We start from the raw sequence: 242698 nt of genomic DNA, 5'->3' as shown, positions 1-242698 counted from the left end.
CCTCAGGGGTAACACCAGAGGACTTAGAAATAATTTGGAGTATCTTGGGAAGGAGACTTTTGAGTTGTCCCAAAACTTGAGAAAAAGTTAGGAGGAGGTCATGATCACTAGAAATAGCATACGATGTAGGAAGGACTGCTCGAAAGATAGGTTTGAAGACTGAAAACTTTCCCCGGGCGTAGGAGAGGATGAAAAATGAGACTCAGAAGAACCAGACACAGGAGGTTTTGTCGGTGGTACTTGAAAAATAGCTGGAGATGATACAGAAGGAGCAAAACATTTTTCTTTAAATATCCCCGAAAATTCTTGCAGGTGTTGCCTCACAACCCGCAGAAATGTCTCATGAGCCTCCACTCGAGAAAGCAACTCGAGAACCACCGCCTTGTCCTCCAATCTGGCGGCTTGCATCTTCTGGGCCTGAGCAAACTGTCATGACCGGCTGTATGGAATCCCCTACTGTGGGGTGCAAGCTGAGGTTCAGGACTGAAGGGGAAATCTGAGACGTGGGGCCTGTACACAAGATCTCATCCACGAGTACCAGTTGGCGAGACCTGACCAAAGGTGCAGAGTCTAACCAGCCAGGAGGTGTTCACCAGTGACCCCTCCTAGCGGGATATGGGTTTAGCAGCACCCAGCTGGCAGCTCGCGGTCCTTTGGTCAGATAACTGGCACTCACGGGAATAGAGAATCTTGCTACCCTGGCGGATACTTCTCACAAGGATTAAGCTACACCCTAGTGTAGCTTCTAATATATACACTGGTGGACCTAGGAAGTAACAAGGCACTGAGGACTGGTGCGTGAGGTACAATGGCACTGAGGATTGAATTCTACAGAGACAGCGGTATTTAGACTGGATGCTGTAGTGACAGCGGTACAGACTGAACGTTGTAGTGACTGGTACTATATGGCTGGATGCACTTTAGCATCGGGGAATGGCAAATGCTCCAAGCACAGGACAGATTTTCTGAACACACTGGAGCACAATGATTAGGTAATTGCTGCAACACAGGAGAGATATTCTGAACACACTGTAGCACAATGATTAGGTAATTGCTGCAAGTACAGGAGAGATATTCTGAACACACTGGAGCACAATGATTAGGTAATTGCTGCAAGCACAGGAGAGATATTCTGAACACACTGTAGCACAATGATTAGGTAATTGCTGCAAGCACAGGAGAGATATTCTGAACACTGTAGCACAATGCTTGGTAATTGCTGCAAGCACAGGAGAGATATTCTGAACACACTGTAGCACAATGCTTGGTAATTGCTGCAAGCACAGGAGAGAGATTCTGAACACACTGGAGCACAATGATTAGGTAATTGCTGCAAGCACAGGAGAGAGATTCTGAACACACTGGAGCACAATGATTAGGTAATTGCTGCAAGCACAGGAGAGATATTCTGAACACACTGGAGCACAATGATTAGGTAATTGCTGCAACACAGAGAGATTCTGAACACACTGGAGCACAATGCTTGGGTATTTGCTGCAAGCACAGGAGAGATTCTGAACACACTGGAGGACAATGATTAGGTAATTGCTCCAAGTACAGGAGAGAGATTCTGAACACACTGGAGCACAGTGCTTGGGTATTTGCTGCAAGCACAGGAGAGATTCTGAACACACTGGAGCACAATGATTAGGTAATTACTCCAAGCACAGGAGAGAGATTCTGAACGCACTGGAGCACAATGATTAGGTAATTGCTGCAACACAGGAGAGAGATTCTGAACACACTGGAGCACAATGCTTGGCTATTTGCTGCAAGCACAGGAGAGATTCTGAACACACTGGAGCACAATGATTAGGTATTTGCTGCAAGCACAGGAGAGATTCTGAACACACTGTAACACAATGATTAGGTAATTGCTCCAAGCACAGGAGAGATATTCTGAACACACTGGAGCACAACGCTTGGTAATTGCTGCAAGCACAGGAGAGATATTCTGAACACACTGGTGCACAATGATTAGGTAATTGCTGCAAGCACAGGAGAGTTATTCTAAACACACTGGAGTACAATGCTTGGTAATTGCTGCAAGCACAGGAGAGATTCTGAACACACTGGAGCACAATGATTAGGTAATTGCTCCAAGCACAGGAGAGATTCTGAACACACTGGAGCACAATGATTAGGTAATTGCTGCAAGCACAGGAGAGATATTCTGAACACACTGTAGCACAATGATTAGGTAATTGCTGCAAGCACAGGAGAGATATTCTGAACACACTGGAGCACAATGATTAGGTAATTGCTCCAAGCACAGGAGAGATATTCTGAACACACTGGAGCACAATGCTTGGTAATTGCTGCAAGCACAGGAGAGAGATTGTGAACACACTAGAGCACAATGATTAGGTAATTGCTCCAAGCACAGGAGAGTTATTCTGAACACACTGTAGTACAATGCTTGGGAATTGCTGCAAGCACAGGAGAGATTCTGAACACACTGGAGCACAATGATTAGGTAATTGCTTCAAGCACAGGAGAAATATTCTGAACACACTGGAGCACAATGATTAGGTAATTGCTCCAAGCACAGGAGAGATTCTGAACACACTGTAGCACAATGATTAGGTAATTGCTGCAAGCACAGGAGAGATATTCTGAACACACTGGAGCACAATGATTAGGTAATTGCTGCAAGCACAGGAGAGATATTCTGAACACACTGGAGCACAATGATTAGGTAATTGCTCCAAGCACAGGAGAGATATTCTGAACACACTGGAGCACAATGCTAGGTAATTGCTGCAAGCACAGGAGAGAGATTGTGAACACACTAGAGCACAATGATTAGGTAATTGCTCCAAGCACAAGAGATATATTCTGAACACACTTAGGACCTCATTCAGAGCCGCTCGTAAGCGGCAGTACGCTCGTTCCAAGCGATGTTCGCCCATCTGCACATGCGTACGGTTTATAATACGCATGCGCGAACCAGTCAGTGCGGCCAAAAATCATTTGTTCGCTATATAGCGAATGCCTGCTATTTTGAGTGACAGGAGGAGGTGTATGTGGGTGGTAACAGGGGAAGGTGCTTGAAAACGAGAAGTGGAATTCTGAACGCAGGCGTGCTTAAAGGTCAAAACGGGCGTTTTAAGGGTGTGCATAATTAATACAGCAGCGTCATTGACCACGTCACTTGGTTGTTTTCTAGTCAGAACTGCTCGCAATATAGTGGTAGGAGAAACCAACCACAAGAATAGCGAGCAGTTCATACGCTGTTCGATGTACTCGATTAATCTAATAAATAGCGGACATGACGTATGATGCGAGCGGCCAGGGGGCGTATTTTTCAAATAAGCGTCCGCATGTTTTGTTCGCTCGTTCAGACATAGAGGCGTCAACAGACCGCAAAGAGCGAACGGTTCATTTGAATAGCCACCCCCTTTTTCTGAACGAGCGAGCGCTAATAGCGTCCGGCTCTGAATCAGGGCCCTAGCACAATAATTAGGTAATTGCTGCAAGCACAGGAGGGATATTCTGAACACACTGTAGCACAATGATTAGGTAATTGCTGCAAGCACAGGAGGGATATTCTGAACACACTGTAGCACAATGATTAGGTAATTGCTCCAAGCACAGGAGGGATATTCTGAACACACTGGAGCACAATGATTAGGTAATTGCTCTAAGCACAGGAGGGATATTCTGAGCACACTGGAGCACAATGATTAGGTAATTGCTGCAAGCACAGGAGTGATATTCTGAGCACACTGGAGCACAATGATTAGGTAATTGCTGCAAGCACAGGAGAGAGATTCTGAGCACACTGAGCACAATGATTAGGTAATTGCTCCAAGCACAGGAGAGAAATTCTGAACACACTGGAGCACAATGATTAGGTAATTGCTGCATTACAGGAGAGATAATCTGAACACACTGGAACACAAGAGTCGGCACTGGTAATCACAGAAGTAACACAAGGACAGACCTGGAATGAAGTAGCATCAGCAGACACTGGAAAATGACAACATTGTTCAGGCAACTTCCTGTTGTAGGATTCGGTCCTAAATATCCTCAGGCAGCTGCTCATTGGATCACAAGATCAGCTGGAAGACTAGCAAGGCTGTCATTGGAGGAAACTGGTCAGGTGAGATAAACCAACATGGCTGCGCCCATACCTGCAAACACAGGAGCCTAGACACATGCATGGAGGTCCTACCAGACCCGGGGAGAATCTTCAGCCATAACCCACCACTGCTACTGACGTCCGAATGCCTCAGAGCCTAAAGACATCAGTCCAGCAGTGAGTAAAGGCCGATCCCAGGCCGGATCCTGACAACTAGTTTCCTCAGTGTATCTCTAGTCCCCACAGTGTCCCTCCAGCCTTCAGTGTATCTCCAGTCCCCACAGTGTCCAGAATCCAGAAATAATTGTTCATACAAACTGAGAATCCTTCAGAATTAATGGAACTAGATGATTTACAGAACCTCCTACAACCTTTACTAAGAACAGCCACAATTGTCCCAGTTCCTTCAGGACAGAAGAACAAAGGCTTTTCCTAATAGGAGGACATCAGGATTCTTTTGCACCAACCTCAACGTGAGGAGGCTAAACAACTATGTCAGTGTCAGACCATTTTGCATGGGAAGAGTGAATTTGATCCTCTCCGCTATCGGCCAGGAGGATTTCCTCACACCCATAGACCTGCAGAACGCTTCCTCTTATGTTGTAATTTAGCACAGGAAGTGTCTCAGGTGCTGGATCAGAGACACCATTACCCGCTCATCAACCTTCCTTTTGTCCTGGCAACTTCTATATGGACCCTTACAGAAATGCTGCTGCAGAGATAAGAGATCTGGGGGCCTAGATGTGGCCACATCTATACATCATCCTGGTTGTAGGAGAATCAGAACATGTGACAGATGCCAAGAAAATACAGGTGATGACCTTATTGCAGAAACATGGCCGGGTTGTGGTCAGGACAGAAAGTCAGCTTGTTCCCTCACAGCAAATACAATGTCTAGGAGCACAAATACCATCCAGCACACAGTAACTCTGTCAGAGGAAAGGCGTCTCAGACAATAGTACTTAGCGTATGATGTACAGATTCATCACCGCTCACCAATGAGGAGAGCGCTGCAATTATTGGGAATGTTCTCAGCCATAGGAATAGTTCCTTGGGCAAGATGGCACTAACGAAACTGGATCAGAACCTTTATATATCCCTGTCTATACCTTCTAAAATCCTTCCTATAAACCTCTAAGAATAACGCTAATTTGCGTATGCAGTCTAACCGCAAATAAAGACAGGAGTGGAATCTGTGGTTCCAACGCACAAGTATTATTCAGGTAAAAGTACAGTCAGTTACACGCAATTGATACATACACAATTTAGGCGTAAAAGGAAATATTACAGACCCAAGTACAGTATACATACGCTGCGCCTCCGGACCCAGAGATAGACCTCAGACTAGAGACCCTCAGTTCATACAACCTTCAGCATGGACTAAAAAAAACAGTATTCGGGCACACATATTTATCCTCATCAGACTGAAGCAGGACAATGGGGAATTGCTGATGTCATTGGTTCCCAGAAGAGAAGCATATGTTACAGCACATTTAACAGGCTGTTTCAAATATACTCTCCCTGCCTCTAACAGCAGGGGAATCTTTCTAGTAACACCTTCTGTACATTCCAACAGTTTAAACATTTTGTTGCTTGTAGGTTCTGCGATCCATAACTTGAGTTTGCATGATGCGATCTCTCCACCGATAATACCGGAATGCTGTAAAAAGCATACGCATCAGAACAAGACCAAACACAACTTGCTTATCATGTATAATACCTTAGTTATCAAAAACCTTTATTTCTACTTCAGGGTCCATAGGGTATCCACAGGATACCTTGGGGGGGTATAGGTGATAACGTCAGGCATCGGGCACCATAGAGTTAAGTTTTCAGTCCTCCCAGGATGCACTAGGGTCCCCCTCCTATACCCCGCCCCCGAGCCAAGGCATCTCAGTTTAGTTTGGTGCCAGGCCGGAGTCGGGTGCACCTGTTGGAGTGGGGGATAAGAAGAGCCCCTGAAGTTTTCTTCAAGCAGCTGTGGCTGCACATCTGGAAGTACAGCATGGACACTCAGTCCTGACGTCCATGCTGTCTTCCCTACACCCCCGCCGGTACCAGAACGCCGGTACCGATCCGGGGATGCTGGTAAGCATCTGGGGTCACAGCTAGCGGTGACCCCATATGTTCAGGACCATGGCCGGAATCAAGGGGGACAGCAAGGTAAGCAGTGGGGTCCCGCGGTGGGTCCCCGCTGTTACATGGTCCAGAGTCCCCAGGCAGGGGGCTCCTTGGGGACTGGCTGCAGCGTGGAGCCAGGTATATAACCTGCGCTTCCACTACCCCCCTGGGACAGCGGACCGCAGCAGAGCGGTAGTGCTGCGGCGTCCCGGGGGTTAAATGCATGCCAGGGGAGCGCGCCTTCCCTGTCTCACAGCCGGCGCCTCCCCCGCTGCACACAGCCCTCTCTGCACACGCCGACTGGCCCTGTGGCAGCGCTCCTCCCCCAGGCCAGCCTCCTCTAAGCTCCTCGGCGGCCATCTTCACAACCGCATGGTGAACGCTGCTGGAAGCCTGGAATCAGAGGCATCGTGGTCTGGGTCCCCCCGCATACCTCTCCGATTTGGTACAGGTCTGTGTATGCAGCGCTGTGTCCTACCAGACTCTGTGTCTAGGTAGTTGAGAACAAGAGCTGATAGTGCAGGAATTGATTTTTCTTTGCATTGTATGTGACTGTGCTAGCGCTGCTGCCTGTACTTCTATTACTGTCAGCTTTATTACTGTCCCTGTCTTTCTGCTAAAGCCCTTGTTGTGCGGTGCTGCAGGGTGGTCTCTCACTATACGAACAGGTATTGTTGAGAGGGGTCACATATTTACCATTATGTCTGAGAGTGATTTCCCTGTACAGCTTCGGTGTGCTACGTGCAAGGCACCTATAGCGGAGGGGGAGGGTAGCGCGGAAGGGCTATGCCGTCCGTGTTATTTATTGGCGCAACCTATTACGGTCACAGCACTGGTATAGGAGCCGCCCTGGGCTTGTTTCGCCAAAGCGCTTACAATCCTCGTGGGCCAGTTAGCTCCGCAGCCTCCATTCACTCAGATGGGAGTGTCCCAGCAGTCAGTGGTGTCGTCACCCATGCAGGGTTTCCCGAGACAATTAATGGTATCCCACAGTCTCCCTATTTCCCCTCCTCAGGTCTCTCATGAGCCTGCGTGGGTTAATTCGTTAACAAGCTCTGTACAGCAGTTGTCAGACGTGTTGCAGGGGGAGTCTGTGATGCGGCCCCACAAGCGGCCGGTGGCATCTCAGTCCGCTCCTTATGAGGATGACGATAGGACATCCGATGATGGAGAGATTCTGGATCCTTCTGACCAGGAACCTCCCCGTCCTAAAGAGTCGGACGCTAAGTCTAAGGTGTATATACCTGGCCTTATTCGTGCAGTCCGGACTGCTTTAGTTATTGAGGATGAGGAACCTCCGGTATCTAAGTCCAAATACGCCTTTTTCAAAGAGGTTAAAGGAGATGCCACAGTGTTTCCTCTTTTGGGACAATTAGTTGACCACCTAGAGGAAGCGTGGAAACAGCCAGGCAAACGATATCAGCCTCAAAGGCGTTTAGCAGTGGCGTATCCATTTGCGGACAATTATTTTGCTAAGTGGCAATCACCTCCACAGGTGGATTCTCATGTGCCTTGTCCGTAGTGCCACGTTACCCATGCCATCCATGTCCTCCCTTAAGGATGCTACGGACCGCAAGGTAGAAATCTGCTTGAAGTCCGTCTATTCCCCTGCAGGGGGGGCAGCACAGCCAGCTATGGCCATTTGCTGGGTTGCCAGAGCTATGGAGCGCTGGGCTGATACGTTGGAGGCATCCTTCGATCCCGACTGTTCGGCTGAGCAGGCGGAGTTGATAGGCAATCTCCGAGATTCAGCCACTTATATCAACGAAGCGGCCTTAGATATTAGTACCCTGGCGTCTCGAATTTCTTCGGCAGCAGTGGCTGCTCGTCGCACTTTGTGGTTGCGACCCTGGAAGGCGGATGCTGATTCCAAAAAGGGTTTGGGGGCATTGCCTTTTAACGGAGAGGTTCTCTTCGGTCCGGACCTGTACAAGATTATAGCCACGCTGGCGGCAGCTAAATCAGCATGTCTCCCGTCGGCTGCTGTTCCTTCTGGTTCAGGTATATCGTCCTTTCGGGCTTACAGGGCCCAGGGTAGGCCTAAAGCACAGTCTTTTCCCCGTCAGGCTGGCCCCAAAAAATCGTCCAAGCCCCGGAAGCAGGCCTGGAGTACCAGATGTCCGGCCCCTAAGCCAGGTGACAAGCCTGCGGCCTGACGGTCCGGGCCTCCCTTTGGGGGTTCCCAAAGTGGGAGGCCGCCTGCTGCAGTTCGCCCGGTGTTGGTCGGTCACCACGACAGACACTTGGGTTCTCGAGGTGGTCTCACACGGGTATGCCCTCTCCTTCCGGCACAGACCCCCGGCTCGATTCTTCACCACGGGTCTACCATCAGACCGGAACAAAGCCACGGAGCTGCGGAAGGTTTTGCACGCTATGCTCCAGGATGGAGTTATAGTGCCTGTTCCATTATCCCAGAAGGGCCAGGGTTTCTATTCCAATCTCTTTTTGGTGCAGAAACCCAATGGGTCGTTTCGTCCGATTCTCAACCTCAAAGCTCTCAACAAATCTTTGCGGGTACCGAAGTTCCGGATGGAGACCCTATGGTCCATCATTCTGGCGCTGGAACCTGGGGACTACATGGTGTCATTGGATATACAGGACGCTTACCTGCATGTCCCTATTCTTTTGCGCCATCAGCAGTTCCTCAGGTTTGCAATCCGCAGCGACCACTTCCAGTTCCGGGCGTTATCTTTTGGCCTGGCGACAGCACCACGTGTTTTCACCAAGGTGATGGCGGTCATGGCGGCTTCCCTGCGGCTGCAGGGGGTCCGCATGTTGCCGTACTTGGACGACCTTCTCTTAGTGGCAGGACCTCCGGAGCTCCTTCTCCGACACTTGGACCTGACCATTGCGCTACTGCAACGGCACGGCTGGTTGATAAACTGGCAGAAGTCCACCCTGATCCCGTCTCAGCGGATTCTGCACCTCGGAGCCTTATTGGACTCGGGACAGCAAAGGATCTTTGTGACGGGGGAAAAGATCGCTGCCTTACAGTCGAGGGTATGCAGTTGTCTGCAGAGCCGCCGGGTGTCTCTGCACTCGGCGATGAGGTTACTGGGCTCCATGGTGTCGGTATTCGACATGGTGGAATATGCCCAGTTTCACTCGAGACCTCTGCAGCACCTGATCCTGTCCAAATGGAATGGACTGCCTCAGTCTCTGAAATTCCAGTCGATAGTGCTCACTCCGGAGGTTCGCCTGTCCCTTGCCTGGTGGTTGCAGACGACCCATCTCAACAGGGGTCGTCCATTCTGGGTGGCGAATTGGGTCCTATTGACAACGGGCGCCAATCTTTAGGGCTGGGGAGCAGTTTTGGGTCCACACTTGTTCCAGGGCAGGTGGACTCCGGCGTAAGCGGAGCTTCCAATAAACATCTTGGAACTCCGAGCGGTTTTCAATGCTCTCCAGCAGGCACATCGGGTTCTCCAGGGTCGCCCAGTGCAGGTCCAGTCGGACAACGCTACCACCGTGGCCTACATAAACCGGCAAGGAGGAACCCGAAGTCGGGCGGCTCTCGTAGAGGTGTCTCGGATCCTGGTATGGGCGGAGCGCAATCTTCCGGCCATATCAGCCCTCTTTATCCCGGGAGTGCTAAACTGGGAGGCCAACTTTCTCAGAACGTTCATCCGGGGGAGTGGTCCCTGCACCTGGACGTTTTTCAACTGCTGGTGGACAGGTGGGGTCTTCCAGAGATCGACCTCATGGCGTCCCGGCACAACAACAAGTTGCCGGTGTACGGGTCTCGCACAAGAGAGACGAAGAGGCGTCTCTGGTGGATACTCTGTCCGTCCGGTGGACGTTCCGGTTTGCTTATCTCTTTCCTCCGGTTTCCCTTCTTCCACGGGTAATCCGGAAATTCAAACAGGAAGGAGGGACGCTTCGGTTGATAGCTCCCGCATGACCCAGACGGCACTGGTTCTCAGATCTTCAGGGTCTGTCCGTGGACAGTCCTCTGCGGTTGCCGCTACGTCCGGACCTTCTGTCACAGGGTCCTAGTCGTCACCCGGACCTGACTCGGCTGTCTTTGACGGCGTGGCTGTTGAGATGGCCATGTTAAGGTCCAGGGGGTTTTCCAGCTCTGTAGTGCGGACCATGCTAAGAGCTCGGAAACCGTCTTCCGCGAGAATATACCATCGCGTGTGGCATACGTTCTTCCAGTGGTGTCGACCGAGAAGTTATGCACCGCGGGAGTTTCGTCTGCCTCGGGTAGTCGCCTTCCTACAGGCGGGACTGGACCATGGGCTTCGCCTTGCTTCTTTGAAGGTGCAGGTTTCTGCCCTGTCTGTCTGGTTTCACCGTAGGATTGCTACAATCCCAGATGTACGCACCTTTATGCAGGGCGTTCTGCGTATTCAGACGCCTTTTGTTCCACCTGTGGCGCCTTGGGACTTGATTGTGGTCCTGAGGGCTCTCCAAGGACCGCCGTTTGAACCACTGGGCTTAGTGGATCTTAAATGGCTAACAGCTAAGACTGTTTTCCTTCTGGCCATTGCTTCGACCAGACGTGTTTCTGATTTAGGGGCTCTCTGTTGTAGACCCCCTTTCTTGATTTTTCATGGGAACAGGGCAGTGCTGCGCAGTCGTCCTGAATTTCTTCCCAAAGTTGTTTCCCAGTTTCATGTTAACGAGGAAATAGTTGTTCCGGCCTTTAACTCACCTGGCCTTTCAGTGGGTGAGGCCACTTTGGATGTTGTGCGGGCCTTAAGGACTTATGTTGACCGCACTTCTTCGTTTAGGAAATCGGATGCCTTGTTTGTCCTCTATGGCTTCCGTAAAAAGGGTTGGCCTGCTTCAAAGCAAACTTTGGCAGCCTGGATCCATATGGCCATTTCTGAAGCTTATCTTCATGTAGGCCTGCCGGTTCCTCCATCTGTGAAGGCTCATTCCACTAGGTCTGTGGGTCCTTTGTGGGCAGCTCGACGTGGTGCCTCTGCAGTCCAGATCTGCAAGGCTGTAACGTGGTCCTCTGTCCATACCTTCGTGAGGTATTACAGGTTTGACACCTTTGCCTCTCAGGATGCTTCCTTCGGGCGGCAGATTCTCCTTTCAGCACGGGAGCGTCCCCACCCTTAAAGGATACTGCTTTGGGACATCCCCAAGGTATCCTGTGGATACCCTATGGACCCTGAAGTAGAAAATATGAGATATGGTAATAACTTACCCTTGTTATCTCTATTTCTACGAAGTCCATAGGGTTCCACAGGACTCCCACCCTGTCGCACCTGTGCTGCAGATGGGCTTTACTCTGGTCACCGGTTTTTCCGTCTCCCTCTGGTGAGAATGTGATTCTTGTGTGTGTCCAGATCTTTTTTCTCTCTCTTCCTTCTCCTCCTCCGGCCTATGGCTTGGTAACTAACTGAGATGCCTTGGCTCGGGGGTGGGGTATAGGAGGGGGACCCTAGTGCATCCTGGGAGGACTGAAAACTTAACTCTATGGTGCCCGATGCCTGACGTCATCACCTATACCCCCCAAGGTATCCTGTGGAACCCTATGGACTTCGTAGAAATAGAGATAACAAGGGTAAGTTCTTACCATATCTTATATTTTCTCAGCATTGAAACTAACTTAACCGACTTAGATCATACATTTTGATGCTTATGGAACCTTATGTGTGAATATGAAATGTGTGGGTATTCAGGGTTGGGTATAAAGACATATTAATATGTGTATGAAGAAGGGTGCAGTTAACTCTTACTGAGTGAACATTTTAACAGTGTGACATGCTGGGCTAGATAGTTCTACATGCCTTCTGTCAGCAGCCCCCACTTGTCCTGTGTTCAAAGGGAAAAACCTATTTTGTTCTCCTAGACTCTTGTGTGGAATGCAAATGTATTATCACCTCAAGCTGTGAAATTTGGGGCCGTCCTGTCTAGGATTCAGACAAATCCAATTGTGTATATCAATGCCTGGATTATATTACAATTGCCACAACTTTACTTTATCTGCATCCAGGGATTCCCAATTTGTATGTAAAACTACCCATTGTATATTTCTATTTACTTTTACTCAGAAAGCTTGTTTTTCCAGTTGCCCTTGGTAGATTAACATTGCCATCTGTTCTTAGCTCCTGAGTTGTAACTTGAAATGACGTTGGTCATAAAATGGCGTCTTGCAGATTCTTGTTTCTAAAATGGAGTCTAGCTGCCATTTGCAAGATGGCGTCGCGCACGCTTCAATTTTAAACTGATCTTGTCTCAGCTAATAATCCAGTTTTGACAGTCCACCCTTTGATAGCGAACAACATGCTATCACAATCTGCTATTTAAATTTAATTTATGCTTACATTTACATATTATTTAGTGTTATTATGGGATGGCACAAGATGGTTCTTAATCCATCAATAATGTGTCTCTGGGTGGGGACATAAAACTACTATTATACGCACACCGCGGATCTTGGAAGATCATGTGACAGGTGTGGGAATGCACTAGTCTTATAACAGCAGTCTTGAAGGGGAATTTGAGACGTTACATTGTCTGAGGTGTTCTATAAATAACATTTCAATAATATCTTCTATGCATGCCTAAATATTATACATTTAAATGATGGTACTTCCTAGCTCAGGGTTGTAATGCAGTTCTGTATCTACCTGGGTATAGATATTATCATTTCTGACCACCATCATAGTTCCATCCTTTCGTTTTACTCTGTTTTTACATTTTCCACACTTCAACACAATAGGAACACACCGGACGCATATGCCAATTACTATGATGACAATCAGTATAAGGATCAAGAATTTGCCTATGCTGGCGATCACTTCCTGGACCCATTCCCCTAGACCTGAGAACCATTTTACTGGGTTCAGCTATGACACCCATCCTTCTATCTTTTCCCCTGCTTCAGCCACTGATGCGTTATGGTTCTTTCGAAATTCCCACTTTAGCTGCAGAATCTCATCCATCTTCTGGTCTATCACCTCCTTAGGGTCGCTGGTATCATTGGTGACATAAGTGCAACATTTTACTCCAAATTGGGTGGCTAACATTACGCAATACCCTCCAGTAACAGTAGTTAAATAATTCAACACTAGCCTGTGTTGCACTAGTTCTTTCTTGTACGCTTGCAATTCTCTCCCTGTGTACCTGAATGTGTCATCGTACATCTATTATCTATTAATTTAGCAAGTTCCTGGATTTATCTAAAATTGAATGTACCCCTAGCAATCCTGGTGGGACCCAGGGCGACTAAAACTTGGAAGCCAGTTGTCTCACTGATTAATTGAGCGGCTTTATGCATATCACCAGGTATCATATTTCTCTTGCCTCTGTGTTCATATTGTGGTGAAGATATGGTGACGGTGTGTTTTTATGTATTCCCAGCATTTCAACATGTGTGAGGGTCATAACTTCTGGGACTAATCTTCCCAGATAACACAAACCTTCGGAACTCGGGGAGAGCCATTTATACGCTTTTCTTCCGCATATAAAATATACATTATCGGGGAGAACATAAGGAATGGCATGCATCATTATCATTAAACACATTTCCCTTGCAAACAATCCTATCTCAGGCTCTTCCATCTGGTATATGCAACTTTCTGGTTGTATTATTTTAGCACAATAACCATCTGGTACTTTACCAATAATTTCTTTGGTGGAACTCAATGTATACCTGTACCTAAAATGTTTCCCACTTGATTTAATTGAGCATAACAGATCATAGTTTATGGACTCATTATCAGCTCTTTGTGAGAAGGTCATCATCTGATTATTCCCCGTCACTTCCCAACCTCCGGGTTTATTGGGGTTGGTTATGTTTAAACACAAAAGTGATCTATCTACTTGGAATTGATAGAGTTTGAAATGAGGCGGTTTGGATGAGAGGAATTTTCCATCCAACGTTTTCCCTTTTTGTAATTCTAAAATTTCCGTGATATTCAGCGGAAATGGTACCAACCCTACATTAAGCTGTCCCTGTGGCACATGTGAACACACCCAGCAATCAGTTTGATTTAACACTTTGCCTACCATGCTATCATAATCCTCTAAAGGATCATAATCCTCCCCAGTACGGGTTATATTTAGGTTAGCACTGTTGGATACAGTTCTCATCAACTAGGGACCCACAAATACAGGAATCTTCAGACGATAAACCTCCACACCTTCCCCGAGTATCCGGAATGACAGCTCTCAACAATAACAGTACTAAGATTGGTCAGACACTCCCCTGATTGACATTGCACTCCTTCTTTCTCCACTCCATCAGCACTGCCATCAGCTCCCGTTTCCTCAATCGGTCCCCCATCACAGACACTGGATATTCCCGAACTGACCAGGATGGTGAACACTCTAAAAGAGAATATGAAAATGAACACAGCAGGCCCGTCCATTTTAACAACAAGTCCTGCAAAATTTCTCTCGGTTCAGGTATCTCACTACGACCTTTTCAATCCTCCCGGAACAAGCTCGCGAGCGACAGGTCCACACTATCAGCCTTGTCTCCGCCTTGTTTCTCCACCGGTTGATTGACCTTTTTGCAGTGAGTGGAATGGACCCAGGTATCTCTCTCGGCCACCTTCAAAGATGTAGTACTCGTCAGCAGCACCTGGTATGGACCTTCCCACCGATCAGTCAAACAACCTGAACGCAAGAAATTTGCTGCCAAGGAGGACTGAAGGCGAAACCAGTGATTTATGTACCTGATAATTCCTATTCCTCTCAGCACTCCATGGTGACCCAGTGTTCCCACCCATCTTGTTTCATATATATATTTCAGAGACAGCTGGGAAGTTTCTCAAAGACACAGTGTGTCACATGACCTATGTATAAACTTACCAAGTGAGGTTCAGGGGAGGATTCCAGTGGCAGGACCTGGTGCAGGTATGGCAGCGAGAAGCAAGTAACCCACAAGATGTTTTGGATGCAGTGAGTAAACGTAAAGATATGTGTAGCACTGTTCTGCAGGGTCTGCACAGTCTTGAGGTCTGCACACTAGCAGCCTTATATAAGAGCAGGAGAGACCTTAGGCAGCTATCTGGTGTAAGCTTTTCAGTTCATTGACCAGTGCACTAAATTATAGCCAAGAACAGAGCCAGGTTTGGAACAACATATCAGCAGAAGGATTAAAGGAGAGGTGAATAGTTGCACACAAGCCAGGATCAGACACTATATCAGTAGCAGGAAGATCAGAGAAGACGTGAGTAGCCACACACAAGCTAGGATCTATACACAGTATGAGCAGGAGGAGCAGAAGAATGCAATCAAACACAAGCAAGTAGTGGTATACTTTATCACCTAGCATTGTGTGCAGGAATAGCTTTGATAGCATTAGCAATCACCAAGCATCCCTACTTTACAGTGTCAGATGACGCAGACAACTTGCACATGCACAGAAGAATTTCCATAATGCTGGGGACTCGCACTACACCTGTCACATCTACTCAGCCAGGATACTTTCTTACCAGCTTCTAATACTACACAAAACCTATGTAACATGACATGAAATGAGGATCCACATTATGGGCCTAATTTAGTAGTACATGTTACTGCACAATGATAAGGAATCTGCCCAGGCACCAGACCCGTTCTGTGCATGTGCAAAACGGGTCTGAGAGCCCGCATGGAGACTGTCAGCAGACCGTCAGTGATTGACACTATGCCGCGGTTTGTGGGTGGGGAGAGGGCGACGACAGCCTCCGTTACCCAAAATGGAGGTGTGTCGCCACTGTTGGGGAGGAGGGAAGAGGCCAGGATCTCCGTCGGCTGATGGAGATTCCCTGGCCTCTTCCTCGCAGCTGCAATGGCCAGCTGCATGACCCTATTAGCCGACCGATGGTCTGCAGAGTATCTGATTCTGCATTGGACAACGCAGCTCGGATACGTAATGCAGCAGGAGCTGAATAAGGCCCTATATACCATCCTATTGCCTGTGTTTTTATAAAGCTGTCTCTAGCTAATTTAGATGGAACTTAACACACTGTAAGAGCTGCCATAAAGAACAACAATGAAAAGTACTTTTCAGGTACATCATTTGCTGTTTTCTCTAACATCTACTTGGAGGACACTGAATACTATGAGGCAGAGACACAAGCAGGAGTATGAGAGTTTTCACGTAATATAAAGTGACCATGCTCCTGTTTCCACACTCCGTACCTCATAGTATCCAGTGTCCCTCAGAGGACTGAGAGAAGGATTCATAATGCAAGTACAAAGATTCAATGTTTCATTATATGACCTGTGTGCATCTAATACACCAATATTCTTCTAGATAATCTCAGTCAATGGAACTGAAATGACTAAGTGTTATTTTATTATTTTGTGGATTATTTAGAGTGAAAATCTGACTAATATGAAGGCAAAAGATACAGAGGGAGAAGAAGAGACGTATGTGACTGATAATAAGGCAGAAGATATAGAGGGAGAAGAAGAGACGTATGTGACTGATAATAAGGCAGAAGATATAGAGGGAGAAGAAGAGACGTATGTGACTGATATAAAGGCAGAAGATATAGAAGGAGAAGAGACATATGTGACTGATATAAAGGCAGAAGATATAGAGGGAGAAGAGGAGAAATATGTGACTGATATGAAGGCAGAAGATATAGAGGGAGAAGAAGAGACGTATGTGACTGATATGAAGGCAGAAGATATAGAGGGAGAAGAAGAGACATATGTGATTGATATGAAGGCAGAAAATATAGAGGGAGAAGAAGAGACGTATGTGACTGATATGAAGGCAGAAGATACAGAGGGAGAAGAAGAGACGTATGTGACTGATATGAAGGCAGAAAATATAGAGGGAGAAGAAGAGACGTATGTGACTGATATGAAGGCAGAACATATAGAGGGAGAAGAAGAGACGAATGTGACTGATATGAAGGCAGAAGATATAGAGGGAGAAGAAGAGACGTATGTGAGGGGTGATCAGCAGTGTAAGGAGGAGGAAATCCCTACAGATTTCAGCACAGGTGAGTAATAAACACTAATTTACAAAAGAGCCTCAAATATTCTCTCCATACACCGTGATGATTGTGTTCAGCTTTATTTTAACCAGTGTCTTATATGTGGAATATTTGTATGTACTACCAATTTACGTGGCTTTGCTTCCCCAGTCCAAAATATCCTTCTCGGTTAATAATTCAGTCTGCACAATAATCTCTTTCTACACTCTCTTCTGCCCCTATTATACTCCTGCTCTCCCCCTCACATCATGTCACTGTGTGATACCAGCCCAGAGATCTGACCAGTCTCCTCCCCACACTCTCTGGTGTATCTCATACATCAGGAGCCATCAGTCCCTATTATACTCCTCCTCTCCCCCTCACATCATGTCACTGTGTGTTACCAGCCCAGAAATCTGACCAGTCTCCTCCCCACACTCTCTGGAGTATCTCATACATCAGGAGCCATCAGCCCTTATTATACTCCTGCTCTCCCCCTCACATCATCTCACTGTGTGTTACCAGCCCAGAGATCTGACCAGTCTCCTCCCCACGCTTTGTGTATATCATACATCAGTGCAGGGGACGTAGCTATAATGATTAAATCACTGATCAATGTGATGAAAACCCTTGTAACATTATCCATGATCCTAATTTGCTTCTGTTCCCTGCTCTGCACTTCTGCTTTTTTCCTCTTTCTGCTGTTGCCCGTCTATGTGCCCTGCGCCATTCCCCTACATTGCCTGCTGCATCTCCTGCTCTATGCCCTGCACCATTCCCCTATCCTGTCCTTCTGCCTCTCCAGCTCTGTGCCCTGCACCAATACTTTACCCTGTCCTGCTGCCTCTTCCGCTCTGTGCCCTGTGCCATTCCCCTACCCTGTCCTGCTGCCTCCCCTGCTCTGTGCCCTGCACCATTTTCTTACTCTGTTCTGCCTCCCCAGCTGTGTGCCCTGCACCATTCCCCTACCCTGTCCTGCCTCCCCTACTTTGTGCCCTGCACCATTCCCCTACCCTGTCCTGCTGCCTCCCCTGCTCTGTGCCCTGCACCATTCCCCTACCCAGTCCTGTTGCCTCCCCCACTCTGTGCCCTGCGCCATTCCCCTACCCTGGCCTGCTGCCTCCCCCAGTCTGTGCCCTGCACCATTCCCCTACCCTGTCCTGCTGCCTCCCCCACTCTGTGCTCTGCACCATTTCTTTACCTTGTTCTGCTGCCTTCCCCGCTCTGGGCCATGCACCATTCCCCTTCCCTGTTCTGCTGCCTCCCCCACTCTGTGCCCTGCACCATTCCCCTACCCTGTCCTGCTGCCTACCCCGCTCTGTGCCCTGTACCATTCCCCTACCCTGTCCTCCTGCCTCCCCTGCTCTGTGCCCTGTGCAATTCGCCTACCCTGTTCTGCTGCCTCCCCTGCTCTGTACCCTGCACCATTCTCCTACCCTGTCCTGCTGCCTCCCCTGCTCTGTGCCCTGCACCATTCCCCTGCCCTGTCCTGCTGCCTCCCCCGCTCTGTGCCATCATTCTGTGTTGCTCTTTCCTATTGCTCTCCTTCCCTCTCAGCGGTTATATACAGTGACTCATTACCCTAAGTTAGTAGCATGACTCTGGTGGGGCTACTCTCCCTGAGGATGACCATATAGAGGCTGCTTTTTCTACATATATATTCACCTGGAGAACTTTGTGTAGTGTGGACGCAGTTGTTGGTAATTCGCCCACAAGTTTCCCGTGTGTGTATGTGTGAGGGCGGTCTAGATGGGTATTATGGTTCACCAACGTCACTGGCTAATGAGGCTTCCTGCTGTGATGATGGCTAGGGAACGTTACCCAGCAAAGTCTGCATTTGGGGGTAGATATACATTGGATGTGCCATCTGCCTGTCCCTGGGGCTGGGTCTATGACATGTGCTGATAATGTGGGTGTGGAATGTTATCTGTTCAAAGAGTCTTATTTATTGTTGGTTGATTTGGAAATTAAATAATGTGGTCATAGCTCATACCTGTAAATTAAACAACCAAACCCCTTCATAATAGTAACACCATGGTGGTGTAATGGTTAGTATTGCTGCCTCACAGCACTGAGTTCATGAGTTCAATTCCCAGCCAAGGTGCTGTGTGGAGTTTGTATGTGTATCCCCCAAAAATCATGCTGGTAGGTTAATTGGCTTCTGACAGAATTTAACCATAATGTGAGTGCGTGTAGATATGGGAGGGAATATAGATTGTAGGGACTGATGTGATTGGCCAAATATTCTCTGTAAAGTGCTGTGTAATATGTGTGCGCTGTATAAAGAACTCTGGTGGAAATACAATAACTCTGTTATTATTTTTCAGATGGACGCACAAGCAGGAATGACTTGGAGGAAGATCTCATCTTGTCTACAGATATTAAAATAGAAGATAACATCACACAGGAATCTCCAGGAGATAATCATGTTATGCTAAATATACATCCAGTACCTCAGAGTGCAGATATATCATATAATGCTTATAATTATCAGGACTGGTCTCCTGATACCTCAGCTTTTGTTAGACACAGTGCAGCTTATGCACCTTATAAATTATTTCCGTGTTCTGTTTGTGGGAAATGTTTTAAACAGAAATCACGTTTAGTTATACATGAGAGAAGTCACACAGGTGAGAAGCCATTTCCATGCTCTGAGTGTGGGAAATGTTTTATACGGAAATCAGATCTCGTTATACATCAGAGAAGGCACACAGGTGAGAAACCATTTCCATGCTCTGAGTGTGGAAAATGTTTTACACGGAAATCGGATCTTGTTATACATCAGAGATGTCACATAGGGGAGAAACCATTTTCATGTTCTGAGTGTGGAAAATGTTTTACACAGAAACCAAATCTAATTACACATCAGAGATGTCACACAGGTGAGAAATCATTTCCATGCTCTGAGTGTAGGAAATGTTTCACACAGAAATCAAATCTAATTCTACATCAGAGAAATCACACAGGTGAGAAACCATTTCCATGCTCTGAGTGTGGGAGATGTTTTAGAGATCAATCAAATCTTGTTAAGCATCAGAGAAGTCACACAGGTGAGAAACTATTTCCATGTTCTGAGTGTGGAAAATGTTTTGCAGTTAAATCAAATCTTGTTACACATCAGAGAAGTCATACAGGTGAGAAACTATTTTCATGTTCTGAGTGTGGAAAATGGTTTACAGTTAAATCAGATTTTGTTGCACATCAGAGAAGTCATACAGGTGAGAGGCCATTTGAATGCTCTGTGTGTAGGAAAAGTTTTACACGGAAATCAGATTGTATTACACATCAGAGAATTCACACTGGTGAGAAACCATTTCCATGCTCTGAGTGTGGAAAATGTTTTACACGGAAATCGAATCTAATTCTACATCAGAGAAATCACACAGGTGAGAAACCATTTCCATGCTGTGAGTGTGGGAAATGTTTTGCAGTTAAATCAAATCTTGTTAAGCATCAGAGAAGTCACACAGGTGAGAAACCATTTCCATGTTCTCAGTGTGGAAAATGTTTTGCAGTTAAATCAAATCTTGTTACACATCAGAGATCACACAGGTGAGAAACCATTTCCATGCTCTGAGTGTGGGAAATGTTTTACACAGAAGTCACATCTTGGTAGACATGAGATCTCACACAAGAGAAAAGCATTTTTCTACATCAGGGTCCTTAGGTATCCACAGGGATACCTTGGGGGTATAAGTGAGTTGGTACAACCGGGCGCAACGCAGTAAAAAATTTCATCTTCCCGGGATGCACCAGGCTCTCCTCTTATACTCCGCCCCCAGGAGGTCCTATGGACGTCCACACCGCCGCTCTGTTACCCCGCTGGCGCCGAGACTCCAGTACTGATCTGGGGATCTCGGCAGGCTTCCGGGGTTCTTACTAGCAGGGATCCCTTACTGTGGCCGGACGCCCGGGGATTTGGTAAGTAGCGGGCACCCGTGGTGGACACGTGCCATCACAGTCATGCTTTTTTTCCCCAGGGCTGGTGGCTCCCTGGGGAAGTGCCCTCCTGGAGTCCTGCGCTGCCACTAGACCACCGGGGACAAGAGGACCGGCGCAGAGCGGAACGCTCCAGCGTCCCTGGGGTTAACTGCAGGCCAGGGGAGGATGCCTTCCCTGTTGAACAGCCGGCTCCTCACCCGCTGCATAGCGCACCATTCCACTGCACTCTGGCGCACTGGCTATACTCTCCCGGCATCTCCTTATTTCTGAGCTCTGGCGGCAATTTTCTACAGCCTGTCGCAGTCTCCAGCATTGCGGAGCTGGGTCCCCCTCTGCATACCCCTCCTCCACGTTAGCGAGGTCAGTGTATGTAGCACTTGGTCATTATAGCAGGCTATTCTGCATTGTATGTGACTTATGCTAGTGCTGTCTACCTGTATATTTATTTTCTCTGTCAGCCATTTTATCTGTCCCTTTTTCTCTTTACAACAGACCCCTACAGTACAGGTGCTGTTCAGGGGGGGTTCAATTGTATCACAGATATTTTTTTTTTTCTGTGTATAGTGTCACATACACTGTGTCTGCTGCCATGTTAGGTAGTGAGGAGTCTTTGCAGATCTCTGCTCCTGTCCTGTTTTCCTGTGTCAGATGTAAGACAGGAATTGGGGAAGAAAATAGGGATAGGGGAGACGTTTATCGGCTCTGCCCATGTATTGCCCCATGGAGTTCATGCAGCAGCCATTGTTCCCAGCTCCCTTGCAGGGGTACCCCGGGCAGATGATGGTGGCACAATGTCCCCCTCAGCATACACCTCAGGTATCTCCAGGAACCTATCTGGGTGAACTCTGTCTACCACGGTACAAAACCGAACAGATTTTGCAGGAATCACTGCTTCGGCCTGCTAAAAGGCTATTATTGTCATCCCAGTCTACACATTATGATGAGAATGACATGACGTCTGATGATGATGAAATTCTTGACTTATCTGATTCTGAACCCCCTCCGAAGGAGGTAGAGGCTAAGTCTAAGATATATTCCAGGCCTCATATGGGCGGTCCATATAGCCATGGTGATTGAGGACAAAGACCTACCTGTGGCTAAGCCTACATATGCTTACTTTAAGGATGTTAAAAGCACTGCTGCAGTGTTTCCCCTGTCTGGTTGGTTAGTGGATCATTTGGAGGCATGGAAGTCTCTTGGGAAGGGGTTTCAGCCTCATCAACATTTTGGCATATGCCTTCCCTTTTGCTGAGGATTATTTCACTAAATGGGAAACTCCCCCCTTAGGTGGATTCTCACGTAACGTGCTTGGTGAAGAGAGCGACCCTACCTATGCCTTCCATGCCTTCTCTGAAATATACTATGGACCGCAAGGTGGAGGTATGTCTGAAATCAATTTACTCCCTCGCTGTTGGGGCATGGCTGTCTGCTGGGTGGCCAGAGCCATGGAAAAAGGATGCCTTGGAAGTGTCATTGTCTTCAGGGGCTACCAGTCAGCAAATTGTGCTAGTAAGCGCATTAATGAGGCAGCTTTGGATGTTAGCCTGCTTCTAGGCAATATCAGCTTGCCGCTTCCTGTGGTTATGCTCTTGGTGAGCGGATGCAGTTTCCAAGAAGGGCTTGGAATGTTTACCATATAATGGTCAGGTCCTGTTCGGCCCTGACTTAGACAGATTTGTGGATATGCTGGCGGCAGCAAAATCTGCATGTCTACCTTCAGCTCCGACTCCATCAGGGTCCGTGACCTCGTCCTATCAGGCTCAAGGTAAGACTAAAGTGCAGTTCTTTTTGAGACCATCAGGTACCAAGAAGGCTGCCAAGCCCAGTAAACAAGCTTGGAGCACCAGATATCCGGCGGCTAAGCCCGACAACAAGCACTCAGCCTGACGGGAAGGGTCTCCTCTTGGGGGACTCCAAGGTGGGAGGCCGACTTCTTCAGCTCACCCAGTGCTGGTGCCAGACCACCACAGACACTTGGGTAAGGGAAGAGGTCTCACGGGTATGCCCTCTCCTTCTGCAGAAGGCCTCCCCATCAGTTCTTTACCACAGACCTTCATTCACACCAGGAGAAGGCTCTGGAAATCCACAAGGTAGTGCACTCTATGCTCCAGGCAGGGGTTGTAGTGCCGGTCCCTTTACCCCAAAGGGGGACGGGTTATTACTCCAACCTCTTTCTGGTACAAAAAAAACAGATCATACCATCCTATCCTCCGCCTGCTACCTTACTTGGATGACCTCCTACTGTTAGCCGGGTCTCCAGAGGTACTTCACTCAGCCATCACAACGTGCATCCAGAGGAATGGTCTCCACCAGGAAGTATTTCAGCTCCTAGTGGACAGGTATGGCCTTCCCGAAATAGACCTCATGGCCTTCCAGACACAACTGCAAGCTGCTGGTGTATGGGTCCCGAACAAGAGACGCAGAGGCTCTTCTGGTAGATGCTCTGTCGGTACAGTGGACCTTCCAGTTTGCGTACCTGTTTCCTCCGTTCTTCGAGTACTTCGAAAGTTCAAGCAAGAAGGAGGCACAATCCTGCTGGTAGCTCCAACATGGCTCAGACGTCACTGGTACTGAGATCTTTGGAGTCTCTCCATCGACACTCCATTGCTGTTGCAACGCCCGGACCTGTTGTCTCAGGGTCCTTGTCTTAACCCAGATCTGGGTCACCTGTCTTTGATGGCGTGGCTCTTGAGACATCCCTCCTAAGGTCGAAAGGTTTCTCCAGCTCCGTGGTGAACACCATGCTCAGGGCTAGAAAGCCTGCTTCAACCAGGATTTACCACAGGGTGTGGCATACCTATTTTGAATGGTGTCACCTTAAAGGGTACGATCCTCTGGTGTTTCAAGATGTCCAGAGTTCTAGCCTTCTTACAGGCAGGCTTGGATCAGGGTCTCCGCCTTGCCTCCTTAAGGGTGCAGGATTCTGCCCTGTCGGTGTGGTTTCAGCATAGGATTGCTCCTCTTCCTGATATCCGCACCTTTATGCAGGGGGTCCTTCGCATTCAGCCTCCCTTTGTCCCTCCAGTGGCTCCTTGGGATTTGCCTGTAGTCCTGAGGGCTCTACAAGGATCTCCATTTGATCGCCTGGGCTCAGTGGATTTCAAATGGCTTACAGCTATGGTTTCCACAAGAAGGGATGGCCGGCCAATAAGCAAACTTTGACCCAGTGGATTCGCATGGCGATATCTGAGGCTTATACTCATGATGGCATTCCAGCGCCGCCCTCTGTGACCGCTCATTCTACTCGGTCTGTGATTACCTCGTGGGCAGCTCAGCATGGCGCCTCGGCTGTTCAGCTGTGTAAGGCGGCCACGTGGTCTTCTGTCCAGATTTTTGTGAGATATGCTTTTGATACATTCGCCTCTCAGGATGCTTCCTTCGGGAGGTGGATTCTCCTTTCTGCACAGGAGCATCCCCACCCTTGACGGATACTGCTTTGGGACATCCCCAAGGTATCCCTGTGGATCCCTAAGGACCCTGATGTAGAAAATGAGATATGGTAAGAACTTACCTTTGTTATCTCTGTTTCTACAAAGTCCTTAGGGTCCACAGGGCGCCCACGTTGTCACCCTGTGCTCCAGTAGGGTGTTGCTCTGGTCACCAGTCTTCTGTCTCCTTTGTGTGAGAATGAGATTCTTGTGTGTGCCAGACTTTCTTCTCTCTTTTTCTCCTCCGGCCTATGGCTTAGTACGTAACTGAAGGTGCCTTGGCCTGGGGGCAGGGTATAGGAGGGGAGCCTTATGCATCCTGGGAGGATGACATTTTTAACTGCATGGTGCACGGTTGTCCCAACTCACCTGTACCCCCAAGGTATCCCTGTGGACCCTGAGCACTTCGTAGAAACAAGAGATATGGTAAGAACTTACCTTTGTTATCTCTGTTATATGAGCTGACATAAAACAGGGCTGTAGCAACACTCCAGTCACACAGTATTTCAACATTTTAAGTTATCCATCCACAGATAATTGGGATGTGTGCTATTAATATAAAAAGAGGAGGGATGTATAGCGCTAGGGAAACCTTAACAATAAATAATGAATATAGGGTTAGATAAAGATGCGATACAAATGTATAATATTTTAATATGAACCATCCCAGGGGCAGTGACAGGTATCACTGTCTATGCCGTCAGGAGGTGTTTTGGATGCTGCCACAAGCCGCCATCGCAGCTTGTTTCCTTCTCGCTCCCTTTCCGGGACGCATTGTTCTTCTGCCGCAGCTTCAGACAGCCTCCTCTGTTACCAGGCAACATAGATGCCGAACTGGGATGCCTGCTGGGAAGTCAGGATGCCGGGCAGCCACACATACTTCTGGGACCACTGGATGACAGGCACTGGCTCAGCTGTTGGTCATTAGCTAATCTCCAGCTTTGCTTGTTATTGATGCAATATCTTTTAAAAGTCTGCCGGTTTGGCACCATCTTGCTGGTTATAGCGTACCCTTAGCATGTGTATTCCGGTTCCTGTCAGTCGTATTCCCTGTCAGTATCCATTTTCATAGTGTGAGACTTCTGCATAGCTGTGACTCCATCGGAACATCTAATTATTCACTCGCTGCAGTTATCCAGAGCAGTGCCACCAGCATTCGGGAAGTTCACAGCAAGTGGTTTTCATCTCAAGCCTGACCTTTGCCTTTGGGCTTACTGCACCTGTGGCATACCCATCTAGCGGCCTCCATTTGTAGCCTGGTCCTCTCAGCCTTCAAGGCCGCATACCACCTTGGCCCTCAAGGCTGCACCTTGCCACTAAAGCTGCAACTCGGCCGTCAAGGCCTCATACCAATGACAAGGCCGCACCTCGGCCCTCAAGGCTGCATACCACCTACAAAGCTGCACATTTCCATCAATGTCACACCTTTGCCATTTTGGTGGCCTATCTGCATTCAGGTCACTCCTTTTGAAGTACAATAAAATACAATACTTTCTGTACGTTATTATAAATATTATTTTCATTATAATTGTAATTTTCTATTTTTTATTAAATTTGTATAGCTGTATATTGATGTTTAGTCTTATTTTAAATGGCATTTGATATGTAATTTATAGATAAATACTGCATCTCTGCTGTAAATATAAATGTAATATTATTGATGTCATTATTCTAAATCCCTTTATTTGCAGTTAAGCAATGTAATGTGCTGCCCCTGAAACTCAATATTTCCCCTCACCCATGATACTGTAAAACAAAGGAAATCCAGCATGGGATAGTGGGGGCCTTCAGGCTTTATGAAGATCCAGTCGCACACACAAAGGAGAAGGTCCTGACCTATCCAACGTTTTTGAATCAAGCAATTTTTATTGAAAAACAAGTTTACAAAATTTACAAAAATACAAACAAAATAAAGTCCTCAGTTACATATATGATAAATCATACATATGATACAAATAGACCAAAAAAATCTGTTCATCAGACAATATACAAAAATCAACAAAGTAGGTATAAAAAAAATCACCTCAATATACAGAACATACAATATCAGTGATTAAAGAACATAGATATGCTTATATCAAGGAAAGCACGATATATTTGGGTAAGTCGATTATCATTGCCCGAGGCCAGGCACACACATCCCACCCAAAATGGAAAAAGGGAAATTTAGACATAGTATTACGGGTTTTGAACATATGCTTTCCGTGACTAATCACATCACCCACCAAGATTCTCCAATTAAGCATATCAGGAGGGTCAAATGCAAACCACCTTCGGGCTACAATTACCTTGGCCAGTTTAGAAAGACACATAACATAACGGTATAATATCAGGGAATGTGTTTCCTCCAGGTCAAGTCTGAACAAGCAAATTCAGGGCTGAAGCTCGGTAGAGAGGGGTCCGTTACCAAGATGTCCCTCCAAACATGATCCCAAAATATATGAACTAGTGGACATTCCCATAGCAGGTGCCAGAAACCAGCATTCTCCTCCCTACATCTAGGACAGAATCATCCCTAAAACCAGCATGGTGCAAAAAAACAGGTGTACGAAATACTCAATGCAGGACATAAAAATTTACCTATTGATACCTAACACAGGGTGTAGTGTATTTAATTGAACTTAATATTTGAGACCAATGTTCATCAGAGAGTTGGCCCAAATCTGTTTCAAATTTTACCCTAAGGGGCATAAGCAATTCTGGAAATATTCTATCATTGAGAACTGCATAGATAGAAGACACCCTATACTATGGACTTAACAGGAGATGGGGAGAGTACAGGAGAAGCACAGGCAAATTGTGTATGTAAAGCATGTCGTAATTGCAAGTACCGAAAAAATGCTATATTAGGAATATTAAAGTCAATTTGTAGCTGCTGAAACGATTTGAAGTTTGCACCCTCATACACTTGACCTAGAGTCCTAACACACTTCAGGAGCCATATATTATCCGATGATAATTTAAGTAGTTCAGGATAAGACCTATTAAACCAGAGAGGGGAATCAGTATCCTTATCAGACCAGTCAAAAAGGGTATGAGCGTAACGACAAATTAACAGAGCCTGACAAAGTAAAGGGGGTAACCCAGAAGCAGACATACCAGAAAGTAAAAACAATAAAGGGGTAATGAAGATCCCACCCGTTCAGCCAGGAAGCCCAGTAACATTGTACCAGCGGAACCAGACACCCAATCAGATAAATGATCTAACTGAGCAGCTATGTGGTAGAACCGAAGATTAGGAAGAGCCAGCCCCCCAGAAGCCCTAGATCTATAAAGGGCTTTAATGGATATTCTAGCAGACCCATGACCCCGTATAAAAGAGGAGAGTATACTATCAATAGCAGAAAACACCCTCTTGGGAACATAAACTGGGGAATGTTGCAGGTTATATAGATACTTGGGTTGAATAGACATTTTAAACAGATTTATTGGTCCTAGAACCGACAAAGGCAATTTTTTCCAAACATGGACCTTCGCTTTAAAATGAGCTGTTATAGGATCAATATTTTGCGACATATAGTCCGAAGCCAGTGGCATAATCCACACACCCAGATATTTAAATCTTACGGTCCACTGCAAGGGGCAAGACAACTGCTCTCGTTCCGGGATACGGCCTGACATGGGGAATAAACTAGACTTATCCCAATTAATAAGTAGTCCTGAAAAAACACCCATCATGATAATAATACCCAACACCGACTCCAATGAAAATAAATTCCTATAACTATATCCAGCAGGAAACTCCCTCAAAAATAATTAGAACTGGTCCCCTGGTGGAACAATCATTTATAAATCTTACATCAAAAACAGAGGATGTAAACTGATTTAAGGTACTATACATTATATGCAATACAGTACTATATAGACCAACATACTATAGTGATCAAACACAAAATATACCCAATAAAATAGCAAATAGTAAAAACAAAAGAAATTGCAAAAATTGCTATAGAGACCTGTATCAGTGTAAAGGGCAAATGCCTAAATTGAAGGATTCAAATAATTTGAGGCAGAAAAATTTCAACTAGGAGCACGGGGCTGCCTTTCCAACCAAACCTCCGCATCATGGTAGTAGCAAAAAAATGCAATCTCGCAATCTTGCAGGATATAAAATGGAATACTGGATATTACTGTCCCGAAGTTTGCGTTTGACTTGCAAGAACTGCGATCGATTCTTCTGCACCTCCAATGCGAAATCAGGGAACATTGAAACAGAATGGTTCTCATACTGCAGCGGACCCTTGGCACGGGCCAAACGAAGAACAGTGCCCCGATCTTTAAAGTGTAACAGATGAGCAATGAAGGTTCTAGCAGGAGCTCCAGGTGGAGCAGGTCTAGAGGGGAGCCTATGGACATGCTCCACAGCAAATTGGGGACCAAAGACTTCCCAAGTAAATAGATGAATTAGCCAGTCCTCAAGAAATTTCTCAGGGGTAAAGCCTTCCAACTGCTCAGGAAGCCCAACAAGACAGATATTGTTGTGTCTAAGCTGACCCTCAACATCAGACAGTTTAGCTTGAGTGGACACCACCTGAGAAGACAAATCTTCAACCTTATGCTTTAAAGGAGAGGTGACATATTCCAAGTCCGAAATGCGGTGCTCTGCTTCACCCACTCTATCCCTTATTTTTAGGAAATCCTGGTGAAGCAAGGACACATCAACTTGAACTTGACCAATTTTATCAGTGACTCTTTGTTCAGAGGTGGAGATGGCCTGTAAAATTTGTTGTGTAGAATGAGATGCACCACTATGATCAGCATCACCCTCAAGAGGCGGAGGGGGGGGCAGCCGCAACTTGATTAGATGATAGAGGTACCTGAGATGTTCTTGCATACTTCTCCAGTCTGCCAGCAGCCCCAGTGGTATTGCCAGTTTTACCCATGTTGGTACAAATAATATGAGGACACTCCACACGTAATATAGTGCAATAGAAGCACTATGAGAACCAGCAATTTACAGATAAACACTTAGTGCCAACAGGCTGCAGCACAGCTAATAGGAATTCAATATGTCCCACTTTACAGGATCCAGCAGGTGAACCCAATCAGAGCAGTATTGTATAGGTCACCGACAATAAGGAGCACTGCAGGCAAGCAGCTTCATCCAGAGAGCAGTACAGGTTATGCAGATACACTCCTATAATGTAGGCAACAGGAGAAGTGTAATGGAGGAGCATAGCACGGGAGGCTCCAGGATCTAAGATGGCGGCTGCAAGGTGACTCACCACACCAGAGACCCAGCAGAGGAGCGTTAGTGGGGAACAGACACCCAGCGCCAATGATTGCAGAGTGGAGCGCCGCGGAAGGACCACAACAGCAGCAGAAGGAGGCAAAGTTCAGCCGCAAGGCAGCATCTCACAGTGGTCAGGAGCGCTCACTGACAGGAGAGCAGACACCGCTACAGTCTCAGGATGCTCCGTCGCAGATTCGCCCACTGCGAGGCACCGGAGACCCCCACACGACACACCAGAGACCTCAGGAGACATACCCGCACCAGCAGGTAAGATAGATCACCAGGGAAACAAGATAAAATCATGAGAAATCATGGGAGCCGCAGAAAAACGCTGTCACTGCATGCAAAACCAAGCCACGCCCTCTGTACCCAATGATGTTATTCCCTAAGGACTATTTGAATGTGAACCTATAAATTGTACTGCAGTGACCTTTGGAAGTCAGTGCATTGAGAACTGAAGGTTTGTGTTGGTGCCAGCCGCACATGCGCAGTGTAAGGGGCGGTACCCTATTTGTATTTCTTTGTGCAAATAAATCTTTTGGACTTTGAAACTCCAACTAAGCTGAGCGGCCTTCCCTTTATTAAAGTAAAATTATTGTGAACAATGGGGGCTGTTATTGATAGTAACAGATGTTCTAACTGAGGGCCTGATTCAGCAAGGAATGCTACAGAGAAATTGCACGCACCCAGCCACTGCGATAATATGCTAATGAACGCATCCCTGGGTGCAACTAGACCTCTGGCCGCATGGTCTTAATTATACATGCTCCCGTAATGGCGCTCAAATGCACAGACACCTTGCGTTTCTGACCACTGGCCAAATGGCACTTCCTGTCAGTCATGTTCAGGAGGGAATGCGTACACACTGCAAACTCACTTACTGGACCGCAGTGACTGGTTCGCACACGGGTAGTGCGATGCATGAGCAAAAATACAAATTCCTCAGTTGCATAGACTGCATGTGTGTATTTCATGAGCACACATTTCTGTGAATTAGCAGCTCCACCATTTTGTGAGTGACAGCAATCTCATTCTGTGAGTGCTGAATCTGCCATTAACCACAGGGTGTGATGGCATACCTAATCTGTATTGCACAAGGTTCACGTCCATTAAGGCGTCAGCCTTAATGATCGCAATTTCATTGCTTTTTGAAGTTTGAGTGGCAGAAAATCAATAGGTTTTGTGAATTTTCAGATCATGTCCAAGCAACCTTAATGGAACATATGAAACCATAAGGTTTTTTGTCTATGGAATATATATATATATATATATATATATACAGTATATATATATATACACACAGTATATATATATATATATATATATATATATAATTCAGGGAACTACCTCACCGCTTGACCCCTAACATACAGGCAGTTAGTCTGAAAATATAACAGCTTTGTTGAGTCCTCCCTGCCTCCTGTAGGTATGGACACTGGCCTCCAGGCACACTTAAGGTGCCTACACAATTGGCGATGTGCTCACGATCCGACATTGTGTATGATTTCCCATGAACTCTCCCCAGGAGCTCCCCGGCAGTCGTGGGCACGATTTGGTGTAAAAAGCCACCAATTGGATACACGATCGCGCATCATGTGCGATGTCCAAATCGTGAAATCGTACACGATAAATCATGAGCTTACCAAACAACACACGAGGATCCTCACGATTGGTTGAAAATTTTTAAAATGGGTGGGGCTAGCTAGGGGGTATAAAAAGCAGGCACCATTTTAACTCTGTGCACATTCTGCTCTGGTACTAGTGAGGCTAGGTGTATACCTGCTGAGCCCTGTACATTGCTACTGTGCTCTGCTCTGTATTTGGCTTACCTTTGCAAAGTGTGTTCTACCTGCAAGTGTGTGCTACCTGCATTCTATCCTGTTCCTGAATTTTGTGCTGATGGATCCCTATTGGTATAGAGTGTTGGTCGCCTATGCTGGGGTCAAGGTGATGAAGGAAAGGACCACTCAAAAAGGAGGAGAACATGCTGAACCAAGGAGTGGCTGCTGCAAAGGGATACTCGCTCTCACATGCCCCTGCTGATGGAGATCAAAGCGAACACGGACTACCGCATCTACCTGTGCATGGATGATGACACCTTCCAGGAGTTGCTGAGTATGGTGACCCCCCACATCGGAAGGCAGGACACAAGACTGCGGAGGACAATCCCTTCTGAAGAGAAACTGGTGGCTACCCTGAGGTACCTGGCTACAAGAAGGTCACTGGAAGACCTGAAGTTTGGGCCCCTCATCTCCCCTGAGTCCTTGGGCATCATCATCCCGGAGACCTGCAAGGCTATTATTAAAGTGCTGCTGTACCAGTATTGTAAGGTAAGAAAAAAAAAAAAGTACACATTTGTTTCTTATGATAGAACAAAAGAATCTTTTTTTTTTTTCACTCTTTAAATACCAATATTGTCAGCCAATAAGGCTGCACCAACAACACTGTACCAATAACACTGCGCCAACAACACTGTGCCAACAACACTGCACAGTAATACATAAGATTTTTGGGGGGTTTTATATATAAATTTTAAAGCATGCATATAAAATGCAGAAATCAGCATTATCACCAAATGTTATCAGTCCCAATAGCCAGGCTGCTGTATGGTATATGGTTGGTCAGATGCCAGATTGAACAGACCAATACACACATGGCACAAGTACAAATTGTGGCCACGGCTTCCAGCAATCTGTACTTGCTCCATGCGTGTAGTGACCTTGTCCAATCATGGTCATCACCACCGTAGAGCATACAGTAGCTATTGGGAGTGATAACATTTGGTGATAGTACAGGCAACAATAATACAAAAAATACATCTTCAAAAAATGGGGCAAATCATCTTCTGCCTCCAGCATAGCAGTGTAAATAGCCTGGCTTGTGGATGGGGTACTGGGTGGGAGAGTAACCTCCAACTGGGCTGGGGGGGCCCAGAGAGGTGGATTGGGCAGGTGAGCACATAAGAGGGTCTGCTATATATGTAGAAATATGCAGATTAGAAGTTAGAGGCCTAATCAGCAGCTCATAGACCAGCCGCTGGAACTCCCTTTGTCTTTGTCCTATCATTTGGCGCATTGCGCTATTTATATGTGACGTAAAGTCATCAATATGGTCTGGTTTTCTTTGGAGGATTCATTACGCCTGCTGCAGGAATATGTCCTCTGGCTCGGTGGGTTGCTGTTGCTGCTGCTTTTTCCCCTGCCATTTTTTTTTCTTTGGGGAGGTGCGGAAGATGTTGGGGGGGGGGTTCAATGGTCCGTGGGCATGGGGATGATGTATCCACCTTGCTGTCCCTGATCAGATTGATGTCAGGAGTTGTGGACAAATCAGGGTCTTGGGTGGGAGTCTGTATAGGAAAAAATTTAGAAAAAATATTATGGTTATGTTTTAACTCATTTTTTACTATTTTCCAAACACCATGTATAAGTCAAAGAGCATCGCTGAAGAGTTTCTCTATCACAGCTCTTACCTGTGCACTTATCAGACCACCCTCATTATACATCCCCTGACTTTCTGTCACCAGAAATCCTCAGGCAGTGACAGGAGGAAGCCGGCAGTGATCGGTCAGTGACTGACCTGTTACCAGGTTACTTCTTCTAGTCTGTAAGAGCTGCACAATGGTGAGAGCGGGGGATGGAGGAGCTTCTCTATCACAGCTCTTACCTGTACACTTATCACACCACCCTCATTATACATGCCCTGACTTTCTGTCACCAGAAGTCCTCAGGCAGTGACAGGAGGAAGCCGGCAGTGAGCAGTCAGTGACTGACCTGTTGCCAGGTTACTTCTTCTAGTCTGTAAGAGCTGCACAATGGTGAGAGCGGGGGATGGAGGAGCTTCTCTATCACAGCTCTTACCTGTGCACTTATCACACCACCCTCATTATACATGCCCTGACTTTCTGTCACCAGAAGTCCTCAGGCAGTGACAGGAGGAAGCCGGCAGTGAGCAGTCAGTGACTGACCTGTTACCAGGTTACTTCTTCTAGTCTGTAAGAGCTGCACAATGGTGAGAGCGGGGGATGGAGGAGCTTCTCTATCACAGCTCTTACCTGTGCACTTATCACACCACCCTCATTATACATGCCCTGACTTTCTGTCACCAGAAGTCCTCAGGCAGTGACAGGAGGAAGCCGGCAGTGAGTGGTCAGTGACTGACCTGTTACCAGGTTACTTCTTCTAGTCTGTAAGAGCTGCACAATGGTGAGAGCGGGGGATGGAGGACCTTCTCTATCACAGCTCTTACCTGTACACTAATAAGACATATGCTGAGAAATGGATGATGATAAAGTCACTCACTAACCAATAATCTCCTGTGTCTTCCTCTTAGTGTGTGAGAAGTAGAGCAGGTTGGCAGTTGCTTATCAAAGATATTTATATTTAATAAGGTACTTTACAATAGAATTACAATATCCTTTCAGTCAGATGCGATAGTAATATAACATTTATTATATAGAACAATGTATGCAGTGATGAAAGGTGTCAGTAGATTAGTTACACTGTATGCAGTGATGAAATGTGTCAGTAAGATTAGTTACAATGTATGCAGTGATGAAAGGTGTCAGTAAGATTAGTTACAATGTATGCAGTGATGAAAGGTGTCAGTAGATTAGTTACAATGTATGCAGTGATGAAAGGTGTCAGTAGATTAGTTACAATGTATGCAGTGATGAAAGGTGTCAGTAAGATTAGTTACAATGTATGCAGTGATGAAAGGTGTCAGTAGATTAGTTACAATGTATGCAGTGATGAAAGGTGTCAGTAAGATTAGTTACAATGTATGCAGTGATGAAAGGTGTCAGTAGATTAGTTACAATGTATGCAGTGATGAAAGGTGTCAGTAGATTAGTTACAATGTATGCAGTGATGAAAGGTGTCAGTAAGATTAGTTACAATGTATGCAGTGATGAAAGGTGTCAGTAAGATTAGTTACAATGTATGCAGTGATGAAAGGTGTCAGTAGATTAGTTACAATGTATGCAGTGATGAAAGGTGTCAGTAGATTAGTTACTATGTATGCAGTGATGAAAGGTGTCAGTAAGATTATTTACAATGTATGCAGTGATGAAAGGTGTCAGTAAGATTAGTTACAATGTATGCAGTAATGAGAGGTGTCAGTAAGATTAGTTACAATATATGCAGTGATGAAAGGTGTCAGTAAGATTAGTTACAATGTATGCAGTAATGAGAGGTGTCAGTAAGATTAGTTACAATGTATGCAGTGATGAAAGGTGTCAGTAAGATTAGTTACAATGTATGCAGTGATGAAAGGTGTCAGTAAGATTAGTTACAATGTATGCAGTGATGAAAGGTGTCAGTAAGATTAGTTACAATGTATGCAGTGATGAAAGGTGTCAGTAAGGTTAGTTACAATGTATGCAGTGATGAAAGGTGTCAGTAAGGTTAGTTACAATGTATGCAGTAATGAGAGGTGTCAGTAAGATTAGTTACAATGTATGCAGTGATGAGAGGTGTCAGTAAGATTAGTTACAATGTATGCAGTGATGAAAGGTGTCAGTAAGATTAGTTACAATGTATGCAGTGATGAAAGGTGTCAGTAAGATTAGTTACAATGTATGCAGTAATGAGAGGTGTCAGTAAGATTAGTTACAATGTATGCAGTGATGAAAGGTGTCAGTAAGATTAGTTACAATGTATGCAGTGATGAAAGGTGTCAGTAAGGTTAGTTACAATGTATGCAGTAATGAGAGGTGTCAGTAAGGTTAGTTACAATGTATGCAGTGATGAGAGGTGTCAGTAAGGTTAGTTACAATGTATGCAGTGATGAAATGTGTCAGTAAGGTTAGTTACAATGCATGCAGTGATGAAAGGTGTCAGTAAGGTTAATTACAATGTATGCAGTGATAAAAGGTGTCAGTAAGATTAGTTACAATGTATGCAGTGATAAAAGGTGTCAGTAAGATTAGTTACAATGTATGCAGTGATGAAAGGTGTCAGTAAGATTAGTTACAATGTATGCAGTGATGAAAGGTGTCAGTAAGATTAGTTACAATGTATGCAGTGATGAAAAGTGTCAGTAAGATTAGTTACAATGTATGCAGTAATGAGAGGTGTCAGTAAGATTAGTTACAATGTATGCAGTGATGAAAGGTGTCAGTAAGATTAGTTACAATGTATGCAGTGATGAAAGGGGTCAGTAAGATTAGTTACAATGTATGCAGTGATGAGAGGTGTCAGTAAGGTTAGTTACAATGTATGCAGTGATGAAATGTGTCAGTAAGATTAGTTACAATGTATGCAGTGATTAAAGGTGTCAGTAAGGTTAGTTACAATGCATGCAGTGATGAAAGGTGTCAGTAAGGTTAGTTACAATGTATGCAGTGATAAAATGTGTCAGTAAGATTAGTTACAATGTATGCAGTGATGAAAGGTGTCAGTAAGATTAGTTACAATGTATGCAGTGATGAAAGGTGTCAGTAAGGTTAGTTACAATGCATGCAGTGATGAAAGGTGTCAGTAAGATTAGTTACAATGTATGCAGTGATGAAAGGTGTCAGTAAGATTAGTTACAATGTATGCAGTAATGAGAGGTGTCAGTAAGGTTAGTTACAATGTATGCAGTGATGAAAGGTGTCAGTAAGGTTAGTTACAATGTATGCAGTGATGAAAGGTGTCAGTAAGATTAGTTACAATGTATGCAGTAATGAAAGGTGTCAGTAAGATTAGTTACAATGTATGCAGTGATGAAAGGTGGCAGTAGATTAGTTACAATGCATGCAGTGATGAAAGGTGTCAGTAGATTAGTTACAATGTATGCAGTGATGAAAGGTGTCAGTAAGATTAGTTACAATGTATGCAGTAATGAAAGGTGTCAGTAAGATTAGTTACAATGTATGCAGTGATGAAAGGTGGCAGTAGATTAGTTACAATGCATGCAGTGATGAAAGGTGTCAGTAGATTAGTTACAATGTATGCAGTGATGAAAGGTGTCAGTAAGATTAGTTACAATGTATGCAGTAATGAAAGGTGTCAGTAAGATTAGTTACAATGTATGCAGTGATGAAAGGTGGCAGTAGATTAGTTACAATGCATGCAGTGATGAAAGGTGTCAGTAGATTAGTTACAATGCATGCATGGTACATTGCCAGCCAAAATCATTCTAAGGACAATTTGATATTATCCAGTCTTTCTGATATCTCTATATGAGACTAATATAAACTGTCTTCTCATTGGTTTGGCCTGATAATTGTGGCACCTATTAGGCATCTAATGACATAGTACACACTGCGCTAAGTCTAGAAATATAGCAAGAAGTGGCTAGTAACTTACCATGTATAATATAGTGTCTGATGAGGGCCGTGGCCTAGCTAGCAATGGATGCAGTCGGTTGTCCCCTGAGCTCCTGCCTAGCCTGACGATAACAAGCTTTCTCTGCAGCTACTCGGGGATATCAGCACCCCCCAGATACTTACACCCTACACCTTACACTGGCATTCACGGTTGCGGAGCCAGGGAGTACTCTAGGCATTCCTGCAGGTTGCAGTCTGCTGCCCCCTCCTGATCCAGGGACCAGATTTGTGCAGGCAGCCACAGCAGACCTCCAGGGGCACATGATCGGGGCCACCTGAACTGCAGCAGCTCGATGGAGCCCTCATTGTAGATCCCCCAGGTGGCATCCTGACTGTGGGACCCTGCTGGCTATACAGCCCCCACTACCTCGCCAGAGCCTGTGTTCATTACCCCAGGGCCTGAAGAGATGCTGTCCGACTAGATCTTCCACCTTGCGGTGGCCATCTTAACCCTCCCTCCTACCGTTTTCTGCAGCCATCTACTGCAAAGCCAGGTGGTCACCAGCGGCACCTTGGCTACTGGCTGGACCATGGGTGGCGCCCCCACCTGTGTGACAGCTTGGAGTGCCTGGTGGTGGAACCGGAGGGTGGTGAGTCCCTGCGGGTAGACTCCATTTTATCTCCCCATATACTTTCATCTCCATCTGCTGCATTACTCTCCCATACCTTCCATTGTTTTGGTTGTGGGATTGGTAGGATTAAGTTCTGTTGAGCCCCTCTACCACTATTTTTGTGGGTGACCTGCATATTTATTAGTATATATCTTAATCCACATATTTAATAATTCATGCCTGATATTTTTACAATCGCTCTGCAAACTATGTACTATATCTGATACTTTGGCACCCCCTTGTGGTTATTGATGATAGCTTCACCATGATTAGCTTAATTTTCATATATATCTGGTCCTGATTTGTGCGTGTTACTGTGAGGCTATAGCAGTAGACTGTTTCCTTCCAACTGGCTCTTACCTTCTGCCACAGTTCTCACCTGATCTCTGCCAGAACTACAGTTGTGAAGATTTATTTCCTTTTTTTTATATTTAACACTGTTTGCAGGTTTTTTTATAAGTGATCTTGCATCTGTTATTTGATATCTCCTGGCCTCTGATAATCCTTTTATGGTGCTCGAGGCTCTGTGTGTTGAGCTGAGGACGCACAACTAATAACGCCATTCAACCTGCCTGGATCACTATTGTAGAACCCTGTCTTTTCCTTGATATCTGTGTCTATTGTTTTCTCTATACCTACTATCTCACCATGTCATGGAATAAATATCCTCCACCAGCTTCTGCGAATTTCAGACCTAAATTCAAGAGCTCACAGAATCAAGCATTGCACCCAAAATCCCCCTCCTCCTCATGCTCGTCAGATATGGGCATTGACCCCCAAAGTGATGACGAGTTTGCTGGAAGTTTTTCAATCTTCTTTACAGAAAAAATTATCTACAACTGTAACGGATTTTAAATCGGAACTAACATCCTTTGGCAATAGAACGGATGCCTTGGAATCCAAGTCAGATAATTTATGTCGCTCCCAACAACGCCTTGATAAAGAACTTTCTGGACTTCATGATGAAGTTGAAGCTCTCAAGGAAAGACGGGAGGGCCAAGAGAATCTGCCTTGTTGTATCAATTACGCATTCGTAATATAGCAGAGCCGGTCCTTGGCTCCTCCCTATCATCGTTTCTGAAGGCCTTCTTGCGACATATAGTGCCAGATCTCATGGATGAGGATTGTTTATGTGATAGAGCCCACAGTTTGCTCCAATCAAAATCTTCTCCATCTCAGCCACCTAGGGATGTCATAGTCCGTCTGCACTATTTTCGGGCAAAGGAATGGATCCTGTTATCCATTCATGACTCTGCAGTGATTCCTTTCCAAGATATGCAGTTACAAGTTTTTCAGGGCTTGGCCCCCTCCACTATTCAAAAACAATTGGACCTCTAGCCGGTCACTAAGATTCTGTGACAGCATCAAATCTGGTATAGATGGGGATTCCCCTTTATGCTTTAGGTTTCAGCGAACAACTCTGTCCATAATGTCAAAACCCTCATCCAAGGTCAAGAACTACTGGCCACGCTGTGCCTACTTCCAATGCTGACCTTCACTCCGGTGACTGCCATACTACCTCCCAAGTCATAGCGCTCTATGCTCCCTTCACCAAAGTGGACCAAGATATCTCGTCATCATTCCGAGGACTGTGACCCCACTTGAATTACCTGCATTATTGTTCTTTACATGCTTCTTCTATATAGGGGTTTAATGTTGTTGTTTGATGGGAAACATAACAACTCCCCCATCTTGATCCTTTATAACCTTTGACATTATTTTGTTCATATGCTGTAAGGTTTTGATATTGTGTTTTCTTCTAACCAATGGTTATGTTTTGATATGTTATGTTTTTTCTCTTTTTACCTCCATGGTTTTCCCTAGGTTTCCTTTTCTCCTACTACCTTTTCCCCTCCATACCCTTCTCCTTTCCTTCCTCCCTGTTTTTCCCTTAGTCTCCCCTCTTCTACATCCCTTTCCCACCCTATCCTTCTCCTTACCCTCCGCCCTGTTTTTCCCTTAGTCTCCCTGTCTCCTACCTCCCTTCCTATCCCTACCCTTCTCCTTTCCCTCCTCCCTGTTTTTCCCTTAGTCTTCCCTCTCCTACCTCCCTTCCCTTCTCCTTTCCCTCCTCCCTGTTTTTCCCTTAGTCTCTCCTCTCTCCCTTCCCCTCCTTACTCTTCTGTTTTTCCCTTAGTCTCCCTTCTCCTACCTCCCTTCCCCTCCTCCCTGTTCTTCCCTTAGTCTCCCCTCTCCTACCTCCCTTCCCCTCCCTACCCTTCTCCTTTCCCTCCTCCCTGTTTTTCCCTTAGTCTCCCCTCTCCTACTTCCCTTCCCTTTTCCATTCCTTTACCCCCTTTTTTTTTCATTATGACCCAGGTATATTATTCCTGTATTTCAGGGATTGTTTGTATGTTTCAGTTATTACCAATTCTGCATGAGGGTTCAGGCAGATTCGGCCATGTTAGACAGTCCTGCCACTGCCCCAATGCTCCCTTCAATATTTGTATTCATTATTATGTGGATTATTTCTGTTGGGGTCTTGATTTGGGACCCATTTATTCAGGGTACTTACCCATATGAGTTCTATGATTTTTTATATTTTCTTTTCCACTTTTTTTGTGGCATTTCTATGTTTTCCCCTTGTATTTTTTTCTTTTTTTTTTTGTGGTTCTCTATAGACCCACTATGTGATTTCTCATATTTATTTGTGTTATGTGTGCTGCATATTCTCACATTTTTTCTCTTTCACTTAAATTGCTATCTATTAATGTGAATGGACTGAATTCTCCAAAGAAACGTACATATTGCCTTCCTGCAAGAGATGCACCTTACAGGTATGCATTCCCAGCCCCGATGTAGGTGGTTTTCTCTGACCTTCTTTGCTCTAGCAACTTGTAAAAAAACAAGGGATTGCCATTTTAATCTATCGTAAGCTTCCATTAGTTCACACCAAAACTGTAATAGACCCAGAGGGACATTTCCTCGTGGTGATTGGCACCCTTCACGCTGAGACCCTCACCTTAGTTTCAGTTTATGCTCCCAACCAAGATCATCCCCAATTTGTTTATTCTTTATTTTGGCATATTGGTAGAGAGGCGCAGGGACGCATAATTATGGGTGGGGATTTGAATGCTATTATTGACCCTTTGTAGATAAAACTAATCCCCCTGCCCGCACTTCGGGAACATCACTCCCCAGGGCATTCCGTACTCTCATTTCTTCCCTTAAACATTATGGTCTCTGCTACTCCTGGCATTTTAAATATCTTCAGTCTAATGATTATACCCATTTCTCGGCTCCACATCAGCATTACTCAAGATTTGATATGATCCATGTCTCCTCCTCTATTACTCGCTTGGTTTTAGATGCAGGCATTACCCCACTCTCCTGGACAGACCATGCAGCTGTTTGTATTCTTTTAGATATATATTGTTCTGCTCTTAGATAATGCAATTGGTGCTTAGATTATTCCCTTCTACAGCACCCCTCTGCTTTACAAGAAATTAAGTTAGCAACAGTCCATTATTTCAAGAATTCCTCTCCTGGCATTTCCTCCAGGATCCTCTGGGAAGCCCATAAGGCTACTATACGAGGTCTTCTCATTGCTAAAACCTCAGCTGTTAGGAAAGCAGCAACACAGATGATTCAACTCCTGGAGTCACAAATATCCACATTACTGGCTCAACACAAACTATCCCCTAGCACCTCAGTACATTCCCAAAAAGAGAATCTGAGGTCAACTAAATACCCTCTTGTCTCACCGCTCCGCACTTACTTTACAGAAGCTTCGTCAGTGCTTTTTTACGATAAGGTTGATGAAACAGATTCTTTATTAGCGAATAAGGTACTCATAGGCAAGCGTTAGGTGCGATAGTCAAATTGTATTCACTTGGTTCTTTCACCTATGACCCTGAAATAATGGCTGAGGAATTTCAGACCTTTTATAGTTCTCTTTATAATTTTACGGATTCTTCCCTTTCCTCCTCCTGTTGGGACTGAGGAAGTCACTCATATCTTTCATCCACCTCTCTACCTAGCCTATCGGACTCTCAGCTGATTATACTCAATGAGCGTATTTCACATAAAGAGACAATAGTTGCTATAAAATCAATGCGAATCTTTGTCACCCCAGGTCCTGACGGGTAATTATTTGCAAAAGAACTTGCTCCACACCTTACTTACACCTTATTTAATGACATCATGTAGTGCGCCTCCTCTGCTCTTAAAACAACCTGGGCCAGTATTGTGATCCCAAAGCCTGATAAAGATCCGAAACAATGTATTAACTATAGGCCAATTTCGTTATTGAATGTTGACCTGAAAATGTATGCTAAAATCTTAGCCAATCGCTTGGCCCCTTTATTTTCATACCTGCTATATCCTGATCAGGTCGGGTTTATACCAGGGTACCAGGCATTGAACAACACTAGAAGGACTATTGACTTGATTCACTCTATTCATAAACAGAAACGTCCCTCTTATTTTAGTGCTTGGTGTGGAGAAGGCCTTCAGTCGCATTTCCTGACCCTTTGTTTATGCAGTTCTTGATAAAATGGGCTTCTCTGGTAAATTCTTGGACGGCGTCCTGGTGCTTTATCGCTCACCATCGTCGCGGGTCTCAGTTAATAACGCTCCTCTAACTTTAGGATTGCTAATGGTACCAGGCAGGGTTGTCCTCTCTCACTTGCGATGGAACCTCTGGCGGCAAGGATCTGATGTAATAAGACTATCGTGGTATAAGTACAGGCCCTTCAGAACATAAAATGGCGTTATATGCTGATGATGTTTTCATTTCCCTCACTGAACCAGCCCAATCTCTTAAATCACTCCTTTCTGAAATACAGCAGTACTCTCAGCACATACTTTAGAAACCCTGCTGCCATGCACCTGGCATAACAAGAAAATCAAATATCTAAGTGTTTTTCTAACTCACCATCATCACCAGCTATACCAGGCTAATTTTCCTCGCCTTTAGACAGTATCAAATCTGATCTCCATGAGTGGTCCAGCTACTTCATCTCATGGATAGGCAGAATACAGTCAGGTAAGATGAGCGTTCTTTCTCGGCTCCTGTATCTTTTCCAGACTCTTCTGATATATATTCCTCTGTATGTTTTTACATTTCTTCAACATCAAACTTTTCACTTATATGGAACCATGAATGCCCACGGATTAGACTTAAATTACTTCAGCTTCCTTCTAGGGATTGAGGTTTGGGTATACTTGACCAGGAAATATTACTATGCAGCTCTCTCATTGTGTGCAGTGGTGTAATACTGATGCGAGGAAGGTCTGGGTGGACATTGAGGCTGAGGAGCTGGCACTGGCCACTGAATCTTCCCTGCTGTGGCTTCGCAGGATTCGACGCCCATGGACAGTAATCTCCCTTCCTGTAGTTTCCTGTTTGGTTAGCTGTTTGGGATTTAGACCCTCATTCAGAGCCACTCGCTAGCGGCAGTACGCTCGTTCCGAGCGATGTTCGCACATCTGCCCATGCGTACGGATCGTTATACGCATGCGCGAACCAGTCAGTGCGGACGAAATTCATGTGCTCGCAATATAGCGAATGCCTGCTATTTTGTGTGACAGAATGAGGCGTATGTGGGTGGTAACAGGGGAAGGTGCTTGAAAATGGGGAGTGGAGATCCGAACGCAGGCGTGCTTAAAGGTCAAAACGGGCGTTTTATGGGTGTGCATAATTAATACAGCAGCATCATTGACCACGTCACTGGGTTATTTTATAGCCAGAACTGCTCGCAAGATTGTGGTAGCAAAAACCAACCACAAGAATAGCGAGCAGTTCATACGCTGGTCGATGTACTCGATTAATCTAATAAATAGCGGACATGACGTATGGTGCGAGCGGCCAGGGGGCGTTTCGAACAAATAAACGAGCGTATGTTTTGCTCGCTCGTTCAGACTTAGAGGTGTGAACAGACTGCAATTTGCGAACGGATCATTTGAATAGCCACCCCTTGTTTTTGAACGAACGACCGCAAATAGCGAACGGCTCTGAATCAGGCCCTTAGTCAATAAATGCTTTCAACTAGACCCAAGTCCGTCTCATTTGATACCTTTATTTCATAATCCTGCATTCCCCCCTGGTTTGTGTAAATCCTCCTTTACCACCTGGCTATCAGGAAATATTTGTTATTTAAATTATATTACCACGGATGCTAATTTTCCAAAATTTTCTGTACTTCAAAAAAAAGCGGCGATTCCCTCCAAATATTTCTTATGCTTTCTGCAAATTAGGCACTTTCATTCTAAAATGAGTCCTACTCTGACGATCAGTCCTATTTTGAGTCTATTTGTTGGAAACACTCCTCTACCAGAGGTCTAATCTCCAATATTTATGCTTTATTAGATGAAGAAGGCCCTAACCGGGACTCTCATGAATTAGCACAAGACTTAGACCTTGGACATACTATGGATAGTGGAGACTGGACGAAAATCTGGGACTATGCCGCATCTAGTTCTATCTGTGTCAAGATTAAGGAAAATATTTATAAATTACTATATCGGTGGTATATATACCATCTCTGTTAAAAACTTTGTTTCCTGAAGGTGCTGGAGGGGTTGACAGAGCAAGGGCACCTTTTTGCATATTTGGTGGCCCTGTCCAAAACTGGCTGGTATATTGCAAGAGGTTATCAATCTCCTCTCTAACCTATATGACAGGCCTGGCCAACCTGTGGCTCTCCAGCTGTTGTGAAACTACAAGTCCTAGCATGCTTTTCCAGCTGTTCGGTGGGATGGTATGCTGGGACTTGTAGTTTCACAACAGCTGGAGAGCCACAGGTTGGCCAGGCCTGTATATGAGATTACGATTCCTCCTGACCCTAAATACTTCCTCCTACCCTTAAATCTCCCTAAACTCTCCCGATATCTAAATAAACTGCTCCGGCACATTGTCTCTGCTGTGACCTGTCAAATAGCAGAATCTCCTATGCAGGCAATCTTAACACGTGTTTGGTATGTTTATAAAGTGGAATATATGAATGCTATAATAAGTCACTCCTCAAAATCCTTTAACAAAATATGGTCCCCCTGGCTGACTTCCCAAAATGCTTCTTCTCCATTCAGTACAATATTTATTTATTTTTTTGCTATTATTTTGTTTTTGGGTTTTCTGAAGAGTGACCACCCCCTCCCCCTCTGTCTACTTTTTTTTTCTCTCTCCTTTTGTCCTTTTTTCATTTTCCTTTCTCTCCCCTTCTTCTCTAGTTTCTTTAACTACTTCCTTTTTCGGACATCTTGCCACACCGTTGGTTTGAGATTGTTGTTTTGCTTTTATATGTTTCTTAAAAATGGATCACTATATTGTGGTTTGATTTATTTTCGACGTGGTTTTATATGTGTATTAAGTATTTTTGAGTTATGTTTGTTCTATATAACTTTGATTCGCTCAATAAAAAGTGCTTAAATAAATATAGTGTCTAATGGTTTTTTACAAAAATGAGACTAAATAATATTTATACTGATCTTTTTTAACCTAAACAGCATTTTATTAACATTTCAGAAAAAGATGAGCACAAGGCTGGTCACAGGTCAAAGTATCTCATCACCTAACATTTCCAATATAACACAATATAATTCACATTTACAGCCAGATGCCATAACATGCAGAGCAATATAACACAATATAAGTCACATTACAGCCGGATGCCATAACATGCAGCGCAATATAACACAATGGGCGGAATTCAATTGTATTCGCGGCCCGCATCTCCCGTCTAAAGTGACAGGAGATCGCGGGCCGCTATACAATTGTCCAAGATGTTCGCGCTGTTCGCGCCCATAGAGGTCAGGTTTAGCCGCGTAAAGCAGCTAAACCCGACCAAAGTGCTGGGCGCGATCGCGAAAAGTGATGTTTGGGCGCCCAAACATGTCACTTTTCGCACATTTCAGCTCTCATCCCCCAGGGGGTGCGAGCTGAAATGTAGCGCTGGCAGCTGATCGCGCCCGACAGTAGCAAGAATAGAATAGCTCCGTCGGGCGCGATAGGGGATTAAAACAATTGAATTCCGCCCAATATGTCACATTACAGTCAGATGCCATAACATGCAGCGCAATATAACACAATATAAGTCACATTACAGCCAGATGCCATAACATGCAGAGCAATATAACACAATATGTCACATTACAGTCAGATGCCATAACATGCAGAGCAATATAACACAATATGTCACATTACAGTCAGATGCCATAACATGCAGAGCAATATAACACAATATAAGTCACATTACAGCCAGATGCCATAAGATGCAGAGCAATATAACACAATATGTCACATTACAGTCAGATGCCATAACATGCAGCACAATATAACACAATATAAGTCACATTACAGCCAGATGCCATAACATGCAGAGCAATATAACACAATATAAGTCACATTACAGCCAGATGCCATAACACGCACAGTGATATAACACAATATGTCACATTACAGCCGGATGCCATAAGATGCAGTGCAATATAACACAATATAAGTCACATTACAGTCGGATGCCATAACATAACAATAGAACAAAAGTGGATTCCACCTAAATAGGTAGATGATTAAATATCTGTAGCAACTAAGTATTATTAGCGTGACCTTTTGTCACTCCTGGTGGTGGCATCAGCCATGGTTTGTGGGGTTTGTACATCACTCAGTTTGCCTAAAGTTATACTATGTGTCTGTCAATTGCATTGTGACTGGTTCCAGGGTCAAATTATGTACATGAGGAAGAAGCTCTGGCCTGAATAATCTGGGGTTCAGGCTTTACAGTCACTTTCCTCCACCCTAATAAAGCTGGATACACACTGGGTGATATATCGGCCGTTCAAATGAGCATCCGATATGTTGCGACATTGTTCACAGATATATCGCATTGGCTGTGCAGCAGTGCAGATGGGAGATATATAAGCAGATATATCGGTGCATCTCTCTGTACGGGTGGACCACTGACCACTCATACACCTGCTGTAGGGACTGACATCGCAGCTGGGTAGGAAAATTCAAATGCCCTCCCATCTGGGGCATCAGGACGATATGTCTAGTGGCTGATCAGTAAGTGTGTATAGTTTATCTGATCGGCAGCTGTGTTGGCAGATCCGTTGGCACAATGTGTACCCAATTTGATGACTAAACTGGGAGGATGTGTACACATTACACAGACTGTACACACAATGTATTACATGGATTGTGCCAAACACAGAGCATTGTATGTGATACACACAGGTGTATCCCTCTGTAGGAGCAATAAGGAACCTCAGTGGTGCTGGTGTCTGATCTCCATTGTTTCCTCTTGGCACCAGCCATGCCTGTTATTACATCACACCCCCACCAGTAATGTCACACACATCCCCTTACTAGCGCCATCATAGACACTATATACATATAACAAGACTATAGCACACATCTATCCCTGAGTGATGACAGCCCATTAATGTAACAAACATAAAATATAAAGTGATACAAAAGGAAGAAGAATAACACTACAAGATATTACACTGCATTTATTACACTATCAGTACATATCATAGCGTCATCCTCTGTGCTCAGGAAAGGGAGCACGGTCTTCCTATAGACACACAAATATACACAGAGACTACACCCAGAGCGCCAGGGACACCCACATATAGGACAGTCCTTATTCCTCACACTTATGGTGTCGTGGTGATGGTGCCACTAACCGAAGAACAATTTGTGTTTGTCAGTCTCTTCATTTTTGGAAAACAAACCTATGACATCACACTGATCATTTATGACCTCACGTTGCTCTGGGCACCTGGCATCCTAGTTGTGTATCACAGGCTATTATTGCTGGCGCAGAGGAGGCTTATGGCAGGAACTTGTTTAACAGGTATATAGACCAAATGTCCCATTACAAGTCACTATGAATTTACCCCAAGTCCCTTAAGCACGGTCCATGTTCTTCTGCATTCTTTTATGTTGTTTTGGGGAATACAATTCCAAAGTGACTATACACACTAACGTGACATTGAGTGGATATTACCTTGTGAGATGGAAAGTAACAGGACCTAGACAATACAAAGTGATCAGTAGCACAAACCATGCCAGCTCAGCCCTTTATATAACAAAAATAAATGTGAGAAGAGGAGATTGAAGAACCCATCTTTGGAAAAAAATATTATGCACGAGATTCGCTCTTTAGATAAAATATTTCCCTCTCAAAGTTTCCCAATTAAATGTGTGTGAATATTATCCCACAAGATCTGACTTATGTAATTTCTCTCAATCAGAGCATGAAAATGGTTTCTCACCTCTATGAGTTTTCTGATGTGTAACAAGAGATGATTTCTGTGTAAAACATTTCCCACACTCAGAGCATGGAAATGGCTTCTCACCTGTGTGACTTCTCTGATGTGTAACAAGATGTGATTTCTCTGTGAAACATCTCCCACACTCAGGACATAGAAATGGTTTCTCACCGGTATGAATTCTATGATGTTTAACAAGATCTGATTTTAGTGTAAAACATCTCCCACACTCAGAGCATGGAAATGGTTTCTCACCTGTGTGACTTCGCTGATGTGTAACAAGATATGATTTCTGTGTAAAACATTTCTCACACTCAGAACATGAAAATGGCCTCTCACCTGTGTGAGTTCTCTCGTGTACATGAAGAGCCGATTTGTTTCTAAAACATTTGTCACACTCACAGCATGGAAATGGCTTCTCACCTGTGTGAGTTCTCTCATGTATAACAAGATGTGATTTCTGTGTAAAACATTTTCCACACTCAGGACATGAAAATGGCCTCTTACCTGTGTGAGTTCTCTCGTGTACATGAAGAGCCGATTTGTTTCTAAAACATTTGTCACACTCAGAACATGGAAATGGCTTCTCACCTGTGTGAGTTCTCTCATGTATAACAAGATGGGATTTGTTTCTAAAACCTTTCCCACACTCAGGACATGAAAATGGCTTCAAATGTATATTAGCTGGCTGATGGGCAATAAGCTTTGTTCTCTTTGTAGAACATGTGGCATCTATATTATTAGGAAATATATTATCTGCTCTAAGAGCTGTAATAGATGTACTGATATCTGAGTTATCAGGAGAACATGACACATCAGAAGGGTGAGATGATATATCTGTACTGTGGAGAACTTGAGAATCTCGTCTGATGTGATCTTTTATTGCAGAATCTGGAGATATAATTAGATGGTCCTGTGATATATTCCATCTGTTGCATCCATCTGTTGGGAATATAATAAATGTACAGTAATATGAATGTGTTAACAAAATAAGATAGAAAAATATTTTAAAACGTTCAAAGGTACAATTTGAAACTGACATTTTAAACTGTGCGATATAAATACATATACACACACCATATATATATATATATATATATATATATATATATATTGTAAGGTACATATTTGTTTAAAAATATAAAGTGCATGTGCCGGAGGTGAATAAAATACTTCTGCCTCCAGATGTGCACTGTCCATGAGATGTAATGAAAGAGAAGCTGTAACTGTTAATGTTTACCACACTTGTGTAATAGTCACATTACCACGCCTGTCTAATAGTCACATTACCACACTTGTGTAATAGTCAAATTACCACGCCTGTGTAATAGTCACATTACCACACTTGTGTAATAGTCAAATTACCACGCCTGAGTAATAGTCACATTACCACGCCTGTGTAATAGTCACATTACCACGCCTGTGTAATAGTCACATTAAGGTTCTGCATTTTCTCTGCACATTTATAGAATTAGTTTTCTTTCTGGGTCTGCATGAGACTCACAGTATTGAAGAACTGGGCCCTGGATTTATTAGTGTTGTAGTAACAGTACTTAAGTGATTGCTAAATTGGGAAAATTGTATTGATAATATGTTGATTTTAATGTTGCATTATAGTGTGCTATTGTAGGTTAAGGCTTCATATCCTCTAAACAAATGCACTAATAAACTTAGTACATATAATATCTTGTGCTAATGAAAGTCCCTTTATGTTAGGACACACCCAGGTATCTACATAAACTCCTAGAGTCTAGCTAGAGAGGTCATCCCTTATAGCAACCACATTTCCCGTCAGTGATCGTGGTGAGCAAAAAAAATTAGTGGGTCCTTGGGACCCCTCTCTCTTTAAAAAATTGGGGTCCTATTCCCCTTTTTCTGGGTTCCATCCCATATTATGGTACAATGCTGGGAGAAGATAGCAGTTGGGGTAGAGGGGGTTAAGGGTAAGCAGTAGTTGGGGTAGAGCTGGAGATAGAGGCAAAGAGAAGTGGGGGGTAAGGGCAGGCAGTGCTGGGGACAGGGAGGAGGTAAGTGCAGACAGCAGTTGGGAAAGTGCTGGGGGCAAGGATGGAGCTAGGGGCAAACAGTGCTAGGGGTAGGGAGGTAAGGGTAGAAATCAGCTGGTGCAGCATTGGAGCAAGGAGGTGGTTAGGGGCAGACAGTACTGGAGACAGTGCTGTGTGGGTAGGGAGGAGGTAGATAGCAGCTAGGGCAGTACTGGGATGCAAGGATTACATTAGGGACAGGCAATAATGGGGGTACGGAGGGGCATGGGTGGATAGCAGCAGGGCAGGACTGGGGGGCAAGGATGAGGTTAGGAGTAGGGAAGGGGTAAGGGTAGATAGCTGGGGCAGTACTGGGGGGAGGGCGTATGGATAGATAGTAGCTGGGGCAAGAAGGTTCTTAGGGACAGGCAGTACTAGGGGTATGCTCTAAGGCACTGCAGGCACAGGGGACACACATCTACACATTCCTACCATACAGGATCACAGCCATAAGCCTAACCGTCTTTCCGGGCACAGATGCAAGGCAGGGGAGTGTAATCAGGCATGAGGTGTCACGGTGGTTCGCTGCCCATACACAAAGCCCACATCATTGAGCAGTGACAGAGAGCAGCGCTTACCTTTGCTGCGGAGGAGGGTGGCTGCACAGCACTGGGTGAGTCAGGTCAGTCACTGCAGCATAGGTACATGCTGCTGGCGCTGGCTACCGGGGTCAGCGGTCCCTGTAGAGGATGCAGCAGTACCACTGGATACTGACCTGAGCTGAAGGAAAGAGACCAGCAGATCGATGCGCTGCTCTGGTGGGCTCAGAGAAGGGGAGGAAGACACTGCAGGCTGCGATTGGCTGAAGAGACAAAGCCAGTGATTGGCTGGGGAAACAGGTAACGAGTGATTGGCTAGAGGTGCTGCTGCTTCTTCCTGGGAGTGGGCGGAGCCTGGCAGCCCTGGTGTCTGGCTGGTCGGAGCTGCCTGGAGATTGGGTGAGGGGCGGGGACTAGATGAGGAAACTCCGCCGGCGGCTATTGGTTGTGAAGATGCCGCCGGCGACAATTAGCTGCACACAGCGCGTCCTAGGGGACCCACTTAGTTTTAAAAGTTGGGTCCCCAACAGCCTGTAGCACGTAAAACTTTTATATAGCGCGTATTTTGCGATCCCTGTCCGTAGAGATTTATATTCTCACGGGTACTTGGATGTCCCCGGGTCTTACACTCAAGATAGTAAGAGTTAATGTTGGAAACCAGGTGGCAGCAGAGAGTAAGCTGAAGCGGGAAACAGGGTGCAATGAAACCGGAGCCAGGTGACTAGTACTGAAAACCAGGAAGCAGTAACTGAGACCAGGGTCAGCAAACATACAGAGAATGAACCAGGTACTAAGTTGGAAGGTCAGAAAATCAGGTCAGGAGGCAGGTCAGGAGCTAGGGACAGGGTGCAGGAATGTCTGGATGTTTAGGAACAAGCAGGAGGCACACAAAGGCAGGAACAGGTGCAGGAGAGTCAGGATTCCAGTAACAGGCAGGAGGTTTCAGGGAGCAGGTCAGCATCAATGGCATACAGGACACTATAACCGTCAGTGAGGTTATGTCCTCACTGCCTCTCACCTAAGCAGACACCGAATCAGCATGTCCGCTGGGACAAGCCCCATAATATGTGTAAACGCACTACAGCTGCCGGTCAGTAAAGAGAAACAGTAAGGCAACAGCCGGGACCAGAAGGCAGTGTAGCTGACGTGATGACATCATGGAGCGTCCCGGTAGCAACGACAGGAACAAGGCAGGGCTGTGTGATATACAGTACTGTGCAAAAGTTTTAAGCAGGTGTGGAAAAAAACCTGGAAAGTAAGAATGCTTTCAAAAATAGAAGTGTTAATAGTTTCTTATTTTTATCAGTCATCAAAATGCAAAGTGAATGAACAGAAAAGAAATCGAAATCAAATCGATATTTAGTGTGACCACCCTTTGCCTTCAAAACAGCATCAGTTCTTCTAGGTACACTTGCACAAAGTCAGGGATTATGTAGGATTATAGTCAGGTGAATGATTAACCAATCATACCAACAGGTGATAATGATCATCATTTTCATATGTAGGTTGAAACACAGTCATTAACTGAAAAAGAAACAGCTGTGTAGGAGGCTTAAAAGTGGGTGAGGAACAGCTTAACTCTGCTACCAAGGTGAAGTTGTGGAAGACAGTTTCATGTCACAGGTCATACATCATGGCAAGACTGAGCACAGCAACAAGACACTAGCATAAGCAAGGTCTCTTTCAGGCGAAGCAGGGGTACAATAGGGGATGATGACACCTGACGTATGAGATACACTAGAGAGTGTGAGGAGGAGACTGGTCAGATCTCTGGGCTGGTAACACACAGTGACATGATGTGAGGGGGAGAGCAGGAGTATAATAGGGGCTGATGGCTTCTGTTGTATGAGACACACCAGAGAGTGTGGGGAGGAGACTGGTCAGATCTCTGGGTTGGTAACACACAGTGACATGATGTGAGGGGGAGAGCAGGAGTATAATAGGGGCTGATGGCTCCTGATGTATGAGATACACCAGAGAGTGTGGGGAGGAGACTGGTCAGATATCTGGGCTGGTAACACACAGTGACATGACGTGAGGGGGAGAGCAGGAGTATAATAGGGGCTGATGGCTCCTGATGTATGAGACACACCAGAGAGTGTGGGGAGGAGACTGGTCAGATCTCTGGGCTGGTAATACACAGTGACATGACGTGAGGGGGAGAGCAGGAGTATAATAGGGGCGGATGGCTCCTGATGTATGAGATACACCAGAGAGTGTAGGGAGGAGACTGGTCAGATCTCTGGGCTGGTAACACACAGTGACATGATGTGAGGGGGAGAGCAGGAGTATAATAGGGGGTGATGGCTCCTCACTCCCCAACATGGCAGATAAATTTCTCTCATTAGTTTGTACTGTCAGAGGAGTGTGTAGGATAAGAGATTGTTGTTGTTACTGGACAAGGAGAATATGTGACTTTATTACTCACCTGTGCTGATATCTATAGGGATTTCCTTCTCCTTACACTGCTCATCACCTCTCACATACGTCTCTTCTCCCTCTGTATCTTCTGCCTTATTATCAGTCACATACGTCTCTTCTTCTCCCTCTATATCTTCTGCCATTATATCAGTCACATACGTCTCTTCTTCTCCCTCTATATCTTCTGCCATTATATCAGTCACATACGTCTCTTCTTCTCCCTCTGTATCTTCTGCCTTACTATCAGTCACATACGTCTCTTCTTCTCCCTCTACATCTTCTGCCATTATATCAGTCACATACGTCTCTTCTTCTCCCTCTATATCTTCTGCCATTATATCAGTCACATACGTCTCTTCTTCTCCCTCTGTATCTTCTGCCTTACTATCAGTCACATACGTCTCTTCTTCTCCCTCTATATCTACTGCCATTATATCAGTCACATACGTCTCTTTTTCTCCATCTGTATCTTCTCCCAGATCTTCAATCTAAATGACACATAAAATAATAACACCTGATTCCATGGAGAGTAAACATCACAAAATTAGTATATTAGACACACACAGATTGGGGATACCATAAATCCCAACTACCTGATGCTCCTGTGGGATTCTTCGATTCTCTTCTGTACAATCCTGTAAATAAAGAGGATGGGGACATCTCTCTGGGGTATTTCTGTTACTGGGTCCATCTGTAGGAGACACACAGTGACTGAGTAAATTGTATATGTGTGATTATCAGGTGATGTGTGTATATAGGGGGCCCCCATACCTGCCCTCCCCTATACAGTAAATAGTTTCCTCTCAGGGCCGTAACTAGAGTAGTGCGACCTGTGCCATGGCACAGGGCACCGCAGGGCAAGGGGCACTGTTTTGACCTGTCCATTTTCTGTTTATTATCATTCTCACTTGTAGCTTCCTCTTCTTTTATCCCCAGCAGCTCCTGGCCTCCCCTATCTCTTCCCTGGCCCTTACCCATGAGGCCATGGCCCTTTTTTGGGTGCATTTCTTATATCCCTATTTGAAAAATAATAGGGGGGGGGGGCGCCAAAGCTCTTTCTGGCACAGGGCACTAAAAAGTCTGGTTACGTCCTCTTACCCAGTGATGTGAGGGGCCGGTGATTCTCCATCATCACATCCTTGTACAGACCCCTGTGTTCCTCTATATACTCTCCCTCCTGCGTGGAGACATAGACAGTGACATCCTGACACCTTATAGGAACCTGACACACACAATAATACAGTCATCACCCAGACACATCCCCTGGTGTTACTGTATAATGTTCCATTCCCAGCAGTCACCTCTCCAGTCATCACCCAGACACATCCCCTGGTGTTAATGTCCCATTCCCAGCAGTCACCTCTCCAGTCATCACCCAGACACATCCCCTGGTGTTATTGTATAATATCCTATTCCCAGCAGTCACCTCTCCAGTCAACGCCCAAACACGTCCCCTGGTGTTACTGTATAATGTCCAATTCCCAGTAGTCACCTCTCCAGTCATCACCCAGACACATCCCCTGGTGTTACTGTATAATACCCAATTCCCAGCAGTCACCTCTCCAGTCATCACCCAGACACATCCCCTGGTGTAACTGTATAATGTCCCATTCCCAGCAGTCACCTCTCCAGTCATCACCCAGACACATCCCCTGGTGTTACTGTATAATGTCCCATTCCCAGCAGTCACCTCACCAGTCATCACCCAGACACATCCCCTGGTATTACTGTATAATGTCTCATTCCCAGCAGTCACCTCTCCAGTCTGCAGCTGAATGATCTTGTTGTCGAGTTCCAGGATCTTCTGATCATTGTGTCTCTCATGTATCAGTGAGTGAGGTGGAGGCACCGTAATTTGGCTCTGGGCCGTGCTGAGTGCTCCTGACCCATGGCTGCTTGGTTTCTCATGCTCACCAGATATCTTCTTCACTACTGTGTAGTCCTGTGTATTGGGGGAGAGGAAGCACCAAGGTGCTCATTACCTAATCGCTGGAGGAGCAAACTTGGACACTGATCGCTAATTGCTCGCCATATTCTATTTCAAGGGAGTCCAGTTCCAAAGCAGTGATAAGTAATCTAACTGTGCCACTCCCATGTCATGTCCCTGTATTACTACTATAGATATGTGATATCACTGTGAGACTGCCAGATCCCCTCACCTCCCCAGTCATGCCCCTGTATTATTACTATAGATATAAGTGATGTCAGTGTGACATTCCCAGATTCCCTCTCACCTCCCCAGTCATGTCCCTGTATTAATACTATATAAATAAGTGATGTCACTGTGACACTCCTAGATCCCCTCACCAGCCAAAAGTCATGTCCTTATATTACTATACATATATATATATATATAATTTATGTCACTGTTACAGTCACAGGCCCCCTCACCTCCCCAGTCATGTCATTTTATTATTACTATATATATAAGTGATGTTAATGTGACCCTCCCAGATCCCCTCCTCAGTCATGTTCCTGAACTATTACTGTAGATACAGTGACACTCCCAGATCCCCTCACATCCTCAGTCATATCCCTGTATTAATACTATATATATAAGTGATGTCACTGTGACCCTCCCAGATCCCCTCCTCAGTCATGTCCCTGAATTATTACTGTAGATAGTGACACTCCCAGATTCCCCTACCTTCCTCAGTCATATCCCTGTATTATTACTATATATATGTGATGTCACTGTGACCCTCCCAGATCCCCTCCTCAGTCATGTCCATGAATTATTACTGTAGATACAGTGACACTCCCAGATTCCCCTACCTTCCTCAGTCATATCCCTGTATTATTACTATAGATATAAGTGATGTCACTGTGACCCTCCCTGATCCCCTCCCCAGTCATGTCCCTGAATTATTACTGTAGATACAGTGACACTCCCAGATTCCCCTACCTTCCTCAGTCATATCCCTGTATTAATACTATCGATAGAATGAATGTCACTGGGACACTCCCAGACCCTCTCACCTCCCCAGTCAGCAGGTAGATGATCTCCAGGGTGAGATTTAGTATCCTCTCAGTCATGTAACTCCTGTCCGTGTCCATCCTCAATGATCAGTGACTCATACAGGACACGTCTCTCAATTGACTTCTAATTGAAGAGTCTCTGGTTTTTTAGGAGTCTATAAATAAAATAATTATAATAAATATTACAGAGTACATGTAACATATTCAATCAAGAAACACTGAGTAACCAATTAGCCCTCCTCTCTTTCCTGAGACATATCACACATCTGATAGGGATCATTAACAGGGCATGTTTTCCATATATCCTTGCTGGAGCACAGGTGCCCTTTTTCCCGATTGACATTCTAAACCGTCCACAGGTGGTGCTAATTATCTTACTGGTGATTCTGTGAGGATACCTGGAAAACATGCACTGTTATGGTTCTCTGAGGACTGGTGCTGGGAAACGTTAGTCCCGTACACACATAGTAGTGTGTACGGAGCGCAGAGGGAACTCCAAACAGGTTGGCGATAATTATCTCACTGGTGATTTTGTGAGGAGACATGGAAAACATGCACTGTCATGGATCCCTGAGGACAATGACGGCACTGGGAAACGCTGGTCCCCTACACACAGGATAAAAGTGCGTGGAGCAGAGTGAGCTCCAAACAGGTTGGTGATAATTATCTCACTGGTGATTCCGTGAGACCTGGAAAACATGCACTGTTATGTTTCCCTGAAGACTGGTGCTGGGAAACGCTGGTCCCTACACACAGGGCAGTAAGAGAGAAAGGGAGCTCCAAACAGGTTGGTGATAATTAGAGAAATGAAAAGATAAGAAAGCCTCAAACAGGTGAGGAGTCAGCAGGGCCTATTACAGAGGACGTCTGTGCATCTTATACATCACCCGGAGTACACTATGGTGACTCTCTGTTTATTCTGTCACTTCCACACTAATAACCACCTACTGAGGGTACTGACCGCCAGCTACAGCTGATACGTTCTGCGTGGGGGGGTCTGAGTGCTCCGGACACCTCCCTTTTTCTGTAGTCTGTTACCCACCGAGCAGTGTCTGCTCCACCTGTATTATATTTAACACTGATATCTGATCCACCTGTATTATATGTAACACTAATAACCACCTACTGAGAGTACTGACCACCAGCTACAGCTGCTACATTCTGTAAAGGGGGTCTGAGTGCACTGGACACCTCCCTTTCTCTATAGTTTGTTACCCACCGAGCAGTGTCTGCTCCACCTGTATTATATGTAACCCTAATGTCTGCTTCCCCTGTATTATATGTAACACTAATACCCACCTACTGAGGGTACTGACCGCCAGCTACAGCTGATACGTTCTGTATGGGGGAGTCTGAGTGCGCCGGACACCTCCCTTTGTCTAGTGTTACCCACCAAGCAGCGACTGCTCCAGCTATATTATATGTAACACCAGGGTCTGCTCCACCTGTATTATATGTAACACTAATAACCACCTACTGAGGGTACTGACCGCCAGCTCCAGCTGATACGTTCTATATGGGGGGTCTGAGTGCAGCAGGCACATCCCTTTATGGTCTGTTACCCACCAAGCAGCGACTGCTCCAGCTGTATTATAGTAACACCAGGGTCTGCTCCACCTCTATTATACAAACACTGGTGTCTGCTCCATCTGTATTATATCTAAAAATTGTATCTGATTAACCTGTATGATAATACAGCACCAGATTGCTCCATCTGTATTATATGTAACACTAGGGTCTGATCCACCTGTATTATATGTAACACAGGGTCTGATCCACCTGAACTTTATGTAACACTGATATCTGATCTACCTGTATTATGTAAAAAAAGGAAAGAAAAAGCACTGTCTCTTTGTTGGCGCACAAGGAGAAAAGTAGATTAAAATATAACTTAATTTTAAATATCTAAAATAATCTAGCCTTACTAGTGAAATATTCCGTAGAAATAAAAATCATGAAACCAACACATAAATGTATATAATTCTGATATTTATTGGTCAATATTAAACAATAACGTAATAAGTAATGTGTTTGTCTCTATGTCCTTGTTCTATTATTAATTGAATTATAGGAATTTCTTTTATTGATAATTCATTCTCAAATGGATTGTGCCTATTGCAAACCCACAGTTGTGGATAAGTGGTAATGTTGTCGGATATCTCAAATTAACGATGCCTTCATGTGACTTATATGTTTGGCCAGTCTCGTACTACCATTGGTTATGTAAAATAGGTGATTGAGACTGTCAACCAACAACTATTACCACTGTAGTAATAATAGCGCCCTCTATGGGGAAAAGTACTTCTTCAGTTTGGGATTATGCCACATGGGAACATGTATCCATATCTTATTTCAAAGTTTAGACTTTCCCTCTTTATAAGGCTACATATTGTTACTCAATCATATAAATGACTACCAGGCAATTCAACGTTACCCCTTAGTAATCGGTATTATTCATACCATGTACACGTATGATTCATTCATCACATTGCATAAAAACCTTAGTAATTCAGTACTGATGTTGTAGCTCCCCCTGTAGGGTTATGGAGTTTTCACATATGCAAACGATTATGCATTTGCTTATAGCTACATCATCATGTGCATATATAATATATTGATTACAGTGCCCTCTATGGGAGAGCGGAAAAATTATATTAATTCAGTATTGATGACATAGCTCCCCCTATAGGGTTATAAGGTTTTCCACATATGTGAGATGCAAGCAAGTATTACTTATGTTTATAGTGCGAATCACACAATACTCAAGTATGGGGAGTTTTATTGCCTCATGCCTTTATCTCCACATCATGTAGGTTTGTCAATCTCTCAATATATTGGTTGAGGATACAAAAAAATCTCCCTATTAATTTTATCACGGCATAGACATGACACGCGGCAACAGCCGCAAGCGCCAAAGATCCGTATTTGTTCAATATAATATAATTTCCCCTATGGGGTTGTGGGATTTACATATATGTAGTAGACTGTGCATTTACTCATAGCTGCATTATCTTGTGCATATGTAATTTATTAATCACAGCGCCGTCCATGGGAAAGCAAAAAAACTTTATCGATTCAGTACTAACTGTTATAGCGCTCCCTATAGGGTTATAGGATTTTTCACATATGTAAAATGCAATCAGATATTCCTTATATTCACAGTGTAAATCACACAGTGCACAAACTGTGGGGAGTTTTATTGCCCTATACCATTATTTCCACATCATGTGAGTTTGCCATTCTCTCAGCACAATAGTTAAAAATACAAATCAAAAAAAGAAAAATCCTATGTGGAAAACCTTATAACCCTATAGGGGGAGCTATGTCATCAATACTGAATTAATATAATTTTTCCGCTCTCCCATAGAGGGCACTGTAATCAATAAATTATATATGCACATGATGATGTAGCTATAAGCAAATGCATAATCGTTTGCATATGTGAAAACTCCATAACCCTACAGGGGGAGCTACAACATCAGTACTGAATTACTAAGGTTTTTATGCAATGTGATGAATGAATCATACGTGTACATGGTATGAATAATACCGATTACTAAGGGGTAACGTTGAATTGCCTGGTAGTAATTTATATGATTGAGTAACAATATGTAGCCTTATAAAGAGGGAAAGTCTAAACTTTGAAATAAGATATGGATACATGTTCCCATGTGGCATAATCCCAAACTGAAGAAGTACTTTTCCCCATAGAGGGCGCTATTATTACTACAGTGGTAATAGTTGTTGGTTGACAGTCTCAATCACCTATTTTACATAACCAATGGTAGTACGAGATTGGCCAAACATATAAGTCACATGAAGGCATCGTTAATTTGAGATATCCGACAACATTACCACTTATCCACAACTGTGGGTTTGCAATAGGCACAATCCATTTGAGAATGAATTATCAATAAAAGAAATTCCTATAATTCAATTAATAATAGAACAAGGACATAGAGACAAACACATTACTTATTACGTTATTGTTTAATATTGACCAATAAATATCAGAATTATATACATTTATGTGTTGGTTTCATGATTTTTATTTCTACGGAATATTTCACTAGTAAGGCTAGATTATTTTAGATATTTAAAATTAAGTTATATTTTAATCTACTTTTCTCCTTGTGCGCCAACAAAGAGACAGTGCTTTTTCTTTCCTTTTTTTGTGTATTGCTTATTACTGTCTGTGGCAGCACCCCCATGGGATAATCATACATTAGTGAGTTATCAACAAGTTGGGGCTTTCATATTTATAATTATTTTCAAATTAAACCTTGTGCAGAGGTACTTTCCAAGTTCCCTATTCCTAATTTATAACTACCTGTATTATGTGTAACACCATGGTTTGCTTCACCTCTATTACATGTAACACCAAGGTCTGCTCCACCTGTATTACATGAAACACAAGGGTCTTCTGCAGCTGTATGATATGTAACACCAGGGTATACTCCAGCTGCATTATATTTAACACCAGGGTCTGCGCCACCAGTATTCCATGTAGACACCAATCGTGCTGAGTGTGGTGTGATGCAAAGGGTTCGTTACCGGTCTGGTTTATCCCTTAGTTCTTGTCAGTACTCAGGCGTTACTTATTAGAGGCAACAAAAGTGTTTTACCAAGGAAATATATATACACAATGCAGGAGTTATTGGCAGTAGATAACAATATGAGTAGTATCCAGTTAACAACAATGGATGTAATTCGGCAATTAAAGATGCAATTGATTACACACACACTTTAAGCAGTAACTTTACAACGGGATCCGTAATTTTTATTAAAACGGGAACGCTGGAACCTTGGATCGGGTTTTACCCTTCATCAGGCTGTTGATAAAATGGTTAATACATATATGCTAACTACAATGCTACATTAGCAATAAAAGAGAAAACAATCACTCCTCGTTTGTTTGTGCACAATATAATAGTAAATGGTTACCACTGCATGCAAGGGTTGATCTACAGTTTATCCAATGTTTGTAATACTGTTTGCAAACGTTACCCGGGTTTAATGTTGAATTGGCTGTTGAAAAGTTTCTAGCACTACTTCAATCTGAACTGACACTTGTGAGGACCAAGTGACAAAGTTAAGGTCTCCTGTCTTTTACCTGTCCTTAAGAAACTTCCTGGCAGACGCTGTTGAAATTAGCGGCTGTAAACTCCTAAAGCAGAGGCGTCTTTAGAGAGGAGGCCCGTGTGCATCCCCAGACACGGGCCTCCTTCTCTCACTCCGGTGGCCGGGAGCCGACTGACGAGCCTGGCCGGCCACCGCAGAATCAATAGACTCTGGGCACTAGAGTATGCCCAGGGTCTATTGGGCATGCGCAGATCGCTGGGGAAATGGCACGGCTGCCATTTTCCTGACGATCTCCTCACAGCACATGCACAAAATGCCGGAGAAATGGCCGCAACGGCCATTTTCCGGCGTTTGAACTGCGGTGGGAAACCCAACGCGGGACTTCAGAGAAGTAATACAAAGTATGGGTCCAGGGTGTGCGGTGCGGACCCCCCCTGGACCTGGGGGCCCGTGTGCACCACATACCCTGCACCCATTATAGATACGCCCCTGTCCTAAAGCGATATCACATTCTCCTCTAAGGTCACTGCAACAAGATTTATTCCTGACTCCCTATGTGTCCGGGCTAATTTGAGTAGTTACAGCTTTCACGGGCTAACAGTACTTTTACTGCTTTCTATCCCTACAGCTGCATTAGGGGGATGTGCAGCTGATTCGGAACATGTAAGGACTTATGAGGGTCTGTGTTTGACAACTATACTGCTTTGTAACCCGTCAGAGATTAGTCACTCACTAAAACTGTCGGCTGAAGTGTAGGGCGGATGTGCAGCTCTGTGATAGTAACTTTATTACAGACCTGATGCTTGCTCCGGTTCTCCTGAATCAGGTATCTGGCTCTGAAGTAGTCACTGCTCTGCTTACCGTCATTCACTTTCCTCAGTGATCTTGTATGGAAGGACATCGGAAGCCCACCATCAGGGCTGGGTCTAGGGGTGTTCCGCCCGTGGGCCGAAGTTGCCCGCGGGTGGTCAAATCAGGAGGTTGGGGACCCCCACCGCCGTAGCTGTGCGGCGGTGCCGGACCCCGGAGTCTGAATGGATGCTGCGTGCGGCATCCATTCAGTGACGGGAGAGGGCTGGGGGAAGCCCAGCTAGTGATGCTCTCCCCAGCCTGATGTTATTTGGAAGCATGCCTTGCGGGCACGTCTCCAAATAACGTCACTTAGGGGCATGGCCTATGGTAATGAGGCCACGCCCCCAATTTCAGTCACGCGCAGCCTGCCAGCCTGGCACAGGGTGCTCAGACCCCTGGAGCCGGCCCTGCCCACCATCGTATGATGGCAGTACTTCCACCATTGAATATTTTGATGCATCAAAAGAATTCAATGGTAAAAACAATTCATATGAATAGTAAAGGGGCGGAGTTTGGGGAGGGGCTAGGACACAAAGCAACAAAAAAAAAAAAACCAGCTGAGCCAGGCAGGCAGAGCTGACTGAGGGCCTGATTCAGACCCGGTCGCAAGCGCAGTGCGCTCGCAACCGGGTTGATGGTGGGCCAGTGCGCATGCACGAGACCCGTATAGCGACAGGCAATCCGTCGCTCCGGGTCTCGCAACAAAGGGGGCGAGCTGTCAATGGTGGGTGACAGCTCGCCCCCTTTGGTGGGCGGGCCGGGGGAGTGGCTGCCCAAACTGAGGCGTTCCCATGTGAACGCCTCCGTTTGGGGGCGGCCCCACTGACATCACTCGTGATGTCAGTGGGAGAGATTTTGGCTCTGTTAGAGCCGAAATCTCTCTGGGGCTTGCGGCAATGAGACCCTACCACAAGGGTCTCGTCGCAAGCCTGATGGTCAAGACCATCGCATCCATCTTCCTGGCCGCTCGCTATAGCTGTGGGTGGTCACCCACAGCTATGCGAGCGGCCAGGAGGCCGTTCTAAAATAAAAATAGCCTGGCCCTGATTCAGAGCGAGCGCTCTGTCAGAGCGTCCGGCTCTGAATCAGGGCCTGAGTACGAGGAGAATGAGAAACCCTATCACTGCCACGCTGCTGTGGGCACTTAGTCTAAAAACATGTATTAAATATACTTAAAACACAAAGAAAAGGAACCTTACAGCACCAGCAGAGAAATCACTCTCCATCTCTACAGGTGTTAAGGGGCCTATCCATTAGCAGATAAAAGGAACGATAGATCGATGCGCACTCCTGCGGCCGATGAATCGCATCTATTATCTCTCCAACATGTTGGTCAATTATCGCATATGGCTGTACGATATTTATTAGCAATATCGTGCAATTTATTTGCAGTAAACAACGAAAAATATTAGCAGCAGCTACAGAGCGCTGCAGAGAAAAAAAACGCTCCCTGAATTATGTCATGCGATATCGTTCGTTTGCCAAAATCTGTCATGTACATGACAGATATCGTTCAGTGCAGCCACCGGAGTTTTCAAGGGATATCTTGTCTTTCATCGCTCAGAAATATCTGCTAATGGATAGGCCCCTTAAACGTTGTTATCTGTCACTGTGTGTCTGTGACTGCTGCTGCAGGGCTGCACACTGATTGGCTCTCTGAGACAGTGAGAGCCAATCAGAGCTAGTAGAGAGGGGGAGGGACAGAGGGCCAGGTCTGAGGCAGCGAGAGCCTACAACGCTCCCAGCAGCATGAACCAGGAAGATTACCAGAGGCAGAGACACAGCAGCCAGGGGAGGAAGAGCTTTTAGGAATTAAAGAAAAGAAGCCACCGTCGAATGTAAACATCGGAATGCTGCCATTGAATGGTAAAAACACAAACATCGGAAGAAAAACATCGACCATCGATGTCCTTTCCTCAGCAGCTCAGCTTGCCTCTTCTTCTCCCGCCCACTGGGGGAAGGTTCGTGCCTCAGGCTGCCGCCCAAGAAGAGGAGGAGGGACTGTGCTCGGTCACACTCAGCTCCCAGCTCTGTGTTCCTACTACAGCCGGACCTCTGAGTCACAGCTGCCGCTCCCCGGTCACCTCAGCAGCGCATTATGTAACCAGCCCGCTCACCTGCTCCGTCTCCTCATACAGCGCGCCAACCGCTGGGGGGAGGGGCTATTTATCTCCTCTGCCTCCTCCCTGCGCGCGCCAGCTCCTTTTCCCGCCGGCCCCACGCGCTGCAGCCTGACTGGCTGGAAGGTTCTAGTCACCGCCCGCCCCTCAGTGCTCTGATTCCCCCTTAGGCAGCCCTGGAGTGGGGCTATGGGGTGAGGGTCCTGTCCTCACTAGAAAAGTCATTGGAGGCATAGGCACACTATTGCCCCTGCCCTGGGGTATAACACATTCATTGTGCATCACCAGAAACAAACACTTGTTTATATACATAAGTATAAGGGTACTCCTAGGCTGTGGAGTACCACATCTGCTCCACCTTTATTATATGTGACACTGGTGTCTGCTCCACCTGTATGTATATGTAACACTGGAATCTAACCTACCTGTATGATGTTAATGAGGTACCATAGCTTGCTCTACCGGTATAATAATAGTTAATACCATTACCTGCTGCCAGACACAACAATGGCCGCTATATGCCTCTTCCTACTCTACTCTTCCCTAGTGGGACTGTCCCCCGGACGTTGCTCCTCTGATATATTTCTAGCTATGGCAACTAACTGCCCCGCCCTCCGCTCAATCCCCTCAGTGCGGTGATTGGCAGAAGCAAGTAGCCAATCAGGCGGCACACAGTAGGAAGAACGTCCTGTAACTAAGAAGCCACCTGCACCTGCCGCTCACAGCTTCATCACTAGAGTAACAAAAGTATAGTGTAATGATGTCCTCATGTACGGTGACCGGCGGCCATATTCTTATAGTCTACTAGTCACAGAGCAGAGGGGGCGGGGCCACAGGGGATCTAGCTGCCATTTTGTCATAGACATTCCTGACAACCGGAGCCAGGTAACGTGTCCTGTATATATTATATTATTATTATATAGGGGAGAGGGGACTGTACAGTGATATATGAGGGGGAATAACACAGCTCCCAGCACACACTGATATGTGGTATTATTATTATATAGGGGAGAGGGGACCGTACAGTGATATATGAGGGGGAATAACACAGCTCCCAGCACACACTGATATGTGGTATTATTATTATATAGGGGGAGAGGGGACTGTACAGTGATATATGAGGGGGAATAACACAGCTCCCAGCACACACTGATATGTGGTATTATTATTATATAGGGGGAGAGGGGACTGTACAGTGATATATGAGGGGGGATAACACAGCTCCCAGCACACACTGATATGTGATATTATTATTATATAGGGGAGAGGGGACTGTACAGTGATATATGAGGGGGAATAACACAGCTCCCAGCACACACTGATATGTGGTATTATTATTATATAGGGGAGAGGGGACCGTACAGTGATATATGAGGGGGAATAACACAGCTCCCAGCACACACTGATATGTGGTATTATTATTATATAGGGGGAGAGGGGACTGTACAGTGATATATGAGGGGGGATAACACAGCTCCCAGCACACACTGATATGTGATATTATTATTATATAGGGGAGAGGGGACTGTACAGTGATATATGAGGGGGAATAACAGAGCTCCCAGCACACACTGATATGTGGTGTTATTATTATATAGGGGGAGAGGACTGTACAGTGATATATGAGGGGGAATAACACAGCTCCCAGCACACACTGATATGTGATATTATTATTATATAGGGGAGAGGGGACTGTACAGTGATATATGAGGGGGAATAACAGAGCTCCCAGCACACACTGATATGTGGTGTTATTATTATATAGGGGGAGAGGACTGTACATTGATATATGAGGGGGGATAACACAGCTCCCAGCACACACTGGTATGTGGTATTATTAAATACGGGGAAAGGGGACTGTACAGTGATATATGAGGGGGGATAACACAGCTCCCAGCACACACTGATATGTGGTATTATTATTATATAGGGGAGAGGGGACTGTACAGTGATATATGAGGGGGAATAACAGAGCTCCCAGCACACACTGATATGTGGTGTTATTATTATATAGGGGGAGAGGACTGTACAGTGATATATGAGGGGGAATGACACAGCTCCCAGCACACACTGGTATGGGTATTATTCTATAGGGGAGAAGGGACTGTACAGTACACATCAATTATGCCATTTTCCTCCACTTTGCAATTTATCACTCCAAAAATAACATGTCATTATTGGGCAAGTTACACTATTTAAAAAATTCATATTGCCAAATAAGTCCTTAAGGAGGGTGTTCCATTGTTTCTTAACTAAGTCCTGACATTTTTACCTTTATATAGGTATTTTCCACAACTTTTTAACTGCTTAGGAGGTGATAGCTAATTCGCAAAAAATGTTATGTAGAATTCGCACCTGTGAAAAGCGCATTTAATAGGATTGCGCAAAAAGTATTTGTTAGCACCATAAGCCATTTTTCATGAAAAAGAAGCATATCGGGTCTAATTGAATTCTCCTCTTAATGTGATTGTGGACATGAAAATCTAAAATTTTCTGGAATGATATAACAAAAGGCAATAATAATAATTCTCTTTAATTCATCCCTTTGTAACAAAATGAAAGTTGAGCAATTTGAATAAAAGAGGTGTCTGGGAGGAACAAGGCGCCTGGGGCCTTGCCGTTTTATATTTCTGGATCTGAAATGCAGAGAATTGTTAGCTGGCTAATTCTAGCCCCCAGCCGCCATTTGTGGTGGTTTGTTCTTCAGCAACAAAGGATTGTGTGACTGCGTCTGAGGTACCTTATGTAGCTGGATCTGAGAAACACTGACCAGATCTCCATAGCTCGGGGAGGAGGGCTTACTGGTGACATGGTGTTTCCTACCTGAGTATGTGACTTGTACTCTGATATTTATTGTATATAATATTGATATTCCTATATAATTCAGCTGTAAGGAACCAGAGAGTCCATACTAAACTTCCCGTGAGAGTCCTGTATAAATCATTGAGGATGGACAAGGACAAGAGTCACATGACTGAGAGAATAATAGATCTCACACTGGAGATCATCTACCTGCTGACTGGGGAGGTGAGGTGGTCTAGGAATGTCACAGTGACCTCACTTATATCTATAGTAATAATACAGGGACATGACTGGGGAGGTGAGGGGATCTGGGAGTGCCACAGTGACATCACTTATATCTATAGTAATAATACAGGGACATGACTGGGGAGGTGAGGGGATCTGGGTGTGTCACAGTGACATCACTTATATCTATAGTAATAATACAGGGACATGACTGGGGATGTGAGAGGATCTGGGGGTGTCACAGTGACATCACTTATATCTATAGTAATAATACAGGGACATGACTGGGGAGGAAAGAGGACCTGGGAGTGTCACAGTGACATCACTTTTACCTATATTAATAATACAGGGACATGACTGGGGAGGTAAGGGGATCTGGGGGTGTTACAGTGACATCACTTTTACCTATATTAATACTACAGGGACATGACTGGGGAGGTGAGGGGATCTGGGAGTGTCAGTGACATCACATATCTATATTAATAATACAGGGACATGACTTGAGAGTTGAGGGGATCTGTGAGTGTCACAGTGACATCACTTATATCAATAGTAATAATACAGGGACATGACTGGGGAGATGGGATCTGGGAGTGTCAGTGACATCACTTATATCTATAGTAATAATACAGGTACATGACTGGGGAGGTGAGTGAGTCTGGGAGTGTCACAGTGACATCACTTATATCTATAGTAATAATACAGGGACATGACTGGGGAGGTGAGGGGATCTGGGAGTGTCACAGTGACATCACTTATATCTATAGTAATAATACAGGGACATGACTGGGGAGGTGAGAGAGTCTGGGATTGTCACAGTGACATCACTTATATCTATAGTAATAATACAGGGACATGACTGGGGAGGTGAGGGGATGTGGGAGTGTCACAGTGACATCACTTATATCTATAGTAATAATACAGGGACATGACTGGGGAGGTGAGGGGATCTGGGAGTGTCACAGTGACATCACTTATATCTATAGTAATAATACAGGGACATGACTGGGGAGGTGAGAGAGTCTGGGAGTGTCACAGTGACATCGCTTATATCTATAGTAATAATACAGGGACATGACTGGGGAGGTGAGAGAGTCTGGGAGTGTCACTGTGACATCATTTATATCTATAGTTGTAAGACAGGGACATGACTGCGGAGTTGAAGGGATCTTGGAGTGTCACAGTGATGTCACATCCATTGTCACAGTGATGTCACATCTATAGTAATAATACAGAGAGATATAGTATCAGTGCCTCAGTACTCACAGGAGCTGGGATATATCACATTGCTCACGGCATCTTGTTTTGTTTCTTTTCTATCACTGAAATCAAGATGGCAGGAGATGTGCTATATTCTGTCCACTTTCCTATATATAGTATACAGTTACAGAATAAAAGGAGTATTCAATATGAAACGTTAACTTCACTGTCGAAGTTAACGTTTCATATCGGAGTTTTTCCCTGCATTAAAGTATCAGGCGCGCTCCCGCCTATCCCCGTATTCAATATAAAATTAACGAAAGCGGGAGCCTCCGAAGTTGGATTTGCGTAAAGTTAAGAATTTTTCCTTAAAATAATTGTAAGATCCCCCTAAAGTTGTAAAAACATGGGGGATCACTATGGGTACCCCCGTTTTAGCCTTTAAATGAAAGTCGGGGATTTAAATAGCCGCAGCAGGTTTTTTTTTCCCGGCATTGAAGAAGTGATGCAGAAGAGCACTTAGGTTATTTTTTTTCGTTTTTTTAAGTGGTCCCATCAAATTTGGGGTACATGAAAATGGGTACTAGCATATTTTGATGTCCCTAAAGTTAGTTTTTAAAAATTCTGCAATTGTGCACCTGCCACTAATAATCTATTCTAGAATACACGTGCCACTAATAGCCTATTCTAGAAAACACCTGCCACTAATAGCCTATTCTAGAAAACACCTGCCGCTAATAATCTATTCTAGAAAACATCTGCCGCTAATAATCTATTCTAGAATACACCTGCCGCTAATAATCTATTCTAGAATACACCTGCCGCTAATAATCTATTCTAGAAAACACCTGCCGCTAATAATCTATTCTAGAAAACACCTGCCGCTAATAATCTATTCTAGAATACACCTGCCGCTAATAATCTATTCTAGAATACACCTGCCGCTAATAATCTATTCTAGAAAACATCTGCCGCTAATAATCTATTCTAGAATACACCTGCCGCATACTTACAGAATAGCCCTGAACCTATTTCCCTATTGTTAAACAATTTTTTCCCATTTTTTTTTTTTCACCCCAATTTTTAAACTCATTTTTTGGGGTGTCCCTATTTTTATTTTAAACTTTTTTTGACACAGTTCTTTTTTAAATGTCATTCCCAGGGGTGCAGGCTATTTTTTTTAAGCCTGCACCCCTAAACCCCAATTCTGCACTTTTTTCGACACCTATTCAATGGTGAAAAGTTATCGCCGTTTTTTATCAAAGACTTTTAAAAACTGCGATAAGTCTTTGAAATTGAATACGGTGTAAAAGTAAAACCTGCGATAATGACATCATACCTCCGATATTAACGCAAAAACGATGTTTTCGCTCCCATATTGAATACCCCTGTAAATGTTTTATTTGTAAGACTGACCTTTCTTGCATATTGTGCACTGATGACAATAAACTGCTACATGAGTATAATTTTACCCTTTTATTGATATCTCTCCCAATACACAGGATTACACAGTAGTGAAGAAGACATCCGGTGAGTGTGAGACTCCCAGCAGCCGTCCCCATATGTCAGGAGGACTGAGCAGGACCCAGAGCCACATCACGGTGCCTCCACCTCACTCACTGATACATGAGAGACACAATGACCAGAAGATCCTGGAACTCACCAACAAGATCATTCAGCTGCTGACTGGAGAGGTGACTGCTGGGAATGGGACACTATACAGTAACACCAGGGGATGTGTCTGGGTGATGACTGGAGAGGTGACTGCTGGGAATGGGACATTATACAGTAACACCAGGGAATGTGTCTGGGTGATGACTGGGGAGGTGACTGCTGGGAATGGGACATTATACAGTAACACCAGGGGATGTGTCTGGGTGATGACTGGAGAGGTGACTGCTGGGAATGGGACATTATACAGTAACACCAGGGGATGTGTCTGGGTGATGACTGGAGAGGTGACTGCTGGGAATACGGTGACTGCTGGGAATACGGTAACACCAGGGGATGTGTCTGGGTGATGACTGTACCATTGTGTGTGTCAGGTTCCTATAAGTTGTCAGGATGTCACTGTCTATGTCTCCGTGCAGGAGGGGGAGCATATAGAGGAACACAGGGGTCTGTACAAGGATGTAATGATGGAGAATCACCGGCCTCTCGCATCACTGGGTAAGAGGAGACCGTCATTTATTTTCTACTTCAGGGTCCATAGGGTATCCAAAGGATACCTTGGGGTATAGGTGATGACGTCAGGCATCCGGCACCATAGAGTTAAGTTTTCAGTCCTCCCAGGATGCACTAGGGTCCCCCTCCTATACCCCGCCCAAGAGCCAAGGCATCTCAGTTTAGTTTGGTGCCCGGCCGGAGTCGGGTGCACCTGTTGGAGTGGGGGCTAAGAAGAGTCCCTGAAGTTTTCTTCAAGCAGCTGTGGCTGCACATCTGGAAGTACAGCATGGACAGTCAGTCCTGACGTCCATGCTGTCTTCCCTACACCCCCGCCGGTACCAGAACGCCGATACCGATCCGGGGATGCTGGTAAGCATCTGGGGTCACAGCTAGCGGTGACCCCAGATGTTCAGCACCATGGCCGGAATCAAGGGGGACCCCAAGGTAAGCAGCGGGGTCCCGCGGTGGCTCCCTGGGGACTGGCTGCAGCGTGGAGCCAGGTATATAACCTGCGCTTCCACTACCCCCTGGGACAGCAGACCGCAGCAGAGCGGTAGCGCTGCGGCGTCCCGGGGGTTAAATGCATGCCAGGGGAGCGCGCCTTCCCTGTCTCACAGCCGGCGCCTCCTCCGCTGCACACAGCCCTCTCTGCACACGCCGACTGGCCCTGTGGCAGCGCTCCTCCCCCAGGCCAGCCTCCTCTAAGCTCCTCGGCGGCCATCTTCACAACCGCATGGTGAACGCTGCTGGAAGCCTGGAATCAGAGGCATCGTGGTCTGGGTCCCCCCGCATACCTCTCCTCCGATTTGGTACAGGTCTGTGTATGCAGCGCTATTGTCCTACCAGACTCTGTGTCTAGGTAGTTGAGAATAAGAGCTGATAGTGCAGGAATTGATTTTTCTTTGCATTGTATGTGACTGTGCTAGCGCTGCTGCCTGTACTTTTCTTCTATTACTGTCAGCCTTATTACTGTCCCTGTCTTTCTGCTAAAGCCCTTGTGGTGCGGTGCTGCAGGGTGGTCTCTCACTATACGAACAGGTATTGTTGAGAGGGGTCACATATTTACCATTATGTCTGAGAGTGATTTCCCTGTACAGCTTCGGTGTGCTACGTGCAAGGCACCTATAGCGGAGGGGGAGGGTAGCGCGGAAGGTCTATGCCGTCCGTGTTATTTATTGGCGCGACCTATTACGGTCACAGCACCGGTACAGGAGCCGCCCTGGGCTTGTTTCGCCAAGGCGCTTACAACCCTCGTGGGCCAGTTAGCTCCGCAGCCTCCATTCACTCAGATGGGATTGTCCCAGCAGTCAGTGGTGTCGTCACCCATGCAGGGTTTCCCGAGACAATTAATGGTACCCCACGGTCTCCTTATTTCCCCTCCTCAGGTCTCTCATGAGCCTGCGTGGGTTAATTCGTTAACAAGCTCTGTACAGCAGTTGTCAGACGTGTTGCAGGGGGAGTCTGTGATGCGGCCCCATAAGCGGCCGGTGGCGTCTCAGTCCGCTCCTTATGAGGATGACGATGGGACGTCCGATGATGGGGAGATTCTGGATCTTTCTGACCAGGAACCTCCCCGTCCTAAAGAGTCGGACGCTAAGTCTAAGGTGTATATACCTGGCCTTATTCGTGCAGTCCGGACTGCTTTAGTTATTGAGGATGAGGAACCTCCGGTATCTAAGTCCAAATACGCCTTTTTCAAGGAGGTTAAAGGAGATGCCACAGTGTTTCCTCTTTCGGGACAATTAGTTGACCACCTAGAGGAAGCGTGGAAACAGCCAGGCAAACGATATCAGCCTCAAATGCGTTTAGCAGTGGCATATCCGTTTGCGGACAATTATTTTGCTAAGTGGGAATCACCTCCACAGGTGGATTCTCATGTGACACGCCTTGTCCGTAGTGCCATGTTACCCATGCCATCCATGTCCTCCCTTAAGGATGCTACGGACCGCAAGGTAGAGATCTGCCTGAAGTCCGTCTATTCCCTTGCAGGGGGGGCAGCACGGCCAGCTATGGCCATTTGCTGGGTCGCCAGAGCTATGGAGCGCTGGGCTGATAAGTTGGAGGCGTCCTTCGATCCCGACTGTTCGGCTGAGCAGGCAGAGTTGATAGGCAATCTCCGGGATTCGGCCACTTATATCAACGAAGCGGTCTTAGATATTAGTACCCTGGCGTCTCGAATTTCTTCGGCAGCGGTGGCTGCTCGTCGCACTTTGTGGTTGCGATCCTGGAAGGCGGATGCTGATTCCAAAAAGGGTTTGGAGGCATTGCCTTTTAACGGAGAGGTTCTCTTTGGTCCGGACCTGGACAAGATTATAGCCACGCTGGCGGCAGCTAAATCAGCATGTCTCCAGTCGGCTGCTGTTCCTTCTGGTTCAGGTACATCGTCCTTTCGGCCTTACAGGGCCCAGGGTAGGCCCTATAAGGCCAGTCTTTTCCCCGTCAGGCTGGCCCCAAAAAATCGTCCAAGCCCCGGAAGCAGGCCTGGAGTACCAGACGTCCGGCCCCTAAGCCAGATGACAAGCCTGCGGCCTGACGGTCCGGGCCTCCCTTTGGGGGATCCCAAAGTGGGAGGCCGTCTGCTGCAGTTCGCCCTGTGTTGGTCGGTCACCACGACAGACACTTGGGTTCTCGAGGTGGTCTCACACGGGTATGCCCTCTCCTTCCGGCACAGACCCCCTGCTCGATTCTTCACCACAGGTCTACCATCAGACCGGAACAAAGCCACGGAGCTGCGGAAGGTTTTGCACGCTATGCTCCAGGCTGGAGTTATAGTGCCTATTATCCCAGAGGGGCCAGGGTTTCTATTCCAATCTCTTTTTGGTGCAGAAACCCAATGGGTCATTTTGTCCGATTCTCAACCCCAAAGCTCTCAACAAATCTTTGCGGGTACCGAAGTTTCGGATGGAGACCCTACGGTCCATCATTCTGGCGCTGGAACCTGGGGACTACATGGTGTCATTGGACATACAGGACGCTTACCTGCATGTCCCTATTCTTTTGCGCCATCAGCAGTTCCTCAGGTTTGCAATCCGCAGCGACCACTTCCAGTTCCGGGCGTTATCTTTTGGCCTGGCGACAGCACCACGTGTTTTCACCAAGGTGATGGCGGTCATGGCAGCTTCCCTGCGGCTGCAGGGGGTCCGCATGTTGCCGTACTTGGACGACCTTCTCTTAGTGGCAGGATCTCCGGAGCTCCTTCTCCGACACTTGGACCTGACCATTACACTACTGCAACGACACGGCTGGTTGATAAACTGGCAGAAGTCCACCCTGATCCCGTCTCAGCGGATTCTGCACCTTGGAGCCTTATTGGACTCGGGACAGCAAAGGATCTTTGTGACGGGGGAAAAGATCGCTGCCTTACAGTCGAGGGTACGCATTTGTCTGCAGAGCCGCCGGGTGTCTCTGCACTCGGCGATGAGGTTACTGGGCTCCATGGTGTTGGTATTCGACATGGTGGAATATGCCCAGTTTCACTCAAGACCTCTGCAGCACCTGATCCTGTCCAAATGGAATGGACTGCCTCAGTCTCTGAAATTCCAGTCGATAGTGCTCACTCCGGAGGTTCGCCTGTCCCTTGCCTGGTGGTTGCAGACGACCCATCTCAACAGGGGTCGTCCGTTCTGGGTGGCGAATTGGGTCCTATTGACAACGGACGCCAGTCTTCGGGGCTGGGGAGCAGTTTCGGGTCCACAGTTGTTCCAGGGCAGGTGGACTCCGGCGGAAGCGGATCTTCCAATAACCATCTTGGAACTCCGAGCGGTTTTCAATGCTCTCCAGCAGGCACATCGGGTTCTCCAGGGTCGCCCAGTGCTGGTCCAGTCGGACAACGCTACCACCGTGGCCTACATAAACCGGCAAGGAGGAACCCGAAGTCGGGCGGCTCTCGTAGAGGTGTCTATCCTGGTATGGGGGGAGCGCAATCTTCCGGCCATATCAGCGGTCTTCATCCCGGGAGTGCTAAACTGGGAGGCCGACTTTCTCAGTCGCCAGGACGTTCATCCGGGGGAGTGGTCCCTGCACCCGGACGTTTTTCAACTGCTGGTGGACAGGTGGGGTCTTCCGGAGATCGACCTCATGGCGTCCCGGCACAACAACAAGTTGCCGGTGTACGGGTCTCGCACAAGAGACGAAGGGGCGTCTCTGGTGGATGCTCTGTCCGTCCGGTGGACGTTCCGGTTTGCTTATCTCTTTCCTCCGGTTTCCCTTCTTCCACGGGTAATCCGGAAATTCAAACAGGAAGGAGGGACGCTTCTGTTGATAGCTCCCGCATGGCCCAGACGGCACTGGTTCTCAGATCTTCAGGGTCTGTCCGTGGACAGTCCTCTGCGGTTGCTGCTACGTCCGGACCTTCTGTCACAGGGTCCTTGTCGTCACCCGGACCTGACTCTGCTGTCTTTGACGGCGTGGCTGTTGAGACGGCCATGTTTAGGTCCAGGGGGTTTTCCAGCTCTGTAGTGCGGACCATGCTAAGAGCTCGGAAACCGTCTTCCGCGAGAATATACCATCGCGTGTGGCATACGTTCTTCCAGTGGTGTCGACCGAGAGGTTATGCACAACGGGAGTTTCGTCTGTCTCGGGTACTCGCTTTCCTACAGGCGGGACTGGACCATGGGCTTCGCCTTGCTTCTTTGAAGGTGCAGGTTTCTGCCCTGTCTGTCTGGTTTCACCGTAGGATTGCTGCAATCCCAGATGTACGCACCTTTATGCAGGGCGTTCTGCGTATTCAGCCGCCTTTTGTTCCACCTGTGGCGCCTTGGGACTTGATTGTGGTCCTGAGGGCTCTCCAAGGACCGCCGTTTGAACCACTGGGCTCAGTGGATCTTAAATGGCTAACAGCTAAGACTGTTTTCCTTCTGGCCATAGCTTCGGCCAGACGTGTTTCTGATTTAGGGGCTCTCTCTTGTAGACCCCCTTTCTTGATTTTTCATGGGAACAGGGCAGTGCTGCGCAATCGTCCTGAATTTCTTCCCAAAGTTGTTTCCCAGTTTCATATTAACGAGGAAATAGTTGTTCCGGCCTTTAACTCACCTGGCCTTTCAGTGGGTGAGGCCACTTTGGATGTTGTGCGGGCCTTAAGGACTTATGTTGACCGCACTTCTTCGTTTAGGAAGTCGGACGACTTGTTTGTCCTCTATGGCTTCCGTAAAAAGGGTTGGCCTGCTTCAAAGCAAACTTTGGCAGCCTGGAGCCGTATGGCTATTTCTGAAGCTTATCTTCATGTAGGCCTGCCGGTTCCTCCTTCTGTGAAGGCTCATTCCACTAGGTCTGTGGGTCCTTCGTGGGCAGCTCGACGTGGTGCCTCTGCAGTCCAGATCTGCAAGGCTGCTACGTGGTCCTCTGTCCATACCTTCGTGAGGTATTACAGGTTTGACACCTTCGCCTCTCAGGATGCTTCCTTCGGGCGGCGGATTCTCCTTTCAGCACAGGAGCGTCCCCACCCTTAAAGGATACTGCTTTGGGACATCCCCAAGGTATCCTGTGGATACCCTATGGACTCTGAAGTAGAAAATATGAGATATGGTAAGAACTTACCCTTGTTATCTCTATTTCTACGAAGTCCATAGGGTTCCACAGGACTCCCGCCCTGTCGCACCTGTGCTGCAGATGGGCTTTGCTCTGATCACCGGTTTTTCCGTCTCCCTTTAGTGAGAATGTGATTCTTGTGTGTATCCAGATCTTTGTTCTCTCTCTTCCTTCTCCTCCGGCCTATGGCTTGGTAACTAACTGAGATGCCTTGGCTCGGGGGTGGGGTATAGGAGGGGGACCCTAGTGCATCCTGGGAGGACTGAAAACTTAACTCTATGGTGCCCGATGCCTGACGTCATCACCTATACCCCAAGGTATCCTGTGGAACCCTATGGACTTCGTAGAAATAGAGATAACAAGGGTAAGTTCTTACCATATCTCATATTATACAGGGGAGAGCAGGTATGGGGGCCCCCTATATATACACATCACCTGATAATCACATATATACAATGTACTCAGTCACTGTGTGTCTCCTACAGATGGATCCAGTAACAGAAATACCCCAGAGAGATGTCCCCGTCCTCTTTATTCACAGGAGTGTACAGATCAGAATCACAGGACCCCACAGGGGCATCAGGTAGGTGGGATTTAGGGTCTTCTCGCCAATATACCAAAGTGACTGTCACTATATGGTCTGTATAGAAACTGTGTGTATTATTAACTAGAATTCTTTTACTTAATGTGAATTAATTAAATCTGACATTTTTTAACTGTTTTCTTGTTTTGTGGGTAACAGGGTGAAAGTCTGGCTAATATAAAGGTAGAAGATATAGAGGGAGAAGAAGAGACATCTGTGACTGATATAAAGGCAGAAGATATAGAGGGAGAAGAAGAGACGTATGTGACTGATATGAAGGCAGAAGATATAGAGGGAGTAGAAGAGACGTATGTGACTGATATAAAGGCAGAAAATATAGAGGGAGAAGAAGAGACATATGTGACTGATTTAAAGGCAGAAGATACAGAGGGAGGAGAAGAGAAGTATGTGACTGATATGAAGGCAGAATATATAGAGGGAGAAGAAGAGACGTTTATATGGGGTGATCAGCAGTGTAAGGATGAGGAAATCCCTACAGATAATAGCACAGGTGAGGAAAAACACTTATTACAAGGTGAGGAAAAACACTTATTACAGAAAACTGTCACATATTTTCCTTGCTCAATCACTACAACAATTTCTTATCCTACACCCTCCTCTGTCAGTACAAACTATTAAGGAATATGTATCTGCCCAGTTGCGGAGTCAAAAGCAATCAGCCCCTTTTATGCTCCTGCTCTCCCCCCTCACATCATGTCACTGTGTGTTACCAGCCCAGAGATCTGACCAGTCTCCTCCCCACACTCTCTGGTGTATCTTATATATCAGGAACCATCAGCCCCTATTATACTCCTGCTCTCCTCCACACATCATGTCACTGTTACCAGCCCAGAGATATGACCAGTCTCCTCCCCACACTATCTTGTGTATCTCATACATCAGGAGCCATCAGCCCCTATTATACTCCTGCTCTCCTCCTCACATCATGTCACTGTGTGTTACCAGCCCAGAGATCTGACCAGTCTCCTCCCCACACTCTCTGGTGTATCTCATACATCAGGAGCCATCAGCCCCTATTATATTCCTGCTCTCCCCCTCACATCATGTCACTGTGTGTTACCAGCCCAGAGATCTGACCAGTCTCCTCCCCACACTCTCTGGTGTATCTCATACATCAGGAGCCATCAGCCCCTATTATACTCCTGCTCTCCCCCTCACATCATGTCACTGTGTGTTACCAGCCCAGAGATCTGACCAGTCTCCTCCCCACACTCTCTGGTGTATCTCATACATCAGGAGCCATCAGCCCCTATATACTCCTGTTATCTATCATTTACACATTTTAGAAGTCAACACTTTATTGTGTGTTATGGTAGTAATACAATACAGTACATCCCACTAAGTGGTACCTAAAGCAGTCGCCATGTTGATCACCAGTCCCTTTGATCAGATGTTACCCACACAGTGTACCTTGGACAGGGCAGCAGCCCACACCTCAAGTGCTGACGGATATCAGTCACTGCAATCACCTCCTGTATGTCCATCCAGTGAAACAGCTATCAGGTGCAATGTTCTGCAGAATTATGAGGGGATCCCTAGTCCAGCAGCCTAAAACCGCCAAGGCCGGGACTTCTTCCCACTGTACCATCCTGTAATACTGTCCTGCTGGAATGAGACAAAGCTCCGCTCTCCAATATCTCCTTGTAGGAGCCTAAACTCCGCACCCCAGAGGACGGTACACAGTACTGAGCCCCAACCCCCTCCTGTCCTTTCCTTGTAATACAGCTCAGGGCCCACAATGTAGGGGTACACCCCTGTGCAGGTAACTCATTAGTGTGTGTCCTGGTATTGGGTATCCCTGCAGGGGGGCTTGGTGTGATGTACACTCCCCCTGATTACTAGTTACCCCCTGTGGTGTGAGTGCCTTAGTCTCTGAGAGTTACTAGGATAGAACAATGGGACTCAGATACCTTTCATATGTCACCTGATAATGATAATGTAACATATACACAACATGACAGCCTAATTGTACACATTACTACTCTACACCCCCTTATGTGCTGTCTATACCCCTCACCCACAGTATATGCTGCACATTACTACTATACACCCCATTATGTGCTGTCTATACCCCTCACCCACAGTATAAGCTGCACATTACTACTATACACCCCTTATGTGCTGTCTATACCTTTCACCCACAGTATATGCTGTACATTACTACTATACACCCCCTTATGTGCTGTCTATACCCCTCACCCACAGTGTATGCTGAACAGTACTACTATACACCCCCTTATGTGCTGCCTATACCCCTCACCCACAGTATATGCTGCACATTACTGCTATGCACCCCCTTATGTGCTGTCTATACCCCTCACCCACTGTATATGCTGCACATTACTACCATACGCCCCTTATGTGCTGTCTATACCCCTCACCCACAGTGTATGCTGCACATTACTACTATACACCCCTTATGTGCTGTCTATACCCCTCACCCACTGTATATGCTGCACATTACTACTATACACCCTGTATGTGCTGTCTATACCCCTCACCCACAGTATATGCTGCACATTACTACTATACACCCCCTTATGTGCTGTCTATACCCCTCACCCACAGTATATGCTGCACATTACTACTATACACCCCTTATGTGCTGTCTATACCTTTCACCCACATTATTTGCTGGACAGTACTACCATACACCCCCTTACGTGCTGCTTATACCCCTTACCTACAATATATGCTGCACATTACTACTATACACCCCCTTATGTGCTGCCTATACCCCTCACCAACAGTATATGCTGCACAGTACTACTATACATCCCATTATGTGCTGTCTATACCCCTCACCTACAGTATATGCTGCATATTACTACTATACACCCCCTTATGTGCTGTATATACCCCTCACCAACAGTATATGCTGCACAGTACTACTATACACCCCCTTATGTGCTGTCTATATCCCTCACCCACAGTATATGCTGGACAGTACTACCATACACCCCCTTACGTGCTGCTTATACCCCTTACCTACAATATATGCTGCACATTACTACTATACACCCACTTATGTGCTGTCTATACCCCTCACCTACAGTATATGCTGCATATTACTACTATACACCCCCTTATGTGCTGTATATACCCCTCACCAACAGTATATGCTGCACAGTACTACTATACACCCCCTTATGTGCTGTCTATACCCCTCACCCAAAGTATATGCTGCTCATTACTACTATACACCCCTTATGTGCTGTCTATACCCCTCACCCACAGTATATGCTGCACATTACTACTATACACCCCCTTATGTGCTGTCTATACCCCTCACCCACAGTATATGCTGCACATTACTACTATACACCCCTTATGTGCTGTCTATATCCCTCACCCACAGTATATGCTGCACATTACTACTATACACCCCCTTATGTGCTGTATATACCCCTCACCAACAGTATATGCTGCACATTACTACTATACACCCCCTTATGTGCTGTCTATACCCCTCACCCACAGTATATGCTGCACATTACTACTATACACCCCCTTATGTGCTGTCTATATCCCTCACCCACAGTATATGCTGCACATTACTACTATACACCCCTTATGTGCTGTCTATATCCCTCACCCACAGTATATGCTGCACATTACTACTATACACCCCTTATGTGCTGTCTATACCCCTCACCTACAGTATATGCAGCACATTACTACTATACACCCCCTTATGTGCTGTCTATACCCCTCACCCACAGTGTATGCTGCACAGTACTACTATACACCCCCTTATGTGCTGTCTATACCCCTCACCCACAGTATATGCTGCACATTACTACTATACACCCCCTTATGTGCTGTCTATACCCCTCACCCACAGTGTATGCTGCACAGTACTACTATACACCCCTTATGTGCTGTCTATACCCCTCACCCACAGTATATGCTGCACATTACTACTATACTCCCCCTTATGTGCTGTCTATACCCCTCACCCACAGTATATGCTGCACATTACTACTATACACCCCCTTATGTGCTGTCTATACCCCTCCCCACAGTATATGCTGCACAGTACTACTATACACCCCCTTATGTGCTGTCTATACCCCTCACCCACAGTATATGCTGCACATTACTACTATACACCCCCTTATGTGCTGTCTATACCCCTCCCCACAGTATATGCTGCACATTACTACTATACATCCCCTTATGTGCTGTCTATACCCCCCACCCACAGTGTATGCTGCACAAACGTACAGTCCATGAAATACCCAATGCCAACTGACGAGGGCTATCACAGCTGTGGTTATCTTCATATTTTAAGACAAAAGTAATTTTTTGTAAATGTATCATAATTACTTGTACTCTGGATAAAGAAACAAAACCACTAAACATTGAGAACTTAAATAATAGGAAGATTTGTTCCTAGTTAAAATAAACTGGAAATAACTCTATTTCTATGCCATTTATGTTATTTCCAACAGATGGACGCACAATCAAGAATACCTCAGAGGGAGATCTTAATTCGTGTCCACATTTTAAAACAGAAGATAATGTCACACAGGGTTCTACAGGAGACATCCCCATTACTCTAAATTTGCATCCAGTACCTCACAGTGCAGATATATCATCTGGTCCCTGTAATCATAAGGAATGTTCCCCTGATACCTCTAATATTGCTACACACAGTACAGCTCACAAAGGTGATAAAAAGTGTCTCTGTTCTGATTGTGGGAAGTGTTTCACAAGGAAATCACATCTTGTTATACATCAGAGAAGTCACACAGGTGAGAACCCATTTTCATGCTCTGAGTGTGGGAAATGTTTTACACAGAAATCACTTCTTGTTACACATCAGAGAATTCACACAGGTGAGAGGCCATTTCCATGTTCTGAGTGTGAGAAATGTTTTGCACGAAAAGCACATCTTGTTATACATCAGATATGTCACACAGGTGAGAAACCATTTTCATGCTCTGAGTGCGGGAAATGTTTTACAACAAAATCAAGGCTTATTAAGCATCATAGAACTCACACAGGAGAGAAACCAATATCATGCTCTGAGTGTGAGAAATGTTTTACAGACAAATCAAATCTTATTATACATCAAAGATGTCACACAGGTGAGAAACCATTTACATGCTCTGAGTGTGGGAAATGTTTTACTGCAAAATCATGTCTTATTACACATAAGAGAACTCATACAGGAGAGAAACCAATTTCTTGCTCTGAGTGTGAGAAATGTTTTACAGCTAAATCAGATCTTGTTAAACATCAAAGATGTCACACTGGTGTTAAGCCATTTCCATGCTCTGAGTGTGGGAAATTGTTTACACAGAAATCACATCTTGTTAAACATCAGAGAAGTCACACAGGTGAGAAGCCATTTCCATGTTCTGAGTGTGAGAAATGGTTTGCACGGAAATCACATCTTGTTAAACATCAGAGAAGTCACACAGGTGAGAAGCCTTTTCCATGTTCTGAGTGTTTGAAATGTCTTAAAACAAAATCAAGTCTTATTAGACATCATAGAACTCACACAGGGGAGAAATCATTTCCATGTTCTGAGTGTGAGAAATGTTTTACAGAAAAATCAGATCTTGTTAGACATCAAAGATATCACACAGGGGAGAAACCTTTCCCATGCTCTGAGTGTAAGAAATGTTTTACAGAGAAATCACATCTTATTAGACATCAGACAACTCACACAGGGAAGAAACAATTTACATGCTCTCAGTGTGGGAAATGTTTTACACGAAAATCAAATCTTGTTACACATCAGAGAAGTCACACAGGTGATAAACCATTTCTATGTCCTGAGTGTGGGAAATGTTTTACACACAAATCAGATCTTGTTAGACATCAGAAAAGTCACAAAGGTGAGATACCAATTTCATGCTCTGAGTATGGGAAATGTTTTACAGAGAAATCAGATCTGGTTACACATCAAATAATACATAAAAACTTGAGCTGATAGACATGATACACAATACTTATACTCAATAATCCAAATGCTTCAAATCTTTAGGCTAATCTTTTGTGTTTTTTAGTACCAGCGATAGCAGAATGGACAATACACAGCACCATCAGTAGACAAAACATTGGTACATTTTCCACACAACTATATATATATATATATATAGTGCATCCGGAAAGTATTCACAACGCTTCACTTTTTCCACATTTTGTTATGTTACAGCCTTATTCCAAAATGCAATAAATTCATTTTTGTCCTCAAAATTCTACACACAATACCCCATAAAGACAACGTGTAAAAAGTTTTTTTGAGATTTTTGCAAATGTAATAAAAAAAAACACTAAGAAATCACATGTACATAAGTATTCACGGCCATGAAGCTCAAAATTGAGCTCAGGTGCATCCTGTTTCCATTGATCATCCTTGAGATGTTCCTACAGCTTAATTGGAATCCACTTGTGGTAAATTCAGTTGATTGGACATGGTTTTGAAAGGCATACACCTGTCTATTTAAGTTTCCACACTTGACAGTGCATGTCAGAGCGCAAACCAAACATGAAGTCTAAGGAATTGTCTGTAGACCTCCGAGACAGGATTGTCTTGAGGCACAAATCTGGGGAAGGGTACAGAAAAATATCTGCTGATTTTGAAGGTCCCAATGAGCACAGTGGCCTCCATCATCCGTAAATGGAAGAAGTTCGGAACCTAGAGTTGGCTGGCCGCTAAACTGAGCAATTGGGGAAGAGGGTCCCTAGTCAGGGAGATGACCAAGAACCCGATGCTCACTCTGTCAGAGCTAGAGCATTCCTCTGTGGAGAGAGGAGAACCTTCCAGAAGGACAACCATCTCTGCAGCAATCCACCAATCAGGTCTGTATATTAGAGTGGCTAGATGGAAGCCACTCCTTAGTTAAAGCACATGGCAGCCAACCTGGAGCTTGCCAAAATGCACCTGAAGGATTCTCAGGTCTCATGAGACAAGATTGAACTCTTTGGTGTGAATGCCAGGCATTATGTTTGGAGCAAACCAGGCACCGCTCATCACCAGGCCAATACCATCCCTACAGTGAAGCATGGTGGTGGCAGCATCATGCTGTGGGGATGTTTTTCAGTGGCAGGAACTGGGAAACTAGTCAGGATAAAGGAAAAGATGAATGCAGCAATGTACAGAGACATCCTGGATGAAAACCTGCTCCAGAGCACTTGACCTCAGACTGGGGCAACGGTTCATCTTTCAGCAGGACAACGGCCCTAAGCACACAGCCAAGATATCAAAGGAGTGGCTTCAGGACAACTCTGAGAATGTCCTTGAGTGGCCCAGCCAGAGCCCAGACTTGAATCCGATTGAACATTTCTGGAGATATCTGAAAATGGCTGTGCACCGATGCTTCCCATTCAACCTCATGAAGCTTGAAAGGTGCTGCAAAAAGGAATGGGCGAAACTGCCCAAAGATAGGCGTGCCAAGCTTGTGGCATCATAGTCAAAAAGACTTGAGGCTGTAGTTGCTGCCAAAGGTGCATCAACAAAGTATTGAGCAAAGGTTGTGAATACTTTTGTATGTGTGATTTCTTAGTTGTTGTTTTTTAAAATTTGCAATACTTTTTACACGTCATTATGGGGTATTGTGTGTAGAATTTTGAGGACAAAAATGAATTTATTCCATTTTGTATTGAGGCTGTAACATAACAAAATGTGGAAAAAGTGAACACTTTCCGGATGCACTATATATTACACAGTCATGGACAACAGATGGGAACAGACAAAGGAAAGAACAAGGAGGGAAAGATGTATTTTGTGTTGCAAACCAAAAGCAAGTAGTCCTCAGTCACCTTGAACTCTAGCCAATAGAGCCATGTGAAGACAAATTCCGAATGTCAGTCTATCCTGGAGAACATCACATCTTCCATCTGGATGTTGTGGCCATGTCACTGTGCTGGAGCCTGGAACCTACTTACTAGGTAGGGCGGTGCTGGTCCCCCAGGGCTGTGATGATCCCATCGTGGGCTGGTGCCAGCCAGCACCTGCTGCAAGTTCCTTTCGCTACCAGTGGTCCCTCTTTGCTGCTGTGGGTATCAGCAGTATCACCTTTTCTCCCTGGCTGCTGCTGTGGCCGGCTCTGTCCTTCACCTTGGCTTCGGGCGGCTCTTGCTCCTGTAGGGATAACATCCATAGGATAATCAGAGGGCCGTGACCTGCAGATCGTGTCTTGCGAAGCTCAAACCCCCTTGTGGAGGTCCCTGGTAAAGGCCACTGATACATTAGCCTCTACGCCAATCCCAATTGTACGGTCCACATCCATACCATCCCAACAAGAGTTGTGACAGGACAATTCTGTGATATCATGCCTGAATCGGGGAAGAACTAAGATTTTGCTTTCATGGATATATTAAGGTGGTTTACTTGCGAATAGACATCTCAGTGTAGTTTAAAAGAATCCCCCCCAAAAAAAGATGTTATCTCTGGACCTGATATCTTCTTGGAGATCTCAGTTACCGTTCGCTAAGACAACAGTAATCCTGGGACCTGCCAAATATGGGAGGCTGTTCCTGGATGAGAACCACATCTAAAACATTGACCAGGGAACATTTTCTGTAAAACAATTGGGCTCCTATACCAGAAAGACAGTAATTTGTACTGAGTTTCACTCACTGGCCTAAAGGCTTTGGAAACTTATGTGGGTAAAATTAAAAATATTCCATTATTTATCACCGATATGAAGGTTGCATTCTCGTTGCCTTTGGAGAATAAAATTCAGAAGGCTACTGAACTGGTATTCCCCCAATAGTGTGTAAATTAAAGACATGCAATGCCTAAGAAGAACCCTAGAGGAACACCAGGACTCTTGAGAACTTTCCTCAGCCCATTGTCTCTAATTAGGGAAAGAAATTGATGATTTATCTGACACTAGATCCATGAATCCTGCTCTGGAAGCCTCAATCGGTCCTGTAACTCAATATATAGACAACACAGGTGTCAGAGTAGGGGAAAGTCTGGGAGCCATTGGAATGCCGACTGAGACCCATTCTATCGTGGTCCATTATTTGAGCTCAGCTGGGCAAGACCACGTCAGCAACCTATGTAAGTGCATTGTGAGATGATTAGTTTTAATTTCAGATTTTGGGAAGTTGGTTCATTGTATTTGAATTAAATCCATATGAGGCCTTATAACCTGCAGAGCCTACATTAAAATGTAACTGAGGGGCCTGAGCTGTGATAATCAATCATAGGAAATTCCTGGATGACAACTGAATAGGGATTGAATAAAGTTTCTAGTAATAGGGATTGAATAAAGTTTGTAGTAAAAGATTCTAGATGTGTGAGGCATCATGTGGTATTGTGCTGTGAAGTGACTGGCTACACATGGCTGCACCACTGTGGCTATAACATGCAACTGAGAGCGTTATTGTCAGTCACATGACAGATCTAAGCTTATCTGATTGTTACTCTGTACACATTAAAAATCACGTCTTCTAGACTTGCAGTTTGAATTGCATCATTTCTGACACAACTGCATGATCATAATTGAGGAAGTCAGGGAGTTGGAGACCACCTTGATGTTTCCGCGTGCACAGAATGGAATCGCTATGCCTTGGTGTCCGACCGCCCCAGACAAAGTCACTGATGATACCAAGAAGTTCCTTTTAACAAATCCCAGGGGAACCTAAATTGGTGATTCTTGCAAACAGAGAACTTTAGGAAGAGCATCATGTTGAGGACACCGACTCTACCAAGCCAGGAAACTGTAAGGCCATGCCAGCTCTTACCCAATGGCCTAATTTTCTGAAGGGCTGGTCTGTAATTAGCTTTGATGTGATCAGAGGCCTGTCCAGTGACCATAATACCCAGACACCTTAGCTAGGAGGGGAAGCCACATATTCAGGGCTCAGTAGGTTCAGTAGTTTTACTCATAGCCACTAATTGGGAGTCGTTTTTTTTTATATTTGGATAACAGCCTAAATTTCTGCAATTCCTTGGGGTTGTGCTTCTGTTTGTTAACAGTTTTACATTACATTGACCATAAATAATTTGATTTGGTGCTGGACAACCAACCTGAGGCACCCCTGCAAGTGTCCCAAGGCACCCCAGGGTTCCACGGCATACAGTTCAGGAACCACTGATCTAGAGGCATAGTTAAGGGTTTTTATAAGAGATGTTGCCCATAGCATCCAATCAGATTCTAGCTACTATCTTTTCGTAGGTGCTAGATAAGTAGAACCTGATTGGTTGCTATGGGCAACATCTCCACTTCTAAAGACCCGTACTTTAGTAAATATACCCCCTAGTATTAATCCCCAAATGGTGAGTGCTGTGTATTTACTTTATTTGTATTTATTGGGGAATTTGATGACCCTTATACTCCAGCTGATCCCACACCCGGTTATCTCGGTTTAGGCGCATCCACTACCCTCTGTGAGAGAGATTGTGAACCTGCCATTAGTAAGTCAGTACATTATTGTGCACATTGCAACATGCTGGAGGTGCAGTGACCAGGTGGCTCCTATCTCCTGCAGGGTGAGTGTGTTAGTCTTTGCCTGGCCAGGTGTGGGTGCTGTATCCCCAGCATTTTGGAGGGAGGGAGGTGATGCTATGTGGCCGGTTTTGGCTTTGGTGTGAGCAGATGTGTCTGCAGGGTACACAGTGTTTAGCACAGCCAGATACATGAGGTGCTGAGGAGGAGCCTCTATGCCACCCAGTCTGGTTTAGCGAGTACTATAGGCCTCCCTCGCCCCCTGCAGAGGACTGGGATTGTACACATGCTTAGAGGGGTGGAGGTCAGGTTTATAGATGGCAATGCAGAGGACTGGGATTGTACACATGCTTGGGGTGGAGGTCAGGTTTATAGATGGCAATGCAGAGGACTGGGATTGTACACATGCTTAGAGGAGGTGGAGGTCAGGCTTATAGATGGCAATGCAGAGGACTGGGATTGTACACATGCTTAGAGGGGGTGGAGGTCAGTCTTATAGATGGCAATGCAGAGGACTGGGATTGCACACATGCTTAGAGGGGTGGAGGTCAGGTTTATAGATGGCAATGCAGAGGGCTGGGATTGTACACATGCTTAGAGGGGGTGGAGGTCAGGCTTATAGATGACAATGCAGAGGACTGGGCTAATACACATGCTTAGAGGGGGTGGAGGTCAGGTTTATAGATGACAATGCAGAGGACTGGGATTGTACACATGCTTAGAGGGGGTGGAGGTCAGGCTTATAGATGGCAATGCAGAGGATTGGGATTGTACACATGCTTAGAGGGGGCGGAGGTCAGGCTTATAGATGGCAATGCAGAGGACTGGGATTGTACACATGCTTAGAGGAGGTGGAGGTCAGGTTTATAGATGGCAATGCAGAGGACTGGGATTGTACACATGCTTAGAGGGGTGGAGGTCAGGCTTATAGATGGCAATGCAGAGGACTGGGATTGTACAGATGCTTAGAGGAGGTGGAGGTCAGGCTTATAGATGACAATGCAGAGGACTGGGATAGTACACATGCTTAGAGGTGGTGGAGGTTAGGCTTTAGCCTGTCTTATAGATGTCAATATTACACACACAATTGACTGTTTTGATATATCTTGAAAAATCCCCATAAAAGCAGCATATTCACAAATTATAACTTACTTAGAATGCATTATATTCTATTCACTATATTTTAGATTGTACAGTATGTATTTTGTATGTAAATTGAAAAGCACTTTTACAGTAACATGAATCCACATGACATTTTAGTCAAATTATAGGTGAGGCTCTCACAGCTTCCACAGACCATGGTTCACCTCCTGGGGAGTGCTCGGCCCAAACACATGCCCCCTCCCCACCAAGCTACCATGCGCATAATCTGCAGACAATGACAGAATACGATTGCATATAAACACAACTACATAAAATAGTGGCAATCGCAAACAGCAGATATATGGCAAGATGGTATAGCAGTAATGCCAAACATGCAATAAACTCAGATACACATGCAGTTGGCAGTATGGAATTGCAGCACAACACACCTCCGGAGGAAATCTCACTCTCTAGCGGACTTCCTTCACTTCATGTTTGTTCTCTCTTCCTACAGCTCGGCCCTCTCCAAGCAATCCTTCCAGTCGCTCATCGCCTCTCAGTCCTCCAATCCCCACTGCCTCTTTGGTACTTTCAACACTCCTTTGTCCTCCCATCCTCCCTAACTGCATTTGACTTTGCTCCCTCTTTTCCAATATTGAGGCAAACCTATCCTCCAATCTCCCTGCTGCAACCCCACCTCCCCCACCATCTGCACCTCCTAGCCACGCCCTCATCTTGTCATTTACCCTCTCCACCTGCCCCCTTGACCCTCTCCCTTCTCGCCCTCTATGCTCCCTCTCCACCAATGCCTGCTCCCACCTTTCTCACCTTTTCAACTTACCTCTTCCCATTGGCATCTTTCCCTCACCATTCAAACATGCTCTTGTCACACCTATTTTTAAGAAAACAACCTTCACCTGTCAACTACCGCCCCATTTCTCTTCCTTTCACCTCCAAACTACTTGAGCGGCTTGTCTACAGCTGCCTCAACAGGTATCTCTGACAACTCCATCCTTGATCCTCTCCAATCTGGCTTCCACTCCACTCCACTGAAACTGCCCTGCAAAAGTCACCAATGACCTGCTTGCAGCCAAATCCAGGGACCATTTCTCTCTGCTCATCCTCCTGGACCTCTCTGCAGCATACTGTGGATCATCCTCTCCTACTCCGCAACCTTCAGACCTTTGGCCTCACACTGTCCATGCCTGGTTCCCCTCTTACCTCACCAACTGCTCCTTTTCTGTATCTGCCTCTTGCTCCACCTCCACCCCTTCCATCCTTCCCATTGGTGTCCCGCAGGGTTCTGTCCTGGGCCGTCTTCTCCCTGTACACCTCTACACTAGGAGAACATATCAGTTCCTTTAGCCTCCAATACCACCTCTATGCCAATGACATGCAACTATACCTCTCCTGACCTCTCTCATTCTGTCCTCTCAGGTATCCAGCTGCCTCTCTGGATGTCTGAGCGCTCTCTGAAGCCTAACACGGACATAACCTAACTCATCATCTTCACACCTAACAGAGGCCCTGTTTCAGAGCTGGACGCTCTGAAAGAGCGCTCGGTCTGAATCAGGGCGTTTTTTTTTTTTTTTGAGCGGCCAGGATGGTGGTCACGATGGTCAAGACCATCGTGACCATCGGGCTTGCGACGAGACTCTTGTGGTAGGGTCTCGTGGCCGCAAGCCCCAGGTACTGCTTTGCCTGCCTGGTTCAGACTCATTCCTATCGACTATGTTCCAGTTCACCTCATAGGGACCAGTCTCTATCTTCAAACCCACCAGCCAGTACATAGGATAATCAGAGGGCCGTGACCTGCATATCACGTGCTGCGAAGCTCAAACCCCCTTGTGGAGGTCCCTGGTAAAGGCCACTGATACATTAGCCTCTACGCCAATCCCAATTGTACGGTCCACATCCATACCATCCCAACAAGAGTTGTGACAGGACAATTCTGTGAAATCATGCCTGAATCGGGGAAGAACTAAGATTTTGCTTTCTTGGATATATTAAGGTGGTTAACTTGCGAATAGACATCTCAGTGTAGTTTAAAAGAATCCCCCCCCCAAAAAAAGATGTATCTCTGGACCTGATATCTTCTTGGAGATCTCAGTTACCGTTCGCTAAGACAACAGTAATCCTGGGACCTACCAAATGAGAACCACATCTAAAACATTGACCAGGGAACATTTTCTGTAAAACAATTGGGCTCCTATACCAGAAAGACAGTAATTTGTATTGAGTTTCACTCACTGGCCTAAAGGCTTTGGAAACTTATGTGGGTAAAATTTTAAATATTATTCCATTATTTGTCACCGATATGAAGCTTGCATTCTCCTTGCCTTTGGAGAATAAAATTCAGAAGGCTACTGAACTGGTGTTCCACCAATAGTGTGTAAATTAAAGACATGAAATGCCTAAGAAGAACCCTAGAGGAACCCCAGGACTCATGAGAACTTTCCTCAGCCCATTGTCTCTAATTAGGGAAAGAAATTGATGATTTATCTGACAGTAGATCCATGAATCCTGCTCTGGAAGCCTAAATCGGTCCTGTAACTCAATATATAGACAACACAGGTGTCAGAGTAGGGGAAAGTCTGGGAGCCATCGGAATGCCGACTGAGACCCATTCTATCGCGGTCCATTATTTGAGCTCAGCTGGGCAAGACCACGTCAGCAACCTATGTAAGTGCATTGTGAGATGATTAGTTTTAATTTCAGATTTTGGGAAGTTGATTCATTGTATTTGAATTAAATCCATATGAGGCCTTATAACCTGCAGAGCCTACATTAAAATGTAACTGAGGGGCCTGAGCTGTGATAATCAATCATAGGAAATTCCTGGATGACAACTGAATAGTGATTGAATAAAGTTTCTAGTAAAAGATTCTAGATGTGTGAAGCATCATGTGGTATTGTGCTGTGAAGTGACTGGCTACACATGGCTGCACCACTGTGGCTATAACATGCAACTGAGAGCGTTATTGTCAGTCACATTACAGATCTAAGCTTATCTGATTGTTACTCTGTACACATTAAATATCACGTCTTCTAGACTTACAGTTTGAATTGCATAATTTCTGACACAACTGCATGATCATAATTGCGGAAGTCAGGGAGTTGGAGACCACCTTGATGTTTCCGTATGCACAGAATGGAATCGCTATGCCTCGGTGTCCGACCACCCCAGGCAAAGTCACTGAAGATACCAAGAAGTTCCTTTTAACAAATCCCAGGGGAACCTGAATTGGTGATTCTTGCAAACAGAGAACTTTAGGAAGAGCATCATGTTGAGGACACCGACTCTACCAAGCCAGGAAACTGGCTTAATAACCAATGGCCTAATTTTCTGAAGGGCTGGTCTGTAATTAGCTTTGATGTGATCAGAGGCCTGTCCAGTGACCATAATACCCAGACACCTTAGCTGGGAGGGTTTGTTAACAGTTTTACATTACATTGACCATAAATAATTTGATTTGGTGCTGGAAAACCAACATGAGGCACCCCTGCAAGTGTCCCAAGGCACCCCAGGGTTCCACGGCACACAGTTCAGGAACCACTGATCTAGAGGCATAGTTAAGGGTTTTTATAAGATGTTGCCCATAGCATCCAATCAGATTCTAGCTATTATCTTTTAGTAGGTGCTAGATAAGTAGAACCTGATTTGTTGCTATGGACAACATCTCCACTTTTAAAGACCCGTACTTTAGTAAATATACCCCCTAGTATTAATCCCCAAATGGTGAGTGCTGTGTATTTACTTTATTTGTATTTATTGGGGAATTTGATGACCCTTATACTCCAGCTTATCCCACGCCCGGTTATCTCAGTTTAGGCGCATCCACTACCCTCTGTGAGAGAGATTGTGAACCTGCCATTAGTAAGTCAGTACATTATTGTGCACATTGCAACATGCTGGAGGTGCGGTGACCAGGTGGCTCCTATCTCCTGCAGGGTGAGTGTGTTAGTCTTTGCCTGGCCAGGTGTGGGTGCTGTATCCCCAGCATTTTGGAGGGAGGGAGGTGATGCTATGTGGCCGGTTTTGGCTTTGGTGTGAGCAGATGTGTCTGCAGGGTACACAGTGTGTAGCACAGCCAGATACTTACATGAGGTGCTGAGGAGGAGCCTCTATGCCACCCAGTCTGGTTTAGCGAGTACTATAGGCCTCCCTCGCCCCCTGCAGAGGACTGGGATTGTACACATGCTTAGAGGGGTGGAGGTCAGGTTTATAGATGGCAATGCAGAGGACTGGGATTGTACACATGCTTGGGGTGGAGGTCAGGTTTATAGATGGCAATGCAGAGGACTGGGATTGTTCACATGCTTAGAGGAGGTGGAGGTCAGGCTTATAGATGGCAATGCAGAGGACTGGGATTGTACACATGCTTAGAGGGGGTGGAGGTCAGGCTTATAGATGGCAATGCAGAGGACTGGGATTGCACACATGCTTAGAGGGGTGGAGGTCAGGTTTATAGATGGCAATGCAGAGGACTGGGATTGTACACATGCTTAGAGGGGGTGGAGGTCAGGTTTATAGATGGCAATGCAGAGGACTGGGATTATACACATGCTTAGAGGGGGTGGAGGTCAGGCTTATGGATGACAATGCAGAGGACTGGGATTGTACACATGCTTAGAGGGGGTGGAGGTCAGGTTTATAGATGGCAATGCAGAGGACTGGGATTATACACATGCTTAGAGGAGGTGGAGGTCAGGCTTATAGATGGCAATGCAGAGGACTGGGATTATACACATGCTTAGAGGAGGTGGAGGTCAGGCTTATAGATGGCAATGCAGAGGACTGGGATTGTACACATGCTTAGAGGGGGCGGAGGTCAGGATTATAGATGGCAATGCAGAGGATTGGGATTGTACAAATGCTTAGAGGGGGCAGAGGTCAGGATTATAGATGACAATACAGAGGGCTGGGATTGTACACATGTTTAGAGGGGGCGGAGGTCAGGTTTATAGATGACAATGCAGAGGACTGGGATTGTACACATGCTTAGAGGGGTGTAGGTCAGGCTTTAGCCTGTCTTATAGATGGCAATATTACACACACAATTGACTTTTTATATATCTTGAAAAAGCAACATATTCACAAACTTATTTAGAATGCATTATATTCTATTCACTATATTTTAGATTGTATTTTGTATGTAAATTGAAAAGCACTTTTACAGTAACATGAATACACATGACATTTTAGTTAAATTATAGGTGAGGCTCACGCAGCTTCCACAGACCATGGTTCACCTCCTGGGGAGTGCTCGGCCCAAACACATGCCCCCTCCCCCCCAAGCTACCATGCGCATAATCTGCAGACAATGACAGAATACGATTGTATATAAACACAACTACATAAAATAGTGGCAATCGCAAACAGCAGATTTATTGCAAGATGGTATAGCAATAATGCCAAACATGTAATAAACTCAGATACACATGCAGTTGGCAGTATGGAATTGCAGCACAACACACCTCCGGAGGAAATCTCGCTCTCTGGCGGACTTCCTTCACTTCAAGTTTGTTCTCTCTTCCTACAGCTCGGCTCTCTCCCTCGCCAAGGAATCCTTCCAGTCGCTCATCGCCTCTTAGTCCTCCAATCCCCGCTGCCTCTTTGGTACTTTCAACACTTCTTCGTCCATCCCTCCCATCTTCCCTAACTGCATTTGACTTTGCCTCTTTCTTATCCAAAATCGAGGCAAACCATATCCTCCAATCTCCCTACTGCAACCTCACCATCTGCACCTCCTGGCCACCCCACCTTGTGCTTCTTCAGCCCCTCTATGGGTGATGAGGTCCACTCCCTCATCTTGTCATCTACCCTCCACCTGCCCCCCTGACCCTCTCACTTTTCGCCCTCTACACTCCCTCTCCACCAATGCTTGCTCCCACCTCGCTCACCTTTTCAACTTACCTCTCCATCGGCATCTTTCCCTCACCATTCAAACATGCTCTTGTCATACCTATTCTAAAAAAAACAACCTCGACCCATCCTCACTCGCCAACTACCGCCCCATTTCTCTTCTCCCTTTCACCTCCAAACTACTTCAGCGACTTGTCTACAGCTGCCTCACCAGCTATGTGCCGCATTCAATTAGTCGACGGGTTTCCGCAGGTGATGGCAAAATCCTGTTTTCGTCGTCATCGTGTGTTGTGATGTGTTTTCGCCTGGTCCGTTTCCACCTTATTCAATTTGAAAGAGGCGAAACTCTCACACATGCGGAAAGTGGCCAATCACGCGAATCCGGAGGAGGAGATTTCGCCGCGGGCGGAAACTTATCGGCGCTTTGGCACCTTTTTTCTATAAGGCTCTGATTGGCTGTTGGTCATCCACCATTTTGACCAGCCTGCAGCGTGGAGAGAGTGCAGTGTCCCTGACCATTTTGGTTTGCTGGCAAGGGCACATTTGGTGAACAAAAGTCAGCAAGAGAGCAGCAGCACCAACCAGTGTGACCAGCAATCCAGGATCCAGAGGAGAGAAGATAGCGTCTGGGAGCAGAGGAGCCAGCCCGTGGAGGAAGGTTTCAGCACCCATTTATTTTTGTGTAGGTAAGTGTAATCTGTCCCAGTCACCCAACCCTTACCCTGACCCATACACTCACCTAGGCAATGCTGCACCCCTTTAGGACCCTCCCCCCTATATTATTTGCATCTACAAAAATGAATGTTGTTATTTTTGCCCTCAGATAACCCCCCCTTTCCTTTGCTTTCATTAGTATTTTTGCTTTTAATGCAAAAAGTATGCAATGTTTACTCCTCACAACCCCCCTTTCATTTTTTTATTTGTACTCTTACACCCCCATCGTCCAGTACCTCTCAAGCTAATACTTCCTCTAGATAGATGCATTTGCCACATACCAACACCAAATGTCAATTTTTCATGAGTTAATAATGTTTAAAAAAATCTACTGAAATCTATTTCATGTTTTTTTTCCCCGTGCCTTTTATGTTTTTGAATGTATATTACACAAGTCTATTGTCAATATTTTTTGTATTAATATTCCTTTAATTATATTATAGGTTTGTATTGAAGAAATGCAGAGGGAGAAGAGACTGCGGTCACCCCGTTTGCCCCGCTCTTCTGACAGGTCCCCGGACACCTGTGACGAGTGGCAGGAGTCACAGGAAGAGGGGTCAAGACAGAGGGATAGGAGTGCGGCGGGGACAACCCAAGGACAGGAACGTGGAGATCGTCCCACCCAGGTATAGTAATTATATCACAATTCCACACACACAATAACATAGACACTTATAGGGGTTAATTTAAAAAAAGTTTTAAAAAAAATATATGGAAAACTAAACATATCCATATATTTTAGGTAAAACCCCTATTCAGCAATGAGATAATAGCGAAGATAACGCATTTATCTCCATTAAATCCCTATTTGCATAGTACTGCACGGTAGGGGTCAGGCCTTTGACCTCTACAGTGCTTTAACACTGCTATTCAGATAAACCCAAAAAATGTTAATTCACTTTACAAATATTTACTTGATATAACACCCTCGCTAAATGGCGTTATATGAAGAATATTCATAATTATCCCTAAGGGCCATATTCAATTTGGAGGGAAAAGTCTGTTATCGGCAGATCGGCGATGACGTAATTTTTGCCATTTTCACTTATCCCCATATTCAATTTCAAAGACTTTTCGCAGGTGCGAAAAGTCTTTGTAGAAAGACGGGGATAAGTTTTCACCACTGTTTAGGTGGCGAAAAAAAGTGCAGAATTGGGGTTTTGGGGTGCAGAATAAAAATAAAAAGCCTGCAGCCTTGGCAATGTCCCCTAAATGTAATCTGTTTAAAAAAAAAAAAAATCCTCAGGACACCCCAAAAAAGGTACTTTCATTTTGAGGGCAAAAAAAATGTTGGGGAACAAACTTAAAAACTAGTAAAATAGCCTCAGGGGGGGTCCCCATGTATGCGGCAGGTGTTTTCTAGAATGCAGGTGGTTGCGGCAGAGGCATTTTTGAAGAATTAAAAAAAAAAAAACATTTTAGGGACTTAAAAATAAGCCTGCACCCATTTCCATGTACCCCAAATTTGATGGGACTAGTTTTTTACCCCCCCAAAAAAATAAATGCTATACTTCACCACTTCTTCACAGGCACATTTATGCACCTGCCGTGGCTATTTAAAAACCCTGATTACCTTCAGCAGATCAAATCGGGGCTACCCATAGTGATCCCCCATGTCTGACCATCTTTTGGGGGGTGACAGGCTGATTTCTCCAAAACTGACAGGACTTTACGATACTTACCTTTCCGCCGGGTCCCGTTTTTGCCGGACCCTAATTGAATACGGGGATAAGCGGGCACGCGCCCGCCCGATACTTTATTGCTGCAAAAAACGGCAATGATGGCGAAAAGTCCGACCTCGGACTATTCGCCTCAAATTGAATATGGCCCTAAAACTGCATGGACAGAGGGAAATTTTCCCATAAGTCCCTGCAGCATCGTGTAACTCTGCTCAGTCTCCGTGACTGCTTTCCGATGACCGGCGACAGATAAGTCCAACTAGAGTATTTTTAAACCTTCAGAAAGTGATTAACATGTGTATAAAGGCTTTTTAATAGCCTGTACATATGTATATTTCTGTGCGATTATATTAAAGATTTATATAAATGTAAATTCTTACAGCACATAAATATACATGTATACAGGCTAGTTTAAAGCCTATATACACATGTAAATCACTTTTGGGAGGCTGGAGATCTACTTACCCAGTCGGTGGTCTCAGCAAGCAAGGATGGAGACTGTTCCCTACTGCATGACTGAGCATGTGCAGAAGAAAAAAACAAAAGGTATATTATTTTTTGGAATACTGAAAACAATGCCTTCTATAACATGGCTGGGACAGCGTGTTTCCGCAACTGCTGTCCCTGCAGGGAAAATTGTTGAATAGCAACAACAAATTATTTTAAAAAAACACGGTGTTGTTGCCCTATAAATATCCGGCCAACATCATCACTCTAGTTGAATAGACCCCTTATATTAAAATATTATTAATACCACACCAACGCTGAAGACATAGGGTTTTTTAAATAGGGACAAGAGTGGCTCTTTATACAAACCCATATTATTGGTTGTGGAAGAGTAATCCCTATTTCAGTGTAACACACTCCTATAGGGATTACTCTTGCGCTACATCAATTCAGTGCATGCTAAAGCTGCTGATGTCCTTGTTATGGGCCAAAGTGTTGTCTGACGTTTGTGTATTTCCCCTTTTAAGTGTCAGTCTTTCCTTTGCCTCATTGTATTCTTTTTAATTTTTTTTCCTTTTGATAGTTTTGCATAATTTTTTTTTATTTTTTATTATGCATTGATTTAGTAGCAGCGTAACATGCAGTGCCACCCTAGACTCTGAGGCTATATCCGTCCTTAATCTTTTGCTACCGCCTATTTATCTGAGTATTGGCACTGCATGTTACGCTGCTATTAAATCAATGCAGAATCTAAAAATAACAAATCAACTTTTGCCCTACTATCCAAAAAAAATAAAAAATAGGGACTAGAAATTAGACAAAGGAAAGACTGACACTTACTTAAAAGGGAAATACACAAACGTATGGCAACATTTTGGTCCATAACAAGGACAACAGTTCTGGCATGCACTGATTAATGCAACGCAAGACTAATCCTATAGGAGTGTGTTACACTGAAATAGGGATTACTCTTCCACAACCATTAATATGTTGTATATTGTATAAAGAGCCACTGTTGTCCCTATTTAGAAAACCCTGTTTATTCAGGGTTTATGTCCATCCAAATTAACTATCTAAAAATCTTTTATACAGTCCCAAAGTAAAAAGTATCACATCGTATTTATTCAAAGTTGTCCCTAGTTTTGCCATATTTTTTTTTTATTAATTATTTTCATCTTTATTTTATCCTGCAGTGATATTGTAGCGGCGTAAAATAAAGATGAAAAGTTGCACTAATTTAAAAAAAATAGGAACTACAGTGACTGTGATTATATCCTGACACTTTCAAGTTTGGTAATGCACAAGGAATTTTTTTGTTCGTAATTCTGGTTAAAAATGTATTTATTTAAATATTGAATATACACCCCATAACCATTTGTGGGATTTATTGTAGTGACCTGTTCAAAGATTTTTTCCATAAATTTGCTTTTTATTTATTGGTTGTTTAATCTGTATGGTTGTAATAAAATTTAATTTTATTTACAGCCCAGCAGGACAGAAGACATCCCTTCATCACAAGAAGAGCCAACGGCAGCAAGTGAAAAGCCATCAAAGAAGCCAAGGAAGATCCGCTTCAGTGAGACAGGAAACAGCGCGCTCATCGATGGAATCTACAAGCATTATGACAAGATTTTCGGTCATCGTGCTCAAAACACATCGGTCAGGGAAAAAAGGAAGATCTGGGGTGAGGTTGCTTCGAAGGTCACCGCATCCTCTGGAAGACATCGAGATGCCGACGTGTCAAGAAGAGGTACACCGACTGCAAGAGACAAGCCGAGGAAAAGATGAAAAACCATTGAGAGCGTGGAGAGGAACCAGAGGAGGACCACCTTTGACCATTCGATGGCTTCCATGGGAGGAGAAGATCCGGGACCATATGAATCCCATTATGGTTGCCGGCGTACAAGGATTACTGGACAGACATGATCCAGCAACACATGTTCTAGAGGGTAAGAAAACATTTAATTTTAAAGTTTAAATTTAACTTTCACAATATGTTTAATTTTTTCTTAATTTGATTTTTAGACCAACCATCTTCAGCGCCACCCACACAGAAGATCGACATCTGACAGACAGAGGGAATCGACTTTGACATTGGGAACTATCAGACGGACAGCAGATGGTAAACTAATCTGCATTTTTTTTACATAATGATCTCTGTCTAAATTGTTTTATTGCTTTAGTTTAAAATCTGAGTGACTTTTTTCTCTTTTAAAAATTTTTTTTTTACATTTTAGAATCTACAACAACACAAAGACCACCAAAGAGCAAGGTGGCAGCGAGAAGAAAGGAGAAAACCACCATGATCCAGCCTACAGTCTGGCATGAAGAGGAGCCAAATCTGCCATTGCTCCCCCGCATCGGTTTGGAATCTCCAGGACCAAGATTGGAAGGTAATATATAATCTTGTCTTTTACCTCGAGACAGAGTATTCAGATGACCTCCCACCCTATATATCGGTACCCCTAATTCTTTTAGCAATCATCTTCTCATCCCTAGCGGAATGTACTGATGTGACCGGAGGTGGCAAGGCCGACCGGTTACAATCCTGATCATGGAATGCTGGCAAAGGATTTAAGACAGGCGTCAAGATCCGGGATCCCGATCGTTGTGGACTGGGTAAGTATGTACTTAGCCCAGGGATGGGGGAGTTAGGTTTAGGGCAACCCGGGGGGACTTAGGGTTAGGCAACCCCTGGGGAGGGTTAGGCTAGGGTAAGGGGGGGTTAGGCACTAGGGGGGGAAGTTAGGGTTAGGCACCCCCCTGGGAGGCTTAAGTTTAGAGAAGGGGGGTTAGGCATTAACAAGGGGAGGTTAGGTTTAGGCACTAGGGGGGGAGCTTAGGGTTATGCACCCCTAAAGGTGGGTTAGGGGGGAGAGGGGAGGGTTAGGGGTACTTACCTCCACTGTCAAGATTCTCTCCTGCCGGGCTAGCCTTGTTGGGATTTGAACTGGTGGTTAAACATCCGCCGGTAATACATTCCATTCCATCCCTAGCATAGTGCTGCATGTTTTTATTCATCGCTTCTCCAGATCTCTAATGCAGGTGAAGTGATTGGGATAAGCGATAGAAGACCAAACGGTAGCTCAAGTTATATGTTTTGGCACATAGGTATAGAATTTAACATTTATAATTAGTTATTTATGAAGTTTTTTAATAACAGACAGCAGGACTCCTGATCCAGTAGAAGACACACCAGCATTGGTGGAAGAACCTGGAAGACTACAAACAGAGGAAGATTTGGGAATAGGGAAGCCAGAATGCAGAGAACAGCGAGGTTAGTTTGTTTTATTGTTTAACAAATCAATAAATCTTTTACAGAAGGCCCAGGGGGTATATTACAAAACAATGGTAAGTAGATACTAGATTTACATGCAGAATGTGTTTTTATTTTATTTTTTATTTTTCTTTCGTTATGGAAGAAGGACCATTGACCAGCACTGGAGGAGCATCAGGAACTGGACCGGATCTTCTGCGACCTCAACATGATGAAGATGATGATGATGATGTTGACGTGGCAGAAGACACACCGAGAAGACCAGGAACAGTTGGTAATTGTTTTTATCTATATTTTTCATTTATTTGTTTAAATATGAAACATTTTCCTGTTTAAACAAATTTTTGCCGAAATTGCAGTAAATGTTTACTATAATAGGAATGTTAAAATATTATCTTTGTACAAGTATTTTAGGGTAATCCATAGGTATTTAGTGAAAATTGAGAGTGCGCATGCGAATGACGAGATGTTGTCAGCATCCCACCGTGCGTGATGCTGACAGTCCGAATACCGGTGAGGAAAATCCTTTCAAACAGGATCCCAGCACCAATATCCAGACCTTCAGCATCCCAAAGGTAAGAATCAGGTTGTTAGGTGTTTGGTTACCTTAAGCTTGTGGGGTTTGGTTTCAGGGGGAGCCTTAAGGTTAGGCACCGTGGAGGGGGTCTTAGGTTTAGGGTCTGGGGAGGGGGCGGTTAATTGTGGAAACTAGGAATGAGGGGTTAGGCTTAGACACCAGGGAGGGGTAGTGTAGGTGTTGGGAAAATAGTTATCTTTATTTTCTATAGGTGTCGTGAATTTGGCTTTGGGGATGTTGCTGTCGGCATTTTGAGCAGCTGCATCATCACAGTCTGAATTTGTCAATCAAACACGCACACGACCACAAATTTCTGTACTACGGCCTATATATATAATTAGACATTCATCTTTTATTTTAAGTCGAATAATTTCAAGCTGTAGCAGAAGTTCAAAGAGGACTCCCAGCGGCACAGGTCCAGAATATTACAGACATGAACCAGGACATGGATGATCATCAGAACAGCTTCAGAGACACCGTGGACAGAAGACTGGAGCAAATGGACAGATCCATTGGAAGAGTACTACACCTAGTACAAGAAGAACAGACACAGAGAAGACTCGAAAACTAGGAAACAAGGGAGACCATGAAATCCATCAACGAACAGCTGAAGATCATGAACTCCACACTCAATAGACTCGTGGAGAATACCGAATGTCAAGCGTCAAGTCAGACACAGATCGCCACCAGCAACAGCCTGATCGCCACATCCCTCCAGCAGATCTCTAGCAACATGATGCTCATCCTAAGACCCCAGCGGACCTCACCACTTCAAGGGCCCTATGCACATGCTCCTCATCATGCCTGGTATGGCCCAGAGGCCCAACCTTTGCCACAGTATCAAGCAGGATACATCTACCAACCGGTAGCACCGCCCTCAAGTCCTACACCAGAACCACCAGCACCAAGCAGAAGAAGAGAGGAGCGTTAACCATGAATATTCAATGTAGTTCACAGTTACCAGAAGAATGGAGTATCCACAAGAAGAGCCCCCTTGAGGATTCATCGTGGGAGTCATTTCAAATGGTGATATTGTTCCTTTTATTTTTTTCTATAAATGTTTTGAATTAACATGTATACATTTTTCCAAAACAATCTAGGTACACTAAAGGGAGTTAGGGCTTTAGGTAATACATATGTGTGTATGGGTAGATGATGAACGCTCCCTTTTTTAGGCAAAATCATGGGCCTTAAGCGAGCATTCTGAGCCCACTGTTTTTTATTTTTTTACAATGTATATTGTGTATATTATTTATGTTAAACAAATGAACTCACCCTTTTTAATTTTTTTGAGCCCTTTTAGGACAAATCCTGCCATAGTTATCAAGATTGGAAGAAGAATGGAGCGGTCATAACCTTGGTGAGTTGACATGCATAATTGCACAGTGTAAGGCTTATGTAAAATATACAGATTTACACTATGCTGGTGATTCATATACAATACACTGGATCAATTTTACAATAGTTAAGGTGTACTGTTTAGGTATCACTATGCTTATTACCATTTTATACTTTAACACTATTGTTTCTCTAACTTAGCCCACACGACTCCACAGTTAGTGTTTTCTATGGTCTCCTAGAAAGTGCACAGGTGTAGTCATGAGTTCATGCCATTAATATACACAATGTACATGGTGAGCAAGATATATTTTCTGTGTGATTTGTCTGGAGACCTGGAAAACATGCACTGTTTGGAGTTATGACGACAAAGTAATGTGACCCTGAATTTCACACACACACATATGTTTGCTGATAAAGTCCAATTCACCACATTAACACAATTGTATTCCATTTTAACACACCTAAACAACCACAAAATTGTAAACTAGTCTTGAAGCCGGGGGACGATATACCGACGGCCACCTTCTCAAAAGCTTAATCCCGGCAAGGGATTTAACATAGGCGACGATATATCCGACTCCTATGTTAATCCTGAAGCCCACCATCCTGATCACCCGCGATGGGAAAATATTACAATTAGCCCTTGCATGGGGGTAGGTTTAGGTACACCCAGGGGGGGGACTAAGGGTTAGGCACCCCCCATGGGGAAGGTTAGGCTAGGAAAAGGATAAGGGTGCGGAGAGGGGAGGTTAGGTTTAGGCACCCCTGGGTGGAGATCAGGGTTAGGCAATATGGATGATGGAAAGTTAGGGTTAGGGATACCTTATATACTTACCTTGTCGGCATTTTCACTGGTCTTCCTTCCGGCGTCTGTATAACATCCGCCGGGATTACATCCGGAGGTATATTATACCAATTCCTATACATTGATGATTGGTTGCAATGTTGAACTCAACTATGCAAGTTGTAACACAGTGCTTGTTTTGGTCATGGAGCAGGAGGTGTCATATATCTCCTGGTGCATTTGCAAAACAGCCAGGATCTTATTGCCTTACTGCCTGTGAGTAGCTTTACAAATTGCGTTCCTACCATTTCCTTGGCCTAATTTTTTATTTTTATTTTTTATGTTAGGGTTAACCTGTACATAAACACATGTTGCTGATATGGTTGTACACTCACTACTTTGTAAACAAATGTTTGATAATAAAAAAAATATACAAAAAATAATTTACTTCTATTTTATTTTACAGGCAAATTCCTTTATCATCAATAAAAGCTTGAAAAAAGAAGATTACAGATCAAGCACAGATTTGTTGCTGAAAAAGAAAAATATTTTATATATTACAATCTACTTATTATTATTTTTTTTCATTTTTATGTTTTGTAAAAAATAAGAGTTTTAATTTCACCATTAATTGTCTGTTTTTTATTTTTAGTGAGATAAGTGTTAATGCATTTCTTAATTTTAGTGTTTTTGTTTGGAATATTTTAGATTAAGGTAGGTTAGGTAGAAGCATAGGACTTGTAGTTATAGTGGTTGTGGTAACCACTATTTCAGCAAGATATATCCTTGGTTTCTACAAATTAAGGCCCTGATTCAGAGCCGGACGCTCTGACCAGAGCGCTCGCTCTGAATCAGGGCCCACCTCCATTAATATGGAGCGTCCTCCTGGACGCTCGTATAGCTGTGGGTCACCACCCACAGCATATACGAGCGTGCAGGATGATGGTCGCGATGGTCTTGACCATCGCGACCATCGAAACTGCGAGCAAAAGCCTGCGGTTGAGTTTTTCAACCGCAAGGCCAGGAGTGATTTTGGCTCTATCAGAGCCAAAATCACTCCCACTGACATCACTAGTGATGTCAGTGGGGCCGGCTTCAGACAGTAGGCGTTCCCTTGGGAACGCCTCCGTCTGGCAGGCGCGCCCCCGGCACCCCCACCAAAGGGGGCGTGCTGTCAGTCAACATCGACAGCACGCCCCCTTTGATGAGACACTCCGAGCGAAGGAAAGTCCTTCGCTCGTCGCGTCTCGCGCATGCGCACGACAGAGCTCCCTCCATCGTGCGCATGCGCAGTGCGGACCATCGATCCACTTGCGAGCGGACAGCCGCTCGCGAGTGGGTCTGAATGAGGGCCTAAGTGTATAAGTACCAACCTGGTGTCCTCTTTTACTGCGTTGCCATGGGGAAGATGCTTTACTACTCCCTGCTGTACATTGTGAAAGGTAAGGTTAAAGCACCGTACACACGTAGCAATGACAACGATCTGATTGTTGTCAGATCGTCCTGCATGTGTTCATCCAAACACAGCAACAACCCCCCAATAACTGTAACAATCAACAATCTTGGGTCCCTATAGTAAACAGGCTAACCTGGTCGATATCGACCAGGTATACCTGCTTGCACGGGCAACGGCAGTTGATCGCTAACGACCGTCTGTTGGTCGTTTGGAGGGGCCAGAACCTGTCAGATTTTAACGATAGAATAGTTATCGTTACAATCTGACAGTTTATCGTACCGTGTGTACCCAGCATAAGTCTCCACCTGGTTCTGTTGTACTGTTAACAAGTGGAAGGGCGAGCACCTATGTGGACATTGTGTATGTGTGTGTATATATACACACACACACACACACACACACAATGCCCACCTAGGTACCCTGCTTTCCACAGGTCAATAGTACAACAAGCCCAGGTATGTACATTGTGTATGTGTAATATATATAAATATATATATATATATACACACACACACATTGTACATACCTGGGCATGTTGTACTATTGACCAGTGGAATGCAGGGCACCTAGGTAGGCATTGTGCGTGTGTTTGTGTATATATATATATATATATATATATATTGTAACACAGTTAGGTTAGGGGGTCCCTCTCCTGGGTAGAGGACTCCTTCCTTACACACACACACAGCAGCAGGGAAGCAGCACACTAGTCTGGATGCGAGTACAAGCTGGTCGGCGCCAGTCTTTATTGTACAATGTCAGAAACATAAAGAAAACATAAATATAAATCCTAGCCCTGTCGGGGCACTAACTTCACAGGTAGTTCCCTCACTACCAGAACCTGGCAGGGCCTAATGCTCTCGCCAGCAACAAAAGCACAGCACAACACTCATGGTTAGGTATCCAAGTGTCTCTGAGCAAACTCCCTGCCTGCTCTCCCAGGTGAGACACTCAGCCCTAAACACACTAGGCTTATATTGGCCACTCTCAGGTGGAAACCCCAACAACCTGTTACCAGGCTGCGAGAACCAAAACCTGGAGTGGCCGTGGGTGGAGCCCTCCCTCTCCTCTCACCCACAACCCCCAGGTCCCAAACCGGCTTTTCAAAAAGCCGAAACTCAAGCCTGCTACACTGCAGACTTTCTCCTGGGGGTTTAAAACACAAAAGACAGTAATCTGGGACAAATGTACCTGCCACAGACCACTTTACCAGTGATCCTATCACATATCCCCCCCCTTTGTTTCGACCTGTGGGGCGGAACAACTGAAGCCCCCAAACAATGAACGCGTGACAACGCGTCAGCATTGGCCAGCTGGCTTCCTGGCCTGTGTTCCACTGAAAATTTTAAAGTTTGTAACGCCAAGAACCATCTTGTAATTCTCGCATTACTGTCCTTATTTTCAGACAGCCACTTCAGAGGGGCATGATCAGTGATCAATTTGAACTTTTTTCCGACCAAGTAGTACCTGAGAGCCTCTAACGCCCACTTTATGGCCAACGCCTCCTTCTCCACTGTGGCATAGTTTCTCTCATGTACATTCAACTTTCTGCTAAGATAGAAAATATTGTGTTCCTCACCCTCCTTGTTCTGGGACAGGACCGCTCCTATACCTACTTCTGATGCATCGTACTATGAATTCCCTTTCAAAATTAGGAGTCATCAGGACTGGTTGGGAACACAACGCTACTTTCAACTCCTGAAAAGCTTTCTCTGCCTCAGGACTCCATTCTACCATGACTTTTTGTTTGCCTTTGGTCAGGTCAGTCAGTGGGACTGCCATGGTGGCAAAGTTGGGTATAAACCTCCTGTAGTACCCCGTAATTCCCAAGAAGGCTCTCACCTGCTTCTTATTCAGAGGCCGTGGCCAGTTTTGTATGGCATCAACTTTATTGAGCTGAGGCTTTATCAGGCCTCTGCCAATGGTGTATCCCAGATATTTTACTTCCTCCATGCCTAGACAACACTTTTTTGGGTTGGCTGTCAAACCTGCCTTATAGATGGAGTCCAACACTGCTTGTACCCTGGGTAAGTGAGACTGCTAATCAGGACTATGAACGACCACGTCATCCAGATAAGCAGCCGCATACCGTCTATGGGACCTTAGAATCCTGTCCATCATTCTTTGGAAGGTAGCAGGTGCCCCATGTAGCCCGAAGGGCAACATCTTGTACTGAAACAAGCCCTCTGGCGCTGAAAAAGCTGTCTTTTGTTTGGCGCTCTTGGTTAACGGTACTTGCCAATACCCTTTGGTTAGGTCAAGAGTGGTTAAATACCTTGCCGTCCCTAGTCTCTCAATCAGTTCATCCACTCTTGGCATCGGGTAGGCATCGAATTTTGAAACACTGTTCAACTTTCGGAAGTCATTGCAGAAACGCACACTCCCGTCGGGCTTTGGAATCAACACAATGGGACTTGACCATTCACTATGTGATTCTTCAATAACCCCTAACTCTAGCATATTTTTAATTTCTTTCGACACCGATTCTCTTTGTGCTTCTGGTAACCTATAGGGCTTTAGATTAACTTTAACCCCTGGGTCAGTGATGATGTCATGTTTAATGACCAAGGTTTTCCCAGGTACGTCAGAGAACAGCACCCTATTTCTAATCAGAAACTCCTTGACCTCTTGTTGTTGAATTGCCGACAGGGTTTTTGCCACTGTCACTTCGGGAACTAAGGGCCCTGGACTTACTGGAGGGTCTGGGACGGCCGACAGTACCGTTCTATCTTTCCAGGGCTTTAACAGATTTATATGGTATATCTGTTCCGGCTTTCTTTTCCCCGGCTGGTAAACTTTGTAATTGACCTGCCCCATTCTTTCTAAGATTTCAAAGGGCCCTTGCCATTTAGCCAAAAGTTTATTTTCCACAGTGGGAACCAATACTAACACTCTGTCCCCAGGAGCAAAGCTACGTAACCAAGCATTGCGGTTGTATACCCTCTGCTGTGCCTGTTGAGCCTGTTCCAGGTGCTCTCTCACTATCGGCACTACCGCAGCAATTCTCTCCTGCATTTGAGAAACATACTCAATCACCGTTTTGTAAGGACTAGACTGCCCCTCCCATGTCTCTTTGGCAATGTCTAGTAACCCCCTTGGGTGTCTCCCATACAACAAGTCGAAGGGCGAAAACCTGGTGGAGGACTGGGGAACTTCTCTTATGGCCAACAATAAATACGGCAATAAGTAGTCCCAATCCCTACCATCCTTGTCGACCACTTTCCTAAGCATGTGTTTTAACGTCTTGTTAAACCTCTCGACCAGCCCATCGGTTTGGGGGTGATAAACCGAAGTTCTTAACTGTTCGATTTTGAACAGGCGGCATAACTCTTTCATGACTTTGGACATAAACGGTGTACCCTGGTCAGTTAGTATCTCCTTAGGTATACCCAGCCTGCTAAAGACATGAACTAGCTCTCTGGCAATGGTCTTGGTTGACGTATTGCGCAACGGGATCGCTTCCGGGTACCTGGTAGCGTAATCCATTAGGACCAGAATATACTGGTGTCCCCTGGCAGACTTCATTAAGGGTCCAACCAAATCCATCGCTATTCTTTCAAACGGCACCTCTATGATAGGCAATGGAACTAGTGGACCCTTAAAATGTGGCCTGGGAGCATGATACTGACACTCAGGGCAGGATGCGCAAAAGTCAGATACCTCTTTATGAAGCCCGGGCCAGAAAAACCTCTGCATTATTCGCTCAGTGGTTTTCTCTACCCCTAGATGGCCTGCCGTTATATGACCATGGGCCAGATCCAACACTGTTCTTCTGTAGGCTTTGGGAACTATTAGTTGTTCCACAACTTCTTCCCCCTTCTTAGTCACCTGATATAACAAATCCTGACACATTGCCATGTGGGGATAGGACAAAGGACTATCAGGGTCTACGGGTTTACCATCAACTACTTTTACATTCTCCCTGGCTTTTACCAAAGTAGGGTCATTCAACTGCTCCACGGCAAAGACCTCTCTTCTGACCTCTAAATCAGGCAGACGATCACCTGGCCCAACATAATATCGAGTATCCCCATGTATGCAGGTCACACTAACAGTTTTCCCTGTATGCCTCAAGGGGTTCACCAGCTCAGCTTTTATAAGTGTCACCAAGCTACCAGAGTCTAACAGTGCCTCTACTCGGTTGCCATCTACAGTGAGTACACACATGTGCTTATCAGTCTCAGCCTGCCGGTCAGCCGTACAGGCTATCTGTGCAAAGAAAGACCCCCTGCGGTAGACATGAGCAGTATCACATTGCATAGGTTCAGTTGTAAGTGCACAATTAGCGGCAATATGGCAGAAGCCACCACATCGGAAACACTGAGTCATATTAATGTCTAGTCGTTTACGGGGCAAGAACCTTCCCGGCCTGGCAGGCCTGTCTCCAGGTTCTACACCCTCAGTCTTAGGTACATTCCACCGCCCAGCACCCTTCTCCCCTGGAACAGTCTTACCAGTGTCTCTGGGAGTTCGCCGGTGCGCCATCGGGGCTCGTGGGGCATACTCATCAGCTCCTCAGCCGCCACGTACTCTCCACCAGCTCGACCAACTGGTCCGCGGACTTAGGGTCTGCATGGCTCACCCACTTGCGCAGAGTCACAGGTAATGATCGCAGGTACCGGTCCATCATGACCCTTTCCACGATCTGTGGTCCCGTCAGCGTCTCGGGCTGTAGCCATTTTGAGGACAGATGGACGAGGTCATGCATCTGTGAACGTGGAGGCTTGTCCTTATGGAACTCCCAGTGGTGGACCCGTTGGGCACGAATAAAGGTGGTGACTCCCAAGCGAGTTAGGATCTCCTGTTTTAGTTTTTTATAGTCCTTGGCATCAGTCGAAATATGCTTTTGTGGCTCCCCAGACAAAAAAGGTGCCACCAGACTTGCCCACTGCTCCTGGGGCCAACTCTCCCTTTCGGCCGTTCTTTCAAATGCGGCGAGATAGGCCTCCACATCATCGCCCGAAGTCATCTTTTGGAGGAAGTGACTGGCTCGTACGGAGTGAGTGGTGGTGGGAGGACCAGTATTAACATCTCTGGGCCGGGTGACCAGGTGCTGTACCACCTCTTTTATGGCCTGGCTGTTTTCCGCTAAGGCCTGGCGGTTTTCCGCTAAGGCCTGGCGGGTTTACTCAACGGCGACCTGTTGAAGTCTGTTAGATTCCTGCTGAATTTTGTTTGTCTCCTGCTGAGCTGCTGTAGCTTGGAGCAAGGCCCTAATAATGTCCTCCATTTTGTCCAGGGGTGTAGGTTGGAAGCTGAACCTTGCCTCTCTGAGCATTGGCTGATGCCTCCTCTATGGGACTCCAAGGACACAGTGTTATTTCCACACTCACAAATTGGGTGTCTGTCCCTTTAATTTTTAAATGGAAAGTTTTCCTCTTGCTGCAACTTCAGTGTGTGTGGGTGCCCGCATTCTCCACCATATTGTGACACAGTTAGGTTAGGGGGTCCCTCTCCTGGGTAGAGGACTCCTTCCTTACACACACACACAGCAGCAGGGAAGCAGCACACCAGTCTGGATGCAAGTACAAGCTGGTCGGCGCCAGTCTTTATTGTACAATGTCAGAAACATAAAGAAAACATAAATATAAATCCTAGCCCTGTCGGGGCACTAACTTCACAGGTAGTTCCCTCACTACCAGAACCTGGCAGGGCCTAATGCCCTCGCCAGCAACAAAAGCACAGCACAACACTCACAGTTAGGTATCCAAGTGTCTCTGAGCAAACTCCCTGCCTGCTCTCCCAGGTGAGACACTCAGCCCTAAACACACTAGGCTTATATTGGCCACTCTCAGGTGGAAACCCTAACAACCTGTTACCAGGCTGCGAGAACCAAAACCTGGAGTGGCCGTGGGTGGAGCCCTCCCTCTCCTCTCACCCACAACCCCCAGGTCCCAAACCGGCTTTTCAAAAAGCCGAAACTCAAACCTGCTTCACTGCAGACTTTCTCCTGGGGGTTTAAAACACATAATGACAGGAATCTGGGACAAATGTACCTGCCACAGACCACTTTACCAGTGATCCTATCACAATATATATATATATATATATACACACACATACACACACACACACACACGTACACACATTCTACTGGTCAATAGTACAACATGCCCAGGTATGTACATTGTGTGCGTGTATCTATATCTGTATGTACATATATATATATATATATATATATATATATATACACAGTATATTAGTTCGGAGCCTACAGCAGTGTCCCCCCTTCTCACCCCTCAGGCAAAGTCTACCTGCTCAACCCCCTGCAGCACCCAATTACCAGTAACTCTGCCCATCATACATTAGTGTTCCCCCATCGTAAACCTTTTACCAAAACACACTCCCATGCACACAGTAGTGTCCCCTCCATCAAACCCCCTAACTCACATCAGCACCACCTCTTCTCACCCCCCTAGCACTAATCACCCCCCCCACTTTTCAGCTAGCACACATACGGTTGTTCCATTAACATTTATAACTGCTGCCAGATTTCGTTCCAAAAAATATATATTATTAAATAAAACAGAAATTGCCAGCAAACATACACATATTTTAGTAAAAAACAAAACATGAGTAGGTAAATATATTAATGTTTCTGAAGGGTACATATATATACTATAAGAGGTCAATGTGTGTGTGTGTGTATATATATATATATATATATATATATATATATACACACACACACACATACAAATAGACACACATAAAAATACTATTTCAAGTCACAATACTATGAACTTGTGTCTCCACGTTTCATGAAAAAACCACAAACACATGTACCTATATACACAAATGTAAAGATATATATATATATATATATATATATATACACACACACACACACACACACACACACATATAATTATCCATATATATATACAATTTGGGGTGATATAAAAAATTTTCACCTGACGCACTTTTTGCCTACATCGTGTGCTTTATGCAGACGAAAAATTATCACCTGCGCCCCCGCTTTTCCCCTTAGTCAATTGCAAAGGACGCAAAAACGTCAGCCGGCAAATTCAGACCAGGCGAAAAATTGCAGAAATGTGGAGGTCTGGACCCCCTGAAAAGCTGCACTAACATAGGGGATCACTATAGGGATGTACTAGTACCCCTAATAAAGCTATTATGGGCACTTAAGTTCTCTCATTTGATTCCTATTAGCGACTTTGCATAAGTGGTGAAGAATAACATTATTATTTTTAGGAGAAACTAACTAGTCCCAGCAAATTAGGGGTACTTTAAAATGGGTGCTAGAATATTTTAGTCGCTAAAGTGTACTTTTAAAAAGCATAAATAATGCAGCTGTTGCAAACACCTGCAATCCCATAAACACCTGGCCCATACTTGGGGACCACCCAGAAGCCTATTTATAATTCTCCCCCAAATTGGTATTTTTGGGCGCCAAAAATACAAGTACCTTTTTGGGGTGATCTTAATTTTTTTTGGACACATTTCCCTTTAAGGGGCTGTCCCAAGGGTGCACAGGGGTTTCCAGACATTTGCACCTCAAAACCGCAAATCTGCATTTCTATCTGCCTGCTAATCAGCAGTGAATCTTTTTCACCTATTACATTGAGAAAAAAAAATGCTTATTAAAATAAACACTATTCAGTATATTAAAATACTATTAGTAACGTTTAACACATGAAAAAAAAATTTTTTCTTTCTTTTTGTTTTCTCCACCCTGCATGTGAAGATAAAAAAACAGGCGAAAAATACTTTGAAATCGGCGATACTTTTTCACCTGTTTTTAATTGAATACCGAATAGGCAAAATCTCATTATTTCCTATGTGGAACGGTTGACCAGGCGAAAAATCAAACTGGCGAAAAGTTTTCGCCAAAAACACGCAAAAACGGCTTTTCACTCCAAATTTAATATGGGCCCGTGTATCTGTTATTTGAACAGTAAAGTAGAAAGTTCTACAAATTATGTCATGGCCTCCTCAGTCACCTGATCTCAATCCCTGCCTCCTCAGTCACCTGATCTCAATCCCTGCCTTCTCAGTCACCTGATCTTAATTCCTGCCACCTAAATCACCTGATCTCAATCCCTGCCTCTTCAGTCACCTGATCTTAATTATTGCCTCCTTAGTCACCTGATCTCAGTCAATGCCCCCTCAATCACCTGATCTCAATCCCTGCCTCCTCAGTCACCTGATCTCAATCCCTGCCTCCTTAGTCACCTGATCTCAGTCAATGCCCCCTCAGTCACCTGATCTCAGTCAATGCCCCCTCAATCACCTGATCTCAATCCCTGCCTCTAAGAAACTCTGGGATGAATTAGACATAAAAGTTAGTGGAATGGTTCCAAAAAATACTGAGAACTTATGGGAATGTCTGAATGAGTCCCGGGAAGGCGTAATTTACCAAACTTTAGAAAAGTTGGTGTCTCGAATGCCCAATCATGTGAAGCAGTGACACACGCCAAAGGAAGACACATTGATGAAACTCAAATTTAATGTGAAATTTGTTATACTATATAATTATAAATAATTGTTAATGTTTAGCTACAATATCACGTTTTATCTTTTATCTTATCATTTATTTTCTGTGGCCAAAGACTTTTGCAAGCTAGTACATTTATATATAATATATACGCAAATGATGGCACTCACCAGACTAATATGTGAAGCATAACAGTGCATTTATTGTTCAAACATAAACCAAAATCACATGTACATATCATGCCCCCAATGTTTCCATCCCACCCGGGGGCTTTGTCACGGCAGTGACATCAGAATACACTATCAATGTTGCATAGGTTCAGCAGAGCACTGGAAAATACAGATGTGTCCAGGTTCATTGTGGCTGATCGCGCCACAAACGTGCACCATGCTATTCCCTGCGCCAGCATACATTATGGTACACTATGGAGCGATCGCAGTGTGTACCATTTATTTCTATGGTGGCGCGCTTGCATGCTCATCTCCGATCATGGGAGTGCGCCTTGCGCTATGCCTAGCACGATTCACCACTCCATTGGGCACATCTGTTCAGAGCAGTCTCCCTGGCCCCGACTGGTGCAGAATCTCTTCTCTTTATATATATATATACACACACATATATATATATATACACACATACACAGTGGTGGAAGTGGGGTGGTATGACATTCTGCCGCTTCATATTTGTCACAGAAGAGAATGTACCGGTGCTGGGATAGAATATGGGATCACAGCCCTGGAACAGCAGTGGCAGTCTGGAGATGTGTCCTGCTGGGACACATCTCGATTGGTGGTGGCGCTGGCAAGGAGCTGGGAGCATCGGGAAAGCACTGGGTGACCGGCCAAAGGCGGCTTGCAGACTGCCAGCCAATGAGAAGCTGCCAAATGGCAGCTTTTTATTGGCTCACTGTCGGCACTGGTTTTAAAAAGCCTCCTCTTTTGATTGGCAGCCTGAGCCGGTCCACGAGGTGGGATTTGCTGACGGTCCTGACTTTAAACTGCACAGCAGCTGGGACACAATGCTCCCGGTTTTGTTTCAGCATAGAGAGGTCAGAGGAATCAGAGAGAGAGGGGAGGGCGTAAGAGGGAATCAGAGCGGCAGGGGATGAGATTGGTAGGCAGTTAGTGGTGTAGGGTGTGAGAGGGAATCAGTTAGTGAGAAGGGCAAGGGGTAATAAGAGGGAAGCAGGCAGGCAGAGGGAAGTATGTGGCGTGAGAGGTGCGATGGAAGCAGGGGCTGAAAGAGGGGCGAAAGATTTAATTCTCCATAACCCCCAACCTCTAAATTCTCGAAATTAGGGTCCTGGTGACGGCGGAGTGCACTGGAAACAACTTTAAACAAGGGAGCCTGTTCTGGACCTTCCACTGGATGGATTTGGATGACATCACATAATTTGGATTAAAACTTCACAGACTGGTAAGTTTGGACCCCAAATGACATACTAGGGGGTTTAGAATCCCGGTCGGAACTCCCGTTGGTGTACGCTGGGCAGAACTTTGACTCAGGGAGCCTGTTCTGGGTCTGCCACTGGAAGGATTTGGATGACATCACATAATAAAACTTTTATATACATACTAGCTGAATGGTACATGCAGTATATACACACACACATATGGATAAACAAAAAGGTTGAAAATCAGATGAGTGAAGTCATGCAGAGGATTATAACATATCTAGGTGGTCGGTAGTACCAGTTGAAGGGGTTCTTGTCTATCCAGATCACCTCCTGAGAGCATAGATGGCGAAATCTGTCACTGCCCCTGGGAGTGTTCATATTCAATATTGTACATTTTAATGCATCTTTACTAAGCAAAATAAAAATTATTTATTATCATTTAAATTTCCTTAATGTTGTACATCCTCTTTTTATATTAATGACACACATCCCACTTATCTGCAGGTGGATAACTTCAAATGTTAAAATACTGTGTGATTGGAGGGTTGCTATCTTTTATTGTATCATCTCACAGAAATGCTCTTCTCCTGTGTGACAGCTGATGTGTAACAAGGTTTAATTTATGTGTAAAACATTTCCCACACTCGGAGCATAGAATGCTCTCTCACCTGTCGATGTCTCTTATGTGTAACAAGATCTGATTTCCGTGTACTATATTTCCCACACTCTTGAAATGGCCTCTCACCTGTGTGACTTCTCTGATGTCTAACAAGTTGTGATTTCCGTGTAAATTACTTCCCACACTCTGGAAATGGAAATGACCTCTCACCTGTGTGACTTCTCTGATGTCTTACAAGTTGTGATTTCTGTATAAAACATTTCCCACAATCAGAGCATGGAAATGGTTTCTCACCTGTATGTCTTCTCTGATGTCTAAAAAGTTCTGATTTCATTGTAAAACATTTCCCACACTCAGTACATGAAAATGGTTTCTCGCCTGTGTGACGTCTCTGATGTGAAACAAGATCTGATTTCTGTGTAAAACATTTCCCACACTCAGAACATGGAAATGGTTTCTCACCTGTGTGACTTCTCTGATGTGCAACAATAGATGATTTTCGTGTAAAATATTTCCCACACACAGAACATGGAAATGGTTTCTCTCCTGTGTGACATTTCCAATGTGTAACAAGATGTGATTTGTTTGTAAAACATTTCCCACACTCAGAACATGGAAATGGTTTCTCACCTGTGTGATTTCTCTGATGTATAACAAGAGCTGATTTCTGTGTAAAACATTTCCCACACACAGAACAGGGAAATATTTTAATAGGTGTATAAGCTGCACTACGTGTAACAACAATTGGGTTATCTGGAGAACATTGGTAACAATTACAGGGATCAGATGATATAGCTGCACTGGAAGGTACTGGATGAAAGTTTAGTGTAACGGGATTATCTCCGGGAGATTCCTGTGTGATGTTATCTTCCATTTTAATATCTGTAGACAAGATAGGATCTCCCGACAAGTCATTTCTGCTTGTGCGTCCATCTGCTGGAAATACAATAACTGTATAATTATTACTCACAGCACTTTATATAGCACAGACACACTGAGAAGCACTTTATATAGCACAAACACACTGAGAAGCACTTTATATAGCACAGACATACTGAGCAGCACTTTATATAGCACAGACACACTGAGAAGCACTTTATATAGCACAAACACACTGAGAAGCACTTTATATAGCACAGACATACTGAGAAGCACTTTATATAGCACAGACACACTGAGAAGCACGTTATATAGCACAGACATACTGAGAAGCATGTTATATAGCACAGACATACTGAGAAGCACGTTATATAGCACAGACACACTGAGAAGCACTTTATATAGCATAGACACACTGAGAAGCACGTTATATAGCACAGACATACTGAGAAGCACTTTATATAGCTCAGACACACTGAGAAGCACTTTATATAGCACAGACATACTGAGAAGCACTTTATATAGCACAGACACACTGAGAAGCACTTTATATAGCACAGACACACTGAGAGGCACTTTATATAGCACAGACATACTGAGAAGTACTTTATATAGCACAGACACACTGAGAAGCACGTTATATAGCACAGACACACTGAGAAGCACTTTATATAGCACAGACACACTGAGAGGCACGTTATATAGCACAGACATACTGAGAAGCACGTTATATAGCACAGACACACTGAGAAGCATGTTATATAGCACAGACACACTGAGAAGCACGTTATATAGCACAGACATACTGAGAAGCACGTTATATAGCACAGACACACTGAGAGGCACTTTATATAGCACAGACATACTGAGAAGTACTTTATATAGCACAGACATACTGAAAAGTACTTTATATAGCACAGACATACTGAGAAGTACTTTATATAGCACAGACATACTGAGAAGCACTTTATATAGCTCAGACATACTGAGAAGCTCTTTATATAGCACAGACACACTGAGAAGCACTTTATATAGCACAGACACACTGAGAAGCACTTTATATAGCACAGACACACTGAGAAGCACTTTATATAGCACAGACACACTGAGAAGCACTTTATATAGCAGACATACTAAGAAGCACTTTATATAGCAGACATACCGAGAAGCACGTTATATAGCACAGACACACTGAGAAGCACTTTATATAGCACAGACACACTGAGAAGCACTTTATATAGCAGACATACCGAGAAGCACGTTATATAGCACAGACATACTGAGAAGCACTTTATATAGCAGACACACTGAGCAGCACTTTATATAGCACAGACATACTGAGAATCACTTTATATAGCACAGACATACTGAGAAGAGCTTTACAAACAATATTTAGTCATTCACATCAGTCCCTGCCCCAGTGGAGCTTACAATCTATATTCCCTACCACATGGACACACATATAAAACACACTAGGGTTAACTTGTGTTAGAAGCCAATAAAAAATACTAGTATGATTTTTGGAGGGTTGGAGCAAAAACATACAAACTACACACAGCACCATAGCTTGGAATTGAACTCATGACTTTAGTGTGAAATTACAGCAATGCTAACCACTACACCACCGTGTAACTATTATGAATGAAGTTGTTTAGTTGTTTAATTCGCGGGTAGAAACTATGACCACATTATTACATTTACAAATGTACAATCTACAAATAAGACTATAAATGAACAGATAAACTAATGTCATAGAAACAGCCCCAGGGACAGGCAGATGGCACATCACCACGGGATATCTCCCCCCAACTGCAGACTTTGCTGGGTAACATTCCCTAGCCATCATCACAGAGCAGGAAGCCTCATTAGCCAGTGACGTTGGTGAACCACAATACCCATCTAGACCACCCTCACACATACACACAGGAGACTTGTGGGGTAATTAAAAACAACTGCATCCACACTACACAAAGTTCCCCAGGTGGATATATATGTAGCAAAAGCAGTCTCTATATGGTCCTCTGGTCATCCTCAGGGAGAGTATTCCCACCAGAGCCATGTTACTAACAGGGTAATGAGTCACTGTATATAACCGCTGAGAGGGAAGGAGAGCGATAGGACAGAGCAACACAGAATGATGGTGGCACAGAGCGGGGGAGGCAGCAGGACAGGGTAGGGGAATGGTGCAGGGCACAGACACAGCAAACATAGGAAGAAAGCAGAAGACAGAGCAGGATACAGAGACAAGTCAGCAGATAAAGCACACAGTTCATCCAAGCACAGAGTCTGGAGGGAGCCATTGTGCAATGACAGGTGTCATTAGCTCTGTGTGTGTGTGAGAAGGTGGAGTTCATGTGACGTGTGTTGTAATGTGCACTATACAGCATGTTTAGGCTGGTAACACACAGTAACATGATGTGAGGAAGAGAGCAGGAGTATAATAGAGGTTGGTAGCTCCTGATGTATGAGATACACCAGAGAGTGTGGGGAGGAGACTGGTCAGATCTCTGGGCTGGTAACACACAGTGACACGATGTGAGGAAGAGAGCAGGAGTATAATAGGGGCTGATGGCTCCTGATGTATGAGATACACCAGAGAGTGTGGGGAGGAGACTGGTCAGATCTCTGGGCTGGTAACACACAGTGACATGATGTGAGGGGGAGAGCAGGAGTATAATAGGGGCTGATGGCTCCTGATGTATGAGATACACCAGAGAGTGTGGGGAGGAGACTGGTCAGATCTCTGGGCTGGTAACACACAGTGAGGATGTGAGGGGAGAGCAGGAGTATAATAGGGGCTGATGGCTCCTGATGTATGAGATACATCAGAGAGTGTGGGGAGGAGACTGGTCAGATCTCTGGGCTGGTAACACAGAGTGACATGATGTGAGGGGGAGAGCAGGAGTATAATAGGGGCTGATGGTTCCTGATGTATGAGATACACCAGAGAGTGTGGGGAGGAGACTGGTCAGATCTCTGGGCTGGTAACACACAGTTACATGATGTGAGGAGGGAGAGCAGGAGTATAATAGGGGCTGATGGCTCCTGATGTATGATATACACCAGAGAGTGTGGGGAGGAGACTGGTCAGATCTCTGGGCTGGTAACACACAGTGACATGATGTTAGGGGGAGAGAAGGAGTATAATAGGGGCTGATGGCTCCTGATGTATGAGATACACCAGAGAGTGTGGGGAGGAGACTGGTCAGATCTCTGGGCTGGTAACACACAGTGACATGATGTGAGGGGGAGACAAGGAGTACAATAGGGGCTGATGGCTCCTGATGTATGAGATACACCAGAGAGTGTGGGGAGGAGACTGGTCAGAGTATAAAGGGCTGATGGCTGATGATGTATGAGATACACCAGAGAGTGTTTGGAGGAGACTGGTCAGATCTCTGGGCTGACATGATGTGAGGGGAGAAAGTAAAAGTATAATAGGAACTGATGGCTCCTAACTCCACACTGGGCAGATACATTTCTCTCATTAGTTTGTACTGACAGAAAAGAATGTAGCAGTGACTGAGCAAGGAGAATACAGTATGTGACTATTTTAGGTAATAAGTGTTCATTACTCACCTGTGCTGATATCTGTAGAGATTTCCTCATCCGTAAACTGCTGATCACCCATCATATACGTCTCGTCTTCCCCCTCTTTGTCTTCTGCCTTTATATCAGTCACATACGTCACTTCTTCTCCCTCTATATCTTCTCCGTTTATATCAGTCACATACGTCTCTTCTTCTCCCTCTATATCATCTGCCTTATTATCAGTCACATACGTCTCTTCTTCTCCCTCTATATCTTCTGCCTTTATATCAGTCACATACGTCTCTTCTCGCTCTATATCTTCTACTTGTACATCACTGACATGCCTCTCTTCTTCTCCCTCTATATTTTCTACCTTCATATCAGTCACATAAGTCTTTGCTTCTCCTTTTATATAATTTATCTTAATATTAGTTAGATCTTCACCCTAATTAAATCAGAGAAAAAAAATGCATAAAGCCTGATATAATTTTTTGAGATTATATAGAATAATGTGAGTGTATAAAACACACACAGCTGCTCTAGTGATAGTATTTTGGGTAGACCTTCAATCTCAGGTACCTGATGCTCCTGTGGAATCTTGTGATTCTTCTCTGTACAATCCTGGAAATAAAGAGGACGGGGACATCTCTCTGGGGTATTTCTGGGTCCATCTGTAGAAGACACACAATGACTGTACATTGTATTTATGTGATTATCAGATGATGTGTATAGCCCCATACCTGCTCTCCCCTGTAAAATAAATGACATTCTCCTCTTACCCAGTGATGTGAGGGGCTGGTTCTTCTCCATCATCAAATCCTTGTACAGACCATTCTGTTCCTCTATATATTCCCCCTTCTGCATGGGGACATAGATAGTGAAATCCTGACACCTTATAGGAACCTGACACACACATTGATACAGTCATCACCCAGACATATCCCCTGGTGTTACTGTATAATGTCCCATTCCCAGCAGTCACCTCTCTAGTCATCACCCAGACACATCCCCTGGTGTTACTGTATAATGTCCCATTCCCAGCAGTCCTCTCTCCAGTCATCACCCAGACACATCCCCTGGTGTTACTGTACAATGTCCCATTCCCAGCAGTCACCTCTCCAGTCATCACCCAGACACATCCCCTAGTGTTACTGTATCATGTCCCATTCCCAGCAGTCACCTCTCCAGTCATTACCCAGACATATCCCCTGGTGTTACTGTATAATGTCCCATTCCCAGCAGTCACCTCTCTAGTCATCACCCAGACACATCCCCTGGTGTTACTGTATAATGTCCCATTCCCAGCAGTCACCTCTCCAGTCAACAGCTGAATGTTCTTGTTAGTGAGTTCCAGGATCTTCTGGTCATTGTGTCTTTCATGTATCAGTGAGTGAGGTGGAGGCACCATGATGGGGCTCTGGGTCCTGCTGAGTCCTCCTGACACATGAGGACGGCTGCTGGTTTTCTCACACTCACCAGGTGTCTTCTTTACAACTGTGTAACCCTATGTATTGGGGGAGACATCAATGAGACGGTCATTTAAACTCCACCTAACTGGGGGTGCTTATTCAGGTGATAACTGCATAATATACAAGAAGACTATTTCACAATAAAAAGTCTTGTAAAAATCTCCTATTTAGGAAAATGTAGAATATATAGTATCTCCTGCAGCTTTGACATCTGTGTGTCAGTGACAAAAATAAAATAACATACTGCGAGCAATGTACTAAGGCCCTCATTCAGAGCCGTACGCTCTGAGCAGAGCGCACGCTCTGCATGAGGGCCGGGCTCCTTTTTCATGGAGCGTCCTCCTGGACGCTCGTATAGCTGTGGGTCACCACCCACAGGCTATACGAGCGTGCATTTTGATGGCCGCGATGGTCGTGACCATCGCGACCATCGAAATTGCGAGCCGAAGCCTGCGGTTGAGGTTTTCAACTGCAAGCTCCGGAGTGATTTTGGCTCTATCAGAGCCAAAATCACTCCCACTGACATCACTAGTGATGTCAGTGGGCCGGCTTCTGACGGGAGGCGTTCCCGTGGGAACGCCCCCGTCAGGGAGGCACGCCCCCGGCACGCCCACCAAAGGGGGCGTGCTGTCAATCAACATTGACAGCACGCCCCCTTTGATCGGACACAACGAGCGAAGGAAAGTCCTTCGCTCGTCGTGTCTGGCGCATGCGCACGACGGAGCTCCCTCCGTCGTGCGCATGCTCAGTGCAGACCATCGACCCACTTGCGAGCGTACAGCCGCTCGCGAGTGGGTCTGAATCAGGCCCTAAATCCCAACTCAGGGAGGACTGTAGGACTGACACTAAGATCTGAGAGTGGCTCCCTAGATTATTACTATAGATCAGTGACGTGCAGTCAGGTTAGACAGGATTGCATAGCCTTTACTATCATACTCTGTATACTCTAAGTTTTTTATCATTATTATAGTCAAAACTTTGAAGAACATATTATAAATATCTTCTTTGTATCATTCTAATAATTTTTATAGTCAAGACTTTGGAGCAAAGAGTCTATGGCAGGTGAGGCACTGTCTCCCTTGTCAATATTTTCTGCACATCCCTAATCAAAATTCAACAAATTTCCAGCACTATATACTGCTTCAGCTTTGTATAATGCCCAACCTCGGGTTCATATATGTATTTTTAAATCTGCAATAGATATATGTGATGTTACTGTGACACTGCCAGACCCCTGTTACCTCCACAGTCATGTCCCTGTATTATTACTATAGATATAAATGATGTCACTGACACTCCCAGATCCTCTCACCTCCCCAGTCATGTCCCTGTATTATTACTATAGATATAAGTGATGTCACTGTGACACTCCCAGATCCCCTCACCTCCCCAGTCATGTCCCTGTATTATTACTATAGATACAAGTGAAGTCACTGTGACACTCCCAGATCCCCTCACCTCCCCAGTCATGTCCCTGTATTATTACTATAGCTATAAGTGATGTCACTGTGACACTCCCAGATCCCCTCACCTCCCCAGTCATGTCCCTGTATTATTACTATAGATATAAGTGATGTCACTGTGACACTCCCAGATCCCCTCACCTCCCCAGTCATGTCCCTGTATTATTACTATAGATATAAGTGATGTCACTGTGACACTCCCAGATCCCCTCACCTCCCCAGTCATGTCCCTGTATTATTACTATAGATATAAGTGATGTCACTGTGACACTCCCAGATCCCCTCACCTCCCCAGTCATGTCCCTGTATTATTACTATAGATATAAGTGATGTCACTGTGACACTCCCAGATCCCCTCATCTCCCCAGTCATGTCCCTGTATTATTACTATAGATATAAGTGATGTCACTGTGACACTCCCAGACCCTCTCACCTCCCCAGTCATGTCCCTGTATTATTACTATAGATATAAGTGATGTCACTGTGACACTCCCAGATCCCCTCACCTCCCCAGTCATGTCCCTGTATTATTACTATAGATATAAGTGATATCACTGTGACACTCCCAGATCCCCTCACCTCCCCAGTCATGTCCCTGTATTATTACTATAGATATAAGTGATGTCACTGTGACACTCCCAGATCCCCTCACCTCCCCAGTCATGTCCCTGTATTATTACTATAGATATAAGTGATGTCACTGTGACACTCCCAGATCCCCTCACCTCCCCAGTCATGTCCCTGTATTATTACTAAGTATATAAGTGATATCACTGTGACACCCCAGACCCTCTCACCTCCCCAGTCAGAACGTAGATGATCTCCAGGGTGAGATGTAAGATCCTCTCAGTCCTGTGACTCCCGTCCTTGTCCATCCTCAGTGAATCAGTGAGAATACAGAATGTTTCATGTGTAATAAAGACTCTGGTTCCTCGCAGCAAGACTGTCTAGGAATAAATATAATAGACATCACAGAGAACACACATAACACAGTCAGACATGTTACACTGAGTGACCAGTAAGTCTCCCCTTTCCCCCATCCATAGAGCCCTGGTCAGTGCCTGTCAGAGGTTCCTGTGACCCAGCCCCATAAGGCTCCTCAAAGGCCATCACACAACGCTGTACTGTATAAGGTTACACCAATGCTCCTCTCCTGGCCGGGGGTCTTATTCCTCCCAGACGCATATTTGGTGCAATTTGCTCCACGTGAATCTTTAACAAACACATGAATTAGGGATGTTGGGAATTTTATACTTTTGTTTTACATTTATTACAGAAACTGAGAGAATCTGTGACTATACTGAGGTCATACAGGTAACAGGGGTGTGAGGGGAGAGTACACAGGAGAGCAGAAGGGGTGCAGATATGGGGAGAGGGAAAGTAACGTATGAATACAGAGCACACAACAAAGGGTGTAACAGCTGTACAGGCCACTCCCCGATTTCAAAGGGCAGAATGCACCCTGCCCCTGTGGCGGCGCCCTGTTGGCACACCGCTAAAACAACATGCCGGGTGGTGACCCCACCTGCAGACTGCAGTGCCCCTCGGGTGGGAAAAATTGCGGTGCAGTGCTCACCACTGGTGAATATTCACAGAGAAGGGAGAGCTTGGGGGCAGCCTAACTGGGTCCCCAAGAGTGATGAACAGGAGGCGAATCATGCCCCCTTTGCAGGCGAGCGCTCAAGTGCCATACCCCTTGCCGAACCTAGAATGAACACTAATAATACCACATATCAGTGAGTGCTGGAAGCAGTTATTCCCCCTCATATATCACTATACAGTCCCATTCCCCCATATATACTAATAATACCACATATCTGTGAGTGCTGGAAGCTGTTATTCTCCCTCATATATCACTGTACAGTCCCTTATCCCCTATATAATAATAATACCACATATCAGTGTGTGCTGGGAGCTGTGTTATTCCCCCTCATATATCACTGTACGGTCCCCTCTCCCCTATATAATAATACCACATAGTGTGTGCTGGGAGCTTTGTTATTCCCCCTCATATATCACTGTACAGTCCCCTCTCCCCTATATAATAATAATACCACATAGTGTGTGCTGGGAGCTTTGTTATTCCCCCTCATATATCACTGTACAGTCCCCTATCCCCTATATAATAATAATACCACATAGTGTGTGCTTGGAGCTGTGTTATTCCCCCTCATATATCACTGTACGGTCCCCTCCCCTTATATAATAATAATACCACATAGTGTGTGCTGGAAGCTGTAATATTTCCCCTCATATATCACTCTACGGTCCCCTTTCCCCTATATAATAATAATACCATATATCAGTGTATGCTGGTAGCTGTGTTATTCCCCCTCATATATCACTGCGCGGTCCCCTCTCCCCTATATAATAAAACCACATATCAGTGTGTGCTGGGAGCTGTGTTATTCCTCCTCATATATCACTGTACGGTCCCCTCCCCCTATATAATAATAATACCATATAGTGTGTGCTGGAAGCTGTAATATTCCCCCTCATATATCACTGTACGGTCCCCTCTCCCCCTATATAATAATAATACCACATATCAGTGTGTGCTGGGAGCTGTGTTATTCCTCCTCATATATCACTGTACGGTCCCCTCCCCCTATATAATAATAATACCATATAGTGTGTGCTGGAAGCTGTAATATTCCCCCTCATATATCACTGTACGGTCCCCTCTCCCCCTATATAATAATAATACCACATAGTGTGTGCTGGGAGCTGTAATATTTCCCCTCATATATCACTCTACGGTCCCCTTTCCCCTATATAATAATAATACCACAGATCAGTGTGTGCTGGGAGCTGATTCAAACCGCTCGCTAGAGGCGTTCGCATGCAGCCGCTCAGCTGCTAATATTTGCATAGGCTGTGAGCGCACGGTAAGACATTAGTATGCTCACTAGGTCTTAGCGTGCGACGGCAGTGCTATCGCAAGACAGTTTAATGACGCCCCCTTTTCCTTCGTAGCACACGTCATCTCCAGGAAGTATATGTAAAATCAGTAACATCGAGTGCCATCGGAGCCACTCGCATCACTTGTGGTTGACCCTACCCCGCCGCAAGCACTGCGAGTGCTTCAGTGTTTAAACAAGCCAGGTGACGTGTACAGTGACGCAGCCTTGTAATTATGGACACCAAAAAAAAGCCGCTTTGACGCTCAGACACAACTGAGTTCGCACCACCACTCCCCCGTTTTCCTGGATCTTCCCCTGTCACCACCTACAAACGGCACATTCTGTCACTCAAAATAGCGGGCCATCTGTGTATTACAGTGATCGCGCTGAGTGAAAACAATTGTGAGTCCCAGGGACCCCTCACTTTAAAAAATTGGGGTCCTACTTCACAGTTTCTGGGTCCCATCACATATTATGGGGGGTGAGGGCAGAAAACAGTTGGGACAGTGCTGCGGGCAGGTTGCAGTTGGTGTAGAGGGGCTTGAGGGCAAAAAGCAGTTGGGGTAGAGCTGGAGGTATAGGCAGGGAAAAGTTGGGGTAGAGCGAAGTAAGGGCAGGCAGTGCCACGGGTAGGAAGGGGTAAGCGCACACAGCAGTTGTGACAGTGTTAGGGGGCAAGTGTAGAAAGAAGCTTGTGTAGTACTGGTGGGCAAGGATGAAGTAAGGGTAGATAGCAGTTAGGGCGATATAGGGCGTGTGTAGTACTGGTGGGCGAGGATGGAGTAAGGGTAGATAGCAGTTAGGGCGATATAGGGCGTGTGTAGTACTGGTGGGCGAGGATGGAGTAAGGGTAGATAGCAGTTAGGGTGATATAGGGCGTGTGTAGTACTGGTGGGCAAGGATGGAGTAAGGGTAGATAGTAGTTAGGGCGATATAGGGTGTGTGTAGTACTGGTGGGCAATGATGGAGTAAGGGTAGATCGCAGTTAGGGCGATATAGGGTGTGTGTAGTACTGGTGGGCAAGGATGGAGTAAGGGTAGATAGCAGTTAGGGCGATATAGGGCGTGTGTAGTACTGGTAGGCGAGGATGGAGTAAGGGTAGATAGCAGTTAGGGCGATATAGGGCGTGTGTAGTACTGGTGGGCAAGGATGGAGTAAGGGTAGATAGCAGTTAGAGCAGTATAAGGTGTGTGTAGTACTGGTAGGCGAGGATGGAGTAAGGGTAGATAGCAGTTAGGGCGATATAGGGCGTGTGTAGTACTGGTGGGCAAGGATGGAGTAAGGGTAGATAGCAGTTAGGGCGATATAGGGCTTGTGTAGTACTGGTGGGCAAGGATGGAGTAAGGGTAGATAGCAGTTCGGGCGATATAGGGAGTGTGTAGTACTGGTGGGCAATGATGGAGTAAGGGTTGATAGCAGTTAGGGCAGTATAGGGCTTGTGTAGTACTGGTGGGCAAGGATGGAGTAAGGGTAGATAGCAGTTAGGGCAGTATAGGGCTTGTGTAGTACTGGTGGGCAAGGATGGAGTAAGGGTAGATAGCAGTTAGGGGGATATAGGGCGTGTGTAGTACTGGTGGGCAAGGATGGAGTAAGGGTAGATAGCAGTTAGGGCAGTATAAGGCGTGTGTAGTACTGGTGGGCAAGGATGGAGTAAGGGTAGATAGCAGTTAGGGCGATATAGGGCATGTGTAGTACTGGTGGACAAGGATGGAGTAAGGGTAGATAGCAGTTAGGGCGATATAAGGCGTGTGTAGTACTGGTGGGCAAGGATGGAGTAAGGGTAGATAGCAGTTAGGGCGATATAAGGCGTGTGTAGTACTGGTGGGCAATGATGGAGTAAGGGTAGATAGCAGTTAGGGTGATATAGGGCGTGTGTAGTACTGGTGGGCAATGATGGAGTAAGGGTAGATAGCAGTTAGGGCAATATAGGGCATGTGTAGTACTGGTGGGCGAGGATGGAGTAAGGGTAGATAGCAGTTAGGGCGATATAGGGCGTGTGTAGTACTGGTGGGCAATGATGGAGTAAGGGTAGATAGCAGTTAGGGCGATATAGGGCGTGTGTAGTACTGGTGGGCGAGGATGGAGTAAGGGTAGATAGCAGTTAGAGCGATATAGGGCGTGTGTAGTACTGGTGGGCGAGGATGGAGTAAGGGTAGATAGCAGTTAGAGCGATATAGGGCGTGTTTTGCGACCACTGCTTATACTATGTAGTTACATTTTACTTTCACACCTGCCAAAGTTTACTTATATGGCAAATGATGAGCTATTATGATTTTAAACACCAACATATTCTAGCAGTGTACCATCAAGCCGCACTCTAAAAACATTTTACTCATGGAGCACTCTATACATAAACATTACACAGGCTACAAGCTGCTAGAACTACAACTCTTCCTGCAGATGCCTAAACACCAGGCTGATGATGTGTTTAATGAGAACAAAGTAAGACTGGCAGGACAAAGGGGTGTAGCTAGGGGTCCAAGTGCCCCTGGCAAAGGAAGGGACTGGCGCCCCCCCATATTTTCCCCTACCACTTGTGCCCTGTGATTGGTGTGTGTGGGTTTTGCCAGCCCTAACCCTCCCCCTAGTGCCTAAAACTAAGGGCCTGATTCAGAGCCACTCGCTGTTTGTGAGCGCACGCTCTAAATCAGGGTGAGGAGTGTTTTATTTATTTTTTCCTGTCCACTCGCTAAGCAGTGGGTGCCCACCCACAGGTAGTGCGAGCGGGCAGGAGATGGTCGCGTTTATCGTGACCATCGGCATTGCGAGGAGACCCTAAGGTAGGGTCTCAGCACTCGTAATGCCGAGTGATGTCAGTAGGGCCGCCTTTGGGAACGCCTCCGTTTGTTCAGCCACCCCCACTACCTGCCTACAAAACGGGGCGAGCTGTCGATCAACATCGACAGCCGCCCCGTTTTGCTGCGAGCCCCGGAGCGAGTGAAGGTCTCACTCGCTATGGGGGTCGCGCGTGCGCACTGGGGCACCATCGACCCGCTTGCGAGCGGGTCTGAATCAGGCCCTAAGCCATACCTGTAATACTTACTATTGGGATTCCGACGTCCCAACAGCTAGGATAATGACTATAACCCGTGAGGGGTGTGTAGAATTCAGACAGGATGGGAAAATGAGGGGAGAGCGGTGGATTTGGAGAAGAGGGGAATCTGGCATATCCTTGCTACAATTCACCCTCCACAGACCACATCGCACACACATACACTGGGAGCCTACACAACCTTGTGCACCCTGACACAGGAACTCATTTAAATGCTGTCATGCATGTACACACGTGCATGGACTTATGGGAGATACCAGCTTGGTACCAGAAGAGTATTCTGAGAATATACAGTACTCACCAAAGTGGACTCACTTGTGATTTTTCACCTCCATTGCAGCCCAGTGTGCAAGGGCAGCCACTATGCTACTACAAACGTGGGCACTAGTTTTTCTCCAAGCAGCCAGCCCATCCTAATGAGATCATCAGCTGGGAGGAGCAGCAGGACTTTCTCAGCCAATAAGAAGCCTCCTGCTCCCAGCAAGTAGGTGCAGCTGCCGCATGGAGGAAGCGGATCAGCGCCCTGTCCTCTGTGGAGTGTTATTTTGCACATCCTGTGTATGTGGGACCGGTTCCGACTGTATCACCTATGTGGCGTCATGCGCGGCTCGGGAGGAGGAGCTTCACTGCAGCGCAGGGAGGGCTTGTAAAGCCTTCCACTGCTAGGCTTATTGAAATTATGCCCGAGACTTAACCGGGCGGGCAGGGGGGCAGCACATGGTGGTGGCCAGGCAGTGGGGGGTTAATGGGCGGAGCCTCAGACAGACTAATTAAAACTAACTACTGTCTCCAGCCCAGGCTTGGTGACGGATACTTTCTGTGTGCTTGATGTGAGCCAGCTCAGACGCTAACCTTCCTCGGCTTTGCAAGCCGCGGAAGGTGGAAAGGAGGAGGAGGGGAGAGTCCGGCTGAGATTGGGGAGAGAGAGCTGAGCTCCCTGTAATCACCGCTCTGCGCTCCGCTCCCAGCTCTGCAATGAGTGACCGCGTGCAGACGTTACTCTGAGTCTGACCTGGGACAGGGGGAATGCAGGGTGGAGACGCTGCCTCACTGCTGCTGCTGCTCCCGGGCAGTGGGCGAGGCTTGGCAGTCCCAGGTCGGAGCGTGGTGGGACGGCTGGTGTATGACTGACAGGTCAGACTTAACTGCTGTAGCCAGAGATTGGGAGAGGAGACGCCGCATGGTGGAGACTATTTAATGAGACGCCGACGGCTATTGGTTAAGCCGACGGCGTTGATTGACTTCTGCACAGAGCACAGCCCCACACAGCGCCTCCTGCAGGACCCTCACAGTTTTTAAAATCGGGTCCGCAACTTCCTGTAGTGGGTAAATGCGCGCTATAGTGCATATTTTGTGAACACTGCCGATGCAGCAGGGGGGCTGATCATCAGTCCACTGACACACGCTCCAATACGCTCTGCAAGTGGGGGAGTAATGCCCATGGGGGTGAAGTAGTGATATCCCCAATGGGAGTCTACATTTTTTTTTAAATAAAATATTATTATATATTATTTTAATACGTGCAAAGAGTTATATACTGGAACCGCACTGAAAAAATACTGCTGGATTATTTGAATTAATATCTCTTAAATATACCTAAGATAGACTTGATAAATACCACACGTGTCAATGTTCCTAATATGGATCATAAGACCACAGTCAAGACCTGTCACTAGGAAAGTCTATGGTGCTCCCCAGAGTCAATATCTAAACATATGAGCCAAAAAAAGAGAAAAAGGACTCTTGGTGGGGGCACACAATAGGTATAGAGATTAGCAATTAAAAATCAATTTTTATTAAACACAATATAAAAATTAGCAACTGAAAATAATTCAACAAACAAAAAGACATACAATACATGTATACATAATAGTGTTCACTCTAGCTCCGGCGGCAGGCAGGGCGCCGGAGCTAGAGAGGGTAACCTTATGCGCGCGCCCAAAAAGGGGGTGTGGTCATGAAAAGGGGGCGTGTCTAAAAGACGCGTCCCCTTTTCGTCATACTTGGGGGCGTGCCCGGCGCTTACGGACACGCCGGGCAGCCCCCAAGCGCTGCAGAAAGGGAGAATAGATGCCAGGCGCATGCGCCCGGCGTCTATTCTCCGGTGGTGACCGGGACACCGCATTTTTCTCCACCCGCAGGACACTGCGTCCCGCGGGTGAGAAAGGCACCCGCAGGCTGTGAGGGCAGGGCGCTTTTTGCCCTCCTCCTGGAGGGCAGGGTGCTTTTTGCCCTCCAGGAGGAGGGCAGGGCGCCGCGCCCCGCTAAAACAGCCTAGCGGGAACGCTACATAAATCAAGGGAGATGCACTCTCCACTGTGGATTTGAGAAAAGCCAGGTGAGATGGTAATAGGATAGTATAGGTATATATATGCGCCTCTCCCCTATATAATAATACCACATAGTGTGTGCTGGGAGCTGTGTTATTCCCCCTCATATATCACTGTACGGTCCCCTCCCCCCTATATAATAATACCACATATCAGTGTGTGCTGTGAGCTGTTATTCCTCCTCATATATCACTGTACAGTCCCCTCTCCCCTATATAATAATAATACCACATATCACTGTATGCTGGGAACTGTGTTATTCCCCCTCATATATCACTGTACGGTCCCCTCCCCCTATATAATAATAATACCACATATCAGTGTGCGCTGGGAGCTATGTTATTCCCCCTCATATATCACTGTACAGTCCCCTCTCCCCTATATAATAATAATACCACATATCAGTGTGCGCTGGGAGCTGTGTTATTCCCCCTCATATATCACTGTACAGTCCCCTCTCCCCTATATAATAATAATACCACATATCAGTGTGTGCTGGGAGCTGTGTTATTTCCCCTCATATATCACTGTACAGTCCCCTCTCCCCTATATAATAATAATACCACATATCAGTGTGTGCTGGGAGCTGTGTTATTCCCCCTCATATATCACTGTACGGTCCTCTACCCCTATTTAATAATAATATAATATATACAGGACACGTTACCTGGCTCGGCTGTGTCAGGAATGTATATGACAAAATGGCAGCTAAAGCCCCTGTGGCCCCGCCCCCTCTGCTCTGTGACTGGGAGACTATAAGAATATGGCCGCCGGTCACCGTACATGAGGACACCATTAGACTATACTGCTGTTACTCTAGTGATGAAGCTGGTTGCTAGTTACAGGACGTCTCTCCTACTTTGTGGCGCCTGATTGGATACTCGCTGCTGCCAATCACCGCACAGAGGGGAATGAGAGGAGGGCGGTGACTATGATATGAGGGGCGGGGCAGGTAGTAGCCATAGCTACACGGGGGATAGAGAGGGGCGTGGTTATGTATTGGGGGCGTTTTTTCTATTACAGGAAGAGGCAGAGAGCGGCTGGGAGCAGGTAATTGTATTTATTATTATTATTATTATTATACAGGGGGAGCAGACTGTGGTGTCCTGTTATTATTATACAGGTGGAGCAGCCTGTGGTGTCCTGTTATTATTATACCGGAGGAGCAGCCTGTGGTGTCCTGTTATTATTATTATTATACAGGGGGAGCAGTCTGTGGTGTCCTGTTATTATTATACAGGGGGAGCAGCCTGTGGTGTCCTGTTAGTATTATTAGACAGGAGGAGCAGCCTGTGGTGTCCTATTATTTTTTTAAACAGGAGGAGCAGCCTGTGGTGTCATGTTATCATTATAAAGGAGGAGCAGCCTGTGGTGTCCTGTTATTATTATTATACAGGAGGAGCAGCCTGTGGTGTCATGTTATTATCATTATACAGGAGGTACAGCCTGTGGTATCCTGTTATTACTGTTATTATGCGGGAGGAGCAGCCTGTGGTGTCCTGTTATTATTATTATACAGGAGGAGCAGCCTGTGGTGTCATGTTATTATCATTATACAGGAGGAGCAGCCTGTGGTGTCCTGTTATTATTATTATACAGGAGGAGCAGCCTGTGGTGTCATGTTATTATCATTATACAGGAGGAGCAGCCTGTGGTATCCTGTTATTACTATTATTATGCGGGAGGAGCAGCCTGTGGTGTCCTGTTATTATTATACAGGAGGAGCAGCCTGTGGTGTCATGTTATTATCATTATACAGGAGGAGCAGCCTGTGGTGTCCTGTTATTATTATTATACAAGAGGAGCAGCCTGTGGTGTCGTGTTATTATCATTATACAGGAGGAGCAGCCTGTGGTGTCCTGTTATTATTATTATACAGGAGGAGCAGCATGTGGTGTCATGTTATTATCATTACACAAGAGGAGCAGCCTGTGGTGTCGTGTTATTATCATTATACAGGAGGAGCAGACTGTGGTGTCCTGTTATTATTATTATTATACAAGAGGAGCAGCCTGTGGTGTCGTGTTATTATCATTATACAGGAGGAGCAGCCTGTGGTGTCCTGTTATTATTATACAGGAGGAGCAGCCTGTGGTGTCCTGTTATTATTATTTTCATACAGGTGGAGCAGCCTGTGGTGTCTTGCTATTATCATTATACAAGAGGAGCAGCCTGTGGTGTCGTGTTATTATCATTATACAAGAGGAGCAGCCTGTGGTGTCGTGTTATTATTATACAGGAGGAGCAGCTTGTGGTGTCGTGTTATTATTATACAAGGGGAGCAGCCTGTGGTGTCCTGTTATTATTATACAGGAGGAGCAGCCTGTGGTGTCCTGTTATTATTATTATACAGGAGGAGCAGCCTGTGGTGTTGTGTTATCATTATACAGGAGGAGCAGCCTGTGGTGTCCGGTTAGTATATTGCAGCAGATGCAGAGTAATAATAACACTAATGAGCTGTCAGAGAAAGAAATAACACATAATAGGTATAACATGTATGTATGAGAAGTAGTCTGTATCCTGACAGTCAGAATCCTGATGCGCCCTATAACATCTGCAGGATCCGGACGGGTCAAAATGTTGACAACTTTAAATGGTGAATTTTAGGGTTAGGTTGCGGGAGTGGAGGGTTAGGGTACCAAAGGGGGGGTTATGGTAAGGCCGCGGGGGGCTGTTAGGGTTAGGTGCAGGAGTGGAGGGTTAGGGTACCAATGGGGAGGGTTATGGTAAGGCTGCTGAAATAAGGTAAGGCCGCGGAGGGGGTGTGTGGTTAGGGTTAGGCTGCGGGAGGGGAGGGAACTGGTGCCAAAGGAGATGGTTAAGTTAAGGCTGCGGGTGGAGGGGGGGTGGTTAGGGTTAGGGTGCGGGAGTATGGGTTAGGTTCAGCCTTAGAATACTTACTGAAAATCGCCTGCATTTTCACTGTCAGGATTCCGATGCCGGCATTCTGACCATCTGGATTGTAAGATGGCGGGGCTGGCAGTAACATGGGCACACATTAAGGTGCATAGTGTGATCAGATTTCTGTGTATAAAGGACACATCAGCAGCTGTAATTCATCACCAGCTTATTGGGGTGTACGGTGATAATGTCATGGTAACAGGTTTGGGGTTGGTGTCTTTGATAATGGCAGGACATACATTCAAGATGAGAAGCCAAGAACATCCACTTAGCCAACAGCACACGTGTGTTGTTACAGCGCTACCATTGGGAGGTACTGGACCATCCTCCCTACTGCCCTGACCTGGCACTAAGTCATTTCCATCTCTTTGGACCATGGAAGAAGTACCTGGGTGGAAGGCGATTCACAGCCAACTGTGGATAAACAATCTGTACCAAGGCCATACTATTTATTATACATATATGTACAAGGTGAATACATTTACGCAATGAGAGGTCTTGTTACTTTATTTATTGAACCACCCTCGTATATACCAGATGATACATAACAGGAGCTGGGGAAGGATGTGTGAGAAGGACACAGACAGGCCATGTAACAAAGGGCTGCACTCCCTCAGCTGAGACTGTCTGTCAGGGCGTCTTGTTATCCTGAGCAATAGAGACTCTCTCAGAGACAGCCAGTGGCTGTGACAGTCCCCAGATCCTCAGAGTGTCACTGATTATCCCCCAGGACATGTCTCACCCCATCTTACGCTGCACACACGGCCGGCAGGCTGGTCACCAGGGATCGCAAAATATGCACTATATCGTGTTTTTACGCGCTACAGGCACTGTGGGACTCAGTTTCTAAAAATGAGTGGGTCCGCAGGACGCGCTGTCAGTCACTGGTCTGTGCTCACCGCAACAGCCAATGGCAATAACAGCCCTCAAAGTCTCCCCAACCAATCACAGGTGGCACAGTTTTCTTGTCCAATTGCCGCCCGAACCTTGCAGACAACCTCCCTCTGCCTCCTACCCTTCCCCCGGCAGTTGCTATGATGTTATCGCGGGCTGCCGCTTGTGACTGCAGGGACTGCTGCCTCCTCCCTGGTAAGTTAACTGGGAGGGGATTGCCTGTATGACCCGCGGGCCGTGGCTGCATTGTAATCGCCTTGCAGTGTCTGGTCATGCAGGGCCGGTTCGAGGGCTGTTCCAGTGTACCTACACCTGGGCACATGATTTGTGATAACCCCCCAGCCGCCGGCAACAGTGCTGGGGTCTAGGGCAGGTGACACTGTCAGTGTGCCACTGGCCAGCCTACTCTGCCTCCAGTCTGCCTACCCCGGGAGCCGCTAGGATATTATTGCAGGCTGGTCCTTGGGATTGTTGGTACTGCTGCGCCTCTCCAGTAAACCGGCTCCCTGAGGGGACTGCCTATTTCTTCTGCGGCTGCATCATAGTCGGCTCAGAATTTTCTGGTCACACAGGGCAGCCACCACAGAGACCTTGACTTGTGCTGAACCTCAACCGTCAACAACAGTACGAGGGTCCAGGGCAGGTGACATTGTCAGTGCGCCACTGCCCAGCCCACTCTGCCTCCATCTGCCCTGCAGCTTCAAGTTCCTCTGTCTGGGCCTGGCTGCCGGCATTGCGCCCCTCCTGCCATTATGCGAAGACTCCCAGGCTACAGACTTATCAGCATTTCGGCCTCTCCCCACAGTCCATGGGACAAAACTCAAAAGTAAGCAGTTAACCCCCTTCTCGCCTTCCACTACTGCCCCAGCTGCTATCTATCCTTACCCCTCACCCTAAACCCAGTGCTGCCTGCCCTTATCCCCCCATTACCCCCAGTACTGCCCCAGCTGTTATCTATCCTTACCTCCTCCCTACTCCCTGCACTGCCTGTCGCTAACCCCCTCCTTGCCCCCAGTACTGCCCTAGCTGCTATCTACCCTTACCGCTCGCCCTAACCCCAGTACTGCCTGCCTTTAACCCCCATTACCCCCAGTACTGCCCAAGCTGCTATCTATCCTTACCCCTCACCCTAACCCCAGTACTGCCTGCCCTTATTCCCCCATTACCCCCAGTACTGCCCCAGCTGTTATCTATCCTTAACTCTTCCCTACTCCCTGCACTGCCTGCTGCTAACCCCATCCTTGCCACCAGTACTGCTACTGCCCCAGCTGCTATCTACCCTTATCCTACCCTTACACCTCACCCTAACCCTAGTACTGCCTGCCTTTAACACCCCCTTACCCCCAGTACTGCCCCAGTTGCTATCTATACTTACTCCTCACCCTAACCCCAGTATTGCCTGCCCTTAAGCCCCCCTTACCACCAGTACTGCCCCAGCTGTTATCTATCCTTACCTCCTCCCTACCCCCAGTAGTGCCTGCCGCTAACCCCCTGCTTGCCCCCACTACTGCCCTAGTAGCTATCGCTACCCCTCCCCCTAACTCCAGTACTGCCTGCCTTAAACCTCCTGTTACCCCCAGTACTGCCCCAGCTGTTATATATCCTTACCTCCTCCCTAATCCCAGTACTGCCTGCCGCTAACCCCCACTACTGCCCTAGCTGCTATCTATCCTTACCCCTCCCCCTAATTCCAGTACTGCCTGCCCTTAACACCCCTCCTTGCCCCCAGAGCTGTCCCATCTGTTGTCTGCCCTCATCCCCATAATATGTGATGGGACCCAGAAACCATGGAGTAGGACCCCAATTTCTTAAAATGAGGGGACCCTGGTACCCACAAATTTTTGCGCTCAGCGCGATCACTGGTCACACATGACACCTACATCTGAGGTGCTGTATTTTGTGATTTTGTCATTTGTGCAGAGTGACTGATGGAATTCTGAATTGCTTAACCCTTTGTCTTCTGGGCTGCCTGCTCTCCTATTTCTGTGTTATTATACTCTTCTGTTCCCTTCCCCATCCCCTGTGTTACTGCCACCTCTACAGCTGTTACACCCTCTGCTGTGTGCTGACATGACTGGGGAGATGAGGGGATCTGTATTAAGTGATATTTTGAGTCTCCCCCAATACACAGGATTACACAGTAGTGAAGAAGACATCCGGTGACTGTGAGACAACCAGCAGCCGTCCCTGTGTGTCAGGAGGACTGAGCAGGACCCAGAGCCCCATCACGGTGCCTCCACCTCACTCAGTGATACATGAGAGACACAATGACCAGTAGATCCTGGAACTCATCAACAAGATCATTCAGCTGCTGACTGGAGAGGTGACTGCTGGGAATAGGACATTATGCAGTAACACCAGGGGATGTGTCTGGGTGATGACTGGAGAGGTGATTGCTGGGAATGGGACATTATACAGTAACACCAGGGGATGTGTCTGGGTGATGACTGGAGAGGTGATTGCTGTGAATGGGACATTATACAGTAACACCAGGGGATGTGTCTGGGTGATGACTGGAGAGGTGATTGCTGTGAATGGGACATTATACAGTAACACCAGTGGATGTGTCTGGGTGATGACTGTATCATTGTGTGTGTCAGGTTCCTATAAGGTGTCAGTATGTCACTGTCTATGTCTCCATACAGGAAGGGGAGTATATAGAGGAACACAGGGGTCTGTACAAGAACATGATGATGGAGAATCACCAGCCCCTCACATCACTGGGTAAGAGAAGACTGACATTTATTATACAGGGGAGAGCAGCTATGGGGGCCCTCCTATATACACACATCATCTGATAATCACATAGATCCAACATACTCAGTCACTGTGTGTCTCCTACAGATGGACCCAGTAACAGAAATACCCCAGAGAGATGCCCCCAGCCTCTTTATTCACTGGATTGTATAGAGGAGAATCACAGGGTCCCACAGGAGCATCAGGTAGGTGGGATTTAGGGTCTCACCAGTATACCAAAGTGACAGTCACTATATGATGTGTAGAGAATCTGTGTGTGTGTCTGAAACACTGATATTGTACTGTTTATTCTCAATTAATGAAATCAAACATTTTTACAAAAAAACAATTTCTGTTTAGGGTACAGCTCAGACTAATAAGGTAGAAGATATAGAGGGAGAAGAAGAGACGTATGTGACAGATATGAAGGCAGAAGATATAGAGGGAGAAGAAGAGACACATGTGACAGATATGAAGGCAGAAGATATAGAGGGAGAAGAAGAGACGTATGCAACTGATATAAAAGCAGAAGATATAGAGGTAGAAGAAGAGACGTATGTGACTGATATGAAGGCAGAATATATAAAGGGAGAAGAAGAGACGTATGTGACTGATATGAAGGCAGAAGATATAGAGGGAGAAGAAGAGACGTATGTGACTAATATGAAGGCAGAAGATATAGAGGGAGAAGAAGAGACGTATGTGACTGATATAAAGGCAGAAGATATAGAGGGAGAAGAAGAGACGTATGTGACTAATATGAAGGCAGAAGATACAGAGGGAGAAGAAGAGATGTATGTGACTGATGGGAAGGCAGAAGATATAGAGGGAGAAGAAGAGACGTATGTGACAGATATGAAGGCAGAAGATATAGAGGGAGAAGAAGAGACACATGTGACAGATATGAAGGCAGAAGATATAGAGGGAGAAGAAGAGACGTATGCAACTGATATAAAAGCAGAAGATATAGAGGAAGAAGAAGAGACGTATGTGACTGATATGAAGGCAGAATATATAGAGGGAGAAGAGACGTATGTGACTGATATGAAGGCAGAAGATATAGAGGGAGAAGAAGAGACGTATGTGACTAATATGAAGGCAGAAGATATAGAGGGAGAAGAAGACACGTATGTGACTGATATGAAGGCAGAAGATATAGAGGGAGAAGAAGAGACGTATGTGACTGATATGAAGGCAGAAGATATAGAGGGAGAAGAAGAGACATATGTGACTAATATGAAGGCAGAAGATACAGAGGGAGAAGAAGAGATGTATGTGACTGATGGGAAGGCAGAAGATACAGAGGGAGAAGAAGAGATGTATGTGACTGATATGAAGGTAGAAGATATAGAGGGAGAAGAAGAATCGTATGTGACTGATATGAAAGCAGAAGATACAGAGGGAGAAGAAGAGGCGTCTGTGACTGATAATAAGGCAGAAGATATAGAGGGAGAAGAAGAGATGTATGTGACTGATATGAAGGCAGAAGATATAGAGGGAGAAGAAGAGACGTATGTGACTGATATGAAGGCAGAAGATATAGAGGGAGAAGAAGAGACCTATGTGACTGATATGAAAGCTGAAGATACAGAAGGAGAAGAAGAGGCATATGTGACTGATAATAAGGCAGAAGATATAGAGGGAGAAGAAGAGACATATGTGAGGGGTGATCAGCAGTGTATCAGCACAGGTGAGTAATAAACACAATACAGAAAAAAATCACATATTCTCCTTTCTAAGTCACTTCAACAATCTCTTATCATACACCTTCCGCTGTCAGTACTATACAGTATAATGAGGAAAATGTATCTGCCCAGTTGGGAGCCATCAGCCCCTATTATACTCCTGCTCTCCCCCTCACATCATGTCACTGTGTTTTACCATCCCAGAGATCTGACCATTCTCCTCCCCACACTCTCTGGTGTATCTCATACATCAGGAGCCATCAGCCCCTATTATACTCCTGCTCTCCCCCTCACATCATGTCACTGTGTGTTACCAGCCCAGAGATCTGACCAGTCTCCTCCCCACACTCTCTGGTGTATCTCATACATCAGGAGCCATCAGCCCCTATTATACTCCTGTTCTCCCCCTCACATCATGTCACTGTGTTACCAGCCCAGAGATCTGACCAGTCTACTCCCCACACTCTCTGGTGTATCTCACTTACTGAGATATAGATCACAGCAGGGTGCAGCTAGTATGACCTGTGTGTGATATAATGTATAGACCATGCCTGCACTCTGTTACACATACTGAGATGGAGATACGGAGAGTGTGAGGACACAGCAGGGTGCAGCTAGTATGACCTGTGTGTGATATAATGTATAGACCATGCCTGCACTCTGTTACACATACTGAGATGGAGATACGGAGAGTGTGAGGACACAGCAGGATACAGCTAGTATGTCCTATGTGTGATATAATGTATAGACCATGCCTGCACTCTGTTACACATACTGAGATGGAGATATGGAGAGTGTGAGGACACAGCTGGGTGCAGCTAGTATGACCTGTGTGTGATATAATGTATAGACATTGCCTGCACTCTGTTACACATACTGAGATGGAGATATGGAGAGTGTGAGGACACAGCAGGATACAGCTAGTATGACCTGTGTGTGATATAATGTATAGACCATGCCTGCACTATGTTACACATACTGAGATGGAGATATGAAGAGTGTGAGGACACAGCAGTATACAGCTAGTATGACCTGTGTGTGATATAATGTATAGACCATGCCTGCACTCTGTTACACATATTGAGATGGAGATATGGAGAGTGTGAGGACACAGCAGGATGCAGTTAGTATGACCTGTGTGTGATATAATGTATCGACCATGCCTGCACTATGTTACACATACTGAGATGGAGATATGGAGAGTGTGAGGACACAGCAGGATACAGCTAGTATGTCCTGTGTGTGATATAATGTTTAGACCATGCCTGCACTCTGTTACACATACTGAGATGGAGATATGGAGAGTGTGAGGACACAGCAGGGTGCAGCTAGTATGACCTGTGTGTGATATAATGTATAGACCATGCCTGCACTCTGTTACACATACTGAGATGGAGATACGGAGAGTGTGAGGACACAGCAGGATACAGCTAGTATGTCCTGTGTGTAATATAATGTATAGACCATGCCTGCACTCTGTTACACATACTGAGATGGAGATACGGAGAGTGTGAGGACACAGCAGGATACAGCTAGTATGACCTGTGTGTGATATAATGTATAGACCATGCCTGCACTCTGTTACACATACTGAGATGGAGATACGGAGAGTGTGAGGACACAGCAGGATACAGCTAGTATGACCTGTGTGTGATATAATGTATAGGCCATGCCTGCACTCTGTTACACATACTGAGATGGAGATACGGAGAGTATGAGGACACAGCAGGATGCAGCTAGTATGACCTGGGTGTGAGATAATGCATAAAGCACTCTGCACTCTGTTAGTAGTGACTGTTTTTGCTCTGTGTTACAACAATTACAGTGTAGTATATAGGTATTTCAGTGCAGGAAAGCCCAGGTTTAAGCCCAGATGTTGCATCCATCGTACATAGCAGGTCATAAGAGAGAGAATCTGGGGGAAATATATCAAGCCCTAGAGAGAGATACTGTGGAGAAATTGCCCACAGCAGTCAATCAGCTTATAGCTATCATTATCAAGTACAGTCAGTAAAATGACAGAAGCCGATTCGTTGCTAAGGGCAACTTCTTCACAAACCTTTAAGGTTTGGTACATCTCCCCCTTTGTATTTTATAGTGATTACTCTCTGGCCAGTGTTACTGCTACAACCTATACCTCCTCAAGTAAAAACTCACCAAATACATGATGAAGTCATTGGCCGCCATTCAATATAGCGCGATATTTCTGAGGATGCAAGGAGAAATATGGTGAAAGTTCTGGCCGCAAGGCTGTTTGCCAGCTTAGAGCGGCACTAACAGCCTCGCAGCCAGCACTTTAGTTGGAGAATGCCAGCTCTCACGACTAAATTGGTTAAGTCTTGAGAACTGGCATTCTCTGACTTAACAATGTGCTGAATTGAATTGCTCCAGGAGTTTCCACAATCATGGTCACTGACTGGAGATGGGTTACAGCCGGGCACGTCTTATTATAGTTACACAGGATGGAGATGTTGGGGTACAGCCGGGCACGTCTTAATTATAGTTACACAGTATGGAGATGTTAGGGTACAGCCGGGCACGTCTTATTATAGTTACAAAGTATGGTATAGTTCTGCAGTGATGCTAATTCCCATATAAATGTTCTGTTCCCAGCAGATGGACACAGCAGCAGGAATAACTCGGGGAGATGTCTCATATTATCTCCAGATTGTGACCTAGATGATAACTTCTCACAGGACTCTCTAGGAGAAACTCCCATTACCCCCAGTATACATCCAGCATCTCACAGTGCAGCTATATCATCTGATCCCTCTATGCATGAGGAATGTTCCCCTGAAAATCCCAGTAGTGTTACACACAGCTCAGATCACACAGGTGATAAACCATTGTCATGTTCTGAGTGTGGGAAAAGTTTTACCAAGCAGATCAGTCTTTCTATACATCAGAAGAGAGTTCACGCAGCTGAGAGACCTTTTCTGTGTTCTGAGTGTGGGAAATGTTTTACACTGAAAAAAGCTCTTACTAGACACACAAAGATTCACACAGGTGAGAGACCGTATTCATGTTCTGAGTGTGGGAAATGTTATCTACAGCAAGGAGCACTCTATGTACATCAGAAAAGTCACACAGGTGAGAGGCCATATCCGTGTTCTGAATGTGGGAAATGTTTTACTCTGAAAAGTGATCTTACTAGACACACAAAGATTCACACAGGTGAGAGGCCATATTCATGTGCTGAGTGTGGCAAATGTTTTACACAGAAATCAGCTCTTGTTCAACATCAGCGAACTCACACAGGTGAGAAACCATTTCCATGCTCTGAGTGTGGGAAATGTTTTACACATAAAAAAAATCTTGTTACACATCAGAGAATTCACACAGGTGAGAAACCATTTTCATGTTATGAATGTGGGAAATGTTTTATACACAAATCAGCTCTTGTTACACATCAGAGAATTCACACAGGTGAGAAACCATTTTCATGTTATGAATGTGGGAAATGTTTTACACAGAAATCAGATCTAGTTACACATCAGAGAACTCACACAGGTGAGAGGCCATTTCCATGTCCTGAGTGTGGGAAATGTTTTACATGTCATTCAAAACTTGCTTCTCATAAGAGAACTCACACAGATCAGAAGCCATTTTCATGCTCTGAGTGTGGAAAATGTTTTACAGAGAAATTTGCTCTTGTTACACATCAGAGACGTCACACAGGTGAGAAATCATTTCCATGCTCTGAGTGTGGGAAATGTTTTACACGTAAAACAAATCTTGTTACACATCAGAGACATCACACAGGTGAGAGGCCATTTTCATGTTCCGATTGTGGAAAATGTTTAACACGGAAATCAGATCTAGTTACACATCGGAGAATTCACACAGGTGAGAAACCATTTTCATGTTCTGAATGTGGGAAATGTTTTACATACAAATCAGCTCATGTTACACATCAGAGAACTCACACAGGTGAGAAACCATTTCCATGTTATGAATGTGGGAATTATTTTACAAAGAAATCACAACTTGTTACACATCAGAGAAGTCACACAGGTGAGAAACCATTTTCATGCTCTGAGTGTGGGAAATGTTTTACACTTCATTCAATACTTGCTTCTCATAAGAGAACTCACATGGATGAGAAACCCTTTCCATGCTCTGAGTGTGGGAAACGTTTCACACAGAAATCAGATCTTGTTATACATCAGAGACGTCACACAGGTGAGAAACCATTTCCATGCTCTGACTGTGGGAAATGTTTTGCACACAAATCAGATCTTGTTATACATCATAGACATCACACAGGTGAGAAACCATTTCCATGTTCTGAGTGTGGGAAATGTTTTACAAATAAATCAAATCTTGTTAAACATCTGAGAATTCACACAGGTGAGAAACTACTTCCATGCTCTGAGTGTGGGAAATATTTTACACACAAATCAGCTCTTATTATACACCAGAGAAGTCACATAGGTGAGAAACCATTTCCATGTCCTGAGTGTGGGAAATGTTTTACACAGAAATCTGCTCTTTTTAGTCATGAGAAACGTCACACAGGAGAAAAACAAAGTGTATGAGCGGCTAGAAATATATAGAAATTGCAGCCGTTTTTGCAGTACTATAATATCATTGGGAATTATCAGAACAAACATAAATACAATGTTAGCCTAGATTGCTGTTCCTGCTTGATGAAGGGTAAATGACATTTCCATTATCACACTATGGGCCTGATTCAGCAGCGGAAGCAAATGTAACTGCAGTCTCTTACAGATCGCTGGTGCTAATATATGCTAATGCCGAGGCACAGCCACCATAACCACGCCCACTGCTGCCTTCTCATTATCCTCCAATGTAGCCCTCCTGTGTAATCATCGGTACCATCGCCGCACATCAAGCAGTCACACAGCATTTACATCAGGTCTGACCAGCCACAAACACTGCAGCTCTCCTTACACGCAGAGGTCTCATGTTGCAGCTGCCATCACTATGGCTAATTTATACACACCCATGACATGGCGATCACACTGACACACACGGCCATGATATGGCGATCACACGGACTGACACGCCCATGATATGGCGATCACACGGACAGACACGCCCATGACATGGTGATCACACGGACAGACACGCCCATGACATGGCGATCACATGGACACAGACGCCTGCAGTTTTCTGTCCACCCCCCTGTTACTTCCCCCCAAACGCTGTCACCCTGCCACTCACTATATGATGTATTCCTCTGTGCATCCGTAATCGCAATGTGATCACTGCGCAAACAATCGATCTGTGTAGATTTCAGCAATGCGTCCACTGCTGAATCAGCTTTTATATACTAATATAATACAATATAATATATCCACACTGATGTCACCAACATAGAGCTCCAACAGGTTCCTCCTGTAATTTGGCTTCAGTTTCCTTATTCTATCAGATCAGAGTTTTCCAAACTCCGCTATTATAGGACAGGTTTTACCACATTTTCTTCTACAGGGTCCATAGGGGGTCCACAGGGTTGACCTTGGGGTATAGGTTGGGAACTAAATCCGGGCACCATGCAGTTAAAGCTTTCAGTTCCCAGGATGCACTGGGTCCACTCTCCCTATTACCCTGCCCCCAAGCCAGAGGCACCTCAGCTTGAGTAGGTGCCCGGCCGGAGTTGGGTCACCATTATCGCAGGGGGGACTGATTAGCAGCCCCTAAGCTACTTTTAATTTTATGAGTTTAATTTTTTTAATATATTTTTGGACTCTTCTGAGTGGCAGCGTCGGACTGTCCAAGCTGCCGCTCCATCACCCCGCCGGCGCCGCGATGCCAGTACAGATCTGGGGATCTCAACAGGACCCCAGAGCCTGTGCTAGCCGGACTCTGCGGGTGCCCTGGACTGCGGCTGGATCAACATGGAGCAGGTAAGGTCGCAGGTCACCGCTTGCGGTGATCTGTGCATTTCTGCAGTCTATTGTCTTTGGGGACAGACCGGAGGTACTGGCAGTGGCGGCGGGCCCCCCCAAACCCCAAGTGTCCACTAGACCAGCAGGGACTTTATGATCTGCAGCAAGAACTGGCGTCCCGGGGGTTAATAGCCAGCCAGGGGAGGCAGCCTTCCCTTTTCAGTGGCTCCTCAGCTCAGCACACCTTTCCAGCACAAGGTCTGGCATCCCTGAGCTGCTTCCTCCGTGGGCCACACTTCCTTTGAGGTCTCCGGCGGCAATTTTACTATGGTGCAGCAGATCTCCTAGGACGGCAGTTGGTCCAGTCCTCCTGCGTACCTTACCATTTAGGTCAGTGTACACAGCGCTGTAGCCTTCCCAGATACTGAATCTGGGCAGTTGAATGTAGTGCCATTTGCAGTATATTATATGTAATGTTTATATATATTTCATTGTATGTGACTTATGCTAGTGCAGACTGTGCTTTTTCTCTCACCTGTCCGTGTATATTTATCCCATTTCTTTACAATCTGACTTAATACAGGTGTGCCTAGGGTTGGTCACATACTGGTGCGTGCTGCTCGATAATATTTTAGATGGAACTGTGTGTTGCATACGCTGATAAATAGGTCCCTGCAGCTAATCTTAGCACCAGTCAGGACCAGTATAGCGCTGCTTGATATTTCCACAATGATTCTAAGAAACACAAGATGGTGTAATAAATGCCATGTGGTTACTTCCTAGTCTGCACTGCTGTCTAACACAGATCGTCAGCCAATGGATGATGTTTTGGATTCCTATCCCTTTCACATCAGGAGGAGCCTAAATCAAGTATTATCCCTGCTTGGGTACTGGCGGTCAAGTCCATCCTAGTTATAGAGGATTTCGAACCTGCACCTAAATCAATTCACCCTCAATTTAAACATTAGAGTGCCTTCGGCTGTTTTTCCCCCTCTGACCAGGGGGTGGATCACATGGTGGAGGTCTGGCAATCGCCAAATAAGAGGTATCACAAAAGCATTTGGCCTCATGTTTTCCATTCCTTGAGGGTCATTGCAAGTAATAGGAATCACCTCCTGGGGTGGATTATCATGTTACTCATCTGATTGAGACCACTACTACGTCTCCTGTCCCTGCTCTGATGGATTCTACGGACGTGTAGGTGGTAACTGCCTGAAATCAATATACTCGCTTTCAGGGGCTGTTGCCCGTCCAACCATGGCTATCGCATGGGTGGCTAATGCTAATGAGTGCTGGGCTAATACATTTGTGGAGCTTTTTCCCTCAAAATATTCTGGGGATCAGATGCCTTTTGTTGCTCACATTCAAAATGCAGGTTCATGTGTTGGAGTAACAACATTGGATGCCAGTCTCCTAACCTTCAGGTTTTCAGCTGCGACTGTATCTGCTGCCATACCCTATGGCTGCGCTCATGGAAGGCAGAGGAGGACTCCCTTAAAATGGATACCCTATATTGGGGAGATCTTGTTTGGTCCTGACCTTGACAAGATTGTAGCAATGTCGGCAGTACACTAACGGCAAATTTCCGCCTTCAGCTACTCCCACTACAAGGCCTCAGTCTAAATCTGTTAAGTCTTTTGTTCCTCAGAGACAGCCTAAAGGCCAGTCCTTTCCTAGGTTGTTATCCTCCACGAGGGTCGCCAGACCCGGTGCCGAGCAGACCTGGACATCCAGACGCCCTGCTTCTAAACCTAAGGATTAACCTTCAGCCTGACAGGACAGGTCTTCATCTGGGGAATCCCAGAGTGAGATTTCGAATTTTTCACTTCACCCAGTGCTGGTGTCAAGTCACCACGGATGCTTGGGTAAGAGTTGAAGTCTCTCACAGGTATGCCCTCTCATTGCTCATACAGCCTCCCCACATTTGTTAATTAAGCCCTTCCTCAGACCCAAACAAGGCCTTACCAATCCAGAAAGCTATACAGTCCTTGCGGTAAGCAGGGGTAATTATGGCAGCCCCACTATCTCAGCGAGGGACTGGTTATTCTACTTTTTGGTGCAGAGGCCGAATGGTCCTCATTGGCCTATCTATCTCAAATCCCTGAACCAATTCCTAAAGGTGCCTAAGTTCAGGAGGGAACCTCTATGCTCCATCATCCGAGCTATGGAACCTGGGGACTTTATGGTATCGCTGGATATTCAGGATGCGTACCTACAGGTACATATAGAGCCCTCTCAGCATTAGCTCAGGTTTGCTGTGCCACAGCAACACTTCCAATTTTCGGGCTCTGCCCTTTGGCCTGTCCACAGCCCCACCGGGGTTTACCAGATTTATGGCTTTTATGATAGCCCACCTGGATCACCAATGTACTTTAAAGTCATTTCCAGTTAACCATTGCTTTCCTTCACAAGCACGAATGGTTAATCAACTGGGAAAATGTCCTCCCTGAATCCCTCACAGGGTATGATTCATCTGGGAGCTCTGCTAGATTCTCAGAATCGGAGAATCCTTCTGACGTTAGACAAGATCTCCACTCTTCAACTACGAGTGCGCGGATGTCTCCATAGTCGACAAGTGTCATTACACTCTGTAATGCGGGTTCTGGAATCCAGGGTGTCTACCTTTGGAAGGCTGGAATATGCTCAGTTCCATTCCAGGCCTTTGCAAAAACTGATCCTCTCCAGATGGAACAGGTTTCTCCATCGTATCACTGTTCAGATGATGATGCTCTCCGGAGGTGCATCTGTTTCTATCTGGGTGGCTATGGCCATCTCATCTAGGGCAATCCTTACAACGGACGCCAGTCTCTGGGGCACAGTGACCAGTCCGCAATCCTTTTGGGGCAGTTGGATGTTTGTCGATTCCGCCCTGCCAATCAACTTATTGGAACTTCAAGCTGTTATGGGCCCTCGCTCTGGCCTATCACATACTTCACAGTTAACCTATAAAGGTTCAGTCTGACAATGTCACAATAGTAGCTTACATATAGGAGACACTCGTAGTTGGGCAGCAATGACAGAAGTGTCACACATTCTGACATAGACCAAGGGTCTCCTCCCGGCCATCTCTGCAGTGTTCCTTCTGGGAGTTCTCCATCGGGAAGCGGACTTCCTCAGCCGTCATGACGTGCATTCTGGGGACTGGTCTCTTCTCCAAGAGAGGTTTCAACTCTTAGTGAGCATAGGGGCCTCCCAGAGGTGGTCCTCATGGCCTCCTGACTCTATCACACACTGCCGGTGTGTGCTGGAATATGCTCAGTTCCATTCCAGGCACGTGGTTTTCTGTCCAGACCTTTCTAAGGTTCAATGCATTGGATTCCTTTGCCTCTCAGGATGCTTCCTCTCAGCACAGGAGCATCCCCATCCTTATAAGGACTGCTTTGCGACATTCCCAAGGTCAACTCTGTGGACCTTCTATTTATCCTGAAGTAGAAAACAAGATAAATGGTAAGAACTTACCTTTGTTATCTCTGTTTCTATGAAGTCCATATGGTCCACATGGCACCCGCTCTGATGCACCTGGCTTCATATGGGCTGTGTGGCTGGTCACCGGTTTCCCATCTGGTTCTTGACTGTTCCAGTCTTCTCTCTTTCTTTCCTCCTCCAGCCTTTGGCTACTTACAAACTGAGGTGCCTCTGGCTTAGGGGTGGGGTTATAGAGAGAGGACAAGTGCATCCTGGGAGCTGAAAGCTTTAACTGTGTGGTGCCTGGATTTGTTTCCCAACCTATACACCAAGGCAACCTGTGGACCCTATGGACTTTGTAGAAACAGAGATAACAAAGGTAAGTTCTTACCATATCTCTTGTTTTGTCATTCCATGTGTGTGTGATTGCACATCATATACTGAGAGCATGTCTGTAATCACTATATCCCTCTAGTGTATTATATCATTACAGTGTGACACATAGACAAAGGTAACTCTCATTTGTCATTCCATGTGTGTGTGATTGCACATCATATACTGAGAGCATGTCTGTAATCACTATATCCCTCTAGTGTATTATATAATTACAGTGTGACACATTGACAAAGGTAACTCATTTGTCATTCCATGTGTGTGTGATTGCACATCATATACTGAGAGCATGTCTGTAATCACTATATCCCTCTACTGTATATCATTACAGTGTGACACATAGACAAAGGTAACTCTCATTTGTCATTCCATGTGTGTGTGATTGCACATCATATACTGAGAGCATGTCTGTAATCCCTATATCCCTCTAGTGTATTATATAATTACAGTGTGACACATAGACATAGGTAACTCTCATTTGTCATTCCATGTGTGTGTGATTGCACATCATATACTGAGAGCATGTCTGTAATCACTATATCCTTTTAATGTATTATATCATTACAGTGTGACATAGACAAAGGTAACTCTCATTTGTCATTCCATGTGTGTGTGATTGTACATCATATACTGAGAGCATGTCTGTAATCACTATATCCCTCTAGTGTATTATATCATTACAGTGTGACACATAGACAAAGGTAACTCTCATTTGTCATTCCATGTGTGTGTGATTGTACATATATACTGAGAGCAAGTCTGTAATCACTATATCCCTCTAGTGTATTATATCATTACAGTGTGACACATAGACAAAGGTAACTCTCATTTGTCATTCCATGTGTGTGTGATTGCACATCATATACTGAGACCATGTCTGTAATCACTATATCCCTCTAGTGTATTATATAATTACAGTGTGATACATTGACATAGGTAACTCTCATTTGTCATTCCATGTGTGTGTGATTGCACACCATATACTGAGAGCATGTCTGTAATCACTATATCCCTCTAGTGTATTATATCATTACAGTGTGACACATAGACATAGGTAACTCTCATTTGTCATTCCATGTGTGTGTGATTGCACATCATATACTGAGAGCATGTCTGTAATCCCTATATCCCTCTAGTGTATTATATCATTACAGTGTGACACATAGACATAGGTAACTCTCATTTGTCATTCCATGTGTGTGTGATTGCACATCATATACTGAGAGCATGTCTGTAATCACTATATCCTTTTAATGTATTATATCATTACAGTGTGACATAGACAAAGGTAACTCTCATTTGTCATTCCATGTGTGTGTGATTGTACATCATATACTGAGAGCATGTCTGTAATCACTATATCCCTCTAGTGTATTATATCATTACAGTGTGACACATAGACAAAGGTAACTCTCATTTGTCATTCCATGTGTGTGTGATTGTACATATATACTGAGAGCAAGTCTGTAATCACTATATCCCTCTAGTGTATTATATCATTACAGTGTGACACATAGACAAAGGTAACTCTCATTTGTCATTCCATGTGTGTGTGATTGCACATCAAATACTGAGACCATGTCTGTAATCACTATATCCCTCTAGTGTATTATATAATTACAGTGTGATACATTGACATAGGTAACTCTCATTTGTCATTCCATGTGTGTGTGATTGCACATCATATACTGATGGCATGTCCCTAATCACTATATCCCTCTAGTGTATTATATCATTACAGTGTGACACATAGACACAGGTAACTCTCATTTGTCATTCCATGTGTGTGTGTGATTGCACATCATATACTGAGAGCATGTCTGTAATCACTATATCCCTCTAGTGTATTATATCATTACAGTGTATGAATTCCTAATAACCTTTATACCCAAAATGTCGCTGTTTAGCGTAGCGTACGCATATGAAATAATCGCTTTCCAGACTTTGAGTGTGGTTCCAAAGCACAAAAGTTATTATTCACATAAAAAGCATTTAGTTACACGTTGTGATCTAAATAAAATTAGTGCTAAAGATGATACATTAACAAGGTACAAAAAAAACTATACGCTTGCGCACTGGCCCAGTATGCAGTATTTCAATCCTGAATTCTGTGGTCACCGTCACCCAAGGATATGGAGGAAATGACTGCCTACTGCCTCAGCTCACAAGCCTGTATTCTGTACAGGTTTCAGAACCAACAAAGGCACAGAATAACAGATGCTCATTGGTTCTTGCTTCAGGTCACTCCGTTCATTGGTTAGTTCATATGGTGTCATCAGAGCTATGGATCAGCTTTCCAACTGCTTCTTTGTGTATGTTTCCCTCCGAAGAACTAATAAAGAAAAACTAAATACAGAGATACATTCTAACCTATAATTCATATCTTGCGAATGCCTGCTGTGATCTCCTTGCCGATAGAACCGGAAACCTGCAAATAAACAGAGTTTTAGAATGATACCAAACATGTTCTGCTTATCATGTACTAAACCTTAGATCCCAAATATATGTATTTCACTATAGACTTGATAACGTATATAACCTCTAATATTAACCTTTTAATGTGGAGGAACCTATTTATAAGTTTTGGTATGTGTAAGTGTGAGAATATTGCGTAGTTTCACTAATATGTGTGGTGCGTTTATGTGTTTTGTGCTTTGATAAACATCGCAACTGAGCGCTGTGCATCTTGTATATTTATATGTTTTATTTAATGTGTGTATGCATGTAAGCCTATGTGTGTGTTATGTAATTTAGGGTATTTGTGATGGATTAATTTATATATTATCCATTTCTAACATTTTAACATCCAAGCATTGCCTGGACCAATTCTAAGGTGTAAATGGAAGTTTATTTCTAAATGGGGGGAGAGAGACCCACAGCTGCTTGCAGGTGCCACATAGTCTGGTAGCCTGTGACAGCCTATTCTTCACTTAATTAGGATGTAGATGTCAGTTCCTATGAACCAAAACAGCATCAAACAATAGACACACAACTGCCAATGACTTGCAGGTCCATGACAGTAATTCGTAACTTTACATTTAGACCACTTCCTTTCAGCATACTGGTCTCTGTGTACATTTTAATTAATTTGTTACAGACACAAATACACATTTGTGCTGCAATCAGACTGAGCTGAAGCAGAGCATCGTCCAACTCGCTCTTCAACAGACCATCGACGACCAGATCGTCAGATAATAATTTACACGATGATCATAACCAATTATTTGATTTTGACAAGTGTGACACATAGACAAAGGTAACTCTCATTTATCATTCCATGTGTGTGTGATTGCACATCATATACTGATGGCATGTCTGTAATCACTATATCCCTCTAGTGTATTATATAATTACAGTGTGACACATAGACACAGGTAACTCTCATTTATCATTCCATGTGTGTGTGATTACACATCATATACTGAGAGCTTGTCTGTAATCACTATATCCCTCTAGTGTATTATATCATTACAGTGTGACACATAGACAAAGGTAACTCTCATTTGTCATTCCATGTGTGTGATTGCACATCATATACTGAGAGCATGTCTGTAATCACTATATCCCTCTAGTGTATTATATCATTACAGTGTGACACATAGACACAGGTAACTCTCATTTGTCATTCCATGTGTGTGATTGCACATCATATACTGAGAGCATGTCTGTAATCACTATATCCCTCTAGTGTATTATATCATTACAGTGTGACACATAGACATAGGTAACTCTCATTTGTCATTCCATGTGTGTGTGATTACACATCATATACTGAGAGCTTGTCTGTAATCAGTATATCCCTCTAGTGTATTATATCATTACAGTGTGACACATAAACAAAGGTAACTCTCATTTGTCATTCCATGTGTGTGTGTGATTGCACATCATATACTGAGAGCATGTCTGTAATCACTCTATCCCTCTAGTATATTATATAATTACAGTATGACACATAGACACAGGTAACTCTTATTTTTCATTCCATGTGTGTGTGATTGCACATCATATACTGAGAGCATGTCCGTAATCACTATATCCCTCTGGTGTATTATATTATTACAGTGTGACACATAGACAAAGGTAACTCTCATTTGTCATTCCATGTGTGTGTGATTGCACATAATATACTGAGAGCATGTCCGTAATCACTATATCCCTCTAGTGTATTATATCATTACAGTGTGACACATAGACACAGGTAACTCTCATTTGTCATTCCATGTGTGTGATTACACATCATATGCTGAGAGCATGTCTGTAATCACTATATCCCTCTAGTGTATTATATCATTACAGTGTGACACAGACAAAGGTAACTCTCATTTGTCATTCCATGTGTGTGTGATTCCACATCATATACTGAGAGCATGTCTGTAATCACTATATCCCTCTAGTGTATTGTATAATTACAGTGTGACACATAGACAAAGGTAACTCTCATTTATCATTCCATGTGTGTGTGATTGCACATCATATACTGAGAGCATATCTGTAATCACTATATCCCCCTAGTGTATTATATAATTACAGTGTGACACATAGACACAGGTAACTCTCATTTATCATTCCATATGTGTATGATTGCACATCATATACTGAGAGCATGTCTGTAATCACTATATTCCTCTAGTGTATTATATAATTACAGTGTGACACATAGACAAAGGTAACTCTCATTTGTCATTCCATATGTGTGTGATTGCACATCATATACTGAGAGCATGTCTGTAATCACTATTTCTACATCAGGGTCCATAGGGTATCCACAGGATACCTTGGGGGTATAGGCGATGGCGGCAGACATCCAGGCACCACAGAGTTTAAAACTTCTCCATCCTCCCAGGATGCACTGGGGTCCCTCTCCTATACCCCGCCCCCGAGCCTCAGGCACCCAGTTTTCTTTGGTGCCTGGCCGAAGTCAGATGCACCGTACAGAGTGGGGGTCTGCAGGCCCCTGAAGTTCTTCAATGCAGCTGTGGCTGCACATCTAATGAGCAGACAACATGGACAGTCTGTACTGACGTCCATGTCGTCGCTCCTACACCCCGCTGGTACCAGAACGCCGGTACTGATCCGGGGATGCTTGTGGGTGACTGGGGTCACAGCTAGCAGTGGCCCCGGTTGCCCAGACTGTGGCCGGATTTACGGGGGTTAAGGTAAGCGGCAAGGTCCCGCGGTGGGTCCCAGCCGAGTAGCACAATCCTTAGTCCCCAGGCAGGGGGCTCCCTGGGGACTGGCTGCAGTGTGGAACCAGGCTACTGATCCCTGCGCTTTCCACTACCCCCTGGGACTGAGGACTGGACAGAAACAGTAAATGTCCAGCGTCCCAGGGGTTAAATGCATGCCAGGGGAACGCGCTTTCCCTGCTAAGCAGCCGGCGCCTCCCCCGCTGCACACGGCCTCTCCACAAGGTGGTTAGGCATCTGCATGCGCTCCGCCCCCGGACCAGCCCTCCCTCTGCTCCTTGGTGGCCATTTTAATACATGTGGCAAACGCTGCTGGAAGCTGTTAACGCGGGCATTGTGGTCTGGGTCCCCCTGCATACCTCTCCTCCGGTGCAAGGTCAGTGTATGCAGCGCTGTTTCCTACCAGGCTGAGGTCTGGTTAGTTGATGAGGCGGAGATACTGCAGGGTTTTCTGCATTGTATGTGACTTTGGGCTAGCGCTGCTGTCTGTCACTTTCACATACTGTCAGCTATTTTCCCTATCCCTTTCTTCTCTGCTAACAAGCCCTTGTGGTGCGGTGTTGCATGGGGGATTTATACCTCACTATACAACTTGTTGTGAAGTGCGGTGGTCACATACAGCTCCGGGTCACACACTCAGTATGTCTGACAGTGAGCACGATTTCCCCATTCCGCCTCAGTGTACTGTATGCAAGGTACCATTGGCAGAGGGTGATGGTAACTCTGATGGATTATGTAAGGCGTGCCTGTGGTTGGCACGGACGATTTCTGTCACTACACCTGTGCAGGAGCTACCATGGGCTTGTTTTGCTGCGGCACTTACTATCCTGGTGGGCCAGTTAACGACAACCCCTGCATGTCCCCAGATGGGGGTCTCACAGCACCCCTATGCAGGGGTTTCCTAAACAGTTAATCGTGCCTCAGAGTTTCCCGTTGTTGCCCCCCTCAGGTCATCCATGAACCTGCGTGGGCTAATTCACTGTCTACCTCAGTACAACAGCTGTCAGAGGTGTTACAGGGCGAGTCATCTGTGCGGGCGCAGAAGCGTCAACTGCAACCTCATCAAGATCAGGATGTTGTAACGACAGATAATGGCTCATACGTGCGGTGCGCACGGCCTTGGTTATTGAGGATGACGCTCCTCCTGTAGCTAAATCAAAATATGCCTTTTTCAAGGATATTAAAAGTGATGCTACGGTGTTTCCCCTATCTGATCAGCTAGTGGATCATTTAGAGGAGGCGTGTAAAACGCCGGGTAAGCGTTACCAGCCCCCTAGATGGTTTGCAGTGGCATACCCTTTTGCAGTTAATTATTTAGCAAAATGGGATAACCTGCCACAAGTGGATTCACACGTCTAGTAAAGAGTGCTACGTTGCCTATGCCCTCTATGTCCTCCTTAAAGGATCCAACGGATCGCAGGGTAGAAATATGTTTGAAAATTATTTATTCCCTTGCAGGAGGTGTGTCCAGATCGGCTTTGGCCGTGTGCTGGGTGGCAAGAGCTATGGAGCACTGGGCTGATACCTTGGAGGCATCCCTGGACCCAGACTCGTCACCTGAACAGTTGGAGTTGGTGGGTAATTTAAGGGACTCAGCTACCTACATTAATGAGGCAGCTTTAGATATGGGCCTCATGGCATCCAAGATCTCCTCGGCAGCAGTGGCGGCTCGTCGTATCCTGTGGCTGCATTCTTGGAAGGCGGATGCTGATTCCAAAAAGGGTTTGGAGGGGTTACCCTTCAATGGAGAAGTGCTGTTTGGCCCTGATCTAGACAAAATTGTGGCTACTTCGGCAGCAGCTAAGTCTGTCTTCCACTACTGTCCCGCAGAACAGACCCAGGGTACAGTCCTTTCCTGGGAGGTCTGCCGCCAAGAAACCTGCAAAGCCCAGGATGCAGGCCTGGAGTACCAGATGTCCCACTCCCAAGTCCGATGACAAACCTTCGGCCTGACAGGACGGGCCTCTCTTTGGGGGACCTCAAAGTGGGAGGCTGACTTCTGAAATTCGCCCAGAGCTGGTGTCTGACCACTTCAGACACATGGGTCAGAGAAGTGGTCTCTCAGGGGTATGCCCTCTCCTTCCGCAGGAGGCCTCCCAGCCGTTTTTTCACCATGGGCCTTCCGTTCAGTCAGGACAAGGCCCGGGAACTCAAGAAGGTAATGCACTCGATGCTCCAGAATGGAGTTATAGTGCTAGTTCCTTGTCTCAGAAGGGATTGGGGTATTACTCCAATCTTTTTCTGGTGCAGAAACCCAATGGGTCCTACCGGCCGATACTCAACCTCAAATCCCTCAACAAATTTCTGAGGGTTCCTCGGTTCAGGATGGAGACCCTGCGTTCCATTATTTTAGCAATGGAACCTGGGGATTTCATGGTGTCGCTGGATATTCAGGATGCTTACCTGCATATCCCTATTGTCCCAGCACACCAGTGCTTCCTCAGATTTGCAGTGGTCAAGGACCACTTCCAGTTTCAGGCTCTGCCCTTCGGTTTGGCTACAGTACCTCGGGTGTTCACCAAGGTTATGGCCATCATGGCAGCCCACCTTCGGTTGCAGGGAGTCCGTCTGTTACCTTATCTGGACGATCTCCTGTTACTGGCAGAGTCCTCAGAGAAACTTCAGCGCCATCTGCAACTAACAGTCTCTGTATTACAGTCTTTCGGCTGCCTGATAAATTGGAAGAAGTCCTCCCTGGTACCATTACAGAGGATGCTCCATCTAGGAGCTCTGTTGGATTCCCAACATCAGAGGATCTTGGTGATGGGAGGAAACATCTCTGCGTTATAAGCAAAGGTCCGTCTTTGCCTGCAGAGTCGCCGGGTGTATATTCACTCGGCAATGAGGTTACTGGGGTCCATGCTATCCATGTTCGACATGGTAGAGTTTGCCCAGTTTTACTCGAGACCTCTGCAGAAGCTGATCCTCTCCAGATGGAATGCGTCGCCCCAAAGGATAAAAGACACAGACTATGGTGCTTTCCCCGGAGGTGCGATTATCTCTGGCCTGGTGGCTACAGACGGCTCACCTGAACAAGGGGCGCCCATTTTGGATTGCGGACTGGGCCCTTCTGACGACGGATGCCAGTCTCCGGGGCTGGGGAGCGGTGATGGGTCCAAGGTGGACATCGGTAGAAGCTGCTCTTCCAATACACATAGTGGAACTGCGGGCAGTATTCAAGGCTCTCCAGCAAGCACGACAGGTCCTGCAGGGAAAACCTGTGCAGGTACAGTCTGACAACGCCACCACGGTGGCATACATAAACTGCCAAGGAGGGACTCGCAGTCAGGCGGCTCTGACAGAGGTGTCCCGCATTCTAGTATGGGCGGAAAAGCATCTCACTGCAATTTCAGCAGTGTTCATACCAGGAGTTCTCCACTGGGAAGCAGATTTTCTCAGCAGTCAAGACGTGCATCCAGGAGATTGGTCTCTTCACCAGGAGGTGTGTCAGCTACTGGTGAACAAGTGGGGCCTTCCAGAGATAGATCTGATGGCCTCACGACACGACAACGAACTGCCGATGTTCGGGTCAGGAACAAGAGACGCAAAGACTTGTCTAGAGGACGCTCTGGCGGTCAAGTGGACTTTCCAGTATGCGTACGTCTTCCCTCCGTTCTCCCTTCTTGCTCGAGTGATACGCAAATTCAAGCAAGAAGGCGGCATGCTACTGCTGATTGATCCAGAGTGGCCCAAGCTTCACTGGTAAACGGATCTTCAGAGTCTCTCACTGGACACTCCGCTGTTGTTGCCTCAACATCAGGACCTGCTGTCTCAGGGTCCTTGCCTTCATCCGGACCTGAGTCGGCTGTCTTTGACGGCGTGGCTATTGAGACTGCCCTCTTGAGGTCCAGAGGTTTCTCCAGCTCGGTGGTCAACACCATGCTGAGAGCTCGGAAGCCTTCATCTGCCAACATCTACCATAGAGTGTGGTGGGCTTTCTTCCAGTGGTGTCGCACTAGAGGTTATGCTCCTCAGGTGTTCAGATTGCCCAGGGTTCTGGCCTTCCTACAGGCGGGTTTAGACCAGGGTCTTCGCCTATCTTCCCTGAAGGTACAGGTGTCTGCACTTTCAGGGTGGTTTCATCGTAGGATTGCTATGCTTCCTGATGTCCGCACCTTCATGCAAAGGGTGCTTCTTATTCAGCCTCCCTTTGTTCCACCTGTGGCACCATGGGATCTGTCTGTGGTCTTGAAGACTCTTCAAGGACTGCCCTTTGAACCGCTGGGCTCAGTGGATTTGAAATGGCTAACCATTAAGAATGTATTCCTTCTGGCTATTGCTTCGGCCAGAAGGGTTTCAGAATTGGGAGCTCTCTCATGTAGACCTCCATTTCTAATTTTTCATAGAAACAGGGTTGTGCTGCGCACTCGTCCTGGGTTTCTTCCAAAGGTGGTATCTAGTTTCCATATCAATGAGGAAATTATTGTACCATAGTTTACTTAACCGGACCTTTCGGTTGGTGAGGCCACCTTGGATGTGGTGCGGGCCTTGAAAATCTATGTGGACCGCACTTCAGTCTATAGGAAGTCAGACTCTTTGTTTGTCCTTTATGGCTTCCATAAAAGAGGTTGGCCTGCCACTAAACAAATATTGGCAGGATGGATTCGACTGGCTATCTGACGCTTTTGCTCACGAGGGTTCCTGTTCTAGGCTCATTCCACTAGGTCTGTGGGTCCTTCATGGGCAGCTCGATGTGGCGCCTCAGCTGTTCAGCTTTGCAAGGCGGCCACGTGGTCATCTGTCCATACTTTTGTACGGTATTATGCTTTTGATACCTACGCCCCTCAAGATGCTTCCTTCGGGCGACGGATTCTCCTCTCAGCACAGGAGCGTCCCCACCCTTGAAGGATACTGCTTTGGGACATCCCCAAGGTATCCTGTGGATACCCTATGGACCCTGATGTAGAAAATATGAGATATGGTAAGAACTTACCTTTGTTATCTCTATTTCTACAAAGTCCATAGGGTTCCACAGGACTCCCGCCCTGTCGCACCTGTACTGCAGATGGACTGTGGTTCTGGTCACCGGTTTTTCCGTCTCCCTCTGGTGAGACTGGGATTCTTGTGTGTTCTCTCTCTCTTTATCCTCCTCCGGCCTATGGCTTGTGATGAAACTGAGTGCCTGAGACCCCAGTGCATCCTGGGAGGATGGAGAAGTTTTCAACTGTGGTGCCTGGATGTCTGCCGCCATCGCCTATACCCAAGGTATCCTGTGGAACCCTATGGACTTCGTAGAAATAGAGATAACAAAGGTAAGTTCTTACCATATCTCATATTATCTACTGGTTATAAATGTATGTTTTATATATTTTAACAATATGTAATTGTACTATACGTTTTCTATGCTAAATGTGAATAAATGTTATTGTTAGATATACCCTATTGAACAGTGTTTAAATACTAATCATCAATACTTTTGCGCTGTTTTTTAAATATATTTATGCTCTACATAATCTCAGGTGACCTCCTGATTTTGTACAGCAGCAAATGTATATGAAGATATTTTATATCCTATAGTTCATTCTAATTGGGTTATAACAATATCTCTGTGCCCTATAAAATTGAGTCACATCTTTCCTGTAGGACACGGAAGTGACAGCAGGTAGCACAGTCCTTTAGTTTCTTTATTCCTATGTAGGAGTTGGGAATCTGGAGGTAAACAAAGTTTGTATGAAATGGGATTGGTGACCCAAGATATACTGACAGGACCGATGTAGCCTGGAACAGACTTCATGAAGGATACTTGGAGATGCAGGTTATTAATGCACAGGCTGCAGATTAGGAATGGCTTTCCTTCTCTTCTGCTAAAATATTGGATGCAGATAAGAAAAGTCATGGCGTAGAAATTTGGCAGCTAGATCTGAAGGAGGAGGGATGGAAGAGAAGGAGGGAACCTGGGCCACATACCATAGACTGTATGGATGGGAATAGAAGAGGATGACTCATGGTAGTGATTGTTGTGAGTTCTGCTGAAGGGTGAGGCTCGGACCAGTTATCCTGAGATGAGAAAATGTACACACTTGTAATGTCTGACACAAAGACCTCCAGAATTTGGCCACAAACTGTACACCCCGATCAGAGACTATTCCAATGATACAGCCAGAGACAGAATATTTAGTTGAGCTGGTGCAGAAGGAAGATCTCAGAGTGGTATGTCATGGGCCATTTTGGAGAATGAATCTACTCAGGAACAGATGCTGGGGTATTTGAGGTTGGTAGCTCGGCCCATGGAAATGTGGGACCAGGGAATGCTTGGAATGGGCAGCAGTAGTAAATGTCCTGCTGTAAACTGCCAGGGACATTTGCATTGAAAACACTGGAAATAGGTGACCACAAAGTGCTTCTTATCATTGTATCACTTTCTCTCACCACTTATATGACTGAGAATTGTCATCTATTTATACTCATTCTTCTTAATCCCAGAACACTCCGATACTCACCTTCCCCTTCACTATTCCTTCATCACTGACCTTGGCACGTTCTCCACATTCATCCCCACTGTGATCAATGATGAGACTCGCTTCCTATAACAATATAATTACACATGATGCTACCTCTATATGTCCCCTCTCGTTTGTCTCTTATTCCTATGTTACTCTATATATCACTCACCTCTTCTATATCTTTGACCATCTTAATTACTGATATAATGGTCAACATTCAGTATCATATTTCATGATTAATTATAACTAATAATAAAGATTTACATATTTTATTATTTTGTTATACCTATGGAGTTATATATTTTTATCATATATATATATATATATATATATGTATGTATGCAGTTGGGAAGCCGGCGGACGTAATCCCGACGGCCGTCTTCCCGACTGCTTTATCCCGGCGAGGGTTAAATGACCGGCGTCTACATCTAGACGCCAGTCATTTTATCCAACGCCGGGAGACCTATCGAAGTGATGCCGGGTGTTGCAGCAGATAGCCGTGGGGGGAGGGTTAGGTTTAGGGCTTCCGGGGGGACTTAGGGTTAGGCACCCCCCCCCAGGAGGTTAGGGTTAGGCTAGGGTTAGGGTTAGGCACCCCTGGGGGGACTTAGGTTTATGCGGCGCGGAAGGGGGGGTTAGGTTTAGGCACTTAGAGGGGGGATTAGGGTTAGGCACTGGGGGGAAGGTTAGGGTTAGGCACCCCTAAGGAGGGTTAGGGGGTGGAGGTTAGGTTAGTAAATACTTACCTAGGGACGATCGGGATTTTCACCCATGTCGGGCAGCTGCTGTCGGGACTTGCGTCCGGCGGTAAGTCATACCGATTCCATATATATTGCGGTTGAATTTGATGTATTTTTTTCTGATCCGAGTGTGGCCAATAACATCGTAGCGTATTATCGATACATCGATGACCTTTTTATAGTCTGGCGAGGTTCGCAACAGTCGTTTGCTGATTTGATTGACTCACACAATAGGCGCATAGATCCTGTTAAATTCACGAATTCTATTGACATGCATTGCGTAAATTTTCTTGACGTTACTATAACTAAAAGTAATGGTCGTCTAGTGCCTTCCCTGTTTGCAAAACCGACTGATAGAAATAACATCCTATTGGCAAGCAGTGCACACCCTGTCCCTTTGAAAAATGCCTTGCCTTACTCTCAATTTTTGCGAGCTTTAAGGATTGCACCTGACAGGGTTGTAGCGTTACAACAGGTGGATATGATGTATGCTAAGTTTCTGCAGAGAGGGTATCAGAAGAGTGTTTTAGAACAGGCTAAAGCTAAAGCTTTGGCTATCCCTGTCGATAAATTATTGACCGATGTAAATTCCACCAAGGACCGCAGCATTGATAGACATCTTTGGATTAATCGATATAATCATCGTAGCACTGATATTAATAAACAAGCAAAATTATTATGGCCTATTATAACGTCCGATAAGGATCTTAATATGCTACATAATAAAAAATTGATGTCTTGTTATCAGAGAGGCAAAAATTTGAGAGATTATCTGGTCAAGAACGATGTTTCATCGATGGGCAAGCCTAGTAATATCAAGTCTTTTTTGGGTACGCCGAAGGTGGGGTGTTTTAGGTGTCCGAATTGTATCATTTGCCGTTCTCTTCAGACTGGGACATTTTTTTGCCACCCGTATTCTGGTATTAAATTTACCATTAGACATCATGTAACGTGTACCACCAAGTTTATTGTCTATGTTATTACATGCCCTTGTTCGAAGATTTATGTAGGCAAGACGGAATGTACTTTGAAAGAAAGGATGGCCCAACACCGTTCTGCTATTAGGGCTGCCCTTGCCGTAGGTACTAGTGATCAACCAGTGGCACGACATTTTGTTATTACAGGACATAATCTTTCAGCACTCCGCTACAAAATTATCGACCACGTCCCCCCTCTTATCAGAGGTGGTGATCGAGGACGAAAGTTGCTACAGTGTGAGTCACAATGGATCATGCGTTTAGACTCCCTTTCCCCTCGTGGGTTAAATGAAACACTGGGTCTTCAGTGTTTCGTTTAAATAGGTCACTATTTGTATCCATTTCAGGTGTATAGGGGCCACTCTTTGTTCCTTTATTTTATCTAGTTCTTATGTGACACGCATTTGTTATTAATTTTTTTTGTGTATCTTTTGATGGTCTGATATTAATAGGAGGGATCTGCTAATTTTTCAATTTTGTGCAGCATATTCTATGACTAGGTTCTTGTAATGATCAGTTGTTACTTACTTTGATGTGCACGCAATTGTGCACCAGTGTAGTTATGCATTTATGGTGATGTTTTGCCCTGCTTGTAAATAAGCACTTCTATATATTTTACATGATTGTTTGTATTGTTTTTATGTGTGTGTATCTTGTTTAGTGTTATTGTAGCCATGGCAACCGTTTGTTGCTGTTGTGCTGTGGTGAGGTCACTTCCAGGTCCGGAGACTTCCGGTTTTCGGCTCCAGGAAGTGAGGTCTCCGCAAGGCATGGCGTCTAACTGCTATTTATATGTGGTAAGTGTCTATTATATGTTTGACTTGTATGCTTGACGAAAGCGCGGAATAAAGCGCTGAAACGTTGCAAAATGATCTTCTGGTTGTGAACACATTTATTATGGAGTGCCGCCTTGCGTTCTATATATATATATATATATATATATATATATATATAGTTACAAGAATCACATAGACTGGGTAAAATCCATCAGTAGCTTTATTGCTCACCACAGTCAGGTTTACAGGACATGGCAGTTTCACAGGCAAGATAATACATAAAGTCTTCCAAACAGCAATGTTTCTTCAGTGGACTCGCAGGTCCTGGAACCCTAACACTAGTCACCCCAGGACCTATAAGCTGGGTGACTATCTCACCATCAGGCTCAGTTGTGCCAGTGTCTCTGCAGTTCTTAAACCAGCTTCCCACAGGTGTCTGTAATCGGCTGCATTTCCAGGCACTGATTGATCAACACCTGAACTGGACATAACACAATCCGAATGCCAACGCTCTGCCAAACCTGGGAGATCTGGATATTCCACATTTACTTCCTGTGGAATTATGCTAACCCTGTCACACTCCTCCCCTCTTAGCTTCAACCACCCTGGTGATGCGAAAACACTTTCAGGTGAGCTATCTGCCTCGCCCACATCTATTTGTGCCATCTGTCCGGGTACACAGCTCTCTACAATTTTCTCCAGTTTGTCATCCTCACCTTCCTCCTCCTCCTCTAGCTTCACCATAGGGTTGTTTGGAGGATCAGGCCCAACAAACCTTCTGGAATGTACATCAGCATTGAGGGGCTGTTTCCCTTGACGATGCTGCACCTCAAACTTAAATGGCTGCAAAGACAAAAACCAGCGGGTTACACGAGCATTCACTACTTTGTTCATGTGCATCAACTGTAAAGGGGCCTGATCTGTAACCAACACAAACTCCAGCCCCAACCAATAATATTTTAATGAGTCTACTGCCCAATTAATTGAGAAGAAAGAGAAAGATACTCTCTTTTTGTGGGGCACTCAAACTACTATATTATAAAACGTAGCTTTTAATATGTGTGCTATTAAAATAATGAAATAATGTGACAAACATCTATACGTGAACACTGAAAAAAAACAAACACAATATGTAATCTGGGCCACAGTGGGTCCAGTTATGAGTGACTGATAAGAGATAGGGAAAAAGTTTTATATATATATCCGATCTCTAAATCCCAATATGGGTCAGACACAAAAATTATGACACTGTGGTCAAAAAGGCGAAAATATGTATATATTGAAGGGGATTTATATAAGGAAATATAAAGGATATCTGCCCTTCAATGTAATAGTCGGTGACTACCTAGCTAACTCCCTGTAAATAGGGGTGGTTCCAAAATTGCTGTCTGTTTTGGAATACATCTACTATACAAGTGATTCTGTCAGTAGTCCCACCAGTGCTTAGGATATCCTCATCCCCTTTTCCCTATACAAAGTTGCCCAATTAATTGCCCAGCACTCTTGCTCCGCAGTTGAGTACTTGCGCTCCCTGGGCAGCAATTTCCAGCTAAGGTAGAGGTTGGGTTTCTCTTCCCCGTCTACCACTTGGGAAAGGTCTGCCCCCAATCCCGTACCTGAGGCATCTGTCTGCAATATAAACTTCTTTTTAAAGTTATGAGCCTGCAAAACAGGTTCTGCACGCAAGGAGCGCCTTAAATCCTGCCATGCAGCTTCTGCTGCTCTAGACCACACTATCTTGTCTGAGGACTGTTTTTTAAGACACTCAGTTAATGGTGCTGCCCTAGTGGCAAAAGGAATGTTCTGAGCTGGGATTTACATTTGGGTTTAGGCCATGTAAGGACCGCCTCCACCTTACTGGGCTGAGGTTTTACCTGCCCTCTGCCTACAATATATCCCAAATATTTTGCCCTCACCATTCCAATGGCACACTACACAGGATTAGCAGTAAACCAATGTGCCTGTAAAGATTGCAACACTGCTTCTACTCTTGGTAGCTGTGACTCCCAGTCGGGGCTAAAGATGACTGTGAGGTCGCAGCAACCTGTTCATAGCCCTCTGTAGGGTTGCCGGAGCCCCATGCAGACCAAACAGCAGCTTTTTATACTGAAACAAACCTGGGGTAGAGAAGGCTGTTTTGGCATTATCAGCTTCAGTTAAAGGAATCTGCCAATACCCTTTTGTCAGATCTAGGGTGGTGAGATACTCATGGTTTCCTAGATTCTCCAACAGCTCATCCACCTGGGGCATCGGATAGGAATCAAACTGTGACACTTTATTTAATTTGCGAAAATCATTGCAGAATCTTAAATCACCTGAAGGTTTAGGCCAGTGATTCCCAACCTCTGTCTTTAAGTTCTGTAACACCTCTCACTCCTGCCCACCTGTCCTCACTTCAGTTAACTCTGCATGTAATAACTGAATTTGGGTCTCCTGCCCTACAGCCAATTCAGCAAACGCTTTCATCAATTCCTCCATATTACACTGCTTTATCCCTTTATGGACAAACTTAGGAGGCTTTATAAATTCTCTTTTGGAAGCCAGTTCCCCAGCAATCTATATCAGCTGGCTTCTCTTAAAACTGCCCAACATTCCCTGGCCTTTCAACCACATACATAGGAATTAAGCAGTTTTTATATTGTGCACAATTTGCTTATACACAGACATATCACTGTGAACAACTGCCATTTTATGGCTTTCCTGCCACACTCACCCACCCAGCTGCTAGTAAAATGTCTCACTCACCAAGCCACTGCGCAGTGGGTAGAGTCCTGCAAAGCATCTCACTGCTGCTGGGGTGGATCCGGTCACTGTATCTGGGCTCTTGCTGCGTAGTAGTATCCAGCAAGGTCCCTGGTTGGGCACCAAATGTGACAGGAATCACATAGACTGGGTAAAATCTATCAATAGCCTTTATTGCTCACCACAGGCAGGTCACACATATATATATATATATATATATATACCCAGATACAAGGAAATACAGAAATATACATTTAAGTCCATTATAGCAATGCTCAACTGATGACAGAGTTGAGCTCCATCGATTCGTTCAAACCACCAGGGTATAGAGGGTTAAATCTTATTACCCCATAGACCTCACTACTACACTAAATGGATGGATAAATGGATTACCCCCTCTAGCTGTCAGTGAGAACATTTCACTCCCAGTGATTATAAGACAGGCGGGATCACTATTATGCTTATGGTAAAAGTGTCGTGGAACACTATGCATAGTACTTCTATTAATAATCTTCTGACAATGATCCCTAGTACATAGGAGTCTGATAGTACGTCCCACATAAAAGAGACCCCAATCACATGTGAGCAGATATACAATAAACTTAGAGTTACAGGGCCTGATGCAGCAAGGATCGCAGTGACTAATACGCACGCAATTGGCTGATGCAGCAAGGATCGCAGTGACTAATACGCACGCAATCGGCTGATGCAGCAAGGATCGCAGTGACTAATACGCACGCAATTGGCTGATGCAGCAAGGATCGCAGTGACTAATACGCATGCAATCGGCTGATGCAGCAAGGATCGCAGTGACTAATACGCACGCAATCGGCTGATTGTTGCGTTCTGTGCATGGGTATGCATCACTGCGTGTGCGCGAACTCACCACTGTGATTACACAGCAAGCAAACTGCGATCGCAGACATCAGGCAGTCCCATCGCAGAGTGAGTGGCAGGAGGTGACTTTTGGGGGTGGTGACGGGAGGGGGTGGTTGGCAAATTGCAGGCGTGCCAGTGGGTTTGATTTTCTGTCCAACCATCCAACTAGTTGATTGGTTGGAATGAAAATCCGGTAAGGTATGAAAGTAAATGACAATCAGCAATTTGCTCCCAAAATGCCGGAAAATGGACAAAAACTGTTGTTTAAACAAATTGTTTAGGTCAAACATTTAACAAACTTGTCTGACGCCATTTTCATCTGTTTTCTGGCATTTAGGAGCAAATCGCTGATCATCAGTTACTCCCATACATTACCAGATTTTCATTCCCACCAATCACCTAGTTGGATGGTTGGACAGAAAATCTTTACGTGTATGCAGCATTAGGCATAAGCAGTTTTTGTCTATCCATTAAATGGACCTCTGTATATGCCAGTTCTAATAAAGTCTCTGGTTAACACCATTGTTTGAAAGTATGGAGCATATCTCTAGCTTGTCTTGAAAACATCTCTATGCCGATATAATTGCGTCGAAGGCGCATAAACTGGCCCTTTAGAATCCATCTTTTGTTAATTTCAAAGCTAGTATTTTTGTTATTATATTCTATGTATATTTTGATTGTGTGAGAGCCTGCTGTGTAACTGTGAGAGAGCCTGCTGTGTGACTGTGTATGAGAGCCTGCTATGTGTGACTGTGAGAGCCTGCTGTGTAACTGTGTGTGAGACTGTGGGAGAGCCTGCTGTGTGACTGTGTATGAGAGCCTGCTATGTGTGACTGTGTTAGAGCCTGCTGTGTAACTGTGTGTGAGACTGTGGGAGAGAGCCTGCTGTGAGCGTGACTATGAGAGAGCCTGCTGTGTGACTGTGTGTGTGACTGTGGGAGAGAGCCTGCTGTGTGTGACTATGAGAGAGCCTGCTGTGAGCGTGACTATGAGAGCCTGCTGTGTGTGACTATGAGAGCCTGCTGTGAGCGTGACTATGAGAGAGCCTGCTGTGTGAATGTGTGTGTGACTGTGGGAGAGAGCCTGCTGTGAGCGTGACTATGAGAGAGCCTGCTGTGTGAATGTGTGTGTGACTGTGGGAGAGAGCCTGCTGTGAGTGTGACTATGAGAGAGCCTGCTGTGTGACTGTGGGAGAGAGCCTGCTGTGAGCGTGACTATGAGAGCCTGCTGTGTGACTGTGTGTGAGAGCCTGCTGTGAGCGTGACTATGAGAGAGCCTGCTGTGTGTGACTGTGTGAGAGCCTGCTGTGTGTGACTATGAGAGCCTGCTGTGAGCATGACTATGAGAGCCTGCTGTGAGCGTGACTATGAGAGCCTGCTGAGTGACTATGAGAGAGCCTGCTGTGTGTGACTATGAGAGCCTGCTGTGAGCGTGACTATGAGAGCCTGCTGTGAGCGTGACTATGAGAGCCTGCTGTGAGCGTGACTATGAGAGCCTGCTGTGAGCGTGACTATGAGAGCCTGCTGTGTGACTGTGTGAGAGCCTGCTGTGTGTGACTATGAGAGCCTGCTGTGAGCATGACTGAGAGCCTGCTGTGAGCGTGACTATGAGAGCCTGCTGTGAGCGTGACTATGAGAGCCTGCTGTGAGCGTGACTATGAGAGCCTGCTGTGTGAGAGCCTGCTGTGAGCGTAACTATGAGAGCCTGCTGTGAGCGTGACTATGAGAGCCTGCTGTGTGACTGTGTGAGAGCCTTCTGTGAGTGTGTGACTGTGGGAGAGAGCCTGCTGTTAGCGTGACTATGAGAGAGCCTGCTGTGTGACTGTGAGAGCCTGCTGTGTGACAGTGTGTGACTGTGTGAGAGCCTTCTGTGAGTGTGTGACTATGAGAGCCTGCTGTGAGCGTGACTATGAGAGAGCCTGCTGTGTGACTGTGTGAGAGCCTGCTGTGAGTGTGTGACTGTGGGAGAGAGCCTGCTGTGAGCGTGACTATGAGAGAGCCTGCTGTGTGACTGTGTGAGAGCCTGCTGTGAGTGTGACTGTGGGAGAGTGCCTGCTGTGAGCGTGACTATGAGAGAGCCTGCTGTGTGACTGTGTGAGAGCCTGCTGTGTATGACTATGGGAGAGCCTGCTGTGTGTGACTATGGGAGAGCCTGCTGTGAGTGTGTGACTGTGGGAGAGAGCCTGCTGTGAGCGTGACTATGAGAGAGCCTGCTGTGTGAATGTGTGTGTGACTGTGGGAGAGAGCCTGCTGTGAGCGTGACTATGAGAGAGCCTGCTGTGAGCGTGACTATGAGAGAGCCTGCTGTGTGACTGTGTGAGAGCCTGCTGTGTGTGACTATGGGAGAGCCTGCTGTGTGTGACTATGGGAGAGCCTGCTGTGTGTGACTATGGGAGAGCCTGCTGTGTGTGACTATGGGAGAGCCTGCTGTGTGTGTGACTGTGGGAGAGCCTGCTGTGTGTGACTATGGGAGAGCCTGCTGTGTGACTGTGTGAGAGCCTGCTGTGTGTGACTATGGGAGAGCCTGCTGTGTTTTGTATTCAGAGTAAGGAAGGGAATTGGGTACAGCGGTTATCCTGAATAGTAGAGTTAATACACTGATTACTCTGTGCAGTTAGTACTTTCTCCTTTGCTAATATATCATTACTACTGGTTAGAGTTAGATTGGTTAACTTCTCAGTCCGTTCCCAGAATGTACTCACCAGCCTCACGGCCTCTATATCTCCCCGTAATTTCTATCTGATGGGGACACTATTAGTTGGAGTCAGTGACACAGTCACCTCTCAGGCAGGAGAGCTGCAGCAGCCATGTTGGGAGGCAGATACACGGCCGCTGGGGTCTTTCTCAGGCCTGCGCCCAGGTGTGAAGTCACATGACCGCTGGGACACGGAAGCTGCTGCAGCCATCAGGAGCAGGTGAGTAGCTGCTGGGCCACCAGGGAGAATATGGCGACTTTCTACAGCTTGACTAATGTCATCATTCTCATGTCAGCATTATACATGTTGCCAGATCACACCATCGATGGCTTGGTTCCAATGTTCGATGGTTTACCCCAACAAGGCTGAGGTTCCAATGTTTCCTCACTATTGACATATTAGTTCTGATGTTGGATCACTGTGACTGTCTCCTGTGGCCCGGCCATCACCCACTTACTCCAGACTCTTCCACCAGACACACAGCTTGGGCAGCGGTCAGGTGTCTATGATGTCACAGTAATACTCAGTATGTCACTACAGAGCAGCTCTGCCTGGCAATGATAGAGGACACTGCTGATTGGCTAAGCCCAGAGTCTGTCAGGGCAGTCACAGGAGGTGGGCAGGTGTTTATGATTCCAGTGACAATTCCCAGCATCCTCCTCCTCAGACCAAAGCTGGGGATGTGCAGAGGGGCAGGTACATTAGTCCATGTATAAGGGGGAACTGTCCTATTATATCTGTATGACTGACATAGAGCAGACACATTACTGACATAGGGAGTCGCTGTGACCCATCAGATAGGCTCATACACAGGTCCTTGTACCCATTACATGATCCCACATATGGGCTGTTATGGATCACATGTGGTGGATTCTCCCATGTTATACTTTTCATTATTGATCACTGCCCTAAACATATATCACAATATATGGGAACCATGGTATTAATATTAAGGTTGGGACACTGGCCATTCAGATACCGGTGGTCAGAATCCCAATGCCTGGAGGTAAGTACCCTAATCCCTCCCCTCACCTTAACCCTAATCCTCCACCTCCCCCTTCCCCCCACATCTCAATACAATAATAATAAATTATAATTTAGTGTATGATTACTAAACACAGCAATGAGGCAGAAATGTCTACATCAAAATCATTTTATTGCAAGATTACAAGAATATAGTTTCCTTCTTTAGTAACACTTGGCGGTAAATTTAGAGTTTTTAGAAGTGAGTTTTAAAAGGATTGTTGCCCATAGCAACCAATCAGATTCTATCTATTATCTTCTAGAAGGTGCTGGTTAAATGTTAAGTAGAACCTCATTGGTTGCTAAGGGCAACATCACTTTTAAAACTCACTTCTAAAAACTCTCACTTTAGTAAATTTACCCCTAGGAATGCTATAACTAGGATGGACTTGACCGCCAGCACCCAGGCAGGGATAATAATACTTGATTTAGGCTCCCCCTCGTGTGAAAGGGATAGGAGTCCGATACATCATCCAGTTCACCCTTGGCTGACGATCTGTGTTAGACAGCAGTGCAGGCTGGGAAGTAACCACAGGGCGTTTATTACGCCATCTTGTGTTTCTTAGAATCGTTGTGGTGCTAAGATTAGCTGCAGGGACCCATTGTCAGCGTATGCAACACACAGTTCCATCTAACATATTACATCGAGCAGCACGCACCAGTATGTGACCAATCCTAGGCACACCTGTATTAGGGCAGATTGTAAAGACAAGGGATAGATATACACTGACAGGTGAGAGAAAAAGCAGTCAGCACTAGCATAAGTCACATACAATGCAGACATATATATAAACATTACATATAATATACTGCACATGGCACTACATTCAACTGCCCAGATTCAGTGTCTGGGAAGGCTACAGCGCTGTATACACTGACCTAAATGGTAAGGTACGCAGGGGGACTGGACCAACTGCAGTCCTAGGAGATCTGCTGCACCACAGTAAAATGGCCGCAGGAGACCTCAGAGGAAGCGTGGCCCACGGAGGAAGCAGCTCAGGGACGCCAGACCTTCCGCTGGAAAGGCGCGCTAAGCTAAGCCACTGGAAAGGGAAGGCTGCCTCCCCTGGCCGGCTATTAACCCCCGGGATGCCGTTGCCGATCGTTAAGTCCCTGGTGGTCTAGTGGACATGCGGGGGGCCCGCCGCCACTGCCAGCACCTCCGGTCTGTCCCCAAATACAATAGACTGCAGAAATGCGCAGATCACCGCAAGTGGTGACCCGTGACCTTACCTGCTCCCCGTTGATCCGGCCACAGTCCAGGGCACCCGCAGAGTCCGGCTAGCACAGACTCTGGGGTCCCCAGATCTGCACTGGCATCGCGGCGCCAGCGGGGTGATGGAGCGGCAGCTTGGACGTCCTATGGACAGCTGCGACTCAGAAGAGTCCAAAAATAAATAAAAAATTTTAAAATAAAATTAAAAGTAGCTTAGGGGCTGCTAATCAGCCCCCCCCCCCGCGATAACTGTGACCCGACTACGGCCGGGCACCTACTCAAACTGAGGTGCCTCTGGCTTGGGGGCAGGATTATAGGGAGTGGACCCAGTGCATCCAGGGAACTGAAAGCTTTAACTGCATGGTGCCCGGATTTGGTTCCCAACCTATACCCCAAGGTCAACCCCGTGGACCCCCTATGGACCCTGAAGAAGAAAATGTGGTAAAACCTGTCCTGTAATAGCGGAGTTTGGGAAACTCTGATCTGATAGAATAAGGAAACTGAAGACATTTACAGGAGGAACCTGTTGGAGCTCTACGTTGGTGACATCCGTGTGGATAACAAGAGATATGGTAAGAACTTACCTTTGTTATCTCTGTTTCTACGAAGTCCATAGGGTCCACAGGGTGACCTTGGGGTATAGCTGGATCCTGGATCCTCGGGCACCACGGAGTTAAAGCTTTTAGCTGCTTCCAGGATGCACTTGGGTCCAACCTCCTCTATACCCCGCCCTCGAGCCACAGTCACCTCAGTTGGTAAGCAGCCAAGGCCGGAGGAGGAGACGAAACAGAGAGAAGGAAGACTGGAACACACAAGAACCATACTCACAGAAATGGGAGACGGAAAACCGGTGACCAGTCACAGAGCCCATATGAAGCCAGGTGCGTCAGGGCGGGTGCCCTGTGGACCCTATGGACTTCGTAGAAACAGAGATAACAAAGGTAAGTTCTTACCATATCTCTTGTTTTCTACAGGGTCCATAGGGGTCCACAGGGTGACCTTGGGGATGTCCCAAAGCAGTCCAACTAAGGGCGGGGACGCTCCTGTGCTGATAGAACCCGGCGCCCAAAGGATGCATCCTGAGAGGCAAAGGTATCAAATGCATAGAACCTCAAAAAAGTCTGAATGGAAGACCAGGTGGCCGCCTTACAAAGCTGAACAGCAGAGGCGCCATGGCTAGCAGCCCAAGAAGGCCCCACAGACCGAGTGGAATGAGCCTTAACAGAGGCTGGAGCAGGTAAACCCTCCTGCATATAAGCCTCAATAATAACAGAACGAAGCCAACGGGCTAGAGTTTGTTTGTTGGCAGGCCAACCCCTCTTGTGAAAACCAAAGAGGATAAACATAGAATCCGACTTCCTCACAGAACTAGTCCAGTCCACATAAACCTGGAGTGCACGGACAACATCTAAGGAAGCCTCCCCAGCCGAAAGATCAGGCGACTGAAAAGCTGGTACAACAATTTCCTGATTAATGTGGAACCTGGAAACCACCTTAGGCAGGAAATCAGGACGAGTGCGAAGCACCGCTCTGTCCTGATGAAAAACCAGAAAGGGGGGACGACAGGAAAGCGCCCCCAAATCCGAAACCCTCCTGGCAGAAGCAATTGCCAATAGGAACACAGTCTTAAAAGTTAGCCACTTGAGCTCCACTGACTCCAAGGGCTCAAAAGGAGGACCCTGTAAGGCCCGAAGAACCACCACCAAATCCCACGGGCCACAGGTGGCACAAAGGGAGGCTGGATTCTCAAAACACCCTGGAAAAAGGTGTGTACGTCCGGCATAGCAGCAATCCACAGAGCAGACACGTGCACCTTCAGTGAGGAAAGACGTAATCCTAATTCCAAACCCGACTGAAGGAAAGCCAGAATACGCGAAGCCCAGAACACCTGGGGATCATATCTTCTGGCCTCCCACCACTGAAAGTAAGTGTGCCACACTCTGTGGTAGATCCTCGCGGAAGCAGGCTTGCGCGCCCTCAGCAAGGTGGTAATAACGGAGCTAGAAAAGCCCCGAGACCTCAGGACGGCTGTCTCAAGAGCCACGCTGTCAAAGATAGTCGACCCAGATCCGGGTGAAGACAGGGCCCCTGAGACAACAGGTCCGGCTGTTGAGGTAGGAGGTACGGAGTGTCGATGGACAGGCTCCGCAGATCGGAGTACTACGGCCTTCTGGGCCACCAGGATCAGTGTGCCTCCGTCCTGCTTGAACTTGCGCAGGACTCGAGGCAGCAGAGATATCGGCGGGAACAAGCCAGGCGAAACAGCCATTTCACCGACAGCGCGTCTATCAGACTTGCGCCTGCGTCCCTTGTCGACCCGTACACGGGCAGCTTGTGATTGTGACGGGACGCCATCAGGTCCAGCTCTGGCAGCCCCCACTTGTCCACGAGTAGTTGGAATACCTCTGGATGAAGCGACCATTCCCCGGGATGCACGTCGTAATGGCTGAGGAAGTCTGCCTCCCAATTGAGGACTCCCGGGATGAAGACTGCCGAGAGAGCTGGAAGATAGCGCTCTGCCCAAGCCAGGACGCGGGACACCTCCGACATCGCAGCTCGACTGCGAGTCCTTCCCTGGTGATTGATGCACGCCACCGTGGTGGCATTGTCTGACTGCACCTGAACGGCCCTTCCGTGAAGAGCGGTGCCGGACGACTGCAGGGCTCTGTACACTGCCCGCAGTTCCAGGATGTTGATGGGAAGAATTGCTTCCTCCGCCGACCAACGACCCTGAAGTGACAAGGAGCCTGTCACCGCCCCCCAACCCCGGAGACTGGCATCTGTCGTGAGCAGAACCCATTCCGGGATCCAAAAGGGGCGCTCCTCGAGGAGATGAGCAGTCTGTAGCCACTAGGCCCGGGACAGACGCACCTCCGAGGACAACACCAGCATCTGAGAGCGGATCCTGTGTGGTAATCCATTCCACAAAGAATCAGCCTCTGCAGGGGCCTGGAATGGAACTGGGCAAACTCCACCATGTCAAATGCCGACACCATGGACCCCAAAACTCTCATTGCTGAGTGCACCGACACTCTGCCACTGCTTAGACAACTGTGAATCCGCAGCTGTAAGGAGGAGACCTTCTCTGGAGTCAGAAAAATCCGTTGCTGACGAGAGTCCAGCAGGGCCCCCAAATGAACCATCCGCTGTGATGGGAAGAGGGAGGACTTCTTCCAGTTGATCAACCACCCATGCGCCTGTAGACAAGCGATCGTCAGGTGGAGATGCTGGATCAGTACCTCCGGGGAGCTTGCCAGCAAGAGGAGGTCGTTTAGATACGGTAGCAACCGTATCCCCTGGCTCCGAAGGTGAGCCGCCATGACCGCCATCACCTTGGTAAATACCCTTGGTGCCGTGGAGAGGCCAAAGGGTAGAGTCCTGAATTGGTAGTGGAGAATAGCAAACCGCAGAAACCGTTGGTGCGATGTTGCTATAGGCACATGGAGGTAGGCGTCCTGGATATCCAGGGAGACCATATAATCCCCCGGTTCCATCGCCAGAATGATGGAACGCAAAGTTTCCATCCTGAATTTGGGAACCCTGAGAAACCTGTTCAGGGACTTCAAATTGATGGGGCGATGAGAGCCATTGGGTTTCTGCACCAGAAACAGCATAGAGTAATACCCCATCCCACGTTGAGATTGTGGTACGGGTATAATGACCCCCGCCGTCAGCAAGGCCTCTATGGCTTCCTGAACCTGCAAGGCCTTGGTTTTGTCCTGAGAAGGGCTAATGCAAAAAAACTGGCGAGGCGGCCTGTGCCGAAACAACAGGGCGTACCCCTGGGAGACCACTTCTCGCACCCAGGCATCCGTGGTGGTATTGTGCCAGCACTGGGCAAATTGAAGAAGTCGGCCTCCCACTCTGGGGTCCCCCAGAGGGAGGCCCGTCCCATCACGCAGAAGGCTTATCTTCTTGCTTGGAAGAAGGGCGCCTAGCACTCCAGGCTTGCTTCTTTAGCTTCGAGGCAGTCTTGGTTGCAGACTGCCAAGGGAAGGAATGACCCTTTGCCTTGCCCTGAACCCGAAAGGAGCGAAAGGCCGAGCTTCGGACCTTAGCGGGTGTCGTAGCAGAAGGGAGGAAGGCTGACTTGGATTTTGCCAGGGTATCTACTATTTTGTCCAGGTCCGGACCAAATAGTAACTCTCCATTAAAAGGTAAGGCCTCCAAGCCTTTCTTTGAATCAACGTCTGCTCTCCAAGACCTCAACCACAAGGATCTGCGAGCAGACACTGCTGCCTCCGAAACCCTAGAGGTCAGCAGGCTAGCATCCAAAGATGCTTCTCCAATGTAGGAAGCGGCATCTCTCATCTGTCCTAACAACGCCCTCTGGACATCCGGAGCTTCATCCGTAAACGTATCCTCCAAGGCGTTGGCCCAACCCTCAATGGCCTTGGCCACCCAGGAGATGGCCATGGACGGCCGGGCTACAGCCCCTGAGAGTAAATAGACTTCCTGTCCATAGGATCCTTCAGCGAGGATATAGACGGCAATGGCAAAGTAGCACTCCTGATGAGGCGTGTTACATGGGAATCTTGGATAGTGTGGGAAAGCGCATCCACCCAGGGTGGAGCTGCCACAGGAGCCTGAAATGGCACCACAGCCTGCTGCGCCACAGGGGTGGACTGTATATACATTGGCAACCCCGCATAGGGACCAACAGGCTGAGACCCGGGGGAGTCTGCAATAATTGTGGGACACCCGGGGAATGGGGGATGGTAGGCTGGGGCAATGCCCTAGTAGGGGCGGCAGTCGGGACCGACAGACGGTCCGCGATGGACACCAGCACCTGGGAAAACATCGCCCATGGTGGCTCCTGCGACATAGGTTTAGACGTACCAGGGATCGCCTGGCACCGTCCGCACAGGCCGTCCTGCGACAAATCCTCCTCCACTCCTGCAGAACAGCGCCTGCAGGAAAACAATACCGGAGCCACGGAGTGCTCAATCTCCTCCTCAGACATGACAGACTATATAATTAAATATACAGTTATGACATAGGAAGAAAACGTGCGCACTCACCAGTATGCTGGACAACAGCCCACAATATGGTACTGTGTAGCACACAACCGTATGTGACGGACCTCACAAACACGTGATCTATATAAGTGAGGTCAGTAGAAACACCCTTCCCCCGCACACCTGTAGGGCTTGTAGGAGAAGGGATAGGTATAGGCTGACAGTAAGTAGAAATTAGCAGACAGGCAGCACTAGCAAAAGTCACATACCATGCAGGAAGATATACTCACTGCACCTTTCCACTACAATCAACCTGCCCAGATTCAGTGTCTGGGAGGGCTATAGTGCTGTGTACACTGTCCTTTTGCAGGGGAGAGGTACACAGGGGGACAGGTCCGCATGCTCCCTAAGAGTATCTGCACTGCCACAGAGAAAATGGCTGCTGGAGACCTCAGAGGAGTGGCCCGAGTAACTGCAGCTCAGCGACGCCAGACTACTAGCTGAAAGGCACGCTGAGCCGCTAGACAGGCAAGGCTTCCTCCCCTGGCTAACATATTAACCCCCGGGTTTCCGGCATCCCGCTTGCCGCGTTATTCACCCTGGTGGTCTAGTGGTCTGGCGGGGTATGCCTCCAATGGAGGGGGAGCCCGCCGCCACTGCTAGCGCCCTCGGTCTGTCCCCTAGACCGGGGGCATGGGACTGCATTTAAGAGGAACCCGTGCACCGCCGCTAATCAGCGGTGCGCGGCTTACCTTGATCTCCCCGGCGTCTCCGGCAGCAGTCCCGGGGGAAAGCAGAGTCCGGCTAGTACAGACTCTGGCTTCCCCCGCCGCGATCCCCAGTTCAGTACTGGCGTCGCGGCACCAGCAGGGAGGAGCGGCAGCATGGGCGTCTGTACAGACAGCCCATCGCTGCCGCTCTGGAGAAAAAAACTATAGTAAAAAAATAAAGTTAACTAAGTTATAAAATAAAAAGCTTTAGGGGGCTGCAACCCCCCCCCCGCAGGGTGACCCGACTCTGGCCGGGCACCAGCTTAAACTGAGGTGCCTGTGGCCCGGGGGCGGGGTATAGAGGAGGATGGACCCAAGTGCATCCTGGGAGCAGCTAAAATCTTTAACTCCGTGGTGCCCGAGGATCCAGCTATACCCCAAGGTCACCCTGTGGACCCTGAAGTAGAAATATTATATTGTATTATATTAGTATATAAAAGCTGATTCAGCAGTGGATGCATTGCCGAAATCTACACAAATCGATTGTTTGCGCAGTGATCACATTGTGATTATGGATGCAAAGAGGAATACATCACATAGTGAGTGGCAGGGTGACAGCGTTTGGGGGAGGTAACGGGGGTGGACAGAAAACTGCAGGCTTGTGTGTCCGTGTGATCGCCATGTCCTGCAGGCATGTCTGTCCGTGTGATCGCCATGTCATGGGCATGTCTGTCCGTGTGATCGCCATGTCCTGCAGGCTTGTCTGTCCGTGTGATTGCCATGTCATGTGTGTGTATAAATTAGCCATTGCGATGGCAGCTGCAGCATGAGACGTCTCTGCGTGTCAGGAGAGCTGCAGTGTTTGCGGCTGGTCAGATCTGATGTAAATGCTGTGTGACTGCTTAATGTGCGGCGATGGTACCGATTACACAGGAGGGCGACATTGGATGATAATGAGAAGGCAGCAGTGGGCGTGGTTATGGCGGCTGTGCCTCTGCATTAGCATATATTAGCAACTGCGATCTGTAAGCGACTGCAACTGCATTTGCTTCCGCTGCTGAATCAGGCACATAGTGCGATAATGCAAATGTCATTTACCCTCCATCAACCAGGGACAGCAATCTAGGCTAACATTGTATTTATGCTTGTTCTGATAATTCCCAATATTACAGTACTGCAAATACCGCTGCAATTTCTATATATTTCTAGACGCTCATACACATCGTTTTTCTCCTGTGTGACGTTTCTGATGACAAAAAAAAGAGCAGATTTCTGTGTAAAACATTTCCCACACTCAGCACATGGAAATCGTTTCTCACCTGTGTGACTTCTATGATGTATAAGAGCTGATTTGTGTGTAAAATATTTCCCACACTCAGAACATGGAAATGGCCTCTCACCTGTGTGAATTCTCTGATGTGTAACAAGATCTGATTTATGTGTAAACCATTTCCCACACTCAGAGCATGAAAATGGTTTCTCATCTGTGTGACTTCTCTGATGTGTAACAAGATGTGATTTCCTTGTAAAATATTTCCCACACTCAGAGCATTGAAATGGTTTCTCACCTGTGTGAGTTCGCTGATGTGTGTAAAACATTTCCCACATTCAGAACATGAAAATAGTTTCTCACCTGTGTGAATTCTCCGATGTGTAACTAGATCTATTTTCCGTGTTAAACATTTTCCACAATCGGAACATGAAAATGGCCTCACCTGTGTGGTGTCTCTGATGTGTTGCAAGAGCAAATTTCTCTGTAAAACATTTTCCACACTCAGAGCATGAAAATGGCCTCTCATCTGTGTGAGTTCTCTTATGAGAAGCAAGTTTTGAATGACATATAAAACATTTTCCACACTCAGGACATGAAAATGGCCTCTCACCTGTGTGAGTTCTCTCATGTGTAACTAGATCTGATTTCTGTGTAAAACATTTCCCACATTCATAACATGAAAATGGTTTCTCACCTGTGTGAATTCTCTGATGTGTAACAAGATTTGTTTTATGTGTAAAACATTTCCCACACTCAGAGCATGGAAATGGTTTCTCACCTGTGTGAGTTCTCTGATGTTTAACAAGAGCTGATTTATGTATAAAACATTTCTCACACTCAGAACATGAATATGGCCTCTCATTTGTGTGAATCTTTGTGTGTCTAGTAAGATCACTTTTCAGAGTAAAACATTTCCCACACTCAGAACACAGAAAAGGCCTCTCAGCTGCGTGTACTCTCTTCTGATGTATAGAAAGACTGATCCGCTTGGTAAAACTTTTCCCACACTCAGAACAAGACAATGGTTTATCACCTGTGTGATCTGAGCTGTGTGTAATACTACTGGGATTTTCAGGGGAACATTCCTCATGGTTAGAGGGATCAGAGGATATATCTGCACTGTGAGATGCTGGATGTATACTGGGGATAATGGGGGTTCCTCCTGGAGAGTCCTGTGAGAAGTTATCGACTAGGTCACAATCTGGAGATAATATGAGACATCTGCCCGAGTTATTCCTGCTGCTGTGTCCATCTGCTGGGAACAGAATAATTATATGGGAATTAGCACCCCTGCAGAACTATACCATCCTGTGTAACTATAATAAGACATGCCCGGCTGTACCCAAACATCTCCATACTGTGTAACTATAAGAAGTGCCCGGCTTTATCCTAACATCTCCATACTGTGTAACTATAATAAGACGTGCCCGGCTGTACCCAAACATCTCCATACTGTGTAACTATAAGACGTGCCTGGCTGTTCCCAAACATCTCCATACTGTGTAGCTATAATAAGACGTGCTCGGCTGTACCCCAATATCTCATATTGTGTAACTATAAGACGTGCTCGGCTGTACCCCAACATCCCCATACTGTGTAACTATAAGACATGCCCGGCTGTACCCCAATATCTCATATTGTGTAACTATAATAAGACATGTCCGGCTGTACCCCAACATCTCCATACTGTGTAAGTATAATAAGACGTGCTCGTTTGTAGACCCAACATCTCCATACTGTGTAACTATAATAAGACGTGCCCGGCTGTACCCCAACATCTCCATACTGTGTAACTATAATAAGACGTGCCCGGCTGTACCCCAACATCTCCATACTGTGTAACTATAAGACATGCCCATCTGTACCCCAACATTTCCATACTGTGTAACTATAATAAGACGTGCCCGGCTGTACCCAACATCTCCATACTGTGTAACTATAATAAGACATGCCCGGCTGTACCCCAATATCTCCATACTGTGTAACTATAAGAAGTGCTCGGCTGTACCCCCATCTCCATACTGTGTAACCATATCACACACAGGACATACTAGCTGTATCCTGCTGTGTCCTCACACTCTCCATATCTCCATCTCAGTATGTGTAACAGAGTGCAGGCATGGTCTATACATTATATCACACACAGGACATACTAGCTGTACCCTGCTGTGTCCTCACACTCTCCATATATCCATCTCAGTATGTGTAACAGAGTGCAGACATGGTCTATACATTATATCACACACAGGTCATACTAGCTGCACCCTGCTGTGTCCTCACACTCTCCATATCTCCATCTCAGTATGTGTAACAGAGTGCAGGCATGGTCTATATATTATATCACACACAGGTCATACTAGCTGCACCCTGCTGTATCATCACACTCTCCATATCTCCATCTCAGTATGTGTAACAGAGTGCAGGCATGGTCTATACATTATATCACACACAGGTCATACTAGGTGTACCCTGCTGTGTCCTCACACTCTCCGTATCTCCATCTCAGTATGTGTAACAGAGTGCATGCATGGTCTATACATTATATCACACACAGGTCATACTAGCTGTACCCTGCTGTGTCCTCACACTCTCCATATCTCCATCTCAGTATGTGTAACAGAGTGCAGGCATGGTCTATACATTATATCACACACAGGTCATACTAGCTGTATCCTGCTGCGTCCTCACACTCTCCATATCTCCATCTTAGTATGTGTAACAGAGTGCAGGCATGGTCTATACATTATATCACACACAGGACATACTAGCTGTATCCTGCTGTGTCCTCACACTCTTCCTATCTCCATCTCAGTATGTGTAACAGAGTGCAGGCATGGTCTATGCATTATATCACACACAGGTCATACTAGCTGTATCCTGCTGTGTCCTCACACTCTCCATATCTCCTTCTCAGTATGTGTAACAGAGTGCAGGCATGGTCTATACATTATATCACACACAGGACATACTAGCTGCACCCTGCTGTGTCCTCACACTCTCCGTATCTCCTTCTCAGTATGTGTAACAGAGTGCAGGCATGGCCTATACATTATATCACACACAGGACATACTAGCTGCACCCTGCTGTATCCTCACACTCTCCGTATCTCCATCTCAGTATGTGTAACAGAGTGCAGGCATGGTCTATACATTATATCACACACAGGACATACTAGCTGCACCCTGCTGTGTCCTCACACTCTCCGTATCTCCATCTCAGTATGTGTAACAGAGTGCAGGCATGGTCTATACATTATATCACACACAGGACATACTAGCTGCATCCTGCTATGTCCTCACACTCTCCATATCTCCATCTCAGTATGTGTAACAGAGTGCAGGCATGGTCTATACATTATATCACACACAGGACATACTAGCTGTATCCTGCTGTGTCCTCACACTCTCCATATCTCCATCTCAGTATGTGTAACAGAGTGCAGGCATGGTCTATACATTATATCACACACAGGTCATACTACCTGTATCCTGCTGTGTCCTCACACTCTCCATATCTCCATCTCAGTATGTGTAACAGAGTGCAGGCATGGTCTATACATTATAATACACACAGGACATACTAGCTGTATCCTGCTGTGTCCTCACACTCTCCATATCTCCATCTCAGTATGTGTAACAGAGTGCAGGCATGGTCTATACATTATATCACACACAGGACATACTAGCTGTATCCTGCTGTGTCCTCACACTCTCCATATCTCCATCTCAGTATGTGTAACAGAGTGCAGGCATGGTCTATACATTATATCACACACAGGACATACTAGCTGTACCCTGCTGTGTCCTCACACTCTCCTGATCTCCATCTCAGTATGTGTAACAGAGTGCTGGCATGGTCTATACATTATATCACACACAGGTCATACTAGCTGCACCCTGCTGTATCCTCACACTCTCCGGATCTCCATCTTAGTATGTGTAACAGAGTGCAGGCATGGTCTATACATTATATCACACACAGGTCATACTAGCTGCACCCTGCTGTGTCCTCACACTCTTCCTATCTCCATCTCAGTATGTGTAACAGAGTGCAGGCATAGTCTATACATTATATCACACACAGGTCATACTAGCTGTATCCTGCTGTGTCCTCACACTCTCCATATCTCCATCTCAGTATGTGTAACAGAGTGCAGGCATGGTCTATACATTATATCACACACAGGTCATACTAGGTGTACCCTGCTGTGTCCTCACACTCTCCATATCTCCATCTCAGTATGTGTAACAGAGTGCTGGCATGGTCTATACATTATATCACACACAGGTCATACTAGCTGCACCCTGCTGTATCCTCACACTCTCCGGATCTCCATCTTAGTATGTGTAACAGAGTGCAGGCATAGTCTATACATTATATCACACACAGGTCATACTAGCTGTATCCTGCTGTGTCCTCACACTCTCCATATCTCCATCTCAGTATGTGTAACAGAGTGCAGGCATGGTCTATACATTATATCACACACAGGACATACTAGCTGTATCCTGCTGTGTCCTCACACTCTCCATATCTCCATCTCAGTATGTGTAACAGAGTGCAGGCATGGTCTATACATTATATCACACACAGGTCATACTAGCTGTATCCTGCTGTGTCCTCACACTCTCCATATCTCCATCTCAGTATGTGTAACAGAGTGCAGGCATAGTCTATACATTATATCACACACAGGTCATACTAGCTGTATCCTGCTGTGTCCTCACACTCTCCATATCTCCATCTCAGTATGTGTAACAGAGTGCAGGCATGGTCTATACATTATATCACACACAGGTCATACTAGCTGCACCCTGCTGTGTCCTCACACTCTCCATATATCCATCTCAGTGTGTGTAATAGAGAGCAGGCATGGTCTATACATTATATCACACACAGGTCATACTAGCTGCACCCTGCTGTGTCCTCACACTCTCCATATATCCATCTCAGTGTGTGTAATAGAGAGCAGGCATGGTCTATACATTATATCACACACAGGACATACTAGCTGCATCCTGCTGTGTCCTCACACTCTCCATATCTCCATCTCAGTATGTGTAACAGGGTGCAGGCATGGTCTATACATTATATCACACACAGGTCATACTAGCTGTATCCTGCTGTGTCCTCACACTCTCCATATCTCCATCTCAGTATGTGTAACAGAGTGCAGGCATGGTCTATACATTATATCACACACAGGACATACTAGCTGTATCCTGCTGTGTCCTCACACTCTCCATATCTCCATCTCAGTATGTGTAACAGAGTGCAGACATGGTCTATACATTATATCACACACAGGTCATACTAGCTGCATCCTGCTGTGTCCTCACACTCTCCATATCTCCATCTCAGTATGTGTAACAGGGTGCAGGCATGGTCTATACATTATATCACACACAGGTCATACTAGCTGTACCCTGCTGTGTCCTCACACTCTCCATATCTCCATCTCAGTATGTGTAACAGAGAGCAGGCATGGTCTATACATTATATCACACACAGGTCATACTAGCTGTATCCTGCTGTGTCCTCACACTCTCCATATCTCCATCTCAGTATGTGTAACAGAGTGCAGGCATGGTCTATACATTATATCACACACAGGTCATACTAGCTGTACCCTGCTGTGTCCTCACACTCTCCATATCTCCATCTCAGTATGTGTAACAGAGTGCAGGCATGGTCTATACATTATATCACACACAGGTCATACTAGCTGCACCCTGCTGTGTCCTCACACTCTCCGGATCTCCATCTTAGTATGTGTAACAGAGTGCAGGCATAGTCTATACATTATATCACACACAGGTCATACTAACTGTATTCTGCTGTGTCCTCACACTCTCCATATCTCCATCTCAGTATGTGTAACAGAGTGCAGGCATGGCCTATACATTATATCACACACAGGACATACTAGCTGTATCCTGCTGTGTCCTCACACTCTCCATATCTCCATCTCAGTATGTGTAACAGAGTGCAGGCATGGTCTATACATTATATCACACACAGGTCATACTAGCTGTATCCTGCTGTGTCCTCACACTCTCCATATCTCCATCTCAGTATGTGTAACAGAGTGCAGGCATGGTCTATACATTATATCACACACAGGTCATACTAGCTGCACCCTGCTGTGTCCTCACACTCTCCATATATCCATCTCAGTATGTGTAACAGAGTGCAGGCATGGTCTATACATTATATCACACACAGGTCATACTAGCTGTATCCTGCTGTGTCCTCACACTCTCCATATCTCCATCTCAGTATGTGTAACAGAGTGCAGGCATGGTCTATACATTATATCACACACAGGTCATACTAGCTGCACCCTGCTGTGTCCTCACACTCTCCATATATCCATCTCAGTGTGTGTAATAGAGAGCAGGCATGGTCTATACATTATATCACACACAGGTCATACTAGCTGCACCCTGCTGTGTCCTCACACTCTCCATATATCCATCTCAGTGTGTGTAATAGAGAGCAGGCATGGTCTATATATTATATCACACACAGGACATACTAGCTGCATCCTGCTGTGTCCTCACACTCTCCATATCTCCATCTCAGTATGTGTAACAGAGTGCAGGCATGGTCTATACATTATATCACACACAGGACATACTAGCTGCATCCTGCTGTGTCCTCACACTCTCCATATCTCCATCTCAGTATGTGTAACAGGGTGCAGGCATGGTCTATACATTATATCACACACAGGTCATACTAGCTGTATCCTGCTGTGTCCTCACACTCTCCATATCTCCATCTCAGTATGTGTAACAGAGTGCAGGCATGGTCTATACATTATATCACACACAGGACATACTAGCTGTATCCTGCTGTGTCCTCACACTCTCCATATCTCCATCTCAGTATGTGTAACAGAGTGCAGGCATGGTCTATACATTATATCACACACAGGACATACTAGCTGTATCCTGCTGTGTCCTCACACTCTCCATATCTCCATCTCAGTATGTGTAACAGAGTGCAGGCATGGTCTATACATTATATCACACACAGGTCATACTAGCTGCATCCTGCTGTGTCCTCACACTCTCCATATCTCCATCTCAGTATGTGTAACAGGGTGCAGGCATGGTCTATACATTATATCACACACAGGTCATACTAGCTGTACCCTGCTGTGTCCTCACACTCTCCATATCTCCATCTCAGTATGTGTAACAGAGAGCAGGCATGGTCTATACATTATATCACACACAGGTCATACTAGCTGTATCCTGCTGTGTCCTCACACTCTCCATATCTCCATCTCAGTATGTGTAACAGAGTGCAGGCATGGTCTATACATTATATCACACACAGGTCATACTAGCTGTACCCTGCTGTGTCCTCACACTCTCCATATCTCCATCTCAGTATGTGTAACAGAGTGCAGGCATGGTCTATACATTATATCACACACAGGTCATACTAGCTGCACCCTGCTGTGTCCTCACACTCTCCGGATCTCCATCTTAGTATGTGTAACAGAGTGCAGGCATAGTCTATACATTATATCACACACAGGTCATACTAACTGTATTCTGCTGTGTCCTCACACTCTCCATATCTCCATCTCAGTATGTGTAACAGAGTGCAGGCATGGCCTATACATTATATCACACACAGGACATACTAGCTGTATCCTGCTGTGTCCTCACACTCTCCATATCTCCATCTCAGTATGTGTAACAGAGTGCAGGCATGGTCTATACATTATATCACACACAGGTCATACTAGCTGTATCCTGCTGTGTCCTCACACTCTCCATATCTCCATCTCAGTATGTGTAACAGAGTGCAGGCATGGTCTATACATTATATCACACACAGGTCATACTAGCTGCATCCTTCTGTGTCCTCACACTCTCCGGATCTCCATCTCAGTATGTGTAACAGAGTGCAGGCATGGTCTATACATTATATCACACACAGGACATACTAGCTGCATCCTTCTGTGTCCTCACACTCTCCATATCTCCATCTCAGTATGTGTAACAGAGTGCAGGCATGGTCTATACATTATATCACACACAGGTCATACTAGCTGTATCCTGCTGTGTCCTCACACTCTCCATATCTCCATCTCAGTATGTGTAACAGAGTGCAGGCATGGTCTATACATTATATCACACACAGGTCATACTAGCTGCACCCTGCTGTATCCTCACACTCTCCGGATCTCCATCTTAGTATGTGTAACAGAGTGCAGGCATGGTCTATACATTATATCACACACAGGTCATACTAGCTGTATCCTGCTGTGTCCTCACACTCTCCATATCTCCATCTCAGTATGTGTAACAGAGTGCAGGCATGGTCTATACATTATATCACACACAGGTCATACTAGGTGTACCCTGCTGTGTCCTCACACTCTCCATATCTCCATCTCAGTATGTGTAACAGAGTGCTGGCATGGTCTATACATTATATCACACACAGGTCATACTAACTGTATTCTGCTGTGTCCTCACACTCTCCGTATCTCCATCTCAGTATGTGTAACATAGTGCAGGCATGGTCTATACATTATATCACACACAGGTCATACTAGCTGTATCCTGCTGTGTCCTCACACTCTCCATCTCAGTATGTGTAACAGAGTGCAGGCATGGTCTATACATTATATCACACACAGGACATACTAGCTGCACCCTGCTGTGTCCTCACACTCTCCATATCTCCATCTCAGTATGTCTAACAGAGTGCAGGCATGGTCTATACATTATATCACACACAGGTCATACTAGCTGTATCCTGCTGTGTCCTCACACTCTCCATATCTCCATCTCAGTATGTGTAACAGAGTGCAGGCATGGTCTATACATTATATCACACACAGGACATACTAGCTGTACCCTGCTGTGTCCTCACACTCTCCATATCTCCATCTCAGTATGTGTAACATAGTGCAGGCATGGTCTATACATTATATCACACACAGGTCATACTAGCTGTATCCTGCTGTGTCCTCACACTCTCCATATCTCCATCTCAGTATGTGTAACAGAGTGCAGGCATGGTCTATACATTATATCACACACAGGACATACTAGCTGTATCCTGCTGTCCTCACACTCTCCATATCTCCATCTCAGTATGTGTAACAGAGTGCAGGCATGGTCTATACATTATATCACACACAGGACATACTAGCTGTATCCTGCTGTGTCCTCACACTCTCCATATCTCCATCTTAGTATGTGTAACAGAGTGCAGGCATGGTCTATACATTATATCACACACAGGTCATACTAGCTGCATCTTGCTGTGTCCTCACACTCTCCATATCTCCATCTCAGTATGTGTAACAGAGTGCAGGCATGGTCTATACATTATATCACACACAGGTCATACTAGCTGTATCCTGCTGTGTCCTCACACTCTCCATATCTCCATCTTAGTATGTGTAACAGAGTGCAGGCATGGTCTATACATTATATCACACACAGGACATACTAGCTGTATCCTGCTGTGTCCTCACACTCTTCCTATCTCCATCTCAGTATGTGTAACAGAGTGCAGGCATGGTCTATACATTATATCACACACAGGTCATACTAGCTGTATCCTGCTGTGTCCTCACACTCTCCATATCTCCATCTCAGTATGTGTAACAGAGTGCAGGCATGGTCTATACATTATATCACACACAGGTCATACTAGCTGTATCCTGCTGTGTCCTCACACTCTCCATATCTCCATCTCAGTATGTGTAACAGAGTGCAGGCATGGTCTATACATTATATCACACACAGGTCATACTAGCTGCACCCTGCTGTGTCCTCACACTCTCCATATATCCATCTCAGTGTGTGTAATAGAGAGCAGGCATGGTCTATACATTATATCACACACAGGTCATACTAGCTGCACCCTGCTGTGTCCTCACACTCTCCATATATCCATCTCAGTGTGTGTAATAGAGAGCAGGCATGGTCTATATATTATATCACACACAGGACATACTAGCTGCATCCTGCTGTGTCCTCACACTCTCCATATCTCCATCTCAGTATGTGTAACAGAGTGCAGGCATGGTCTATACATTATATCACACACAGGACATACTAGCTGCATCCTGCTGTGTCCTCACACTCTCCATATCTCCATCTCAGTATGTGTAACAGGGTGCAGGCATGGTCTATACATTATATCACACACAGGTCATACTAGCTGTATCCTGCTGTGTCCTCACACTCTCCATATCTCCATCTCAGTATGTGTAACAGAGTGCAGGCATGGTCTATACATTATATCACACACAGGACATACTAGCTGTATCCTGCTGTGTCCTCACACTCTCCATATCTCCATCTCAGTATGTGTAACAGAGTGCAGGCATGGTCTATACATTATATCACACACAGGACATACTAGCTGTATCCTGCTGTGTCCTCACACTCTCCATATCTCCATCTCAGTATGTGTAACAGAGTGCAGGCATGGTCTATACATTATATCACACACAGGTCATACTAGCTGCATCCTGCTGTGTCCTCACACTCTCCATATCTCCATCTCAGTATGTGTAACAGGGTGCAGGCATGGTCTATACATTATATCACACACAGGTCATACTAGCTGTACCCTGCTGTGTCCTCACACTCTCCATATCTCCATCTCAGTATGTGTAACAGAGAGCAGGCATGGTCTATACATTATATCACACACAGGTCATACTAGCTGTATCCTGCTGTGTCCTCACACTCTCCATATCTCCATCTCAGTATGTGTAACAGAGTGCAGGCATGGTCTATACATTATATCACACACAGGTCATACTAGCTGTACCCTGCTGTGTCCTCACACTCTCCATATCTCCATCTCAGTATGTGTAACAGAGTGCAGGCATGGTCTATACATTATATCACACACAGGTCATACTAGCTGCACCCTGCTGTGTCCTCACACTCTCCGGATCTCCATCTTAGTATGTGTAACAGAGTGCAGGCATAGTCTATACATTATATCACACACAGGTCATACTAACTGTATTCTGCTGTGTCCTCACACTCTCCATATCTCCATCTCAGTATGTGTAACAGAGTGCAGGCATGGCCTATACATTATATCACACACAGGACATACTAGCTGTATCCTGCTGTGTCCTCACACTCTCCATATCTCCATCTCAGTATGTGTAACAGAGTGCAGGCATGGTCTATACATTATATCACACACAGGTCATACTAGCTGTATCCTGCTGTGTCCTCACACTCTCCATATCTCCATCTCAGTATGTGTAACAGAGTGCAGGCATGGTCTATACATTATATCACACACAGGTCATACTAGCTGCATCCTTCTGTGTCCTCACACTCTCCGGATCTCCATCTCAGTATGTGTAACAGAGTGCAGGCATGGTCTATACATTATATCACACACAGGACATACTAGCTGCATCCTTCTGTGTCCTCACACTCTCCATATCTCCATCTCAGTATGTGTAACAGAGTGCAGGCATGGTCTATACATTATATCACACACAGGTCATACTAGCTGTATCCTGCTGTGTCCTCACACTCTCCATATCTCCATCTCAGTATGTGTAACAGAGTGCAGGCATGGTCTATACATTATATCACACACAGGTCATACTAGCTGCACCCTGCTGTATCCTCACACTCTCCGGATCTCCATCTTAGTATGTGTAACAGAGTGCAGGCATGGTCTATACATTATATCACACACAGGTCATACTAGCTGTATCCTGCTGTGTCCTCACACTCTCCATATCTCCATCTCAGTATGTGTAACAGAGTGCAGGCATGGTCTATACATTATATCACACACAGGTCATACTAGGTGTACCCTGCTGTGTCCTCACACTCTCCATATCTCCATCTCAGTATGTGTAACAGAGTGCTGGCATGGTCTATACATTATATCACACACAGGTCATACTAACTGTATTCTGCTGTGTCCTCACACTCTCCGTATCTCCATCTCAGTATGTGTAACATAGTGCAGGCATGGTCTATACATTATATCACACACAGGTCATACTAGCTGTATCCTGCTGTGTCCTCACACTCTCCATATCTCCATCTCAGTATGTGTAACAGAGTGCAGGCATGGTCTATACATTATATCACACACAGGACATACTAGCTGCACCCTGCTGTGTCCTCACACTCTCCATATCTCCATCTCAGTATGTCTAACAGAGTGCAGGCATGGTCTATACATTATATCACACACAGGTCATACTAGCTGTATCCTGCTGTGTCCTCACACTCTCCATATCTCCATCTCAGTATGTGTAACAGAGTGCAGGCATGGTCTATACATTATATCACACACAGGACATACTAGCTGTACCCTGCTGTGTCCTCACACTCTCCATATCTCCATCTCAGTATGTGTAACATAGTGCAGGCATGGTCTATACATTATATCACACACAGGTCATACTAGCTGTATCCTGCTGTGTCCTCACACTCTCCATATCTCCATCTCAGTATGTGTAACAGAGTGCAGGCATGGTCTATACATTATATCACACACAGGACATACTAGCTGTATCCTGCTGTCCTCACACTCTCCATATCTCCATCTCAGTATGTGTAACAGAGTGCAGGCATGGTCTATACATTATATCACACACAGGTCATACTAGCTGCATCTTGCTGTGTCCTCACACTCTCCATATCTCCATCTCAGTATGTGTAACAGAGTGCAGGCATGGTCTATACATTATATCACACACAGGTCATACTAGCTGTATCCTGCTGTGTCCTCACACTCTCCATATCTCCATCTCAGTATGTGTAACAGAGTGCAGGCATGGTCTATACATTATATCACACACAGGTCATACTAGCTGCACCCTGCTGTGTCCTCACACTCTCCATATCTCCATCTCAGTATGTGTAACAGTGTGCAGGCATGGTCTATACATTATATCACACACAGGACATACTAGCTGTATCCTGCTGTGTCCTCACACTCTCCATATCTCCATCTCAGTATGTGTAACAGAGTGCAGGCATGGTCTATACATTATATCACACACAGGACATACTAGCTGTACCCTGCTGTGTCCTCACACTCTCCATATCTCCATCTCAGTATGTGTAACAGAGTGCAGGCATGGTCTATACATTATATCACACACAGGTCATACTAGCTGTATCCTGCTGTGTCCTCACACTCTCCATATCTCCATCTCAGTATGTGTAACAGAGTGCAGGCATGGTCTATACATTATATCACACACAGGACATACTAGCTGTATCCTGCTGTGTCCTCACACTCTCCATATATCCATCTCAGTGTGTGTAATAGAGAGCAGGCATGGTCTATACATTATATCACACACAGGTCATACTAGCTGCATCCTGCCGTGTCCTCACACTCTCCATATATCCATCTCAGTATGTGTAACAGGGTGCAGGCATGGTCTATACATTATATCACACACAGGTCATACTAGCTGTATCCTGCTGTGTCCTCACACTCTCCATATCTCCATCTCAGTATGTGTAACAGAGTGCAGGCATGGTCTATACATTATATCACACACAGGACATACTAGCTGTATCCTGCTGTGTCCTCACACTCTCCATATCTCCATCTCAGTATGTGTAACAGAGTGCTGGCATGGTCTATACATTATATCACACACAGGACATACTAGCTGCACCCTGCTGTATCCTCACACTCTCCGGATCTCCATCTCAGTATGTGTAACAGAGTGCAGGCATGGTCTATACATTATATCACACACAGGTCATACTAGGTGTACCCTGCTGTGTCCTCACACTCTCCATATCTCCATCTCAGTATGTGTAACAGAGTGCTGGCATGGTCTATACATTATATCACACACAGGTCATACTAGCTGTATCCTGCTGTGTCCTCACACTCTCCATATCTCCATCTCAGTATGTGTAACAGAGTGCAGGCATGGTCTATACATTATATCACACAGGACATACTAGCTGTGTCCTCACACTCTCCATATCTCCATCTCAGTATGTGTAACAGAGTGCAGGCATGGTCTATACATTATATCACACACAGGACATACTAGCTGCACCCTGCTGTGTCCTCACACTCTCCATATTTCCATCTCAGTATGTGTAACAGAGTGCAGGCATGGTCTATACATTATATCACACACAGGACATACTAGCTGTATCCTGCTGTTTCCTCACACTCTCCATATCTCCATCTCAGTATGTGTAACAGAGTGCAGGCATGGTCTATACATTATATCACACACAGGTCATACTAGCTGTATCCTGCTGTGTCCTCACACTCTCCATATCTCCATCTCAGTATGTGTAACAGAGTGCAGGCATGGTCTATACATTATATCACACACAGGACATACTAGCTGTATCCTGCTGTGTCCTCACACTCTCCATATCTCCATCTCAGTATGTGTAACAGAGTGCAGGCATGGTCTATACATTATATCACACACAGGTCATACTAGTTGCATCCTGCTGTGTCCTCACACTCTCCGGATCTCTATCTCAGTAAATGTAAAATAACCAGTTTGTATCTCTCTAGGAATTAATATCTTCACTGGAGGTTAGATACGCTCTAGCCTCTAAGGGGATATACTGGAACATGCACAATGGAACAGAAGAATCCACATTTTAAACAATCGGGATCCACCATTACCCTCGCTGTGGACCTCCAGGCAGAAAATGTAATACTTTCCTAAAAGATATTTATACAGGTCTGGTTCATATCTCTGGTAAAACAGAATAAAATCAGTACAAGAAATCACATGCAAAGATGTTATTACCATAAGTGATCATTGATAATGTCAGGCAGTAGTGGTCAGGAAGGATCATGGGTAATATCCCATTGAAGGGCATGGGGAGGAACATCGACAAAGGTAATTTTTGTAGTGGACAGTAAAGAACATGAGTAGCTGGTAGCAGACAAAGATATGAGTGTGTGGAGGAGACTGGTCAGATCTCTGGGCTGGTAACACACAGTGACATGATGTGAGGGGGAGAGCAGGAGTATAATAGGGGCTGATGGCTCCTGATGTATGAGATAAACCAGAGAGTGTGGGGAGGAGACTGGTCAGATCTCTGGGCTGGTAACACACAGTAACATGATGTGAGGGGGAGAGCAGGAGTATAATAGGGGCTGAGGGCTCCTGATGTATGAGATACACCAGAGAGTGTGTGGAGGAGACTGGTCAGATCTCTGGGCTGGTAACACACAGTGACATGATGTGAAGAGGAGAGCAGGAGTATAATAGAGGCTGATGGCTCCTGATGTATGAGATACACCAGAGAGTGTGGGGAGGAGACTGGTCAGATCTCTGGGCTGGTAACACACAGTGACATGATGTGAGGGGGAGAGCAGGAGTATAATAGGGGCTGATGGCTCCTGATGTATGAGATAAACCAGAGAGTGTGGGTAGGAGACTGGTCAGATCTCTGGGCTGGTAACACACAGTAACATGATGTGAGGGGGAGAGCAGGAGTATAATAGGGGCTGAGGGCTCCTGATGTATGAGATACACCAGAGAGTGTGGGGAGGAGACTGGTCAGATCTCTGGGCTGGTAACACACAGTGACATGATGTGAAGAGGAGAGCAGGAGTATAATAGAGGCTGATGGCTCCTGATGTATGAGATACACCAGAGAGTGTGGGGAGGAGACTGGTCAGATCTCTGGGCTGGTAACACACAGTGACATGATGTGAGGGGGAAAGCAGGAGTATAATAATGGCGATGGCTCCTGACTCCCCCACTGTGCATATACATTTTATTCATTAGTTTGTACTGACAGAGGAGGGTGTAGGATAAGAGATTGCTGTAGTGACTGAATAGAGTGTGACTCTTTTCTGAAATAAGTGTTTATTACTCACCTGTGCTGACATCTGTAGGGTTTTCCTCCTCTTTACACTGCTTATCACTCCTCACATACGTCTCTTCTTCTCCCTCTGTATCTTCTACCTTTATATCAGTCATATACGTCTCTTCTTCTCCCTCTATATCTTCTGTCTTCATATTAGTCACATACGTCTGTTCTCCCTCTATAACTTCTACCTTCATATCAGTCACATACGTCTCTTCTTCTCCCTCTATATCTTCTGCCTTTATATCAGTCATATACGTCTCTTCTTCTCCCTCTATATCTTCTGTCTTCATATCAGTCACATACGTCTCTTCTTCTCCCTCTATATCTTCTGTCTTCATATCAGTCACATACGTCTCTTCTTCTCCCTCTATATCTTCTGTCTTCATATCAGTCACATACGTCTCTTCTTCTGCCTCTATATCTTCTGCCTTCATATCAGTCACATACGTCTCTTCTTCTCCCTCTATATCTTCTGTCTTCATATCAGTCACATACGTCTCTTCTTCTCCCTCTATATCTTCTGTCTTCATATCAGTCACATGCATCGCTTCTTTTCCCTCTATATCTTCTGCCTTCATATCAGTCATATACGTCTCTTCTCCCTCTATATCTCCTGTCGTCATATCAGGCACATACATCTCTTCTCCCTCTATAACTTCTACCTTTATATCAGTCACATACATCTCTTCTTCTCCCTCTGTATCTCCTACCTTAATATCAGCATGATCTTCACTCTGTGACCCATAAAACAATCAAGTCTAATTTAATTGAGAATAAACAGTAAAATAATCAGTGTATAATACACACACACAGATTCTCTATAGATCATATAGTCACAGTCACTTTGGTATACTGGTATCTACCTGATGCTCCTGTGGGGTCATGTGATTCTCCTCTGTATAATCCTGTGAATAAAGATGATGGGGACATCTCTATGTGGTATTTCTATTACTGGGTCCATCTATAGGAAACACAGTGACTGAGTACATTGTATATTTGTGCTTGTCAGGTAATGTGTGTATACAGGGCTCCCATACCTGCTCTACCCTGTACAATAAATGACAGTCTCCTCTTACCCAGTGATGTGAGGGGCCGGTGATTCTCCATCATCACGTCCTTGTACAGACCCGTGTTCCTCTATATATACCCCTTCCTGCATGGAGACATAGACAGTGACATCCTGACACCTTATAGGAACCTGACACACACAATGATACAGTCATCACCCAGACACATCCCCTAGTTGTACTGTCATGTATTATTATTATAGATACAAGTGACGTTAGTGACACTCTCAGATCCCCTCACCTCTCCAGTCATGTCCCTGTATTATTACTATAGATATAAGTGATGTCACTGTGACACTCCCAGATCCCATCACCTCCCCAGTCATGTCCCTGTATTATTAATATAGATATAAGTGGTCACTGTGACACTCCCAGATCCCCTCACCTCCCCAGTCATATCCCTGTATTATTACTGTAGATATAAGTGATGTCACTGACACTCCCAGACCCTCTCACCTCCCCAGTCATGTCCCTGTATTATTACAATAGATACAAGTGATGTCACTGTGACACTCCCAGATCCCCTCACCTCCCCAGTCATGCCCCTGTATTATTACCAATGGTATTTTGGTAGAAAAATAGGTGGGTGGAACCATTCTTAGGGGAAGGGGCTGTGGCCAGAACTAAAATTGGAGTGGGGCATCAGCTGGTGCGTAACCAATATATTTTTTTTTAATTTGAAGTTTGGGCTGTGGGTAGGGAGCGCTGGACCAAGCTGGTATGCAGGGCAGGAAGGGCTGGACTAACAGGAAGTACAGAACAGGGCGGGCTGGATCTATTGTAGGCACAGGGATGTCTAGACATGGTGCGGGGGTGGCAAATGAAAGGGAAGGTTGGAGCTTAATGGGGGACACAAGGCAGGGAAGGCTGTATGGGGGAACCACATGGTAGGGAATGCTGGACTGGAGGGCGCCTGGTAGGGAAGGATGGACCTGGGTGGGCACAGTGCAGGGAATGCTGGACCTTGGGGGAGGCATAGGGCAGGGAGTGCTGTACCAATGGGGGGAGGGCAGGGAACACTGGTCTGTGAGGGAACTTGGAGGGAACGCTGGACTGGGGGCAGGGAGCACAGGGCAAGGAACACTAACTGACCTCTGGACTGGGGGGGATAGGTACCGGATCCGCATCCGTCCAGGAATGACAGCCATCAGTGCCGGCTCCGGTTGTGTTCGCACTCTGCAGGTCCGTATGAGTGCGACAATGCACTGCGGCCTGTGCGACACTGCCACCCCTTCCCTCCCCCCCTCACTTTTCCTTGATCATAAAGCTTCCTCAGCAGTGGCTGGGTGGAGGGTGGGGATGTCCTCTGGAGCCAGCCACATACAGTTCGCACTGCACGAGCTGATCCTCACAGTCATCTAGATTGAGGGACAGCCTCAGCATTTCAAAAAAGCTGGCGACTGCGAGTCAATCACAGCTCGCAGACCGGAAGCTGTTCCTGATTGGCTGCTGGTCAACAGGCTATGATTGTCTCATGGCTGGCAGCTTATCTGAAATGCTGCGGCTGTCACTTCTTGATGATTGCCATTGTAGCATGGCTGCTGGTCCGGGGGCAATTACTCGTTTTTGCAAGTGCCACTAAAATCATCTTTGCAGACAGGTTCAGGAACACCGTACCCGATGACATAATTTTGCTAAAGAGCTTCAGGAAGTCTGTTCCTGACCGTTCCCACTGTAAAATATACCTGATTATTACTATAGATATAAGTGATGTCACACTGACACTTCCAGATCCCCTCACCTCCCCAGTCATGTCCCTGTATTATTACTATAAATATAGGTGATGTCACTGGCACTCCCAGATCCTCTCACCTCCCCAGTCATGTCCCTGTATTATTACTATAGCTATAGGTGATGTCACTGTGACATTCCCCAGGATTTAGGGTCGATTCAATTAGACATGACAGTTGCATCCACAAGTAAGTACAGCTATATGCCACACTTACGGTGCCACCACACTCATATAAATATCCACGGTTGCGGGGTTAGATCGGGCCATGAGCGGAGCAAGTTGCGGGTAAGTTGGTTGCGATTTCAAGCCGTCGTAGCGGTAACTCACCCCTTTGCGTCTAATTGAATCAAAGCCATAGTATTCCCAGTCATTTCACTCCTGTCTTTGTCTTTAATATAGCATATACACTAGATAAGCTCACTTATCTAGTGTATACAAAAAACAGGGATCATACTTAAACGTGCACCACCGAAAGATGTACTTTGAAATCTGAGAGCTCTCATGGCAAAGGTTGTTTTAAATTACAAAAAAGCTCTATTTACTCAGGTAGTTACTGTAAGAGGCAATATGTGTATGTGTGTGTGTATGTGGTCGGGTGATAAGTGAGGGGTTATATTTTGCAACAAAGGTTAGTTTCTTTTTATCACTCTATATCAGCTCTAAGAAATATGGTGATAGAGAATCAGCCCTTAGACACATCCCCATCTAACAGCACTAGTAATACATGTGTCCTGTTATTCCCTAATAACTACAGGGTTATTACAGCTAGTGCTCCATCTACCACTGATCTGTATTATTGTATTACTGAGAATCAGACCTTAGTCACATCTCCATATAACAGCACTAGTAATACATGTGTCCTGTTATTCCCTAATAACTACAGGGTTATTACAGATGATGCTCCATCTACCACTGATCTGTATTATTGTATTACTGAGAATCAGACCTTAGTCACATCTCCATCTAACACCACTAGTAATACATGTGTCCTATTATTCCCTAATAACTACAGGGTTATTACAGATGATGCTCCATCTACCACTGATCTGTATTATTGTATTACTGAGAATCAGCCCTTAGTCACATCTCCATCTAACACCACTAGTAATACACGTGTCCTTTTATTCCCTAATAACTACAGGGTTATTACAGCTGATGCTCCATCTACCACTGATCTGTATTATTGTATTACTGAGAATCAGACCTTAGTCACATCTCCATCTGACACCACTAGTAATACATGTGTCCTGTTATTCCCTAATAACTACAGGGTTATTACAGCTGATGCTCCATCTACCACTGATCTGAATTATTGTATTACTGAGAATCAGACCTTAGTCACATCTCCATCTAACACCACTTGTAATACATGTGTCCTGTTATTCCCTAATAACTACAGGGTTATTACAGCTGATGCTCCATCTACCACTGATTTGTATTATTATATTACTGAGAATCAGACCTTAGTCACATCTCCATCTAACACCACTAGTAATACATGTGTCCTATTATTCCCTAATAACTACAGGGTTATTACAGATGATGCTCCATCTACCACTGATCTGTATTATTGTATTACTGAGAATCAGCCCTTAGTCACATCTCCATCTAACACCACTAGTAATACACGTGTCCTTTTATTCCCTAATAACTACAGGGTTATTACAGCTGATGCTCCATCTACCACTGATCTGTATTATTGTATTACTGAGAATCAGACCTTAGTCACATCTCCATCTGACACCACTAGTAATACATGTGTCCTGTTATTCCCTAATAACTACAGGGTTATTACAGCTGATGCTCCATCTACCACTGATCTGAATTATTGTATTACTGAGAATCAGACCTTAGTCACATCTCCATCTAACACCACTTGTAATACATGTGTCCTGTTATTCCCTAATAACTACAGGGTTATTACAGCTGATGCTCCATCTACCACTGATTTGTATTATTATATTACTGAGAATCAGCCCTTAGTCACATCTCCATCTAACACCACTAGTAATACATGTGTCCTGTTATTCCCTAATAACTACAGGGATATTACATCTGATGCTCCATCTACCACTGATCTGTATTATTGTATTACTGAGAATCAGACCTTAGTCACATCACCATCTAACACCTCTAGTAATACATGTGTCCTGTTATTCCCTAATAACTACAGGGTTATTACAGCTGATGCTCCATCTACCACTGATCTGTATTATTATATTACTGAGAATCAGCCCTTAGTCACATCCCCATATAACACCACTAGTAATACATGTGTCCTGTTATTCCCTAATAACTACAGGGTTATTACATCTGATGCTCCATCTACCACTGATCTGTATTATTGTATTACTGAGAATCAGCCCTTAGTCACATCTCCATCTGACACCACTAGTAATACACGGGTCCTGTTATTCCCTAATAACTACAGGGATATTACATCTGTTGCTCCATCTACCACTGTTCTGTAGTATTGTATCACTGAGAATGAGACCTTAGTCACATCTCCATCTAACCACTAGTAATACATGTGTCCTGTTATTCCCTAATAACTACAGGGTTATTACATCTGATGCTCCATCTACCACTGATGTGTATTATTGTATTACTGAGAATCAGCCCTTAGTCACATCTCCATCTAACACCACTAGTAATACATCTATCCTGTTATTCCCTAATAACTACAGGGATATTACATCTGATGCTCCATCTACCACTGATCTGTATTATTGTATTACTGAGAATATTAGTGGTATTGGCCAAGCAAGAGGAAATTGTTACCTACATGTGCATATAAATTGGCTAAAAGTGTATGGGATGTACTAAGGGCCACATCTGTGAGGGAACCTGGCAATCGGGTCCCTTGTTTCATCCTCGTCTACCGTATAACCAGAGGCCAGACTTTGTGAGGGAGAAAAGATCCAGACTAATATTGCGTTATTTATTAATGTGTGCTATTCTGTACAAGGAGACGGCTGGAAGACAGGAAAAATATTAAATCACAGGATAGTGACAATCTTACCTGTGGGAATGTTCTTCTGTCCACTACAGGTGTCTGCAATCATCAGAGGCTGGGAGGGGGCACTAGGAAAGAGATAGACTTAAGAGAATTAACACAGGTTGTAACCATAGTATCAGAGCCCCTAATATTAAAGTCGGTTACACACTCACATACTGTGTATATGTGTGTGTGTGTGTATATATATATATATATATACATACATATATATATATATATATATATATATACACACATACACAGATTCTAAATGTATATATACACCAAGGGTGGGAGCATTGCTGCAAATAACTTAATTACTGGCAATTATATCATGTGATTAAAACTCATAGACACATAAATAGGTTACACTATAATACACAAACCATAAAAAGGCCAAAGGTCCTATTTTGTATCTAAAATCAAATGCGCAGACGCTTCAACTGGTTACCGACGCTTTATTACACAGAGGGAATCTACCTCCTTACACTAATAGTGATATATATATATATATATATATATATTCCCCATACCTCTGAGCACTGGGTGATGATGTATGTGTCTGACCATAAATGATACAGATAATCAGTATATACGTCTCCCATCACACAGCTGGTCAGTGCTGAGGGGTTATTGGCCCTGGTTAGACCAGGCTTTATATCCTCTTTCTGTTACGTTCTGTGTATTTCCTGACTTATTGCGCTATACAGATAACACCTCGGTCATTTCTTACTGACACTATTACAGGTTACGTGTTATTATTAGTAGGGTGAGTGCCCCAAAATATAGAGAGAACTTCCTGCTTCTGTTGTTACCTGTATAATGATAATGCAGCACCAGAGTCTGCTCCAGCTGTATTATAGTAACAAAGCATCTGCTGCACCTGTAATATACCAACACTGGCGTCTGCTCTACCTGTATATACATATTGCAGCACTAGAGGTTGCTCCAGCTGAACATAACACCAGGGTCTGTTACCCCTGTATTATATATAACACTGGTGTCTGCTCTGCCTGTATGATGAAAGTAATGAGGCACCACAGTCTGCTCCCCCTGTATAATAACAATAAATACCATCACCTGCTGCTTCTTCCTGATGTTAGTGGAATGCGGCCCGGAAGCTGCCGACAAAAAAGAAACGCCCCCTGTTGATAACCACGCCCCGCACCACTCACCTCCGTGTAGCTATGGCTACTGTCTGCCCCGCCCCTCTAATCGAAGTAACCGCTCCCCCTCAGTGCGGTGATTGGCAGTAGCGAGTAGCCAATCAGGCAGCCACTGGCAACTGCCGCTCACAGCTTCATCACTAGAGTAACACTATTACTGTCTAATGGTGTCCTCATGTACGGTGATCGGCGGCCATATTCTTATAGTCTACCAGTCACAGAGCAGAGGGGGCGGGGCCACAGGGGCTTTAGCTGCCATTTTGTCATAGACATTCCTGACAGCCGGAGCCAGGTAACGTGTCCATTATAAATTATATTATTATTATATAGGGGAGAGGGGACCGTACAGTGATATATGAGGGGGAATAATACAGCTCCCAGCACACACTGATATGTTGTTTTATTATTATATAGGGGAGAGGGGACTGTACAGTGATATATGAGGGGGAATAATACAGCTCCCAGCACACACTGGTATGTGGTGTTATTATTATATAGGGGAGAGGGGACCGTGCAGTGATATATGAGGGGGAATAACACAGCTCCCAGCACACACTGGTATGTGGTATTATTATTATATAGGGGAGAGGGGACCGTGCAGTGATATATGAGGGGGAATAACACAGCTCCCAGCACACACTGATATGTGGTATTATTATTATATAGGGGGAGAGGGGACTGTACAGTGATATATGAGGGGGAATAACTCAGCTCCCAGCACATACTGATATGTGGTATTATTATAATATATAATAATATTTTATTTAAAAAAAAAAAAATGTAGACTCCCATTGGGGATATTACTACTTCACCCACATGGGCATTACTCCCCCACTTGCAGAGCGTAGTGGAGCGTGTGCGGTGTACTGATGATCAGCCCCCCTGCTGCATCGGCAGTGTTCACAAAATATGCACTATAGCGCGTATTTACGCACTACAGGAAGTTGCGGACCCGATTTTAAAAACTGAGTGGGTCCTGCAGGAGGCGCTGCGTGGGGCTGTGCTCTGTGCAGAAGTCAGTCACCGCCGTCGGTGTCTTCTCAACCAATAGCCGTCGGTTTCTCATTAAATAGTCTCCACCATGCGGCGTCTCCTCTCCCAATCTCTGGCTACAGCAGTTAAGTCTAACCTGTCAGTCATACACCAGCCGTCCCACCACGCTCCGACCTGGGACTGTCAAGCCTCGCCCACTGCCCGGGAGCAGCAGCAGCAGTGAGTCAGCGTCTCCACCCTGCATTCCCCCTGTCCCAGGTCAGACTCAGAGTAACGTCTGCACGCGGTCACTCATTGCAGAGCTGGGAGCGGAGCGCAGAGCGGTGATTACAGGGAGCTCAGCTCTCTCTCCCCAATCTCAGCCGGACTCTCCCCTCCTCCTCCTTTCCACCTTACGCGGCTTGCAAAGCCGAGGAAGGTTAGCGTCTGAGCTGGCTCACATCAAGCACACAGAAAGTATCCGTCACCAAGCCTGGGCTGGAGACAGTAGTTAGTTTTAATTAGTCTGTCTGAGGCTCCGCCCATTAACCCCCCACTGCCTGGCCACCACCATGTGCTGCCCCCCTGCCCGCCCGGTTAAGTCTTGGGCATAATTTCAATAAGCCGTGCAGTGGAAGGCTTTACAAGCCCTCCCTGCGCTGCAGTGAAGTTCCTCCCGAGCCGGGCATGACGCCACATAGGTGATACAGTCGGAACCGGTCCCACATACACAGGATGTGCAAAATAACACTCCACAGAGGACAGGGCGCTGATCCGCTTCCTCCATGCGGCAGCTGCACCTACTTGCTGGGAGCAGGAGGCTTCTTATTGGCTGCGAAAGTCCTGCTGCTCCTCCCAGCTGATGATCTCATTAGGATGGGTGGCTGCTTGGAGAAAAACTAGTGCCCACGTTTGTAGTAGCATAGTTGCTGCCCTTGCACACTGGGCTGCAATGGAGGTGAAAAATCACAAGTGAGTCCACTTTGGTGAGTACTGTATATTCTCAGAATACTCTTCTGGTACCAAGCTGGTATCTCCCATAAGTCCATGCACGTGTGTACATGCATGACAGCATTTAAGTGAGTTCCTGTGTCAGGGTGCACAAGGTTGTGTAGGTTCCCAGTGTATGTGTGTGCGATGTGGTCTGTGGAAGGTGAATTGTAGCAAGGATATCCCAGCTTCCCCTCTTCTCCAAATCCACCGCTCTCCCCTCATTTTCCCATCCTGTCTGAATTCTACACACCCCTCACGGGTTATAGTCATTATCCTAGCTGTTGGGACGCCGGAATCCCAATAGTAAGTATTACGGTTATGGCTTAGGGCCTGATTCAGACCCGCTCGCAAGCTAGTCGATGGTGCCCCAGTGCGCACACGCGAGCCCCGTAGCGAGTGAGACCTTCACTCGCTCCGGGGCTCGCAGCAAAATGGGGCGGCTGTCGATGTTGATCGACAGCTCGCCCCGTTTTGTAGGCAGGTAGGGGGGGTGGCTGAACAAATGGAGGCGTTCCCGAAGGCGGCCCTACTGACATCACTCGGCATTGTGAGTGCGGAGTCCCTACCTTAGGGTCTCCTCGCAATGCCGATGGTCACGATAAACGCGACCATCTCCTGCCCGCTCGCACTACCTGTGGGTGGGCACCCACTGCTTAGCGAGTGGACAGGAAAAAAAAAGAAAACACTCCTCGCCCTGATTCAGAGCGTGCGCTCACAAACAGCGAGTGGCTCTGAATCAGGCCCTTAGTTTTAGGCACTAGGGGGAGGGTTAGGGCTGGCAAAACCCACACACACCAATCACAGGGCACAAGTGGTAGGGGAAAATATGGGGGGGCGCCAGTTCCTTCCTTTGCCAGGGGCACTTGGACCCCTAGCTACACCCCTTTGTCCTGCCAGTCTTACTTTGTTCTCATTAAACACATCATCAGCCTGGTGTTTAGGAATCTGCAGGAAGAGTTGTAGTTCTAGCAGCTTGTAGCCTGTGCAATGTTTATGTATAGAGTGCTCCATGAGTAAAATGTTTTTAGAGTGCGGCTTGATGGTACACTGCTAGAATATGTTGGTGTTTAAAATCATAATACCTCATCATTTGCCATATAAGTAAACTTTGGCAGAAGTGTGAAAATAAAAAGTAAAATGTAACTACATAGTATAAGCAGTGGTCGCAAAACACGCCCTATATCGCTCTAACTGCTATCTTCCCTTACTCCATCCTTGCCCACCAGTACTACACACGCCCTATATCGCTCTAACTGCTATCTTCCCTTACTCCATCCTTGCCCACCAGTACTACACACGCCCTATATTGCCCTAACTGCTATCTACCCTTACTCCATCCTTGCCCACCAGTCCTACACACGCCCTATATCGCCTTAACTGCTATCTACCCTTACTCCATCCTTGCCCACCAGTACTACACACGCCCTATATCGCCCTAACTGCTATCTACCCTTACTCCATCCTTGCCCACCAGTACTACACACGCCCTATATCGCCCTAACTGCTATCTACCCTTACTCCATCCTTGCCCACCAGTACTACACACGCCCTATATCGCCCTAACTGCTATCTACCCTTACTCCATTTTTGCCCACCAGTACTACACACGCCCTACATCGCCCTAACTGCTATCTACCCTTACTCCATCCTTGCCCACCAGTACTACACACGCCCTATATCGCCCTAACTGCTATCTACCCTTACTCCATCCTTGCCCACCAGTACTACACACGCCCTATATCGCCCTAACTGCTATCTACCCTTACTCCATCCTCACCCGCCATTACTACACAAGCCCTATACTGCCCTAACTGCTATCTACCCTTACTCCATCCTCGCCCACCAGTACTACACACGCCCTATATCGCCCTAACTGCTATCTACCCTTACTCCATCCTTGCCCACCAGTACTACACAAGCTTCTTTCTACACTTGCCCCCTAGCACTGTCACAACTGCTGTGTGCACTTACCCCTTCCTACCCGTGGCACTGCCTGCCCTTACTTCACTCTACCACCAGCTCTACCCCAACTTTTCACTGCCTATACCTCCAGCTCTACCCCAACTGCTTTTGCCCTCAAGCCCCTCTACACCAACTGCAACCTGCCCGCAGCACTGTCCCAACTGTTGCCTTCCCTCACCCCCCATAATATGTGATGGGACCCAGAAACTGTGAAGTAGGACCCCAATTTTTTAAAGTGAGGGGTCCCTGGGACCCACAATTGTTTTCACTCAGCGCGATCACTGTAATACACAGACGGCCCGCTATTTTGAGTGACAGAATGTGCCGTTTGTGGGTGGTGACGGGAAGATCCAGGAAAACGGGGGAGTGGTGGTGCGAACTCAGTTGTGTCTGAGCGTCAAAGCGGCTTTTTTTTGGTGTCCATAATTACAAGGCTGCGTCATTGTACACGTCTCCTGGCTTGTTTAAACACATAGGCTGTGAGCGCACGGAAGACATTAGTACGCCCACTATGTTTTAGCGTGCGACGGCAGTGCTATCGCAAGACAGTTTAATGACGCCCCCTTTTCCTTCGCAGCATACGTCATCTCCAGGAAGTATATGTAAAATCAGTAACATCGAGTGCCATCGGAGCCGCTCGCATCACTTGTGGTTGACCCTACCCCGCCGCAAGCACTGCGAGTGCCGCAGTGCTTGCGGCGGGGTAGGGTCAACCACAAGTGATGCGAGCGGCTCCGATGGCACTCGATGTTACTGATTTTACATATACTTCCTGGAGATGACGTACGCTGCGAAGGAAAAGGGGGCGTCATTAAACTGTCTTGCGATAGCACTGCCGTCGCACGCTAAAACATAGTGGGCGTACTAATGTCTTCCGTGCGCTCACAGCCTATGCAAATATTAGCAGCTGAGCGGCTGCATGCGAACGCCTCTAGCGAGCGGTTTGAATCAGCTCCCAGCACACACTGATCTGTGGTATTATTATTATATAGGGGAAAGGGGACCGTAGAGTGATATACTGATGTGCCCAGCTATAACGTGGCATCACAGCGTTATATCACACGCCACGCATGGCGCGCCACACAACATGAGTCGCGCCACAAAGAAAGTTTAGTAGTGAAAAAAGTCATTACGTGTAATACAACAATTTGCCCACCAGATGTCACTTTTCCTAAACATCATAGCGCATGCGTCTGATTTAATTACGTGTAATACAACATTTTGCCCACCAGGTGTCACTTTTCCTAAACTACATAGCGCATGCGTGTGATTTCAGTACGTGTAATACAACATTTTGCCCACCAGGTGTCACTTTTCCTAAACTACATAGAGCATTCGTGTGATTTCCAATGTACCGTACGGTATGTTCTGTATCACCGCCCGATGATTGACAGAAGCGGTGATTCAGTACACTATACAGTATTACAGCGTTTTCCACATGGAATCAGGAATGTACGGTATAATAAAGCGGTAGAAGAATGTCTAATCCAGTTTGAAATCATTAAGCTCTGTATTACCCACTGACTGTGCGGTTGAAATCATACTGTGTTTGCGCAAATGTAAATACTGTCGGCACTGTCCCGGACTTAGACATTAGACTTTACAAACTACAGAACTCTAGTAATGGGTGAAGCGTGTGGCCTAGCGGTCTAATGCCTAGTCTCACTGATTCTCCCCTCTTCTTGTTCCGTGGGTTCGAGACCTTGAAAATACAGTATGTTTTTTTAATTTATTTTTAAAATCTTCACTTAAAATATTCAGTATTAATACAGTACATGTGGAGCGCATGCCTGCCCAGTGCTTCGGGAGTCAAACAGCGAAAATAGGATTTTTATTATTGTACATACAGTACTGTACTTTAGAACGCAAACTTGCGTCAATGTCGGCGCTGACATAAACATGGACATTATAGTGATTTATTATGACCATCAAGTGGCAATGGGCCCTGTTAAAGAGACTGGTTTCTGTATACCAAACTGACTGCGCGTTTAAACCGCAAAATTGCGTCAATGTCTGTGCATGCCCAGTGGTCGGGTTTCAATCACAATGGAATGTGTGCCGCATGTCCAGTGGAGCCAAGCCATGCATTAAGTAGCGCTATTTTATGGCGCATGCCCAGTTGTCTGTATTGCTAACTGTTGAATTTTCACATTTGTGCCATTCTGCACTGTCCGAGACTTACCGCACAGTATACACAATAGTAAATTCATGACTTCATAAGGTGCTACAGTACAGTTTGTAGGGAAGGCTGCTTATTACATACTAACTGTGATGCAGAGCGCAAACTTGCGTCAATGAAAATGCTGTCCTAGACTTGGAAACTTTAGTAATTTAATATGTTTAGTAACTGATAGTTGACTCTGTATAAGAGAGGGGTCTCTATAGTACAAACTGACTCCGCGTTTAAACCGCAAAATTGCGTCAATGTTAGCACAGTTTGCGTTGTGGTAACTTATAGCCAGTTCTGATGGGTTACGGTACAAATAGGATCTCTGGCGCGTGCCCAGTGGCGGGGTTGCAATGCATTGCCAGTTGTGCTGCGCCATAGCCATACCCTTGTAGCGCTATGCCATGGCGTACAGTATGGAAGATCATACAGTAGCGGGTCATGATTCACACACAGTGAAAGTGGGATCTCCGTATTACACACTGACTGTGTAATAATAATATTAAAAATAAAATGTGTAACCTTGACTGTCTAATAATATTTAAAAAAAAAAAGTTTAACCTTCCAGGTTTCGAACCCGGAACCGGGTTGTACAGACGTCTGCAATGTAGAAGTTCGATTTCTTACCTCTACGCTACAGACGCCTGAGTACTTCATCGTATGGTACTGTAGATGTCACATAAAGTACTGTAGAGGACAGATGCAATTCTTACTAGGAGAGACTTGTGAGCAAGGGGTTAGGTGATCCGTCTTGCTTACACTTCTCTCCTTATGTTCGAGACCTTGATAAATTAATTTATTTTTTTAATGTTCACTATAGTACTGTAGTTCAGTCTTGTTATCCAACCCTTACAAAAATCAATATATTGTACTGTAGATGTGCCCAGCTACAGTACTGTAGTTTGTTGCTCCATACAGTACGCCATACAGTATACCGCATTGCTAGTTGCGCGTTACACTGTGGCGTATTGAGTCTCATAGCACTGCGCATGCCCAGTTGTCTGTATTATAGTAAGTACAATACGGTAGACATTGTAGTGATTCCATGACTCTAGGAACTACAGTACAGTAGATGCAGTAGTCTAGGGTGCTAATGCCTAGCCCTACTGCATCTACCCTTTTCTTGTCCCGCTGATTCGAGACCTTTAAAGTATATACTGTATACAGTAATTTTATTTTGTTTTAAATCTTCACTAATACATTATCCAGAAATTCTGGTATTTCTATGCCACAGTACTTTATGACAAAAAAGTGTAACCTTGACTGTGTAATATAAAAAATAAAAAGTGTAACCTTTCAAGTTTCGAACCCGCAAAAGGGTTGTACAGGCAGTGTAATGTATTGGTTTGATTATTTACCATTACACTACAGCCGCCTGCAATACCAAGTTTGCACCTGGCTTGAGTGTTTCCTACAATACTGTACGTCATCGTATCTCAGACGCATGCCCAGATCTACAGTATACCCATGTAGCGCTTTTTTTTTTTTTTAAGTCTTCGCTACTTTTGTTCAGTATTGTTATCCAACCCTTACTAAACTCAGTACATTTTATATATTAGGGGGTAAATGTACTAAGATGGGAGTGCTATTAAGAAGTATTACTGTATCTTCTAGAAGGTGCTACTGTAGATAAATGAGAAGTAGAATCTGTTTGGTTGCTATGGGCAACATACAGTACAGTAACTTCTTGAATAGAACTCCCATCTTAGTAAATTTATCCCTAGAAGTTTCACTTTTTACCCCCAATTTTTTTTCTTCCGCCCCCAAAATGAAAGTGAATTTTTAGTGTGTTCTGCCTTTTTTTTAAAAAAAAGTTACGCAGTTTACAGTACCTTTAGGGGACTGTCTTAAGGCTGCACGTTGAAGGCTTCCCGCAACATTGCACCCCAATTCACCAATTTTTTCCGCCTGCTATTCATACAGTAGGCGAAACTTTTTCACATACTGTCTTACTGTACATTGCATTGACTTCCCGCCTACGGTAGGCAGAAAAGCTTTCAAATTGAATGCCACGATAATTTTACGCCTAGTGAAATGACGTAATCTGCTAAACTTTTTTTAGCCAATCACGTGTTTTTGCTCCAATGGGTGAAAAAGTGCCAACCAATGTGCTCCCAACTGTCATCTCACAGGCTGTGTTTGAAAAATGACAGTTGGGAGCTGATTGACTGACACCTTATCACTTTATCACTTCTCACTCTGTCTCCTAACACTGCTTAGTACAGTAAATACACTCCTTGGAGTGAAAAGACGAGACCGGCTAAAAAAAGTAAATAGACCACCCCTAAATTGAAAACGTCAGTATATGACTGTGGGCGGCAACCCCCATTGGCCGGCGCGCCTCTGGTGAGTGAAATCCTGTCCAATAGTACGATACACCCCTGCTATTGACTTTTTGTACCTTTTTAATGACAGATGCACGTGTTGGGTCTCAGGCGCACTTAAAGACTGAATTACATACAGTACAAACACCAATTGTATAAATTAATGACAATTTTTATTTAACCTACAGTAACATGCTGTACAGAGGGGGGGGACTTCTTTAGCTTTCCACCCCCATAGTCCTCTACTGTCCCCCGCTTCTTTCTTCTGCTGCTGGCATGTCCTGGAATTCCAAGCTGGACACGGACATGACTACTGTACAGTACATACAGTAGGAGGAAGGAGATGACGTGAGAACAGTCCTTCCTCAATGCCGACCGATACAACCTACTGAACAGAGGACTACAGTACCAGAGTTTCACCTATACCAGGTGCAGACTCTACCTTGCATCGGAGTGCAAGGTCCACTGTACGCCCTGAAGAAAGGAGGATAGGCAGAGACAAACAGACAGTAAAAGAGAGACACAGGTTCTCACAGGAGATGCTCTTGTTCTTCATCCTGCTTGATCCCACACACCCTGTACTGTAGGAGAGAAAATACGCCATGCAGGGCCCTTTCCTGCTCTAACAGTGTCACACTAATCCACTTCTCCACATTAATATATGCCCTAACTAACCAGACTAACAAATTTATTAATAACTAATTTGTATTATAATTAAGCCTGGTGGTGAAATACTGTAAGCAGTGCCCCTAGGCCCACAGCCCATAATATAACGATAAAAAAAAATACATGAAACAAGACAGTATTTGGGTGCCCCAGATGGAGGCGAACACCAGCTGTCTGAATACGATAACAGAGCACTAACATTATCAAAAATGCTTTTCTCACCTTATCCTGATGTCGAAGGGACCGCCGCTCCAACCATACAGTAGATGTACAGTAGAAGCCTGTCTCTCAATTCACGGTGCACCCACTACTGTACAGTACTGTATGTCTGCAACTATGGATGTGGATGTTGAAGCAGCCACTACTACTGTACTGTATATGAACCAAAGGAACCTGAAAACTTGAAACATCTGCATTACAAACGGCAACATCAAGCGCAGTAGCAGAAACTGGCAGCTGCAGCACAATCTGTGACGATGCCAATGTGTGCCTTGGAACAGGGGGCAATGTACAGTAAAAGTAGGTGTAAGGAAAAGTATGAAGTACAGTACATAAGGTACAGTAAGGGAAAGTTATTGTAGATAAAGAGCTTATAAAATAAATTAGGAGAATACTGTATAATGTAGGGACAGAAACACAACCACAATACTGTACATACAGTATGGACACAGTGTACAGTACTTAGCAGTCTGGATCACAAACTGAAAAGAGGAAGTTAAACCCCTTCTCCACATTACTAATTATATACAGTACAGTATAAGCTACATAGCAGTGGCTTGACCGTTTCTTTCGATGACAACTGGTAAGACTCTATGGAGATGATCAATATGATTGTTACACTGGGCACGTGTCAATACTGGTCTCCAAAACTTCATTATCCCATCCAAAAGTTCCTGTTTAGTTGTTGGTTTCACATCAGACCTGATGAACCTCTTCAACTGGGCCCAGACCATTTCAATGGGATTCATGTCCGGTGACCTACAGGAAAGTAAAAAAAAAATATTCAGTCACAGAGTACTGTACTTTAGTAAAAAGTGTACTAGAATAATTACTGCTCGGTACTGTACAGTACATACTTTTTGATACAATAAACAGTTAATACAGTACTATAGGACAATACTCACTCTGGTGGTGTGCGTTCCCAATTTATCCCTCTCTCTTCCATGAATTTTGCTGAAGCCGAATGTTTGGGATCATTATCCTGGAATAATCGATGTCCTGATGGAAAGCATTTTCTCACAAATGGCACCATACAGCAATCTACTATTTTTTCTTGGAAGAAGGTCTTATCCATGATCCCTAAAGAGATGAGAAATTGTCAGTAACAAGCGTACACTGTACAGGACTGTAAATAATTTTTACAACAAACATTACTGTACTGCACCTTCAAAAATATAGATCGGTCCTGCACCCCAACGAGATATACCTCCCCATACATGGACCTTTAATGGATGCTTCGGACGTGATTTAAGTGAGAGATGTGCACGGTGTCGGAAGGACAGTCTTGAGAACCTCTCGAGAGAAACGGAAGTTTCATCTGTGAAAATTACGTAATTAAAATTCTCTCCACTCTCTATCCACTGTCGTGCTTTTTCAACTCTCTTTACTTTATTAACATCCCTTATCATGGGATTTATCCTGTGGAATAAAAACAAGTTTTAGTTTACTGTCATGTAAAATCAGTGCATTATTAATATACAGTATATATATATTTTACAGTATGTACAGTACCTTGTAGGGCCAAAACTCCATCCCAGTTCCTTACGCATCCGTTTGATGCTGGAACAGGAGATGTCCAGGTCACATTCTGCTTTTAGAATACGCTGGATTTGTAAAGCTGTACGCTCATCATCCTCACAACTCAATTTGTGCATAATCTTTTTGACGCTCCTACGGTAGAACACATACAGAGCATATAGCAATTATTGGACAGTTAGTGTTGAAATTGGAACACAATACAGTAGCAATCTAGCAACATACAGTATAGTGTAATGAAAAAAGGTTGATGTAAAGTACCTACCATGTGCATTTTGAAGGAAATCTATATCTGGTCCGCGTTCTCTCAAATGCATGATAGCGCACAGTCTGTAAACTAACAAGAACACCACATTCTTTCAGCCAGGCCTGGATCTGTCGTGTTGTTTTGCGTTCTTTTTTCATGCTTGCAATTATCTTGCTGATGGCTTTGCTGATTTTTGCCATGTTTGACGACAAAATCTGTGTAAAGAACAAGAGAAATACGTTACAGTACTGTTGCTGAGTATACAGACTGAGTACAGTATACAGTACATAATTTAATGTTCAGTATCTTAAACACGGGGGTATTACATTCTTACTGTACATCAGCCGTAACATGTGTACACCGGTATATACTGTACTGTACTAGTAAATTTCATTTTGCAGGCTGTGTTTAATAAAAGATAGTTTTGAGCTAATTAGTGATATATATTTCCCAATTTAATCTCACATCAAGCTTTCATACAGTATGCCCCTAAATACGCAAATATGCATCTACCGTATGAAGGAGACAAACAGGACAATAAACACAGCAATATTGCGACTGAAACTAAAATGGCCGCCGAGCAAAACAAGATGGCGGCGGGGACAGGACGGTCACTCACGGGAAACTATGAGGGGCAACGGGAGGCTAGGAACGATCGGTGTCTGTATGTGATAGTTACTGGATTCACAAATAAGCCTCTACGGGGATGGGTGAAGGACGGGGCATACCGAGGCAGCAGGACGATAAACACAGCAATATTGCGACTGAAACTAAAATGGCGTATGGCTTGGAGCCACAGATCCCATTGTACCCCCCTCCATTTCTAATCCATCGCAGATGGCTGACAGCCACCATAGCGCCAAACGTGTAATACAGAGAGCTCTCTCTCATACAGATCCCACTACTACCGTACTTAGTGTGCATGGTCGGAGCAGCATCACCAATGTCATAAGTTTGCTATGCAACGCTATTTTGCGTTTCAAACGCACAGTCAGCTTTGAACACAGAGCGCTCTCACAGTCGGAAACCACTGTCAGACACAGTCCAAGGGACGTAGCCATGGTGCGTAAGGCTGAGACCGCATCTACGCTGTCGCATGTTTGCGTTTTGCATTTTGGGAGCACAGTTTGTGATGCAGAGCCCTGTCTCTCATTCTAGACAGTAGATTCACTAGCAGTTTCTGCAGTTATGAAATCACTATTCTGTGGCACACTAGTTGTCCTAGCAGACCGGGGATGGTGTCCTTAGCAATGGTCACAATTCGTAGCACTTTTCAGGACACTAGGGCAGAGCTGACTGCTTACAGTAAATGGATTAACAAAGCTTCCTTTATTATGGTAAGGTGAGGCTCTTGCTTGCTTTGGGGGAAGGGACCTGATGCGCACTGTGTATGACTCTCGACCCCACTGGGCATGCGCCAGAAATCCCATCGCAACCCTCCTACTGGGCATGCGTCCGCCAGAGATGGAAATTCAACAGCATACAGTACTTGTACCGACTGCAGTAATACAGCCAACTGCGCATGCTCAGTGATGGCATAGCGCTACATGGCGTATGGCTTGGCGCCACAGATCCCATTGTACCCCCCTCCATTTCTAATCCATCGCAGATGGCTGACAGCCACCATAGCGCCAAACGTGTAATACAGAGAGCTCTCTCTCATACAGATCCCACTACTACCGTACTTAGTGTGCATGGTCGGAGCAGCATCACCAATGTCATAAGTTTGCTATGCAATGCTATTTTGCGTTTCAAACGCACAGTCAGCTTTGAACACAGAGCGCTCTCTCACAGTCGGAAACCACTCTCAGACACAGTCCAAGGGACGTAGCCATGGTGCGTAAGGCTGAGACCGCATCTACGCTGTCGCATGTTTGCGTTTTGCAAACTACCGATCCCATTGTTAACCCTCCACTGGGCATGCGCATGAAATCCCATTGCAACCCCTCGAAGCAGACAGCCACCACAGCGCAGACATTGATGAAAGTTTTGCACTATTTAAACACAATCAGTTTGTAATGTCTTACTTTTAAGCAGCCTTTTAAACAACAACACGTACAGTAAAACACTACTAAAGTACAGTAGTTTCACTATAGTGTCCAGAGCCGACAGTGACAATAAAAAAAATATACGGTAAGGTACAGTATATTCTTTTCCAGGGATCGAACCTGGGACCATAATTCTACCAAAGTGATCACCTAACCACTAGCCCACACGACAGCTACAGTGAACCGCACAGAGCGGCCTCATCCTTGTGCACTCCTCCGGCTGCTGTTTTTAATAAAAAAAAAAAAATTGTCATACTGTAATTCATCCCATCTCAGTGAAAGCTGTGCATGCATCTCATTAATCTACAGTATCGGTTATACCGTGACAACAACTCGGGCAACTTCTCTACTATTCAGATACTGCACCGTACCGTATGTATAATACAGTATGTGCAGTGATTTGCATCCTGTTATAAGATCTCACTGTATGGTACAGTACTATATACTGTATACAGTATGTATATTATGTGACATTAAAAATACAGTATGGGTTGTGCGTACATGCAAATGCTGTGAATGTGATATCCATCCAATTTACTGTAAGTTTAACAGTATGGCATTCTGTACAAGGCATTCAGTACAAATTACAGTACAACAGTGGAGCACTCGCCACCCAGCGGTTAAGCACTGTATTACATGCAATTACAAAAGTGGAGCACTCGCCACCCAGCGGGTAAGCACTGAATTACATGCTGTAGCATATCCTTCGTTGAAGAATACCACAGTATTCAACAAGTCCATGGCGCGACTCAGAGGCCTGCACGCCACAAGTCCATGGCGCGACTCACGCCATGCCATGAGCAACAAAATAGCTGGGCAGATCTGTATGAGGGGAAATATTACAGCTTCCAGCACACACTATGTGGTATTATATAGGGGGAGGGGACCGTACAGTGATATATGAGGAGGAATAACACAGCTCCCAGCACACACTGATATGTGGTATTATTATATAGGGAAGAGGGGACTGTACAGTGATATATGAGGGGGAATAACAAAGCTCCCAGCACACACTATGTGGTATTATTATATAGGGGGAGGGGACCGTACAGTGATATATGAGGAGGAATAACACAGCTCCCAACACACACTGATATGTGATATTATTATATAGGGGAGGGGACTGTACAGTGATATTATGAGGGGGAATAACACAGCTCCCAGCACACACTGATATGTGGTATTATTATATAGGGGGAGGGGACCGTAAAGTGATATATGAGGAGGAATAACACAGCTCCCAGCACACACTGATATGTGGTATTATTATTATATAGGGAAGAGGGGACTGTACAGTGATATATGAGGGGGAATAACAAAGCTCCCAGCACACACTATGTGGTATTATTATATAGGGAGGGGTCTGTACAGTGATATATGAGGGGGAATAACACAGCTCCCAGCACATACTGATATGTGGTATTATTAGTGTTCATTCTAGGTTCGGCAAGGGGTATGGCACTTGAGCGCTCGTCTGCAAAGTGGGCATGATTCGCCCCCTGTTCATCACTCTTGGGGACCCAGTTAGGCTGCCCCCAAGCTCTCCCTTCTCTGTGAATATTCACCAGTGGTGAGCACTGCACCGCAATTTTTCCCACCCGAGGGGCACTGCAGTCCGCAGGTGGGTCACCACGCGGCATGTTGTTTTAGCGGTTTGCCAACAGGGCGCCGCAAAAGGGGCAGGGTGCATTCTGCCCTTTGAAATCGGGCAGGTCACCCACTAAAACAGCCTAGCCAGAACGCTATATTATTAATATTTAGAGGATAAGGGACTACAGTGATATATAAGGGGGATTAAATCAGCTGTTACCACAGACTGATATGTTGTAATAATATAAAGAGAAGAGGGGACTGTTTAGTGATACTTCAGCGTGGAAAAACAGATCTCACCACACACTTATATGTGGTAGTATTATTATATAAGGGAGAAAGGACTTGACGGAACAGTTTTTTAACTCAAGCGCGAAAAATGCAACCTTGCATTGTCAAACAGAAGAAGGTAATCGCATCTTACTGTACAGAGGGAGTGGCCTGTGGTGTCCTACACTATATAGGTGGAGCTTCCGGTGGTGTCCTACTATACAGGGAGAGCAGCCTGTGGTGTTCTATACAGTGGTAGCAGCCTGCATTGTCCTACTGCACAGGGGGATTGGCATGATTTGTCCAATACTATACAGGGGGAGTGGCCTGTGATGTCCTACTATACAGGAAGAGCGGCCTGTTGTGTCCTGCTATACAGGGACAGCAGCCTGTGGTGTCTTATACAGGGGGAGCAGTCTGTAGTGTCCTACTATACAGGGGGAGCATCCAGTGGTATCTTACTATACAGGGGAAGCGGCCTGTTGCACTCTACTATACAGGGGGAGCATCCTGTGTTGTCCTACCATACAGGGGGAGCAACCTGTCATGCCTTCCTATACAGCGGTATCAGCTTGTTGCACTCTTCTATACAGGGGGAGTGGCCTGTGGTGTCCTACCATACAGGGGAAGTGGCCTGTGTTGCCCTACTATACTGGTCGAGTGGTCTGTGGTGTCCTACTATACACTGGGAGTGGCCTGCGGTGTCCTACTTTACATGTGGAGCGGACTGCGGTGTCCTATTATACAGTTAGAGCAGCCTGCAGTGTATCCTACTATACAGGAGGAGCAGCCTTTGGTGTCCTATACAGGGAGAGCGGCCTGTGGTGTCCTTATATACCAGGGGAGTGACCTGTAGTGTCCTACTATACAGGGGGAGTGTCCTGTGGTGTCCTACTATACTGAACAAGTGGCCTGTGGTGTCCTACTATACAGTGGGAGCAGACTGCGGTGTCCTACTGTACAGGGAGAGCAGCCTGTGGTGCCTATTATGGCCTGTTTCTCTTTACTATTCAGGGGGAACATCCTATGTTGTTGTTCTATACAGGGGGAGTGGCCTGAGTTGCCTTATACAGGGGGAGCAGCCCGTGGTGTCCTATTATACAAGGGAGTGGCCTGTACAGCTGTTACACCCTTTGTTGTGTGCTCTGTATTCCTACGTTACTTTCCCTCTCCCCATATCTGCACCCCTTCTGCTCTCCTGTGTACTCTCCCCTCACACCCCTGTTATCTGTATGACCTCAGTATAGTCACAGATTCTCTCAGTTTCTGGAATAAATTTAAAACAAAAGTAAAAAATCCCAACATCCCTAATTCATGTGTTTGTAAAAGATTCACGTGGAGCAAATTGCACCAAATATGTGTCTGGGAGCAATAAGACCCCCGGCCAGGAGAGGAGCATTGGTGTAACCTTATACAGTACAGCATTGTGTGATGGCCTCTGAGGAGCCTTATGGGGCTGGGTCACAGGAACCTCTGACAGACACTGACCAGGGCTCTATGGCTGGGGGGAAAGGGGAGACTTACTGGTCACTCAGAGTAATATGTCTGACTGTGTTATGTGTGTTCTCTGTGATGTCTATTATACTTACTTTATATATTCCTAGACAGTCCTGCTGTGAGGAACCAGAGTCTTTATTACTCTTTATTACACATTCTATATAATCTCTGATTCACTGAGGATGGACAAGGACGAGAGTCACAGGACTGAGAGGATCTTACATCTCACCCTGGAGATCATCTACCTGCTTACTGGGGAGGTGAGAGGGTCTGGGAGTGTCACAGTGACATCACTTATATCTATAGTAATAATACAGGGACATGACTGGGGAGGTGAGAGGGTCTGGGGATGTCACAGTGACATCACTTATATCTATAGTAATAATACAGGGACATGACTGGGGAGGTGAGAGGGTCTGGGAGTGTCACAGTGACATCACTTATATCTATAGTAATAATACAGGGACATGACAGGGGAGGTGAGGGGATCTGTGAGTGTCACAGTGACATCATTTATATCTATAGTAATAATACAGGGACATGACTGGGGAGGTGAGGGGATCTGGGAGTGTCACAGTGACATCACTTATATCTATAGTAATAATACAGGGACATGACTGGGGAGGTGAGGGGATCTGGGGGTGTCACGGTGACATCACTTATATCTATAGTAATAATACAGAGACATGACTGGCGAGGTGAGGGGATCTGGGAGTATCACAGTGACATCACTTATATCTATAGTAATAATACAGGGACATGACTGGGGAGGTGAGGAGGATCTGGGACTGTCACAGTGACGTCACTTATATCTATAGTAATAATACATGGACATGACTGGGGAGGTGAGAGGGTCTGGGAGTGTCACAGTGACATCACTTATATCTATAGTAATAATACAGGGACATGACAGGGGAGGTGAGGGGATCTGTGAGTGTCACAGTGACATCATTTATATCTATAGTAATAATACAGGGACATGACTGGGGAGGTGAGGGGATCTGGGAGTGTCACAGTGACATCACTTATATCTATAGTAATAATACAGGGACATGACTGGGGAGGTGAGGGGATCTGGGGTTGTCACGGTGACATCACTTATATCTATAGTAATAATACAGAGACATGACTGGCGAGGTGAGGGGATCTGGGAGTGTCACAGTGACATCACTTATATCTATAGTAATAATACAGGGACATGACTGGCGAGGTGAGGGGATCTGGGAGTATCCCAGTGACATCACTTATATCTATAGTAATAATACAGAGACATGACTGGGGAGGTGAGGGGATCTGGGAGTGTCACAGTGACATCACTTATATCTATATTATTAAGCAAGCAGCAGGGAGCTGGTCTCAGATATTAGTATCAGTCCCACAGTCCTCACTGGAGTTGGGAATTATATGGCCGCAGTATGTTGTTTTCTTTCTGTCACTGACACAAAGTTGTTGGAGCTGCAGGAGATACTATATACTCTACATTTTCTTGTATATAGGAGATTGTTATACTTGCTTTAGTGAAATAGAGTCTTCTTGTATATAATGCAAAGTGATCATCTAAATAAACAGCCCCATTTAGATGGAGTTTAATTGACCTCCTCATTGATGTCTCCCCCAATACACAGGATTACACAGTAGTGAAGAAGAAATCCGGTGAGCATGAGACTCCCAACAGCCGTCCCCGTGTGTCAGGAGGACTGAGCAGGGCCCAGAGCCCCATCATGGTGCCTCCACCTCACTCACTGATACATGAGAGACACAATGACCAGAAGATGCTGGAACTCATCAACAATAACATTCACCTGCTGACTGGAGAGGTGACTGCTGGGAATGGGACATTATACAGTAACACCAGGGGACGTGTCTGGGTGATGACTGGAGAGGTGACTGCTGGGAATGGGACATTATACAGTAACACCAGGGGACGTGTCTGGGTGATGACTGGAGAGGTGACTGCTGGGAATGGGACATTATACAGTAACACCAGGGGATGTGTCTGGGTGATGACTGGAGAGGTGACTGCTGGGAATGGGACATTATACGGTAACACCAGGGGACGTGTCTGGGTGATGACTGGAGAGGTGACTGCTGGGAATGGGACATTATACAGTAACACCAGGGGACGTGTCTGGGTGATGACTGGAGAGGTGACTGCTGGGAATGGGACATTATACAGTAACACCAGGGGATGTGTCTGGGTGATGACCGGAGAGGTGACTGCTGGGAATGGGACAGTATACAGTAACACCAAGGGACGTGTCTGGTGATGACTGGAGAGGTGACTGCTGGGAATGGGACATTATACAGTAACACCAGGGGACGTGTCTGGTGATGACCGGAGAGGTGGCTGCTGGGAATGGGACATTATACATTAACACCAGGGGATATCTCTGGGTGATGACCGGAGAGGTGACTGCTGGGAATGGCACGTTATACAGTAACACCAGGGGATGTGTCATGGTGATGACTGGAGAGGTGACTGCTGGGAATGGAACATTATACAGTAACACCAGGGGATGTGTCATGGTGATGACTGGAGAGGTGACTGCTGGGAATGGGACATTGTACAGTAACACCAGGGGATGTGTCTGGGTGATGACTGGAGAGGTGACTGCTGGGAATGGGACATTGTACAGTAACACCAGGGGATGTGTCTGGGTGATGACTGGAGAGGTGACTGCTGGGAATGGGACATTATACAGTAACACCAGGGGATGTGTCTGGGTGATGACTGGAGAGGTGACTGCTGGGAATGGGACATTATACAGTAACACCAGGGGATGTGTCTGGGTGATGACTGTATCGTTGTGTGTGTCACGTTCCTATAAGGTGTCAGGATGTCACTGTCTATGTCTCCATGCAGGAGGGGGAGTATATAGAGGAACACAGGGGTCTGTACAAGGATGTGATGATGGAGAATCACCGGCCCCTCACATCACTGGGTAAGAGGAGACTGTAATTTATTGTACAGGGGAGAGCAGGTGTGGGGACCCCTATATACACACATCATCTGATAATCACATATATACAATGTACTCAAGGCCTGATTCAGCTTTGGGAACAGAGTGAGAATTAGCACGTAACTGATCATCTTGGTGAAACCATGCTGCACTGCAGGTGGGGCAGATGTATAATGAGCAGAGAGATTTAGAGTTGGGAGGGAGGTGTCCAAACTGACATCTAAATTGCAGTGTAAAAATAAAGCTGTGCAGTATGTGTGGGCTACTTGCAAAAGCAGCTAGTATTTACCCTACATGCAAAATAATGTATGTATTTGCACCCCTTGCATTGCAACTTGGATTGTACTGGTACACAGTTACGTGCTCTTTCTCACTTTATTCCCAAAGCTGAATCAGGCCCTCAGTCACTGTGTGTCTCCTACAGATGGACCCAGTAACAGAAATACCCCAGAGAGATGTCCCCGTCCGCTTTATTCACAGGATTGTACAGAGGAGAATCACAGGATCCCACAGGAGTATCAGGTAGGTGGGATTTAGGGTCTCACCAATATACCAAAGTGTCTTTATATGAGCTGTAGGAAGCTGTGTGTGTCTTATTAACCAGAATTCTTCTAATTAATGTAATTTTAATGAAATCTGACATTTCTAAAACTGTTATTTTATTGTTTTGTGGGTTACTTAGGGTGAAAGTCTGGCTAATATAAAGGCGGAAGATATAGAGGGAGAAGAAGAGACGTATGTGACTGATATAAAGGCAGAAGATATAGAGGGAGAAGAAGAGACGTATGTGACTGATATAAAGGCAGAAGATATAGAGGGAGAAGAAGAAACGTATGTGACTGATATGAAGGCACAAGATACAGAGGGAGAAGAAGAGACGTATGTGACTGATATGAAGGCAGAAGATACAGAGGGAGAAGAAGAGACGTATGTGACTGATATGAATGTAGAAGATACAGAGGGAGAAGAAGAGACATATGTGACTGATATGAAGGCAGAAGATATAGAGGGAAAAGAGATGTATGTGATGGGTGATCAGCAGTGTAAGGAGGAGGAAATCCCTACAGATATCAGCACAGGTGATTAATAAACACTTACTCAGAAAAGAGTCATATATGCTTCTTGCTCAATCACTACAACAGTACAAACTAATGAGGGAAATGTATCTGTCCAGTGGCGGAGTCAGGAGCCATCCTTCCCTATTATACTCCTGCTCTCCCCCTCACATCATGTCACTGTGTGTTACCAGCCCAGAGATCTGATCAGTCTCCTCCTCACACTCTCTGGTGTATCTCATACATCAGGAGCCATCATTCCCTATTATACTCCTGCTCTCCCCCCTCACATCATGTCACTGTGTGATAGAAGCCCAGACTTCTGCCCAGTCTCCTCCCCACACTCTCTGGTGTATCTCATACATCAGGAGCCATCAGCCCCTATTATACTCCTGCTCTCCCCCTCACATCATGTCACTGTGTGTTACCAGCCCAGAGATCTGACCAGTCTTCTCACACTCTCTGGTGTATCTCATACATCAGGAGCCATCAGCCCCTATTATACTCCTGCTCTCCCCCTCACATCATGTCACTGTGTGTTACCAGCCCAGAGATCTGACCAGTCTCCTCCCCACACTCTCTGGTGTATCTCATAAATCAAGAGCCATCAGCCCCTATTATACTCCTGCTTTTCCCCTCACATCATGTCACTGTGTATTACCAGCCCAGAGATCTGACCAGTCTTATCCCCACACTCTGGTATATCTCATACATCAGGAGCCATCAGCCCCTATTATACTCCTGCTCTCCTCCTCACATCATGCCACTGTGTGTTAGCAGCCCAGAGATCTGACCAGTCTCCTCCCCACACTCTCTGGTGTATCTCATACATCAGGAGCCATCAGCCCCTATTATACTCCTGCTCTCCCCCTCACATCATGTCACTGTGTATTACCAGCCCAGAGATCTGACCAGTCTCCTCCCCACACTCTCTGGTGTATCTCATACATCAGGAGCCATCAGCCCCTATTATATTCCTGCTCTCCCCCTCACATCATGTCACTGTGTATTACCAGCCCAGAGTTATGACCAGTCTCCTCCCCACACTCTCTGGTGTATCTCATACATCAGGAGCCATCAGCCCCTATTATACTCCTGCTCTCCTCCTCACATCATGCCACTGTGTGTTAGCAGCCCAGAGATCTGACCAGTCTCCTCCCCACACTCTCTGGTGTATCTCATACATCAGGAGCCATAAGCCCCTATTATATTCCTGCTCTCCCCCCTCACATCATGTCACTGTGTGTTACCAGCCCAGAGATCTGACCAGTCTCCTCCCCACACTCTCTGGTGTATCTCATACATCAGGAGCCATCAGCCCCTATTATACTCCTGCTCTCCTCCTCACATCATGTCACTGTGTGTTACCAGCCCAGAGATCTGACCAGTCTCCTCCCCACACTCTGGTGTATCTCATACATCAGGAGCCATCAGCCCCTATTATACTCCTGCTCTCCCCCCTCACATCATGTCACTGTGTGTTACCAGCCCAGAGGTCTGATCAGTCTCATCCCCCTCACACTCTCTATACAATGTGCTGGTGTTAGTTACCTGGGTATTGAGACTTAGCTTATTACGTACACCTACATAATATTACAGTTCATGGATCGCACAGACAGGACAACAGAGAATTATATCTTTATTGTGTGTTATGGTAGTAATACAATACAGTACATCATACTAAGTGGTACCTAAAGCAGTTGCCATGTTAATCTTCAGTCCCCTAGATCAGATGTTACCCACACAATGTACCTGGCAGGGGGCAGCAGCCCACAACCCAAGTACTGACTGATGTCAGTCACTGCAATCACCTCCTGTATGTCCATCCAGTGACACAACTCTCAGGTGCAATGTTCTGCAGAAGTGTGAGGAGATCCATAGTCCAGCAGCCTAACACCACCAAGGCCGGGACTTCTTCCCACTGTACCATCCTGTAATACCGTCCTGCTGGTAGGAGACAAAGCTCCACTCTCCAGTATCTCTTTGTAGGAGACTAAACTCCACACCCCAGAGGACGTTACGCAGTACTGAGCCCCAACCCCCTCCTGTCCTGTCCTTGTAATACAGCTCACTACCCACAATGTAGGTGTAAACCCCTGTGTAGGTAACTCATTAGTGTGTCCCCTGGTATTGGGTATCCCTGCAGGGGGGTTGGGTGTGATGTACACTCTCCCTGATTTCAAGTTACCCCCTGTGGTGTGAGTGCCTTAGTGTCTGAGTGTTACCGGGATAGGACAATGGGACTCAGAGGATTGGTAATGAGGAGGGGGATCTATGATAATGAGTGGTCCCTCGTCTAGTTATCTCCTCGTCATATGTGACATCCCGCACCCTCCAGCTGTTCTGTTCTTCCTGCCTCAGAGACAGACAGAGGACACGGCCACAGATAGACTTCCTCTAATACCTTTCATATGTCACCTGGTAATGGCACATATACACAACATGACAGCCTAACTGTACACATTACTACTATACACCCCCTTATGTGCTGTCTATACCCCTCACCTACAGTATATGCTGCACATTACTACTATATACCCCCTTATGTGCTGTCTATACCCATCACCCACAGAATATGCTGCACATTACTGCTATACACCCCCTCATGTGCTGTCTATACCCCTCACCTACAGTATATGCTGCACATTACTACTATACACCCCCTTATGTGCTGCCTATACCCATCACCCACAGTATATACTGCACATTACTACTATACACCCCCTTATGTGCTGTCTATACCCCTCACCCACAGTATATGCTGCACAGTACTACTATACACCCCCTTATGTGCTGTCTATACCTCTCACCTACAGTATATGCTGCACATTACTACTATACACCCCCTTATGTGCTGCCTATACCCCTCACCCACAGTATATGCTGTACATTACTACTATACATCCCCTTATGTGCTGTCTATACCCCTCATCTACAGTATATGCTGCACATTACTACTATACACCCCTTATGTGCTGTCTATACCCCTCACCCACAGTATATGCTGCACATTACTACTATACACCCCCTTATGTGCTGTCTATACCCCTCACCCACAGTATATGCTGCACAGTACTACTATACACCCCCTTATCTGCTGTCTATACCCCTCACCCACAGTATATGGTGTACATTACTACTATACACCCCTTATGAGCTGTCTATACCCCTCACCTACAGTGTATGCTGTACATTACTACTATACACCCCCTTATGTGCTGTCTATACCCCTCACCTACAGTATATGCTGCACATTACTACTATACACCCCCTTATGTGCTGTCTATACCCCTCACCCACAGTGTATGCTGCACAGTACTACTATACACCCCCTTATGTGCTGTCTATACCCCTCACCCGCAGTGTATGCTGCACATTACTACTATACACCCCCTTATGTGCTGTCTATACCCCTCACCTACAGTGTATGCTGCACATTACTACTATACACCCCGTTATGTGCTGTCTATACCCCTCACCCACAGTGTATTCTGCACATTACTACTATACACCCCTTATGTGCTGTCTATACCCCTCACCCACAGTATATGCTGCACATTACTACTATACATCCCCTTATGTGCTGTCTATACCCCTCACCCACAGTATATGCTGCACATTACTACTATTCACCCCCTTTTGTGCTGTCTATACCTCTCACCCACAGTATATGCTGCACATTACTACTATACACCCCATTATGTGCTGTCTATACCCCTCACCCACAGTGTATGCTGCACATTACTACTATACACCCCTTATGTGCTGTCTATACCCCTCACCCACAGTATATGCTGCACATTACTACTATACACCCCCTTATGTGCTGTCTATACCTCTCACCCACAGTATATGCTGCACATTACTACTATACACCCCTTTATGTGCTGTCTATACCCCTCACCCACAGTGAATGCTGCACATTACTACTATACACCCCTTATTTGCTGTCTATACCCCCCACCCACAGTATATGCTGCACATTACTACTATACACCCCCTTATGTGCTGTCTATACCCCTCACCCACAGTATATGCTGCACATTACTACTATACACCCCTTATGTGCTGTCTATACCCCTCACCCACAGTATGTGCTGCACATTACTACTATACACCCCTTATGTGCTGTCTATACCTCTCACCCACAGTGTATGCTGCACATTACTACTATACACCCCTTGATGTGCTGTCTATACCCCTCACCCACAGTATATGCTGCACATTACTACTATACACCCCTTTATGTGCTGTCTATACCCCTCACCCAAAGTATATGCTGCACATTACTACCATACACCCCTTATTTGCTGTCTATACCCCCCACCCACAGTATATTGCTGCACAAACCTACAGTCCATGAAATACCCAATGCCAACTGATGAGGGCTGTCAGAGCTGGGTGATGTGGTTCTCATATTTTAAGACCAGGGTCATCTTTGTTATTTTGTAAATGTTCAATTACTTGTAATCTGGCAAAAAGAAACAAAACCACTAAACATTGAGAACTTAGTAATAGTAGGAATTTTATACATATATTTTATTTCCTACAGATGGACGCACAATCAAGACCTCGGAGGGAGATTTAATTTTGAGTCCATATTTTAAAATAGAAGATAACATCAGACAGTTTTCTCCAGGAGACATCTCCTTTACTCTAAATTTGCACCCAGTACGTCACAGTGCAAATATATCATCTGGTTTCTCTAATCATAATGAATGTTCCCCTGATACCTCTAATATTGCTACACGCAGTACAGCTCACAGAGGTGATAAAAACTTTCTCTGTGCTGACTGTGGGAAATGTTTCACAAATAAATCACATCTTGTTATACATCAGAGACGTCACACAGGTGAGAGGCCATTTTCATGTCCTGAGTGTGGGAAATGTTTCACAGAGAAATCAGATCTTGTTAGACATCAGAGAAGTCACACAGGTGAGAGGCCATTTTCATGTCCTGAGTGTGGGAAATGTTTTACACTGAAATCAGATCTTGTTAAACATCAGAGACGTCACACAGGGGAGAAACCATTTCCATGCTCTGAGTGTGGGAAATGTTTCACAGAGAAATCAGATCTTGTTAGACATCAGAGAAGTCACACAGGTGAGAGGCCATTTTCATGTCCTGATTGTGGGAAATGTTTTACACTGAAATCAAATCTTATTACACATCAGAGAAGTCACACAGGTGAGAGGCCATTTTCATGTCCTGATTGTGCGAAATGTTTTACACAGAAATCAAATCTTGTTACACATCAAATAATACATAAAAAACATGAACTGATAGACCTAAAACAATCCTTTAAATAATTCCAACACTTCAAATATTTTGGCAAACCTTTTATATTTTGAGTGCCAGCAATAGTAGAATGGACAATACATAGCGCCATCAGTAGACTAAACATTGGTACATTTTCCAACAATCTAACTTTAAATAGGGAATTATATATTACACAGTCATGGAGACCAGAATGGAACAGACATCTGATGTTATACGTATGTGATGTAATGAGTTGCTGTAATTGTCATTACCTGTGTGTGATGGGGATCAGTGAAGCATAGATTATAGTAGCACACTGCCTGTTATATACTCACACACACAGTGCTATGTATGTCCTCTCATCACTCTGCATTTCATTCCACTGACCAATAGGCTCAGATGTAGGCCTGTGTCTTATCAGCCAGACTATATCTTACCATTCAGTCTTAGGGGGCAGCTAGCTGAGGGGGCAACTAACTGTGGTAATATACTAAGTGTGGAATAACTAAGTGGGTTTTCTAAATAGCTTAACCTAAAACATGGCTCACACAATCAGACACTCCCTCCCCTGCAGCACTGTCACACAATCAGACACTCCCTCCCCTGCAGCACTGTCACACAATTAGACACTCCCTCCCCTGCAGCACTGTCACACAATCAGACACTCCCTCCCCTGCAGCACTGTCACACAATCAGACACTCCCTCCCCTGCAGCACTGTCACACAGTCAGACACTTCCTCCCCTGCAGCTCTGTCACACAGTCAGACACTCCCTCCCCTGCAGCACTGTCACACATTCAGACACTCCCTCCCCTGCAGCACTGTCACACAGTCAGACACTCCCTCCCCTGCAGCACTGTCACACAATCAGACACTCCCTCCCCTACAGCACTGTCACACAATCAGGCACTCCCCCCCCCCCTGCAGCACTGTCACACAATCAGACACTCCCTCCCCTGCAGCACTGTCACACAATCAGACACTCCCTCCCCTGCAGCACTGTCACACAGTCAGACACTCCCTCCCCTGCAGCACTGTCACACGGTGACCTACACGTCACACACACCTCCAGGCCTGGTAATAGTAAAGGAGGTGGGGTAGGAATATTACTGTCCCAATCGATCACATACACAGATCTCCCACAGGTACCATCACTCACATTTACATCATTTGTACATTCTATCAGGACTGTCACCCCTTTCTCTCTGCGTGTTGCTGTCTATCGCCCACCTGGGCCACCCCAACAATCTCTGGAACCTATTTCTGCCTGGCTCCCTCACTTCCTATCCTCAGACATCTCCACCATCATCATGGGTGATATCAGTATCACTACTGACAGTCCACAATCTCCTCATGTCTCCAATCTACTCTCTGTAACCTCCTCTCTCAGCCTCTCCCAATGGTCTCCTCTACTCATCAGGAGGGTCACTGCCTTGTTCTGCTAACACCAAGGAAGAACTAGAAGAGGTTGTCTGTCATTGATGCACATGTATAATATATAACGTATTGTTAGCTGTAACATGTATAGATTATATACAGTCAGTGAGATATTAAAGAAAAGAATTAGAGATGTGAATATAGAATGAAGTGTGTAATAAGGAAATTCTGAGCCGTACGGCCCTACCATTAATTACTCATATTTATGTGTATATATATATATATATGTGTCTTACTCTCTTGTTGTATATCGTTATATATAGTGATAATAAATTATTTATTCCTAATCCCTCAATATTGATCAGTGTTTTATTCTCTGTACTCTTATGTCTATTTATATCCCATTCATTGGTGATCCCTATACAGATATTTCATAGAGAATATCATCTGATTCCTTTTATAGTACAGACATATTAGCCAGAGTATAACGTTTTGTACAATGTATCTATGACTATATTCCTCATATGTATACTGTATCTATTCTTCAGCTCATATACACTCTGTGGTTACTACAATGTATATATTATTATACTCCTCATATGTATACTGTATCTATTCTGCAGCTCATCTACACTCCGTGGTTACTACAATGTATCATTTATTATACTCCTCATATGTATACTGTATCTATTCTGCAGCTTATATACACTCCATGGTGTCTACAATGTATCATTTATTATACTCCTCATATGTATACTGTATCTATTCTGCAGCTTATATACACTCCATGGTGTCTACAATGTATCATTTATTATACTCCTCATATGTATACTGTATCTATTCTGCAGCTCATATACACTCTGTGGTGTCTACAATGTATCATTTATTATACTCCTCATATGTATACTGTATCTATACTGCAGCTCATACACACTCCGTGGTTACTACAATGTGTATATTATTATACTCCTCATATGTATACTGTATCTATTCTGCAGCTCATATACACTCTGTGGTTACTACAATGTATCATTTATTATACTCCTCATATGTATACTGTATCTATTCTGCAGCTTATATACACTCCATGGTTACTACAATGTATAATTTATTATACTCCTCATATGTATACTGTATCTTTTCTGCAGCTTATATACACTCCATGGTGTCTACAATGTATCATTTATTATACTCCTCATATGTATACTGTATCTATTCTGCAGCTCATATACACTCTGTGGTGTCTACAATGTATCATTTATTATACTCCTCATATGTATACTGTATCTATTCTGCAGCTCATATACACTCTGTGGTTACTACAATGTATCATTTATTATACTCCTCATATGTATACTGTATCTATTCTGCAGCTTATATACACTCCATGGTGTCTACAATGTATCATTTATTATACTCCTCATATGTATACTGTATCTATTCTGCAGCTCATATACACTCTGTGGTGTCATCTACAATGTATCATTTATTATACTCCTCATATGTATACTGTATCTATACTGCAGCTCATACACACTCCGTGGTTACTACAATGTGTATATTATTATACTCCTCATATGTATACTGTATCTATTCTGCAGCTCATATACACTCTGTGGTTACTACAATGTATCATTTATTATACTCCTCATATGTATACTGTATCTATTCTGCAGCTTATATACACTCCATGGTTACTACAATGTATAATTTATTATACTCCTCATATGTATACTGTATCTGTTCTGCAGCTCATATACACTCCGTGGTTACTACAATGTATCATTTACTATACTCAAAAAAAAAGTAGATCACACAGGTAAATTCCTGTTTATTATCAGCCCCAATTTGACATCTGTCATCTGGTGACATCACAGACACATTATATACAGTTAGATCATGTATATATATACCCTGATATAATAGCAGTAAGTGTATCTGACATCTGGTGACATCACAGACACATTATATACAGTTAGATCATGTAGTTATATATCCTGATATAATAGCAGTAAGTGTATCTGACATCTGGTGACATCACAGACACATTATATACAGTTAGATCATGTAGGTATATACCCTGATATAATAGCAGTAAGTGTATCTGACATCTGGTGACATCACAGACACATTATATACAGTTAGATCATGTAGGTATATACCCTGATATAATAGCAGTAAGTGTATCTGACATCTGGTGACATCACAGACACATTATATACAGTTAGATCATGTATATATATACCCTGATATAATAGCAGTAAGTGTATCTGACATCTGGTGACATCACAGACACATTATATACAGTTAGATCATGTAGGTATATATCCTGATATAATAGCAGTAAGTGTATCTGACATCTGGTTACATCACAGACACATTATATACAGTTAGATCATGTAGTTATATATACTGATATAATAGCAGTAAGTGTATCTGACATCTGGTGACATCACAGACACATTATATACAGTTAGATCATGTAGTTATATACCCTGATATAATAGCAGTAAGTGTATCTGACATCTGGTGACATCACAGACACATTATATACAGTTAGATCATGTAGTTATATATCCTGATATAATAGCAGTAAGTGTATCTGACATCTGGTGACGTCACAGACACATTATATACAGTTAGATCATGTAGTTATATATCCTGATATAATAGCAGTAAGTGTATCTGACATCTGGTGACATCACAGCCACATTATATACAGTTAGATCATGTAGTTATATAGCCTGATATAATAGCAGTAAGTGTATCTGACATCTGGTGACATCACAGACACATTATATACAGTTAGATCATGTAGTTATATATCCTGATATAATGGCAATAAGTGTATCTGACATCTGGTGACATCACAGACACATTATATACAGTTAGATCATGTAGGTATATATACTGATATAATGGCAGTAAGTGTATCTGACATCTGGTGACATCACAGACACATTATATACAGTTAGATCATGTAGGTATATATCCTGATATAATAGCAGTAAGTGTATCTGACATCTGGTTACATCACAGACACATTATATACAGTTAGATCATGTAGGTATATACCCTGATATAATAGCAGTAAGTGTATCTGACATCTGGTGACATCACAGACACATTATATACAGTTAGATCATGTAGTTATATACCCTGATATAATAGCAGTAAGTGTATCTGACATCTGGTTACATCACAGACACATTATATACAGTTAGATCATGTAGGTATATATCCTGATATAATAGCAGTAAGTGTATCTGACATCTGGTGACATCACAGACACATTATATACAGTTAGATCATGTAGTTATATATCCTGATATAATAGCAGTAAGTGTATCTGACATCTGGTGACATCACAGACACATTATATACAGTGAGATCATGTATATATATACCCTGATATAATAGCAGTAAGTGTATCTGACATCTGGTTACATCACAGACACATTATATACAGTTAGATCATGTAGGTATATATCCTGATATAATAGCAGTAAGTGTATCTGACATCTGGTGACATCACAGACACATTATATACAGTTAGATCATGTAGTTATATATCCTGATATAATAGCAGTAAGTGTATCTGACATCTGGTGACATCACAGACACATTATATACAGTGAGATCATGTATATATATACCCTGATATAATAGCAGTAAGTGTATCTGACATCTGGTGACATCACAGACACATTATATAGAGTTAGATCATGTATATATATACCCTGATATAATAGCAGTAAGTGTATCTGACATTACTGGGAAATGAATGTAATATGAGGCCGTGGAGGAGACTGTACTACCAAACGTATACAGGACCCAGTCTATATTCCTTACATACCCTGCTCCCCAGTACAACAAAAGGAAGAAAAGGGGTAGTATATACAGTATGTATATATATATATATATATATCTTCAGGGCTCAGGACACCCTTTTGTCAAGGTGCAAGTAGCAGAATAAACCATTAAAAAATACCTTAGGTAAAGAGAAAGAAGCCTGCTGCCAGGTGATTGTCACGCTGTATGGCATCGTATTCATCCCGTAGCGGGATTAAGGATTATTTATTACATCACTTTCATATATCATGCACGTATTTCTTGTATTTACAGTCAGGTCCATAAATATTGGGACATTGACAGAATTTTCATATTTTGGCCTCTATTCACCACCACAATGGCTTTGAAATGAAACAAACAAGATGTGATTTACCTGCAGACTTTCAGATTTAATTTGAGGGTAATTACATCCAAATCAGGTGAACGGTGTAGGAATTACAACGGTTTCTATATGTGCCTCCCACTTTTTTAGGGGCCAAAAGTAATGGGACTATCAACTCAAAAGCTATTTCATGGACAGGTGTGGGCTATTCCCTCATTATTTCATTATCAATTAAGCAGGTAAAAGGTCTGGAGTTGATTCTAGGTGTGACATTTGCATTTGGAATCAGTTGCTGTCAACTCTCAATATGAGATCCAAAGAGCTGTCACTATCAGTGAAGCAAGCCATCATTAGGCTGAAAAATCAAAACAAACCCATCAGAGAGAGAGCAAAAACATTAGGTGTGGCCAAATCACTCCACACAAGCGGCAATTAATCTGTGGCCGTGCACGGCTCTCTATATATATTGTTGGCTCAGATCTGAGTACTCACGTGGTGCGACACTGCGCTATAGTAGGGAAGCAGGGGACCGAATGGTATCTGTGCCTCCAAAATTGCACAAATCACTGCCCCATGTTTCCTCCCTACTTCAAGATCTTCCTAGTAGGTGCTCCTCACTGCAGATGCATCCTAATATCCTGGGTATATGGCACTACACTTGGGAGCGCACGCTGACACTGATGCAGCTGATGGCTGGACACGTGGAGCCTGACACGTGATGGATGGTCACGTGATACGGAAGTCCCCGGGAGCAAACAGCTGATCCTACGAGATGGAGCAACTCTTCCAGCAAACGTCACTAGTTAGGGGTTGGACTTGACGCGTTTCTCAGCCATATGAAGGAGGCTGTTTCATTAGAAGTAACACCCCTTGAAATGAGCCATCTATTTATACTGGGTTTATCCAATCCAGAGTAATTTCATATCTGCAACATTTTTAACCCCTTATTGCCTTCTCAATTTGAAGAAAACAGATGGCTATAATAAAAAAAACATTCAGAGAGGAGAGGAAAAGGGGAGGACAAATATTAACTGCCCCTCTCCATCTCTCCCTCCCTTTATAAATAACACATCACATCTATATATGAGGTAAGTATAATCACCATGAAAGGTCTTAAATAAATAGTATAGTATACATCAATCCACACATTGGTCTAAAGTATAAAAATCATTATAACGTTTCATATTGATCTTATGATTTTACCATTCTTAAGAATATTGTTCAGAATCAAGAATACGCATAAACATATACTTTGAAGGATGGTATAATACACCTATACATATGACAGAACACTAAAAATAGATAAATATAGACATACAAATAAGCCTATTTAGATAGCCAAATCATAAATGTGGATCCTTACACAAATATAAAAATAAAATAAAAATTCATAAAAAGTTCTATGAGCATAATGCGTACATATCCATCAACACTAGTATTGTATATGTATGTCATATTAAGGACACAGTAAAAAGGGGGGGGGACAAACAGATGAATCCAACCGAACATTGCTGGCAAAAAATATATATAGATATAAATAAATGTACAAAAGAATTTACACCAATAGCACATCCCAGATCGTACCAGACATACAACTGATGTCATATGAAGATATATATCATATTCTATTCTTCTCTTGTGTATGAGGAATCATTTCACCTACGGTTTCCCATCTGTAGATATGATGTGAAACGTTGTCTATATCCTAATGGAACAAAAATCTAATGAAGGTATTATTCTGAATTTTGGTTTGTCCTAATTATCTACAGTAGGGGAATGAAGGGAATATAAATGCACGAACAATCGTGCAGGGAAAACCAACCCACATGCAGGGATCATAAATATTAATGGTAATAACAACCTACATCTAGTCAGTATCAGGAGTCCTAATCTCCAGGTGGGTCCAGACAATAAAGGGGGGGGGGGGGAGAGAGAGGGGAGGGGAGGACATGAAAGAACTAACAAATAGGTAGCTATATGGACCAGAGGGAACAGTGTGCATTGTTCTGAGAAGATGAATAGTCAGATAGGACTGTGGGTCTGCAGGAGACAACACTGCTGAGCCTCCAGGGACCTGAAGTGTCCACCATATGATACCACCTGTAAGGCCCTAACAAATTCCTAAATTCCATTCAGTTCGATGTTATAATTCAACCCATTGGGAACTAGGGTTCCTAGTCTATATATCCAGAAGGCCTCTTTTCTACATAGGGTACGAAATCTGTCTCCTCCTCCTGCGATTGATTTTATTTGTTCTATAGCTTTTACTTTGATGTTTTTGATATTCCCAGAGGGGCATGTAGAGACATGATTGGGGAGACTGTGTGTTTTTAGATTTTTTAGAACACATCGCCTATGTTCCAAAAATCTGGTATTTAGGGTCCGTATGGTGCGGTCTACATATTGAATCCCACAACCGCATGGATTGACATAAATCACATGTTTTGATTGACAATTTATGAAAGAATCAATCTTGAATGTAAATTTATCCACAAATGAAACTATGGTGTCGCTTTTGTGGTCAGCATGTTGACATGTGTGGCAGTTATTTCGTCCACATTTAAAAAAACTTTTAGGTTTAGGGGCCAACCATGTCAGACTAGATTCTCCTTGGGAATATTCATTTGTTTTTTTACGTAGGCTAGGTGCCAATTTTGTTTTCAAACTCCGCTTTTCTAAAGACTACTCTGCTTCCATCCTCAAACTCCTTGGCCAATAATCTATCCCTTTTCAAAAGGGCGGAGTTCTTATTTATAATTCTCCTAATTTCAGGGGCAGATGCATTGTATTTCGTCATGGAGGCCATAGACTTATTATCTATATCTGGGGTCTTATTACCCCTATCAGCTGCATCAGTGTCAGCGTGCGCTCCCAAGTGTGGTACCATATACCCAGGATGTTAGGATGCACCTGCGGTGAGGAGCACCTACTAGGAAGATCTTGAAGTAGGGAGGAAACATGAGGCAATGATTTGAGCAATTTTGGAGGCACAGATACCATTCGGTCCCCTGCTTCCCTACTATAGCGCAGTGTCGCACCACATGAGTACTCAGATCTAAGCCAACAATATATATAGAGCCGTGCAAAGCCAGAGATTAATTGCCGCTTGTGTGGAGGTGTATCAGGACTCTGTATATTGATAAGGTGCTAATTAAGTCTGCCAAGCACTGATTGAACCACAATTTATTAGTGGAGTGTATACCTATGAAAGTACGGAGACCAGTCATCCCTGTGTTAATCAACACACTAAAATCCTTTCTCTGAAGGGGGCGTGGCTTGGAGTGGCATGTAGTGGGAAGCAAACCTGCGTGCTCTCCCTGAAATATCCTGCAGGAGCAGTGCCCCAGCCTTTAAACTCACCTACATCATGGGTGCGTGTGTGCTGCTGCCCCTGGGTCGGTGTTGGACCGTCTCTCCTCTTCCTCCGGCGCTCACAAGTGGCTGGAAGCGGGCGCTGCTATCCGGCTGTGGTCTCCTCTCCTCTGCTGGTCACGTGGATGGCTCCCACTCCCGCTGACACTACCCGGCGGCTGCTGACTGCGGGTCTCCTCTCCTCTCCCTCCTGGCTCTGGTGATCCTCTGGGGGCAAGATACTGCTCATCTGCTGGGTGGAATGCTGGCCGGATCTCCCTCTGCCTCAGGCTGTGGTGCTGGCTCCTGGTGTTTCACACTGATGGTGGCCATCTTGGATTTGGTAGCACAGTGATCCTGCTGCTGCTGCTGCTGCCAGTTTAAAGTAAAGTACAGTGATTCTCTAAGGGGCTAAGTGGTGTTAAATTTCTCACCCCTCCCCTCCAGCTGCCTGATCACCCTGTAGTGGTGCCTGTTTTATATTCATATTATTGCTCACCTGCCGATTCCTGTGATTAATATTTGCGGGTGACTGGCTGGGTCCTGTAGTTCCTCTGTCTGGACTCCTCCTGTGCTGCCTGTATTTCCTGATTTATTGCTGGGCTGTAATTTGATCTCTATATTTCCTGGACTTTCTGCCTGCATTAATATTCTACTTCCCAGTATCCTGTGGTGATCCCTTTGTGGTATAATGGGGAAAACAGGCCATTCCTCTGGGGTGGCCTCTAAGCTGGAACGCTTTGCCCGTACCACTGCTCCTTCTCCACTGGTCGACCCTCCTGACATTCCGCCACCTCCTCCGGCTGCTACGTCTGATTCTGCAAGTGACTCTCAGCTTTCACATATCTTACAGGCTATTGCAGTCGGAAAAGAGGGTCACTGACAAGATAGGTGAAGTACAGATTGATATCTCCCTGATCTGTCATGATCTTCAGAAAATACGGGAACAAGTTGGGGAGGCTGAACATCATATCTCTACTGTGGAGGATCTTACCGCTCCAATACCTGGGCAGATTGTGGCCCTCTCCACTGAAGTGGCTGCCTGTCATTCCAAGCTTTCCGATTTGGAGGGACGCCTCCGAAGAAATAATCTGCGCTTTGTAGGCCTGCCGGAGCGGGTTGAAGGTTCTGCTCCTGAGGAGTTCCTGGAGGAGCGGTTGGTGAAACTCTTTGGTAAAGATGCCTTCTCACCGCAGCTTTCCATTGAACGGTCCCACCGCGTGCCTGCTAGGCCGCCGTCTTCAGGAGCCCCTCCGAGGACTTTTATTGCCCACATGCTTCATTACAAAGACCGTGATGCAGTCTTGCAGCTGGTCCGTCTCCATGGTCCTCTCAAGTTGGATAATCACTCTATTTCAGTGTTTCCTGATTTTGCTGTTGAAGTGCAAAAAAGTCGTTCTCAGTTTATGCCTGTTAAACGCAAGCTACGGGAGCACCAATACTCCATGCTTTTTCCGTCCCGTCTTCGTGTGGTGGCTGATGGCACTACTCATTTTTTCAATACACCTGCAGATGCTGAGGCCTGGCTGGCTGGATGTCCGCGGCCTCCACGTTGACTTTTTTACCTTGGACCCTTTGCTGTTTCCTGATGCTGATCTAGGGGTTTCGTGAGTCCGCTACTGGTTTCCCCTGTTTTAAGTGCTCCCCCTATTTTGTTTGATCATTTAATGTATTTTATTGTATATTCTGATCCATCTGCTGTTTTGTTGTGATTTTTTCATTTATTCTCTGGTAATGGGGGAAGTTGGGAGTTTAGTGGACTGTAGTTTGTTTTGAGGGGCAACCGCTCCTCTATAACTATTAGGAGGGCCTTGCTAGCAATAGCTTTGTCTACCAGCCCTAGATACGTAAGTTACTGTTTGCTTATTTAGTCTATGTTTGTTAATTTAGACTAGGGAATTTTTCTCTCTTTCGGGATTAGGTATACCTTAAGTTTGGTAGGGTATGCAGGGTGGGTTTTGGATGTGGGTTAGTTTGTTATTTTTCTTATGTTGTTTTTATTTGAATTATTTTTACATGTGTTGCCGTTTTTTTTGCTATTTTGATATGATGTAATATGTGCCGACCTGTGTATTGCTTGCGCATGGGGGTATCTTTATTATCTTTCTGTCTGTGTTTTTATCCTTTTTGCTCTCTTATGTGATTTATTATTATTATGGCTGCTGGGGATAATTCTGGGGGCATTCGTTTGCTCACCTGGAATGTTCGGGGCCTTAGTGATAAGGTTAATAGAGCCCTAGTTCTGTCACAGGTTAAAAGATTGAATGTGGATATTGTTTGTCTTCAGGAGACTCATCTCTTTGGTAGCCGTATAATGGCTTTGAAGAAGCCCTGGGTGGGATGGATGTACCATTCCATCTTCTCTCATAATTCTAGAGGCGTTTCTATTTTGATTCACAGGCGTCTTCATTTTATTCTTGATACAGTCCAAATTGATCCCATGGGTAGATATGTTTTCCTGAGAGCATTTGTTAATTCTCTGTTTGTGCATATACTTGCGGTCTATATCCCCCCCACCATATTCTAATGACATTTTAGGTAAGGCTGCTGCCTTTATTGCACTTTCTCCCTCTACCCCTGTTATTTGCTTGGGTGATTTTAACAACGTAATGGATCCATCCCTGGACCGTTGGCGAGAGTCCATTTCTTCCCTACCTCCTTCCCAGTCTCCCATTTCTAAATTGATTGCTGAATTGGGCTGGTTAGATGTCTGGCGTGTCCGTTCTCCTGCTGTCTCTGCTTTCTCCTGTCAGTCCTCTACTTATCGTACTTTTTCCCATATTGATATGGTTTTTCTTTCACCTATTTTGGTTCCCAGAGTTTCTGCAGTTGATTATTTGTCAAGGGGTGTCTCCGACCACTCTACGTTGTGTATTACTATTGGTTCCTCCATTTCGGAGGGTGCCCATTTTTGGAAGCTTAACCCATTCTGGCTGGACCTGATGGGTGCTGGCTCTGAGTTGGAGGCTGCTTGGGTGTCCTATTTTGAAGATAATGCGGGTACTGAGGTTTCTATCCTTTGGGATTCCTTTAAGGCTTTTTTAAGGGGCACCTTTATTAAGTGTATTGCTAACATTATATTATATCATGGACAGCGGGAAACTATTCTGGAAACTGCTTATAGGGATGCTGAGGCATGGTACCTCTTGTTCAGCGTGATCTCAGACAGGTAGAATATGCTTCGTGACCAGCGGGAGTGGTCAGATCACCTGTTTGATAAATCCAAGCGCAAACTGTTGTTTTCGCGTCATAGGCAATATTCACATGCGGATGTTGAGGGGAGTTATTTAGCCTTTTTGGCAAAAGAGGATGTTGCTTCCAGAACGTTCTCTGGTATCCTTGATTCTTCTGGAACGTTGCATACCTCTGCTCCTTCTATAACAGAGGTATTTTTGCAATACTAAGGTATCATATTCTCCCTCCCAGCTTTGTGCCTATTTAGAGGCAGTCCGTCTGCCCTGTCTTGAAATTGAGGTAGTGAATTTATTAGATGCTCCTTTTACAGAGGAGGAATTGGAGGTTGCTATCTCCTCCTTTCGACACTGTAAAGCTCCCGGAGTTGATGGTGTCCCGATAGCGGTGTATCAGAAATGTAAAAACTTCTTTATTCCGCATCTCATTGAGACTTTTGATGCTTTTTTGAATGCTGGTTGTCTCCCGCCATCCATGTCGGAGGCCTTGGTTTTAGTGCTCCCAAAACCTGGTGTCGAAGCTGGTTTAGTGGCTGAGACAGAATCAGTGTAAAATTAGCTTGGAGCAATGCCATCTTGCGAATGGCAACCAGACTCCATCTTAGAAATAAGTATCTGCACGACGCCATTTTGCGAATGGCCGCCCAGTGCCATTTTAGAGAAACTCGCATTTAGTACATACGGCCATGCTATAATTAGCATCGGGCGATCGCATATTATTAGCAATATGTGAACGCATATTTCCCCTTATCCCATATGCACAGTAAATACGCAGATTAGCGAATGCACAATATCCTGCATGCGAACGCTGTTTATTAGATGCATGCGGGCACATCTGCCCCAAGTCACATAAATCTAACTAGCATCTTTACCTAAACCCCTAATACTTACACAATGCACACTCACATAAAAGGTTCCATAGTTTCAAAGAATAAGATTCAAGTTTTGTTCATTTATTACCAATGCTGTGAAATAAAGGCTATTTGGTATCTAAGGTTTAATACATGATAAGTAAGCCGTATTTGGTGTTATACTGATCTGCACTTTCTCAACAGCTTTCCGGTGTCATCGGTTTGAAGATCGCAACATGGATTCTCAACTTATGAACATTAGAGAGTTAAAACATTAAAAATTTACTTGTAAAAGTAGCAGCTTAGTTATGCATGCAGCGGGAAACAGGAGACAACAGGCTGTCGGAGGCTGCTCTGTGTCCATATGAATCGACCTGTTAAATGTCCTGTAACAGAAGCACCGTGATGAAGAACCAATGGGATCAGCAACAAACCTCTCTATTGTGTTGTCTATTTCTGTAAGGGTATATATATGTGTGTTGTGACCCCCTTCTGGAGTCTTCTTGCTGATTGACGGAGGTTACTTGCTGATGCCGGTATCTGGTCCAGAGCGCGTGCGTATGTATAACTGTATCTTGGGTCTGTATAATTCTTTGCGCTAAATTGTACTTATATCACAGCGTGTAACTGACTGTACTTTACTTGAATAATACTTTGTGCTTTGGAAACACATGTTCAAAGTCTAAGGTCTTTATTTACTGTATGACTGCGTACGCAAATAGCGTCAATTTTAGAGGTTTATAGGCAGGTTTTAGAAGGTATAGGCAGGAGCGTATAGAGGTTGAAATTCAGTATCCTTACTGGGAAGGACCCCCTCTATCCAGACTCTTATAGACCTATTTACCTTCTTACCACTGACGTCAAAATATTGGCTAAATTGTTGGCTATTCATCTTAATTCTGTTATTACTTCTATTATACACTCTGACCAGACCGGCTTCATGCTTGGTAAATCTACTACTGAAAATATTGGGCGATTATTTTACCATGTGCAAATGTCCCATGGGGATACCTCTGAAGCGGTGGTGGTCTCCTTAGATGCAGCCAAGGTCTTCGATACTGTGGAATGGGAGTATTTATGGGAGGTCTTATCTAAGTTTTGTTTTGGTCCTCGTTTTATTGGCTGGGTCCGTCTTTTGTACTCTTCCCCGGCAGCCAGAGTGTCGGTGAATGGTTGTGTCTCCTCTTCTTTTCAACTTGGGCGTGGCACTCACCAGGGGTGCCCTTTATCCCCTTCATTGTTTGCACTGGCTATCAACCCCCTGGCGTGTCTCATTCGCTCAGATTTTGCTATTCCGGGCATGCGAGTGGGCCATGTAATTGACAAAATAGCTCTTTATGCGGACGATATACTCCTGTTTCTGGCAGACGCGGACCCAGCTTTGGATTGTTTGATGGATGTTATTAAGGATTTTGGCTTTTTTTCGGGGTTGCTGATTAATTGGTCCAAATCTAATATTTTTCCTTTGAATGGCTCCCTGCCTCTATCCTCTTCTCTCTCTTGCCCTTTACAATGGACTCTCTCCTTTTGGTATTTGGGTGTCTCCATTTCACCTAACCCTGCTGACTTTGTTGAATTAAATGTGATGCCCATTACTTCAGCTTTTAAACAAAAGATTCATGTGTGGAAGAAACTTTCGCTTACAGTGACAGGTCGTATTAATTTATTTAAAATGTCCATTCAACCTAAATACTTGTATGTTTTACAGCATTCCCCTGTATATATTCCCAAATTTTTTTTTCTTATATTGATTCTATTTTATCTTCTTTTGTATGGGGGGATAAGAGACCACGGATTTCTCTCCGTACACTTTGTAGATCTAAATCTTCAGGTGGGCTGGCCCTTTCTAATATATGTATTTATTATATGGCTTCACAGTTGTCACAATTGGTGGCCTGGTTATCTGCTGGTACTGATACTACTTTGGCGGGATTTCTTAGTGGGAAAACAGGCTCCCCTTTAGCTCCTTTACAAATTTTGTTCTCTATAAAATTGCCGGGTAGATCTCCCCCCTTACTTCGACAGGCTTGACTGGTTTGGCATTTTGCTCAAGGATTATTTGGGGATGAGGGTGTGGATCCAGAGGTCCCCCTGTGGTATAATGGTGGTTTTTCTGAGCTGGGACTGCTGGGATCGTAGTCCTTCTGGATTTCATATGGTATCAAAACCCTTGGCCATTTGTGTCATAATGGGGTGCTTCACTCCTTTGATCATTTATGCATGGCCTTCATCGTACGGCATTTTATAGATACCTTCAACTTCGTCATGCCCTGCACTCCCAGTTTGGATCTGACCCTGTTTTATTATCACCTTCTCTTCTTAAACTTGCACTTATCAAATTACCTGTTCGTAAGACAGTCTCCTGTCTTTATAGTGATCTTACCTCTCGTAATTTGCCAGATGCCCTTCTCCCCCTTAGGAATAAATGGGAATTATATTTGGGTTCTCTTCAGGATGAACAATGGTCTCAGTTGTTGGGCTCTATAAGATATACTTCCCCTTGTGTTCGTTTCCAACAAATCCATTATTTTATCTTGCACAGGACTTACCGGTCCTATTTCTATTGCACATATTGATATTAATGTTCCAACTAATTGCCCCAAATGTCATGCTCTTGGTTGTGATTTTGGCATTTGTTATGGGATTGCCCTAGGGTTAACGATTTTTGGACCTTGGTGTGGTCTGATATGCAGTTTACTTTCCCCTCATTACCTCCCATAGAGGCAAAACTTTGTTTATTCGCATTGGATATTGAGGAATTGTTTAATGCAAATATTTATTGTTATGTTTTAGGCTTATCCACTTTAGCAAAAGTAATTATTGCCCATTCTTGGTGTGCTCCAGATCCTCCTGATATACACAAATGGAGGGCACTTGTTAATGATACCATTGATCATGAATGGTATGTTTATACAAGTCATAAAGCTCTTTTTAAATTTCATAAATTATGGGATAGATGGGCTTTCTTTCTTGGGCCTTCGTAGACCAATTGGGGATCCTTCCGTGTAATCTATCCTCTTCTATTCTCCCTTTTCTTTCCCTTTTTTGTTTTTGCCCCGTTCTTTGTTTTGTTTGCTTCCTTATTGTTCGATTATTTTATTTTACTTCCATGCGCAATGTCATATTTGTGATCTCAGGTTTGGTTTACTGCGGATACTTCTTTGATTGTATATTTTGGTATTTAATTGTACCACTGTACTTTCCTTTTTTTTATTGGCAACACATTTTTGTTTATGTTTTGTTTATATGTAGAAAATTTTCTAATAAAAATCTACATGATTTAAAAAAAATCCTTTCTCTGAAAGAACTTCTTCATAGATTTTGTCAATCTGTACCAACAGGGCCTTTTTTACCCACCTAACACCCTGACTCTGGATTGCGTTTAAAAGAATCATCCTTTTTATCCATTTGTTTCAGACCAAGATGGATAATATTGGGGTATTGTGGCCACATATTGATATTGTGCATACGTCCTTGATGTGTTTATTTTATATAGCTGTTAATCTATTTAGTGTACATATATTCAGAGAGAATATATTTGTTCT

General features: G+C 45.2%; 4 protein-coding genes and 1 pseudogene across 4 annotated transcripts; 3 read left to right on the top strand and 2 right to left on the bottom strand.

Moving 5' to 3' along the window:
• The first annotated feature begins 16963 nt into the window (after window positions 1-16963).
• Window positions 16964-82549, top strand: LOC148504721 (uncharacterized). Its single transcript, XM_088448586.1, has 3 exons — window positions 16964-17115; window positions 19416-20585; window positions 81148-82549. Exons 1-3 carry the CDS (start codon window positions 16974-16976, stop codon window positions 82332-82334), a joined length of 2499 nt encoding a protein of 832 aa, XP_088304712.1. The 5' UTR covers window positions 16964-16973; the 3' UTR covers window positions 82335-82549.
• Window positions 46729-130845, bottom strand: LOC148504720 (uncharacterized). Its single transcript, XM_088448584.1, has 9 exons — window positions 130797-130845; window positions 122642-122791; window positions 120225-120416; window positions 119692-119770; window positions 119492-119583; window positions 118961-119357; window positions 114688-115438; window positions 114517-114542; window positions 46729-48468 (listed from the first exon to the last, which is right to left on the bottom strand). Exons 2-9 carry the CDS (start codon window positions 122717-122719, stop codon window positions 47804-47806), a joined length of 2280 nt encoding a protein of 759 aa, XP_088304710.1. The 5' UTR covers window positions 122720-122791; window positions 130797-130845; the 3' UTR covers window positions 46729-47803.
• A 5226-nt stretch (window positions 130846-136071) lies between these two features.
• Window positions 136072-226836, top strand: LOC148504717 (uncharacterized). Its single transcript, XM_088448571.1, has 7 exons — window positions 136072-136247; window positions 136570-136648; window positions 136769-136866; window positions 137585-137665; window positions 138287-138334; window positions 141003-142875; window positions 225718-226836. The coding sequence occupies exons 2-7, from the start codon at window positions 136612-136614 to the stop codon at window positions 226257-226259; spliced, it is 2679 nt and encodes an 892-aa protein (XP_088304697.1). The 5' UTR covers window positions 136072-136247; window positions 136570-136611; the 3' UTR covers window positions 226260-226836.
• On the top strand, window positions 159831-161814 carry LOC148504719 (uncharacterized). Its single transcript, XM_088448569.1, has 2 exons — window positions 159831-159844; window positions 160494-161814. Exons 1-2 carry the CDS (start codon window positions 159831-159833, stop codon window positions 161659-161661), a joined length of 1182 nt encoding a protein of 393 aa, XP_088304695.1. The 3' UTR covers window positions 161662-161814.
• Window positions 177554-200431, bottom strand: LOC148504718 (uncharacterized; annotated as a pseudogene).
• Window positions 226837-242698: the final 15862 nt, after the last annotated feature.

This window comes from Taudactylus pleione, unplaced genomic scaffold (genome assembly GCF_031769625.1).
Source record: "Taudactylus pleione unplaced genomic scaffold, aTauple2 ptg000459l, whole genome shotgun sequence".
Lineage (NCBI taxonomy): Eukaryota > Metazoa > Chordata > Amphibia > Anura > Myobatrachidae > Taudactylus > Taudactylus pleione.
This window is presented reverse-complemented; position numbering and strand designations above follow the sequence as displayed.

Bases quoted from the DNA above. Each gene is read 5' to 3' on its own strand.
- LOC148504721 (XM_088448586.1), top strand. From the start codon at position 16,974: ATGAAGGCAGAACATATAGAGGGAGAAGAAGAGACGAATGTGACTGAT. The intron at 17,116-19,415 runs GTGAGTAATAAA...ATTATTTTTCAG, and splicing joins CCCTACAGATTTCAGCACAG to ATGGACGCACAAGCAGGAAT. The intron at 20,586-81,147 runs GTGGAAAATGTT...GAAGTCACACAG, and splicing joins ACCATTTCCATGTTCTCAGT to GTGAGAACCCATTTTCATGC.
- LOC148504720 (XM_088448584.1), bottom strand. From the start codon at position 122,719: ATGGACAAGGACGGGAGTCACAGGACTGAGAGGATCTTACATCTCACC. The intron at 120,417-122,641 runs GTGAGAGGGTCT...CCCAATACATAG, and splicing joins TCTACGTTCTGACTGGGGAG to GGTTACACAGTTGTAAAGAA. The intron at 119,584-119,691 runs GTAAGAGGAGAA...TGTCTTCTACAG, and splicing joins CCAGCCCCTCACATCACTGG to ATGGACCCAGAAATACCCCA.
- LOC148504717 (XM_088448571.1), top strand. From the start codon at position 136,612: ATGATGATGGAGAATCACCAGCCCCTCACATCACTGG. The intron at 137,666-138,286 runs GCAGAATATATA...ACTGATAATAAG, and splicing joins CGTATGTGACTGATATGAAG to GCAGAAGATATAGAGGGAGA. The intron at 142,876-225,717 runs GTGTATGAGCGG...CAGCTCACAGAG, and splicing joins TCACACAGGAGAAAAACAAA to GTGATAAAAACTTTCTCTGT.